This window comes from Psittacula echo (assembly GCF_963264785.1).
Source record: "Psittacula echo genome assembly, chromosome: 5".
Taxonomy (NCBI): domain Eukaryota; kingdom Metazoa; phylum Chordata; class Aves; order Psittaciformes; family Psittacidae; genus Psittacula; species Psittacula echo.
The window spans coordinates 3,122,709-3,383,129 of record NC_137739.1 but is presented as its reverse complement, the minus strand read 5'-3'; the positions used below and the strand labels follow the sequence as shown (position 1 = coordinate 3,383,129).

The 260,421-nt window shown below is 48.4% G+C and overlaps 6 protein-coding genes across 12 annotated transcripts; 4 read left to right on the top strand and 2 right to left on the bottom strand.

The window, feature by feature from the left end:
• The first annotated feature begins 2,414 nt into the window (after positions 1-2,414).
• On the top strand, positions 2,415-13,839 carry NATD1 (N-acetyltransferase domain containing 1). Its single transcript, XM_080617246.1, has 3 exons — positions 2,415-2,592; positions 9,886-10,004; positions 10,791-13,839. Exons 1-3 carry the CDS (start codon positions 2,496-2,498, stop codon positions 10,905-10,907), a joined length of 333 nt encoding a protein of 110 aa, XP_080473372.1. The 5' UTR covers positions 2,415-2,495; the 3' UTR covers positions 10,908-13,839.
• Positions 13,840-16,290: 2,451 nt separating this feature from the next.
• Positions 16,291-25,217, top strand: TMEM11 (transmembrane protein 11). 2 transcript variants are annotated; one of them, XR_013956839.1, is made up of 3 exons: positions 16,291-16,562; positions 24,129-24,832; positions 25,099-25,217. XR_013956839.1 is itself a non-coding variant. In XM_080617724.1 (2 exons), exons 1-2 carry the CDS (start codon positions 16,498-16,500, stop codon positions 24,643-24,645), a joined length of 582 nt encoding a protein of 193 aa, XP_080473850.1. In that variant the 5' UTR covers positions 16,291-16,497; the 3' UTR covers positions 24,646-25,049. The 2 variants fall into 2 exon arrangements, 1 of the variants encoding a protein (XP_080473850.1); XM_080617724.1 differs by lacking the exon at positions 25,099-25,217 and having other exon boundaries at positions 24,129-25,049.
• Positions 25,218-27,468: 2,251 nt separating this feature from the next.
• DHRS7B (dehydrogenase/reductase 7B) lies at positions 27,469-40,335 on the bottom strand. Of its 2 annotated transcripts, XM_080617722.1 has the most exons (8): positions 40,263-40,290; positions 38,617-38,701; positions 35,056-35,231; positions 33,086-33,201; positions 32,240-32,450; positions 31,502-31,594; positions 29,659-29,811; positions 27,469-29,344 (listed from the first exon to the last, which is right to left on the bottom strand). In XM_080617722.1, exons 2-8 carry the CDS (start codon positions 38,676-38,678, stop codon positions 29,139-29,141), a joined length of 1,017 nt encoding a protein of 338 aa, XP_080473848.1. In that variant the 5' UTR covers positions 38,679-38,701; positions 40,263-40,290; the 3' UTR covers positions 27,469-29,138. The 2 variants fall into 2 exon arrangements, with proteins under 2 accessions (XP_080473848.1, XP_080473849.1); XM_080617723.1 differs by lacking the exon at positions 38,617-38,701 and having other exon boundaries at positions 40,263-40,335.
• A 16,108-nt stretch (positions 40,336-56,443) lies between these two features.
• USP22 (ubiquitin specific peptidase 22) lies at positions 56,444-158,805 on the top strand. Of its 3 annotated transcripts, XM_080617258.1 has the most exons (14): positions 56,444-57,135; positions 95,846-95,978; positions 104,473-104,586; positions 105,130-105,174; positions 109,776-109,877; positions 131,214-131,383; positions 138,103-138,250; positions 145,734-145,839; positions 147,468-147,626; positions 149,868-149,994; positions 152,736-152,827; positions 154,321-154,383; positions 156,153-156,302; positions 158,206-158,805. In XM_080617258.1, exons 1-14 carry the CDS (start codon positions 57,010-57,012, stop codon positions 158,246-158,248), a joined length of 1,578 nt encoding a protein of 525 aa, XP_080473384.1. In that variant the 5' UTR covers positions 56,444-57,009; the 3' UTR covers positions 158,249-158,805. The 3 variants fall into 3 exon arrangements, with proteins under 3 accessions (XP_080473384.1, XP_080473386.1, XP_080473385.1); XM_080617260.1 differs by lacking the exons at positions 131,214-131,383; positions 138,103-138,250 and having other exon boundaries at positions 56,445-57,135; XM_080617259.1 differs by lacking the exons at positions 152,736-152,827; positions 154,321-154,383; positions 156,153-156,302; positions 158,206-158,805 and adding an exon at positions 151,439-151,562 and having other exon boundaries at positions 56,445-57,135.
• A 5,789-nt stretch (positions 158,806-164,594) lies between these two features.
• Positions 164,595-167,818, bottom strand: TNFRSF13B (TNF receptor superfamily member 13B; the record flags this gene model as incomplete). The annotated part of the gene is made up of 4 exons (XM_080619648.1): positions 164,595-164,869; positions 165,883-166,101; positions 166,637-166,753; positions 167,680-167,818. The coding sequence occupies 4 exons, from the start codon at positions 167,816-167,818 to the stop codon at positions 164,595-164,597; spliced, it is 750 nt and encodes a 249-aa protein (XP_080475774.1).
• Positions 167,819-183,588: 15,770 nt separating this feature from the next.
• On the top strand, positions 183,589-256,704 carry MPRIP (myosin phosphatase Rho interacting protein; the record flags this gene model as incomplete). 3 transcript variants are annotated; one of them, XM_080618411.1, is made up of 24 exons in its annotated part: positions 183,589-183,708; positions 193,554-193,631; positions 195,365-195,430; positions 214,210-214,361; positions 216,989-217,073; positions 221,169-221,379; positions 222,511-223,027; positions 228,478-228,619; positions 229,135-229,251; positions 231,956-232,012; positions 232,820-232,888; positions 233,096-233,185; positions 233,523-233,632; positions 237,841-238,426; positions 239,297-239,413; positions 242,173-246,033; positions 248,545-248,692; positions 249,265-249,382; positions 249,824-249,983; positions 250,096-250,215; positions 250,617-250,703; positions 251,417-251,579; positions 251,994-252,079; positions 255,534-256,704. In XM_080618411.1, the coding sequence occupies 24 exons, from the start codon at positions 183,589-183,591 to the stop codon at positions 255,603-255,605; spliced, it is 7,332 nt and encodes a 2,443-aa protein (XP_080474537.1). In that variant the 3' UTR covers positions 255,606-256,704. The 3 variants fall into 3 exon arrangements, with proteins under 3 accessions (XP_080474537.1, XP_080474538.1, XP_080474539.1); XM_080618412.1 differs by lacking the exon at positions 242,173-246,033 and having other exon boundaries at positions 222,511-222,670; XM_080618413.1 differs by lacking the exons at positions 242,173-246,033; positions 255,534-256,704 and adding an exon at positions 253,143-253,256 and having other exon boundaries at positions 222,511-222,670.
• Between the last annotated feature and the right edge of the window lie 3,717 nt (positions 256,705-260,421).

Genomic DNA, 260,421 nt, shown 5'->3' with positions numbered 1-260,421 from the left:
ACAGGCTGCAAGGAAGGGACCAAAGGCAGCGTAGATCACGTTCTTGTCCATAGTGGGGCATGGGGAGCACCTCTCTTCTTCTGCAGCCTATAATGCCTGCCAGCATGGACCCCATAGACTGTGCTGGAAGGATGCATCTGAAAGATCAGAGATGGCTGTAACTGCTGGCTTGAGGTAGATGGAATCACCACAAGCAAAGGCAGTGCAATGTGGAAATCACAGGGAAAAGTGCATGTGGAAATGCATCCAAAGAAGGTGTCCCCAGCACAGTGAGTAGATCCCTGAGGATGAACAAGGAGCCCCTTGCCTTTGTCTGTGCAAAACCTGCTCCTCCTTTTCCCTCTCCTCAGCCTTCCCAGTGAAGTGACTTTGTCCTGAGCATCCCTGTGCACTGGAGGGCATCAGGATGCAGTATTTGGTCCCTCTGCCTGCCCCAGGCTCCCCCCTGCACAATCAAAGCTGTGCTTGGCCTGGCTGTTTGCAGCCTTGTTTGCCTCCCCCTACATTCCCTGCTCCGGGTGTTTTTTCCCACTTTTATCTCCCTGCACCACCATATGGTGTGGGAACACAGGCGGAGCGAAGGCAGCCAGGAATGGCATCTCATCACTGGTGTTTTCCAGCCTTTCACAGAGGAGGAAGATGAGGAAGCCTCTCTCCAGACACCCATTTCCGTGGGTTCTCGATGGGAGCAGGAGAGCGTGACCCGAGGGGGCACAGCACCCGCACTCAGCACCCACTGATGGAGCAGCGCAAATGGAGTGCCCTGATGAATTAATCAGCTGATGGGCTCCAACTCAGGGAGTAGGAGCCAAAGGGAGGAGTAAACAAAGGCTAAGCTACACGGGGTGGTATTTAGGTGCAGAGTAGCTGCTGGTGGACTATTACTGGCTCCAGACTGATTCCAGGTGTTGCTGCTTTTCCTGTTGTACAGGCAGGTGGTAGGCAGACATCTCGGCCAGGCTCAGCTCCCACCTCTGGAGCTTTCAGTTCACATCCATCGAGGTGTTGGAGCTACAGGTCCATGGGTATGGAGACAAACACCCCTATTTCCTCCCCCTGTTTGCACATCTTGGCTGTATTGGGGTTATCAAGACCCTGAGGTACATGATGAGATGTGTGGAAGCACAGAATGGTTTGTGTTGAAGGTACCTTAAATCTCATCCAGCTCCGACCCCTGCCATGGGCAGGGACCCCTTCCACTAGGGCAGCTTGCTCCAAGCCCCTGTGTCCAAGCTGGCCTTGAACACTGCCAGGGATGGGGCAGCCACAGCTTCTCTGGGCACCCTGTGCCAGCGCCTCAGCACCCTCACAGAGAAGAGCTTCTTCCTTATATCCAACCTAAATCCCCCCTGAAGATGCTCAAGTGCTTCTGGTTTTGTGGGTGCACTCAGTGCAACTGCCCCACAAGCAGTCATCATGGCACTGGCACAGCACCAGTCCTGTATGCTGGTTCAATACCAGTACAGCAGGGCAGCAATATAGCACATCACCAGTACGCTGGGGCAGGACCAGTGCACCTGTCCAGAACAGCACAGCACCAATACACTGCGACAGGACCGGTGCACCAATCCAGAACAGCAGAGCACCAATACACTGGGACAGGGCCAGAGCACTAATCCAGAACAGCACAGCACCAATAAAGTGGGACAGGACCAGAGCACCAATCCAGAACAGCACAGCACCAATACACTGCGACAGGACCAGTGCAACAATCCAGAACAGCAGAGCACCAATACACTGGGACAGGACCAGAGCACTAATCCAGAACAGCACAGCACCAATAAAGTGGGACAGGACCAGTGCACCAGTCCAGCACCAGTACATTGGGACAGGACCAGTACACCAATTCAGAGCAGCACAGCACCAATACACTGGGACAGGACCAGAGCACTAATCCAGAACAGCACAGCACCAATAAAGTGGGACAGGACCAGTGCACCAGTCCAGCACCAGTACATCGGGACAGGACCAGTGCACCAGTCCAGCAGCAGCACAGCACCACTACACCGGAGCAGAAAACCCAGTACAAGGACAGGGTTTGCCTGGCAGGCAGCACAGTGGGGCAATACCTGGTGCTGGGCCACAGTACAGCACCAATAAGCCGGTACAGAGCACACAGTGCAGCCCGGCCGCAATGGGGGGCCAAGGCGCCCCACGCCCGTGCCTATACCCCCTCCGGTGCCCACTCCCGTGCCCTCCCGCGCGGGGGCGCCGTGCCCCGCGGGTGCTGTCTTTGGGGGTGCGCTGTCCCTTTAAGAGCCGGGCGGCCGTACCAAAACAAAACGGCGGCGCGGCCATTGGCTGGGCCGCGGGCACGTGGCGCACAGCTGGTTTCCTGCGGCCGCGCGCCGGTGCCAGCCCCACGGCGGCCCGGGCGGCCCGGCCTGGCCTGACCCTGCTCCGGTGCCTGCGTTACCGGTAGCGGGACCCGGTGCTCCTGTGCCGCGTACGGCCTTAATAGAACCGAGCCCGGCCCAACCCAACCCGGCCCGGTCATGGCGCATTCGGCGCCGCTCGGCCTCCTGGAGCAGGGCTGCCCCATCCAGGTGGAGCACGATCGGAAGCGGAGGCAGTTCACCGTGCGGCTCAACGGTAAGGAGCGGGGGCACGGGGTTATCGACCCCGTTCTGACCCGGGTTATACCCCCTTGGGGGTCCTAATCCCCCCTTGTTACCCCATTGTTCCCCCTTTTCTCTATTCCCCGAACACTCGGCCCTGCCACCCGCTCTTCATCCCTCTGTGTCGCCCCCCGATGCGCCTCTGTGCCCCCTGTTCCGGATGCTTCCCCACATCCTTCCCTGAAGGCTCAACCCGTGGGATCTGGGGGTCTCTTGGTTGGTGTGGGGAGCCCCACGAGGGCACGGGTCGGTTTTGGGGGCACCAGCTTGCCCCCACCACGAGCAAGTGGCTTTGGTCCGTGTTGGGGATGTGGCCTCGGTGTGTGCGTGAGATGCTCGATGGGATTCCTGTAAGGAAGCCCTTAGGGGGCCCAGCACTATGGGTGCTTGGCACTGGGTTCAGCAGGACCCACAGCACCATGGCCACAAGCATCTGTAGGACCAGGGCTGGGGACCCCTAATGATGGGGTGACCCCCCCCCGACAGCTCTGCCACGTGTTGAGTGGATGGAGCAAAAGGAGTAGGTACCACTTCAGTTTCTCTATGGCACACTGATTCTTTTCTAGCCGTCCTCTTAATGGTTAATCGCAAATATTCCATGATCCCAACCTCTTTTCCCTGCCCATCTGTTGTGCTGAGAGCTACTCTGGATAAAACAGGCTGCCTCGCTGCCCTGCAGAAATTGCAGGGGAGTTGTCTCCTAAAAAATAGCTGGGTAGTTCAGAATGACACCGACTGCAGGAGCATTCCCAATGAAACAACAGGAATAGGCTGGAGTTTATTTTAGGCTCTTCCTCCCCCCCCCCCCTCCATCCCATTTTCATTTCAACCACTAATTACAAAGTGCAGGCTGGAGGCTCAGCAGTGGAGGAGCGAGGAAGGAGGAGACGTGTGTGATGGGTGCGGGGAAAACAACCGCTCCAACTGCTTGTTTCAAACAGAAGGAGATCAAACAAGGTCCCCTGTTGCCATTACAAGAGCTGTGACACAGCGCCATCACCCTCAGTGAAGTTTGTGTGTGCACAAAGAGAGCGTTTCCTTAGGGAAATGTAAGTTCTTTATCATGGTTTGCCATATAAAACCTCAGCTGGCCACACTGTGGGCTGAGTGGGGATGAGTTGGGTCTGGAGAAGGGGAACTTTGAGAGGGAATCAGCTATAGGATCTACAGTGGGAGTCATGTGGGAATTGGCACAAACAGCTCCAGAAGGGAATGACCACAGCTTGGGAAGCCTCAGTGTTGTATGTGGATCCGCAAGATCAGGGTTGTTTCTCTGGGAGTTCAGTGCCAGCCACACAAGGAAGCTGAGCCGCGTCCTGGCGTGACGGTATTCCTGCTACCGGGCTGAGTGACGTCCCCGCGGAGCGGGTGATCCGTCCCTCCTCCTCGTTAGGCATGTGCTGATGACAGCCAAGCCCTGGAAGGTGGTCAGGCGATAACCATCTCTGTGGGAGTGCCTGGCAGGGTGTTTATTTCCTGTGCTGCTCTCTTCATCGCTGCTGGCACGATGAGCATCAGTGGTGCTGAATGTGCCAGCTGGTTTTCCATGCTGCACTCAAGGGAATGACAAGAAACGGGTCAGGTTTTAGTGTCGAGGTGACCTGCGTGTCCCTCTGAAAGGGACTACGGCAGGGATGAGCAGCAGCCCACGGCGTGAACTCGTAGTTCACTGTGGGCTCCAGGATCAGCTTGTATCTGCTGTCTTGGTCCTAATCTTGGGTAGATGCTGAGTGTGGGTGATGCTGTGGTGCATGAGGCTCACGGAGCAAGGAGCCAGGCTTTGCTGGTCTCTGTTCTAATGGGTTGGTGGCTTATGGTACTGTGATGTTGGGCAGTGTATAGTATGTATTAGAGTACATAATGTATAGTATATATCATAGTATATAGTGTTAGTATATATAATAATATATAGTGTATATCAGTATAGATAATATAGTATTAGCATATACAATATACTATGTATAATATACTATATATTAGTATATATAATACAGTATATATTAGAATATCACCACTTTCCGTGGTGATCTTCTAATGGAAATCCCTGTACAAGAGGCCTGAGACACTGTGAAAGCTGTGAAGTGGTTGTGAAAGTGTTGGTGTTCAGCATCATCCTGTGTTTGCCTCTGCATCCCCGGGTAACCTCATGTGTCAACTTCCTCCTCGGACACATGAAAGATGAATTGCATTTGGTGTTTTCTGGGTTGCCCTGGCTTTCTCTTCTCTGCTCTTGCTTCCCTTTCTCACCTCACATGGCTCCTAAAGCTTCTGATAGAAGCAGCTGCTTCACTTTAACACATCCCCTTTTTCCTTGCATCCCAAATGCATTGGGAAGCTGGAAGTAAAGCTGGTTACAACCAGACCTCACCGAGCTTGGTTATCCCTCTTAGGGGAGGGGAAGAAGAAGCCCGACTGGATTTGTAATCGCTTGAGATGTGACTAACAGCACGAGCGAGCCAGAAACCTCCCCATGTAGCGACTGTGTTGGAAAACATCAGTTTGACAAAGCTCAGAACTTCCATGGGAATCGGACGGGCTGGTTTAGTCAGGAATAGTTGGGGGTTTTTTGAGATCCAAGATAACATTTCTGGTCAAAACAAGAAACCCAAAAAGACCTCACCCTGAAGTAGTCGGTCATTCCAGCTGCTGGCACAGCTGCCTTGGGGCAGGGGACTGGCCTTGCTACCCATCAAACACATCAGGCTCTCCGGTGGGGAGATGGGCTCACCGCATGCACCAAGCGGCTCCAGATCCAAAGGGGTGCGTGGGCTCCTTGCACACCCACACTCCCGCTCATCCAACACGTGGGTGCAGCAAGCCACACTGCCCAAACCTCCTGCTCCTCCCCAGCCGGGTTTGGGTAGGATCCAGTGGCTGGAAGCTCCTGCTTTGCCTGCTGCAGAGGTGAGTCTCAGGAGCTCATTGTCGGGAGTCCAGGCTTGTGTTCATAAGGAAAACTGGAGCAGGTCGTGCCTTGGTGCTTTCCTCACTCACCACTGGGGCAGATGCCCTCCAGGAGGGAGCAACTGCTGAGTTTGCAGTGGGGATGAAGGGGTCCGGTCACTGCATCAAGACAGGGACCCCCTAAAGGGGGCCTAACAAGAAACCTGGAGAGGGGCTTTGGACAAGGGATGTAAGGACAGGCCAAGGGGAATGGCTTTAACCTGCCAGAGGGGAGACTGAGATGAGCCCTTAGGCAGAAGCTCTTCCCTGTGAGGGTGCTGAGGCGCTGGCACAGGGTGCCCAGAGAAGCTGTGGCTGCCCCATCCCTGGCAGTGTTCAAGGCCAGGTTGGACACAGGGGCTTGGAGCAAGCTGCTCTAGTGGAAGGTGTCCCTGCCCGTGGCAGGGGGTTGGAACTGCATGAGCTTTAAGGTCCCTTCCAAACCACTCTGTGTTTCTGTGCCATCCCCACTCCTCTCCTGTGCTGCAGTCACCTCAAGAAAGCTCCTAAACAGGAAACTGCTTCAAACCAGGATCCCCCCCCAGTGCTGCTCCTGCGAGTGAGGCCCCTCCATGGGCTGCACCATCTCCACTCGGCTCTGTCTGTTGTACTCTGTTGTGTTTTCTCTCCCTAGTAACGTGCCACTGGCTCCCTGGGGATCAAGGCCAGCCGGCAGCATGCAGCGAGCTCCAGCCTGGGATGCACGAGCTCCCTGGGACATCTTGTCCTCATACATTGCCTCACACACAGCTTTCAGCATCCACCTTTTGGCTCCGCAGCCACAGGAGCTGAGCTGCTGCCTGCCTATGGGTTTTCTTAGGTCTGAGAGTGGGAAACGGGGCTGGTGTCTGTTCCCTTCTCCCCGTTGTTGTCCAGGAATGGCTTTGCAGCAGTGCTTTAAGGAGGCTGGAGCTCAGGGGCTGCCTCCAAAGGCTGGCAACTGCTCAACCCTGCTGCTCAACACTGAGTTCCTTGGGCTCGCAATGGTGTATGTGGGGCTGGGGCCAACATAGAGGGACAGGGAGAAGACAATGGGAGAGGGGTCAGTGAAGGATGCGCTGGAGCAGGATGTCTGTGCCTTTCTGGATGATGCCGTGCCCTGCTGGGGCTGGGCTCGCTGCTTGTTCCCCTGAGGCTCATGAGCCACCCAGCCTGGGGACTGGTGTCCGTCAGTGCTGCCCAAAGCTGGCCTCCCTCCTTGGGTGGGAGCGCCATCCCGTTGATCCCAATGGAGAGCAAGTTGTCCCTTGCTCCCCTTAAAGAAAGCTTCCCCCTCCCCATGCACCCTGTAGTTGAAGGAGGGCAGGCTGGGGACCAGCCCTGCTGCTGCTTCCATCTCTTGCTCCTCTTTCTTGCTGCGCTGATTTGCATTGACTCAGACTTCCTTGCTCAGGGTGGCTTGAAGCTGAGGCGCTGTGCAGGGGAGTGTCTGCGAGTCCAACATGTCACACAGTGCGATGAGGCTCAAGGGTTAAGACCTGGGTCTGTTTTGCCAGGCTCTATCTGCCCAGGCTGATAAAATCCCTGCTCCGAGGTCTATGGGATAAGACAGGCAGGTGGGAGGCTGGCTCGTGGCATCTCAGTTATGCCGTGTTTTGCTGTGGTGTCTGTGTGCCCCTTCTTTGGGACTGCAATAAGCTGGGGTTGGGCTGCTCCTGCTTCCAGCTCCCCCAACTTTGCTGGGAATATTCCCCGTGTCCAAGGTACCACATAACAGCAAAGCTGGCTTCTTCCAGCATTGTATTGCAGCAGGGTGCTTCTGCTCCTTCCTCTCTTCCCTCCAGCCCCAGGGAAGTCTGTCAGTGGGAAAACAAGGGTTATGCCTGGCTCATGGAGAGCCTAGAACAGCCCAGATTTGGGGTACAGCCTGCTTCATCCTGCTTCTCCCAGAGGCTCTGGGTCCCAGTGGGGATGGTGCAGAGAACATGTGCAGAGCAGCTGCTCTTGAAGGAAATGGGCTTTCCATTGGCCGGTCCTTCCCCTCCCTTTGTGAGCCATTGGCCACCTTCAGCCTTGCTCGGCAGAGGAAGCAGGATCTCCATCTCCTTTTGGATCCTGGCTTGTTTTTCCTTCGTTATCAGGGCTTTTTCCCACCTCCAGATCTGTGTATCCAGCTGTGCCACGCATTCAGGTTTGTTCCTGCCCAGAGGGCTTGCAGGGGGTGTTTGCGGAGACCTTTAAGCATAACCACTCACCTCTGGCTATCCTCCCCGTCAGCTCCTCTTGCGCTTGTGGTTCTGCATCACCCACAGCAGGGAGCTGGAGATGAGGGACTGGGAGACTGCACAGCCAGCAGCAATCTCCTCCCAGGCTGTCAGTGTCACCTGCAGGGTCCTCACCAAACCCTGTGTGCCAAGCATCCTTGATTTCATGTGCTGTGTGGCTCAGGGTCCCATCACCAAGGTGAGCACATCCAGATGTGTTTATGTACTGAACTGGGATGTTCTGCACTGAGACCAGTTTCCCACAGCATTGGCAGTGCTGGTTTGCTCTGTAGAGCCAGGTGTAGAATCCTTTGGGCTCTGTGTGTGTTCACCTGTACACTGGGGGCATCCTCTTGGCTGGGGGTTTGTGATGCTTCTGTGGTCCAGCAGATACAAGGGAAGGTCTGTCCAGGGTGTATCTGAGGTCCTCCAAGCACTGCATCACCTTCTGCTTTAAATGCATTTGTGAGCGTGATAGCTCTAAACAGATCATACATAGGAAAGTATATGAAAAAGAAGATGCTTTTTGCTCTCTCATCACACAGAGGATTTAGTTTCAAACTTATCAAAGCCTCAGGCAGAGCCTATGGAAACTTCTGACCCAGGAGCAGCGCAGAGCAAAGTGGAAGGGCTGGAGCATGTGAAAGCCGCCCTTGTCAGAGCATTTTACAGCCTTCAGTGCTGTCAGCTCTGCCAAAACCACCTCCGAGAGGTGCCTCTGAGGGAGCTGCCACTCAATGTGGCACTTCTGACAGGAGGCTTTGCCTGTGCCCCGACCTGGGGCTGTCCCTCCAGTGGGACCGATCTGTGCTACTGGGGAAGAGCTGGGCTTGCAGTTGCTCCCTTGGCTCTTCTTGGGTGCCCTGGATCCATATGGAAAAGTGTTTGGTTCTCCCTTTATTCCCCACAAAGATTCGCAGCTGTAAAATGGGGCTATAGGATCTCATCTGCATCGGGCTTAGTAACAGGGAAGAGGCAAGCACCCCTTCAGCCCCTTCCCCACTCTGTTATCTCTGCCCATCCCAGTGCTTTACCCCAAACCTTCTGTCCTAAGACAGAGTGGGGCATCTGTAGGGAGACTAAAGGAGCTTGGCTTTATGGTGTAGAGGCTGAGAGGGGCAGGACTGGTGCCTGGAAATACCCAGGGGAACAGCAGGGAGGGGAATTATTTATGTCCACCCCAGAACAATGTTGGCACAGGAAAGAGCGGGTAGAAACCAGCAGGAATAAACTCGGGCTGGAAATGCAAAGGTTTCCATCCAATGTAGGGGGATTGAATCGCTGCCTAAAAGGAGCAGGAACAAAAGCCTGGGCTGCTTCTCTTGAAACACAATTCAAATGGGCTCATTCCTGCTGCCTCGCAAATACAGGGATGGGGTGGAGCTGTCAGCTGAAATGCAATTGAAATACAGAGTATTGAGCTCCGTGAAAGCATATAGTGAGTAAATGCAGGGGAAACTTGTGCCCTTCATCCTCCAATGGTTATTGGAGGAAAAGGCAAGGTTTACATGATTCTACTTGAGCTTATGTCTTAGACTGGAAACCTGCCTTTCTGAAACTGGCTTTTAAATGCAGCAGCCCTCTAGACCTCAAGTGTTTGCTTTTGCATTGAAGGCAAAGCTCAGGCTCTGCAGATGAAGCCAGAGGGTGTTTTTTAGCTCTCCTCTGGTTTACACGTGTGCTGAAATGTCTTTTTTCCTGTAACTAAGCTGCTGTGAGAAAGGTCAGGGTGTTGCAACAGGAAGCCTCTATGTGTTTGTGCATGTAAATGTGCGTGCACAAACCCCCTTGCATGCCTATGGGAGCTTTCCGGTGTGTTTATGGGATTCACCTCTCCCAGAATGTGTCTGTTCAGATGCTGCAGGACCAGGCTGGGAAGTCTTGTCCTGTTTCATGCCCTGACACAAACACTGTGCTGTGGAGAGAAGGGAATTGGCCGTCCAACTGGCACCAAACACAAAGCGTCCCACACAGCACCACAGCCATTCCCATGGGCACAAGGGCTCTTGTATCAGTCCCAAAGCTGCTCATCCCCTGCTGTGGCCTCCATCCTGGTGGACCAGGAGCCTGGGGCTCCCCAGGGACATCCTAAGCCTCATCCCTCTCTCTCACACCCCCAGGTTGCCATGACAAGGCAGTGCTGCTCTATGAATACGTGGGGAAGCGGATCGTGGACTTGCAGCACACAGAAGTCCCAGATGCCTATCGAGGGAGAGGAATAGCCAAGCACCTCGCCAAGGTACAGCCCCGGCCACCCAAAAGGGCAGAAGCCATGGCTAGAAAGCCTGGCTGAAGCCCCATCCCATTGGAATCGAATGCATGCCCCATGGGAACTGACTCTGATCCGTTGGGAGATGGGGCGGCTGGCGGGGTAGATGGAAATCTGTGGTCAGGCATTCCTATTTCTGGTGGTGAGAGGGACTGGGTGGGTGCCAGCATGTCCAGCTGCTCACCCAGGCTCTGCTTTTCCTCCTTGCAGCAAACAGCCCTCACACCCACTCTGATGCAGCCCCTCTCCTAAGGGCTGGCCCCCCTCATCTCAAAGCTTCAAGGTTCCTGTAAGCCCCTTTCCTGCCCTTGAGACCTGCAGCCATGCAGGGAGAGCTGAGGAGCCACAAGCACAGTGGTGGTGAGGACTATGGGGTGATGCTTTGGGGTTACAGCTACTCCCTGGCCCCATAAACCAGGCAAATGGGTGACAAAGGTGGCCTTTATAAGATATGGCTGGCTCACCTGCAGTGCCAGCATCCACCAGGCTGGATGCATTGAGGGTTACCCAGGGGGTCCCTGCACGTCTGTGTTTAAACTGGGGCTCCAGTGGCACCATAGAGGCTGTGGCAGGATAACTATGCTCTGCCCTCATCCTCTCCCTCCGTCTGCCTCATACAGGGGATACATGAGAGTAGCTTCCTGCTCCCCCGGCTGCATGTGGGGTGCAGGAGTCCGGATCCCTGTGAGCCTTCAGAGGAGAGCATAGGCTAAGGGTGCTGGTTGTAAACCTTGTGTCCTCTCTGACTGCTTGCAGGCAGCCCTGGACTTCGTGGTGGAGGAGGACCTGAAAGCTCACCTGACGTGCTGGTACATTCAGAAGTACGTCAAGGAGAACCCCCTGCCACAGTACCTGGAACACTTGCAGCCTTAAGGCAGGACTGCTCCGACGCCAGCGCTGTCCCTGACTGTTCAACGCGGCCTTCGCTTCTCTGCCGTCTCAGGAAAACCCCTTCCCACACTCACAATTCCCTCTCTTTTTTAAATGCATCCATGGGGTGCATGAGTGTGGGCACAACCTCCTCCTCTCTGCCCACGTGTGAGCACGGCTGCTGGCTCCAGGCACGTGCGGTGCCTCTCGGTGCTCTTCCCAAGCCAGGCAATGGAAGAGGATGATTCTTCCACCAAACTCCATCACAAGAGCAGGGGATGAGCCAATCTGCACCTCATCCTCTCCCCTTTGCCTGGTGACAGCTATGAACTTGCTGAGGGATGCTGGTTGGGGTGGTTGTGGGGTACCAGCTCCCCTTTCTTCCCAGCAGCTGGGGGAGATGCTATGGATGAAGCCTTGTGGGACAGAGGGAGGTGGCAGGTTCATCCCCTGCAGCATCTGTTGGACACTGAGCATTGCCCAAGCCCATGTGGAGTACAGATGAGAACGTGTGGGCCATGGTGGCACCTCGGGGGCTTTGCTGCACCATTGTGGAGACACTGGGATGGTGACACCTTCAAGTCTAGAGACAGGAACCATGTAAGGAGTGAGTTTAATCTACAAGGGCTGCGGCAGAGCATATGCGAATGTGCAGAGGAAGAAAGGCAGCTGAGTTGCAGATACTGCTCCCTGGAGATGCCAGCTCCTGCACAGCCTCCTATACATAGCCCCAGCAAGGAATCTCCACAGAGTCATGGCCATCATTCCTGTCTCTGCTCCCCGCTATTGATGCTGACCGTGCTGGTGTGGACAAAGCCTGCTCAGGAGAAGAGCATGAGCCTTGGCCTAAGCAATAAGGGGACACCCCATGCTTTTGCAGGCACCAGAGTGGTTTCCTAGCAACAGGGGTAAGTAAGGCCTCTGGGACTTGCTCCTATCCCATCTCCAGGACCCGATGCTGGAGCCGCCTGCCTCCACATGGATGCTGGTCACTTCTCCTTACAGCCTTTGGAAAGAAGCCCTGGTTCAGGGCATTACCTGCCTGCTCACTGGCCCCCTCACAGCTCCAAGCCCAGGGTGCTCAGCCAGCAGCAGGAACACCCTTGTGCTGTTACCTCCACAGATGATGACCCTGTAGCACAGCTCAGCATTGCCGCAGTTGGATGCAGAGGTGACACTGTGATGGTGCTGCCTGCTTCTGGCTTGCTGCCTTGCCCAGGCTTTACAGGGCCTGAGTTACATCCCAGAGCATCTCCCCTTGATCCCAGGGCTGGGCTGTGGTGGGGACACCAGCCCTCAGCAACCTGAAACAAGAAGCAGATAAAGAGCCTTTCACCTGGAGGTCGAATCCAGCCCCAGCTTCTCTCTCAGCAGGGACTAAAGTTTACAATCTGTGCCAAGCACTGAATGAAGCCAGGAGGCAGCTCGGCCCTCTCCCAGTGCCCAGCACCAAGCCCGTGGCAGCAAAGGCAAAAGCTCCTACACCCTGGTTGCGTTGGTCAGAGATGGAGACCCTGTGCCTGATCTCAGCCCTGAGCTGTTCCTTCTGGCTCGAGGCTGCCTGCCTCTGCTTTTGGGCTGCCCACCACCAATATAACACAGCCCTCTGACCCCAAACCCTCACAAACTCCAGCCCTGCCATGCTACAGGCTGTGAGACCCCTGCCTGTGTCCATTGAGCAGAGCCATCTCCAGCTTGAGCTGCTCAGAAGAGGCGTTGGGCTCAGCCTTGCCACTGCCTCACATTTCTGCCCTCTTGCTGCTGATTTCAGCCAGGATGTGACTTTCAGGATGGCTTAGAGGGACTGGGAAAGGGTTGCAGGTTAAAAGGGCTCAAGAAGAAATCTGGGCTGCTAAATATTCACTCTTTAATATGCAAAAAACACTTCAGCATCCAGTTACAGGAGCAAGGCTGGCTCTGTCACAGCAAGCAATGACAGAGCCATCCCTGCTCTTGATCTCAAGGTGAAGCTGAACCGTTTCCTCTCTTGCAAGCCAAGATAAGACACTGTTGTATTGTTATCACAGCGGGGCTGGGCGCTTGGAAGAGATGTGTGCCTGGCTGCCTCATGGGAGCAATAGCGTGAGCCCAGTGCTGCAAGCTTCTGCCCTGGTTTTGTGCTCACTTCCACTGTGTGACAGTTCCAGAAGCACCATTGTATCAGCTGCATGAGAGCAGAGGGTGTGCTGTGGTTGCTGCAGTATCCCAGCATCCCAGCTTGGCTCTGGAGCCCTTCATGCTGCTCTGACAGGAATCTCATGCTTCCCAGCACCGGATCACAAGCGGCTGCCTTAAATCAGGCCCAGCACACGGTCTTGCTGCTGCTTCCCTTCAAGGTGCTACAGTCCCTCCGGTGTGTGACCTGACGGAGACGTGTGCCAGTGTTCGTGCCAACAGTTTCACTGCTGTACCCATCCCCTGCCCTGGTCTTCCCTTCCCTGTGGTCTCTGACGATAAATAGCAATACCTACAGGTCACCAGCGATGCTGCGGTCCATGGTGCTCCTGAGATGTGGCCTTGCCAGGCAGGAGATGGCTCGGGGTCTTGGTGTTGGGCAGCCCTGCCCCTCCAACTGGCCTCTGCAGGAAGGAGCTTTGAGTCCTGGGCTGCCCCTTGGTGCTCACTAAGTCTGGAGGAGTTGGGGATCTTGGACTCTCTCTGGCAACAGGAGTGTGGAAGTGGTTTGGTTGAATATCGAGGTTCCCCAGACCCATTTGAACTATAGACCTGGGTGGGTGGGGAGGTGCAGATTGCTGTCCAACGTGCTTCCACACCACCCAACTTGAAACACCCCTTCCCTCACCCACTTCCCAGCGTTGTCTTCCTCTGTCCAAGGTCTCCATTCTGTTGAATTCGGTGGTTTCGATGTGCCTTTCCTTCTCAGGACCTGTTACAAACGACCTTTCTGCTTTTCTTTCTGTCTAACATTTATCTTCCTCCCTCCCCTCTGTCGTACTATAAAACATGAACATAATGCATGGAATACAATACAATAAAAAGTGTGGCTTAACTGCCCTGCAGTGCTTCCCTGCGCTGCACCGGGGGGAAGCAGGAGGAAGTGCTGCAGAACCAGGGCACGGTGGGTGTCCCCAGCTCTGTCACCGTGGGCTGGGTCACTTGGACACAGAGCCTGTTGGACAGGTCCTGATGCACAACTCCGCTCTCCAGTCCATGGCCAGGGTATGGTTTTTGCTGCATATGCATTTTCTACATAAAGGTAAATAGTATTTTTTTATCCCTCCAAAAAAACATGTATTCTAACAGATCTAACCCCAAATTTCTTGTCTGTAGCTGCCTTGCATCTGTCAGTGTCTTGGAGAAGGTGAGAGAAAAGGCACAAGTTGGCAGATCTGCACATTGATGCATTTACCATCTACTTTCCTACTGCTTACCCTTCTCCTCCAGCAAATGCTACTTCTCTCCCTCATGAGGAAGAGGAGCTCATGCAAGGAGAACCCCATCCAAGAGGTGAGGATGATGGAGGGTCCATAAGACCCTTGCTAGGTTCAGGACAAAGGAGTCGTGGTCCCAGGGCTGGTGTTGGCCACAGCTCCCTGTGACTGCAGACAGCCACTTGTGTCTTCATCACCTAACCTGGATGCTACCTGCATCAGCCCATCTCCCGTCATGGAGCACCTGGGGGCCAGATCCTAGGTGATGTTCCCACTGCAAATGAACAGGGAACCATGAGCTGAAGCAATAGGACTTTATTTCAGGTCATAGGGCTGGCTGCAATGAGTGGATAGAGCTTGGAGTGAGTTGGGACCACAACTGGTTCCTCTCCTTTACCACACTCCTCAGTCCTGCCTTGAGATTTCAGGCCAGTCCTTGGGTGTTATCCTCTGCTGAGCAGCCACTCAGTGCTTGTGTTCATTGGTTTAAGGTGTTTGAAAGCATTAAGGGATGAAAACACCTCAATAAGCAGCCGATGGAGTCATTCCCTGCTGTGCTTGTCCATTCCCTGCTGTGCTTGTCCATTCCCTGCTGTGCTTGTCCAGAGCAAGAGGAGCACATGGCGCTTCCCTGCTGGGCCTTGGGAGTGCAGTGAGCTCCCATCACAGCGTGTTTGTCACTTCCTAAAGCTACAGAGGCTGGAGTTCCAATGGCTAAAACCAGGGCTGGAGTGAGGAGAAGGGCCACGGCTGATTTACAGGCATGATCTGATCCAACCTGACAAGTTGTGGCCCTTGGGCTGCAGAGGGAGGTTTGCTGCTCCCAAGGGACAGCGCGGTAGGTTTGGGTTCTAGCACCAAGCCGGGCTGTTGCTGGTAACACGCTCTGTTTACATTCCACATTCCAGACGATCCGAAGCTCCAGCCTGTCCCAGCAATGCCAGGCTGGGCATGCTTCCCAAATGTCTCGTCTTAGTGCAAATGGACCATCTACCTGCACTGGAAGAGCCGGACGCCGAGTTCTGGCTGACAAACCAGGGGTGCTGGAGGGAATCCTTGGGATGCCAGGGATGATGGGAGCAGCCATTCCCTTTGTTCTCTTTGGTTATGTTACATGGCTTGGAAATGATGTTGGTAAAAAGAGGCTTTTTCTAGGGATGGGAAACGTCGTTCCCTGCTGATGGGCACTTAGGATAAAGGGAGGGCTGTGCTCTGATGGGTGCTGGGGACAGCTGGTGGCAAGGTTTATCTCCAGCAGAGGGGAGGTGATGGATCTGGGAGCTGTTCTTTGCAATGGAAAAATGAATTCCAGAGAAAAAGGCTCCTTTTCTCCAGGGAGGAGCCACAGGGGGCCCTGGAGCGGCAAAAGGATACTGGAGATACAGCATCCAAACACCACTCGGGTGACCCGGCTGTGCTGGGAATGGCTTCAGCGCTGGAGGCCGTTGGGGGGGTCCTGGGACAGCCCCACACCCTTCAGCATCCGCTGCTGCTGGATGGATGGGAGCTGGGAAACCTTTCTAATGAGGTATTTGGCTATAAACTGTTACTGTCCCTCAGAGGTGCCGCAGTGGAGCCTCCCTGTTCCTTGCCCCTCTGTCAGGATGGGGCTAAATTCACCCCAGTAAAGCCCAGTCTCTTTCCCATCGCTGCTTGGAGGAGCTTCTCCATTGCCGCTCCGCCTGCGAGCACAGATCGGGTACCGTTTCCTTCCGAGCAGGAGAGCAAGGCTGCGCTCAGGCTCTGGAGAGCCGAGGAGCAGACCCGCTCCCTCACACCACCACCGCCCGGGGCGCCTCACTCGCGGCGGAGGCCTCACCGCGGGCCGCACCCCCCTCCCGGCGGGGCCGCGGGGCAGGCCGGGACTCGCCGCGGCGCTCCTCCCGCGGCCGGCCCGCTCCGGCTGGGGAGCGGCGGCGGAAGGGGCAGGGCGGAGGGCGACGAGGCCGCGCTGCCGCCACCGCCGGGCCGCGCTGAGGGGACCCCCACAACGCTCCCGCCAGCCGAGGGGACTACACCTCCCAGGAGACCCCGCGGCTGGTTGCTGGCGCGGGGCACTCTGGGACTTGTAGTTCTCAGCGGGGCTAGTCCTCCGCCTTCTGAGCGGTACCGGCGAGCCCCGCGCACTACATTTCCCGTCGGGCCTTGCGGCAGGCCCGGGGTCTCTTGGCGGCGACATTTGCGAGCCGAGTGTCTCCAAGATGGCGGCGTGGGGAAGGAGGCGCGCTGGCCCCGGCAGCACCAACAGCGGTGGCGGCCGGGAGAGGTGAGCCGCGGCTGAGGCGGAGGCTGCGGCGCTGCCGGGGCTCCTCGGGCGGGCAGCGAGCGGGAAGAGGCGGGCTGCAGCCATTCGGGGCTCCCCGCGACCCCGGGGCAAGGGCGGGGGCCCTTCTGAGGGGAGCGTGGCCGGGCAGGGTGCGTGTGGGGGGACGCGGCCAGGCTGCGTGTGGGGCTGAGGCGTGGAGCTCGCTGGCTTTGGCGCTCTCCGGCTGCGGGCGGGCGCGGGGAGAGCCGGGGCCGGGAAGGGAAGGTCAGCGCGGCCCGCGGGGTGGCGGTGGCAGCCCTTCCCGCCGGCGGGGATGCGGCGCTCGGGGCCGGGTGGAGGAGGGCCAGCCCCGGGGAGGCTCCTTCCGCGGCTATTTTTAAAGGCCATAAGGGCAGCGAGGAGTCCTCCAGGGTGACCTCCTGCCGCGGCGGTCCCGGCCGCTTGCGGGGTTCAGTGCGGAGCCGCCGCGACCCCCGAGCCGTGGGGACGGGCGCGGTTGCGGCCTGGACGTTCGCAGGGCTCGGTAACGGTGTCGCTTTGCCCCTGTCAGGATGGAAAGGAGCAGCTTGGGACGTGCGGGAGCTTCCCATAGAGCAGCTGTGGAAGTTTGGGAGTCGTAACTTTAAAACAGGGGGAAAAAAGCAGAGGAAAATCTTGTTGAGCTGCTTTAATACCGGTGTGCACGGTGCTTTACCTACTTAAAACGTCTGGTTAAAGCCTGCGTTTCCTTACGTTGGCGTTTTCCCTGTTTTGCCCCAGGGCTGACTGATGTAACGAGCGGCTGCCGTTTTTAGTGTGAGTTTTCCTTTGTCCTCCCGCCTTACCGAGACACTCTGATCTATCCCTTCATTTCAGCCGTGGCTTTTGCTTCCTTTTGTTCTCTTGCTCTAACTCAACGCTGTTCTATTTGATGGTGTAGCCAAAGAGAGCCACAAGTAGCCCTTAAAATCCTGGCGCTGATGCGAGGGAATTCAAAAGTAATTGAACTGGAAGAGCCAACGGAATTACTGCATCAGTGGAGTTTATATAAAACGACTCGGGATGCCACAGGGCTCAGTGGCATCGTGCTGAAGCTGCCTGCACCCAGTGCTGGCTGCAACCCGTGAGGTGTGGAGTTTCCATGTGGGTTTTCCTTGCGGTAGGCCTGTCCTCCCAATAGAAGCAAAGGGGGAAAATAGAATGGAAAAGAGCACTCAATAACTTCAGTGAGAATCGATGCTGACTTAAGAGTGAGTTGTTACTTTGGAACTTCATCTGTGAAGCGTACAATAATCTAAGTGTAGTTTGAGGTGACTTTTTAAGCTATGATTACTCTTGATCTTATGGTCAAAACCTCTTGAGTTACTTCATGTATAAGTTTTCCTTTCCCCATCAGAAGTATATAGTGAAGTATGAGAAAGCACAGAAGTGGACAGATGCCCCACTGACCAGTGTGTCACAATCCCCATCAAAAGGTGATGGTTCTTGTCAGTGTCATCCTGCATGGATGTGATGGAAGATCATAGTTGTAATAGTTGTTGGGTGATACCAGCCTCGTGCTGCTTCTTCCTTGCAGCTGCAGAGGTGGAGATGCACGTGCCTGGGCCTCTCCCCCTCTCCACAATCCTAAATCACACACACCTCCTGATCTCATCTGGCTGCTGGCACCTCGGGTTGTGCATCAGTGCTGGCAGGCCTGATGTCAGCCTTTGATGACATGTGGTTTTTATATGGTGAGTGCAGTTTCCTCACTCTGGGCAGGGTTCTTGTCCAAAGACACACGTTCCTTTGAACTGAATATGCTAATCCAGCTTTCCTCCTAAATGGGCTGCTTCAAGGAGGTTTTAGTTGTCAGCCAGCGAGTCTAAAAGGCATCTGTGTGTTGGGAGGTGCTTTGAGGAGACTCAGCAGTGAATAAAATACTGTCTGCTGTTAGAGCAGCCCAGCCTTCGTTTAAAAATACCCCAACCCAACCAGTGCAGCGGCTCTATCTGTAGAGACTGTATCCCTTCATAAAGGACTTTATTGAGAGAAAGAAGTCAGTGGTTGGTCCAAAAGTTCTTTCTCCTCAATAGGAGTCAATGTAAGGACGTGAATTTCAAAGGATGTTGCTGTGAACTCCAGCTGGTGCTGAAATAATACAGGGAAAATAACCCAAAACACTGAAGAGAACCAACTAAATATTTGTTTTTCTTCATTCTGGATAGACTCTTTAATGGAGCCTGACTAAAGGCAATTGTTAGTTTCTAGACCAAAACAACCTTTTCTATACAGAACAGGCACTGAATTGTGCTTAGTGTTTCTGTATGAAATTCAGCACGCTGCCCGCCAGGCCAGAAGACAGAATGGCATTTGTTCCCCTGGGTGATGTGCTAACAAACTCCAGAAAGAGCAGCTTTCATGTCCTCCCTGCTGCTTGCATTGGCTTCTCTGTGCCCTTAAAGAGGGCTCTGCTGTTGCTACCTGCACTGCTCAGATTTCTGGTACTCTGTTTGCTTACAGCAATGATTGACCTGTTTCCATTAGTCTGGCTAATCATTAATTGACTTAAAATTGACACCTCCTTTTTGTCTCATGGCTGGAGTGGTTTGCTATGCTCTGGTGATGTTTTCCTTAGTGTTGTCTTCACTTACTGAGGCTGCTTGAAGATCTCACCTATGTTCCCCTGTTCTCTTTCTTTCCCCGTCTGTGTTTAAGACTCATCTTTTGAGCGCAGGTCTTGCTTTATTGCTGTGCTTTTCCTGTTCTTCCTCTGCTTTAATGCATGCATTGACAGCCTGTTGAGACCGGCCTTCTAGGCCTGACAGCCGTGGCTAATGGCCTGAGACTGGTAGATTATGTGGACACTGAGCAGAGAAACAATTCTTCATGTGTTCAAGCTGGGATGGGTCAGTATTTTCTGTGCACCATATCCTGGAGCTCTCCTGAGTAGCCAAATACAGTTGAATATAAGGTGGAGTATTTCCACAGAGAATTAAAGCCAGACCACAGCTCATTCCTTATTCTTGGGATGAAATTAAGTTTCAAGAAGGATTTACATGGGAGGAGGGAAGTTTAGTGTTTGTATTTGTCACGCCTCAACTTTATTGACTTACTCAAGCTTGGCAGAGATGCTAAGAATGACCCCAGACACTGCTTTGGCCATCTGTAACGTCCTTTTGCTGCAGTTCACTTGCACAGCACCATGAAGTTCCACTGCTGCATTGCTAGATGAGATTGTGTGTGTGCTGCTTGTGATAGTTGTTATCACACTGCTGCAAGCCTCTCCTTTCTTATTTTTCTAACTACTAATCATTTGCTGTTAACCTCAATGTGTGTTTGGTGCTCTCAGCAATACTGTTGTCCAGGAACATTCAACATGTTCCTGATGTCTAGGAACAAAACTTGTCCTGCATGTTATGGGAGGGGTTTAAAAAGAACTGCTTATGCACAGAGCCTGTGCTTTGTGCAGTGAGAGATTGTTTCTAATCATGCTTCTCAACACTTTGCAGAACTGAGATAGCTGGACAGCAGGAAACCCTCACCAAAAGGCTGTCTGGTGGATTGAGGAACACCATTAGCCTGAGGGCAACAGCTCAGTCCTTCTCCCCTGCAAGTGGACAGTAGAAGGATGAAGGATGTTGTCATCTACCCTGTTCTCAGCATTCTCTTCATTTCTCTTTTTGCCACTTGGCACCTGGCAAATGTCTTTGCACATCGAGCAGCACTGTGGCTCCTCCTTATAAGAGGATTTATTCCTTCACCCATAAAACTACCTAATCGAAACTTAGAATTAACAGACAGGCTGCTGTTTGCAAGGGGCAGCTCAGGACACTGCTCCCAAGCTGAAGGCAGAGAAACGGAGCTGCTTTGAGGCCTGCAACTGGGAAACTGCCGGAGTGGCTGTTTGCAGCCAGCTGCAGCACCTCTCTCCTGGTGCTCTCGATATTCCCATGTTAGGAAGCTAATCCACACGTAATTTGAAGCTTGTTCTATAGCTGAACAGACACTTCTGCCCCTCCTGCTGGTGGTAGCTCCGTTAACAACCTATTCCTTATAAATAACTTTGGCAATACCAAATTTGACAGCAGTGATTTTAAATGGTTTTCATCTTGATTTGCAAGCCTAGAATGCAGGAAGCTGCAACAGAATAAACCATTTGGATGTAAGGTCTGGAACTGTTCTTACAGAGAAGCTGTGCAACTTCTTAACTTGGCCCTCTTTAGTTGGGGTGGGGAGGCAGGTCCTGGAAAATAATCTGATTGAACAGTTAACAACTGCTTTTAGGTTTTGTCTGTGTAGTAAATAGCGCTTTGGGTTTCTGGAGACATACAGCATTTTGTGACTCCTGGAGCTAGGCCCTCTCTGTCACTGGTTATTTACTCTTCTTTCATGTAAAATGGAGTTGATACAAAATCACCGCACTTCACAATGGGGGGATGCCAGCCTGGAGTTCTTGCATAGCTCTGCACTTTTGTTTCCCATCTCTGGGGGTGGGAGACAAGCTCCAAAAGGCAAAAGCCTCCAGCATTCCAGCAAATCCCATTGTTTTCACTGGGTTTGTTCATGTGCAGCTGCTGGCTTCAATTGAAAAGCTGTGTCAGGAGAGATTGCTGCTGGGGATTGAGGTCCTGGGTCCTTCTCTGCATGCCAACGAGGTCCAGAACCTTCCCAAGCCCACACATCTCATCTGTGTCTCTTTCTATTTTAGTCTCCAGCTTTCCATCCTCTCGGGCAGCCAGTTCTTGCGTGGCAATAGTACGCGCTGAACCCCACTTCCCCTGTTACAGAACTGGAGCTTTTCTGCTTGTGCTGCTGACTCTTCATGTGTCCTATTGTTTGAGCAGCTCGTTTTTCATGCTCTGTCTGTTGGTTTTGGATTGCACATTTGCAGCTTCAGCACTGTGATGGAGATGGAGTTTGATATTAGAGGAGTGATTTGGAGAAGCAGTGTAGTTTGGGGGCCACACTATCAGGGCTGAAACCTTTGTCCAGTTTAGTTCCCAGTGATTTTTTGCTTTCAATAGAGCATACTTTAAGTTCTGCTTGTTCTGGCTTAGAAGGATTGTGCCTTTCTTGACTTTATTGTTACAAAGCGCCAGAGCCGAAAGATTCCAGAAGAGATGGGCAGTACTGCCTCCGGCTAAAGCCTGTTGGATTCCTGCTCTCTTTGACAGGTTGTTGTGGCTTGTGGTCTGGCTATGCCTGTACATCCCGGTGAAGGGGTGTTCAGAGGGGAAAGCAGGCAAGATGTGAGCAAGGAGAAATGAGGCTGATGGGTTAGTGCCTCCAGTGAGCCTGGAGAAACCTCATGCAATGCAGTTACTTGATTCCTAGAGTTAGAAACCCAGCTCTCCATGGCTGTGTACAGGCAGGGATGAAACGGGCTTGTTTCACCCTTGTTTTGCCACTGATGACAGGGAGACCCCAGGGTGATTAGACTGTTGTGCTAAGCCTCTGCAGAGTTCTTAGTTCAATTTGGATGCTGCTTCTTTGCATGTTGCTATGTGTTACAGAACACTGAAAATCCTCCTTGGTAGGAAATAGTAACTTTATCTGGGGGGTTGTGTTAGCGCTGGGTCAGCTGCCAGCTTCAAAATGCTTTTCAGCAATAGCTTTTCCCTGAAGTCATTCATTAGGCTTTAGCAAGTGGTTTCACACAGTCACTGGTGTTGATTTACAGTTACCTGAAGTCTCAGCTGTAATGAAACTGGAGTTTGATTTGGAAGAAGCTGCATTTGGGAAAATTGTCATCAAGGAAAGAACACCCTTGGCAAAACCCATTTAGCAGTTGTGTTCTTAATGTATCAGTGTAACTTGGTTAGCTAGTTCTTGGTTAACCACCTTTGTGTGTTAGCTGATGCATTCAGTTCTATTAGATGTGTAGAACTCTATATAGGTGCTTCATTATTCTTCTTTAAAACACTTTCCAATTCACTGCAGAACCTCAGAGCTCCCCAAATCCTGTGCTGAAAGAGTTAATCCTTATTTTCCTACCAATATCTGCCTTAAAGACGCCTCTGGCATACACATACACAGCATTCCAGTGGAGTTTTATTCTCCTTTCTACCCATGAACAGGCCAAGGGGGAAATGCACTGCAGAGACCTCAATAGCTGGCTTGTCAGTTGAGTTTTCCTTGTAGTTTATATGAATTCCAGGCAGACTGCTAATGAAACTGCTTATTCCTTTGCTTTGAGAGGCTGGTGCACCTCAGGTCCTGCTGTTTGATGTGTTTGCTGCTCTTCACACAAGCAGCTACTTCTGGCAACAGCTTGTAATTTGCTAATAGCCTTGATTACAGTTGCCCACTGCACAACACCCTGTGCAGCGTGAATGGAGCTGCATATTAAGGGTAACGTCTAACACAGCAGCTTATGAACGTGGGGTTTTCTCCCTTATTTTCCAGGGCATGCACACAAGTGCTGTTGTACTAATGGAGTAAAAAGTGGTGGTTTCAGCCTCCCTCTCAGCAGAGTCCTGCCTCTTGGTATGGAGAGGGTTTCAGTGTGGTTGGGATGAGATGTTTTGTCTGCTGCACGGTTTGTTCTCCTCCTGCTGAAGGAATCTGCTGGATATTTTTATCCTCGAGAGGCCGCATGCTCTGGTTAAGCACAAGTATGTCAGGAATAATTATTTCTTCTCTTAAAAGGGAGGATTTTGCCTCCTAATGGATGGGGTTTTGTTCTTTCCCAGCGCAGGTAAACAGTCACCAGCCTGTTCCTTAGCAGTCTGTCACATGAATGTAGCTGCAGCAAAGGCGACGTGTGAGGAGGGTGGAGGGAAGGTGGGAACTGATGTGCCTTCAGGTAGCTAAAAGCTGCAGCTCAAATGTGGTCTTGTGAATGCCCTGTCAGTAGGAGCGTGCTCCGAGGTGAAGTGACCAGCTCTTTCTGCACTGTTCAAGCCTGCCTGGGTTAGAAACATGTTCCTGTCTTGCTTTGTTGTGTCCTGTTTCAGAAGAGGGAATGAACCGTTCTGTAACAGGGTCCTCTGCTACCTTTTCCACCTTCACTTCCAGCAGTGCTTCTTGGGCATCCTTGTTAGGTTTACTTTGGATTTACTAGGTTGGATTTACTGTGGAGGACTAAGAAGCAAGCTGCATCAATGGCAAGGAGGTAGTTATTGTGAGGGGGAAGCAAATGCTCATCTGAAGATGCTTTCCCTCTTAAATTTGATCTCCTGATGCACCCCTCAGGTGCATCAGTCTTATTTCCTATGAAAACTCCTTCTGTCTGTGTGGTTTGAAAACTCCTTCTGTCTGTGTGGTTTGAGTTGTTGATGTGTGTGGTCACTAAGGTGACACTCCAGCATCTCTAGAGAGGCTGATGGGGAAGGAACCATCTCAGGATTGTTGACAACATCCTGTTTTCTCCATGTTCTCCCTCCTCCAAGTTAGGAAAAGGTAAGGGAAAAATACACTGCCTTATATCAGGATGGCTTCATGTGCAGCAGGCATATTCAGCTGATGTGAAATGAGGCGAGTTTAAAAGCTGCTTGTTGTTGAACAGAGGCAGCGCCTCACCTTGAGGGGCTGCCCATCCTCACTTTGGGATATTTCTCCTGACTTGAAGCCCTGTAGTTTTAATTCCATGTTTCCTCTTAACAGGGTCGCCTTGTCCTCCACGGACTGTTACATCGTGCATGAGATCTACAATGGAGAGAACGCTCAGGACCAGTTTGAGTACGAGCTGGAGCAGGCCCTGGAAGCACAGTACAAATACATAGTGATAGAGCCCACCCGCATTGGGGACGAGACTGCGCGCTGGATCACGGTGGGGAACTGCCTGCACAAGACGGCCGTGCTGGCGGGTACCACTTGCCTCTTCACCCCTCTGGCCCTTCCAGTAGATTATTCTCACTACATCTCCCTGCCTGCTGGTGTGCTGAGCGTGGCTTGCTGCACCCTTTATGGCATCTCTTGGCAATTTGATCCCTGTTGCAAGTACCAAGTAGAGTACGATGCCTATAAACTTTCCCGCCTGCCCCTGCATACGCTCACCTCCTCCACCCCGGTGGTGCTGGTGAGGAAGGACGACCTGCACAGAAAGAGACTGCACAACACGATAGCACTCGCTGCCCTGGTGTACTGTGTAAAGAAGATCTACGAACTCTATGCTGTATGACTCCAGCAGGGAAGAGAGAAACCCACAAAGACAAAGTGTATTAAGACTCCCGCAGTAACATTTTGTTTTTCCTCTTTTTGAGAAGCAGTTGGAGACTGGGAAAGGATTTGGTTTAATAAGAGATGTTATTTTTCGAATAACACATCACTGGTGCACCGAGGTTTTTCAGTTCTTCGTTACACTTAAGGTGTGGATGTGTGGTGACTTGAGAGCTGTATGTTAGGCCATGGGAGTCCAATCCAGCAGCAGCATGTCGAAAGTGAGCTATAGGAAGAGGGGGTGTGAGAGCTTCTTCTACTTCTTTATTATTTTTTTTGGGGGGAAACATTTAAGTATCTTGTTTAATTGTATTACACAGAACCAGCCAGAAGTTATCATTGACCATTAAAGGATGAGAATTTCAACTGCTTTTTGCTCTCTTGTTACTGTTATCATAGTTCCTTTTCCTTGCAGGGGACGGAGACTTTGCTGTGAGGATGCCAGTGGTGATGATTATTTATCTGTGCTCACACACAGACCTGATGCTCCCCTTGGCCCCGTGGCAGTGGTGTCCATGGACACTCTCCATCTGTTGAAGGAGTAGCTGTTGTAGTGTTGCTTTCCCTCTTGCTTGACTAGTTGTGTTTCTTGGAAGAGGCTAACTTGGTACCCCAGTGCTTACATCCTTTTGGCAATTGCTTAAATACTGATGGTTGGGGCTAAAGGGCTCCAAATCCTCTGCTGCCCTCCTCCAGCCCTTACTGCTCCACACAGGGGAGAGAACACTGTTGAGTTTCCAGCTACAAACTCATCCTGCTCAGTTCTTGTTCATGTTCTTCCTAACGTGGATCCGTCTCTCCTGTGCAGCTGAGCACTGCCAAGGTGGGAGTTGGGCTCTCACCCTTGTGCTTTGTTATGTGCTGACACTTGGGGGCTGCGCCCTGACTGCAATTCCACTGCTCCTGCTTGGAACGTGCACTTCCGGAGCTGCTGCTGCTGCAATGCATCCATGTGCTTGTGTCTTGTAACTCCATTACTTGGAATATTAGGATCTACTCTTGTGCATTAATTCATCTTTTAGCTCAGAACTGTCAAAATCTTGTTCATAGAATGGGAAATACTTACTGGTTTTGCCAGTTCCTTTCAAAAGCTAGGGGCTTGCTGTCTATAACCTCCTCCCACATGGAAACCAGGCGTGGTTTGCACTTCCAAGGCCAGCTTGGCACAGCTTCAAGTGTTACGATCTGAATACAAGAGCAAAGCCCTGTAATAAAACCTGCCTGCACACAGGCGTCCTGCTTGCTTGGAGCCTGACCTCCACTGTGAGGCACTGACCTTGGAAAGGAGTCTCATGAGGTCAAAAACCACATTCGGTAGCCCCATCTTTATCTTCCTTAACTGCAGCAGCAGGCACTGAGGCATCCTCCTGGCCTCCAGGCTGCAGCGAGCGTTTCTGGCCATGCTTCCAACTCGTGCTTTGCTGCTGATGTGGCTTTTGTGTCAGTAGGGCACCCGTCCCAGTCTGTGTGCTGGGCAGACTGGGTGTGCTGGGAGTCCTGACCAAGTGCTTCTACCCCTGAGGCAGCCGAACCTCAGCAGGCACACGGGTGAGAGGAAACACCAGTGGCATCCAGATGTTCCGAGGTGGCAGCAGCCCTTTGCTGGTACAGCGGCTGAGTTGTCTCCCTCCAAGGTTAAAAGAAGCAGGGATCCAGCTCATCTCTATTTATAGCAACAATGTACAGTTGCCTTGGCAGAGAGGAGGGGAAGAAATGCAGCTACTTCATCTTCCTGTGGTTAGGCCAAGTCTGCTGGGCAGGCTGCCCCTTCAGACTGACGTTTGAAGTGCCGTCTACTGGATGGATTCTAATCGAGTGGCAGAGCTGCCATAGCTGATAGGTGCTTTACTACTGAAATCCCCTCGTGCTGGCCACACCAAAGACATTCCTGCTCTTTATTTTAATCCAGGATAACTGTCAGGGCTAGTTCCTTTTCTTCACCAAACCCCTGTGGTCCTGCTGCTTTCTGGTGTTAAGCTTTCCCTTGCCTGAAATGATGGCTGTGGCAGAAGGACTGACCCTCAGCAGGCTCCTGAGCTGCTTGGCTTGCAGCAAAGACTCTGGAGTTAAGAATGGGCAAGTTCGCTGTGGTGTTTTACTGCAGGAGGGAAGGTGAAGTCAGCTCAGCTGTCACAACAGGTAGGTCTGGTTTAAAAACTCACCCTTTGCTCCATGCTGAGGTGCAGAGGACATGGATGGGGTAGGAGGCCTGTTAATGAGCTAAAGTGCTTGGTGACATCCTGGCTGTTAGTGAATCAGTGCTGGAACCACACAAGGTGAGCTGGGAGGGTATTAAGAGGGGTCTCAGGTTGTGTTTGGGGCACTGCATGAGGTGGGGGCTGTATTTGCTGACCCCCATTGCTGGTAGCTGTGGGTTACAGCTGGGGATGAGCTCTACAAAAGCCCCCCCATGGCTTGCTGCCCATCCTGGCCGTTGTGGAGGGGCTCTGAAGTGGAGCATGTTACGTGCCTCTCATCACAGAGAGGGGATTTACTTCCAAAGGGGAATGCGTACACTCTTGGTAACCTCTGAGCTGGAGCTGTGGTTCAAACAGTAACTACAGTTAACTCCCCATGTGTAATCTTTCTCCTCAGGCCTGCTGTGTTGCACCTCTCAGAACCCTGGATGATGACACAGAGAGCCCCTTGGTCCTTCCTGGGTTGCCATGACCTGGAACAGCACGAGGTGAGCAGCTGGACAGGACTGGCAGGAGGACCTGAATGTGCAAAACATGAAAGGAAAGCACAACTAATGCTTAGAAACCCGTTGTGGAGGAGAAGAGAAGGTAAAGCTTCAACTTGCAATTTCAACCCTAGGCCTTTAGGTAACAAACGTGGAACCTCAGCCACAGATTGAATGGTAGAAAGTGTCCTAACTGAGCAGCAAGTAGCATTGGGGTCATTAGACACATCCTGGGCATCAGCTGGGATGGATTCTCAGAGATCAGTTATAAACCTGTAGTAAAGAAAAGACTTCTTGAAGAAGCTCCTGCTAAGCCTGCACACCTGTATTTGGGTTCCAGTGTGACTGACCCTGTGTGTGGATACGCACTATGCCTATTGTAAGCTAGCAGAAGATGGAAAGAGGGCTGGGATGAAGTATGTTGTTCTACACCTTACAGGAATGGGAGAAACCCAAACCTCTCCTGCTTTCCCTTCCTTTAACATTACCTGCTGTGAGGAGCTGAAGTAGAACAAAGGATTGATTTCATAGCAATGTGATTTATTTGTCATCGATGTGCACTCACAGGCAGGACATACAAGGCAGGATACATAAAATGCTGGGAAGTGCATGGAGGTGGCCACAGGGGTCTGGACCTTGGTTCCCACTAATAGGCTTTGGTTAAAATACGAGTTAAAAAGGATCATTTCTGTCCTTACTGAACTACCTCTGTGCAGCTGCTCCTTTTCCTAGCGGTGCTGGCATCCCTCACATGAGAAGAAGGGGGAGGAATGGAATATGGCATTCCCTCAGGCCATCAGGCTCCCTGAAGCCTGTGCTGTGTGATGGGTTGGTATCATTCCCCCACAGGCTGTGATCCTCATGAGCACCTGATTGCTTTACACCTGATGAGAACTAAGGGTCTGTCTCCTATTCTGTCCACCCTATGCACCCTCTGCTTGCAGCAGACAATGTGTTGGTGCCTGCAGACTCACACCTACTCCTGCAGATGGACCACCACCATCAGCTCACGGTGTTCAGACACAGCAGCATGTCCTGCTGTGCTGGTTTCTGTTTGTCCAGTCCTCCCCCTGCTTTAGCTCATGCTGGGGTGAACACTGCTGTCAGGTAGTGCAGAGTTAGACTGAACCATGTCAGTGAGGCATGATTCACGCAGGTAACTGCCAAATAAAGCTTAGGTTTTACATCAGTTACTTTAAAAGTGGCCCTGGTCTTGACTTTAGCTGAACAGATCAGATGATGTGGCACGCTGACAAAGAGAGGCTCTGTGAAGTTCCCCATTTTAAGCAATGTGTTCTAGATCAGAGTGGAAGGAGTGGGAAGGAGACACTGCTCACTCCTCACTCCTCAGCTGAGGAGTTTATTTCACTGGGGCCATGGGGTAGGGAAAGACAAGATCTGCTTGTGTGAAGGCAAAAAGGGTGGGTTTTATTTGTAGCAGGCCAGTAAAGCTGAGCAAGCCTGGAGTGAGGTAAGGTGCTGTCTTCCAGCACATGGGCCTCCCCTGCTGCGACATGTTCCCTTGAGCTGCCTCCGCTGCAGCCTCAGCTCTCCCCCTTTGTCCAAGCACCCTTCTCCAGGTGAGCTGTAGGTGCTGTCTTCCACCAAACAGGCCTGTCCTGGTGTGGGGGAAACCTGCTTCCCACTCTCCATGCAATGGTAAACTGCGGCGTTTTGGGAAAGGATTTTCCTGCAGGAGCACCTCCCGATGTCCCAGCTGAAGTGCAGGGGCTCAGCCTCTCCCTGCAGTCCCTGCTCCAGTGAGCTCAGCTCTAAGAGGCCTTTGCTTTTCTCTCCTTTTTTGCTCTCTCTGCCATTAAGCTGAAGAAGAGCCTGGGGCAGAGGTTTCGCAGGTAGACAGCCAGGGAGGGTGTCAGCCCAGCCACAAGTACTTCCTTCTTCTTCTGTCCCACTGCATTGAGCACCACCTGAGCCACCTCTGCAGCCGTCTGTCCTTCCGCGGTGTTCTTGTCCATAACTGCCAAAGGAAAGCCTCAGGTAAGCCCATGCTTGAGCACCTTTCCTGGGAATGCTCTAACTGTACATGGCTGCTTGGATGTTTTTATCAGTTTTACATCAGTTGTGTGTGGGAGCACAGGCAGGTATAAGTCATGGCTGGGCTAGAAGTCAGTAGTTGCTGTCTAGGAAGGCTGTATTTTGGGGGTTACTGTTCCTACCCTGCATCCAGAGTTGTCTTTTGATACTTCAGGGCTAAGCTGTGTCCCCACCACCTTTGCAGTAACTGAGGGAGGTGGAGATGCCTTAGATACAGGGCACAGAATCATATCTTACCTCCGTAGCGAGATCCATCCGCTGTTATGGCGTTGAGAGAGAGGTTTGTCTGAATGTAGCCAGGGCTTATAACTGTCACATCGATGTCGTACTGCTCCACCTCTGCTCGTAGACAGTCAAAGAAGGCCTGGGTGGCATGCTTGGAGGCAGCATCTGAAAAACAGGGAAAGCACCATGCAATGGAAAGGAGCAGGGCTGAAGGAAGATTCACTCCCCTGAATGGGTTTGTCATGGCAGTGCCCCCACGTGTCAGCAAGAAGCCAGCAGTTCTCCAACTTCCAGGTTGGTTTGTGTGTAGTTTGGTTTTCTTTTAGTGAATGGCAGCAATAGGTAGTGGGGATGAGGGAGGCAGAATGTAAATACTCAAGCTGGAAACTGGCTGGGGTCCTGAGCTTACCACCACAGCCAGGCCAGAGCATCAGAGAGTGAACCCAAGCTGCCTCCTGCTCGTGGTAAAGGAGACAGGAAGTTTGGCTTGGGAAGCATCCGACAGGACAGGCTGGGGCTGGGGAATGCAGTGCTGGTAGAGGAGAGCAGAGCTGGCACTTGCTGAGCCTACGTGGGCTGAGTACTACAGGCTTGCAGAGCAGGTTCAGAGCTCAGCTGCACACAAGTCAAAACCTGATCTCACAAGCAGACAGAAGCGTGGCCTAGGGCAGGATTTCCCCCGTTAAATGGCTGAGCAGCTCTTCATGCTCACTCCCTTTCCATGTGTACCTGGTCACTGCCGCTGTGCCTGCCATCACCTGAATGTGGCTGCAGGGCTGACACCAGCAGCAGGGAGCTTAGCACAGGCTGTGATCCCTGTCTGAGGACACAGGCAGGAGCTGAGCTCCACACTCACAGGCCCATGTGGCTCTGGTAGCTCTGGAAGCTCCTCAGAACATGCTTCTTGGCACAACCATCCCCACATTATCTACTAGAGCAGATTACCCAGATGGTCCCCATTCTCCTGCACTCAGCATGCTCTACCACTCTTATCATCACTGGACTTTGCGCTTTTTATGCCTATTTTCAGTGGTTTACAGATGCTTTTACATCAGTTAATCTCCGTTTAGTTCCCTCCATCTTTTATAAGGCTTTTTCTAGTAATCTCAGCAATATTATTTCTTGTCATAACTGACGTAGCACAAAGTTTGCTGGATCAAGAGAACTGTTTAGGCTTTTGTTTTGGCATTGTTTGTATTATGGCACTTTGGAACTTATCAAGACAAAAAGGTCCTCCTTTTTTACAGGACATGTACCAGGCGAACAGCAAGGATAAAATACAGTCAAATACAGAGTTATTCAGGCAGTTTATAGGGACTCTCAAGTGTTGAGATAGGAAAATAACTGAAAGTGGGTAGATTTAGATAGATATAAAGCAGAAGCTCTTCCCTATGAGGGTGCTGAGGCGCTGGCACAGGGTGCCCAGAGAAGCTGTGGCTGCCCCATCCCTGGCAGTGTTCAAGGCCAGGTTGGACACAGGGGCTTGGAGCAAGCTGCTCTAGTGGAAGGTGTCCCTGCCCATGGCAGGGGCTTGGAATTGGATGAGCTTTAAGGTCCCTTCAACCCAAACCAGTGTGGGGTTCTGTGATTCTATGTATATCAAGCTGCTTTCAGGACACTGAAAACACATTCTCCTTCCCCATCCCTTATCAGGGACAGGGCTAAGATTCTGCATTTGAGAGTGCCCTCCTCCACAGCTGTCAGTGCTTTGTGACAACACTGAGAAGGATGCACAGCTCTGCTTTCCCTGCACGCAGCCAGCTCTACACAGAGCTAAAAGTGGAAGCAGCAGCCAAGTATTCATTCATTCTAGTGCCCCAAATATGTCTTCCCCATCCTCTGTGGAGGTACTTACATGCGGATCTGAAAGGAATGCTTATTTTGCCTTGAACACTGCTGATGGCCACAATGTGGCCTTGTCTCCTCTTGATCATGGAGGGGAGAAGTGCTAGCAAAAGACAGAAAAGACCCATTGAGAATCCCAGTGCTGCCATCACTGCTGTCAAGAATCAATGCTTTCAGAGCGCTCTAAGATGCCCAAATGAATTACAAGATCCTTGTTCAGTGTAGGAGCTGCATAAGGGATAGTGTTTAGGATGTCTCAAACTGAAGCTGCAGTCTGGCTGCAGCTCCTAGGACGAGACTGCTTGTGCCACCAAGGCTGTCACAATTCCTGTGATCTCCAACAGGCACCATCACCAGGACCTGCTATTTTCTTTCACCATTGCATTTCCTGCTGCTTGACACCCTCCAGCCTGAGCTTTATGTACCCAAAGAAGCTTCCCAGGGAAGCTACAGCTTCACCTAGAAGCCATTCTGCCTGCTCGAGTGTTTTCTCAGCACAGGCAGGCTAACCATGGCTCTCTTCATAAGCTCCTGCCAGACCAGCGCCAGGAGATGCTTTATACAAGATAGTATCTCTGATCAGGTACTTCCCATGCAGCCATGCCCAAGCATCTCTTTTTGAACAAGACTTTCCTCTCCTCTTGTACTGTACCAAATACAAATAGAGGTTAAACTGTGCTTAGTTGTGTTGGCCTGCAGAAGGTATCAACTAAATCCATTGTTCCCCTGTAATGTGGATCACGAGTACCTTTGGTGAGGGCTATAGGACCAAAATAATTTGTTTCCATCACTTTCTTATCCACATCCAGTCCTGTGTCCACAATTGTGCCTCGGAAACTGATGCCTGCATTGTTGATCAGGATGTCCACGTGCCCCAGGTGCTTCAGGATCTCTTCAGCAGCATTTAGCACAGTTTTAGTGTCCGAGAGGTCGAATACCACAGTGTGAGGTTTGTGTGTCTGTGGACAAAGAGAAGTTAGCAAAAGCCTAGTTGAGGCTGTGCTGAATGTGATGTGTGTGCACGCTCACGATGGCATCTCCCAGCTCTGCGAGCACAGAAGTAGGGCCACCCAAACCTTGTGCAGCAGTTCCACTTGGAGGGAACACACAACAGGAGCAGGTTGCGCTCTCATCTTTCTTTGCTCCTGTTCCTTATAGAGCTTAGGAAAGGGGCAGATGAGATCTCCATCAAGTACTCAAGCGTCATATTATCTTATTACAGAAAATGCATCTGAAAAAGTCAAAACCCCAACCCATGTGTCTTCTACATAGCCAGCAATACCCTTCTTAGCCACTGTCAGCAGAAGTAAGCATCATGAATAAAGGCCAACAGAAGGAAAGTCACTTCCCAGATTCAGTCTAGGACATACAGATGCAAAGGCTCAGGGCACTGCTCACTTGCATTCCAAGGCAAGGAGTCCTTCAGATGGCTTATTTTTGTAGGGGTTCTACAAGATCTGACACGTCAGCCCTGTGTACCCCTAGAGCAGGATCTGTCCCTAACCACAGAGTTGTATTTTTCCTATTGCTCAAAAGAACAACCCACAAGCAATTCTGTACCACCACGAGCAGCAGCTTCTCCTCCCACACTTACCTTCTTGCGGTGGTTGGTCACGGTGGAAAGCTGCTGCACCATGTCTTGGAGCTTCTCCCTGTCTCTGCCACAGAGCACCAGCTTGCAGCCAGCTGCATGGAAAGCTTTGGCACATTCTTTGGAGGAAGCAAGGAAGAGAGCGAAGTAGATATTTGAATGACAGAGACAAACAGCAGGTTCACATCATAGTGGGGGATAGGCTAAAAGTTCTTTTAGCTGGCAAGGGTCTAAGGTGGCTTTGTTACTCCTAATGAGGAATTATAGTGATGTGATTTACAGTGAAGGTGCAAGATGCCATTTTGTGTGGCTGACAGACATGTGACAGCAGTGCAGCAGCTGCTGTGCTCACAGTTACAGTGCTGGTTATGCAGCGACTGTGCTGTTCACACATCCTCCCCCATCAGCTGGTCAGATTTGCCTGTGCCTCTTCATTTTTGTCTATGTGCCCCTCTTAAGAGGGACTACAGTTCCCTTGTGTGTCATCTAATGCAGCAGGGCCTGGTCTTAGGAGATTTAGGGTTTAGTGAACACCTCCAAAGGTTCTGAAAGCCTTGGAGCTAATGCCTTCATCAGGGTGATCATTAGGGCAAGGCTGAAGAAGGGATGCCTTGTCCTCCTTTCAGTGCTAGCAGCTGCTGAGGCATTTGCATGTTCTACCCTACCCCTCTGTGACCCGGTGAGACAAATCACTTGTGCAAGGGATGACGGTGGATGTAAAAAGGGTGTATAAGAACACACAGTAATTAGAGGTGCTCTGGTGTATTAATAACTGGAAGTGAGGGGAATAGTGGACGATCTTGCCACTGAGTCAATAAGGGAGGAAACTTCGTGTATGATGGTGGAAATCCATACACCCAACACCACACTGCTGCATCTGCCCAGCCTACCACAGCTGAGATATTAGTTCTGGCTCTTCTTGATGTGAAATACAAATTGCTTTAGCACTCCCAGATCTTTGGCTGTGACAGGCAAAGGCCCATTGCATCTCCTTTGGCTGTGCAGTTACTGAACCCCCCTATCCTTCAGGATAAACTCACATGCAAAGACAGCATCAGTTTAAGCTCTATTTGTTCTATGAATGTACTCATCCTAATGAAAGGCCTTGATAGCAGAGAGCACCTTGTCTTCTCTTCAAGAAGCTATTAAAGCAATTCTAAAAAGCAGAATTAAAGAATGTATCCACTCAAACAAAGAATCCATTCTATTACTCACTGCTGTTAATATTGCCAAGAGTTTGAATTTAGAATAGATGGGTTTAAACTAAAGCAGGGGAAGTTCAGGATAGATAGAAGGAAGAAGTTCTTTACTGTGAGGGTGGTGAGGCACTGGAACAGGGTGCCCAAAGAAGTGGTGAATGCTCCATCCCTGGCAGTGTTCTAGGCTGGGTTGGACAGAGCCTTGGGTGATGTGGTCTAGGAGCCCTGCCCATGGCAGGGAGGTTGGAACTGGATGATCTTAAGGTCCTTTCCACCCCAAACCATTCTGTGGTTCTGTGATTCTATTCACTGCTGTTAATATTGCCAAGAGTTTGAATTTAGAATTTGAATTTTAGAATGAAGAAAAAGGCACCTTCACATGAGGGCGAGAGGAGCAAGGAGGTGAAATGGGAAGTATAGCAGAGTATCTGGAAATACAACAGAGGTGAACACAGACCACCAGTTCTGGGAAGCTTTAGAGAAACAATTTGACTTCCTGGCTTTTCCAGGACTTAGAGAAAAGCCCCCTGACAGCACAAGAATAGCATAAGTTGTTCGTGGCTTTGATGACCTCCAGTTTATACAGCATGATGAAAACTGTCTTTCAATTTTGAGACTCTCTTGAATCAAAGCTTGTGCTGGCTGTAGTTCTAACTGTGCAAGGACTGCCTCAAAATTCCAAGCAATAGGAATTTCTTGCCCTTTACTGTTCTCCAGCACCCCTTCACAAACCTCTGCTTGTCCTGCCCTTGGTGCCCTTCTGTGTGCACTTACCTTTTCCCAGGCCCGAAGTAGCCCCTGTGATCACCACCACTGCCTCCTGGAGGTACGCTCGCATCCGCATCCACTGCAGCAGGCGAAAAAGGGCGAAGATCCCCACGCTGCCAAAAAGCAGTGGGATGATGACTGTGCTTGTGAAATCCATGAGTTTTCCTTTCTGAACCGTCTTCCTAGAGCCACAAGATGGAAGGAAACAGACTGTTTCATCCGCAAGAAAAGGAGCAGAGGCTTGAAAACTAGGGAAGTCTTTAGCTCTGACCACCACTAAACAGACCCCGTACAGAGGTATCTTCAACTGATTTCCTTATCCCTTCCTTTGGACTTTCCAAAGTTCACATCAGTGCCCAATTTTAAGCATTGAAACACTCATCTGAACATCCCAGCAGGACATTTGGAGTTGGACTTCTCACAGAGTTGGCTTCAGAGATACTGTTCCCACATTCTGCTCTAGGTTCCCTCTTGTATTCAGAGTGAAAGCTCCTCTGGGCTGGGATGTGCCTCTGCATCCTTCTGCCTGTAATAAAACCTCTTGGATTTCTCTACAGCAGCCAGTACTGCAGTATCTATATCCCAGAGAGCAGTTACTGCCTATCATCCCAGAGGGATATAAACCAATCTGGCTTCTGGAGGCTCAGAGTAGGTTTTCCCTCTAGCCTGTTATTTGCTTGCTACACTGGAATCTGTGCTTCCATCTTCAGTGTCTTTCACCTCCTGTTAGCAGAGACAAGTTGTCTGATGTAAATGAACCACATGTCCATTCTAGCAGGGAAAAGTCTAAGATCGTGCTCTTTTGCCAGCAGTAATCATGCAGTTTAATTGTGCCCTAACGTACTGAAACTAAACCTGTGAATGAAACCCAAGCTAAAGGTAGCTATGAGACCTTGAGCTCATCCTGGAACTGGATTCTGATACCAATGCATAACCCTAATCTCCTTGCTAAGCCATTGCCTTCAAGGGAGGAGTTTATGTTACAGCTTACTCCATGGATAGAGTAAGTGATACTTCTGCTGTAAAAAAGGCCACTCACTTTCCCACTGTATCTGACCCGAAGCTCTTATGCTTGATGGCACAGTGCAGTCAGTTAAATCCCCTCCTGGGATCTATACAACTTTGGAGTCACACTTAAAGTCAAAACCAAGTATTAGTGTATCATCTTAGTCCTGTTGCACAGAGAACAGCACAAGAAGGAGAAAACAAGGGGTAAAACTGATAATGCCAAGCCAGAATTCAGTGTCACTAAGCAGGACTGAACTTGTAGGGATGTGAGACGATGACAGAGGTGCTACATGCCATGGAACAGAGCTAATGTGGAAAATACCAGGCTCTTCCAGATTTCCATCAGGGGCTTGGGCAGAATTCCTAATGTAGCTGGTCAGTGAGCAGACCAGCTTGCTGAAACAGTAGTGAACTGTATAAAGTAAGTATTTCTGGAGGGATAGCTGGAACACAATAAAACAGCACCTAAAGATAGCTGAGCTGGCTCAAAATAAACTTGACAAGGTCTAAAAATAAGCCCCTTAAGTTAGTACACAGCTCTTCTCAAGGAGCTATGGAGCTCCCCATTCCTGAACTAACTCACTGTGTAATACACTGTGCATAATGCAGCAAGACATCCAGGCCATGAGTTCCCCGGGGCAGAGGGAGAGTGCTCCAAGTGGGAAATCAGGAACCCAAATGGGATTAAACTCATTCTGTTGCAAAGCAGTGCATGAGCCCAGCACCCAGCTACTCAGAGCAAAATCTCATCCCTCTTTGTGCTGTACACAGAGTATTTTGTATTGATACACAGCAGAGTTGATTGAGCTTAAGAGTGTGTAGCACCCCTAAAATACTTCCTGGGAAAGAGCTGGTTTGGCCCCTTTAGCCTGGATGAGCAGAAGGTTCTCCTTTCTGGCCCATGTTCAGTTACAGCAGCTGCCCTCTAAGTTATCTCTTTCTTTCTGCTCTCAAAGGCCTCTTGCCATTCAGGAGGTGAGCTGTGGGCAGGGACAGCAGGTGCTGTGCTGACACTGAGGCTCGAGGACATTTTCGGATCAAAAATCTTCAGCTCCCACTTAGGATCTTTCAGTATTTCCAGAGTGTGAGCTGACAGATGCAGTGGAGCTTCCTTTATGAGCCCTGGTCCACGCTGAGGTATTTAACAGATGTGGCCCTGAGCAGCTTTGCTTCTGATTTCAGTAGATAGTGGAAAGCAGATAAAAAGATAACTGGAAAGACGGGGCTTTCCTGACACCTTTTCTAGCTAAAGCACACTAGGAGATGGGAGAGAGTCCCATGCTTGATGCCAGCCTGGTTCTTTCCATGTTCTTAGGCAAAAATAAAGGTTGATTATGCAAGGACTAAACTCTGCCACAGGGGCTGGTGGCAAAGAGCCCCCCCCACCCCGCCCCAACCTTCCAACTAAAAGCTGTGTTTTGGTGCCTCATCAGCATGAACCAGTTATTCCTGGTTAACTTATTCCTGAATCACATCAGTTATTATTCATGCACTTTCTATGCAAAGAAGGTCCCTTTGATCCTTTCTCATTTGAAAAACACTTTCCAAGCCTTTTATTGGTTTTCTTTCTCTCTTTTCCCCTCCCCTTCTTCTCTGTATTATAGATACAAAGTGGACAAATCACCCAGTCTCCCAGTTTGAGACCCCACCATCACCTTTGGTCAAACATTTGGGTATTCCTGCTGAAAAACACTGTTATTAATTCTTAACAGGTCATGTTTATGGCACCAGTTTATCAAGTGATGCTACTGGTTATAACTGGTTCAAAGAAAGTCCTGTAATTGTCAGTTCCCCATCCCAAAAGGCAGGATTGGAACACACAGGTGATCAGAGAGCAGAAATAAGAACACTGATAATGTACATAGAGAGGTGATTGGAAACTCTTTGGAAGGCTTACCTTAAAATAAATCATATCTATCCAGTTAAAAACCCCAGCTTTCAGCTGAAACCAAGACCTGGATGTTATCCCATAAACCCCAGGACAATGATTTCGGAAGGGTCTTGGTTAAAAAGGTCAAGAGTGCACTAAAGGCAGCAGAGACGAGACCAAGACTAAAAAGAAACTAACCCCCTGATACACAACAGCTATTCTCCTTTAGCTGCAGCTACCTAGAATCACATTGTCCTTTACATGACAAATGGCAGCAACTGGGAGGCTATTTTCAGCAGTCAAAAGGTGCCATTTCAAAGGTGGGGGGGGGCTAAAAGGAAGGGAAAAGGATCATTTTTTCCTAAGGAAGCCCTTGTCCTGAAGCAGAGCAGCTCTAAGCTGGAATAGCCACCGACTTTAGGCTGAAGAAAGCACAATATCCTACCTTTGAAAAGCACTCACTTGCCAGTGCCTCTGAGGTGGTGTCTCCCTCCAGGCTTTTAACAGCACAGCCCTGACTTAAATTTGGAAGTGGCAGCATTCCAAGCAACTGCTCTCTGCCCAATGCCAGCCTGGCCAAGGGCTGCCTCCAAAAACAAACCTGAGGAGTGGAGGCTGTGACCTTTCAAATGGGGGGGAGAATTTAACCCCCAGGCTGAAGAGAGAAGTGAATGCAGAATGATACAGACCTCCCGATGATCCTCTGGTTACTTCTTGTACTGCATAATTCGTGGTGTTGAATCCAGAGCATCCCTAAAGACCAATACTTCTCTTCTAGATGGAAGAAAATAAAGGCAGCTTATGAAGCAGTATCAGTGCTCTATTGCTGGGATTAGTTTTGGTGTCATAGAGCACGCTCTGCAATGGGTATCGTGCTACTTAAAACAGACTTTTAACTTCTTCCCTTAGGGTTCTAAAGACTTTGAGCACAACTGAACTGACAAGTGAGTTTCTCATACATGTCAGGCAAATGGGCATTCCCTCTAGCAGACCAAATGCACTGAATCCCTTAGAAGTATTTCACAGGGAGGAAAATGGTTTATGGTTTGTGTCCTTATTTATGGTTTGTTTCAGCTAAACAGTTGTACTGACCCAGCTGCTTTGGAAAGAAGCTGAAATCAAACTTGTAGATATCTAAACCGTGGGGGAAAAGTCACATAGCTGACAATGCAAATTTACTGACAAGTTCTCTGATGTAAAAAACCCCCAAAATGGGAAGTTCAGCCTCAAAAACCTCATTCCCAATGGGATCACATTAATTCAGGTGACTACCACTGCGCACTTCCATGTTCACAGCTTTCACTCCACACTTTATAAGCAGAAAACAGTGCAAAAACCACACGGAGGTCACAAGAAACCAGTAAAATTCCAAAGGCGGCCCATAGGAACTGGACAGAGCTCACTGCAACGCAGCCACGTCAAACACAGAACAGAGAAGGGGTTCAAGAGAAGGAATACAATAAACTGACCAGAATGGCAACTGGCATTAAGAGCACCACGCAAGTGCTGCACAGGGGTAGGTCTGGTTGTAAGTAGCTGGCAACAACGACCCAGTGTTTGAGGTTTGCTGGGGGTGGGTTAATATTGGTTATAATACTTTCAGTTAAGTTTTTCTAGTATAATTTGACCATCTCAGAAGCATCACCTACAAAACCCATCTGAATAATAACCCTGTTGTTATTGTTATTCAAAGGCACCTGGCTTGTGTTTTAACATATTCTTTATAATATGTATATATATATTACATATTTTATATATATATACACGTTTTGACATTATGCAAAACAACGTCACCTCATGGTACAGGAAGTACGTTTCCAGCACCCAAACCCACACCTGGAGTTGAGAAATCATCTTCTCCTAAATCTCCCTTTCACTTCTACTCAGTTACCAGCTTCATTTCCAACCCCTCACCCGAAAATCCACCATTGCGGTTTGGGGGACAAAGGTAAGTCTTAAAGCGCTTCCCTATGAGGGTGCTGAGGCGCTGGCACAGGGTGCCCAGAGGAGCTGTGGCTGCCCCATCCCTGGCAGAGTTCAAGGCCAGGTTGGAGCAAGCTGCTCCAGTGGAAGGTGTCCCTGCCCATGGCAGGGGCTGGAGCTGGATGAGCTTTAAGGTCCCTTCCACCCCAACCCATCCCGTGAGTCCCTGATCTGCCCCCTCGGCAGCTCCCCGGGAGGTCACCGCCAGGCGGGCGGGTCCCGCGACCCGCAGCGTTGCCGCAGGGCGGCAGCGGGGCCGTGTGGGGGTGCCGCGGTCAGAGGAAGGACCCGCGGCCCGCGGAGGAGCCCGGGCCGGAGGCTGAGGGGAGGCCGCGGGGGTCCCGGGCCCTACCTGGCCGCTGCCGCCACCATGGCCACCGCCGGAGGTGGCGGCGGAGTGCGCATGCGCTGGGTGATCCTCCAATGACAGGCGGCTCCGCCTGGGCGCCACTCGCCGGCGGTCCGTCCGCCTGTGCCGCCCGGGCGGGACGCGGCGGTCCCGGCCCCAGGTTCCTTCAGCGGGACCGGCTCCCCCCACCCGCCACAGCGCTGAGGCCGAGGGTCTGCACCGGCAGCGCGGGGCTCCGGCCCTTCCTCTGGGTAGTGCTGGTCCCGGCTGGGAGCAGCTTGGTCTTCGTCGGGTTGGAAGGGACCTTAAAGCTCATCCAGCTCCGAGCAGGGACCCCTTCCACTAGAGCAGCTTGCTCCAACCTGGCCTTGAACACTGCCAGGGATGGGGCAGCCACAGCTTCTCTGGGCACCCTGTGCCAGCGCCTCAGCACCCTCACAGGGAAGAGCTTCTGCCTAAGGGCTCATCTCAGTCTCCCCTGTTCTGTCAGGTTAAAGCCATTCCCCTTGGCCTGTCCCTACAGGCCCTTGTCCCAAGCCCCTCTCCAGGTTTCCTGCAGCCCCTTTAGGCACTGGAGCTGCTCTCAGGTCTCCCCTTCAGGAGCCTTCTCTTCTCTAGGCTGACCCAGCCCAGCTCTCTCAGCCTGGCTCCAGAGCAGAGCTGCTCCAGCCCTCGCAGCAGCTCCATGGCCTCCTCTGGACTCACTCCAACAGCTCCACGTCCTTCTGATGCGGGGGCTCCCGACATCTCTCTGCATGAAAGCTGAAGATGGAGAAACTCCTTGCAGCAGGACTGTGGGCAGTGTGTGGCTGCGAGCAACAACAGGAGGAGAAAGAGGCATTTTCAAAGCCGTGATCAGGGGAAATCCAGTTTCTCCATTTTCAGGTGAGTTCTGTGAGTGCTGCAGCAGTGCTATGGAAGCCACCTGTTTGTCTGTGATGAAATGGGGCCCGAATGTGCTGCGTGTCCTGCAGCTTTACATCTCCTCATTGAGATAATGGTGCTGACAAGGGGCAATAGAGCGCGCCAGGCTTCAGCACAAACCTGACCAGACCTTTGGAAACCTGAGGTTCCAATGATCCCAAAAGCCTCAGTGGAGTCAGTGGTGTTGGGAGTTTTTGCCTTGAGGAAGGAGAGGGTGCACAGCTTCATTCCAGCGCTGGGAGCTTTTCCTCCTCTTTGTTATGGTCTGTGTGCGCCCAAGATCCATCAAGAGGGAGCTGGGAATACTTTGGCAGCAAAGGCAGTTAATCCAAGAGGTCTTTCCCTGTGGGAAGCAGTGAGATAACGGATAGCTTTTTATGACAGTTATTTGAAAGGCATTTTAATCATCATTTTTAATGAATTTACAGCTTCAGTGTAAGTTTGCCATTTATAAGGGATCAATATTTCAGGCAAAAAGGAGAAAAGGATCCAAGATCCTCCTAAAAACTCACATTCCAGAGGGTATGATGGGAATGCACTCCTCTGGCTTCAGGGCCAATGTGAAATGAAAGACTCAGTAATCTTATTTGCACAAATTATATATTGATCAATAACATCCAGAAGCCGAGGGTTTATGCCATGGCAGCTGTGGTCAGTTCAGTCTTATGAAAATCAAAGCTAACAAAAGCCATTTCAAACCATCTTTCCCACCAAAGCAGCAGGATGAGCTGTATCCTATGGGATTCTTCTTCTTATAGGCCAGCAGTTGCCTGAGAGCTCCTGTGGTCATTACCTGGTATGTGCCAGCCTGTTTATTCTAAGAGGGAATAGTCTGTCACCACACTGGCAGGTGCTGATGGAAAGTATGTGCCTGCAGTGATTGTACCACACAGAGCAAAGGGTTGCACTGGGATTGCAATTAGAGAAGGGAATTCATTGAACTAGGGCTTGACTTTGTTGCTTTGACTGGGATCCTATTTTCTTAGGTTAACTTGGTGTAATTAGCAACAAATTCAGCTCAGATTTAAACCTGCTGAGTGATACACTGCACATTGAACTCACACGGACATGGCTTTGTTCTCAGAAGCTTTAGAGGTAATCTATCCCCCTAATGGACTTCTGTTCTGGAGACCATGCAGACCCAACTGGTAAATGTTGGTATAGTCTTCTACAGCTATGGCTGCTTTTGTTAGCACTTAATCTCTCCTCTCTTCTTTCTCACTGTGTCAGGCCAGAACTGCAAAGGGCTGGAATCCTTTCAGCAGTTTAACACTTCCTTGACTAACATCCTCTTCTACCCATGCCCTCCTGACGTGCAGGAGCTCTTTCGAGGGGGAAAACCCCCTCCAAACTCACAGAACTATTTGCACTTGTGTTTGGTGACATCTGCTTTACTGCAAGCATCACTGAGTGCTCGTCTACAGCCTTTTAACCCTATTCTCTAGGGCAGCAATTTTGTGCTCTAGTTCTTCCAGGCTCTTATTTATCACCTTTTCTTCAAGGAGGAGAAGATGTAGCTTCTTCCTTAAGAAAAGCTTTGGTTGCTTGCCCTAAGAGCAGAAACCTTCACTGGGTAACCAAAACCTTCCCCAGGGAAAGCATCCTTGAACTAGTTTGGACTGAAAGCTCCCAATTTCACAGTGCCTTTGGCTGGAGAATGTGAATGTTCAAAGGGCTGTGGCTTGATTAAAGATTCTCTTGTCTCAAAAGCACAAACTCTCCTCCCTGTTTGCATGGATTTGGTTTATAGGAGTGAATGAAAAGAGACTGAGGTATTAGAGGAAGAAAGAGACCTATGATAGAAAACAGATAAATAAGGGTTTCTTGGGGCTTTTTCCCTTCTTTTCCTCTGCAGCTCTTTGTGGATAATCATTTGTGTCCCTTCCAAGCAGTGGATCAAGAAGATGATAATAATTTTTCCTCCACTTACAGTTCTGGTTTGGAACTGGGACATCAAACTCCTCTTGCTGGACCCCCAGTCACTCCTCTGAGCTCCTCTCTCTGCTGTAGGTTCAGGTCACTGCATTCACAAGAGGTTTTACATCACCTGAATCTGTTTTGGGGTTTCTTTAGTTAGTTTCTCTAAGGTTTGGTTCTAGTTGGTTGTAAGTAGTGCCTTCTCCAGCCCCTGCACTGCAGCATTTCCAGGCTCAGTATGACAACAGTGTAGATAGACTTAGTGAAACTGCATTTGTGATGTCTGATCATGCCGCAAATCCCCAATCATTGCAGCTAACCCAAAAGCAGGGGAAGAGGGAGCAGTATCCTCTATATAGATGCTCAAACGTACACCACAGCCATTTTAACTGCTGTGATAGGAGACAGTGATGCTTTGTCACACACAGAAATGGAGACGTGGCAAAGCTGAGGTACCGTTTCCATAAAGGTACTAATTGTGGTTGTTTTAATTGCTGAGGGGACAGCTTAAGCCCTGTGTATAGAAGTATCTCCTACCTGCACCTTCACTGATCTCAGGATATCCTTCCCTGCTGCCTTCCCTCGATGGTTTATCAGGTAAGGTCTGAGGGCTGGGCCCTCAAGAGCTGTAAAGCAGCAAGAAGTCATGTAGAGAAGTGTATACCCTGCCCCTCTTCTGGTATTTGGTGGGTTAGGAAAGAGTTAAATGACAACAGAGGGAGAGGCTGTGCTATTGTTCAGGCATCCCTGGGTTCAGGGTGGCTGATCTCTATTCCCGGATCTGCCTCTTGCTTCCTGCATGACCTTGGACCAGTCACTTACCTTTTCTTTTCCTTAGCTCCCAAATTATAACATGGAAATCATTCCTCTTCCTGTGGTGCCTCCTTCCTTGTGGGTTTCAGGGTGGCTGAGATTCTCTGGTGGGAGATGATGGGAGGAGGAGAACACGTTTCCACTGCAGATATATTTACACGGGGGGTAGCAACTTTGGGGCATGTCCTTGTTCATTCAGAGCTCGGGTTGTGCACGTGGTGATATTTGGGGTTATTTTAGCAGGCAAACCTGTGGTGAAAGTCACATTCCATTTGTCGCTGCTGCAGCAGCCCCAGAGAGCAATGCCAGCTGCAGTGAGCCCTTTCTTCACTAGATGGTGCTTTTGATCAAAGGTTTGAACAACCGCACTTCTTTTCCGCACAGAATTCCCTAATTTTCCTTCCTCAGTCTCCATTCCTTCCCCTTCTTCTTTCTGTGCTTTAACACTACTGGGGACGCTTCATGATGCTGGCTATTGAGCGAGGCTAATGTGGTGGTAACACAGGTTCCCAGCCACCCGTACCCACCAGCCAAGCTCCTCTTCTGAGCTCTGGGTTTTGAAGCAGGATCAGTGCTGCTGGGCTGTGGCAGAGAATTGAATTCTTTCCGTGTTTTCTATTCCCATAAGGAGAAGGCTTCAAAGAGCAGGTCCCCTCCCCCTCCCTGCTGGTGAAGGGCATTTAGGGAAGCTGGGAAAAGCAAACCCAGCTCTGACAGATGCACTTATTTAACAAACCGCTGCTTTTCCCTACCTTAGCTGAAGATTGGTTGTTTCTTTTTAAAGGGAATTGCTGCTTTTAGATCCATCTTTGTATTCAGGAGACAGTTACCTAGCCAAGGTCATTGCTGCTGCATGCCAGCATCCCGCAGCGAGCCAGCCTCCTCTCCTTGAATGAGCACCGATTTCACTGAGGTTTCCCTAAGTAAAGAATGGGATAGGCTTAAATCTGCCAGTGCAAGGTCCCAAGTCTGTGCTGGGTAAGGAAAGCCAGAACAGCCTTTTTCTGGTATAAAGACAGCAGAGGAGATGAATGAAATCGTAATCAAACCTTTCCTGTGCAGACATGCACAGGGATGGGTTATGAGGATACCCATCCTGTGCTGGGCCTGCCCTGAGGCTCTCCTTGCCCCTCTGCCACTCATCTGCAGGGATGAATTGTGTGTTCACATCCCTGCAGCCTTCGTGCCTTGCAAGCTATAAACCTGCACCCAGGCTCCCATTGGGAAGACTGCGAGGTTACATCCCTTACAGCTTCCCTCCCCATGGAATTTCACCACCGTTAATGAATGGGACTGGATTGCTGCTCTGAGGCCAATCAGCCATGCACAGATTTATAGTCTGAGGCCAAGAAGAGAGGATGCTGCTGCCTCTGGCACTTCACCAGTGACAATGATTTCATGTGTGTGCTGACAAGCCCACAAGGCCAGTGCCCTCACGTGCTGCGTGTTATGGCAGTGACGTCCCCACAGCAGGGACACGAGTAAGGCTAAACTGCAGCGTGACACAAAACTCCTCTCGGGACTGGGAGCTGACAGTGATTTCTTTGTCATTCGCCTGTTGTCACCATCCCACTGCACATACATTTGTTCATCATTAGTAAGATATTGCTGATGACTAAAACTTGGGTCTGCATCACAGAGAAACCATTTGAAGGAGCGGCCCAGAACGGCGGGGTTCAAACTAGGAAGAAGTGGGGACAGTGCTTTTCCTCACATCTATTAGATATGGAGAGCAAACCACTCTCCCAATCCCTCCTGGCTGAGAGGGAATTGCATCACTGGTGTGTGTAGTTATATATTATTTTTCCCTCTGAAATATGCTTGTTTTATTGTTTTTCCCCATTGGGGTTTGCCAGCGTGTCCCAGATGATGTGGCTCTGCAACTGAAAAGCAACGTACCTGTGTGGGGGAGAGAATGAGTGGTTTTCACTTTGCAATCTGGCTCTTCCCTCCTCCCTTTTCCCCACATCCCCATGTGTTATGGAGCCAGCTGCTCCCAGAATAGTTTGGGAATGAAATGTCACCGTTTGAAACTGGTGAGTCACACTCTTTTTTATGGGGGGGGGGGGGGGGGGGGGGGAGTTGAATATGAGATCTTGCGGTGTGGCAGAGCATCTCCTGGTGAGTACAGAGAGGTTTTTCAACCACAGACTCCCTCATGATGGAGTTGAGGGGTTGGAATAAAGGCTCCTGGGTGTGCCCGTGCTGCTTTTTGCAGGAGGATGTCAAAACCCTCTCTGCAAACTCCAGTTGTCTTCCCTAACATGCCCATTGCAGCTGGACCCTTGCATCTCCCCCGGCAGGACTGGGTTGTATCTGTCTGGCAACACACCTCCAGTGCCTCTGGTAATTAAGTCTCCCCGCACTGCTGTGAGATGTAATTACAGTGAGACCTGACTTCAGCAACCACTCCAGGGACTGAAACATTCTTCACCAGAGCAGGGAGGAGCAGAATTGTACTGAATACACTTTGTCTTAAGGGAAGTTTATTAAAGAAAGGGGGTTATTAATCTGTTTTCTTCTCCGTGTATCCCAGTATTAGGATGATGCCTTTAATATCCTGGGTGTTAACAGAATCAGGGGGTCGGGGTTTTTCCTTCCTACTTGAAATCTTCTGTCTTTTAACAGAGATTGCTATTAAAAAGTGTCAGTTGGTGCAAATGGTGGCAATGGACTTGCAAAATGAGGTATTGTTTATTAGGAGCTGGGTAGTTGTCCCTCCCTGCCCAAATACGATTTGCAGTGAAAAGGCAACATTCAGGATTCCAGCTCTAAGGTATAATAACCATCAATTCCATTACTCGGCAGCTCCACTTAGTAGGTACCAAGAATCATGTATCTTGAAGTAAAGGTTTAACAGGTTGCCAAAAAAAGTGGTAAATGCTCCATCCCTGGCAGTGTTCAAGGCCAGGTTGGACGGGGCTTGGAGCAACCTGCTCTAGGGGAAGGTGTCCCTGACCATGGCAGGGGGCTGGAACTGGATGATCTTAAAGATCTTTCCAACCCAACCCATTCTATGATTCTATGGAAGTACCATAGTAGTAAACTTCTATTTCAGGTTGCACTATCCCAAGTGGTGGCCACAGAGAAGATGTGCCACCCATTTTGCAGTCTCTGTTTCAACACTAATGATCTCCAGCTGAAGGACAGGAAGAAGCTGGCAATGGTAATATAAATAGTCCCAGGATGGGCTGGCAGCCCTCCTCTTGAGTCCCACCTTCAGTGACATGCTGAATACATGCTGTGAGTAAAACTCCCACATTGCAAGCTAACTTGGTGGGGATTTTGCAAGCAGAAGCCCTAGGGGGTTTGATGCCATCTCTGTCTGTTTTATTTGGAAGCCTGAGCTAGTAGTGAGGTTTTATGAAGTGTGCATTTCTATCTCAAGTCTTAGATAGCGTTAACTACAAACCCACAGACTTTATTCTCACTGGGATTAACAAAAATAATCTCTCTCTGTTAGGATTTGCTGCAGAGCCTAAGATTTTGTTTAATACGAATAACCTCAGAGACAACCTTGGGAAGTCCAAGTCTAAGTGCCACTCCACATGCCTTTTTCTCTACTTATCTGCCCCTCTCTTTTCTCTGTTGTCTCATTGTTGCCCTTTGATTTGGTTTGCACCGTGGGTCTGCAAAGAGGTGAACCACAACACTGCAGGAGCTGGAAGTGGTGACAGCAATGGAGGAGTGAGCCAAGGAAGCAGGTAAGAAAAGGGCACTCCTCTGAGGACCTGCTATGCCATCAAGTTGGAACTTCCAGCTACTCCAAAGCAGTAAAAAAGGGATGTGAATGCCAGTGGATCATCAGTTCTGAAGCTTAATGACAGGACATTGCTTGATACTGTCTTCTTAGCCTCTGTTCTAGCATAGGTGCCTGCCTGGTATGTTTACCACCCCAGATCCCAAATGGGGATTCCCTTTAGCTTGCAGTTTCCTGCAGATAACTCACAAGGTAACGCTGGGCATGATCAGTACAAATACTCCCTATGGAAAAATAACTTATTTTATTTAGAATGAGGTTAGTGTGATTTCAAATTGAGTATTCAAAGATGAATTTACTGAGTATCCAACTCCCTGAGGTACTGAATTCAGTAAGGGTTCAAAGTTTCCAAGCAGGTGATGATTTCTTTAAGATGTAATGGATTTTTGCCCAAAGGGAAGGATTTTGCCTCATCACCTTCAATGGGATTGCTCAGGGTGCCTGAGACCACACATCCTCCTAGACCTTGGCAAAACTGATATATAAGGTGTGGAAGTCTTCCTAACACAAAGAAGCATTTCAGTTCATTCAGGCCAAGATTACTACTGATCTGTTTGGGGGAAAAACATAACAAAAGTTAAAAACAAGGACAACCAAAATGACGTTGGACATTCATTAGTGAAGCATTGTCAGAGCACAATAGAAGAACAGACGAAAGCCAGGCCACATTCTGTGGTATTTCCTAAAGGGCTCCCTCTGGCACATGGTTATTCCCTGCCAATCCTTTTGTATTGTTTTTGATAATGAAGAGAAGCTGAACAGATGATTGTTGCATTGTCCCCTAAGTGATTCATTTACATTAAATAGTGCCTCAAAAGTAGGCTTTGGGTGGACTTTTTTAGTCACTTCAGTTGTTTATTTGGACAGTTTAATTGCCATCTTTTAACTCTCCACTGTACATAATTATTTCCTGATTGCTTCAGCTAAATTACCCAGGGTGTAACTCCTCAGTGGTCCAACAAGCCCCGACTTAAGAAGCAGCATCTCTGCATTTTCAAAGATGCTTAATTCTGAATGTCCACCTCTAGAACACTGCTCCTGATCTAGGAAGGTGATGAGGTTTTGCATGTCCTCGGTCCCTATCTCTGAAAGTTGGGTTGTGAAGCACAAACTTGGCTGCACAAGCCCTCACAGTTCCATTGATTTCCTCCTCAGTCTCTCAACTCTGCTGCATGTCTGCACCAAGGTTTCTGCATTAACCCAGGACTTCCATTACAATGACAGGCTTTTTATCCTCAAAAGGTTTGGTTTTGCAGGCTGTGACACTTGTGACAGTGTGCCTGAGGGCATACTGACACTACTGCAGTTAGAAGAACTTCAGCGTTTAAGAAGCTATTTACCCCCAAATCCACATCCAGAACTGCAGGTCCACTAATATGGATGTACTAATGACTGGGGGAGAATGACACACAGGCTTTTTGATGGTTGAAGAATCTAAGGAAATCAACACTCCTTTGGCCTCTCCATTTCCTCTTGTCTGAGAAGATGCATGACTTTGCCTCTGTTGAATGGCTGTAGTTACATCTCAAAAGCCCTGATTTCCTAGTTATTCTCTGTTCCCTATTGGATGTACCACAAGGAGATGTTCAGTGCAGGCTCTTGTTTCTGCCTGTATGAAACAGAGCCTGGGGTAAGGCAGCAAATAGTGAAGCAGAGAGGAGAAGGAAACAGTCCCAATAGTGTTCAGTTGTTCATGTAATATGGCCAAGGTTTAAATCTTCCAAGGCCAGAGCAAAGCAGTCTGACATTTTCTCAGTCCCTTCTCCTTCCAGTTAGAAAAAACATTACGTTTCTGTTACCCTGCTCTGTGATTAAAGCAAACTCTCCAGCCCTTTGGATCAAACTCAGTTTTAGCCTTTTTGGGGGGGTTATATGGCATCTTCATAAAGCCAGCTGAAACTCAGCAGACACACAAATAAAACCAGCCCTCCCTGTGCATAAAACCACAAAGTCTTGCTAGGATTTCCCCCCGCTGCCTTCCACTTTAACCCTCCAGCATTGCTCTCCTTGTATTCTTGCTCTCCCAGGAGTCCGCATTGCTCTGTGCTTAGTGGCAGGCGATGAAATCAAGCTGTGCATTAGCAGCTCTGTAATAGCTTTGCTCAGTGGAACCCAACTTCCTTCATTAATCCAGAAAATGAGACTTGTTTTCGTACATTTGAGAAGCTAATTATTTAAGTGCTGGGAATTAAGGCTCATCAGATCCTGGAGCCTGATTTTGGTTCTGCTTCCCAGGAGATGGAAGGAGATGGAGGGAAGCTGGTTTTGCGCAGGTGTGTGGTATGGTACTTGCAGCAGGGAATGACGGTGTGCAGATCCTCATCTACTTTAGGCATCAAAGCCCCTCTCTTTGTGCATCCCTTTTCTTCCAGACATCATCCAGTGGTTCTTGCCATCCAAACAGATCTTTTTAAGTCACCACTAATAAAATTACTTTATAGCTTTCTTATTGTTAGCGCATGAAAAGATGTGCCCCTCGTGTGGTTGACCCAGCCTGAAGTTTTTGCAATAAAACAATAATGCCTTGTCTCAGCTGGGTTTTAGAGAAGGAAACGAGCTCTCACCCATTATCCTTCTACAATCAGTTATTCTTCAGCCTTACCTTTGATCACCATATTCAGTGAGGGGTTTAGATAGAATTGCTCTACCTAACCTAGCAAGGGACCTTCCAGTGGGAAACTGAAGATGAATTGGGTGAAAACCCCCCTCGTCTGTAGGAAACCACAGGTGAGGGCAGACCTGTTGTTCTAAACCAAGTTTTTACAAGAATGCCTTTGAACAGTAGATGTGTGCTTTTGACGTTCTTCCCAGAAAATGACAGAGAACTTCCTGATATGCTGTTTGTCAATAACTATATGCTAAAGAACAGGCGTTTGGTTCCGATAGTGTCACTGGATGGATCCACTCTTAATTACAAGCAGCTTGCCAAGAACAAAGCTTTCATTTTTATTGAGATAGCCAATGTCCTGTGTTCGCTTCAGAGACTGAGGGAGCAAACATTTCTGTGTGTTCAGTTGAAGCCAGATGTTAAAGTATTGTCTGGATGTAATTGACTTGACAAATAGCAGGAGTGACATTTTAGCTCCATTTAAGTCAGTGGCAAAATTCCTGTTGAGTTCAACTGGGGCCAAGATTTGATCCTATGACAGTGCTGATGGGGAAACTTAACAAATGATCTTCACAAAAGTAAGGGCAGGCATTCTGTTTTTCTAGGACTCTTTTCAACCTATGGAATTCCGTGCACTACTTTGAAGAGGGCTGCAAAAGATCACAAAGACAAGGAAGCTTATTGTCAGTAGATTTAAATGAGCTATCCAGGGGTCTGTGATTCCAAGGGAAAACTTCAGGAGTTGATTATAAAGTTGTAAGTCAGCTCGATCCATTAAAATCCACCCATCTTTGTAATCCTTGGACTGACAAACATCCTTCTGGCAGGACCTGTGCAGCTGAACTAACTCTTTGTCACTGAATATTGTGGATTCAAGACGCTGCTCTGTCCTCTGTATTGGGAAATCCATGTGGAAACCTCTAACCTGGCACCGAATACCAATGGACTGGGCTGGAAACAAAACCTTTGCTTTAGAGAAGCTGGAGTGGCTGGGACCATACAACCCATTCAGTTTTGTAGCAAGGTCCTTCCTTTGTCCCCAAGCATGAGCAGGTACACAGTGTTCTCCCCATTCTGTGAGGTGTCTGAGGTGTCTGAAGGCTCTCAGATGAGCTTTTTTGGGAACTAAAGGCAATCAGCTTCAGGCAGAATCATGCAACAGATTTTACCCATGATACCTCCAGAGGTTTAAGCCCTGTGGTCAGACAGGTCATACAACCTGATGTGCTTTAAAGGCTTTGGATTAAGTAATGGTACTACTGCTTGGATGGAACTTCATAATGCTCAGATGAGAAAAGGCTTGAGCTAGGAAAAAAAAGATTACTAAGGATTTAAAAATAGAGTAATTAAAAAATGGTGACAGTGATCTATTTAGGATTTCAAACATTTTTCCATGTAGGTTTTGGTAAGCAGAGTTGTTCTGTAACTTCTTGCCATTTAGATTGTGGGAGAATTTGTCTTTTTTAGAGTGCCTGAAAATGCCAGAAGATGAAATGAGGTTCATACCTGTAGACTTGGGTCCAGGGGAAGCCAAAAAGGAGAGTGCTAAAGTCAGCATCTACCACAGAATATCCAAGCTGGGCTTCTCTCCTACTTCGGGGCCTACTTTGATTGGTCTGCCAGAAGCAGGATGACACTTAAGTAGTACTACTTTATGGCAAGATATTTGTAGAATCCCAGGCTGGTTTGTGTTGGAAGGGATCTTAAAGCTCATCCAGCTCCGACCCCTGCCATGGGCAGGGACACCTTCCACTAGAGCAGGTTGCTCCAAGCCCCTGTGTCCAACCTGGCCTTGAACACTGCCAGGGATGGGGCAGCCACAGCTTCTCTGGGCACCCTGTGCCAGCGCCTCAGCACCCTCACAGGGCGGAGCTTCTGCCTAAGAGCTCATCTCAGTCTCCCCTGTTCTGTCAGGTTAAAGCCATTCCCCTTGGCCTGTCCCTACAGGCCCTTGTCCAAAGCCCCTCTCCAGGTTTCCTGCAGCCCCTTTAGGCACTGGAGCTGCTCTAAGATCTCCCTGGAGCCTTCTCTTCTCCAGGCTGAAGAACACTCAACTCAGCTTGAATTTCTTTCTCAGATCTACCAAGCATGTGCAGAATTAAGAACTTTTCAAGCTGTTCAGTCCTTCATTTCAAACCAGCAAGCAATGCAAGCTCCTCAAGAGACCCCTTCAAATCCACTTTTGGAACCAGGGTCTTCAGCTTCTTGTTGGCTCAAACTTAAGACAGCTCCACTTGTAATCCAAGTTTATGTGAGGAATCCTAGCTATATCCTTGATCTTGTTCACACCTCTGATCAAAGGGAAAGGTTCATATTTACCTGAGAACTAAATTGGACATTTTAACACATATTATGTGGAAAGGTATGCCCAAGTGATGAAGCAAGAATTGATTCATGGTTGTGCAGCAGAGTTTAGAAGTGCCACTTTGGGATGCCATGGATTGAAGATGTGGTTACTTTGCTTTTCCATATGAAAAACGCTGCTTCTTCCCAGATGAGCTGTCATGTAACGTAGATGACTCTCTGGAGGAAGAGTTTGCTGCACATTTGCAGTATGTTTTAGCTACTATCAACATTTATATTCCATTGGCATTTGAGCATAAGCACTGATTAGCATAATCATCAATGCTTTAACGTGAAAAATTCCTCCAGGAGACACAGGAGGGATTGAAACTGTTCCCTTCCCCCAGAGGCAAGTCCTTTCCTAAGCTGGCTACTGCACCAAATGGTTTGATTCTAGAAACATTCCCATCTTGGAAAGTAAATTAAACTAGAGGAAACCTGTAAATTCTTGTGTGTGTGTGTGTGTGTGTGGAGCAAGCAGGCCCTGATTTAACAATTACTAGGTGTCAAAATGTTGTCACTATTTCCCACCCCTGTGTTGTTTTGCCTGCTGCTCTGTGCTGTTGTGTCACCTTTACTGTGTGGGTTGGAACAATCCAGGAGTGTTTTAGAGGCCAAAGTTTTATACTTCAGAGGAAAGATTCTGGTGTCTTCCCAAGATAAAGCAAAAGGTTTCATGGCACTGCCCTCTTCTAGAGCTTGCCTTGAGCTCCCCAAGTCAGGAGCTGGTCTCAAAATATCTCCAGAGCCACTTTTCTACATTATTTGAGAGTGGATTTTTACTCTGGTTCCAAAATGATTCATTGACAAGAACTTCAGCTTGGATTTCTGGCTTAAAGAGCCTCCTCTTTATGGAGAATCAGGAAAACTTTGAGGGAACTTAAAGTTTGAAAGGTAACATTCATGTGTTGGAAACTGTTAAGAACTGATCTTTAAATCTCTTACCTTTCTGCTTTTGGGAGGTGACTTTGGGCTCCCATTGACAGATGTGGGCAAGGATGGGCGTCTTGCATGTGGGTTGATTAGGTCTCTAAGAATGCTTCTCACATCATCATCACGTCTTCAAGAGGTGGACCAGGAAACCTCTAGGGAGCAGGAATAGTTAAATGTTGTCGTTGTTCTTGAAATGGCCAGAGAGAAAAATGAGTATTTCTCCAAATTAAATATTTCTTTGGGAGGGAAACAGTACCAAAAGCAGGTGTTCCTGCAAACATTTGTGTTTATAGACTCACAGTTCTTGTTCTTTCTGCAGAAGACACCACACCCTGCACTGAGTAAACATGGGGACTCTGCAAGACAAGAGTAGCATAGAAACCTGTGTGAATACTTGGGGATGTGCGGGGCACTGAACATGCCTGTTGGCTTTTGGGTCTCCTGGGGTTTTTTCAGAGAGATGGACTTAAATTTAATTGGCAGAAATTCTCTCTTTTATCTCTTGTTTTGATGCGGTAGGCATGGAGAAAAGCCTGAGATTAGTAACAGTAGGTTGTTGCAGAATAAGAATAACTCTCTACTTGGATTTAGACTGTAGTAATATTGGGGATTGTGTTTAACTGGAAATGCTCAGATCCCAGTGAATAAATACCAGATGCTGTTAGGACATTATTCATCCACCTTGTACTAAATGCTGGTAATCTTTAGCTTTATTCTGAGGGGTGTTTAAGTGGCTTTCACAAGGCTTTTTCTCAGAGAACCTAGGAAGAGGCTGAGTGACTTTTGGGGTGACATGGGCTTAGAAAGAGAGGTAACAGTACGAACAAGGCCACCAGTCCTTGCTTTTCTTTGCTATGGATGAATCTCTCTGACTATCAAGGTTTAGTTTTCCTAATGAAACCATCTGGTATATTACTTAGTTTGCCTCTCCTCAGCATCCTAGCACATTTTGCAGTGTTCCTTTAAAAAACAAGTTTACATTTTAGAGCCATATATAAACCAGAGCTCTTCCGGCATATTTAGGAGGAAAGGAATCTCCTCTGCTCTTGCTGGTATGACATTCTGGATGGCAGAGACACCCAGAGAGATAATATCACATATTGTTAAGCTCTACCAGTGAATGTGTTTTTACAACATAGAACTTGCTTCCAGATGATCACAGCTATGTTTCTGGTGGGGGAAACCAGGCATGGATGATGAGCTCATTTTAAGGCTTCAGCGAAAAGGCTGCTTGTCAGAGACCCCAGGGTCTACTTGAAGACTGAATGAAGACTTGCTTTGATGCCCCTTTTGTATCTGGATGAGAAGGATCCAGGAAACCCCATCTTCATTAATTGTAGCAGATGAGGTCAGAACACAAACATGACTTTACGTATATTTCTTCCAAGAAGATAAAAAAAGAGTCATTTAATTAATAAAGGTCAAAGATCTGTATTTTCCTGCTGGTTTTTTCATTGCTGAAGATCTGGTAGATGTGAAGATCAAGGTTATTAAGAACAGTTTATGACATATCTTAGGAGAAACACTTTTTCAAGTAAGTCTGCTGAAGGTTTGGTGGTGTCAGGGGCTGACAAGAAATCTGGAGAGGGACTTTGGACAAGGGCCCATAGTGATAGTTCAGAGGGGTGGCTTTAAACTGACATGGGAGATTTAATCACACAGTGGTACTTAACTACTACCTTTCTTGTTGCAGTTTATCCGGGCTTGTATGTAAGCCTGGTCTTTGGAAGGCTTCCTTCCTCTTTTCAGAAATCCCATCAAAATTCCCATCCTTTTCCTCTTGCTTCACTCCACTATTGTGTAACCCTATAGCACGTGAGGCATACAAGAGCTATGTGCAGATTCAACCATTTTACAGTCTTCTCATTTCCATGTATAGGAAAAAACTGAATTAATACCAGTCCTGGTTATCCCCTGTATCCCTGTGGAAACACCAGGAGCAGAGGCTGGCAACGCAGAGGGACCATATATGGTCCTCAGGGCAAACGGGAGCATTGCATTGATCTTCTCCACAGATCCCAATGCTCGGCGAGGCCTGGCACACCCAGACCTGCCGCCACACAGCCGCACTCGGCTTCTTGAACCTGCGATCGGCAAGGAGGGGGAAAGACCCGCCCGCCTCTCCTCGTTTCGACCCGCAGTCCCGGCTGCCCTAACCGGAGCCCGCTGTGGTGTGGTGCGGCGCGGATGCCAAGGGTGCCAGGCAGGGCCTCTGCCAAGCGACCGGGGCACGGGAGCGGGGGAAGCGCGGCCTCGGGGAGCGGCCCGGCCGCCGCCGCCGCCCCTCTCCCCTCAGGAAATCACTGAGGGAGCAGCGAAAGCGTCGGGACCAGCGGATGTGACAGCAGCGCGACCCCCTCAGCCGTCACCGCCCCCTCAGCCAATCACCTCTCGCCTTGGAGCATGACTGACAACCATGCTAGCCAGTAGCGCTGCGATACTCGGTACACGGGCCCCGCCCTTTCTCTCCATTGGCTAGAGGTCATGTCAATCGGCCGAGCTCTTCCCGCCCCTTTCCGGCAGGGGGAAATGCTCGGTACGAAGGGTGGAAGGGGGGGAAGAAAGGGAAAGCAGCCAATGAGAGGCTAGAGACGGGCACCTCAGCGGCGGAGTGACAGGCGGGAGGACCAATGAGCGCGCTCCTTCCATCCTCTGGCTCCCTCCCTCAAGGGTGGCGGGGCAGAGGGGGTGCACCTACCGCCCCTTCCCCGTTGGTCTGTCCCACTCCGGGCCTGGCGGGCTAGGTTGAGTTAGCGGCTCGGACCATTGCTCACGGCGGGCAGAGGGGGGTGCGGGCGAGGAGGAAGGAGACGACGAAGGAGGCGGAGGGGGGGGCGGGGGGCGGTTTAAAGAGACAGGAGCCGGGCGGGCGGACTGCCGGCTGGGGGAGCGAGAGCGGCGGCGGGTGGAGACTCGCCCCTTCCCCACACACGCTCGCTCACACCGCGGCCAGGGTCGCCGCCACCAGCGCCCCCCCCCGGCTCCCCTTCCTCTCCGTCCGCCGCTTCCACAGCGGCCTCTATGAGGTAGAAGGGAGCGGCGGCCACTCCGGGGGCGGCAGCGGCCGCTCCAGCCGCCTCCTCCTCCTCCTTCTCTTCCTCGCCTCAGAGAGCCCCATCTTTGTGTGTGAGGGAGAGGGCGGGCGGGAGGGAGTGCGCGCTGCCCGCCCGCTGCCGCCGCGCTTTGTTCGGAGCCGGGGGGCCGTGGCGGCGCGGAGCCCCGGCTCTATGTGCCAGCCGCTGCCCGCGCCCCCACAGCAGCCCGCGGGGGCGGCGGAGGCCGCGCGGCAGGCGGCGGCCTGAGGGGCCGGAGCCCCTGAGGGCGGGCGCGCGGCCGCCCCGGCCCGTGCCCGCGCCCGCGGCCGTGCGGTTGGTGCGGAGCGGGGGAAGGGGCCGGCTCGCTCTCCGCCGGCCCGGCCCGTCTGCGGGTGGATTGATGTGGGGGGGTCTGACATGAGTCCGCCGGCGGCCGGGTGCTGCCATGTGACCGGCTTCAAGGTGGAGAACTGGAAGCAGAACCTGCGGGCGATTTACCAGTGTTTCGTGTGGAGCGGCTCGGCCGAGACCAGGAAGCGCAAGGTACCGGGGGCGGCCCGCATCCACCTTCCCCCCACCCCCCTTCCCCTCCCGGCCCTTCCCCACACGCGTTCCCGTCCCTTCCCCTCCCTCCCCCTGCCGACCCACCCGCTCGCACGCACTCCGCCGCCTCGGCCTGCCCGCGGCTGCGGGGAGGGGACGGGTCCCCCGCCTTCCTTCCTTCCCTACGGGGCAGGTGGGCCTGAGTCCCCCACCCGCCTCGCTATCGGCCCCGTCCCCGCCCCGCCGGCAGCGCCGGGGCTCCGGCACGCGGTCGTGGCGGGGAGGGAGAAAAGGAGGAGGAAGCGGCCGGTGTGTCCCCGGTGGCGGGGCCCGGTCACCGGGATGGAGGAGGCGGCCGGCCCCGGTGCCTCCTTCCTTTTCCTCCCTGCCACCTGCCCCGGCGGCGGGGCCGGCTTTCCGCAGCGGGGCTGTTCCGCAGCGCCGCCGCCTCCTTCTCTGTCTCCTCCCGGAGGTGCGGGAGGCAGCGAGGGTTTCCCGGAATACGGCGGCGGCAGCGGGGGAGGGGAGGGAGGCCCGGGGCAACGGGCACGTCCGGCCTGCGGCGGAGCTTTGTGCCCCGTGGGGGCGCGCCCGAGCCCGGGGGCTGCGGCGGCGCCGGATGGGGGGGGGGGGGGCAGGTTTATTGAGTTCTTCTTGCCTTAAATCAAAAAAGCCATAAGCTGTTCATTCTGGGAATCCCTTTGAGAAAGGGGGCTCCTGCTGTAGTGGGGGGAGAAAAGGAGTTGGCTGAGTGTGGAGTACACTGAAGGGCAGAGGGGAGTTATTTCTTGGTGGTGCTTGGGACATGAACGGCGAAGCAAATGCTAATCCGTGTTAATGGGGAAGAACACTTATGCCTATGTATGTTCTAAAATGCTATTTGTACCCACATGTATGTTTCTGGAGGGCTCCTCTCTTCACTATGCAGCTAATGACTCTGTTCCCCAGAATCAACTGGATTGACTTCAAAGTGACTTGGCAGATTTCTTTTGCTCATCATATTCGTGGCTGAGGAAGGGAGTGCAACAACTGCATGTAGTAGAACTTGGGGCTTGGGACAGCACAGGTTGTGTTTGTGTTGAGGCAACCCATTGAGAACTTTCTGAGCCCAGTTGCTTTGCGTTAAGCTGCTTGGCTTCTTATTTGTACTAGAACTAGAGTGTGAAGGATGCACTTCAAGGCTGTGGTGCCTAACCACTTTGTGTGTTCATTTGTGTTCTCATGATAATGCAGTTTTCCAGTCTTTTACATAAAGAGGGGAAAAAAAAAAAAATCTTAGAAACATGTTTCACTTGATAGTCCTGCAAAATATGGTCAGACTGATTTTCCACACTTATAATTGCCCTACAAGTCAATATTATTAAGTATATTAGTCAAAATCTGGTTTTATTTGGCCTTTAGTGTGTCAAAGTACAAACTCTAATATAATATGTGGTACTTAGGCTTAAATGGAGGAAAAGTATACATGTGCTGTGGAATCAAAAATGGCAAGTGAGGTAAGATGTCTTGGACAAATATAAAGCAAATGTTAGGTAGAAGAATGCAAATGAGATTTCATTAGCAAAATTACCACCTTAGTGCTTTATTTTCATGTGGAGCATCTTTTGTAACCTGCATATTCTTTGTGTGCTGCAAGTTTGGGTTTTGTTTTTGTCTGATATGTTCATCATTGCTTGAAAAAACAGCTGGAAATACATAATAATCCATTGTAATCAATCTGTTCTTACTTCCTCTTTCTGATAGAACAGGATTGTTTCAAAATCGAGTGTCGTCTCATGGAAAACAGCAGTTTCTCAAATCCATGATGAATCCATGATGAAAATACTTCCCCCCCTCTTTTTTAGGAGGTTACCAATCTGAAAATAGTTGGGTTCCTGCTTTCAGCCAACCTGAAATAGTGGGAGTGTATGAGCACATGTAGGGAAGCAATTTGGCCAGCTGAATTTGGGGTTCAGTTCCCAGTTTATATTCATAAGGATTGAGGAAAGTATATAAAGGACAGTTACTGTACTTCCCTTTCCTGCATATGGATATGAGGCATTCTTCCATGGAATTTTTCTTTCCTGAATTTCTCTGTCTGTGTGTGTGCCTTAGAATTTCACATGTAAAATTTGATGAAGTGTTTTTTGTTTGGAGGCACGTTTCTAGTCTAATAACTAGAAAACAGTCCTTTATCCTTTAATATTTTATCGCTACATATATTATGTATGTGTGTGTATATGTATTTTAGGAGCGTAGCTCTGCTTCAGATTACCTGTTTAGTGGTGAGGCTTCTTAAGCAAAACGATGAGGTCAACTTAAAGGTTTGGTAAAGGGTGATGTTCTTTTTGTTGCAGAATCAAGGACAATCACATCATTTAGCACAGAAAGCATTTGATAGTTAATGGGAAGCACTGATCAATGTAACTTGGTCAGATGAATCCAGCTGTAAAATTGTTTTGGCTGGCTCGTGACAGCCAGATCTCAGTTTTTAGCTTTCTGTAATGGTAACATACTATATTCTTCCTAAGGCTGTCTTAAAAATCCAAATAGCAATGGGAACTGCAGGGGGCAGAAAGTGTCCATTCCTCCTGCTTTCCTTCCCCTGCCTGCTGTGTTCTGCTTTGGAAGACCATTTTAATGCTGCTTTGCTGTTTGCTATTCATTTTTAATACGTACCTATTCCTGCAAATAAGCTTTTATGAGCTTCAGCTCTCGGTTCAGTATGCTTCACTGCCAGCATTTTGAATAGGAGAGCTGTAAAGCGCGGTTTATAGTTGGAAAGCTGTCTCCTGAATGTAGATTTGAATTCTCTGTCAGAAGCAAGAGGTAATTCTCTGTGTGTATCTTTGTAGATCCTGGATTTCTGGTGAAGGTTTTGGGAGTGTGTTCGCTTCTGAATCATTGTCTATGCCGGGATCTCAGCTGCCATCATGGTGCATCTTTGTATCTACATGAAGGAGTAAGGCTGTAGCTTTCCTTACCTCACTGCGTCTTGGCCGAAGTAGCAAAGTGCAGCAGTTGTAGTACACACTGTTCTAGGCAGAGGCTTTGCTATGGTGCAGATGTGTTGCTGATGGTGAAGCCTAAGTGAATACAAAACCTGCCACGCTGAAGAGTGGAACAGGGAAAGGGATAGAAGAAGAAATCTGAAGAATTGACTCTTGAAATGGTAATAATTGTGATCTAAAGTTGGATTTAGCTTTCAGGGCTAAAGTTGTTTATGAAGTGGCACAAAATTAGTGTTGACTCTGCTGGCTTTAGGACTTTGACCTGTAACTCTTGATTTTTAATTTGGGAGAGTTAGAATCTGTTTAATAAGCTGATGGCAAAGCTCGTGTTCCTGTAGGTAGTGCACTTTACCTTAAATATTCTGATGTAATTAAGTAACACTGTAGAAGAGCTCCTTAAATCTGACACTACTACCTCCATTTAGGAGTTACGGAAGAACGAGAGGATGCTGACAGAACTTTGGCCAACCTTTTGTGTCAGTTCTTTCAATTTTTCTGTCGGGTCACACTTCAAACCCTTTGCTTATTCCTTTAGAATTAAAGATGAGAAAAGTCTCTTTTGCATGTAGCTTTTGGTCCTCAATCAGACTTGTAGGTGCATCTCTGTGTCTAGGAGTAGGTAAGTAATGGTTTCAGTGCTTGCAGAGCAGCTGAATTGACGATTGAATTCTGGGTTACTGGGCTATACACCTTGGAGGAAAACAGCCTGCCTCATTCTGAAAGGGTTTTATTATCACTGCTCTGAAAAAGGCTCTCTGATAAAAGTAAACTCTCATCGTGACTACGGTCATGATATGCACAAGGTCCTATCTGGAATTTCAGTATGTTTGTTCTGTGCTTCTGCCAGTAGATCAAAGAATAATTGCCTGTCAGGGTTGTATGCTTGCACTGATGGCGGGAACATTCTCAGCATATTTCTTCCTGTTTGAGAGCTGCTCTTGGGTTTTCCGTTATTATTATTCTCTCTTTACATGGGCCCTCCAGACTGATTGATGCTTTCAGATCTGAAGAAGCATTTTCATGACCTTTCTCTAGGTATCCTCCCCGTGTATCTGCAACTTCCGTCGTTTGTTCCTTGTAGTATTTGACAGAGAATTGATTCATAGATACTTAGAGCTGAAGCAACTTTGGTTCATGTCCTGACTTTCAAAGCAGAAAAAGCTTAATAATATCTTAGCAAATAAATGCCATGTCATGTTTGCAAAGTGTTGTGGTTCACAGGCTAAATCAATGTGTTGAGTTCTTGCTAAAATGACCTGGCAGTCACAGGGTGAGCTAATGGTGGAACTTCTCATCTCCTGCTTGTTGAGGCACGTTCGCTTGCATTCTCCCTTGCAGCCTTCCCCATATACCTGTCCAGGAACAGCCAAGTGGTGCTTAGGCAGTTTGCTTTGTACCACAACAGATGGGCAAGGAACCTTACTAGGCTGTGCAGCCTTCTCAGGGCTCAGTGTTTTGATTGCTTAAATTAATAAGGAATTCTTAGCTTGTTTTTCTTTAACCTTTTTAGCATATGCACCAAACTTCTGGATTACAAATCCTGTGGAGAATTTGAAAGAGGAGCCCAGGATTCAAGAAGCTTGTCTCTTTCAGCTGCATACTCTACTTTGGCTGCCTGTGTGAGCCGTCTGATTCACTCAGGAGGGATGTTCTTCTTTGCCATGTGTTGTGGGGACTGCCTTCTCTCTGAAAGTCCATAAGAAGTGTTAAACTCGACTACAAGCTTTGTTGGTCAGGAGGTCTGCAGTTCCATACCTGAGCAGTCTTGCTTAGTTCTTAATCTCTAAGGAGTAATAAGGTCTTTAGACCTGCTGAAGGTAATACTGTCTTTTCTTGTGTTGTCTTTCACGTGGAGACACGGTCTTTGGTGTGAGAGAGATCCAGACATGAGATTTTAGCTGTATACACAGATTGAGGATGCTCCACTGAGCTTGTGTCTCTGATGGTGAAGAAGAATACAAGACCTTCCTCTTCCTAGTGGTGTTAATCCCTGTTTTGTACCCTCATTTAAATAAATGGTTGATTTCTGGGCCAAAGGTCAGGAATTAGTCTTGCACCATAAACTCTGAGGTGGTGAATAGCAATTCTTCAGTAATGGAATCTGAGCATCAGGACATACCCAAACACTTGCTCATCTCTGTCTCTTAAGGTCAACACTTCCATTGTGATTTAAAGGTTACATAGGTCTCTGTCACCAAAGCTGACTCATGAATAGCAGTTGTATTGGAACCGTTTCCTTCTCAGTTTAATATGGATGGAGAGACAAACAAGCACAGTAAATGCAGTTTTCCCCATACTTCGTTCCTTGGTGCAGAGAAAGAAGCTGGGTCTGCATAAGCTGGTAAAGGAAAAAAATAGGGCTATGCTGGGCAAGAAGGCTTCTTTTCTTCTGTAGTCTTACCAGCAGCGAAGGTTTCCTAATATCCAGGCTGTCTGCTGTGAGTGGTTGTAGCATCTCTAATTTTCTCTGCAGCCAACAATCTTGTTTGCTTAGCGTTGAAAATTGTTGAAAGCTTTCAAACTAGAATGACACTTTGTAGTGTGAAGGTGAGCAGGGTGGAACGGCTTCGTTTGATTTGTTGGACCTATTTGTTGAGCTTTATTTTAAGCCAGCAAAGCTTGAAACCCCAAACAAAGCTTAGCTGATATCCTCATCTTTGTTTTGGGCCTTAATCTGTAGCGCTAGCATGAAACCAGAGCTGCGAATCAGTTTCAAACCTTCTACTCTCCTTTCATTTGAGGATTTTCTGTCTTAGTAACTGGAGTAACAAATCAATGGGTAAGTGCTGCTGACTGATAGTGGAAGCTGCCTGCTCATGAATTGCTGACTCCCCTTCTCCTGACTTACTGCTACTCGAGCCAGAGCAAAAAAACCCAGTACATTTTCCTTTGGGACATACTCTGGGGATCCTCTTTGTAACAAATGCTGTTGCAGTTCTTAGTTTGATTCCCAGTGGTGGCTGTGGTTTGTTTGAAACCAGAGAAGGATTAACTTGGTTTAAAAGCTTGTGTTTCGCACCTTAAACCTAGCACCCATAGTGTTTCCTGTTTATGTGCAGTGGACTTGGAGCTATGCTTTCTTGAGGTCTTTCCCCTGGTAGATGTAGGGCTTTTGTTATCAACCATACCTTTCCATTTCATCTGACTGATGGCTACTTGAAAATGTTGGGTTTGCGTTTTTAATACTGATATTCCCATTGTTCACCAAGTATATACAATGTGTCTGTAGTACGTGACAGCATTAAGGTGGAGAGATTCATGGGTACTTTGCTTCTGTATCAGGTACAGCGGCATCACAAGGAAGGCAGTCTGAAGGTGACCTGTATGTATATCACTGGATTTACTAGAACTATATAGCATTTTCTTTTAACCATGCAAAGAGCCATTGTTGTTAGAGCCCTTTTATACTTGGCTAGAAAGAGCAGCTCTCTCCAGTCTCTTGTTAACCTCTGGACCATGGAGTGAAGTGAGTGAAATGCTGTAATGACGTTATAGTTGATTACGTTATCCTGGGCTGTGTTGTCAGCAAGCAGTGCTGGAGCACAAGGAGAGCCATATGCTACCCAAGAGGCCTGAACTGGGAACATTTGCTTAGCAGAAGCAGTTCTAGAAGCTGATAGATCTGTTCTGACTGGATGAAAGCTCTGTCTTGGTAGTTGTATTCTTTTACGTATTGATTTGGCAGTCCTTTATGTACACTCTGCTTAAATCAAGATAAGAACTTCACTGCATTGTAATATAATCAATGTTGTAAAGAGTTACTCGCTGCATTCTGTTTGGTTCCAAGCGGAGGAACTACATTAATGCAACCTGCGTAGCAGCACCACAACAATCTGAAGTTTACTCTGGTGCTGGGACAGATCCCCCACGTAGAGCTCTCTCATTTAAGAATCATTTTATCCATTTCAAGACCTATTTGATGATCAGTAAATTGAACTGTTACCCGACACCAGTTGCCTCAAAGTAACCTGAGATTCACTTTATCAGTTGGTAACTGATTAGCAGCAAGCTGTCTGTCTTGTCACGTTCTTTTGTGTGTGAAATATGGCAAATACTCAACTGTTTTTCAGCTCTCTACTTACTGGGAGGTACAATGATACACAGTTTGGGTTTTTTTAAACCTCTCAGTTATATATAACACCAATTTAAAGTTCTTCCTCTTTTCTGTCTGTCTCTTCTGCTTTTCCAAGTTGGTAAGAATCACTTTTTCCCCCTCTTCTCACTCTTCCTTTTCTGTGTTTAGTGGAGCTTGAAATTAACATGGCTCTTCTTGTCTACTTTTTGCATAGTATCACTGATGTCAGCATATCCCTTGGAAGGTTTACGGTGCACTAAATATGTCATTGAATAAAAAATGTGAGTATTAGATAAGGTGAAACTCGGAAAAAGAAAAAAGTAGGCATGATAACAAAAGCTGTTCTCAACACAGTTAAAAACGTGGTCTTTTTAGCATCAGTATTGGAGGCTAGTGCAAGTTCTCATGGCCTATAACAAATTCTGACATTAAACAGGTCAAATACATTAAATATCCTCATATTAAAAGTAGTAGTGAGAAGCAGTTCACTAAATGTGACACTGCCTCAGTAGTTACTCTGAAGACAGAGGCTGGGTTTAGCTGTGCTTACGCAGTCTTGTTCTTACACTGTACTGTGTTTGCAGTATTGGTTTGCCCACACACTGAGCTCTTCTGCAAATACATGTAAAAATACAACTCTTCATAAATTCAATGAGTTGTATTTATGTAGAATTAAACTGTAGAGGTGATTGATCTGCATTTTAGTTAAGAGTTTATTAGAATATCTCTTCTTTTTCATTAGCATCTTAATCTGGAGTTCTGTGTTGCAACTCATGCTCTAATATATTACACCAGGTTTTCACCCATCCATATATATATGTTGATCCACAATTTAAAAAGTAGCATATATGAATTCAAAGAGTAAAAGTTACCAAATGAGTAGTAACTTAATTTTTGCCTAAACACATGAGACTCCCTGCAGTATTTGAATACAGTTAAGCTTTGGAATGATGGAGTGAGTATCAAACACCGATGTGGCACTGAGTTCCATCTGTGGCAATTGCCTTACTTGTCACCTCATGCATCCAAGTGGCCTTTTTAAAATAGGGTTTGGCTTTGGATGCATCTTACTGAATTCCAGGGCTTTTATAGGTATGTCTTGCTTCTGTTTTTAAAGGGCTTTTGGTTTGAATAAAGTACAGACTTGAATTCTATTGCTTCAGTGTGTATTAGCACATGGAGAGAAACCAGCAGCTTATGACCTTTATTTTTGCCTCCGTCATGCCCCAATTTCTGTTAAAAAAAAAAAAAAAAAAGGATGAATTTTCTTCTCCTTGTGTCTTTGAACCACCTAATGTTATTTCACAAAGTCTGTCTACTTATAACGTGTGATTCTATCCTGTGCATTCAGACTTATTGCATGCAAGTCTGATGGTAAGGGACCTTTACACTATCACTGGTAACTAAAGGTAAGATTTATTGCAGAGCAGATGTATGACAACTTCCTAAGTGAAGACAGCTGAGATAGCTGACTGATTTCAGTACCTCATTTGTTTTAGGTGAGATTTGGTGACCCTGTGCCCTCCAGTGACAAATGCAAGATTTGTCTTAAAGTTTCATGTTTTGCTTTGCTGTGCTTCATTATCTTCATATTCCTGCTTACTTTTCTTCTGAAACTGGATCATTGTCCTGCTTGGCAGCTAGGGACTAGGTGAAATTCTCATATAATCTTGTTTTCTGTATATTGCTGACTTCTGTCATGTTCTCTTAGCGAGCATCCCTCCCCCAAAAGCTTATTATGGGATATTATTTTCTAAATAACAGTTGTCTGGTCATTCATGACTACATTTTGTGGTTTTGGTTGTGGGATGATCTTAACAGTGATGTGGAGAACAGAATGAGGAAAGCAGGGAAAATAGCTTCAAGAGCTGTTGCAGTTACGGGTGTGAAGAGGAACAAGGCTCTTCCGTCATTAGGAGGCTGTTCCCTAGGGAAACCGATCTTACGCTTTGTCCAGTGTAATTTTATCTTACTGCCCTTAGCAATGAGTTTCTTTGTCACAGAGTAATTCTACTGCTTATAACTTTTCCTGATGTGCAAGTTCCAGGTTCGTCTCAAGAAATTCATTTTCTCCATTTCTTAGTAGCTTTTCCACATGGATTCAGCCACCAGAATTGATTCAAACTTGCACATGCAAAAGAGTTGCTCTCAACCACGAGTTTGCTAATGAAAGGGGCTTAAACCACAACGTGTGATGGAGTGGTACCAGAGTTCATAATGATACAGAGCGTATCACTATCTATCTGTGAAATAGTGTCAAGTGTGAACAAGAAAAATACTCAGGGAGCATTGTTCATCCATGTGGTTAAGTATTTAATGAAAGGAAACTTTTGGGGAGAGATCCTGCTGTCTCTGAGGTCTCAGGGGCATCTTGTAATTGGAATGTAAGATTTTAGGCCCTTGTTGAAAGATTTCAGGCAGTAGGAGGTGGGGGTTTTGTTCTGTCTTAGGCTGAGTACTGCTAGAGTCTAACTGTAGAAAACCAGGACTCCAGTTCAGCAGTAACGTGAAGAACTGCTTTATTGCAGCAGCTCTTTATACAATGAGCAGTGTAACTCTGTAAGGATGTTGTAAGTTAAAATTCTTTTGCAAACGAGCTGGTTTTTAAGCAGTGGTAAAAAATCATAAGGAATGACATGAAGGAGAAGTTGAGTTAGAAAATCTGACAAATTTAAACCAAAATGAATTAAAATTTCATAGCTAGTTCTGTATGTGGGTACTAGTGGGTTACAAGTAGGTTATGGAATTGGTAAATGGTCTGGAAGAGAAAATTGTCATTCAGCTACAGGACAGGGCAGTATTTGATTTACCAGAGCAGAGAAAGAGATGTGAAATTTGGACCTTTCAGTGCTGGAGACTGGTGAGTGGGGAGGATGAAAGCCAGCTCTTCAGGAGTGCCTGTATGTGTGTGTTCCCAAACAGTGTAAGAAATTGCCAGCTCTTGGCTGCGTGTTCATTCTGTTGTACCACACGCTGCATCGAGTTGATGCAATTGTGCTGTGAACCAGAACAGATAAAGATGAAAAATACTATTTTCCTCTTCTTAGAGCCTATTCAGGTGAAATACTACAATGTTATGTGTCAATGCAGGGTTGAGGAAGCAGCTGTAGTGTTGGTAGCTTGAGGGGAGGAGTGCCTGGGTGATGGGACAGGACCTGAGGAGTGATGCTCAGAGGCTGCGTATGACAGTTTGAGTAACAACCGCTGCCTTCCACTGGACTTTGCCACTGACAGATTGACTCTGTTTGAATGTTCTCCATGTACAAATGGTTTCTTCTTCACAGAAGAGAAAGTGTGGCTGGTACTGACTTTGTTTGAAATGTTCTGTGAAGTGACCGATGTTACTGCTACAGTTGTGTGCCTGCTATTGTAAGTGTTGAAGGATTTCACCGGTTTAGTAGTGTGTGCTGAGTCTGTTGGGTGGAACTTAGGTCTGCAGTTATTAGAACTTACTCCTGCGTGACAATAATTTGCTTCTACTCCAATTTCCTAGTGAATAATAAATGATGCAGGAAGTATAGAATGCCTGTAATCTGTGATCAGCTATTACAGCAAATCTACTTTTCATATTACATTTAATGAAATGAATAGTGTTTTTCTGAGTAATCAAGTTATAAGCCACTTGTTTGCCTCTTTAAACAGGCCTGTCTCTAAGTTTAAGGTTTGTGTTTTATAATTAAACTCCTAAGGTATTTTAACTTTTTTCTGTTGGTTCAAAGCATCTGGTCATGGGGTTATGTACCTACATCATGCTCATGCTGCATCTAGCTGGGGATGATGGGGTAATGGGATTGCAAATTAGCTCTTTATGGTACTGGTTTTCCTCTGACCTATTCCCTTGCATAGTCTAGAGCAGCCCCAAGGCAGCACTCCAGTAACACCCTGACATGCTGCCTGGGGTTTAAGAGGTGCTCACTCTGCAACCCCATCAGGGCGTCCCATGGCAACTGGTTGTGCTCCTACTCGGTTACTCTTGTGCAGCCGTGGAAAGGACTTGACTGGGATCTCTGTGGGTCTCTTTATTTTGTTGAGGACATGCATAATACAGGATTCAGCTTTTGAAACATTTTGAGTGTTAGCATCTCCTTTTTCTAGTTTTGTGCTTCCCTACTGCATCTGTGAAATGTTAAATTCCATTGCTTGAACAGATAATCAAATCAAAGAAAATCTATCTTAATATTGAGCAAGTGTGGTTATTTCAGATGCTTGGAAATACCTGACCTCTGTCGGGAGGGATTTTGTTTTCCAGCATCTTGGGTTATATCAACTATCTGTGCAGCAAACACCAGCAGAATCAAATCCAGGCTTGCCAGCTATTTTGGGCTGGGATTAGAAGTGTTAGCTGCATTAATGGGGCAATTAGAGCAAACTCTTCTGTGGCAAGAGCGTGATGAAACACTGGGTAAGTTGGTGTATCCTTGGCTCCTCTAGAAAACATCTGCTGTTTGAGCAGCCACTGGGTAATACAATTCAAGGAGCTTCACCCATTTACTGGCCTCATCTCCACAGGCTGGAGGTTTTCAAACGTGGAATTTGTGGAGTGCACCTTTTGCAGATGAAACTATTCTGCTGCTGCTGGGAGACTACTCTGAGTAAGCTTGCACCTGAATACAAAGGCCACAGGGTTGAGATGGAGCAGCGTATACCTGAATATAACGCACTAACAGCAACAACAGGCTTCCCTGGTATTCCAAGAAATTAATTTCTTATGGTGAAAACTATAAAGTCAGTTTCCCAAATGAAGGAATTAAAACTTCTGATGGAAGATATCACGCTAAACTGTGTCTCTTGGATGGAGGTTGATTTTCCCAGCCAATACAGCATGAGTTTCATCATTGTAAGCCAGTATTAAAAAGCTGTAGATACATTTGCCCAATTTCTTCACAAAGTAGATTCTTCCAAACTGACTTCAGTTACAGGATCTGCTTCAATTCAGTGTTTACTCCTCCTCTTTGCTAGACAACAGTTTTGTTACCTTTTTAGTTGCAGCGAAGCTTCTAATCTTGGGGAATTGGGGCTGATGTTTTAGCAAGGCAGTAGGTGAATTGTAATCCTTCCTTACAAAATCCTCAACACATACTGTTCTTTAGATTCTCTCTCATGCTGTCTTACTTAAGAGTTTGGAGATATATCTACTTACAGGTATGTGTTTGAATTAAAGCTTTCCAAGGAAATTGTAAAATGCTGCTTTTGTCCTGGTTTTCCTCATCGCTGACTCCCTTATCCTCACCTTTTCCTATGCTTCACCTCACACTGCTTAACTTGTTGAAGTATTTCCTTCAACTTAAGATCTTACAACTGATTTCACAGACTGTGTGTTTCATCAGCATTAATATTGTGCATTTCTTCTGGTTTGTGAAGCAAAGTATCAAGAGCTGAAGCTGATAATTGGTGAAATCTCCAAACTGCACTTACAGAGCAAAGAGCAGAAGTCATGTTTTACAGTCTATCAACTCTGCAAAGCAAAAGAAGGTCTGTGGTTTGTGATTGTTCAGTTAGGAAGGAGAGTCCACAATGTTTTCTTCAGCTTCATGGCTTTCTTCACTTCCTTGTGCAGTTGTTATGCGGAGAAACTTGTGGTAAGGAGCTTTGTTTCAGTTTTCTTCTCTCTGTGGTGCTCAGTCAGCTGGAATGGAGGAACATGGCTCTGCTGAACAGAGCTCCTTAGTAGAGTTGGTTTTGATGTAATGTCATCTCTGACTTTGCAGTGAGGCCAGAGGTGGTTTTGAATCTGCACTTAACTCACAGGTAGTGGCACATGCTGTAGCAAAACACAAAAGGTTTGGCAGACTCGATAACTCAGCGTGAGTACTGCCCTGAGTTTGATTGGGTTTTACCTACAATTTGCATCTTTCAGAGCAGCTTATTTCATGTTGGGTTGGCTTGACTGGATGCTTATTTTTTCTGTGAAGCAGGAGAAATCTGGTGGGTTGTTTCCTGACTTCTGGTCTTGTTTGCATCCTCCATCATGGGCAGTTCCTTGTTTTCAGTGTCTGCTTTTCTTTCTTTCTCCCATACCTTGAGTTTCCATTGGTATTCCTACCCCTTTAGCTGTACATTGATGTTTTGGTTTGGGGTCCGTCCCCCCCCCCCCCCCCGGAATGATCTGTTTGTTTACAGTTTAGGCAACATCTGCATTTCCATGCTTTTAACTCCTTAACGTGAGCCCACCCTTTTGAGGCCGATGATGGCATGCTCCTCCTGCCACGCTGTCTGGGCACACTGCTCTTCATGCCAAGGTTGGAAGTGTTAATCTCGCTGCAGATTGGGGTGATAATTCATTGCTGTCACAGCAACACATGCTTCAAGTTGCTTCTCGCCAGATTTGTTGGCTATATGCTACACCAGAGAGAATTATTTCAAGCGTCTTATTGCATAGCCAGATGCTGTAGAACTGGTGCAATCAACCTCCCCTCCCCCTTTTTTATGACTGTTCTGACTTTAGGGAAGAAAAACTGTTACAAAGTGAAACACATTCCTGTGGAGCACTGGGAAAGGCGTAGATGGACTTCTGATGGGGGCTAATTTTGCTGGTTTTGCTTTTAGGGAAGTTCTGTTTTGTGTTCCGGTTAATAAGAAAGAAGATAGGGTGAGGGGAATTGAAAAAGGAATCGGTGTCCCCTTGCTGTTCTGGTTGTGTTCTCTGTGATAGCTGGGTGCTGTGGAAGTTTATTTCCTTTAAGAACATGTGCTGCTGACTAGATTGCCTTGATTTTGAAGAACTGGAACTACTTCTGCCATCTGCATCCTTACCACCTCTCAAAAGAAGGAGAAATGTTGTAAATTCTGGTCCGATAATGGCCAGCACATCTGGGCACTGGCTTATAAGATGCTGCTTGATTTAGTTACAGCTGCTTTAGCTAGGTTAGGTGGTAATAGTTTTATCTCACTCAGATATTTTTGTTCTATGCTGCTCTAAATGCCCAAGGATATATACCCTGTTCCTGGAATTTATGGCAGTAACTTCAAACTCTTTGTTATTTGGGCTCCCTGGATGATGATGCTGTAAGCCAGATCACAGAATACAGGTTACTGTTATTTGTCACATGTCACTTGTAAGGCTTCTGCAAGCCCTTACATCAGTAGCTGTGCTGTCTCTGGGACATTGTAGAGCTCCGAAGAGGAAAATTGGTGGCTTTTGGATACAGGATCCGAGTTCCCTCAAAACAACAAACTTAACATTTGTCCTCATATCTGTGCTGTAAGAAAATGCAAGTTGTGTCATAAAACCCCTACGTATTATGCATGATGGTGTTTGATTACCAGGGAGATGAGATTTACTGGTTGTTCAGTCTGACATAAACTTACTAACACACTTTTCCCAGTGCTTTTCCAGTGTAAATCTCATGTCCAGTGGCTAGGCACTGTGGCACCAGTAACTTCAGCCTTGCTTACATTTTAAGAGAAGTTGCCATAGAAGTTAATTGTTACGACTCTTTTCCATAGGTCAAGATCCAGGCAGAAATGTAGTGTTGGAAAGTTTGCTCAAGTATCACCCAGCTGATGTCATGCAGCATTCCCTACTTGTCATTCTTTGTGCCTCAGTTATTTGCCCTACCAGATTACAGGCAATGCTATCTTGAAAACCAGAGCTAGGAAGGACTTTTTAGACCTGAGTAAACCATCTCTTTCTGTGGCAGGGATGGCTCTTGAGTAACTTGAGGTACTCGCAAGAAGGCCTGAGGCAGTACTCTCAAATTCTTTAATCGTGCTGTAAAGCTTAAAGACCATGTATTTGTCCACAAAACACTCTGTGTGTTTATAACCATAGAAACAAAGCAAGAGATCAGAACTAGAAGTCTGAATGGGATCTCCTGTAATACTCCTGCTCTGCTCGATGTGGGATTACTGGTGATTTGCAATTGTAATACTTTCCTAAGAATCCCCTGGTTTTGCTTCAAGCCCTTAACTGGTTTTTCAAGTGATGTGTGCCAAAGCAGTTCTGGTTTTTGCTCAGGTAAAAGACTTAATGCACTTTCTCCCTCATGCCCATGTTTTCCCTTGTTACTCCCATCCCAGTGCTTGTGCCTATGTATTAGCCTTTTGTTTTCCTGCGTGCAGGGGCTTTAAGAGCCCAGGCAACTTTATCCTGCTGCTGGGATAAAGCCTGCACAGCTCTGGAGCTGAAGAGAGAAAGGCTGAGTTCTGTGGCCTGTTTCTGGCCTCCACTGACACATCTGAATGAATGATAGATTGAGGCTGACTCGGCCTTGTCATGTGCATTCTCGGCATTGAATTTATTACTGGTGCCATTTCTGTGAGGGATTTGTTTAGAACAAATTGCCAGATGAGTTTTCTGTTCTTGCAAAGATGCAGATTGTACCGGGGTTATTTTTAATAGCAGACACTTTTGTTGTCGTGGCAGGAGTTTGCGCATGCTCAGCGTTGCTAAAAACAACAACATTAACTTCGCTTAAGGGGTCTGGAGCTTTAATGAGCTGCTAGTGTACCAGCAGAAAGTGTTGGGAAGTCTGTCTTGGTTTTGGAAACAGGGCTGAGCTGGATCAACAGAAGAGCAGACTAAAAAGCACGCCTCATCTGCCAAAGAATATTTGTGAGTATGTTGGGGGTGGCAATAAATAATTCAGAGTTTCTGAAAACTGTTAATGTGCCTGTAGTATGGGGAAGAACAAGGAAAGCAAATACTGTTAAATCCCTAGTTCTCTCTTTCCCACTGAGACCGCAGTTTCAGATCAAGTCCAAAGTAGCTGTTCCCCTCCCAGAGTCAATTGTTCAGTTGGGAGACAAGAAGCATTAAGCTTATCTGTTTGCTTGGACTGACTGATTTCAGACCTCAGTCATTTGCAGCTTTGGGGCAGAGCTTGTGGAGTCCTACCTTTTTGATGATGTTTCTGTGTTGGAATGCAATGTGATAGTTTGGGAGATTGCATCAGATGACTTCCCACTGAAGGGGGGGAAGCTGTGGATACCAGCAGACCATCCATGCTGATGTGGGGAGAGAACTGAAATTCAGAAGGGAAAGAAGGGCACGCAGAACCCATGCCATCCATCCTTTGGCTTGTTCAGGCTTCTCTGCAGTTCAGTCTTCTGCTTATATCCACTTGATTGAATGATTGCTTTCTAGCACAACAAAAAAACCTTTCAGTATGGAAAGTAAGGAAACTGAAACTAGTGAGCGATGGAAGCACAGACGGCATCTGGTACAAGGGGAGGGAGTTGGAAGTAAAGCTTCTTGCTTTGGGTGGGGAGATGATGGGTGAAGAGTGTCATAAAATCATAAAATAGGGTTGGAAAGGACCTTAAGATCGTCTGGTTCCAATCCCCCTGCATAATACAGAGTATTGAGGAAATCCCTGGTGTAAGTAGTGAGGATACACCAGGGACGTAACTGGTGACCAGCTACTTGAGCAGCATAGCATGAGTCAAGTGCTGATCAGGTGTAACCATCCCTCTGTATCTCAAAGGTCAAACACTATTGTTTGATTCTGTCAGGGTGGTGGTTGGTGGTATTGCTGGTTGTGTCCGTCCAAGCAATGTGTTCCCTTCTACACGTTTACTAACAGAAGGCCTTGGCACAGACACTGTTGGCCAAGTTTCATTTCCCCGAAGGATGTTATAACGTCAATAGAAATTACTGTGTAGACTTCACCTCCCTGTTCGCATGAACACAGCTTTTCTTTATGGATGGACCTTCTTGCTTTTCTTGCCTGTTTTAGATGCTTAAATTCTGTGCAAAGTCTGTATAGTTGCATAGTTGCGTGTTAAACATGACACATAAATGATGCATGTGTTGCAATTCAGATTTAAAACCCCTTAACAGAAGAGTGAAAACCAAGGACCTGTCACTTTGGTGCTGCAGCAGCATGGAAGAGTTCTTGATTCTACCACCATTCCTTGGGTTTGGAGAGAATTTTGAAGTAACATTATGTTGGCTGATGGGAAGCCAGCTGGAAATGATAACTCTTCAAATTGGAAAACCAAATGAGTTTACTCTTACGTCCCTCCAAAAGCACTACTTTTGGCATCTGGTGTCTGTTAATATTTCTTAGGAGAAACTACAGACATACTACTCAATGTACTAAGTTTCTACAGCTTCTCTGCTGACTCTGGTGATGTTTTCGAAGCATAGATTTGTGCCCAGATCCAGTGGGCATATTTGAACAAAGTACAGGGCAATAAAACTGTAATGGTAGCACATGTATGGTTAGCAAACAAAGCATTAATGTGATCTGTTTCGCTAGCAGGGGCTGTGTTTGAAGTGTGGGGTTGGTTCTTAAGCCTTTTTGCACCATTCTGTCTCATCTGTCAGGCAGTGTCTTGCATTAAATTGGTGTTTTCTATGTAGATACATGTTTATCTGTAGGTAACTAGATTAAAAGAAGTCAGAATGTCTGCAGAGGCTGGTTTGGGAGTTGCTTTTGGTAAAGTGTTCCCCTTCTCCTTGTTGTTATCTTAGCCATAAAAGAAGAATGTCATTTGGGTTGTTTCAGTCCACGATCTGTTATTAAGTACTAGTACACTGAAGAGTCACTGTGCCATTGTATTAGTGTTAATCATAGGGTGACTTCATGTAGAGTTTACTAAAAATGCAAATAACTGTTGTAAGTTACTTTTAACATTTCTTTCTCATTTCAATCCCAGTATCTCATGGAAGATTCCTATTGAACTTTATCTTATGTCATGAGGGACCAAAACTGTGTGAAGATAAAATGTGGTTTGATATTTAGAAGCCTGTAAGAACACTTACTTCTTTCTTGTGAAGTTGCTGTAGGGGATTGGTTTTTGCCAATATAAATGTTTCCAAATACAAACTTTTTGAAGTCCCAATTTGAATGTTAAGGTTTTAGTGCTTCATTTTGTTGCATAGAATATCAGTGCCATGGATTTTTTCTTCAATTAGTGGGGTTTTTTTGTGTGTGTATATATGCATATAAAAACCCCACGCAGATCTAGTCAATGGTAATTTGCGTAGCCTTGGGAAGGAAAAGTGAAGAATGGCGATATGAGATCCTTCAGGGTGTGTGGTATCCACTATAGTAAAGAATCTGTTTCTTCTCTGCCTTTTTAAGGATCAGGTTCGCTCCTTTTAATGATCAATTACAGATGACTCAAGGTCTGCTGAGTTTTGTCAGAGCAGCACAACCAGACCACGGGCATAACTCCCCTCCACTTTATCTGTTTTGGTGCCCTGTATGGCTATCATTGTTGCTATCTCCTCTTGTTCAATTAGAAGAGGAATTTAATAGTTGCTTTAATTATACACAGTGTTACTGGTTACCCTGAATTATTTTCCCCTCCTTTTTGAAGAGAATGCTTGGCAGCAAAAGAGCTGCATTAAACCCTTAGAATAAAGAACTGCTATCCCTTGAAATAGCTGCTGTTTCTGACTGTTTTTTCCCTTAGTAGAAGCAGAGTGTAGCTGCCCAAAGAGAGAAAGTATCTTCTATTGCTGTAAAGATGGAAAGATGAAACTGCTACAAAAAACAGGTGAATGGAGACAGTAGTGTTCTTGTAAATGCATATGCCATTCCTCTGCTCCCTCCCCAAGAGTCTTGAAGAATGATGGAAAGAGTGGTCACTGTTGAAAGTTTGTCATTACTGCAGAGTGCTGCTCTTCAGTCTCTGTCAAAAACACATGAGGAAGAAAACCCCAAGGGAGGCGGGCAACCTTTCCAGCCCTCTTCTGGTAATATTTTAGTCAATATTTGTAGAATCTTCATTATTATGTTGACCATTAGAGGTGAAGTCTGACCAATATGTAAAATACAAAAGGACCCACTTGTTTGACTTAATTTGGGACTAAAATAATGGAGGATTGGTTGTAAAATCTCCAAAGCCCTTTTTTTCACTGTATATGCACTGCAGTGGCTTTGAGGATGGTCTGTAGCTTGAATATTTATCAAACACAGCAAATCTGTATGTTAAGGTGTTGCAGCGGACCATCTTGTCACACTTGCAGATCCTGAGTGGTATTAATCCCTTCTCTGAGGAACTGCAGAATGATTTCTTATCTCTGAATGGACTTCTGGTGGTTTCAGCCTGTTACCTGCCTGCCCAGCAGTTTTAGGTGGCTGGAATTCATCAGTATAGGACTGCTTTCCCTTCCTCCTCCTCTTTACCTAGCACCCCCCAGGAAAGAAACAGGCTTTTTCTTGCATCTCTTGTTTACATATCGGCCTGTGAGGTTGAACTTCTGATGTTCAGATTGCTGTACCTTAGGGAGAAGTGTTGAGTTGGCCCAGGAATAATCTTATATGAGCTGTAAAAGCCCCTCTGGTTCAGGTGACCAACTTACATTCTGCACCAAGTAACACAAGAACCTGTTTGCCCAGTGGATTGTGAGACCTTACAGCTACTGTACTGTATTTTCCAATAATCCTTTGTTTGTTTTGGGTTTTTTCTTCAATTTAAAAGAGCTGCTGATGTAGCTTTGTCTCTAGTTTTCAATTCAGTCTTTTAATAAAAAGCTCATCCTGCAGGCAGCTTTACATTGGTACATAGAGCAGTTACACTGATGTTGGCGTAACTCACTCCACATGTGTTCAAGCCCCATATTTTAGGCTTATCAAGATGTCAGTATTTTCTACTGTAGACATGGCAGGAATCTTTTTCCAAGTATGTGAATGCAGGAGCCTTCTTTTCCCATCTGTTTTGGAGCATTATTTCAAATCTGAAGCTGTACTTGTAAGAGTGCTTGGATGTTGCTTTCCTGTCCTGTTACCAGACTCAAACAGGTATTTCCTTCATAGCTCTGAGTAAGCTCTGCTGACCTGAGCAAGTGTCCAGATTTAGATTAGATCTTAGGCAGAAGCTCTTCCCTGTGAGGGTGCTGAGGCGCTGGCACAGGGTGCCCAGAGAAGCTGTGGCTGCCCCATCCCTGGCAGTGCTCAAGGCCAGGTTGGACACAGGGGCTTGGAGCAAGCTGCTCTAGTGGAAGGTGTCCCTGCCCGTGGCAGGGGTTGGAATTGGATGAGCTTTAAGGTCCTTTCCAATCAAAACCATTCTGTGATTCTGTGTTTGCCACGGGAGTTAAATAGCAGTTTGTTCCACCAATGCATGTTCTAATTTTGAGTTGTGTTATCTTTCCAATTGGGAGTCCTTAGATTTGTGTTTTTTGCTTTACAAAGAGATGATTTAAATTACACAATTACTATGTTTATACAGCTAAAGTTCTCTTTTGTGTTGTGCTTCACACAGAAATGCACGTGCACCCTTAGTCTTCTGCTAAGATAAACTGTAAATTATACTTGAGTAACTTTTCTTCTGGAAGCAGCCTGCAGCTTTCCTGTGCAAGTGTTCTTGGTAAATGAAACACTAAATTGTTAGTGTTAATGGACATGCTGTGGGCTCAGTATTTGCTAATGTCAGGTGGAATCAAAGTGACATCGTTTTATGCTTGGCAAATGTGACAGTAACTCTGTCTGTGACTACCTTGTCCGAATGAATCAGTGCTGTGTGTGTAGTTGCTGGCAATCACCTGTAATGCATGAGCAGATTCAACTCTTGCTTTCAAGCATCTTCTGCAAGCACTGTTCTTATTAAATGCCACATGCTACTGATGTGTCGGGTGTATGCGCTCCAGAACATTCAATAACTGAGGGATGTATTGTAGTTTCTCCTTGTGCATTTATCTCTTTAAATGTCTCTTGGGTCTTACAAAAGCTGAGATGCTTCTGTCCAAGTGTGTGTTGCTAACCACTGAGTGTCTGTGGCCTTAATATAAATAGACATAAATAGAGCAAGGCCTCTATAAAAACCATATCTTTTCCTATCATACAAACTATACCTGTGTTCAGATACTATTTTTGACTTGAAAATTTGCAGTGGCTTCCTGGCTCTCCTCCTGTACTCAAAAGTACAGAAAGGACATCCTGAAACCATCCTTATAGGAAACTGAGATTCAAATTTCCTTTTCTTTCCTCTAAGTGGAATGGTTACACTTTTATCACGTGTGTGTATATATATATGTACGTAAGTTCTATTTTCATTTGACAGGGAAGATTCATATATTTGAATCATAGAATCATAGAATAGTTAGGGTTGGAAAGGAACTTAAGCTCATCCAGTTCCAACCCCCTGCCATGGGCAGGGACACCTCACACTAAACCATGGCACCCAAGGCTCTGTCCAACCTGGCCTTGAACACTGCCAAGGATGGAGCATTCACAACTTCCCTGGGCAACCCATTCCAGTGCCTCACCACCCTCACAGTGAAGAATTTCTTCCTTATATCCAGTCTAAACTTCCCCTGTTTAAGTTTTAACCTATCACCCCTTGTCCTGTTACTACAGCCCCTAATGAAGAGTCCCTCCCCGACATCCTTATAGCCCCCCTTCAGACACTGGAAGGCTGCTCTGAGGTCTCCACGCAGCCTTGCCTTCTCCAGGCTGAACAGCCCCAACTTTCTCAGCCTGTCTTCATACGGGAGGTGCTCCAGCCCCTGATCATCCTCATGGCCTCCTCTGGACTTGTTCCAACAGTTCCATGTCCTTTTTATGTTGAGGACACCAGAACTGTACTCAGTGCTCCAGTATGGGATAGTCATTTTCAAAACTGCAGTTTCCCAAGAGCCAGTGAAGGAAAAGGGAGACATGAATGAAATGCTGAAACAGATTTGATCTCATTTGTTATACTCCTGTTCTGCAAGATCTAGAGAGGAAAATCATGTTTGGCTTTTTGTTTGTTTCTTGAAACAAAAACTGAGCTGGTTTAAGAATTAGGATATATGCAAATAGCTATTTCTGCTTACTTGTTATGGATGTTATTTGGGAGTTACTGTCTTTGTTTTAATGAAATAGTCTTACATGAAACTGAAGATGAATCTTTCCATGAATGGTGAAACTAACTTAGCTGCACTAATTGCTTGTGGATTTAAATGTTGGACACTGCACAGAACAGCATTTATATATACTTCATGTTTCTTGTACCAAGTGCTAAAGGAGTTGCCTGCAGCAGTGTGATACGTAAGCAGTCGTCACACTGGAGCTCTGGTATCCGCCTTTCTTCACAGCATTCCTGGCCTGTCCACTATGTGAATCTTTTTTTCTCCTCTCTGTCTCTAGTGTCATCATTTAACTTCTCTCTGGCAAAACTCTAGTGATGAGTTTGCTGTGCAAAAACACTTGTCCAGAGGCTTCTGTGGAGCACGAGTACACTTGATAAATCTCTTCTGCATTTTTCTCAGGAGACAATTTTTACCTGGAATTGGTGAACTGGGGAGTCCTCATGCACATCTTGGGCTAAACACACGTTGGCAGTGCTGTCCCCCCATTTCCTCCATCAGTTACCACTGCCATCACTTGGTTGTCAGAAATGGGATATCAGGAAATTTGGCACTTTAATTCCAAGCGTGATTTCATTACTGAGGAAGAAATGCCCAGGCACGGATTCACAGTGCTGATGAAAACCACTTGAACTTGCCTGCAAACTTTCTGAAGAGAGAGGCAATTTTTCAGAGAACCTTTTCTCTGTGTTCTTCATTTCTGTGTGATTAATCAAAGAATAACTGGAGTAATTCATTAACTTTGACAGGCAAATTGTCTTCTACATCAAAGTGCTGTTCTTCAGCGCTCTGGCAGTGGACAGAATTGAATCCTTAATAGGAATCTTCATGTCTTCATCAAAAAAGAGGTGGAAAACATTATGTAGCATGTTCCTTTCTCTTGCTTACCGGGCACAGATGTAACACCTAGTAGAGCATCTTAAAGGTTAGAGTACTGTGTTTGAATACTCCCACTTATGATGTGTAATGGCATTAGTTAAAACTGCTGAAGGTGTAAGCATTTCTTGTTTTGGATATAGTTTTAAGATGTTCTTCAGCACCTTTAAACCTTTTTCTTTGCTCTTTTGTAACTTGAGTTCTAGTATTTAAAGGTTCTGTTGTGAGAAGGTGAAGCAATGTGCGCAGTGAGTTCTGAAGTACTGTCAGAAAGATGCATCGTGGAGTGAAACAACCGCATCGTGTTGGAAGTGTTCACTCTTGACAGTTCCCGTTTGCAGAACTCTGAACAGTTTCAAGAACTGGAATAGTTTTAGGGTTAACCTGAGCTTTTCAGGTACTCAATTCTATATAGTCAAAGCTGTGCTCCTTCCAAAAGGTCGCTAACAAGTGTTTGGAACTGGCTACCAGAAATGCTCCTCAGAACTGCCCAGTTGCTCTGTAAGATAAGTCTTTACCCCATAGGAGTGTTGAGTTGGGTTTGGTTTGTTTGAGGTATTTGGTCTGACTTTGTACTTTCCACCTTCTTCTGGAGGTAATTACAAGAAGGCTCAGCATTTGCTGTTTAGTAGCATAAAGTTGGATGGGTTTTTAGCCTGCTAGGATTGAGTAGCGGTTTGGCTGAAGCATTGACTTCCTCTTCCATCTTTCATGTTTTAATAGAGGCATTAGAATTTTATGAAACCTAGTTAATCCAGAAAGAAACTGGTGCTTACACAGCCAGCTTGTATAATGCTTACAGCTCGGGCTATGATTTCATGCTTGCTATCAAGAAAGGAGGAGGTGGTTTAGTCCTGAAAGTAATGTTATCTGCACTTAATTGTGTTTTCACCCTTTCTTCTGCAGCCCTTCCAACATCTGCCTTTGGAACAGTAGAGGGTAGGGGAAGCTTTTGTAGAGACAAGCGTCTCTTTAACACATGGCAGAAGGAAGGTGCCTTGGTTTTGTTTTATTTTGTCCTTTAAAGAGCAAGAAAAATAGCAAGAAAGATGTTGTTGATATTATGAAACAGGTCTTCACTGTCATTAACAGCTCGGGATGGTTTCTGCTTGCTTTTATTATCCCAATGTTGCGAAAGCTTGCTGTCCTGCTGGGATTTCTTTTTGGAATGCAGAGGTGTGTTCTAGCTAAAAGCATGTGCTTTGCCTAACGAGCTTTCCTGGCCAATGAGCCCAGCTGGCTGCTGCAGTCTGTATGTCTTTTGTTTTAACTCATTTTTATATCCATGCTTTAAATTAACACTTTTTGCATTAAATGGCAGACGAAGCACAATGGCCATAAATGAAACCAAACCCTATAATCTGCTAATTTTTGTTTTCACTATGTGGCATTATGTAATCCAGCAGCCTGCTAAAATATGTGGACATAATACTTGTGGCATGTAAACAGTGCTAAACTGAAGTGATGAGCCTTTGTGGAAGGGAATGTTAATATTGAGGTAAGGTTTTAGCACTTCCTCTCCTAAGTAGAGAAGACAAGTGAAGAGAGCAGGGTCTGGCTGGTCAGCACAAAATGTTCTTGTTAAATCTGCATCTCTTGCTATAGAAGATCAGGCATGCTATCAACGTGGAGCACTTCGCTGGAGTCTGCTGATGGGCTGCTTCTCACTGTTGCTGCAGTCTTGCAGCTACCTCTCGAACTGATAAAAGCCCCAAGTGCTCAAACTGTCTGAAATTCAGCCACATGCCCTTCGGGTTTGGTTCAGATGATGAATAGAGTAAATGTCAGACGGTCAAAGAGGGTAGACGTTAGGTGGATTAGATGTTAGGCAGAAGCTCTTCCCTGTGAAGGTTCTGACCTGCTGGCACAGGGTACCCAGAGAAGCTTTGGCTGCCCCATCCCTGGCAGTGTTCTAGGCCAGGTTGGACATGGGCTTGGAGCAAGCTGCTCTAGTGGAAGGTGTCCCTGCCCGTGACAGGGGTTGGAACTGAATGAGCTTTAAGGTCCCTTAAAAGAACCCAGACCAGTCTGGGATTCTGTGAAGCACGGAATAGAAATCCTATTTCATACTAGTAATGCATCACTGTTTGCTAGTCTATGACAGGGGCACTGGGGTTGTTGCTGCATGATCATTCTTCATATATTTGTGGAAATTAAGAATGTTTTAGTTCTTACGGCCCTTTCCAGTTTTTATAGTTGTAAGCGATGTGAGATGTTTTTGTCTCAGGAAAACATTTGCCAATAGATAAACGAATTCTTCTGTGTATTTTCTGCCATTGCTCATAGATTTAGAGACTCTTGGATCATACATCTTTAGTTGTAGACAAACACAGACTTACTGTGGCTGTTACCTGTAGCTGATGCATTATTGTAATGGAGGTTTTGCTCTCAATGGCTGCAGAGCCTTTGGTCCAGGACTGGTGGTATATCACTTGCAGTGTGCTGTATGAAGTGTGGCTTCTCTGCTTCTGTGTCTCTGGTCTTGCAGATCACAGCAGCAGTTTGGGTTCTGCACAGTTCTCCTTGCTTCTCAACCTGTTTCTCTGTCAGGGCTGCACACCCTCCTGCCTTTTCCTTTCCTCCAGACGCTCTGGGCCTGGTTTACAGCTGAAGTTCCCACATTCAGTGGAGTCATAAGCATGGACAAGAGACATGGCTGACCTCTTCTTTGGCTTTACTGATGAGTATGAGAGCTTTTTGTGTAGTACCAAATACACAAAGCTCTGGCCATGTCCCACTCTGCTGTTAGGTTTTCTTAATAACATGCAGCAGCTTTTTGGAAATGAAACAAATAACCCACAACAATAATAAAAAATAACAACCCAAGTACATTTCTTTAACCCTGTTTGGATATTTATTCTCCCAGTAGTAAGGACAGGCTTTTTTCTTCTAGTGAATTCATGTAGTTTAAAGCTGCTATAAGTAGAAGCTTCTCCCTTTGCTGCTAAGGTGAGTGGCATCTGACCTACACATAAATACTCTCCTGTTCTCATATTCATTGTAGGCAGCAGTCTGAGCTGGGGGTCAAGACAAAGATTTGAATGTATTTGATGGTTCTCAGTGCTGCTCTTCAAAGAATTGCATTGCAGTTTGGCTCTGGACTTTCTCTTTTCTTTACACAAATGTCAGTGGACAGATTTGGGGCCTGGATGTCAACTCCATTCACTTCCAGGGTTGCCTCATGTTTATTAAACTGTGGCTGATCAGAATCAAAGTAGATTTGTTGAAGTCAAAACTACTGATGATGACACCTCCAAAAAGATACAAAGAATTGCATTTGTAATTCCAGTATTAAAAAGGCAAACTTTTGAATGGGACTTAAAAAACCCAACCTTTTTTTCCTAATAGCATTCCGTATAGTAACCTAGACCAGGTTACTCAAGACCCCATCCAACCTGGAGACCTGCTCTAGGTTAATCTGAATATGGACATCTGGACAAGATGCTCTAAACTCAGCTCCAGAAGTGAGTCTTATTAGTGAAGTGCCAAATTGAGAAGGTATTTTGATGTGGTTTTGGATATGATGGATTTTGGGGGTGTTCTTTGTTTCTTTGGAGGGGGGAGGTTAGGTTGGAGGGATTTTAGTTGTTGCTTGATTCCATTTATCTCTACTTGAAAAGCATCCCTTTCCCAATCTCTCCTAAGCAGAAGGAGCTAGAATTTCATGTGGTCTTGAGAGGCAGTAGCAGTTTAACTTCACCCTCCTCCCAGTTCATTCCTTTGTGGGGTCGGCAAAACAAGTTCATGTCCCAAATGCAGCATGAAGTATTAAAACATAATAACTGGGTGTAATTCCTATATAAAAAGACAGAAGCTCTTCACTAAGAAACTATCACCCACCTTCCTACCAACATTGTCGCTAATGATTCTCCTGTGGGACTGCAGCAGTTTGCAAACTCTTTAAATGGACAAAGGAACAAGTTTTTGTCATGTGAATGCTTATGTAGTCTGAGAAATACTAAATCCTTTCCTTTTCCAGAAGGTACTTTATGCTCATATTGCTTTAATAACAGTTTTTCTAAGCAGACTCTAGTTCAGAATATCCACTGTCTGAATCTTAAATCTAAAGGGTACAGTTCTGACCACCTCTCTCTTATCTCCAGAGCTTCAGGTTTGTGAAGCTGCATGGAAGTTTCCTAGTGAATGAAAGGCCTCTTATTTTGCTCCAGTAAAATGAATTATTAATTGTTTTTGTACTGAGGTGTGAGGGAACATTAAGCTTCAGCTTACATGGTATCAAAGCATGTTCTGTGCAAGCATGTTGAGAATTTGCTTTCATTCTCTGGCAGTAATGTGGTAGTTGGCTTAGAGTATTCCTGTACATACATACAGGAAGCTGTACATACAGCTAGGTGAACATAAATATGTCCTCTGATGATGATGTCTTGAGACTCTTCATCAGGGATTATAGTGATGGGACAAGAGGTAATGGGTTCAAACTTAAACAGGGGCAATTCAGGTTGGATGTAAGGAAGAAGTTCTTTACTGTGAGGGTGCTGAGGCGCTGGCACAGGGTGCCCAGAGAAGCTGTGGCTGCCCCATCCTTGGCAGTGCTCAAGGCCAGGTTGGACACAGGGGCTTGGAGCAAGCTGCTCTAGTGGAAGGGGTCCCTGCCTATGGCAGGGGTTGGAATTGGATGAGCTTTAAGGTCCTTTCCAACACAAACCATTCTGTGATTCTATAGCATAAGTGGAACTAAACAAGCAACATTTCTAGTTTGTCCATTATGGCTCTGTTTTATGCTTTGTGCTAGTGACAACACTGTTTGAGACCAAAGACTTGCAGTGTAATTCTAGAGGATGCACTTGCTCTGTGATGAAGACTGCTCAGCATGTGTGGTTAGTGGTCTTTCCTGTGTCAGCACATTTTCTGGCATGTTTCTAAGGGGGGAATATGCCTCTTGGGAATTATTTGTGATGCTTTGGGCAGATCCGTCTATGGAAGGAGAATCAGCCAATGTTCCTTATAGCTCTTGTAAAACCAAAAGGGAAATGCAGTTTATTGTTTTGTAATGGCTTTTCTTGTAGGCACTGTAGAGGGGACTAGAACTTGTCTTCAGCTCTTATTAGACAAAAAGGATGTTTTATTCTGACAGCAAAAAGAGATTTTGGCTTGTATGCCTACTTTGTTTGCTATATTACCATCATTGAAACCCACAGTTGTCAGAAAAGCTGTAAGCAGTGGGGTTAATCTCTGTATCACCAGTTGGCTCACTTTGCTGCAGCAAACATAAAATGTCATGTATAGTAACTCTTGAAGTCTTGGGCAGAATGGTGCATAACTCATAGGAAGCTTATAAAAGCCAGAAGTGTTTTCTACCAGACTAATATTTCCTGGTGAGGCTCCACAATGGATGTACCTTATTTAACTGTGGCATTGTTTGTGGGGTTGTTTATAATAAAGCAAATAGTTGCTAATAGAAGCACTTTGTCACTCTATTGCTGCTCATTTTGTACTAGTGCCCCTTTTTGCTGAGAGTATTTGTCTCGTACGTAAGTCTACTCATTACTATTCATACTGTTCATTAGGGACTGTAGTGATAGGACAAGGGGTAACGGGTTAAAACTTAAACAGGGGAAGTTTAGATTGGATATAAGGAAGAAGTTCTTTACTGTAAGGGTGGTGAGGCACTGGAATGGGTTGCGCAGGGAAGCTGTGAATGCTCCATCCCTGGCAGCGTTCAGGGCCAGGCTGGACAGAGCCTTGGGTGCCATGGTTTAGTGTGAGGTGTCCCTGCCCATGGCAGGGGAGTTGGAACTGGATGATCTTAAGGTCCTTTCCAACCCAAACTATTCTGTGATTCTAAGTCATGTTCAGCCTGGAGAAGAGAAGCTGCATGAAGACCTCATAGCAGCCTTCCGATATCTGATGGGGGCCTACAAGGATGCCAGAGAGGGGTTCTTCATCAAGGACTGTAGTGATAGGACAAGGGGGGATGAGTTCAAACTTAAAACAGGGGAAGTTCAGGTTAGATACAATGAAGTTCTTTACTGTGGGGGTGCTGAGGCACTGGAACAGGTTCCCCAAGGAAGTAGTGAATGCTCCATCTCTGGCAGTGTTCAAGGCCAGGTTGGAGAGAGCCTTGGGTGACATGGTTTAGTGTGAGGCATCCCTGCCCATGGCAGGGAGTTGGAACTAGGTAATCTTAAGGTCCTTTTCAACCCTAACTGTTCTGTGTTTCTGTGTTACAGAGAATCTGTGCTGTAGCACCATCCCATCCATCTTTCCTACCAGTAGAATTGCTTTGACTTTCTTGTGGACTAAGTTCATGTATTTTTATGGCCATCTTAGAGTAGTTAAAGAAAAGATAGCTGCAATAGCTAGGCTTGTCTTAGTGAGGCTCTAGGACTCTTTAGGGCTTTGATCCTATGCATCCTGAAGTTCCTTTTATTTCTGAAAGGATGCTATCCAGAGTATTTCCATGACAAACTTCCCAAGAGCTGTTTTCACATGAAGGATCTGATCTCTTAGTTTTATGCAGGGCAAAACACAATCTCTGCAGCACGGGCAGGGGTTAGTAAGAGACTGCCCAGCATCAGGCAGGTTTGTCTAAGTTGCTGTTGGAATTGCTTCCCAAGTCACGTGCTGCCAGATTAGATCAATACAGTACCTAATAGGACAGTTAAAAACACTTCCACAATTTGCTGACAACGGGGGAATGGTGAAGTAAAGGAATAGATTTTGTAGGAGATCTCGGAATACACGACTGCGGTATTGGCAAGCCCCTTGTTCTCCTGTGAAATTCCTTACTGCAGTGGTGCATTGCAGGAAATAGATAAAAATCAACACACACAACATAGCCATGCATCATATTCAGGGAGAGAGACATGCATTTGAACCTGAAGCAGCTGATGTGCTTTCACAAGGCAAAGACACTTTCCGCTTGTAAAGGGATCATGCTGTAGAAGGACATGCAATTCAATTGGAACAGGCTTCATTATAGCAATGGTCTAAAAACACAATAGACTCTTAAATGCATTTTTTATAGAGTACTTGAGAAATCAGTTAAGTTTGTAAATGCTGGGGGTGGGGGCTAAGCACCTACCAAAGGAGAAGCCAATAAGCAATTTCAGCATCGCCATTTGAATCCTGGAGAATGGCTTTGTTCTTGTTGAAATACAGCTTCTTACTACTATGCCTGTACATGGGGAAACCAAAATTACATCTTTAGAACATCTTTCTGTTTTCTCCTCTAGCTCGTGCTGTCTGTCTTTTTAAACAGTGCAGCTTTTTTTCTTCCGAGTTTCATTTCAGCCTGTACCTGCTGTGGAATTTTGTGTGAAACAAATTGGAAAATGTTGGGGTTTTTTAAAGGAAAAAATAATATGATTTCATGTCCAGCTCCATATATATATATTTTATATATATTATATATATATTTGTATATTATATTTATATGTATATATAGAATCATAGCATAGTTAGGGTTGGAAAGGACCTTAAGATCATCCAGTTCCAACCCCCCTGCCATGGGCAAGGACACCTCACACTAAACCATGGCACCCAAGGCTCTGTCCAACCTGGCCTTGAACACTGCCAGGGATGGAGCATTCACCACTTCTCTGGGCAACCTGTTCCAGTGCTTCACCACTGTAAGGGTTTGTGTGTGTATATATATATGCACACATACACCTTATGAAGTATTCATAAGCATATATGAATGTATATACTTATATAATATATATAATATGCATTTTATTATATATGTAAAATTCAGAGTAAAGAGAGCAGAAAACAGTCTGTATTAGAGGTTAAATGGTAACTAGTCAGATCTCTAATGAAATTAACAGTTGTATCTGGGAATGAACCAAAGTTCTCTGGTTTTACATTGGCTTGCACTGTGCTCTCTTGAGAAGAGCCCTTGGCCCAAAGCTGTGGTTTTGGAGCTTGGGGGTAGACTTTGGCTACAGCATCATTCTCATTTCAGAACACATGTTCATGTCAGACTTGATTGAGAAGAATGTGTTGTCTCTCTTCTGGGTATTGTCCATAGGTTTAACCCCTTAACTTCATTGTGTTGGAGCTTTAGCTGTGATTCCCTTCTGGGCAGACACACTCCTAGTTGAATGGAGCCCAGGCTGGCACTAGAAGCAGCTCTCCAGCTGTGGATGTCACTTATTTTAGAGCAGGCAGATGTGATCACTGCTCAGACCGCTGCTGTTGCCCCAGATTTGTGTTGCTGCTCCTAGTTTGGCGATGGTTCTACCTGCAGTTGAGCCAGTGGACCAAAGAATGTGAGTGCTCCTCCTCAGCATGAAGTCTTAGTTCAGAACCATACCTATAAGTGCAAATGTATGAGCTGAAGCAGAACAGTGTAAACCAGGCCCTTCCAGTAGGAAGGGGGCAAAAAAAGATGAGTTCAGAGATGTTCTTCATCCTTCCATTTAGTGCAGAGCTTCACTGGAGCGTTGATCTTATTGAATGAAAGACCACATCAAAACCAAGTAATTATTCTTGTTCTGAGTCCTTGGGGAAAAACTTACTTGAGGTAGCTTAAGAATGGAAAGGGTTGCTTTAGGTTAGGGTCATCCTGGTGTATAACAGCATGTGCTGTGAGCAACTACTAGATCAAGTTTAGTGATGAGGACTAAACAATCTGTCCTCAAGAGATCTGGTCCTTTCTGGAGGCAGGGCTCTAGGAAGGCTTTTCTGGCTCCTATAGGCCAATCTTTGTGTGTGTTAAAATCCAGTATATGTGGAGGAGGAAGGAAGATTGGCTTTTCTGAGATAACTTTCAGTGGCTTCTATTATTCTGTCTCCCCTTTGCTGGTCTCAGAGCAGCTGTAGCATGTTTGGACACAGTGGAAAATGGCCTTTAACACTGTTGTCTAAATTAATGCACCCAGTTCAGAAAGGCATGTGGAGCCATAAACCCCCACTGTATTACCTGGAGAGAAGCATTTTATAAAGGTTTTTTATATGGAACCTCTGTGCTCTCCATTTCTTTTTCTAATGGACTCAAAGGTATTTCAAACATGCTTCTTTCAGTTCAGATCAGTGACTCCTTATTTTATACTGCTGCTTTTTCCAGCTGCTGCTCAGTGAAAAGTTATCCATGTTTTCCTTAAGCAAGGATAGGGAATGAATTTAACTAATTAATTTAGCCACAGCTAACTTAAGGCTGGGACATTACTGCCATGCACGTAAGTTATTAGTGTAACTACTCACTGTGCTCTAGCACTGCTTAGTACTCTCCATTCTCCCATCTTGTGCACTTTGGAGAAGGAAAGTGAATGCTCTGACTATGGATTCCTAAGTCAGTGGAAGCTGGGATATTACCTGCTTAGTGAAAGCCTTTGGGATAACTTAATTGAGATGTTTCATCCTTCAGAATGGATAGTGTTATTTCAGAAGATGTTTGTGGTCCTTTCTGAATGTTGTTGCTTCCAGCTCATGTGTGTGGAAGATGCTTTTACCGATGCCTTCTTTTCTGGTGTGCTATGAAACAAATCCTATGCCCCATGAACTTGAAGGGTTTACCTGCATGTTCCTCTTGTACCTTGTCTTTGGATCAGTGTTCTTTCTGCCTTGTCTTTAGATCCATGTTCTTTCTTTGTTACTGACAATGCTCTTTTGTGTAGGGCATTTTTCTGGTGTTCAGCTACCTCTTGAAAGCACAGACCTGTCTTGTCATCTTCCCACCGTTTGAGCAGAGAATAAAACCAACTGTTTACTATGTCCAAAGGCACGAGACAAGATGCTGTCAGGCTTCCACGGTAATTTTTGTGGTTAATTTTACACTTGAGAAGGCCTGTTCAGGAACTGGAAACAACATAAGTGGTCTCTTTATTTCCTTTTCCTCCTTCCGTCCAACTCAGTTCTACCATTATTGTTTCTCTGGATGTGGATTCTGGTCCAGTCAACTGTGCTTTGGTTCCTAAGTGGGTTGGCCATGGTGCTGTTGCGACAAACCATCCACTCCTGCAGAAGGTAGCTCAGGCTGCTTTATGAATTAGGATAAGCTCCGATAGACTTTGTCAGCCTTTGGCATCAGAACACTTGGCAGAGGTTTGTCATTGCCAGCTGAGGCAATGGAGATAATTTGTTGAAACCAAAACACACAACTGAAAAAGGAGTAGGCTTAATGAGCTTTTAAAACTTGTACACCAAAAAGTATTAATTAAGCAGCAGATCATTCAAAATACTCTGATATTGGCCTCAGAACCTGCAAGTCTCGTTCTCCTGTGTGGTTCCTAATGTGTCCTCTGTGAAGATAGGAGGGGGAAAAAGAACCCTGAAAAAATAAAGGGAGTGAGGGGAGAATCACCTTCAGACTTGGAATTTGGAAGATATTTAATCATTCTTTCTGTGATTCTGAGTTTCTCCCAGGTGAGCTTAATGTGCATGTTATTTTGCCTTATCAAAAGACAGGCAGTTTGTGCCTTTACTGGGATTCAGCATCGTGAGTAAGGTGTAACGGAATAGCTTGATCAGTTTGGAAGGGAAAGAAGTTGCCTCAAGTTGCTTTTAGCGTCTTCTGTAACATGTTCAGTACTTCCATTTTTCCCTCTTTCACAGTGTTTCTTCTCTTATAGGCAGAAGTAGGATTCATGGGGTTAATCTAATCTACGGAAGGACAGGAGGCTGCTCAGATGTTCAGAATGGTATTATTTTTATTTACACTCAGCTTGAGAACTGTGATGTTATTTAACAGCTTAGGCTACTTCATCTTTAATTTTAAATGGTGATATCATTGTATTCAAACTTGTGCTTAGATAGCTGGAGCCAAACATTCTGCTCACAGATGAGGAAAGCTGTGTGGACATCATCTTTGCTGCACCTGATGGTAATATGGGAGCCAGCAAATACGCTGGTGCAGAGCAGGGACCTTAGATTTAATGTTTGCTGTTGAACAGAGCTGAAAACTGGCTTTTTCTGCTGTTAGCTTAAACATTTATCACAGAATGGTTGGAAAGGACCTTAAAACTCATCCAGATCCAACCCCCTGCCACAGGCAGGGACACCTTCCAGTAGAGCAGGTTGCTCCAAGCCCCTGTGTCCAACCTGGCCTTGAACACTGCCAGGGATGGGGCAGCCACAGCTTCTCCGGGCACCCTGTGCCAGCGCCTCAGCACCCTCATAGGGAAGAGCTTCTGCCGTAGAGCTCATCTCAGTCTCCCCTCTGGCAGGTTAAAGCCATTCCCCTTGTGCTGTCCCTTACATGCACCAGGATATGTCCATCCCCAGATTTCATGTAAGCCCCTTGAGGTATTTATTAGACTGTAGGTATTTATTTAGAATAACCCAGTTTAAGAAGTTACCTGTACTTGGCTTTTTTCTTCTTAAGGTGACTTTCTGAACACTTCCCAAACCACCAAATCCTGTAACTAGTACACGTTTTCCTTGTCTTAATAAAACCTTTACTAGTAGTGGAGCTGGAACCACAACTTAACGCTATGGATCACATTCCTTTTAACAGCTAACTGACACTTGTAATGAGACAAGCTCATAACTAAAACTTGGTTGCAGGAAGTAAGTGGAAAATACTGAAGTTGATCTTTCACTTTCTTTAAAGCTGATGTGTCAGAAATGTGCACTGACTCAGAGCAACTCTGAATCATCCTATCAGCATGTGGAGGAGTGATGTATATGCCATACCACTGGGAACTGTGGAATCAATTCCCATTTCTTGCTTCTTGATACCTAAGAACAGGGCTCTGAAGTTTCACCTATTTAAATATGTGCAGTATCCCAACTACTCTGCTAATGGATGGTGGGTCTGTGGCACAATGAATCTTGAACTTAATGGAGCCTAAGAAGGGATAGAAATGTCATAAGGCAGATTTGACCTAAATTTGTTACTCTTGTTGTGCAAAGAGTATTTGAGAGTAATAAATCTTGCCAGCTGTGGTTTAATATTGGCTTCCTCCTCCCACAAGGCAGAAGAAACGCTGCTATTGGAATAGCCATAGGGTCTCCAGCAAGGAAAGAAGCAGTGGTCAGTTATATGACCATTTGTGATTATCTGTCCTATTTTCCTTTGAACAATAGGTGAAGGGAAGCATGCTGTTTGTCACTGTGTGTGAGCTGCTGGGTCTGTGTTACACTTGGACAAGAGTTGTTTGCAGCATGGATGGATAAGAATAAAAACAAGTCTGTGCCCAGGCTGTGGTGTAGACATCCAGAGGGAATAGCAGAGGCAAAAATGGACAGAGAGGCCTGACTTGTACCTCAGATGGGCATATTAAGACCATTTAGGGAACTCTGAATATGTGAGGAAATGTTTAAATTTCCCTTAAATGCCTTGATCTGTGGCCCAGTGAAGACATTTGCACGTCTTGTCTTATCTGACTTTTCTCTTTGGGGTTTTGTTTGTTTGTTTTCCCCTTTTCTGCTCTTAAACTAATGAATGCTGCAGACTTAAATTGGTCTCTTCATGTGTCTGTAAGGGATTAATTGTTCAAGAAAGCGGAGGTCTCTTCCAGGAGCTGTCACAGGTTCCTGAGGCTCCAGGCAAGTGGACCCTCATTTGTTTTCTCCTACTTGACTCTTCCACCAACGTGTGGAAGCATCACCAGGAAAACGGGATGGAACTTAAAGGATGCATTTGTTTATCTTGTAATACTTTGTGCGAGTCAAGTCTGGCCTTGAACACTGCCAGGGATGGGGCAGCCACAGCTTCTCTGGGCACCCTGTGCCAGCACCTCAGCACCCTCACAGGGAAGAGCTTCTGCCTAAGAGCTCATCTCAGTCTCCCCTCTGCAGGTTAAAGCCATTCCCCCTTGTCCTGTCCCTACATGTCCTTGTCAAAAGTCCCTTTCCAGGCTTCTTGTAGGCCCCATTTAGGTGTTGGCACTCCTGCAGCACAGACAGACATGTTAGTTACTGTTCATACTGTGCAAGACCATTCTTTCCAGTTTTCTATCATTGATAAAAATAGTTATAGTAATCCGTACAGAAAACACTTGGAGCCTCTACTGAATCCTCTGTGCAGTTTGTTAGAGTATCAGGGCAAAAGTAAGGGGGAGAGACTGGCTGGGAATAAAAGGAACTTGAGTGTGGGGAGAGAGAATAAGGGTAAAGATGGAGAGTGGTGTACTTGAGGGACAGAAGAATAAAGAAGAGCAAGTAGGGAGTAGGATAATAATGGGAGAAGGGATGGCGGAAGGAGAAGAGTCCACACTTACACCTTAGGATAAGGAAGGGGTGTTCTTTTGTCTAGGTGGGACGTACGAGAGAAAAAAGTGACAGGTTGATTCTGCAGCCAAAATGCTGTTGGCTTTCCTAAAGCATCTAGACCATAAGCAAGACCTAACTTGCTTTTTGCAAAACTTGAGTTGCGTTTTAAAGCCTTTCTGGATCAGACTGATTTTTGATTACTCATTTGCAGGATTCTGTTTCATCTTGGACTGTAGCCTCAAGAGCTGGGAGCAGGGGTGGGAGTATTATGAAACAAAGTGATTTGATTATTTGGGGGGGGGGGGGTGGGAGGTTGGCAGCTTTGTTTTAACTTAGCAAATTGTTTAAAAGCACAGGCAGATGAAAAGGAGGCAGCTAATCCAGTTAAGAACAGCCACTATGGGTTTGGATATTGATTTCTTCCTTCACTCTGTTGTCCTTTAACCTTGTTTTCTTACAGTTTTAGAGAAACCATCTTGAGCTCTACTCAGCAAATAGAGGATATGAACAAAATCGCTTCCCTTAAAGAAGCAATTGAACTCCTCTTTTAACTTGCCATTAAGTTTTCTTTCTCCATTCTTCAATTTCTCTTAATCTTCATTGAAATAGAATCTCTTTTAGGTATGACTTTTCTGCCTTTTAGCCTAAAATGATTGGGTTTTTTTTTTTTTTTTACATACTTGTTATCTGTTTACAATACATCTAATGCTAAAAGGTATATTTTTAGCTGGCTAAGTAAAATAGCTTGCTTGCTCGAGGAGTTGTCATAGCAGCAATCTTAACAGATAGGCTGATCCTATTTAGCTTTTGCAGCCAAAGAGCGACCGTTCGGCACCAGTTTGACAGCTCCGCAGTGTTTTTTCTAAAGATGGAAATCGTGCTGGTGGTGGGGAATATGTGTTTTTTTGGTCCTCCTTTAAAATATTGCCTTCTGTAGGTGTGTGGAGTTTGATTCAACCCGTCTATTTTCATCCAGCAGAACTTGGGGAGAACTTTGAACGCGCACACACACAGCATGTGAGATCCAGGATCTGAGGCTTAATTTGTAGAAGCTTGGAAATAAATGACACAGTGCAGCATATTGCAAAGCTGCTTTGATTCTGGTAACAGCCATAAGTGTTCTGAAAGAAAAATGCCAGACTAGGGAACAGGCTCGTGCATCATTTATTCAGCTCTGGTTTTAAGTTATGATAGACTGGGTAAATAGAAGAGCTTTAGGGGTTAGTTTTGAGGAGCTGCACTGCCTGGGTTAAGTGATAGCTTAGTATTTTACTAATTCCAATTAATAATATTATCATAATATGAAGAAAAAAGGTGCTTCTGTATTGTCAAGCAAAGGAATGGTGTTTTCAGGTGAGTCTGTAAGATGACTCTGTAAGGGATCTCTGTAGCTCTGAGCTGTTAATAAGTTCGGTTACTCTTAATTTACCGTGAGGAACTTCTACTGTCTGTATCTTCCAATCAGATGGTATTGGGCCCAAATTGTTGTTGTGGAGCAGGAGATTTATCCTTCAAACTCTCAAGTCTTTTACTAGACTAATACTTTTTCTAAAGACTCATTAAAGTACCCGAGTTTAATGCTAACAGAAGGTTTTGGGTGTTGTTGGCTTAGAGTGCTTCAACTGTGATTGAGAGTCAAAAAGTCTATTTAGCCTTCTAATTGCTTCTTTCTTGCTCCAGTCCTACTTGTTAAAATATATTGTTACCATAGGAATGCAAACCATCATGTCAGGCTTATATACTCATTTCCAGTGAGTCCTGGTAACTTTCATCACATACCTCCCCATCTGGGGTTGCTCTGGGGAATACTCAGCACGTTGCTTTCTATGCTTGGTTCAAATCCAAGCTGAGAGTGGCACAAGTGACTTCGGTAACTCTGGTGTGGGTTTGGTGTTGCACCACTGTTTATGGCCTGGTATGGAGATATCTAATGAATGAATCCGGCAGAATCTCCCTGCAGAGAAATGGAATGCTGAATACCAACAGCTATTTCAATGTTCAAGTTATATTACAGCTTTTGAGTGGCTTAAGGAGCTTGGTGCAGAGTTCTTATTGTGGTCCCACCACCCAAAACTCCTGCCTCTTCACCTTTTTACTTCCTTGCCAGGCATCTGCTTTTTCTGAGTGCTGATGTTCATCCAAGTCTACTCATCCCCTCAAGCCTGTTAACCTGACCAAAGATTAGTTTTAGTCTAACTTCAGCTTCCAGGTTAGCAAGTTGAACCAGCTCAGCAAAGGGGTTGTTGAGCAGCTTCAAGGTAGAGACTGTAAGTAGGGGGTAAGTAGATTTGGATGAAGAACTGAACAAGACCTAAGGCATCGAGACGTTGCTCCCCTGGTAATCGTCATCTGTACCTCTGTAATGTTCAGCTACACAACCATAATGCCCAAAGCTTTGCACCAGTGATGGCTGTTTGCATGGCTGGATGGAGGAACTAATATGGGTTAATCTTGGAGGGAGTAAGCGGCAGATTCATTTCACACACATCTTTCTCTTGGCTTGCACATGGCTGTGCAGGTCATTCTACTAGTGTGTGGTTGGTAGGGAACAGAAAAGGTGGAGTGAGGGAATGGTAGGATTGTGTGTTTTTAGCAGTGCCTGCTGTCCTGCTTGAAGTGTTCCGTTAAGCTACAGGCTGAGAGTTGTAAACGGGTTGACTGTTGTCCACTCTTAGATGAGACCTGTTCCCTATCAAGACTTGGAGATAAATGTATTGGACAAATGAAAGAGCTTTCTCTGTTAATACATCTAATTGGTGGGTTTGTCACATGGGGCAGGACCTGTTTCCCTGCTGGTCTGCAGCATTCGAAAGGGAAGGCAGGCAGTTAGATGTACGTCCCTCTGTTCAAATGGACCTGGAGATCTGTTTCTGTCACTCATGCTCTGTCTCTGTTTTGTTATTTCAGGCAAAGTCGTGCATTTGTCATATGTGTGGTGCCCACCTGAACAGACTCCACTCTTGCCTCTACTGTGTCTTCTTTGGCTGTTTTACAAAGAAACATATTCACGAGCACGCAAAGACAAAGCGACACAATTTAGGTAAGCTGTCATCCTGGTGCTTTTAACTCGCTCTGTTATCCCTGTCGCTTCCAGGCCAGTAAGGTGATATGGCAGGGGGTTGGAACTGGGATGGTCTTAAGGTCCTTTCCAACCTAAACCATTCTATGACTCTATATTTTCTTGTAGCCAGGGAGACCAGTTTTGTTTGTATTTTGCATTAGTTTGGTGGTATTATTTTCAACTTGGTCCTTAAGCTTTCACTTCATCAAAGATAAGTTTTGGTTCACAACATACATGTGCATTATTACTGTTTAGTATGTATGAATTAATGTCATATATAGGGAAAAAGAATAAAACAGCATTATTACTGTTTAGTATGTATGAATTAATGTCATATATAGGGAAAAAGAATAAAATGGGGGTTTTTTTAGCCTCAAGAGTGAAAACTGGTGGGTTTAGCGCCTTGAACTAAAGTGTTTATTTCAGAGAACTTTATTTCAGGAGGTTGTGTTCACTTTCTTGTTCTTGCTGAGGTAAAAACCATCTTTCCTATTGCAAAGAAGTCTAATCAAGTAACAATCAAATTTGTGCCTTTTTTTGTGGGTGGGTTTGTTTTATGCTTTATCTTGGGGATTTTTTGGGGGGAGAGGAGGGAAAGAGGGTTGTGAGGGGTTTATTTCTGTCTTCTTGTTTCCAGTGGGGTTAATAGCTGAAGTAGTAAAGAAACAGTTTAATTCAAAAACATGTATTCAGAAGCTCTCTGAATGTGGTCCTGGGCAACCTGCTCTAAGTGTTTGAGCACGAGGCTTGAACAAGGTGAACTCCAGAAACCTCTGCCCCACCTCAGCCATTCTTTGAACAATAAAAACCCCAAACCAGCCCTGTGTGACTATGTTTGATTGGCTTTTACAGGGTGTAATCTCAAGGAGCTTTTGAAGTCAATTCATTAAGTGAGGTTACTTAGGAACCTTTTCCAATGCAGAAGTACAAATTATTCTAGGTAAAATCTGTCAAAGGATTTCCAGTAAAGTGTATATAAAGGTGTATTAAACCCCCTTTTGTTCCACTCTAAGCTTATGGCCAGATTTAAGATGTAAAAATTGACACCATAGACAGTATTTGCCTGTTTCTCTGTAGATACTGTGTAAGCACTGTAATATTTTTACCACTAAATGTGCCATATTGATGGAGAACCTTTTAAAAGAACTTTACGATTGCACATGTTGTGAGTTGCTGTTTATGTATTTAGGAAGCCTCAATTCTTGAAGTTAATTTTTGTGCAAGGTGTCTGTTGTAGTGAAATATCTTCTGTTTCCTTAAAGGAAAAAAACACCCTGGATGGAGGAGGGAGGTTCTTTGAAGATGCTCTCTTGTTTAAAGACTGTTGTAGTTATTGCCGTGGTACTAGACAATTAAGAACATGTCAGATAAGGTACTTCCCAAAAGGAATAGCCTTTAGATAAAAAGGGCAGAAGTTAATTATACCCATTGAAGCACAGAATAAAGTCTTGTATCATCCCCAAAAGGATTCTTTTTGCAGCTAAATATAGCGTACTCTGCAGAAATCCACGTAATATGAAGACTGTACAACTGCCTGCTTGACTTCTAGTTTTGGAGATTCCTTTCCTCTGTATTTTTAATGTATGTTTTGGTGTTTAATTTCCAGCTGAATGCGAAATGAGCTGTGAAAATATCTTGGTGGCTTTGCCTAGTGCTTTGGGTTGCTTTTACTGCTGCAGTTTTCATTGGAGGGGAGGAAATAACATCTGATAGGCAAAACCAAGTGAAGTGCTTTGAGATTTCAAAACGGACAGGGATTATTTTAAAACACTTGGTGACTTTTTGCTGAGCCAACATCAGTCTCCATGGAGACCAGCAGGAACTGCACACTTAATCACAGCTCGGAGAAATATCATTGATTTCAGCTCTAACAGCTGTCTGAGCACTGGAAGTGATGGTTTTGCAGCAAACTGACTCTGTGTTTCAAGAGGCTTTAGGATCAGAGCCCAGTGTGGTTTTAAAAGGCATCTCTTGTTCCCTCTGCTCCCCTGAGCAATAGACACACTCCGAGCCTATAGAAATACCTGTGCTCTCGCATCTGCTTGCCTATTCAGTGTCTATTAATAATGCTGTACTTTTAGTGTATTCTTTGATGTGGGTGACAGGTAGGTGAAGATCCAGCTATATGAGCTGCTGGTTTTAATCTCTGCATTGCACAGTCTCTGTTAGTCGATCACCGCGAGAGGTTGATATTTCCACTGGGTTGGGAATCCTTAATGCAATGAAGTATCTTTATACAGGTGTGATATCCTTTAGAAAGAGGTAATAAGACTGACCTTTCCAGGACTTTGAAGACTTGGGACTGTTCAAACTAGCCTTTTCCTGTTCTGTTTCAGTACTGTTCTCTTACATGTGTAGGCATCCCTTATCGCCACCAAATACATGAAAATAGTATCAGTTGTAAACACCCGTGGGTATATCCTAGGATTGCTCAGAGAAGATCTCTGTCAAAATACTTTCTAATTCTTGAAGAGAAGGAGTTACGTCTGTATGAAACTCATGGCAGGCACAAGGTTCAGAGATACTGCTGATACTGAGGAGGGCTAGGTAGTCCTGTGATAAGAATTAAATAACCTCATTGACTGCAAGAATAAAAATGAGGTGAAATTTGATAATAGCAAGTACAAACTCTTTGTGCTCTAAGATAATAATATCCTTGTGATGGCAACCAGGGGATCATTTGATTGGAAGCAGAGGAGAAGGAGGAAAGCATTTAGGATATACACATCAACCATTCCTCATAGCCTTTAAAAATACCCTCTGTTCTAGGATGTGGTGTACAAAGTATTGTAGGCAAATTCTCATTTGTTCCGTGATGTGCATTCCTATAGCTTAGCTCAAACTTGGAGCCAGAGTGGGCTAGTAAGAAGGCAGCAGGTATTTGTTCATTGCCATTGTCTGCTGCTAGAGCTGCTCTGGTAAGTGCAGATAGTTGTGAGCTCCTCTTGGTATCAGAAATGACTCCTGAAGAGTTCTCTGTATGTCTGGAATATTCTTGGCTCTCAGCAAGCCAGCCTCCTGTATATTTACCTGCTCATTGCCAGCTCTTCTTGTCTCAGACTCAACTAGTAACTTCTGTGCAGTTCTGGATTTTACTACTGCTCTTACTGAAAACAGTGTTTTGAGGTAAGTCTCCATTGTTGATCAGAGGAGAATATGCAGATGAGTATAAGCAGTTTGCTTCATATCATATGGAGCAGCACAAAACTTGGTGTCTGTGATTTGGGGATCCTGCCCCCAAATTTCTGGGGAAAAAGACCCAAACCAGAAAACAAACAAAACAAACTGAAATCAAAACCCAGCAGGATTAAATCGGGAGTATTTAACAACTTTTCTCCTTTAAACCTGAATAATAGTGCTATCAAGAGAAAGTGTTTTAGGCAGGAGGATTTCACTCTTTTCAGTTTTCAAAGGTTTACTGCAAACAGGGAAGCTCTTGAAGGTTGTAGGATCAGAGAAGGGCAGGGACAATACTTAACAAAAGGCAAAACATAATAGGAAGTTAAGGGTAACCTGAGTGTAGGCATGCTCTGGGAGTATACTGGGTGTGTGCACACGTAGTAAGTAGTGTGTGTGTATATGATACTTATATTTCTGAATGAGGTCAAAGAGCTGGAGCTAATATTCTGCCCATAATAAACTAACATAAAATGTTTGGACAAACCATGGTTCCTCTGAATTCCAGGTCTGGATGGGGTCAGTGGGTATCTGGGAGACTTTAGAGCACAACCCACAGAAACACTTATCTGTTGGCTGCTGGTTTAAAAATAGAAGTACATAGAGTAGAACGGTTTTATCTTAAGAATTAGGAGAAGAAAATACCCTTTCTCTTAGGTACTGCTGAACTGTGGCCATTGATTTAACATGTATTAGAAGGGTGGGTATTGGATGCTTCATTTTTGGCAACAAAAGGAAGTTTGGCTTGTGTTTGGGTTTGTTTTGGTTCTCTTTTCTTCCACTCTGAAATGGAATACATGCAGTTCTCAGTGGTTTCAGTGGAAGGTAGGCTGGACAGCATTTAGTGGGATCTGCCTTTCTTTTTCTTCCTTTTTTTTCTTTTCCCCCCTTTTTTCTTGGCCCGTCTCCCTTTTATTTTTCCTTTCTGAAGAATCCCTGACTAGGACAGCTGATAAGACTGTTGTCACCTTGATAGAGACTGAGAGGATAAGGGAGAAGAATGAATACCCTTTAATGTGTCTGCTCACTAGTTCCTGGCAAAATGCGATATACGTGTCGATTGATGCATCAGATGAGTCTGGTGTGTTTGGGGGCTCTTTTGGTTGTTTTGGGTTTCTTGGGTTTTTTAGGGTGTATTTTCTGTTTCTTATTGAGATTAGTAAAGACTTTCTTACTGCTGTCAGTAGACCTTAGTATCTTACCAGTTTAGGAATTCTGAGCTGTAATGCAGGTTCCAGGTGCCAGGAAGACAGGAGGAAAGCAAGCGGATACTTGTATTAATACATCAGGTACAAGAGCACGTGAAGAGCTAGAGTTTAGCAAATCACTTCTTGTGAACTTAAGACTATTGTCTTAAACTGGTTTAATGTTGAATGTTTAAGGTGAGAAATTAGGGAGCATGAATTAGTTTAGGATGCTTACTTAAAACACTAAGAATTACTGCTGTATTACAGAAGTAGAATAAAAGGCAGGTGACTTGCATAGAATGAGGTGCTTTCAAGTTGATAACATGCCAAGATTGAGTCACAGAAACTCCCAATGGAATTAACTTCCATACAGGTAAAAACTGACCTGAATTGTGAGTTGCTGTATGTTCCATTGCACTTCAGTGCAACCAGTGTTCTAAAGAAGATGGTACCAAAACATGAGTCACAGATCTGTCATATCTGATGGCTGTCATACATTATGGTGAAGTATCCCCTTTTCATCTGAGCAATGTTGGTTCTGTTCATCTGGGCTGTTCTGAACTGAAACATAGCAAGTTTCTTAGCTGGATGAGACATGCACACGCTGGATGTGGCACATTTCCCTGCTTTCTTACATGTTGTTGTTAAGTTCCCATCATCTCTGGTCTCTTAACATTTTCACGAGGATGTCAGTGGTTATATTTGGCAAAGTAAAGCACTTGGGCTTAAAATAAAACACTTCCCTTGGCTCCCAGATAGAGTTTGAAGACCTTTTGCTGCCTGAATTTAAACTTTCACCCCTGAGCTGTTGTCTTTCCAAGCTTAGTGTCACTTGCACCAGTAAATAATGCTGCTCTTGTTATGCCCACATGAGCTTCTGTGATGCCACCTTGTTTCTCCATAGGCTGATAGCTTTATTTTTAAATGAATATTGAAGTATCTTTTGACTTTCTCTCTTGTGTTGCAGCTGTTTAGAACTCTGTGTATGAAGAGGTATGAGGAGATCTGCCTGGAAGATAAGGGTTGTCAGCATAGAAAGTGTAAAAGCAAACCTCCTGTGAATTTGAGGCCCGTTCCTGTTAGGTTTGTGATCCCAAATGTTAATACAGATGAGATTTTGTTCTATGTGCATTCTCATCTTTTATTGTCATAGTGTTTTGTACTGAATCCTCTGGTCAGGTGTCTCAGTTCGGAATAGAGCTTCACAGCAATTTAGTTTTAACAAACCAAAATGTTTTAACCTGTTGATAACAATGAGGTGAAATTTGTTGGTTTAGATGCGCTTTGTCCTTTTGGTGTGGTGTAGTTTCTGCTAGTTGTAATGAATTGCTCACTTTGGAAGAGTTTCTGTCAGTAAGACTGTCTCTTCTGTGGTTCCTTCATTGGGCGCACCGTCTGCATCCACCAGGCCCTGTGGACCGGCTCCATGCACATGATGCTCACAACAGTGACTTGATAGTGGATCTTTTGCACTTTGCCCTAAGGAAAACATCCTTTTTCATCTCAACATGACTGGAATAAGAAAATTAAAGTATATTTCAAGGGAAAAACTCAATTTGTATTGTTTGGAAACAATAAACTTACACACTTTACTAAGATCCTGAAATTGAGCAGCCGTGTTTTGGCTCTCATGAGAAACTCCTGCCCTTCCTTTGTGCTATAACCAGGCCTGTACAGCTGCCTTGTCACTTGAGGTAATTTGTCCAAAACCTATTGCAGTCTTTTTAATGACATTGAAAGCATTGGCATATATACAACTCTATTGTTCACTTAAGTATGCTGGAAAGAGGACATTTGCTCAAGAGTCCTTAATCAGGCTCTGGACAATTACAGCTCTTACTCCACCAGTGTTTGTGTTAGACTTTCTGGTTCTTTATATCAAAAATTCATTCTGCTCTGCACAAGTGGTTTGTGTCGGGTGGTCTCTTGTTGGTTTTGATCTTGACAGCTATACTTCATCATTCGTGCATGTAAATTCAGAAAGCTGAGAAGGAATCCTCTGAGCACAGGTTACACCTACCCATTCTTATGGTAGATTGAAAGTATTAGTGCTCACAGAGTCTTTAACATTCTGCCAGCCCTGTTCTGTTGTTCGGAGGGGAGAGGGGCTGTTTGTGGGATCTTTTAAAAGAATATATGGGGAACAATATTAGACTTCTGTCTTTTGAGACCAATATATCGGATTTCCAACAGTTATTCTTTGTTGTAAACTGTGTGTAATTGGTAGTGCAGTAGATAATGGAATTTATTTGCTGTATAACTCAAAAACTATGTAGCTTGTGATATCCCCCACACACACATGCAATTGCATAGTGTTGTTGCTGAGCTTCACTGCAGCCAAAGTTCTTATCCGCTTCTGTAATATTCTGCTGAAGGAGCAGAATTCTGAGCACAAGGGTGAAAATTGCAGTGTTTGGACATTACACCAGGTAACACTTAGAATCATAGAATTATAGAATAGTCAGGGTTGGAAAGGACCTTAAGATCATCCAGTTCCAACCTCCCTGCCATGGGCAGGGACACCTCACACTAAACCATGGCACCCAAGGCTCTGTCCAACCTGGCCTTGAACACCGCCAGGGATGGAGCATTCACAGCTTCCTTGGGCAACCCATTCCAGTGCCTCACCACCCTCACAGTAAGGAACTTCTTCCTCATATCCAATCTAAACTTCCCCTGTTTAAGTTTGAACGCATTACCCCTTGTCCTGTTTATCCTCTTCCACAAACTGATGGTGGTTCATATATACAGAACAAAAGAATGAAGCACATAAGCAAGATAAAAGACATTATGCAAAGTTGCTTACAGTAATTGTTCTCTAATGACTTGCTATAATCATTGTAAAGGTGATTTAGAAAGAAGAAGAAGAGGAGAAACAAAGGCACACAGGACTGAAGGAGAGTGGTAGGAAGCTGAGAGGGGTTTAGAGGCTGTGAAGGATGGACAAAACATGGTTAGAAAGAAACCTTACCACAAGCCCACTAATGGGGGAGCACAAAGACTTCACCTTTGCCTGGCGAGACCAACAGCAGAATTCCAGCTGCGTGGCATGTGGTTTGGCTTGCTTATGACTTCAAAGCAATTCAGGGCTGTTTCTTGCAGGCCACCTAACGTGCTAATGGTTTCCTTTGTTTAATACAAGTTTCCACTGTGGAGAGATTATTTTAATAATGCTGTTTATCTGGAAATAAAAGGAATTTGGAAATAAATGGGGCTGTGCTCTGGAGGGGGAATGGTGATGTGTTTCTCAGTTGGCTGCTAGATGCAGATTGTGTTTTAGTAGCTGGCTGAGAATTTGGTAGTGCCCACTGAATTGGTTTTATTTTACTTTGTGGCTTTTTTCCATACCTATCTGATGTGAAAATAATTACTGAAAATCAGCAATTTGCTATGAGTGGTTTGCACTTCCTTCTTCCTCAGTATATATTGAAGCAAAATATTTCCCAGTTAGCTGATCCATTTAATTTCTTGGCTTTCGTTTCTTTAGGGTTGTGTAAGAAAACTACTTTGGACAATGGACAAAATTCTTATGTCCATTCTCAAAGGGTGTGTGAAACGAGAGTGAGCCGTGTAACCCATGGAATAAACTGCTCTGGAAAAACATTCCCCTGCACAAGCATCTTTGAGTCTTCAGCTCTGTCTTCTGGGCAAGCCTTCATTTGGGTTTTAAATGGGTGCTTTCTCATTGTCTTAATGGCTTTGAATAGGAATTACTGAAGTCTTAGAAAAAGGCAATGTCAAACTTACATATCAAGTCTTACAGTACGAGTTCTGCATGTGTTGCAGTCAGTCACTGTAGTTATGCCTTTTGGTTACTTACATCTTCGAGAGGTATATTGTGAGTTACAACCAACTTGAAGGCAGTGAATGATTTGTTGTCTTGCACAGTTTTCTTGCTGTACCAGAAGCAATTGAATAACTAATACAATAACTGGAAGAGAAATCAGGTTTTTAATGTATCTTTTTTCTTTATCCTTCAGATTCTAAGGTACAGATTTTACTCTACTGAGAAGAAAGTGCCTGACTTGGAAACCTGCTTTAAAATGTCTTCTCATTTATAAACTCACGTCTTTTTTTCCTTCCTCCCCGACTTCCCTTCTGTTTTGCAGCCATAGACCTTTTGTATGGGGGTATATACTGCTTTATGTGTCAAGATTACATATACGACAAAGACATGGAACAAATTGCCAAAGAAGAACAACGAAAAGCTTGGAAATTACAAGGTTTGGTTTTCCTGCCTGAATTTCTTGTTTCTGGCTTTAATCATACCTATCCCTCCCATTTGTCAATGGCAAAAAACCAATAAGGGGAAGAGAGAGCTCTTTAGAGACAGTAGCGCAGGCCATGGGAGAGAGAGAGATGTCTAGCTGTTACTTTCCAGGAGTTAGACTGTTAGTTTAATATGTGCGCCACACCTAAGTGTAGCAAAACTATTTCCTTTTTAATGGCAAGAAGAGAGAAAAATACCTAACGTTAATACTGCCAAACATCCGAGTCAGATCTGTATCAGGTAGAAAATGTACCAGTCTGCTCTTTTAGGCTTATATAGGCAATAAATCTGTTCCCCTCACATGAATTTCCACCCTTGTGTGTGATTTTTTTTTTTTAATGACCTCTTTTTTTTCTAATAGAACGTGCCAGCTTACTTACACACCCTGTGCTTTCATGGTACACGCACAGTATCTATGTAGAAATATTGACACACAAAATATCTGTACCCACATTTGTTTTATTCAGTTTGCTTTCCCTAATTTTTTCTTTTTTAGCCTTCACCCCAACAGTGGTTTCTCACTACCAGTGTACAATGACAGGTAAGAGGCGTGGGCTGGCGACGCACTTCACTAACAAGCGTCCCTTTGCTGGTTATCCTGCCATTATAGACATGAATCACAGTTACAAATGCCAGTTTTATCGTGCCAGTTGTTTTCCTCTTGTTTGGATATGTTCCAGTGGTTGAATAATTACAGCAGACTTGATTTCATATGCCCTTTCCTTGATAGAACTGCTCCAAACCAAACCTTTTCTCCCTTTGTATTTTTTGGAAAGGAAAGGAAGTAGCATTTATCTTAACCTGAGTAGTTTCTAAGCATCAGTTATAAAAGCTTGTCATCTTCCATTTCCAGTGGCCTCCAGGGGGTATATTTTCTTAAAGTGGGAAAGCGTGTATTTGAAGACAGATGACTTCTGTCTAGTAACGTCTCTTACCGAATCCATGGCATCCTGTTTCAATGTGACAGCCTTAGTCAGGGCTGATATGACTTCAAACCATTCTTAACCTCATTTCCCATTTTAAAAATAGCAGCTAACATGGTATTAAACAGAGTTTTCCTGATGGCATATCAAAAGTATAGCTACTATTATTTAGTTCCTGCTGCAGATCCCGTTCTGCTTTCTGCTTATTCCCATTCTGAGAGAGTTGAGGCACCAACTTAATTAACTACAACAATACAACACTTCCTCATGATGCTATAGAAGAGGAAGGACCCTGATTCCTTATTTTTGAATATATGAATTCAAAGACAAATTTCTTAATTATGTTATATCTTGACAAATGATGTATTTGTGCCTTCTGGACTGAGATGCAGCCACTTGTCCTCCAGTAGACCTCAGGCTGCTCTAGCTTATGTTCTAGGGTAATTACAGCTACCAGATAGTTCATCTTGGACCACAGAGTTGTGTGGTGAAGGGAAGAATCACCTTCTCTGTACTGATTAACTGACTAATGAATGGCATACTATATATATATGAATGTATATTCATATAAATATGCACACTGCTTCTTCTGTCTCTGTAGACCAAATCTGTGATGATCAGTGAAGCTATAAAATGAAAGGAATAGACAGTCCACTTTAAATGATTGGAGTACACCGTATAGATAGTGTTTTCTTTCAAGTCATGGCATAAGGCCTTTTATTTTATGGTTTTTCATCACGAAACCATGTGTGTTTACCCACAAATCTATGTAAGGAATGAGAAAGGGAGATACATAGGAGAAATAATGGAGAATTATGTCTCTTTTTCCCCCCCTCCTTCTCCATTGCATCAATCCATCCTCTCCTTCCCATAGTGACTCAAGTTATCTGAAAGATTATAAAGTATAAGGGGGAGGGAGCCCGTCGTCCTCCAAACTGAGTGTCAAGATTAGTACAAACCCCAGACTGAGTGTCTTGGGTTTATATTTCTATCACAGTTACTTAACCTCAGATAGTGTTGGCAACTTCAGAAGTGAATCCAGTCTGCAAAAACTGCGATTGGCTTAAAAACTGAAGTGTGAATGCTGTGTATTTTCAAACTTGGATCCACAGTGCTTGAAGGGTGTTAGTATATACTTTAATAGATGCTCACATAACAACACGATGCCTGGAGAAAAAAGACTTTAAGAAAAACCCCAAATATCATGATTCATTTCATTCCCTTGTAATATTAACACTTAGTGTGGTGACTCCCCATGTCCAGCTGTAGTTCAGGGTTATATGGTATAACTCTGAACAAGTCACAACTCTACCATTGTTTTTTCCCCTCTAATACTGATTCTCTTTTAATAATGAGGGAGGTGCAGAACCCCTTGTTCCAATGAATGCTTGGATTTTGGGAAGGGGAAAAGGGGGGATTTGCTCAAGTCTAGCAAAGTAACCAATCAATATTAATGATTACTCGCGAAACTGACCTGTATAAACTAGAACCTTCTTTGCCTTTTCCTTCCTTCATCCATACGTCCCTGAGAAATGACTGTGTATTTGACCTAATGAGATGAATCCTTGGATGGAGATTTCACATGTTGACCTGAATCTCTGGCTGTTTTAGAGCATCATTTTCAAAATGATGAATTTTGACTCTTAGAAGGCTGCTTTCCTTTAGTTGTAAATGGTAACCCGTGCATGTTTTGTTTAAGGTAGATTATGGTGCAGTTTCTGGCATGTTTGTGGCTGCTGTTAAACCTTTCATTAAACCTTTTTCCTTCTTTGTGGTGTTTAGTTGTGTTTTGCTTTTGTTTTAAACACCGAGCCACTCCTAATAAATGGCTCTGTCTTTTCTCACCCGTTTTCAGGAGTAATAAAACCTCAATATTCATGTTAAATGACACAGCTGGAACAAAACACTTTAATATCTGTCTCTGACTTAACTTGTGCTCTTTCTAATGAAAGGCTTCTGTAAGAAAGCTTTCTGTCTGTTGTGCTCTCTGTGTGTTGTGGCATTAACTTTACCCGGTTTTCTGTTTGATTTCATTCCATTTTAATTGAACAATATTTGATTCACCCAGAATCCTGCAAAGTAACCCAGGCTGTCGTGTTTAACTTGTCTTGAAGAGTTGCTCTTGTGAAATGCTTTAGTCCCCATCCTCTTTAAGCTATATAATTATATATAGATATATATAAATATATATGAATAGTCCCGCTGACATATGTGGAACTGTTGCATGCCTAAAGTTGAGCGCAGATGTGTTTCTGGGTGTGAATTTTGTTACATTTGATTTAAACCAGGATTATAACGATGTCCAAGGGTTTTTTACTGCAAGGTTTCATCCCACTGTCAAGTAACACTGTGTTTGGCCACGCTTAAACTCCAGTGAACCCAAATGCCAGAGTTGGGATTTTACAGCTGGCCAGTGCAGTAGCTGGTACTAACACTGTGTTGCAAATGATGTTGAGCTTTCTTTGCCATCCAATTCATATAAATTCCTAAGGGAGCATTCCAAACACGAAAAGGGTTGCTGCAGACACCTAATCTGAAACTTGTTGCCAGCCAGTGTTCTGTCATATGTGAACTGTCCATATGTGCATCTCTGAAGTTGCTTCATTCGTTTGCCTGTGCCTACTGTATAGTGTATTGAAAGCATTGCAGCTGGTTTATCTCATCAATCAGTTACTCAGTAATTAGTTTCCTTTTCTGTTTTCCTGGGTGTGGAGCTTGATGCTGAACCTTGGATAAAGGAAAGGGACTGTATGATTCTGGTATTCTTTCTTATGCTTCTAGCATAATCTCTTGCTGAATCAAACCAAGTGAGAGATGGGTGCATCCGTGTAAATAAGACTTTTCTAGTCCTCCAGAATGTGAAAATAAGACCTTTTCTTACTAGAAGCTGGAGGGTCAGTGATAACTATGAATTGAACGTTTTTGGGTGGGTAGCTTCTGACAAGCAGAGCTATTTCTGAAAATGAAGATCAAAGAGCTATTAAAATTTCATGCACATTATGCAGAATGTGTAAGCCTCTAGCTATGTTTTCTGCTCTCCCTCTTTTCATATGTATGATTTATATTTTCTGTAGCACAGCACTGTTTCTGCTCCGTGCATTCCATGAAAAATAACTCCTAATTGACTTTAATCCTCAGTTTTAGAATAGATTGCTTGTCATCTTATTATTCTTTAGCTTTAATGCCAAGATGCTTTTGCGACTCGCTACAATTGACCCTGCATAGTAATTCCTCTGTGCTATGTAGAATGCTGCAGCAGTACTTAGCCGGTCAGCACATGAGCCTTCACTGTTGTGTTGTTCTTGTGTCAGGTTTACACTGAACACAAACTCTGTGCTTACTCCAGATCTATTCTCCATACTACTAATCTGACTCATTTTTACTGCACTTTCCTCTGAACAAAGTTAATGTATTGGAAATCAGTGTTGATGTTTAAAGGGAATAATGACAGATTTTAGCTGCAGCTCATGAGAAATAGTAAAGTAACTGGAGAGGTTTGGTTTGTTGATGGGGGGAGGGTTGTATTTAAACCTGCCACTAATTGCATTTGTAGGTGATCTTAGATCCATCAGTAGAGTGAATCTCAAGTGCTAGAACTTGCTAATGTCTAATCCTACAACAGTGGTTATAAGGAAAAGTCATACGTTGTAATGGTAAATTCTGAGACATGTAACAACTGTTTAGTATATCAAATTACTAAATACTGCTGTTAATCTATCAAGATTAAGCCTGTATCTGTCCATTAAATTGGGTCAGTTTTGATCTATCTAATAACCTGTCAAAGCTTTGGAGAAGAGATTTCTTGGTTATCCTGTATCTTCTCCTAAAATCATGTGGCGGTTCTGTCACTGACCTCCTCTGAGCACAAAGAAATGCATTTTTGTGTAATAGTGGATGTATTCTTGTGCTGGAATTTCCTTTTAACTGACAGGAGGATTATAATCCAATAATGGAAAACTTATTTGGGCTAGGTATTCCTTCTAGGTAAAGAACAGCTTCTCTTTTCTTCTTTTAATTCTTACTTGGTGGAAGATTGGTTGCTGTCTTTTTGAAGGGCTAAAAAGAAATCGGCCTCTTGCAGTTGTACATAGATTGAATCTAACAGTTGTACATAGATTGAATCTAACCTAATGGACAGGATGATGAAAGCTTTTACTTGAACTGAGTTGTTAATCCTTTTACTAAACAACTTCCTGAAACTTTCTTTTCGTCTGCTTAGGCATTGGAGAGAAGTATTCAACATGGGAGCCAACCAAACGGGAGTTAGAATTGCTACGACACAACCCCAAGCGGAGAAAAATAACCACAAACTGCACCATAGGTAAGTTCTAGACATCCTTTCCGAAGCTGATCCTCAGCCACTCGTATGGTCAAAATTCCATGGTGGTGGTTTTTTCCATACAGGTTTTTACCCTGAGGTTATTGTAGTGGATTTCCTAAATATAAGGATCACAAAATGAGTCTATTTCACACTACCTTGTTCTCACTGGAGAACGATATCAGCTGTCACTTCAGGTACTGATGATGAATCATCTGTGGAACAACTATGAAGCAGAATTGGGTTTTTTTACAATATGCCTTTAAAGACTTCAGCAGAAATCAGTGATGTTAGCTCAGCTCAGAGATCCCATGCAAGTGTGTGAAGGGAACTCCTGTAGTTGAGATGTATCCTTACCTATAACAGTCTGTCGGGAAATCTGGTTTTAGCAGACAGAAAGCACAATGATGTCTTTCTGCTTCATGTTCTAACTCTAAATGGAGTCTCTTCAACATCATATTGACTCTGAAAAGTTGTAATTTATTCTCCAGTGTGTGTCAAATAGCAGTCTTGAAATGTGTAGCAAACATTTAATTTTGAGAGTTCAATAGTCTGGAGCAAAGACCTCTCTGAAATGCTAACATATATCTGCTTATGGCTGGAGAGTATTTGGGTGAAGATGATGAAAATGAACAGTGTTTTCCAGTCTCTTTCTGCTGTCTTTAGGGATTAGGGGATTAAAAGTAGCTTCCTGATAAGCGCTAAGTTTCTGGGCATTTTCCTATACTGTTAGATGCACACTAACGTTTTAATGGGGAAGGTACAAGGTTGAAAATGTAGCTATAGACAGTGAAGCAGGAAACTGTTTAAAAAGCTTGTTCCTATTTTTTTAAGCCACTGACTGTTACGTGAACACATCATGCTTTCAGCACATTTGCTGTTGTCCAAATACACTGAACCATAATTGCTACAACTTCCTAATGCCATGTTTTTAATACAATAAGTCATAATTAATCCAAAATGTGTGTATATTTATTTGGAACAACAGACTGAGCAGCACAGAGTAAGTTGTGGTAACTTGAAAATGGATCTAGAATGGTGATTTTAAAGGGACCTATGCATTTGCCATAGTGAAACAGGAAAGACAGTTAGAAAAACGTGTGGACATAGAAAACAAGCAGCCTAGGAAAAAAATCACTAAGCAAAGATTGCTTGCATCATGTTCACACTGCGTTTTATGAGACTCCAGTATATGCTGTAAAGACTGTTACCAGTTCCTTAAGATAATAGAACTGTACAGGGGAAAACAAGGAGTTTGATAGAATTTTGAAGGTGAGCATGACCTTTCTGAAGAAATGAGGGCCATTTCTGCGTTTCCCTTTGCCAAGTGGAAGGAATGCTCTGCCTACTCTTAAAGGATTTTACATTTTCCAGTCTGTTTGAAAAGTCCGTGTCTGGTTGCGTGTAATCTCCTACAATGCCGCACGGGCGGGGGAACGCTCGTGAAACACAGGGGACAAGGGAAGTGACTGATCTCTTTACTTCTGCAGGCATGCTTTTAAGAGTCTCTCCTCCTGAGCCCTCAAGCTGTCTATGTGCTGAGATTTAGAAAGAGGGGAGAAAAAAAATCAAAGCACCCAAGAGACGTAATGCAGTTTGGGCTACAGTTAAAAGCAAAAGAGCAGCTTTCTTTCACAAAAATACATTGGGGGTTTAGCTGAAGGAAGAAAAGACTTGCCATTGTCCTTGAGCCTTTTCTCTCCATCTAACCTGCTGCTAAATATATATCTGCTTCAGAGTCTTTCTCCCTTCGCTTTCCTCACATTGACTTGTCTGTTTGCAGTTTCAGATCAGTGAAGAGCCTATATGCAGGCTGAAATGCTGCAATTATCTGGACATGCCCATTTCTCTCTTTTTCTAATACTCAATTCTTTTGACATCAAGTTTTTATCAATCCCATAGCAGATATTAGTGAGTCCAGTTTATCTTTTGAGGTAGGTAAATGGCTCAGAGAATAGGCATAATGTCCAGTTTTATTGGTTCTGAAAATGAAGCTGATGTTGATACCCATCTGTAATAAGCATTGCACATCTGTTGATCAGTTCTGTTTGCAGAAGAGTCTGTTAAAACATAACCAGCTGCCTTTTATATATAAAATGCTCTCTGCAAAGCTGTTTTAAGAGGAAGGCTGGGGTGTTTGCTGCTTTCTGTCTGAGATAGACTGCTGTCAGATGGGAGGTGGCGTGTTCAACTGCTCTGCAACAACTTGAAATGGTTATTGTGCTGATGCCTGTTTCGTTATTTGTGTATTACAAATGTAATAGTGTTATAACTAAAGTAGATGGGACAGCACTTTGAAACTTGGACAGGCATGACCTTGAAGGGGTATATTTAACCTGTATGTGCAGCGTTTGCATGTGATGTTAAACCTGTTAAACTTTGTTCGTATCTGGAACATGTAGTGAAATTTTGTTGTAGCTTCCTGTTACATCTGTTACATGTTATTTGCATGTCACTTGTGTGAATGTTTTACTCCATGGCAAAATCTTCTTTGTACCTAAAGGGACCTTTTAATTCCAGATCTGTAGCAATGTCTTGATGCTTCTCAAACAGGTGGATGTGTCTGCTCTTTTTGAGCTGCTTGAACATATATATACAGCTGCAGGATCCTTTGTCTTTCATTTGCACCATAAATTACATCTGAAGAATACTCAGTCATGAAATGAATATGTTATAATGGAGGATTCAACTGGTAGTTCATTAGAGGAAATACTGTGCAAAACTCCGAGCTTTTGATGTTTCCACTTGAGTGGTAATTTGAAATGCATTGAAGAAGGAACTTCTTGTTCACAGCTTCAAACAAACCACACAAAACCCAAAAACTCAACAAAAAAAAAAACCCATCTTAACAAAAAACCCACATAGATTTTGCTTGGTTCTCTTTTGGAACAATGTGTGTTTCCATCTCAGACTTATCTTTCCAACTAGGAAGAAGATAAAATAGGTTGAAGATTCAAGATTTTCTTCGGTCACTATTTTGCCATTGAGCAAACTGCTCTTCAAATGAAAACCCTTGTCAGGCTCTGCTACAGGCTGCGCAAACTGTGCTGATTCCTACCTTTTGGGATGTAAAGGGCTGTTCCCACTGTTGCACATAAACATCTTAACAGCGTCACCCAAGTTACTCTGAACCACATGGAAACATTGAGCTATCTACATGCAAGAAGCTAGGATGAAAAATCCTCATAATAGTGTGGGTTTTGTGGGACATTTCATATCCTAATGTCCTAGCAGGCTTGAAATGTCAGTGGAGTTCCTGTGTTTCAAGACATTCAAGAAGACTGTGTAGTCTACTCAAACCATAAACATGCACCCTTTGGAAGCAGTATTGGCTCAAGACATTCTCAGGCCTTGATGATCCAGATGCTACAGCATGCTGCCTTGTTCATTTCTTCAGCTGAGCTGGATCAGCCTGAAGGGATGGTGTATTGTGGGGAATGCAAAGGGGGAGTAGGAAGTAGAAACTGTGTAAGTTATTGTATGTTGTTCTCAGCAGCAGTTCTGAATCGTGGCCTAGACTATTAAATTCACAGAATGTTTCTATTCATAGCAATGCTCATCTTAATTTTGGGTTGAAGCTTTCAAGCATCCGCTAAACACCAAAACTTTTATATGGAAAATTAGGTAAGACTTAATAATTATTAAATTAGATTAAATCAGCTTAGAAGGGAAGTGATATTTTCAGTCTCTTGTCTGTGAAGAGGCTGCCCTCAACAGGTGAGTGTAGTGACCAAACCCCACATTCACAAAGTGTTCTTATGAGGAGGTTGGAATGCCACTGTAAGTGGTACACCATCTTTTGGGAACTGTTTTCCAAAGCTCATCTTCTCTGCTGTCATTAATACCCCCAGCAGATCAGTTCTTCTGAGTACATGAAGTATTAGCTTGGGATCAGCTGGTCTCTGATTACCATATGAAATGACTTCGTGGCTAAAGATTGGTGTAGTAACAATAGGAAGAATTAGACTCTGGAGGCACTTGGGTAATTAGCAGGAGCCATCTGGGATTCCCATTTGCTGCCTTGCAAAAAGGCAGAGGGGATAGCCTTTAGAGGAGATGGAACAAATCCTTTCAGCAGGAATGATGAGGTGGGGGGAGATGGCAAAAACAATAGCTACATGGGAGAAGCAGGTGGGTTTTGCAGCTGTGCAGTGCTAAGCAACATGATGTGATAAAGAGCGGCATAAGTGGAATAAATATTGCAGCAGAGCTCTCATGTAAAGGTGGCAAGAGAAGAGGAACAGCAGCCTGGAAAATACTTCTGGTTCTCTAAACAAGCTACCAGGAGCATTCCCACTTCTGCAGAAGCACCTTCAACACTTAAAGGTGGTGAAGGCTACATCAGTATCTGGGAGTTGTCTTTGTGAATCCACCAGCTTTCTGGTGTACTTTGTCTAGTTAAGTGCTACTTAAGGCAGCTGAAAAGGAAAAGTGGAATGGAAAACATGGTTTGGTACAGCACCAAGTTTTTAGCTGTAACTTGAACTGAAAAGTGATTGATTTATAAGCAGAATATTTCTATATTTGAAATCATGAGCACACAAAGTGCACCTGGAATTGGAAGCCTTTGATTCTTAATTGATTTTAGGCTGCTCTGTGATGGCAGAAAGGAAAACCACCTTTGAGACTGCTCAGGTGCATGTTTCCTCCCTGACTCTTTCTGTCTAATTTCACAACTGGAATGGTTCCCTGGTCGTCAGACGGTTTCCTCAAAGGTTGGGTTAGTAAGTTCCTTGTCACGAGCTTTGACTGTTGGCCTTAGTTGTGTGATTTCTAGTTCTCACATTGATAAACCTGGTAGTAAACCTAAATTTAAAACCCCCTTTTCCTCTCAAAGCTCCAAGGGAATTCTAAGAAACATTAAAGGAGTTGTGATTTCCTTGCTAAGGTTTTTAGGGATGTGCTTTCAGGAAGTCTTGCTTAAGACTTTTGAAGTTGACCTCTTTAACAATATCAAATACAAAGCTTTCCTCTGCAAAAGGCTTTTCAAAAAGAAATTCCAGATTTGGTGCTTCACTCATCATTTTATGTATTGATGGATAGTTTTTGTGTATCGATTGATGGTTTTCCAAGGCAGAAAGCAGTTTGCATCCCTGCTTTAATGTCACACAGTTCAACTCCTGTGAAAGTATCTATGATTTAATTGCTCCTGGATGAGCTTAGGGACAACCACACTAGCACTGAAGTCCCTGGAGCATTTACGTGCTTGGAGTGAGCAAACTTCTGTTATAGAAGCTTTTGTTATAGAAGGGTAAGTAATCTTACCTTCACATTTGAAGAGTTTACTAATGAACAGTTCTTCTTCAGAACGCTCATTTGATCTCTGGCTAGCTTCACAGGAGCAAGGGGTTTTTCTGCTCTTACTATCTCCATATTTCATTGAATCATGACTCAAGGCAATGATGATTTCTTTCTGAATCTGAGTTACCCTGTTTGTGTTTTCATTTCGTGTCATGGTTTTGCAGGGATGCACTCTTTAATGAACATCAAGAGAACCAGACGTTAAAAAGCATTTCTGATGAGATCAATCAGACTTCATTGTCTCTCTCTCTCCCTTTCTGCCATGTCTTAAGCAAAAGAACTAGCAGCATACTTCTAATACCTGCTAAGGGTGAAGACATAATGTTACAACTGAGGGAGACAGCTTGCTTACATCAGTGGGCAGCCCTTTTCTCTTCACCCTTATGTATGCTTCCCCTTAATTCCAGCCACATGGTCCCACCCTCTCGCGGGCATTGGCTCTTGAGCAGTCAAGCTGGTTGCAGAGTCTGTTCAGTTCATTAAGCTGGCAGCAAACATTGTGCTTTTTAGTGGTGGTGGTTTTGCAAGAGCAATATTCTTCTGTGTTACTGCACTCGACAGCTTGACAAAGGTTCTGACACAAGCACAAAGCTGGCGTGAGGAAGGGACGGAACAGGGACGGGATGCCTGGCTGGGAGTGAGGGGGAACCTCCTTTTGCTGGCAGCAAGCCACACTGCATCCAAGCTGTGGTTTTCATTTGTCTACAGCAAAGCCAGCGAAGATTGACTACTCTTGGATCATAGAATAAGCCAGGAAGTCAGTTTGAAACAGAAAACAAACTTGTCAGGCTTTTTAGGATTCCATATGAAGATGACAAATTCTTTGAGAAGCTGACATCGGTGGTACCGTGGCCTATATTGTTGCATGGTTTGCTTAATATTTTTAAAGTAAATATGTAATTAAATGAATTCCTTTTTATCTTTTAAGATTCTAAAACAATTTCTTTTTTATTTATCAATTTATTTATTTTTTAGAGCAATCAGTAGTAAGGCTGAAATCCACATGAACTTCTTGCATTGTGCCGTGTTCCTGCTGTGCTCTACGTGCATAACCTCAAAGTTTGTGGCTCTCCCTTCTCAGCCTTTATACACAGTCCCCCTTCCCAAGAGAAACAAAAGCTCTTTGGAAGTTACTAATATACAGTGTTTGCCTATCTTGTGCTTGATGATTGAAGGAACAGTTGAAACTTGCAGGGCTTGTTTTTCAGCTTGTAAAGAATAATGAAAGGAGGATACCGTTTCCCTTTACAAAGAACTACTTTTCCCCAAGGGCTTAGTCCTACTTTCAAGTTGAAATGCTGTAACAAGTTGAAGTATAAACCAGTTAACATCTCTTCTTTGGGAAGTATAAGGCAACAGCAGTGGGATAACTTGGGAAATAATATATTCTAGGAAATGATGGCTAGTTTTGTTAGGCTTCCCAGTGTTTTTCGGTTGATCTTCTTGCAGTAGGATGTGGATTCTTGAAGAAACCACCAGACCTAACTTTTGAGGATCAGGAGTATTAGCAGCTCTTAGAAACAGGAGATTTAAAGATTGTTTGTTGCAGTATCTATGTACAGAATAAATCCCATGTCTTTGCTTTGTTTCCAGTAAACATTAACAAAATGTCAAAACCAGCTTTGAGGAGAAGATACCTTCAAGCTTGGTCGTAGGCTGGCATTGGAAACAGCTTTTGCAGCGATGTGCTAAATGTGTTCTGAAGGAGCTTCTTAGGCTCAGGGGGCTGCTTGAAGGCTTTAGTTTGCATAGCTTTATGTGGGAGCAGTTTAGTTTAAAACCGAACAGGAAGCTGAGTAGAACCTTTGGGTGTATTTGGTGTCTGAGGAGCAGTGGGTTTTCGTGCAAGTTTTAGAGTTCTTTACAAAAAAAATATATATATAAAGCTGTGAATGGTTTGACTTTTTTCCTTCCATTTAAAGCTTGTTTTACATGTTTAGTTAGTGGGGAAATAAGAGCAAAGAGAGGCAACAGGGTATAGGTGTGTGCATAGCTACAGTAATATGAGGTATTACAGATTAAGACGTTGATGTGAACATCAAAGCTTGTAAAGCTAGAATTCTAATCTCCAGGGGTATTTACCTCAAATAAAAGTGTACCAAGTTAAAGCTATTTGTGTGTGCAATAAGCAGATTGCCGTTGGGATTGAAGTTTTGTGTTGCCCTGTCTTGGGTTATTGCTGTTCATGTTACTTACATAGAACATACGTCAGTACTGTAACTCTAGGTGGCTCTTGGGGGTTTGAGACAAAAGAGGATACGCTGTGTGCGTTCACAATGTGCAGTTCCTTGGAAGACAGGGTTCTTAATCCAAGGCTTGGATCGTGTTCCAGACGTCTAACTCGAACCTGATTTTCCTCCTCTGGTTTCAATTTGACTTCTTCAGGTGAAACTTCATCATTGGATCCAGCTAGGTAGCAGCACAAAGCCATTTTTCCCTGTTCTAGATGCTCATTCAACTTTCAAGTGTCAGATGTTTGCTGACTCCATTATTTCTCTTACCTATTTCTCTCTAAGGGTGGGTTTTTTCCCCCTGTACTTTCTTCGCTAAGTCATTACATAACTTCATCACGCAGTCAAAACACTAGGCTTTTAGCATGAAAAATGCAGTAAATGTTAGTCACTTGTCATCATCTGCTTGAACAGGTTTTTATGGGAATGGGAGTTTTCTTGTCAAGAAAAAACCCAACAGCAATATATAGCCAGAACTTCCTTCTGGCCTTCTTGAGCAAGGTACCTTTATTTAGATCAAGTATTGGTTGCTTAAAATTAAAGGAAATTTATCAGGGAATTGTTTAACTTACTAAAAAATAAATCAGAACAGTGGATACAGAGAAAGTTGTTCCAGAAGTGCTTGGCTTTGTGTCTGTCAGAACAAACAGTAGACCCAGTCCTTGTCCTTCTTCGACAGCAAACCCTGAGGCTAGCAGGTATGACCACACAATGGCAAGCTAGAGACTATTGCTCTTCTTGTCCGTATCATGCAGTGATCCTCTACAAACCAAAGCCTTTCTTGAAATGGAGGGTATGTTTTTGCTGTTTAGTGCTGCAGTCAATGCAAAGGTACTTTCATAATCTTTAAATCAAGAGCCAGATGAGGAAGTTCAGAGTTAGCCCTTGTAGCTACACTGGTTACAGCCTTAATATGGGCAGAGGCGCACCTGTAGCGTGAGGAGTTTCTTCTTCCTACTCTTAAACCCAGCCCAAAGAAACAAACTGATTTACCAGTGGGTTTTAACCTGATTAACTCTGTGTCATGAGAGCATGGCATTTTCAACAAGGCTAGTAATCTCCATCTCAGTTTTGTTCTTTTGTGGATAGCTTTTGGAGTATATTTACTATGACCTTCCATTCTGCTCTTTCCTGTCTGCTTCTAGAGCTGGGCTTTGTGTGGACAGAAGGTAGATACAGTATATACTGAAAGTAGGAATATGCATAAACAGCATGTGGCGTGGTTTGTGTGTTGTGGATTGTAGGAATAGCTCGGTGCCAGTTCATCAACAAGAATTTGTGCATATTAATATATTTGGATGCAGTTAATTTCGTTGGCTGTTAGCCTACTCCTCAAGTTATTAATTTGTGAAATCTGGTTTGAGGAAGGGGAAAAACTTGGAGGCAGCATATGGTGTGATATTGGGGGGAAAGGACGGCTGCGGGTGTGAATCTTAGTTTGTCAGTTTAGTGGGAGTACCTCTTGTTCTTTAAAGATGCCATCTGCACAGGATTCTCACTGCAAGTCTTGCGCTTCTGTGCAGATCATGCAAGAGCTCACTGAGTTTTGAAGTTGGGCTGCTTTGGGGGAGGGCAAAGTGAATGTTTGATTCTGTGCCCCCTTTTGATGTATTTTATGTTGTATGAAGGCTTTTTTTGGTTGCTGTTTAAAAATACCTTGAAGGGTCTGGAGCTAAACTAAAGGGCTAATTGTCATAATGTTCTGTATTGATCCTTCAGCCCTTTTGACAAACCCAGTTCCTGGTCTTTGCCTGCTGATGTTCTTCCCTGATGTTGAGTGTCTCCTCTCTGTTCCCTCTTCCTGCAATTATCAGCTTGTTATTTTTGCTCTGGTTTATAGGACTTTAATGCCTTGAACTGTGCTTTGTAGGGTGGGTGAGACAGGGCAGCTCCTGCTTCGGTCATGTGGTTGCTTTAGGAGCCTCTCCATGCCTCTATTCAACATCTTTAAATCCATTAATCTCTGTATATCTGAGTGTACAACGAGCACGACAGTTGTAAGGGGCCTGGCTTCATTGTTAAACTAAGATGTTTTGTGCAATGCAGATACCTAAATGTGGCATTTCATGTCATGTTTTCTGCTGTGCAGAAATAGGCACCTTTCTCTTTCTCTAGCTCTTGACGCGACGTGTGCTTGGAGAGCATCGTGTTCCATCTTTCTCCTCCAGCCAACTGCTCTTCAAGCGTTACAGGGATCAGATAATCAAATCTATTACCAAGTATCAAAGCATTATGTGATTATTTCCAGTGCCATATAGGAAAGATGTTTTCTTCTACTGCATGTTCTGAGAATCTGAGATCCAGATTGGGGAACGCATACATACAATGTGTTCACTCCCTGCTAAGAGACCCTGACAGAGATTGGATCAGGTTGAGGCACAACAGACAAAATTTGTTCAGTGGGTCTTGATATGCCAAGATAGGGATTCAGAGAAGTTTGGTACAAGTTCTGCTGCAGAACTTAATGCCTTTTTCAGTCTTACTCATTTGAGCTGAGAGAATCGAATAGAGAGAAATAATTGCCGTGGATGAGAGCATGCTGTATAGCTTTCTGGTTTTGAGAACATGATGCATTGGTTTCTTCTGGAGACACCTGAGAGAGAAAAACAATTTGGCGATGCAGATGGTCGGTAAAAATGCTGAAGATGAGAAATTACAGATATAAAACCTGACATTTCCCATACTGCTGAAACAAAAGAAGACCTTTTTGCAGAGTGCTCACGGGTCTTCCTTCTGTTAGTAGGTGACTTACCAAAAGGTTCAAAGCTCATCTTGCATCCTGCAGAGGTCCTTGGCTTTAGCTCCCCTTTCTCTTCCTGCCTCACACTTAATTTAAACATATGCTTGCTGTGGGAGACAGTAAATTCATGCAGATGCTTATTATATGTATTTTTAAAGCCTGGTTTTAGGTGTGGATTTAACTGTCTCACGTCAGTTTATGAAAAGGCCTTTTCCTGGCTTTTTCTTTTACTTCAGGTTATTCTTCTCACAAGGCAGCCATTGCTATAACAGGAAGAGCAATTCAACTTCACATCCTGGCCAGGAGAAATTGCTCCTGGAATAGTTTTTGTCTCCTACCTAGGTGAAAGCCCAACCCTTGCGGACTCATCATATGGAACTGTGTGTGGTTGTGTAAGGACTGTTGTCATGCTCTGCCGCTACCAGGCAGCAAAGTATTTACTCTGTAAGGAAGCATTATTTGTATTCTTATCTGTTTCTTTTTACTCTGTGATCAGTTTGGGATCATCTTATCTAGGTTTGGCCCACAGAAGGCTTCTGTCTGGCTGTTATCTTTTCCTCCTTGTGGGGGCACATAAGAGGAAATAAAACGGCTCATGCCATACGCACTGAGATACACAGAAAACAAGTGATACTTCAGTATCTTGGACAGGTTGTCTCTTCCCTCATTTTAGGAGCTTTTCTAAAGCTGTTGTTACTTGAGGTATAATATATAAATAATATATTATATTATTTAGAAGCTCTGATACTACTAGTCGAGAAGCTTATCTGTGGGTTTCATAGTGGATGTGTATCTTCCATATTAATGTTGTTGCACTTCTCAAACTCTGCATTAATTTATTGATCCAGATGACACTGGAACACTTCAGAATACAAGTGCATCAGGGGATATTGCAGGATCTCAACTCTGAAGAGCTGTAAGAATAATTCGGGGAAGCATTTGTCAGGAATAATACAGGTAGCGTTAATTCTGCCTTGAAGTAGAGGGCTAGACCAGGTCACTTCTCACCATCTTCTACAGCTATGTTTCCCTGTGATTTTAATAGAAGACACAATACCCTTGTCAGTGGTTTGCTGAGAACCACTCCCTGCGTTTGGTTTTGGAAGTGTGTTTCTTCATTTAGTTTCACAGGGAAGAGATCCTTGCAGTCCCTTGACTTGCTTGAAGCAGCTTCTCTGCTTACACGTCCTGTATGAAAAGTTAACCTCAAGAGGTTGGTTTGTTTGTATCGCCAGATATTTTAGGCCTGCTGACTCATTTTACCAGGCCAAGGGTGTGCGCTCGTGAGCCAAGTACCATCAAATCAGAAGGATGAGAACTTAAAGGACATGGAGTGCTCCTTCCTTGTCTGTGTGCTTGGGCATAACCCAAGCATACAGTTACTGTGAAGGAAATGACAGAGTGTAACCTCACAGCCTGGCTTACCATGCCCACACCGTTATAAGAGATCACTGACCTTGTCTGGAAGTGCTCTAAGCCTGGAGAAACAGAAGTACAAGTAAGGGTAATTGGTCAGAACTCTTGGAGAGTCAGGCACACAGTGCTTGAACACCACAAAGTATCTACAGGTAAAGAAAATCATAGGGAGTGTGCCCTAAGGCAGATAACAGACTCCTCTGGGCTGTGGAGAGTGGCTCATGGTTTGGCATGGTTTGTGAATTGATGCCAAAGATACACAAGCTGTGGGTATAGTATAGAGAGTACTTTCTGTGTCTGGCACAGTGTGTACACTCAGGAATCACTGTCTGGCTTGGGGATTTTGTTTCATCTCTGCAATAGTAACATAAACCACTGCACTTCCTGTGTTTGATCATACTCTTGGTAACTTATTTGATCCATTTGCTCCAAGGATATCACTTGCCCTTAGGTTCTTCCAACAATCTATGTCTGAGCAGCATGTGTGTAAAGGCTGATCCGTTGCCCTATAGTAAAGCCTTCTTTGGTAGTCATTGCTGAGAGATGTGAGTTTTGTCTCCCTAATCTGGCAAAGTAAAGAGGAACCTTTTTGAATCTCATTGCCAGTTGTTGCTGATTATTTCTGTATCATTACTAGAAATTCTTTATTTAAATGAGTCATAAACATGTAGCTCCTATGCTGTGTCTTCAGCCCAGTGTTTTTTGGCAGTTGCTGCTTTTAACTGAAGGTGCAACATGATACAGGAACACTCCTCCAGTTTTGATTTATAGCACCTCTCATAGCTGCAAATGTATTTATCTTGACACACACTAGCAGGTATGACACAGAGGAAATGAACTGAAATAGCAGATCCAGGCGACCTCTTTGTGTTACCCTGTGACTATTTTTTGCATTGCTGAAGTGAATGAATGATGCATTGAGCCACAGATGCAGAAGCTCATACGCAGAATACCTATGCAGTCTAAAAATGACATTGAGGATAGTTAGCAGCCCTGATGCTAGCAGCAGCTGTTACCTGTTCTCCAGCCCTTCCTGAGGGAGGGCAGTTCATTTTGGTTTCTAAAACCATGTGGCAGGAATAAGGATACAGACATTAGGGCTGTTCTGCTACCCTCCTTGTGGCTTTTAGACAAAAGCCTGTGCTGGAAGCTTGTGACAGTAGAGGAGATAGGAGGCTGTTTGTCCATGGAAGAGACCAACAGCTCCTGCATCCCTCCCGCATTCTGACACTGGCATTTTGTCCTGACCCTTGTTGAGCTCTGTGAATCTGCTCAGACAGGTCAAAGGCTCATTGCTGCTAATGAGTTCATCCCCTCAAGGTGGGACTGCCAGACAGGCAAGGTGACCCATTTTACCATGGAGTCAAGCAGATGCAGCTCAGTGCAGGGGGAACAGCCTTTTTGGCATCAGTGAGCTGTTAGATGGGTTTAGCTGTTGTTTGCAAATGCCCTCACCTTGCCCCTTCTTGTCAAAGGTGGTTTATATCACACTGTAATATTAATCTGGATGTGTGAACGGTCACGGGGTGACGCATAGAGGGATATCTCACACCTTTCCTGAGTTGGGATCAAAGGTATGCGCCATTCCTGCTGGAGCAGCGTTTGGAACCACTCCAGCAACTGGGAGTCCCAGACTCCCTTGTTGCAGTGTTTTCTAACGGTGAGACAATTATTCTTAATATCTAATTAAATTTCTCTTCTTGTGAGCTCAGTCTTTTATTATAGCTTTGGCAGGCCACAAGAGTTAATTACCGTCCTCTTTGTAGTGGCCTGTAACGTACTTGAGAGCTGTCAGCCTGGCTCTTCCTCCATCAGCACTATCTCCTTTAATTAATTAAACTCAACCAGTGGGTTCTTCAGTTGTTTCTCCAGTGTCAAATATTCATTTAATGGAAATTTTCACTCATGTTCTCAACTTCTCCCCAGTTTCCGTAGAACTAAAGCGTGTGCTCAATTCCAGCTGAGGTTTTCTTATCACCAAGGCACAATAACAACCTCCCAGGCCTTCTCATAGTCCTGCGACGCTTCAAAGTGCTGTTTGTCTCAGCGCTATAACACAGTATTAAGTCATTTAGGTTGAGTTGCTGCCGCCATCGCTCCTCATTTTGTGTTTGTCCACTTAATTTTCTTGTTTCCTACTTCACAATTGCTTTTATTGAATGTAATTGATTTCAGATAGTTTCTCCTGCTTAACAAGTTGCTCTTGAGTTATTGTCCTGTCTTCCAGTTACATTTGCGCTATTTTGATGTAGTCTGTACCTTCTGTAAGTGTATATTATGTGATGTCATTGAAGCTATTGAATAAAAGTGAATGCAATAAATTCCCTGTTAACCAAGAGGGATGGGGACAAACTAAATGCTGGAAAAACATTATTGGTGCCTCAGTCCATGCTAAGTCAATGCAAATTCCACCTAGGCTTAGAGCAGCAAGAATGTTCTCAGTGTCAGTATGAGCATGCTCACATGATGGTGTATGGGCCCAAGGTAAGGAGCCTTCCAAGAATGCAGTGCAGAGGCACTAAAGCTGGTTGCAGAAAGAACATAACCACATGGACTTGGTTTGGACTTCTTAGTTTTGCCTGTACAGAACCACTGCTGCTGGTTTTATGTTACGGTGTGAGTGAACTCAATCATTCTCATAGACATGGTAGAAAGTATGTTCATCTCTACTGCTGAACAGATGCTACAGCCATCATCATGTATATACCATTGAATCATGGAATGGTTTGGGTTGGCGGAGACCTCAAAGTGCATCCAGTTCCAATCCCCTGCCATGGGCAGGGACACCTTCCACTAGAGCAGGTTGCTCCAAGCCCCGTCCAACCTGGCCTGACAATTTAATGTAGGTAGGTTGTTACCTACTGGTAACTTTTCATTGGGGGTTATGGATATTTTAAGGGAGAAAAAAAGATAAAACCGATAACTTGTGAATGGCAGTCCTAACACAGCATAAATCTGGGCAGTTTGCTGTGAATGCTGAGGTCACTCCAGAACTGCCCATTTGCACACAGATATGCCAGAGATGAGATTACCAAAAGGAAAAGGCTTCAAGTTGTCATGTGAACCTGAATGAAGTGCTTGAGCTTGCATCTAAGTCATAACACTTCTCTTGGAGGCAGCAAAACTGGGAAATGTGAACTGACATGTTGTCTTGGTGGTTTTGAACCACTTGTTCCTTGTCTTATAGTGACTGGTTCTGTTTTCAGTGTCTTCCTTGTTTAAAACTGGTTTTCATGTGCACCTTGGATCTTACATTTGAGTTTCCCAGGGGAAAGCATGCCAACATCAGGTCAGCATGTGGAAGGGACAAGCCCCACCTCACCCCTCTTGTGTGTTTCGATAGGGTAAGCAATTGCAATGAATACAGATAAACTTACTTTCTGTTCTCATCTCAGTATTGTACAGAATGGACTTAACCTATGGTTCTCCCAAGTGATATGCGTACAGGTCAGCTGTTTAAACTAAAGAATGTGTCCTCCAGCTGCCCCAGAGTGCACATTTGTGTATATTGGGGCTTCTGGATGGAAAGGGCTGGCTTTATGTTTGACTCCTGTCAGTACCAAATGGAAATATTTGTTAAATCCGTATTTGTGTACCAATATTATCCAACTACAATGCACTCTGTCATCCTCCCAACCTCCCAGAACTGCAGGACTCAATGTGGATGATGACTCTTGATGCACACACATATGCATGATATTTGATAGGTATTTTTAGGTAATGGAATAGTATAATATAGGAAAATATTACATATAGAATATAACAGATACAGAAAAATTTAAAACGTCGGTATCAGCTCTCTCTTTATAAGTTAAGAAATACTGTTCTAGACCTCTGTTCTGACTTGTGATTTAAAAGGCTTTGCTTCAAAGTGAACTGGAGCAGAAGGGTGAAGTTCTCCAGGTGATTCTCCATGCCTGTTGGTGACTGAGCAGCTTGAGGAGGCTTGACAGAGGGTGGGGGTGGTGGTAGTGATATAGCTCCAGAAAGGTGGCTTGGTTCAGAAAGGATTTACAGTGATTCAGAATGAGTAGTCACTAACCTGGCACCCTTGAATAACTGGAGAAGAGGAGCCAAGTCAGGCAAATAGAGACAGGGGAACTTCATTTTCACCTGGTTCAGCAGTAATGCAGAGAGGGAAGATCATGGCTGTGAGTGTTCATCTCCGTTTCCTTGATCTGTCATGTTAATCCCTTGCTAACTGCGTCTGTCAAAATAGAATCATAGAATCATAGAATGGTTTAGGTTGGAAAGGACCTTAAGATCATCCAGTTCCAATCCCCCTGCCATGGGCAGGGACACCTCACACTAAACCATGGCACCCAAGGCTCTGTCCAACCTGGTCTTGAACACTGCCAGGGACGGAGCATTCACAACCTCCCTGGGCAACCCATTCCAGTGCCTCACCACCCTCACAGTAAAGAACTTCCTCCTTATATCCAGTCTAAACTTCCTCTGTTTAAGTTTTAACCCATTGCGCCTTGTCCTATCACTACAATACTCCCTTTAAAAGACTTTACTGGTAAACCAATCTGAATCAATGAATCGGCTTGGAAAGCACCTCCTCAGGCAGCTGCCCCAGCTTATCTGCTGGGGATCCTGAAGGACCAATGCAAAGGGTGGTAATAAGTCTAGTTGGTAGATTGCACGTTGTGTGTTTGCTGGAAGTAGAAAACGTTCAATTGTGAAGTCAGGTTTTAAGATCATGTGATTGAATTTTTTTCGTTTAACTTGGCTGTGGCAAAAGTTTCTGGAGCTTTTTCTTTAACTGTTGTTAAAATAATGCAATACGTGAGTGTGTCCTCAGCAAGTCTGTAAAATGGTCTGTAACACCTGAAACAACCTTTTCTAATACGTTCCACTCCGGCTTCTGCAGTTCCTTGTGGGTTTCATGCAGCCACTGAGAAAAGGATGCTTCAGCTGAAGTGGTGTGGAATAGATTGACCAAAGCAGCGTGGTTACCTTCTCTGATACCAGTGTCACAACGTTTGGCTTTTCCCCACATAGATTTGCAATTCCATATATCTACATATTGCTGCTTTCTGAAATGTTGGGGGTTTTTCTTGTTGCTATTTCAAAAGGGATTACTTATTGAGAAGAATTGCTGTCACTAACCCCATTAGCAAAACCACGCTGCTTCTGGTGTGCAGGTGGAACAGGGATGTATTGGGCTGGCTGGTGTTTGTAACAGATACGTTCTGGTGATGTGTGGGATGGCCTGCACCTGAAACTTGAGAGCTGAAGGGGAATTTGGGGTTAACTTTAGATGCTAAGAAGTAGGGCAGCTCTCCCCTGAAATACCTTTCCACAAGGATGCTCTTCAATGGTGGTGTAATTCCTGCTGTATGAACATGGGATGAAAACCTAATATTGGTCTGGAGATCTTCATTGCCATCCTACACTGCAGGTTTTCCAAGGATTATGTGGAATCCTCTATAATTTCAGTGAGCTCTTCCCCAGTTTCTGGTACTGTCTGATGGAGCTTCAGGGAAGCAGCAACACCAAATGAGGACCTGGGAGGGCTGGGATACAGGGGCAAAAATGTCTCTAACGTGTCATCAACCTATGTTTAATGTAAAAAGGATCTCGAGCTGGCTGTGTTTTAGTGCATCTGAGTGATTCCTGATTGTCTCACAGATTGCATTTTATAGTGACCTATGTTCTTGCTTCTACAACCTTCATTCAAATAAATCACAGCTTTCTATGTGGTAGTGTTTGTTCGGACTGGTTTATCAGCTGTCAGTCCTATCCCAGCACAAAGCTCTAGGTTTAGAGATAAACAGACCTTCTTCTAGCAGAAAAAGAGAGGCACCTGGTTGGTTTCTCTGTATGTTGTATTCATGTGTGATCCTCTCATTTCCCTGCTTTCCCACCTTTTATATACAGTTGCATTTAACAGAGAAGTGGAATTTCCTTATCTGGTTTTGGTTTTTCCGTCTCGCCTGTGTGGGTAGACTTGCAGAGCTAGTGTTCTGGATCTCCCAGCAGCACAACAAGCCTTGTTGCCCAGTATTGTACATCTATTGCTTTGAGCACTTGAAGAAGAAAAAGCCTGTTACTGGAAGAAGATTGAAGAACTGAAGCTGACAAAGGTAAGCCAGGGGCTTAGAACCTGGGTTTGACACTGAATGTAAAAGGAATTTCCCAGATAGATTTACCTGTGCTCAGGGCATTGTAGAAGTTTCTTCTTTGCTTATGCCCTGCCTGTCCAGCATGTGACAGAATGAGAGTAGTGGGTGTACACCATGCATCATGTGTTTTCTTTATGGATTATACCATGCAGGTCAACTTTGTCTTGACAGCAATATGAATTCCAGTGTTCACATTTACATTAGCAAGGTTCAGAAGTGAACCAGCGCTTTTCTAATTGCACTTGCCATGAGAACACATGTGTGTAGAATATGTTGAGTATCTCACTGATTGCTCTTGCTTATTTCAGAACAGTTCATAAGAAACAGGTAACACTATGAGCACAGCAGAAGTTTGCAAAATACCTTATGGGACATTTTATAAGAGTAAGTAGTGATAGGACAAGGGGGAACGGCTTTAAACTGACAGAGGGAAGATTTGGATTAGACATGAGGCAGAAGTTCTTCCCTGTGAGGGTGCTGAGGCGCTGGCACAGGGTGCCCAGAGAAGCTGTGGCTGCCCCATCCCTGGCAGTGTTCCAAGGCCAGGTTGGACACAGGGGCTTGGAGCAACCTGCTCTAGTGGAAGGTGTCCCTGCCCGTGGCAGGGGTTGGAACCTGATGAGCTTTATGGTCCTTTCCAACCCAAACCATTGTACGATTTATTACCAGAGGTAAGATAATACTGGCAATCCTTAGTTAGCCCCACTCCTCTGCACAAACGCCAAGTTGTCTCCACTAGTTGTCTCATCAGTGCATTCCTACATCTGAGGTTTTGGCACATTATTTTTGTGTTACTTTATGACCCAAGTGTTGCAATGTTTGACTCTTCCAGTTAAATTTTGCCAGGTTTTATTAATGTGGAGGGAATAGGTGTGGCAGACAGAAGTATTTTAACATTCTTAGTGTTTTAATGACTAGAATTCTGTACAGGCTTTCAGGTTTAGCTATTTTTCTTTCCAACAAAATCCACTTTTCCCCATAAAAGTTAAGCACAAGGGGATGCGTTGTTCTGAGCTCTGTCAGCTCTTTATGTACATCAGATTTTTATGTTTTCCAATACGCTACAATTAGTTATGCAGTACATAGCTGCAGTTCACTGCATCATACCTGTTTCATTTCAAATGTCAGTTTAAGAGACAGTGTAGCAGCTGCAGTCATTACTCCCTCAAGGATAAGACTGATATATGCTCCTTTATGTTTTTCCCTTTTCAGCCAAGTAAGTTCTCATGTTTTGCTACATTCACTACTTTCTTATTTTATTAGGGTTTGGAGTACTCACATTTCAGCCTTGTCTGTTTTGCAGGTTACTTTGGGTTCATACAAGTGAAGTTATAACATATGAAGCGCTCCATTTAGACCCAGGAAAAAACCGACAGCAAAAGACCAAGCAAGTAGAGCAGACCCAGAGAACCTTCTGAATTTGACGCCTGTAACTAGTCTTCTGGTGGCAACTTTAAGGAAGAGTTGATTCTTGTGGTCACAGGGAAAGAAGGTCCAGCCACAGGCATGTAATAAATGATGCTTAATAAATGATTCCAAAAAAGCTGCCTTTATGTGTTTGCTTTTACTTATGATTGCTCAATTGGATATCAAAAACAAAAGCACTAGGGTGAGCCTCTAGATGTACTCCTGGTTTTCCAGCAGTCTTCTGTGCTTGGAGGGTGACTTTGTGTTCTGGAGCTGACCAGAGGGACTGGGTTTTCCAGGCAGAAACAGGGACTCTTCTGCCCATCAGAATACCCTGGTGCATCTCAGGCATGTCCAGGGGTTTGCAGTCTGTGACTTAAATAAACCCAGTAAGCTTTAAATGGAAAATACAGGAGAGAGGTAGGCAAGAAGTACCAGCCAACCATTTCTCCACTTGCACAGCATGAACACACTTCTGTTGTGACATTGTTTGCAGAGACATGCAGGCTGGGGGATGAAATAGGATGGTGTTCAAAGCTGAAGCATCACACTGTATTTCAAGCTGCTACAACAAATTAACTATTTAACACTTGGCTAATGTACATACACTTGTTGCCTCCCAGCATGAAAACAAAGCAATTGCAATAAGCTTTCTGCCCAGTAGAAGTTATTAGAATATAATGAGAAACTTTGTCCTGCACTTTTGGGTAAAAGGAAGCACCAGGAAGCTGTTGGAAGGAGGATGGTGCTGCATTAGATAGAGGACAATAACTTTGAGGGCTCTGTTTATCACCTGCAGTTCAGTAGTGCAGTTCAAACTGATGTAGTGCAGCTCGAGCTGATGTAGTGCCGTTTCTCTCTGGTAACGTAGCAACTGGACCACACCTCCTTCTGCTAAAAGATGCTAAAGAGCCCTTTGAGCACTATCTGGTGTACTGCAAGGGAACTGCACCAGTTTTAATTGCCACAGCATTGCCAGCTGATTTTTTTTTTTCCCCTCATGGATGGCAAGGAAATTCTTTGTTCTCTGTCAAGGAATCCTGTTTTTTCATTCACTGTTCATGTAGTAATCATATTTATATTGCAGGGAAGGACTATGTTAATTAAAAATTAATACCAGAACTGCATCTGTCAGTGCATTTAATCTTGTTTCAAAGTAAGTTTTTGATTACAAATAAGCACTCTTGTCCAACTGATGCTCTTGTCATTTAGCACTCCTGTATGGTTAGTATTATGGTAACCTTTTGGAAGAATACTCAAGGATTTGAGCATGTTTTTCTTCTCGCTTAGACTTTGCAAATGACTGAAAAGCTTTCCCCACTCCTAACCTCTCTTCTGTTGTGCAACAAAAGAGCTTTCCTTTAAGCATCTTGGGTTCCAAGCACAAGAAGTCGTCTCTGGGCATTACTGAACGTTTGACTTAAGGTGTGATGAATCCTCTTATGCCAAGTTGATTTTTTTTGATGTATACTGTAGATTAATGTTTAACTTAGCTAAAACAAGTGTGGAACTAGTGTTGGTCAGAGTTTCTCTTTTATGGTTGTTTGGATCTTGGGTTTTGAACGTAAAAAGGATACGCTAAGTCTGCATTGGATTCGCAGCCTGAGTTGGTTTTGTGAAGGCTGTTTCCTTCACTGCCCATCTTAGAAAGATGATAGTTGCATTAGAACAGCACAAAACCCTTATTCTGGCTTTGTGACTTGCATTAGGGAAAGCCTTTTAAACTATCTGAAAACTTACTATTTAAATGTATTGGTTTCTTACTGTAGTGACTTACCAGTTCTTGTATTTGCACTTTGGTATCAGCTCGGGGAGGAGGGGGTGTTTTGGTCGCATAGGGCAAAACAGCCACTGCAGAATAATGCAGTTGGTGTTGCTGTACTTGAAGGTTTCCTGAGAATTTTAAACCCCAATCTAGTGTAGAAAGTGGCAGCTTGTGACTTAGGTACCTCAAAACCAATAGCCTACCTAAAGCAATATAAAACTATGTACTTGGAGCTGTGCGTGTACAGTAAATCTGTGGCAATGTTGTGAAAACTATATAAAAATGCAAATACACCATTATGTTAACTTGATCATGCTTATGCGTCCCCTCCCCCTTCTGTCTTTATAGGTCTACGAGGGCTAATCAATCTTGGGAACACATGTTTTATGAACTGTATTGTCCAGGCACTTACCCACACTCCACTGCTGCGCGATTTCTTCCTCTCCGACAGGCACAAATGTGAAATGCAAAGCCCCAGCTCATGTCTGGTCTGTGAAATGTCTACGCTTTTTCAGGAGGTGAGTGCTGTTTGCCACAAACACATTGCCTTTCCCCAGATGCTGGCTGGTTCCTATCCCAAAAGGGGTTGTGTGCTGTTTGCAGATAGAAAGGGAATCAAATTACGTTTCCCCTCAAGGTGTAAAAAAGCAGTAAAGATTGAGTTGAGACCCTACTGTCACTTATACCCATGTGCTGAGAAGGAAACTATTGTCCCTTTAAGTCTATGCTTAAGTCACCCTTGTCTAGGCAAAGCTGGTATTGGAAATAATTACAGTGCTGCCTGCTCTTCTGAGACTGATCTGTGAGGCTTCAGTCTTAGAGCTGAATGTGTGCTTTAATTAAAGGTACAAGTTGTAACTGGAAAATATGTCATAGGCTCTTTGGGTGCTAATGGGAGTGAGAATAAAGCAATGGTGTCTAGCCTGGTGGTTTGAAGCACTGGATTATGTAGGTCTGTATAAATATTTTAAAGATCTTGATTCAGTGCTTTCTAGCAGGGAGAAACATCTTCGCTATCATCTCTTACGTGGCAACCCATTAATGCCAAGGAAGAGGTAGAGAAGCGAATGTGTTGGTACAGTTTGTACCTTCCATGTAGGAGCTACTCTTCTTTCTCTTCCTCGCTCAGGTGACCGGCTTTGCAATGTGCCTTCCTCTGTAGGTCTAGTCTGCGCTGTGTGAGACAGGCACAGTCTTTTCCTTTATAGTCAAAGAGCTTTATTAACTATCTTAATCTCACATCAGTGATGTAAGGACTGTGGCTAGACATGGGCTCCGAGTTTTAAGATGAGTCTTTGAAAACAAACAGATCCAGTCTGTGCCTTTCCTTCAGTGATAGATCTGCTGTCTTGGGAAGTAAAAAAAAACCCAAAACCAAACCCCAGACAAAGCAAGCCAGGCAAAACCCCAAAACAGCTTTAGTACGTGCTGTCACAGAGCACTTAAAATAGCTGGAGATGTCTGTACGCGGAGCACGTCTTTGTGTATGTGCTGTCATGGAAGCTCGTTCAAGCTGAGCCCAACCTAAAATAGCTTTACCTTTATCTTGTGATTTTCAATTTGATTTTACTTCTGTGCTTTTTTCACCAGAGAGGATTATTTCTGGTTATTGAAGGCAAGTTGCATAGGGAAGGCAAAGGGTCCCTTTAGCCATTCCAGTACAAAGTTGTTTCAGTGAATTTGCACCTTTTCATGCTGCTTCTCAGTCATTAGTTGTGTGTTATACTTCTTATTCTTTGGTTTATTTTGCAGTTCCTCATGAGTCTGTCAGGAAAGGAGGTAAAACCAAAAAGCAGGAATACCAATAGGTAGCAGCTGCAGGATTATTGAAACCAGATGTGCAGTTAAAGGGGGAAATAACCACTCTGCCTAGATAAAAAAATTCAGTCGTGGTCTAGAAATGCCACTTTCTCTACACTGTTAATAGAGAAACCTGAGTTGCTTGTTTAAAAATAAAAGGTACCATTAAAATCTTGATATCCTTTCGTCGAGTTGTGGTCTAAAGTCTCATTTGGAATATCACCACATTCTATTTACACACGTCAATCCCTTGGGAAAGGGGGAATGAGTGTTACATTACAGATTGGGGGGCTGGAGGAAAGATCAAGACTGTCTAGGTAATGATTTTGTATTTGCATTAATGTATGTGGAGCCCTGTGGATGGCCTGGGATGCCTTTTGCCAGACTATGTACAAGCATGCAACAAAGGACAGGCTTCTTATCCAAAATGGGCCTTAAATGCAGCATTCACATTAGTTTCAGTTGTAATCAAGTTTAATTTCACACACAGCTTTGGGAATCTCAGCCTTCATTTTCCTCAATCAAAATTCATGCCTAAACTTGCATTCGTTCTAATAATTGATGTGCTGCAACATGAGGGTATGTGAATGAGGGAAGAGCTGTAGCTGTGATATCAGACTGTGAAGACGGCAGGACAGCATCTCTGTCCTTATCTCACGTTGGAAGTTCTGCAGATCTGTGCTGTGGGAGGACAACAAAAAGTGACTCAACCACCTTGAAGTAAAACTGGAGCTTAGTCCTTCACAAGCAAAACTGTAGTGTCTGCAACCAACTCAGTGTATTTTAACTTGCAAGCAGTAAATACCAGGTTATGTTTATAGCTCTGTCAGCGCTCATTTGTTTCCGAGTGAGTTTTAATTTCTCTGCCTGCAGAAGTAAAACCAAAGCCTTGCACTTTTTGAGCAGACTGGTGATCTTTTGTGTCCCAACTATATGGATGAAGATCCTACACTCTGCAGAGATAAGGGCTCAATGGAGGAAAGTTAACGAGTGGAGATTTCAGTGCTATGGTTAAGAATTCCTTTGTAATTGAATTACTGGGGAAACTTTGGTTCAGGTTGTGTCTTGTTTTCACGTAGCTTTCCCACCAGGATTAACTGATGTGCTTATCCCAAGGCATTTCACCCAGTGACAAACCATCAGGGCAAGGGTTAACTTCCATCTCCCCTCCACCCTTCTTTTCTGAAGGTGTGATCTTAGGCAAAAGGAATGCCAGGGGATCTGGTGAACGCCTGCCAGTAAGAACTCTCCAGGAGAAAAAGAGACTCTTTGGAGCGCTAAATGAAACTTACTCTACATAAAAAGCAAGTTTTGCTTCTCAAACAAAAAAACACTTGTTCCTTTCTTTCTGGTTTAAGATCATTTAATTATAATGGGGCATGTGAGTCCTCTGCGATAAATAGGAAGCTACAAAGTTCTTGCACCTTGAAGTAGGTTGGTGGTGAGTAATGAGGATCAGATGGCTCTCAGAACTGAGGGTTTTTTCCTGGTAGCTTTTCTGGCAAACATGCCAAGCATTGATCTCTGTTTGTTTTAAAAATATCTGACTGCATCAATTAACATTCTCATTTTTGCTACTTGAAACCTATTTCTCAATAGAATCATAACACGAATTACACTGCATAAGAAAAGGAATAAAAAGGATTTGGGAATAACAGATAGTGGTGAAACTGGATGGGAGGGAAGATAGAACACACAGAACCCATTCATTGAGCCTTTGGGCTGAAAGGGTTTGTGCACTACTTTTTACTTACTGGTGTTTGTGGTTTGCTTCAATGAAAATTAAGATACTCCATACACTAAGGTTTATCTGAATTGTTTATGGAATGACCATTTAGGAAGGTAGGAGTAGTGGAGCTGTATCCTGGTATACTCTGAAAACCTGGGAGCATAGCAGAATGCAGGGCATCCACTCAGAGGCGTAAATAACATCATCTTCCCATCATTCCTCATTCTCATGAGCTTGTCAAAGTGCACAGCACAGCTACAGGGAGAGTTGAGAAACGAGGATGAAAAGGAAAATCAATGATAAGGTTTTAGTATCTTAAGATGGCACTCTGTTGCAATGGCTGTGTTATAAAAGAAGTTATAACAAAGGTACAAGAGAGAAAAAGTAGGTAAGTCTTTACACAGACACCATGCAGTTTAGTGCCCAGTTAGTAAAATCTTTGATGTAAATATAGAGCATACAGTGTGTGTGCAAGGAAAATGGTGTTTCGGACTCCTTGAACCGTTGCTCTTTGGGAAAGCTCCAGGAGGTGTTAAAGGGAGTGGGCAATACATGTGCCTTTATCCACTGTACACTTTAGCAATGTTTAAAGTCTTAATTGAGAACCAGTTTCTAAGAGGTGGTTTTCACTTTGCAAATTGGACTGGAGCCTGGTACAGGATTTATGCCTATAAATTCTTGATTACAAGGCTTGGAGACTGTTCAGTTGATCCGTATGCAGCATAGATCAAATGTATTTGTTCACATAATTGGGAAACTTCCATGCATGACTTTTTGGCAGGAGGAGGAGAAAACACTACAGATGTGTGTGGTTGTGGTTGGTTTGGTTCGGTTCAAAATCTGACTGGTATCTATATATTTTTGGTAACAAGAATGCAACATATAAAGCTTAGAATCCTCAATCCTATAGATTCTTCATTTTATGATCCAAAAGCAAGCGGTTTAAGTACAAAAAAAGGAAGTTATTATTGCTTGGTTTGTATGTAAGAATGGAGGCTTTGAATCTTGGGTTGGGTTCTTCCTTTTTTCCCTTTTGTTTTCCCCTCTTTCCCTTGGAATAGCCATTAAACAGCATATTTTCAAATACACTATTTAATACACAGCCATTTTCCAATGGCTTGAACTAATTCTCTCCAATATAAACAACTGATACTGCTGAATGGAAAACAAATTCAAACACAAATCATTTAAAGTTACGGTTGGAAGAATTGTGCCATTAAAGCATTTTAAAGGTGACTTGCAAACCACCATCATTATTTCTGTTTGCATGCTTTAATGAAAAGGTTTGTATAACAGTGATTGAATCAGACTTTACATGGACTTCTTTCCCTTTTGTGGGTTGGAACAGCTCTGATAGGCTGCTTTTCCCGGCAGCAAGGAAATGACAGGGGATGGCTGTTTTATACATTCCAGTTAAAATACTGCTATTGAATGTGCTCAGATTCCTTTGTTTCGTTATGATTTATTACAACAGTGACACTTCCCTCCACACACAGTCGCCAGCCTTTTCCTAGGTGCGTTTCTAGCTTCTCTGTGATAATGCCTAATAATCTGATAAAGCTTCTTGTTACATCCTTCCCATCCTAATGAAGCACCAGAGGATGTTAAAATCTGGCAGGTCTAGTGACTGCAGTGGAGCAATTACAGAAAGTGCTGTTGGTTAAAATGACCAGAGAGAGCTCTGGGACTAATTGTAAGGCGGGACAGAACAGAGAAGTTTTATTGCTGCAGTTCCCTGAATTATGTTGAGCAGCAGCTGCGTCAGCAGATTTCCATCAGTCTACTACTGCTCCAGTCCCTTGGTGTCATTCTTGTTGGCATCAGAGTTTAACTATTGATCTTCTTATTTATAGAAGCATTCTGTGGTGTTCAGCTGCAGAGGTATATCTTCTTGTTGGGAAAAAGCAGAGCTTGCAGTAAAGATACCTCTTTGCAAGGGAAGCACACTAAAACCGTTTAGAAGAGCCTACAAATATGAGGCCTAGATGGGATTGTGTTCCTTTTTGCCTGTCTGTCCTTTTAAATACAGCGTGTTTTATCTTGGCAGGTTTGTAGCACAATGCCTGTGCTTGCACTGATGCAAAATGCTCAGAGACTGGGCAGGAAGCAACTTAGGGCAGGGGAAGGAAGCCTGCTTTTCCAATGAGAGGGAGACATTATACATTGCTGGGGTTTCAAATCTTACTCAGTGGTTTTGCCACTTACTGTCTTCTGTTTGGGAAGAGTAACTGAAAATAAACCATGATCGAGTCAGTTGTATCTGGGCAAAACATAATGGTGGTGTTGCAGGAACCCTTTTACTGGCAAATACCTTTTCCAAAGGTTAGGGAAAGCAAAATGACTTACAAACTTTCATGTATTAAACCGAAAACATTAACTCCATTAAACACAACCTGAAGGCCAAGTGAATAAACTCATCTTGGGCCTTTCCTGGCTGCCTGAAGGCATACCACAAGCATCTGTGCTTTGCTTTTGGAGCTGTTATCATGGTGCAGGGGCTCTCCAACAGGTACTGAAGTCAGCTTGCTCAAGAAGGGGCTGTTAGCCTTAGTCTCAGATTCTGGATGCTGGAATTGGCACCAGCAGAAGTGAAGACCCAGGAAGATGAAAGTTGCAGCAGTAGCACTTGGGTATAAATGGGGAAGGTGAAGGAAGGAGTTGAACCTTGACTCAGGGAAACACAGACCCTTACGAGGAGGGTTTTGGAGTGGTTTTTAAGGGGGACCTGGCTGGTTTTTATTACTGAAAAGAAAGCATGAACTTCTGTAGGCAGGTACCTGTCCTCCTCTTCTGTGCTGATTTACCTCCCCAGCCGTGTGCCACCACTCAGCAGAAGCGTTTCACATGGTGATTTTGCTGACTGAATGATTTAACTGTGCACTCTCATATGCTTTTGGCAAACTCACCTGGGGCAATTGCAGTGACTCCTGTAGCCAGCTCACGAGATTTGGGCTGAAGCTGACTAAGAAGCAGATGCAGGAGCTGGTCCAGGACCAGATCTCCAGGCAGTGACACCCTGCAGGAGTGGTAATAGACAGCTGACCTTGGGGATAGGATGGTGTAGAGGTACCTTCAGCTCTGCAAGCAGCTGTGCTGAATAAAGTTCTTTCTAAAGCCTTGTGCTGCTATATCAATAGAGTGAAAGGCCAGTACTGGCATGAGGCTGCCATCCTGCTTGTAAATCTTTTCCATAAGATAGGACTGTGCAGAGCCATTGGATGCTGTGCATCCAATACATAGATAGAACATAGAGAGTTACTATGGTTTGGTTCAGGGGCAGGCTGACAGTTGGCATCCAATATTCTCAACTTCAGTGGTTTTGAGGGAGGTACAATTTGTGGATGAAATTCCTTATCTCTTGCAAACGTAGGTTACTTCTTCCTTCCCCTCCCCAGCTATTTTATTAAAACCCAGTGGTATCAGTAAGGACTCTGGGAGTGGTGTTTGTATGCATCTCCTGCCTGGTTTTGGCTAATCCATCACAAAACTATGGAATTCCAAGGGAGAAAACTGAGGTGCTCAAATTTTGAGATCACTTTTTCAGTAGGCTGTGATAAAAAGCTGTCTCTGTCTCTTATTATTAAGACCATAAAAATTAAATGGTTTAAATATATTTGACTAACTGCACTCATTTAAGTTTTTAATAATTAAATGCACTGAGGCTGTGTAACTTGTTAACAGTCATGTCCTTTTCTTTGCTTTGAGCAGTTTTACTCTGGGCACCGATCTCCTCACATTCCATATAGGTTATTGCACCTGGTATGGACTCATGCACGGCATTTAGCAGGGTACGAGCAACAAGATGCACACGAGTTCCTCATTGCTGCATTAGATGTGCTACACAGACACTGCAAAGGTAAGGCTTGTCCTGAGTCTTCAATCAACAAGGAATATTGGATCAAAAGGAGGTAGAACAATCTCTTCTTAAATCAAGTTTAGTGTTTCCCAACAGCGGTTTTAGTAAATTCCCTTTAAAATGTTTGGTAGATTTAAAGGAAGAGACTTCATAAATAAACCATAACTGTCAAAACTTACCTAGAGTTAGAAGCAGACAAGCCTGTGCATTGCCTTCAATCACCATCGTGGGGTTCTCTTATTGGTTGTGAGTCACTGTCTTGTCTTTTCAATTGCCATTCTAATTCTATTTATACTTGAGGTAGTTAGAACTCTTACTCAGTGTGTCATGGGACTGATGGAAATAACACGGGAGGCTATGGCTGTTGTGCTTGAATATTATTCTACTGTATTTATGAGGCCCCATTCCTTATAGAAATACGAATAAGAAAAGTAATACTTGGGTTTGGTATCTTGTTTTGTTAGTCTGTGTATAAAATGTGTACTCATACAACTGTTCTACAATAGGAGACCTATTCATTGACATGCTTTTAGAGATGAAGTATTAAAGTGTTGAATTGATTTGGTAATACCGTATGAAATGATGTATTTCATGTTGGTTAGCTGAACTAAATCTGAGCTGAAGATTTCTCAAGCTGCCAATGTTTGATGTAGTTTGGTTCACTCACTTAAGTGCAGAAATTCTGCCCGTTCTTGTAAGGAGGGAAAACCCTAAGGTTGATACTAGCAAAACAAAGAAAGAAGTCCTTAGTCACTAAAAAATGAGCTTTAAAGCACTCAGCTTTCTTCTAACGCTCTTAGAAAAAGCACCTAGAGGTTAGGGTTTTGGCTTATCAGAGGACTATCAAAGGGAAGGCTGCTGCTGCTTCTTTGAAGCATTTTGAAGTCTTGCTTTTATCTTTGAGATAGTTGTACCTTGTAGCAGATGTGCTTGTTCAGCTTCATAATAGGTGTCCTCCAAAAGAGGCTTCTCCAAGAGAGTACTTCTGAGGGCAGGATTACATAGAGGAGTTCTCTTGTAATTATTATCTGTCATTTGATAATCACTAACTGAAATGCAAGAAGCCTGCTGTAAGTAGTGTTGAGGTGCTTTGAGGACCAGCCTCTACCCAAATACTGACCTCTCGCTTCTTGACACTGAATAAACTCAGCTGCAGACAGAAATACTTCTTGGTTCCTGTGAAGTTTCTGAATCATTGATCTAACGAATCTTGAAGCTTTTTCATCATCTTTGATGTAAAATGATGTTTGTATTTCTTCTATACCATAGAATCATAGAATGGCTTGGGTTGGAAAGGAACTTAAGACCTTCCAGTTCCAACCCTCTGCCATGGGCAGGGACACCTCACACTAGACCATGGCTCCCAAGCCCCATCCAGCCTGGCCTTGAACACTGCCAGGGATGGAGCATTTACCACTTCTCTGGGCACCCTGTGCTATCCCCTCACCACCCTCAAAAGGAACAACTTCTTCCTTATTTCTAACCTGAACCTCCTTTGTTTCAGTTCAAACCCATCACCCCTTGTCCTATCACTACAGTCCCTGATGAAGAGTCCCTCTGTGGCATTCAAATACCTCCTGATTAGTTCATGAAGTACTAGTATTTTCTTCTCAGAATTGTAAAGAAAAAACATGCAACAATAAAGGTCCCTGTGTTCTTTTCAAACTGATAAAGAATCTGTAAAGATTTCTTTTGGTTTGGTTTTAAGTGACGAATCTCTCTGATACATCTTGTGGAATTACCAACAAAACCAAGTCTTCTCAGCAGTTTCTTTACCCTTGGTTCTGTTTGGCCTCTCCATCCAGAATGAAAATGAAACTGGGATCTGTCCTAAAACTAGAAATAGTTATATATTGGATATTCTTTGTTGGATAGAGTGAGTGCATGTGAATGGATTCTGTTACTACTTGTTGGGTTTTATAGATGTGTTGAAAACACTGACTTCGGTATTGGTATCCAGTTTAATCATGGTTTCAGCCAGCTTGAACTGAATTAGGGAGTTTTGCACTTTTAGTGCTGAGCTTGGGTTGTTGGAAAGGCTCCACTCACAAGGACTGAAACTCAGTGATTTAATGGCTATACTTAAGTTTGAGCCTACCTGCATGGGCATAACTAAGGCGTTACAGTGCTGCAAGTGGGAAGGAGTTGGCATTAGAACCTTTACATCTCTGCACCCAGGTATTTCTGTTTCTGGAGAAATTGGGAGACTTTTATTAAACTATGGTAAATAATCCATACCACATCAAGGTAATTTAAAAGAAGTGGTTGAGCAGTTGTGTGGGAACCAAACAAGTTAACCTAAACCAGAGTTTCAAGTTTGGTCACGATGAACCACTTGTGGAATGAACTTGTTTGCTGTGTAATGAGAACGTTCTCCCACTTACATACTTATGTATTCACATAGACACACACAGGTGAAGTATACGTATGGAAAACTATCATTACTAACAGAATGTGTCCTAAAGCTACAATAAGCAAATAAGGCCTCCCCTGCTAATACTGCATATTTATTTTACTGACTAAAAACCCCTTTTAAAGCTTCCAGTCAATAGCAGTCAAGTTCTGTGATTAACACACAGTGAAGTAAAATAGTCATGGGGACAACTTTGACTAAAAGCCCTATGCAGGACATTATTCATGATCACCAAGGCTTGAGACACCAAAGTAAGTGAAAGTGTGTCTTAGTTAAGAACTGTATAGCTATCTAGTGAGACTTGTTTGGCTGACATTGGTCATTTATATCCTTTTTCCATTCTATTGACTGAAGTTTCTAGGAATGAAAGTCAGGGAAAGCTGTGAATGCTTGTTACTTATACCTGCCACTGCTTGAATTAGGAAAATGATATGATTTTTGTCCATTTAAAGATCAGTTTTGCAATGCTGCATCCTACAAAGCATCGAATCAACTGCTCTATGATTATATGGATGGCCCAGGTAGTTGCTTGGTTGGTTTGGGTGGTTTTAAATGCTGGTTGAATATATACTTTATTTTAGTGCATCTGAGAAGTTTGGAAGCCTGGGGATACCTGTATGATCACCCATACAGGTGAGCTGAGAGCTCTCCTTGTGCTAGCACTGATGTGTTGAGCTGTGGCATCTGCAAGGCATGTTCTTAACACTCAACAGGGTCCTCTGGGCTGCTGGAGCACTATAAAATGGTTCTGAATAAAAGGGATTGAGTCTGTCATGCCGATGAATCACTGCTTTTCATTCCAACAGCTGGAGAAAGATGGTCTAACTGGAAAGTAGTATTTTGATGAGGGGGAAAAAAAAGCTAAGATTTGAGTTACTCCTATTCCTCTACCCAAAGCATGATATGCAAAGTCTGCCCTTAAACATATACTCCAACTCAAAAAGTGAGACCTTTCTGGAATCTGAATTCCAACACTGCTATTCTGAATGACATTTAAAGTTGTACCTGTATTTTGTGCTATTCTGGTATCTCTTGCTGGTTTGATAGTGCTCAGCGTTCTGCACTGTCATTGTATATTGGTATTTGTGAACGTTCTTACCACAAAAGCTTCCAAATGAGCTTCAGAGCTCATTCTACATTGGATAGTACCTTCTTTACCAAAGTAATGCTATGAACAGCCTGGCTGTATAGAGAGTGGTCACTTTCTTTGTACTAAAGTCTAAGGATTCACCTGGACTTTGGCATGTATTGCGTTTAGGCTTTCAAATTCACAACTACTTTGATGTATATTTGGATTATAGAAGATGCTGAAAATGATCAGATATTGATCTGTGCTTCTTGTATGTTTTCTTAGACTCTTTCTATGAAGAACAAGTGCAAAGTATACCCCATTCTTCATGTGGGATCTTTCGGGACTTCCAGGGCTCTTCCTTTGCAGAGGCACATAAATAATGGCTATTTCTGCAAGCTCCCATGACAGTGAGGTCCCAGTCATCCAGATGCTTTGTAGCTGACGAACTTTGTCTCAGACATAGTCAGACTTGGAGATACTGAGACCAGAATTGTTATTTTCTTGTGTGGAGCAAGACTGCAGTTCACAAGTTAATGTTCAGCCAGTGAAATCACTGGCTGTGGTTTGGCTTTCTTTATTATTGCAAGAGCCACAACCACCAAGCAGCAGAAAGTGGCTGAGATGGGCACTTGTACACAAAGGTTCGAAAAGCAAGATTAAAAATGGAGGTAATCCAGTGTTCTTATCCCAAGCTGTATTGTGCCGATGTTACTTATCTAACAAAAATAGAGTAGCACTTTAAAGCTGATTATTTCTCATTTATCTGGTTTTCATGAAGCATTCATCTTCAACAAGGACTGCTACAAAGCAAATGTGAAGCTAGGTATCATGAGAGAAAGAATGCTGTGCTGAGATTTGGGAGTAAAACACTATCATGCTCTCTGAATGCTGCATGATATTCTTAAGAGCTGATAAAACATATGCTTGTGGAACATGTCATCTGCTATGATCCATCTAAATCTATGTGTACCCTGCTTTGTCATGAAGAACAACAAGCGCTTGTTCAGAACACTGGGGGCCAAAGGAAAGCAGAAAAGTTAGCATTAACATCTTGTTTTGATAAATGCCCCTTTAAAACCTGGCAATTTTAAATTCATAGAATCATAGACTCATAGAATAGTTTGGGTTGGAAAGGACCTTAAGATCATCCAGTTCCAACCCCCCTGCCATGGGCAGGGACCCCTCACACTAAACCATGGCACCCAAGGCTCTGTCCAGCCTGACCTTGAACACCGCCAGGGATGGAGCATTCACAACTTCCCTGAGCAACCCATTCATCTCATTTAAAACATATAATAGAAGTTGGAGGCAAAACTTCTGTATTTCAAAGCAAAAGCAATGTTAAAAAGTAATCTTTAGCTGTTACGTATGATTTACCTTTAGTAATATATCAAATATTGTCCTGGTTTCAGCTGGGATGGAGTTAATTTTCTTCCTATGTATTTGAACACAAGTTAATATACTTGGTTGTTGCAGGGATGTAGTAAATTCTGTTTGTTTTGGTTTAAAACAGTGATACTTAATTTGAATCCAAACTTCTAAACTCCATTTTCTGCCATTCTCATAACCACTTTATACACTGATGTATTTTCAAGCTTGGTTTTAGGCTTGCACTGGCCAATTTCTCACTGATTACCCTAATAGCAATTATGAGCACTTTAAAAACAAAATATACATTAAACCAAAACCTACTTTGTAAGACACAAATGTTGAAGGGAGCCTTAACTTGAGCACAACAATCTAGCAGCTTCTAGTTCTCAGCTGCATAATATACCTCCTCTCAGCATCTGTTCCATATTGACAAGTGTGAGTAGGTGGTAATCTAACTCTTTATTTTTTTCCCCTTCTCTCCAACCAAATGTCATGGGGAATAATGTTGAGTGGGTAATACCCTTCTGTTTTGCTGGGAACAAGCTTGCAGAAGCCTCTTTGGAGACCCTCTCGTCACTGATCCTAATTAACTTGTATAATTGGAAGGGGAGTATTCACTCTCTCCCGTAGGCGGAAATGGCTGTCTGTTAACAGTGTCCAATGGGGATGATACCTGTGGTCCAGGGGAAATCTCTCGATGCTGTTTCTCTCCTTCTGCCCCCTTGAAACAAACCAGAGGGAAAGTAATGTTTCAAATGGTGAGATTGCCAGGATGTGAGGGGTTTTTTTTCCTTTAAAAAGGAAAAGTGGAGTTTTAAAAACAGGGATAAAGAACATTAAAGTAATTTTTTTGGAAATCCACATGTAGTCTTTAAAGCTTATATGTGATCTTTTTTCCAAAGGTGAAGAATGTCTTGTACAGCCTCTATACCTCCGTTCATTAGCTTAGCATAATTGAAACCTTCTAAAGATCTTCAGTTCAGTAAGACTTAGCTGAAATTCCCATCGAGAACTGCCTGAGACTGGGTCTGATAACCCCGGACTTGAACTTCCTACATTTGAAATCCAATTTTAGTGCGTTTTGTTCAAGAGCCATTTTCAGGACACAATGTGCTTTTCTTGACAATTCAAACGAGATTCTCGAGCAGGCAGCTGAGTGAGAGCTTCTCGGAGGCATTTAGGATCGAATTAACTGAAGTGGCCCATTGCAGCTTCGTAGGTATCACCTACATCTGCTTTTCTCAACAAACTACTGAAGCTTCATTGGGAAAGAAGTCACATTCCTTCTTGCTGAAGAACACTCCAGATACAGCTCCTTAGACACAAAGTGGTGGGGTTTACCCTATGCTGTTAGGGTCTTCAGCTGAGATTTCGTTACATACTTGACTAGAACTTAATTGGTTTTGAGTAATAGCTGTGATCTGGGGAGTCAGCATCTTAGTGTTTCAGGTATTAAATGCTTTCTAGTAAGTTAAAGATATGAGAAAACCTGGTGAAACTTTCTTGGTTTCTGTTGTAAGAGACTGGGAGACATCTGAAGATGTGCTTTACAAATAATCAGCTGATGCTGTGTTTGGGTGTGCATCTCTGTGTACAAAGCAAACCCAATTGCATCTGTCCTACCGAGGAAAACAAGCACTGTACAGTTTTGGAAATCAAAGTAGTGTATCATCTATGGGGAATGGAAGGAGAATGCTTCACAGCTGAGAACTATGCCAAGAAATTTTTGGTTATTTAATGTTCTGGATAGTCTGGGAGTTGAATTGGCCTAATCTCAGCACTCAGAATGAGCTGCTGTGCTCCTGCAGCGATAGTTGATTATGGCTAAAAGATGGGTATGAGTTCATTGTGCCCCCTGGGAACTTAGAAGATTGCTGTGTCTCTGAAGAAGTTGGAGGAAGGCACAGCCCTTATCTTCCTGCTTCAGATAAGAACATCTTTCGTTTTCTCACTGGTGGAAGCTTGCATGGAAAGTCTGCGCTGATGGTGAAAGGACAGGATGCAGACAGCAGGCTGGAGATTGATGGGTCTTAACAAACCTCCCCTCACTCTACTCTCGGAAGTTGACTGGCAGAGAATTAAAGAGCAGCCTTTGCTGATGGTTCCTTTCTCTATTCATTTAGGAAAATATTGTGCTATTGAATACTCTGCCTAAGCAGAAACCTTTGCTTCTGTAGGGAAGAGCTGGCCATTTGCTCAGGTACAAGCGTTTTATGGTGGCACTCTAAGTGTAGCTTAAATACTCATTTCCATGAACCACCTTGAGAACCCGTTCATCTTGGGAACTGATCTTTATACTGGATAGGACAAAGCAAATCTCTCTAAAGGGGTTAGGGCTGTACCCCCAAAAAGGTTTGGCTAACAACCTATAATGGCTTTAAAGCTTCACCTCGACAGAAGTTAACTGCATTTAATAACTTTGTGATTGTCTTTTATATTTTCTAGGAGTTCTTTTCTTGTTTTCTTGTTTTTCCTTCAATGCACAACATTTTCAGGGTTCTGTATTGTCTATGTGAACTTGCAGTGTGTTTATTAAGTTACAGAGAGTTATTGAAGACACAGTCCAAGACAACCACTGTTCCCTCGGAGGATTTTTGACTTCTGAGTCTGTGTTTGCATTCCTCCAGGTGATGATAATGGGAAGAAGGCCAACAACCCCAACCACTGTAACTGCATCATAGACCAAATCTTCACAGGCGGACTGCAGTCTGATGTTACCTGTCAAGTCTGCCAGTAAGTACTTCTTTTTCCGGTTCTGAACTCTGATTTGAATCTTTACATCCTCCAGTGCAACTGAGTCTTTTCTTTCTTGAATACCAATAAAATACTAGCAAAGTTCCAGCAAGACAAGAACTGTGTAAATACAGCATCAGCTAAATGCAATCGGTTACCAGTTAACTGATCTCTATTAAGACATGTCAAAAAAGGTACCTGGAAAGTACCACAGGCTTCTTTGACCTTTTACTAGTCTGTAAAAGGTTGTTCTTCTCCAAGTTTGTGAGGAAAAGACTTATTTGGGGCTCCAAGTATGTAACTGCCACTATGTTTGAAGAAAATTCTGATATGAAACCGTATTTTCTTTCAGTTAGGAGCCTCGTGTATCATCAGGAGAGGTTTCAAAGAGGCTGATATCTCTTGTAATCTTGGGTACCAGCAATTGAACATTTGACAAGAGCAGGGAAAAACGTGTCTGTCATTCTACTCTGTGTACTGCAGCAAGTTAACTTCTCATTCAAGATGTTTGATATTGCCATAGTGCAGAAGTCGGAGTTCTTGGGTTTTGTTCTGTCTTGCATTCTTTATAATTACATACCCTGTCCTGCAGATGGACTTGTTCTGTGCTTGTTTGAATCTGCTTTTATTCTCAGTTTCCTGGAGAGGTTTGCAGAAGATTTACTGAAAGGAAAACATAGGAAATCTTGTTCTTTGCCTGGTAGAGCCACAGAATCCTTGTATGATAATGAAAAGCTCAGTGTGTTATGACACAATATTAGCATTGATGAAACTTGAACAAAAGAAGTTTTCTTTTGAAAATTGACAACCTTTGCAGAAGTGAAGCTGAAAGAAAAGGCGCAGAGTATTGCAGGCTGAATGTGGTTGCAGAGTGAGAGACACTGGTTTGAGAGGAAGAGAGAACTCCAAGAAGAAGAATAAGGAGTGCAAACAGGCAGTACTTCCAAATAGGAGCTTAGACTCCTGAAGTTCTCCTGACAATGTAAATGCTGAAAGAAAAGGTTTGATTCAATGCAAGTTAACATTCTGGGAAGCTTCTTCCATAGTTTAGCTGTTGGCTTGTCTTCAACTGTCTTGTAGAGAAATCTAATTGAGAACACACACTACTTCTTTGGTCTCTCAAATTCCGAACACTGTAGGAGATGCTAACAGGAACAGCAAAGCTTAATTCAGTTCACTACTCTATAGCAAAATTTGGCTCTGTATTTATCAGAGTAACCTTAAACACAGTCTTCTGTGCCATGACCAGACACCTCTGCTTCTAAACTAGCTGGATTGCATATAGCTGTCATCATAGCTGGTTTATACTGGTCAGTTGTATGAGTGGTACCTCTACCTTCAAGTAACCCTGCTTGTTCACTTTGAGTCACAGGGCTTCAGTGAGTGGGAGACTGTATTAAGTACATATATTTTGCATTGAGTACATCACAAACGTTTCTTAAAACCATATGGCTTTTGAATATTCAGGAAAACAATCAGTTGTGGGAAAAGACTCTGGAGCAGCTCTGTTTTCTGTCATCTTTGAGTGCCCTCTAGGGGTGATGTTGATCCCGTGGTTCTTGAAGTATCTGACGTGCTGTTAATCTGACTTCCTTTAAACGTGTTTGAAACTGCTTTCTTTTTCGTAGTGGCGTTTCCACAACGATAGACCCCTTTTGGGACATCAGTTTGGATTTGCCAGGCTCCTCCACCCCGTTCTGGCCGCTGAGTCCAGGGAGTGATGGCAGTGTCGTGAATGGGGAAAGCCATGTATCAGGCACCACCACTCTCACAGACTGCTTGCGAAGGTAGGAAATGAGACAAATGCAATGTGGTGGGGTAAAGAAGCACTTTTTATACAGATTTTAGTATACAAGAGAAAGTGATAAAGCAAGGAAGGCTCAGAGCAACACTTGGCCTCACAATAAGCAATCAAAACCAGTTGCCATGCGATGCAAGAAGAAAACAAATTCTGCATTGGCTGCTGCCAGGCAATGTGGGTTGAAATAATCAAAACCACTGGTGTCTGTCTCCATGTTCTTGGTTGTGTCAGCAAAGCAAGCACATAAAGAGTTCACAATGCATTTAACATTTATCTGAATTACAACACCACGTATGAGTCTGATTTGTGCTCTAAGCAGAGCTGTGGGTCAGGTACTGCTATCGCGTAGTTGTGAGGATCACATTAAGAATTAAAGGAATTCAGCTTTCAAAAAGGATCATTCTGAACAGGGAACTTGGGCATCTTGGAAACAGGTAACTGGAGAGAATGTTATGGCTTCATATACAGTTAACTTGGATCTTTTAACGGATCTGGAAGTCATTCTCCTGTGGCAAATGCAGATATCTGTTAAAGATATTTGTCTGAGGAAGAGGTTAACTGTAGCCTGGGGCAAAGCTAATCCTCCTGAAGTAAAAAGTCGTGGCCTGTGACATCTGATTTCTAACCTTCTTGACACTTTTAAGATCAATAATTTTAAGAGAAAAAGGGAATTACTACAAATGAGAAAATTCTGATGCAGGAATGCATCAAGAAGCCCAAAGGGTCGAATTTTGGTGGTTTTCTTCAAGATGCGGATTAGTAGGATCAGAGAGAGATGGGAAGGGAAAACATCCAGGTTCAAAGGTACTCTCAAAGAGTATGGATTTTGATAAGAAGGTGAACTGTAATGGATAAAGAGGATGGGTCTAGATTTTAACCCAAAAGCTAGAAAGCAGGTTAGAGTCAAACAAAGAAGGTATGTAACTTCATGTCAACCGGTGTGGCCATGCAACTTGGAAGTTGGCTTGAAGAAGAAAGGATTGAGCAGGAATATGACAAAAACTAGCAAGATGTAGGCACTCCCTAACAGTTACACCAAATTTATAAGCCTATTTACAGACTTAAGAGAGAGGAAAAGGAAGCGAATCACAAGCAAAACGAAAACCAGAGAATGATGGTGGTAAACACTCCATCCCTGTCAGGGTTCAAGGCCAGGCTGGACAGAGCCTTGGGTGACATGGTCTAGTGTGAGGCATCCCTGCCCAGGGCAGGGGGGTTGGAACTGGATGATCTTAAGGGCCTTTCCAACCCAAACTCTTCTATGATTCTATGGTACATAGACTAGGTAAAGGAAATCTTGTTAATCAGACAGGAGGGGAGACCGGGAGGTTGTGATCATCGTTTAATGCTGGAGGCCACGTTGGCCATCAACAGAGTGATACAAGGTAGGGTTAGTGATGAGCTGATGTTGCCCTCACTTGCTTAGTGTGTGCATTAATGTAAAATGCTCATTTCTTTACATCTAGTTGTAAAGCAGCCTCTGAGATGATCTGTTTGCCCCATGGAAGGAGGCAAAGACTTGGAGGAAAAGACTCAACAGTCCATTCTCTGAGCGTGTTCTGCGCTGACAGTTTCTGAAGAAGAGGGATTTTGCTTTAGTGTGTTGTGAGAACATAGAAGTCCTGTTTTTTAGCAGTTCCCTGCTCTGTCATGGTCTCTTCCTAGAGCTCCCTTGAGCAGTTCTGTCTGAACATTTTGAAAGAGATTTTTCTAGTTGTCAACACTTGGGTTTTCTTGGAAGATGTCTGGGTTTTGAAAAGAACTTTGTGTTTACAGCCCTTTCCATCTCAGAGCTTTGATCCTAGCCCTAGAGGGCTACAAGCAGAAGAGTGTCTTGCAGCTGAGCCCCCAAGTCATGTCATCTCGCTTCAGAGCTTTCGTATCAATGTTCCTGGTTTTGAAGAGGAAAGATCTTTGTTTTCTGTATGAAAATCAGCTGTCCTGTTGTAGGAGATGAACCAACATTTAGCTCCTTTCTCAGACACTGATGCATTTCAGTGCAGTGTTCCCAAGCAGAGCAATGATAAATGTCAGATTTGGATATCTGAACCATAGCACTTTGCATTATTATAGATGTTGGGTTCTTTCAAAATGACAGCTAAAAGCCATGAACTGTTTCTTGTGGTGCCAGTGACCCACAAGTAAAAGCAAGAGAAGTGTTTTCAGCCTGTGTGGAAAATCATCTGATTGTTTTGTGCTTCCTTTTGCTTTTCAATGGTTTTTTCAGGTTTACAAGGCCAGAACATCTAGGAAGCAGTGCCAAAATCAAATGTAGTGGTTGCCATAGCTACCAGGAATCTACCAAACAACTCACTATGAAGAAGTTACCCATCGTGGCCTGTTTTCATCTCAAAGTAAGTTCACAAGGGGCAGGCAGAGCAGAAGATGTGTATTTCTCTCTGAGAGGATGATCTAAATTCCTGGACATCTCTTCTGGCTTTCACTGACTAATCTTTTATGATATAAACTAATATGAGGAACAGCTTTCATGCCCAGCTAGATTTCTATTAAGATAGTATTACATTATCTATAATGTAGCTTTGCAGTATGTCTGTGGGAATCCCAACGAAGCAGAATTTAGAACCAAACTGAAAGGCCAGTGCAATACCTGAACCAGCATAGAAACCAGTCTGCAGAAACACTTAACTCATCCTGCATGGTAACATTTTTACCCTACTCTTCTACTGGAAGAATGCCACAGAGGAACTCTGTGTGGAAGGAAAAGGATGAAAAAGTTATCACAATGGAGAAGCTTCTTGTATCTTCCCAATTGTGTTGTAGTTTTCAACATTTCCAATCCAGATGATGTCAGATGCAGTGATGGGGAGATAACGTCATAACTGGTGCCCTCAGATACTTTAGTCCAGTACAATTTCTGTCTTAGATATTAAAGGTGACTGTGGTGCAAAGTAGAAGGCTATAGCAGGTGATGGAGGTCATTCTGTGTCCTTGCAAAGTGATGCCACAGGCCTTTATAGAAGCAGCCACCACAGTAATTTAACTGCATCTATGATCTGCTCGAGCTGTTCAGGTGCAGACTTCTAGGGTCCTGAGTGTCTCCTGGGACAAAGTGACAAAGTCCTCTCATTGCTAGGTAGCAACTAATAATCCCTTATCTCAGCTCTTACTGTGACCAGTGTTTCAAGAAACTGCTTACTTGATGATGATACTAATGTCAGATGAGCTATGTAAGGGAAAACAGCATTTTACCTGCAATCATGGTGACTGGAAATAGACTTTTAAAAGAGCAGCCTTTATACTCTGTGCAAATGAAGTCTTCTATTGCTTCTCTTTCCATCTCGGCAATGGTGGATTGAAAGAACACACGCTCCAGCCATTTACTCCAGAGACTTCATTCGGTTGTTCAATTTTCACATGGTTTCTAGGCTTTGAACTTCTGTAAAACACTTGGATGACTTTTAATAGCATTGGAATGAGACCTTTATCTTGTAGCTGTCATGGCAAAGTGCACGCTAAACTTTGCTGTAGCATCTGAGCTAGGTCAGTATGTTCATACTGAAGAATCTAATGATGTGTGTAACTAGTGTCATGGTCCCACTGAGGAAGACATGGACTGTGTGCAAGAAATGATTGTAGTTTGGAATTGTTAAATTCCACAGCAACTTCATATCCAGCATAGCAGTGATATAAAATTTGTTTTCAAAGTCTGGCTTGTAAAGATGCTTGTTAATGAAGTGAGGTCTTGACATGAAAACAGAATGCCCTAGGTCTGTATTCTGCTTTCTACTGGGAAAAGGTGTTACAGGTCAAAAGAATTCCCTCTACTGTAATTCACAGGCCTTTACAGATTGTTTGGGACAGTCATGCTTTCACATGGTCACCCCCATATACTCAGTTGCATCTTGAGTATTAACCGAGATGATATGCAATGTTACATGCCAGAGATGTTAGCCAAACTGGAAGAGATAGTAGCACAATTCCTTTGTTGGTTTTTTTGGCTGTGATCTTCCTGGAAAGCATTCTTGTGTGAGTAACTGGAGGTTTCAGGAGTGCTTGGCTGGCTGCTTGGCTTTTGGAGGGAGTTCTGGGGGTGTTGGGCTCTTGGGTTTATCTTCTATTTATTATTGCAGAGTAGTTGGCAAGATACACCCAGGAGATGCTGCTATCTCTGGGCGAAGCACTGTGAATGTGCTCAGCCTCTTCCCTACACTCAGTTCAGTATGTGTGTTATCCGAAGTGACTGAAGATTTTATGTTCCTTGGGGAAATGAATGACTTTTCCTCGGCGATTGTGTTGTCCTGTCCATGCAAAATGCAAATTTAACTTCCTGGGTTACAGTAAAATAAGAAACACACATGGTAAGGATTCCAGAAATCTTAGCTTTCCACGGCTGGATCTGTTGCTAGGGAATTGTTATGGCACCACAATTGGAAAATAATTAACTTGAAGTGTAAATAGAGCAGAATTTCTGAGAAATGGGGAGAGAAGCTGCCTTTAAATAGAAACTCATTCATCTCTCTCTGGTATTCGTTCCTGTTTCCATTTAATGTTCAATGGAGAAGATGAGGAGAGGATGGTGGGGATTGCAGGCTCCTTTGGCAGAGGGACAAGGCTTTTTTCTTCTCATATGCCATTTTTTGCCTGAATTTGAATTGGTTTTCCTGTGTAGGCTTGACTCCTGTCACTTGAGATGATTGGATGGGTGGATTAAGTGTGTGAATCTGATGGCAAGCTCTCATTGTCACCAGTTCTCTGCGCTAGTGTAGGCAGCAGCCATCTATTTGAATAGTGCATAGTACAAATGAACACTGGTTTGGGTAAAGGCTGTGTGTGCTCTGTTTAATGTATTTTAATGTCAGTTTGGAGTAAGTTTGTATTTATAAATATTAAACAATCTAATACTGTATTTTCTCCCCAACAAACTGTGATTTATTTTCCTGGTAGAAATATGTTGGCATTTACATAGGGGTTCCCAGTCCATATATAGTTGGTAGGAAAGATCTGGGGATATCCCTGGCCTCCTGCCTGCTAATCCGTTTTTGTGTTATTGTTCCTACGCTTAGGACATGTATAAATAAGACAGAAAATGTTGCCTTTCTCTAAAGATAAATTCATCCCTCCACTTTGTCTCCAGCGGTTTGAACACTCAGCCAAACTGAGGCGAAAGATCACTACGTATGTTTCGTTTCCGCTGGAGCTGGACATGACACCATTCATGGCTTCCAGGTGTGTACCAAGTTCAAAATCCCCCAAAGACCTGGACAGAACTGTTTACCAGTTCATACATGCGCAGCATGAAACATGGAACCTCCTTGAATCAAGGTGATAGAACAGTATGTATAATGATCCTTCTGCTGTAAGCTTCTCCTTGAAATTTGTTATCTTTTCTAAACTCGTTTTTAGATAAAAGACTAAGTTTTATGTGCTGGAAAAGGCTTGATATTTAAACTTTTTATATATATTTATACATTATGTGTTCTGTTTGTGGTTGCATGTTAAATTTAGAATCCAGATCCATCATGCCTTCAGATCTCTGCTTCGGTCCCACTGCTTGAGTGCCCTCCCACCAGTCACCATATGTAACTAGGCAGACTAGACATAACCTAAAGCCGAACCTTGTATTTCTGAAGTTACAAAACCCCTTCCTCTTTATTCCTGCACACATGAAAATTGGAGGGTTTTTTTGTTTCATGCCTTCAGCTTCTCTTCAGAGAATGCTGCAAGAAGAAAAAGCATGGTCTAGATTAAAATAGCTGTTTCAAATTGGTATTTAAACAAATAGGAAGACTTCTCCCACCCCCATGTGAAAGACGTGACATTTATATCAATATACCTTTAGGAAAGGAATTGAATAAGCTGAGTTAATGAGTGGTGTTTGACAGGTATTCCATTCAAATATACAGGAGGATATTCAGATTTCGTTTATATCTGAAGCAGTAAGGAAAGCCTCAAAATGTGGCATCTCTTAAAACAGGGGGCTGAATTTGGTGCTGAAATCTTAACTAATAATTTTAAGCTTTACCCACCCTCATTCCACCCAAAAAGAGCAAAAGTAGATGCTTCTACTAGGAGAGAAAAGAGAGCCCTGAAGCTCTGTCAAACAATGTTCTATTAAGAATATATGGTTTATTCCAGTATATTCTGGAGATTCTAATACTTCCCTGTTCCTCTGTAGTGAATTCTTCCTGGATAGAACAGGCTCTGCTGATGGACGGTATCAAGCGTAATGGAATATAGATGGGAATAATCAGCAGGCATAACTCAGTAGTCTGAATTTCATCGGCTGTGAAATCAACAGCATAATCCTATTGCTGCTGCCAAAACACAAAATGAATTTACAAGTCAGAGCCAGGGTGATTGATCCATCACAGGATAAAGGATTGATGTAATTAGATATTTCTTCCAGATTTAAAATACAAATCTTTCCTTAACCTCTTTTTAAGCTTTTTTTGGATAGGGCATTTGACATAAATAAATCTGTATTTGCAGCACTGAAGCCTTGACCGGGAGCAGAAATGATGTTTCTTATGTAGCACTGCTGTGAGAACAAATAAAGCATCATTAGCATCCTAATCAGCCCTTCCCTGCCACTGAGCAGCATTGTGCTTTTGAATAAGGACCTGCATTCTGCAAGGGGCTCTGTCATGTAAAACGTATTTCCTTGCTTTGGGAAGCCACTGCTTTAAGTGACTGGATTTTTGTGTGTGTGTGTGTTGCAGTAAAGAGAGCAGAATGAACGGGCAATACCAGCAGCCAACGGATAGTCTGAACAATGATAATAAGTAAGTGGTACATTCCATGACTCCTATTGTGAAAGGCAGTTGCCTTCTAGAAGGGAGATAGAGAGTCTGCTGTATATCCTGCAGTGTGAAGTGCGTTACCATATTTGACAGCACAGTAAATCTGAACTGTGGCAAAATAAAGCTTCATTCATGACAACTGCCTACCCTTTGGTGGATTTGTGGCAGCTGACTTCCAGATCCAAAGATGATACCCCCAGCAATGGGTCTGTGTGCAGAATTGAAAGCTATGGTTACAATATTAAAAGGGGATGGGTGTTTCCTTTAAATAATCCTGTTTCAATTACAATAGCAAAGGGAGTTCCAGTGGACTGAATGGAAGTTTATAGAACACTGATACTCAAAGTCCCAAGAGAACTCCAGTAATTGTAGGGTCTCTTGGTCAGGTATTGATTCCAGTTGGAATAAATGATGGGTTGATACGGGACTGGCTCAAGAATGTAAAGGGTGTGTAATTGAAACAAATAATCTGCAGCTTTATGGGAATAGAGATAGTCACACAAACCTTATTAAAAAAGAAAGATAAGTTTGCTACAGTCATTAGCTGATGTTGTGTGTTAAAATTCTTCAGTGCACTTCATTTGCCACTAAATGTTTCATTCAGAAACAGGAATCACACAATAGATGGATTTAAAAACTACCTAACCAGGTCTTGGTGCAGTTGGCATACAAACAGATACCAGCCCGATGTTATGTGTGGTCCTACAGCAATTGATTCATTAGATGTATGATGTTTAGTAGTGCTAGCAAAGGTCTGACAGAAAACACAACAGAGCACTGCTGAGGTTTGCATGTGCCTTAAATTGGAGAAGTTGTTAACAGTGAAGAGGATTAGGTAGTAAGTGCAGAGGCCCAGTAGCTGGAGCAACCTTAGAGCCCTCCACCTAGGACTAAAGAGCAGTGTCCATCCTAGTTAGATTAAAGGACTCGACTGGGAAGAGGGTGACTTTGTACATCACTGGCTCTGTAGAGAGTCAGCTGAATGAGTGCCTTGTTGTGGCACCATGGTGTCAAAAGAGCTCTGAGTTTTGAACAGAAGTAGGACAGTATCAAGTGAGATTATTTTACATTGTTTCTATGCCAGTTTGAAAATAGCATTTTAAAGAGTTAAAGAGAGTGGAGAACATGTGAAAAAGAGCCAGTAAGCACATAATCTTACCTTAGAATGAAATAGCCAAGGACTTCAGTATCCTTCTTTGGAACAGAGATGTGTCTGCTAGTTTTCAGGCCAGCAGGCATCTGAAAGCTGGAAGTTGAAGCTGAATATATTCAGTATTTCAAAATAGGTACAGACTTTCCAGATTAGGAACAATTAAACCAGTACAGCAATTTATCACTAGAAACATCTCAGATTAGCTAAATTTAAGATTATTGCCCTCCCCATCCCCAAACAAATATGTTTTTCTGGTTCACTAGAGTAACTAATTTGGGGAAATAGAAGGGCAGACCAGATACTCAGTGGTCCTCTTCAGGAATGCATCAATATTGATCTATTTTAGAACAAAAATCTTTGGTAGCCAGTATTGGGAAAGCTGGTGGTTGGCATCAGCCTGGAGTTGTTGTAGTAATACAAGACAGAAAATTAAAAACATGGGGTTTGTCCCTGGGCAAGGATGTCCTCTTCCCAGTAAATGTTAAGAGCTGGTATTTTATTGCTGGATCACATCCTTTACTATTGGTATTGAACATAAGCTTTTGCCTGTCTTTTCCCCGTTTTCATCCACGTATTCATTAACTCTTTCCTGTACCAGGTATTCCTTGTTTGCAGTAGTTAATCACCAGGGAACCTTGGAGAGCGGGCACTATACCAGCTTCATCCGGCAGCACAAGGACCAGTGGTTCAAGTGTGATGATGCCATTATCACCAAGGCTAGCATTAAGGATGTGCTAGACAGTGAAGGGTAAGTTGTGAACTGGAAACGGGAAAGGAAGGGAAACGTTGTTAGGTTTTCCTTTCAGTCAAAAAAAACTTTCAGCATAGAGAAGACATAATTTCTGTCTTTGAATATCTAATGTCTGTCTCTGTATGTATCAGTGCTTCAGAGGGTTGCTTATAATCCTGGATTTGTGGAAAGAAGAGGGCAAGGATGAGGGACGTTGTTCCAGTATTTAGATGGTGGCTCCAAAGATGGAGACTCCCTTTTTACAGGGAAAAAGATGAGGGGTAATGGGCACAATTTACTCCTGGAGAGATTCCAACTGGACACAAGGGAAATATTTCCTAATGAGAGCAATCAGCCACTGGGATAATCTCCTAGGTGGACACCCCAAAACTGGACACTTAAGACCTGGCTGGACAGGGTGCTTTAACATCTAGTCTGGGTCATGCTTTGCCTAGGAAGGATGGAACAGTTGATCCTTGAAGTCTCTTCCAACCTGGTGTGCTGTGATTCTATGACTGATCAGCTGCCTCTGCAGTGTCTGGCACTGCATTAGGCAAGGATTGAGAGTGCAGAGCAGTAGTTTGCAAGGGGAGCATCCTGGTATTCCTCATTTATGGGAAGCACTGGGGACTGGTGCATGTTTCAAGAATAAGGTAACTTAAAATCAAGTCTTCCTTCTGCATTTTCAACTATGGACCTGGTACTAGAAAGAAGCATTTGTTGGTGGTCGGTTATTCCTGACATTTCCATGGATTGCTGCAGGCACAGATGCTCAGTTTGTCATATATATTTTTTTAGCAGATTTCCCTATTTATTTGCAATTTTAATAGTTCAATCAGGAAGTTTAGTGTGAGGTGTCCCTGCGCATGGCAGGGAGTTGGAACTGAATGATCCTAAGGTCCTTTCCAACCCAAACCATTCTATGACTCTATGAAGTAAATCCTGTCCTGTAATACCTGAATTTTAGTGCTAAAGGATTTGACAACTTCTGCAGCAGAAGGAGTTTGTTTTTCTTCACTACCAGGTGGCCAGCTCTGGCCCTCAGGGTGGGATATGCCTGTGGAGGAACTTGCCATAGGCAAGGAGGAGCTGATACGCAACGCAACTGTTGCCCATCAGTCTCATCCGGCTGGTTTGAGCTCTGGTCCATTTCCCCTGCTTAAGCTTCAGGCTGACACTAAGGAGATCTGCATTGTACAAGGGAATCTCCATAGGGCATGAGATGGAATGAGAGTAACTGGAAAGTCTCCAAAGAGCTTTGAAGCTTTTTAAGAGGGTCAGGCAGTGACCCTGTTGGTGTGTGGTGTGTGGAGAGATGAGTCCACTTCCCTCTGGCATGTAACTGCTTGAGGACTCGGCTCCCTTGTGTAGCAGTACACATAAAGTAATTAAGGACAGGAAGAATTCTATCCTGTTAAAACACCAGATTTGAGTACAGATTGAGACATGAGATGTTTGACTGGGACACGTGAGTCTTCCCCCACATGCCCGGTTCTTCATTCTGCTTCTGGAAAAATAAATGGCAGACGGTTTGCAATAATCCAAAGCGTCTGATGCTTTGGTAACGTGACTCCAAAGCACCTCTGTTGTGTTTTGTGTCATGGTACCATTACATGGATGCTCCCTGTCTGGGCACCAACACATCCAGAGCTTTCAGGCTCTAAGAGGCTTCTGTACAAGAAGAAGGTTTGACTGACGTACAAGCGTTCAGCTTCCCGAGTTGCTGGTGAAATTGTGTCAGCTGGCTTTCCTCCTCCTCATCCGTGGTTGCTGTAGGGAGCTGGCATGTCCCTGGAATTGCTTCAAATTGAAAAGCAAAACAAAATGAATAGCGTTCATTTCTTAGGATCGCATGAATGGAAACACTAATCTGCTGTGGTGCATAGCAGAGAGCTGAAACTGTACCTCTGCTTTCTTGCAGGTATTTGCTGTTCTATCACAAACAGTTCCTGGAGTATGAATAGCCTTATCCAGCAGCTTGGCAGATACAAACAAGGAAGAAAATAAGCAAGCCTTCTGAATCGACACACAAACCTACCTGAAATGAAAAGACCCATTACAAACCAACTAGCACTGAGCTGTAACAGGACCTACTTGACACTGACTGAAAGCCTGGCGGAGTAAGGAATGAACAATGTCCAACGTGTGAGGACACAAAGGGGGCAAAAAGAGGCTACAGTCAGTCACTTAACAGAGGAAATATAAAATGAAAGGAATGCTCTGGGTGGGGGAAATGGGAGCAGAGGAGTCCGGGCGCTGGTACATCTCCTGTGTTCCTCCAACATGTGTGTGGGAAGGCAAAGGGTTCTACCCTCATCTCCATAAAGCATCTTCTCCATTTGGTGCTTCAGCTCCAACGACCAATCATATAACAGTTAAAAGTTAAATCCAAGCCCATTTTTTATGCATATGGGTCTGAAAGCAGTAGAGTGGAGGAGGAGGGGATGACACGACTAAAGGACTTTGCAAGTATCTTTTTATTTGTGAATTTTAGTTATTAAATAAATACAGTATGAAACTATTAGGCTCTTTCTTTTCCAACAACCATGAGAGAAACCCTGGATTGTGGAACTGAAGCTACAGGCCTCAAAACAGGTTTTCAAGCATGCCTGCTTGCACAGGTAATGGTTAATGCCATCGGACTGCTCATCAAAAGCATCAGCACAGATTCTTTTCTGTTTGAGCCCTTTTTTTTTGGTTTTGTTTTCTATAAATAGCTATTTTCTTAATTTTTTTTCCCTTTTATTTCCTTTTTTTTTTTGTTTCCCACGAGAATGAAATTCATAAATGCAACCATCAGTAAAAACGAATGAATTGGCGTGTTTATACTGTAAGAGTGGTCTTGGTTCTTTTTCCCCTAAATCTTGTGAAGAAGTTTGACTTTCTCAAAACTGCTCGTTCTGTTGTTGCTGGCTTGGGTTTGGGGTTGTTTTCTTTCTGTTCCCTTGCTGGCTTCCAAAGGTTTCGATGTGCCACAGGAGACAACTTGAGCATTGAGAACTGTACCATCTGTTGGAACCGGCTGCTGCTGGGGGCAGCACTGAGCGGTGGAGCTGCTGCTATTGAGCACTTCTGCAATGCACTCGGGTTTTTAAGTAAACAACCCATTTTCCTGCTCTGTGCTAGGCTGGTTTTGGTTCCTTGTATCCTCCCACATGTATTAACTCCTCACACACTCCTCCCGGCAGAATCACAGCCTCCATATCTGAGTTGCAGCACTCACTCCACCAGCTCGCTCTTGCTTTGTCACAGACATGGGTTTGCTCCTGTTCTGCTCCATCACCATGTGGCTTGACGAGATGGCAGCAGTATCCACCCCTGTGCTGTGTCTTGCTCTCAGGAGGCTGGGCTTGAATTGCAGAAAGCCTTAAGAGCTGAAAAGAGTGAAAATAGCTTTGGTCTACCTTCTTCTGGGACCTGTCGAGAGCTGTGTGTAAGAGGCATTGTATTGACAGGTGTAAGAGCCACACCAAAAAGGTCATTGAGCTCCAGGCAAGCCTTAAACTTTACCACTGTGGTTAAAACAAAGGATGTGCCTTAAGCTTTTCGATTCTGTGCTCTAGCAATGAGTGAGAGGTGTCCAACCTGCCCATGCCAAAGGTGGAAAACAGCTTAATAAACAGAAGAAATAGGATGAAAAATAAGGGAAAGGAGTTTGGTTTTTAAATGAGCATCTTACAAGAGCTGTGTCTGATCTGTACACACACTGGAAGAGGACTGGAAGAGATCTCTGCGACAGCTTGCACCAGGGAAGGAAGAAGAGACAGCGAATTGAAGCACCTTGAATACCAAATGAGACACGGGAAACGTTCCGTGTGGTGCGGGAGGTACCTACGGCTGCATGATTCCTGCAGGAGCAATCCCATTTGTAATCTCTCATTTGTAACCCATCTTTCCCTATCGTCACGCTTGAAATCATGTTCAGTTGTAATTGGGTGCTGCAGGATTTAACCTGAGCCTTCCCATGGAAAAATGAAATACGGCTGGAGAACTGCAGATGGAGGAACGGGCTCCCATGGGAAGGGGGGGCCCTGCACTGTAGCGTGCAGATGCTCAACGCTTTCTGCTCCCTTTGAATAATGCAGCAAGCTTGCAGAGGAAGACAAGAATCAACCTTTTCTCATTCCCAGGGCTGCTCCCACCTTGTCCTGTGCCGGAGGAGGAGTGCCACCGTGCGGCAGATGGGCTTCGCCGGGGATGCTGCTTGCTTTGTGATGCCCTGGTCTTAGCCTTCTCCTGCTCTGTGTGATCCTGGAGCCTGAGCTGATGAATCCTGCTTCCCACTGACACATGCATGGCCACCGGAGCTAGTGCAGCCTGCTTTGTTAATCCTTTAGGAACAAACTGTTCAGGGGTGAGGCCAGCCATATAAATCAGTCCTCCAGGGCTGTGATCTGTGTCACTGCACCAGCACAGATGGGTTTTGGTGGGAGGTTTCAGTGCTGTGTTTTCGCTTTCAAAAGCAGAATTCCTGGTGTATTAAAACCTCTTTTTCTTCTTTTCCCCGCACCGTCATCCCCCCCCTCCCTCCCTGGATCGCACCGGGCATGTTTCTATTTCTAGCGACAGTAAATCAGTGCAGGTTGCTAAAGGAGGAGAGAGAATATTCCCTCCTCTTCCTATAGAAATGGAAGAAGAGCTGCTGTCACAGGAGCAGCACTACCCCTCGTGATGCTGCTTCTCAGACAGTCTCCTCTTACCCTTCATCTCTTCCATGCAGCTCATACACTGGTTTATGCCCTGCAGAACCAGTTCTTGCTGCGCAGCAATATGCTAACAGCGAGCTGATGGAGTTCTGCCTCCCCAGTGCAGAGAGCACAGGGGAAGGCTGCTCCTCAGTGCCTGCAGCTCCAGGGAGTGGTTTGGGGCTGGCTTGTGGATGTTGAGGTTTGGTTTTACACCAGCACAGCTTGGGCTGTTGGGAGGGAGCATCTGCAGAAATGACTGAAAACAAAGGCATGTGTGGTGGTGCAGGCTCATGTTGTTGTATGTGCTGTTAGCAGCAATGAATGGGCAAATGGGGCACAGAAATAGCCAAAAAGTTGCTTTAGTTACAGTGTTTTCTTGTCCCTCAGCCACTTGACTAGAGATGAAGCTTTATGTGATGCTGGTGCCTAATGAAAGCCCGAGCAAAAGCTGAGATGGAGAATTGGTTTTACCCCCTGGGGCATGATGCTCTTGCTCAAAATCAGTGCCCTTAATTCCATGTATTTTAACTCATCCCAGCTTGTGTCCTGTACTTGCAGTGCCTCTCTAATACTGGAAGGGGTGGCTCCAGATATGCTCCATCAGGGCTGTTGGCCAGTGGCTGCAAATGTGATACCAAATCCATGGATTCCTCTTGGTTTCCCAGCATCTAAGGGTCGTAGCTGGGACCTCGTTTGTTCAAGTTGCTCCGTGTTAACCTTTTATATGCTAATAACAGTACAGTTACATTCCCTGAAGGAGGGGTGGGCATGGCTGTGGGGGGAAGGAATGCTCCACTCTTGTGTATTGGGGCTGGAGGGAAGGACTGCCCCATCCCTGGCAGTGCTCAAGGCCAGGCTGGACACAGGGGCTTGGAGCAACCTGCTCTAGTGGAAGGGGTCCCTGCCCAGGGCAGGGGTTGGAGCTGGATGAGCTTTAAGGTCCCTTCCAACCCAAACCAGTCTGGGATTCTGTGACTTGGTTTCTGATGACAGCCCCATCCCACCATGGTGCAGAAGGAGAGTGACGCTGCTGGTTGCCAGTGCCATGCAGGGTGAGCTTGTAGCTGGCTGCGTAATGGCTTTCCTAAAAGCTTTCTCGTTTGAATAATGGATGTCTCTAGGTCCTCAGGAGATGCTCTAATGGCAGAGCTGGTGGCAGACGTTCACTTACTTCTGTGCTATTTTTAACTGAGGTTCTGAATCCCCTTGCGCAAGCAGTGTTGCTGGGAGCTCCCATGGGTGACAAGTGCCTGTCCCTGGAGGTGACACTGAATATCCACAGGGTACCAGAGCTGAGATGAAGCTGCATGTCCCTGCAGGAGCTCTGTGCTGGGAAGGGGCAGCGTGACAAGGCACCACCTCTGCATAGGAGGGTTTTCCTTCCGGAGCTCCCATCCTCGCTGGGAAGGAGCAGAGGCTGAACAAGAGTGCAAGTGGAGACTAAAGCATGGAGGAGATGAAAGGCAGAGGAAGGGCAGATGCCAAAAGGTGGTGGCTGAGTGGAATGGAGACTGAGAGACCGGGGGAAGCTGCAGTAGAGATGAGTCTACACAAAGATGCAGGGTGAAGAAAACCTGAGGCTGAGCAGGAGTGGGAGGATGAGGAGGAGTTGAGGCTGGGAGTGCATGTAGGCAAGGGTGGCTTCTGGGGCTGAAAGGCTTTCAGAGGTGTAGAGGAATCGGGATGCTGATGATGCTGCAGTATTTGGGGCCATGGTGTTGGAGATGTGAGAGCTGAGGCTGCGGGGCAGGAGGCTACAGGACCAGAGACCACAGAAACAGATGCCTTGAGACCAGGGCCACATTGGTTATGTGAGAGGAGATGCCAGGAGGGAGTGGGAGGCCATGAAGGGTCTTCAGGTTTAGAGGGTGCGAGGTGCAGGGCAGGTATCGGAGGGTGAGAGTCCCATTGACTGAGGATGGGAGGTGGTGGGGGTGATGCTCCGCCAGTGGAAGCTGTTGCTATACTCTGCCAGCAGCTTGCTTATGGCCAGGGTCTGCAGTCTGTTCTCTGCACACATGGGTTAGCCCTTGCTTTCCCCATCGCACCGTGGACCGGCGGCTTTCAGGGCTCACCCATCACCTTCGGGAGACCCACCTGAGTAAAACAAGGCTGCAGGTTTGACAGGGCTTATTTTCTCCCCTGGATGCAAACGCAGCACGATACAAAACTCATCCCTTGTGCTACATGGGAGAAGGACTGTGCTAAACAGAGGGAAGAGGTGAAAAGCAATGCACAAAGACAACAAGATTGGGAATTGCCAGGCTGGTTCCTGGAGCATTTTGCTTCATGTACCAACTGTTGGACCAACACGTGGCCTCTTAAACCTCACCTTAAACCACCTCCTGCTCTTTGCTGTTTAGTGGCTTTCACGTGGTCCTAACGCCTTTCTGCTTTGTGACCAGACATTGCTCTTGGCACTGGCTTTGTGATAGTGCCTTCCTTTGTCATGGTGCTTTTTTTAGTGATAAGAAAACGTTGCCGTTTAAACCAATACATAATATGGAGGGGACAGGTCTGTATGACTTTAATCTGCTCATGCTTTCTCCAGCTGTCCATTTCGCAGCCCTGATTTGTGCATATATTGGCTCATGTTTATTCTTCCAAGTTGGAAGCTCTGGTTTTAGACAGTGGAGGGGATGAGCTCCTACCAGGGGTGATTTCTCAGCAAGCAAAACATTCCTATGCTCTTTAGTGAAAATGAGAACTTCAAGTTACATATGGAAACCCATGGTCATCCATAATAGCTTCCAAAGCCAGGGCAGATAGAGCCTTCCCTCAAAGCAGCTGTATCTGTAGCTGGTTCATCTCTTTCACCAGCTATTTTGAGTAACCCAAAGCAGACAGACATAAATCCAGTCTTTCAGAAAGTTCTCAGCCTTGGATGAGTTTTCCTGTTCAACCCAATTCCATCTGGGAGTTGGTGCCTGTCCCATGGAGCATCGTGTCCTGTTGCAAGGCAAAGCCCCACTGTCACCCGTGGCCTGTCCTCCCATCCCAAGCAGTGTTGAAAGGTGACAGTGGAGCTTCCAATGTCGTGTCTTAGCAAATACAATGTCCTGGAAAGAAACTCCTATTAAAGTCAGAAAACTGCTCTTGAGAGCATGGCAGTGGCATTCCATGGGCATTGTAACTTCCATGAGTGGCTTCTTGGGTGGAATCCATGTTTGAGGTGCTTACTGCTCTGCTTGCAATCGCTTGTGCTGCCCAGTAGAGTTCTCAAGCAGGGAAAGGTGTGATTTCCATGGGGACACCACAGTCTGACCCTGACCCTTTGCAGGGACAAAGTGATGCTGATGGCAGAACCAGGATGAAAAGCCCCAATGAGCCGTCACTCCCAATGGATGGGCTGCATGGAGGAGTCTGCGGAGGTCAAGCCAGAGGATGAAGGCACTGCTAAATGGGAAGAGACTTCTTTCACTGGGAATATATAAGAATAAGGAGAATTCCTGAGTGGAAGAAGACAGCGCTGTCTGTAACCTACAGCCCTTGGGCAAAGGCTGTGCCGGTCCTGGAAGAAGCTGTTAGAGTCACTGGAAACAGAGGGTGAAGCAGCTGTGTCCTGGGGGCAGAGGGAGCATCCTTCCTTCCCGACCCTGTGCAGGAACATCCACGATGGGCATCACACCATGGGCGTCTTCTCTTGTGAAGGAGAACATATGATTTTGAAGTGGCCATCGTCAGGGCTGGGAATGGCCCCAGCGCTTCCCGTGCTGCAGATCCCGCTGTGAGAGGGAGCAGCTCTTTCCCCAGTGGGGCAGGAGGTGCTGTGGCATGATTTGGTCTCTTGTACAGCGGAGCCTTGTCCAGGGAAGCAGAAGCCGCAGGTTTCCACTGGCTCTGGGACCCTGCTGCCGGTGGATCCATCACCAACGCTGCCTGCTTCCACCAGATGATCTGCAGACGAAGTGTGTATTAGATTAAAGGGGTTTAGGAGCACCTTTTCCCTGTGGAATGCTCTGCAGAGCTGCAATAGAGCTGCTGCTCCTGGGGCTGGAGAGGACATCCACCTCCCACCACTCTGATAAAGCCCGTGATGCCTGTAATGCATCACCTCCAGGCCCACACCTAGTCCTGCCACCTGGAAAACCCCTGGAAATTGGGAAGTGCCTTGAACACAAGGAAGCTGCAGGTTCAGCATGAAGCATGTGTAGTATTTATAACATCCTATGTAAATTGTGTGTTCATTAAAAGCTGCTTTTGTAGCACATGCAGATGCAACGGTGGGAGGTGCTGGAGCTCCAGCAATGGGACAGGCTGGCTCCAGGGATGCACCATGCTCTGTGAGCTGGTCAAAGGACTCTGCTCCATCCTCTGGGCCATGATAAGCAGCAGGAGCATGGAAAAGCACACAGTCAATCTCTTTGAACCTGGGGCTCCCCTTAAGAGTGAACCCTCAGTGCCAGCCTGTCCTTTGACCAGAGCAGACAGGAATGCCTTGAACTGCAGTTCTGCTGGAGGGGGGCCCCAAGCAACACAATGGCTCCAGGGCTGCTTCTCTGTGGTTTCTGACATCCAACAGGACTGGCTTTGGGCTGTACGTGTGTGAACGTGGGGGGTGCGTGCAGACATGGGTGAGCAGGCAAATTCTTCTTGTAAAGGCAGGCGAGAAAAGGAGGAGGCAGAATAAAAACCTCTCTTTGGACGTTGTGGCTGCCCCATCCCTACAGTGTTCAAGGCTGGGTTGAACAGGGCTTGGAGCAACCTGCTCTAGTGGCAGGGGGGTTGGAAATAGATGAGTTTTAAGGTGCCTTCCACCCCAGATCTCTTTGTGATTCCATGTTCTTGGTTGACTCCACATTACCCTTTCCCTCTCTTTTCTCTTCCATGCAAAGGCTCGTGACTGGAGCCTGCCCACCACTCTGCACTCCCCATCCTCTCCCATTGCCCGCCGCGCATCCAGCGCTCACCTTTGGAGGAGTCCTCCCTGCGGTGGCAGGTCCCGGCGCTGTCTTGGCAGGAGACCCCCTCTCCCTTCCTGCGCAGGTGGGTCCAGCCCAGGAGCAGGGAGCAGAGCAGGGCGCAGAGGCAGAGCCCCAGCAGCAGGTACACCACCAGCCACGGCTCCTGCTCCGCGTACGGCTTCTGCTCCAGCGCAGGCGCCGAGGCCGGCACCGGGGTGGCCCCCGCTGTGGGCCAGGCAGAGATGGGTGAGCTGAGATACCCCTTCGGGTCCATGCTTCATGCTGTGGGCTTTCCCATAGGGGAAGTGCTAATAGAGGCACCCAGCAGCCACACGCTGCCTCCATTTGCTCACATTCCTTTCTTATGGTGAGGTAAAGGAGATCCCTTCGCACACCCCATTCCCACCCTCCCTCCTCCAGTGACCATGTCTCAGCACCATTGTGGGACTTTAGGAATGCAGGGACTGTAACCCATCCCCTCCCCAGGGGCTGGAGGCAGCTCAGCAAGTGGCAAACACGATTGCTGGCCCTGCCCCTGGCTTGAAGAGCCCAAGGATGGGTCTGTAAAAGGGAAAACGCTCTGTATGATGAGGAAATGGGAGAGGGATGCAGTGAAACAGCAGCACACGAACACATCACCCCAGGGTGAAGAGAGGGGGATTTGCTGCCCCTTCCCTCCCTTCAGTCCCATAACCCAGCTCCTCTTCCAGCCCAGCTCTGGGGGTCCTGCCCCACATCCCTGCCCTCCGCACATCCCTACCTTCGCAGGACGGGATGCACTGCTTGGGATGCTGCCCGCAAACCGTGCTGCAGTTGATGCAGTTTTTCAGGAGCTTGTCGTAGTAGAAGCCGGGTTTCCTGTTGCAGTCCATGGACTCTGCACATGGGAGGGAGACAAACATGGAATCCCGAGCACATCCTCCTCCTCCTCCTCCACTCCCCAGGGCTTGGGTTCATGTGAGGATGAGCCTGGGGCAGCTCTGAGCAAGCTCTGATGGGTGCTGCTGGTGTTGACAGCAGCTCCAGGGCCCCCAGGGGACAGATCTATGGTGCCTGTGGCTGTATAATGCATGCTGGGGTGATGCAGCTGCATGGGAAGGGGATGGATGCAGCCAGACATGGAGCTGACTCACCTGCAGCGCGCAGCTCCTGCTCGCTCCTCTTAGACCTGGCTCAGCATCTCCTGTCCTCAATGAGGAGACGTGATTTGTCACCACGTATAGGGCTGGTCCCCTGTGTCCTAGGACAGGGTGCAGCGGTCCCACACTGTGTCTGGCTGGGTTGGGAAGGGGCCATGCCCGGGGCTGTGCTCAGGGTTTGGGTGCAAAGTGCATCTGTCTTGTCTCTTCCTCCCTCCCTGTTATCGTTACACCTTGGGGCCTGCCCCAGCGCAGCTTTGCAAACCTACAGCTTGAGTTTATCATTATCCACATCAACTCAGCCTGCTGCGTCTTGAGGTCATGGAATCATTTGGGTTGGATGGGACCATCTAATTCACGATCATTTCGTTCATTTGGGCTCACGATCACCTAGTTCCAAGCCCTAAAGTCCTGCCTTTGGAGGGTGCAGTGTCCCTGATGGGGGATGCGAGCTCTGGGAAGGCTCCCTGTGACCCCAGAGATAGGGGCAACCAGAACCTGGTCTGTGCTGAGCTGTTGCATTCCCATCCCTGGGAACCCCTCAAACCTCAGCAGTCTGGGCTCAAGGCTCCATTAAGCTGAGCTCAGAGCCTGCCCCGTGCTTCACCCCAGGGCCGCATCCCCAGCCCCATCCCTGCCCTGGTCGCGGTGGGACCACACTCACCGCACAGAGCCGCGCACCTCCTCACTGCGGGGCGCCCGCACACGAGGCTGCAGGGGATGCACTGGCAGACGAGCGTGTCCCAGTACTGCTGGTCCGTGCAGTTGTTCATGGCATCCCCCCTGGCGCGCGGCCCATCCATGGCTGCGGAATGAGCGGCACGTGGGTCGATAACGGGGTGATCACCGCAGCGCTGCCCTCATCCCATCGCAGGGACCCGCGCTGGGCTCACCCCCCAAAATGCACTTCAGGCTGAGCGAGCTCCCCAAGTGCTAACCCTGCGTGAGCACATCCTGTGCCAGCCCCCGGGGGACGCGCAGGGAGAGCACACGGGCTGGGCCCTGAGGGTCTAGGGAAGGATGCATCTGGCTGTGGGAGTAATAGGGTGGGACCTGCTCCTCTGTACCTGCTGCCCTGACAATCACAGCAATGCACCAGGATGATCACTGGGGATGTCTTAGGATCACAGAATGGTTTGGGTTGGAAAGGACCTTAAGCTCATCCAGTTCCAACCCCCCTGCCATGGGCAGGGACACCTCACACTAAACCATGGCACCCAAGGCCTCATCCAACCTGGCCTTGAACACTGCCAAGGATGGAGCATTCACAGCTTCCCTGGACAACCCATTCCAGTGCCTCACCACCCTCTCAGTGAAGAATTTCTTCCTTATATCCAACCTAAACTTCCCCTGTTTCAGTTTGAACCCGTTACCCCTTGTCCTGTCGCTACAGTCCCTAATGAAGAGTCCCTCCCCAGCATCCCTATAGCCCCCTTCAGATACTGGAAAGCTGCTCTGAGGTCTCCACGCAGCCTTCTCTTCTCCAGGCTGAACAGCCCCAACTTTCTCAGCCTGTCTCCATACGGGAGGTGCTCCAGCCCCTGATCATCCTCGTGGCCTCCTCTGGACTTGTTCCAACAGTTCCATGTCCTTGTTATGTTGAATGTCTTTTTATGTTTATGTCTTCCGGGACAAGGTTTGATTCTGGAAACTTCTGAATTCCTCTGTGGTGCAGTGTGGTTTGTGTCATCCCGTGTGTCATTTCTGCCACCTCTCGCTGCTGTTCCGGCCTCATAATGAAAGCCCTTTTTGATGTGTAAAACTCCCCAAAGCAGAAGGAGGGACGTGTCTCTGCGGCAGCCGTAAGCGCTGGTTTAACCCCCACCAACTGCAATGCGAGAGGTGAGCAAACCCTTGTCCCTACGAGGAGCCATTGTCCCTGGGCCCATGTGGGCTGAGTGCGATGCCGAAGGCACAACAGAGGAGCAAACCCCAGCCAACAGCTTCCACTTTGCAGAACCATCTTCCCGTTAAGCATTTCCTCCTTAGCAGCTGCACGGTCTCTGCATGTGCCCATCTTTGGGTGCTGCCTCTGCCTGTGTGGGGCCTCATCTCTACCACTGCAGGTAGAGCTCCAGCGTGGGTCCCTGCTGATGCCAACCGCTCAGGGGTCCTGCTGCCGTGCTGTGCCATGCACGAGGCCTGTGGCAAGCGCAACCAAGCAGCTTCGGGAAGCCCTAACCCAATGGCAATGTGCTGTTTGCCAACCGAGAGGGCTCGAGGGTCACCACATCCCTCCCCGGAGCCGGGAGCCGCAGCTGTTTCCTGCTGGGGTGGATGATGCTGGTGCTGATGGGGACCGGAAGGTTTCAGGCTCCCCCAGCACCACAGCAGGGTCCTGGCACCGCTGCCTTTGCAAAGCCAGGCTTTGAGGGGTACATGGAGAAGCCTCCATGCTCTGATGGGGATCGATCCTTCTATCTTGGGAGCATGCAGCATCGGGCACTTGGCATGTCCCTCTGTCCTGCACAGCACCTTCCCTGCACAGGGGCTGAGGATGGGCTTCCTCCATTGCCTGCTGTGAACTGGCTCCTATCCAGGGCAGCAGCTCCCATCCTCAGGGATAAATCCGGGATGCCGGCCTTACAGTCCCAGTTGTTCAATTAACACTGCTCTAACAGCCAGTAATGGCTTTCTATTGAGCTCACTGAAGACATTCCCCAGGGCAGAGCAGCCGGTGCTCTCCTCGGATGCTCTTTGAAGATGTTTTATACCCAAGGAGAAGAATGAGAAGCCCCCGTAGATGGCAGCGAGCCCCACTGAGCCCATCCTCAGTCTACAGTGGGGTTTCACCTGGGATAAGGGAGAGCTGTGTCTAAGCTGTGGGGCTGCTGCTGGGCAGCTCCTTCCCCGCTGCTGCTCCAAGGTTATATCCAAGGTGGTTTATGGCCCCATGTAGGGAATTCCTGCCCTATGGCTGAGCTCCCTTCCCCACAGAGCCTCAAGGTACCTGTGGTGCTCTGGTACGGAGTAGCCAGGCTTTGTAGCCATGCATGTTCCAGCAGAGCCGGGTGCATCTCCCCTCTGCCTCTGCACCCACCCGGGATGAGCACCCCAAACTCCCCTATGGACCCCCATCCAAAGCGTTAAGCACCCATTCCACCTTCAGCCCCATGGCACTCGCTGCCTTCAGCAGTGGTGCCTGGAGCTGGGGATACCCCCATGCCCTGCGCCCTGCCACCGTGTCCCCTCACCCCCATGTCCCCATGCAGCCCCTCCATGGGGTAACTCACGTCTGACGGTGTCTAATCCCCCTCGGCTCCTGCCATGGCACTGGGAGCTCTGGCCCCGAGCCCCTGCATCGCTCGAGAGGTTTATTATTAGAGGTTGATTTGGTTAATGCCTGGGCCATGCATTTCCGGGGGGGTTCCCCTTATCCCTTCCATGCAAATGGGCTGCACGCACAGTGCCTCGCATTGGGTGTCCAGGTACCCCATGGGGTGGTGTCACTGGGGGTCCTGGGCCATGCAGAGGGGCTTGCAGGGGTGATGGATCTGCTTTTGCATTGCTTGGCTGCAGTGGGATGTTTTCTGTAGAGGAAGGAGGTCCCTGGGTCAGGAGAGCTGGTGGTGACCCTGTGGGTTATTGCTTTAAGGAGAAGGAGCAGCTATGTCAGAGCAAAGGGGCTTCGTCAGGGACTGGAGTGACAGGACAAGGGGTAACGGGTTCAAACTGAAACAGGGGAAGTTCAGGTTAGATATAAGGAGGAAGTTCTTTACTGTGAGGGTGGTGAGGCACTGGAATGGGTTGCCCAGGGAAGCTGTGAATGCTCCATCCCTGGTGGTGTTCAAGCCAGGTTGGACAGAGCCTTGGGTGCCATGGTTTAGTGTGAGGTGTCCCTGCCCATGGCAGGGGGGTTGGAACTGGATGATCTTAAGGTCCTTTCCAACCCAAACCAGTCTATGACCCTATGACACGCAGCCACAGGGTGTTCTGTGCTCTGCCATGGCACAGAGCCCCATGAGTAGCATCCCATTGATGGCTCGGTGCCGGCCATCCTCTCCTACTTGCACCTCACCCTGCCTCCGGTCGGGACCGAGCATCACCTTGTACACCCATCCTTTCCCTGTCCACAGGGGATGGTCAGCCCACGCTGCTGGCCTGTCTCATGGCATGTAAAGCATCTCATGGGCCTCAATTAGACACTTTAAACACTACTTTTCTCTAGTGCATCCATGTCTCGGAGGCAGAAGGGTTGCAGGAGGCTGTGCTGCTCCATCCTTGCTGCAGGCAGTGGAGGTGCGCGAAGCATGAATGGCACAGCTTGGTTTTCACAGTGTATTTATTGATCCCACCTCACCCTACAAGAGGAATGGAGGCAATCAGCAAAGGAGCGGCCGGGCACATTCATTTCTGGAGGTTTTCCCCTTTCCTGCTGTGCTGTGGCATTGGGAAGGAGTGATTGGTGCAGGGAGCAGGGCAGGACAGTGACTCAGCTCAGAAGCAGCCAAAGGAGGAAGGAAGGAGCAAATACCTGTTACTTTCTATCAGCATCAGTGGGGCAGCGTCAAGGTTTTTCCACTCAGTTCCAAACCTCCTACTTTGTGCCCATCGTGGGGATCTGCAGCTGAGAGACCAAGAGGATGCAACGTGTCCATGGCAGGGATATCGGAGCCTGAACCGGCTCCCGGGGAGCAGAGCTCAAAGTGGAGAAACCCAGCACTTCAGAGCTGCTCGGCTCCATGGTCACTGGATGTGGCCCATCATGTCCCAGCTCCTGCAGGAAGGAGGGTACCAGCGCTGGCATCATCCAATGGACACGGGTTGGGAGAGGAGGCACAGCATGGCCACAGGGACGCTGCTGCACTGATGCTGTGCCATGTGTTGGGACTCTGCACATGCATCTGATGCAAAGGATGGGACCATACTGCATCCCCAGTATGGTTTTGCATCCTTCAGCTCCCATCTGCCACGGTCTATTCAGGGTGATGGAGACCAGTTTCCTCCTGACAGTTGAATCTTTTCCTTTCCTGGGCTCTTTCCCCAGTACCCTTGCTGCAAGGAGAGCTGCAGGTAACACGCAGACAGGATGGATGATGTCTGCCCCAAACAGCTTGAGGTTCCTGCTGAGAAAACCTGTGGAGGGTGTCAGAAGGGAGGAGAAAGGCAGAGACACGGCTGGGAGTGGGGTTTGGGGGGGAGAAGACACCTTTGACCACCCATAGCCAGTCCATGGACAGCTTCATCCCCCTCTTACTGTGCCATGGGCAGGCAGCGAAGGGGACCATGCCCTGGGCATTGCCTGCGCTGCTGGAGCGTGGCCCTGGAGTGAGAGCCCCAGGCTGCAGCTCTCGGGGTTTTGCAGGGGAAACCTGCCTCTGTAAATAGCACGGGGCCACTTGCAGTTTCCACCCCAGTGTGCAGCAAGGGGGAAGTGAGAAGCACTTGGGGGTGGTTTGTGCCCCCTCGCTGAGCACATCACGCAGGGTGACTGCAGCTTTGTCATGCTTGGTCTGTGCTGGGCACCCCAGCGCCCTCACCCTCGGTGCCCTCAGAGGCATCGCCTCCTCTGACAGCCTCCTTAAAGCACCCCCAGACACGGTGGTCGCTGCCGTCCTGCCCTGCCTGCGGTCATCCCTGTGCTCTGGGACACAGGCAGGGATTGGGCAGCGCCATCCAAGTTAAACCCTTCCTTAGTTGTGTGCCTCCATCAGCAGTTCCCCATGCGGCTTCCCAGCACGGTGCATCCCTCTGCGTGACTTTGCATCTCCTCTCATCCCGCTGCATCCCCAGTATGGTTTTGCATCCTTCAGCTCCCATCTGCCATGGTCTATTTGGGGTGATGGGGACCAGTTTTGTCCTGACAGTTGAATCTTTTCCTTTCCTGGGCTCTTTCCCCAGTACCCTTGCTGCAAGGAGAGCTGCAGGTAACACACAGACAGGATGGATGATGTCTGCCTCCAAACAGCCTTTTTGGGATGCTTTGCTTTCCCCTGGAGCAGCTTTGCTGGGGTATTTTCCTCCCAACCTCTCCTTTTGCAGTCCCTGTGCTCAGGCAAGGTTGGGCTTTGGCCAAGGCGCACGTGCTCCCTTTGGGACCTGAAAGAAGGGGCCAGGGAGAGGGGAAGAGGAAGAGGAGTCATTTTGGGTCGAAACCAGCAACCGAGCACAGATGGCTCCAGGGCGGCTGCTGAGGACTCATTTCTTTCCCCCTATTCCCTGCGGACGGGTGCTCTTGGGGTGCTGGGGTCAGGATGTGCCCATTCCTGTGCACTGCCTGGTGCCCTCCGTGTCCTGCCACCATCACCAGTTCATCATGGCAGAGCTCAGAGCTGCTGCGTGGCCAAAGCCTCGGGGCTGCTGGTGCACAGCACCCACTGGTGCTGCCTGGTTTTAGTGCATGGACACATCCGTGGTGGCACCCGGGGTGTCTGTGCAGGACCTGCACCCATACGTGGCTGCAGAGCCATGGCCATCCCGTTCCTAAAGACCCACAGTGTGCTTGTGGCCACGTCTCAAGCATCCCTGGCTGCCCACAACCCATCCACGGACTAAGGGCAGTGATGGTGTGATTTGGGGTGGTTGGAGAGCCTCGGGGTGTAGCTCCAGCTCCCCACTGCCCTGGGATCCCATCCTGCGCCTGGGTGCTGGGTGCGCTCTCGTTGTGTGGGTCTCTCCCCAGGAGATGGCAGCCTTGGCTTGCCCAGCCTGGCTCCCGCTGGGTGCTGGTGCTCTGGCTGCATCCGGACATCCTCCAGCCTTGCCTCCTCTGTGTCAAGGTGAGTGCTGCCCACAGTGGCTCCAACCAGGCCCCAGCGCCTCCGTTTGCACCAGCCCCTGCTGCAAAGCGGGGTTCGGATGCCCCCATGCACCCCACATGGCTCCATTCCTCCCTTTTGCACCACTGCCTCATCCTGCCACCACCCCACGGGGTTGCAGTGCGGCATCATCCCAAGGATGCTCAGCACCCACCGGGCTCCAGGCAACCCTGTACCATGGGGTCTGTGGTTGTGTCAGGGGGTTACGGGGGAGCCATGGGGTGACCCCGGCTCCAGAGGTGCCCATGAGCATCTTCAGGCAAGAGCTACTTGCCAAACCCTGGCACATATGCGAAGAGGGAACCTTGAACCTGAACCAGGCTGTGTTCAGAGCCAGCCCCCCAGACCTGGTACCCAGCTGGAGATCAAGGACCTGGAATGGGAATTAGACCCGGCTTGGCTGAGGATTGGCATGGAAGCAAGGATAAAACCCTATCAATGCAGAGCAGAAAGGCAGGGAAAGGTGACTTCAGCACCAGGGATCAGGGAGATGAGTCAAAGAGCAACCTTTGGCCAGAGCAGCTCATGAGGTAACCTGAACAGGACCTAGGCCCCATTCCCAGCTCCAGCATCCCTGGATTCACTCAGGACAAGGATGTTTCTGGCAGGACCCTCCAGGAAGGGGCTCGGAGTCTGCTGAGGGGGTGAGCTGTTGATCCTTAACACTATGGATGAAAGGGATGAAAGGGCTGACCCTGGGAGTCATGGACCAGGAAGGTGACAGCAGTCGCAGGGCATATTATGGGCTGGGTAATTGGGGATGGTGTCAGCCAAAAATGAAGCTGAAGGTGTAATTCAGGTGGTTGGGTGGGTTCATGGATGGCGGCTCCGGTCAGCGTCAGGCCCTGGTGCCTGGTGATGGGCTGGGTGATGGAGCCTCTTGTGTCGCTGCGTTATGATGGGTGCTCCACCAAAACCCATCTAAAGGGGATGGTTTATGGCCATGGGATGTTCGCATTGGTGCGAGGAGGTTGGATGGAGGCAGCGGAGACCAGAGGCTGCGGCTGCACAGGGAAAGGGGATGGGGATGGGGGAAGTTGGAGCTGGGATAGGGATTTCAGCAGCGATGCTGAGGTTGAGGGTGGGAGGCGGCAGAATAGGATGGGCTGTACTGGACTGGGCTGAACTGGGCTAAACTGGGCTGAACTGCACTAAGCTTGGCTGAGCTAAGAAGGACTGGGCTAAACCAGGCTGAACTGGTCTAAACTGGCCTGAACTGGACTAAGTTGGGCTGAATTGGAATAAACTTGGCTGGGCTATGATGGGCTGGGCTGAACCGGGCTAAACCGGGCTGAACTGGTCTGAAGTGGTCTAAACTGCTCTGAATTGGACTAAATCAGGCTGGACTGGTCTGAAATGGTCTAAAGTGGGCTGAACAGGGCTAAACTGGTCTGGACAGGGCTGAACCGGGCTGAGCCAGGCTAAACTGGGCAGGGCTAAAATGGGCTAAAGTGGGCTGAACTGGTCTAAACTGGGCAGACCTGGGCTTGGCTGAGCTAAACTGGGCTGGACTGGGTCTAAACTGGGCTAAACTGGTCCAAACTATGCTGAGCTGGGTTACATTGGTCTGAACTGGTCTAAACCGGACTTAACCGGGCTAAACCAGGCTTAACTGGGCTGAAGTGGGCTAAGCTGGGCTGGACAAAGCTAAACTGGGCTGGGCTGGGCTAAACTGGGCTGGGCAGGGCTAAAATAGGCTAAACTGGGCTGGAATGGTCTGAACTGGGCTAAACAGGGCTGAACTGGTCTAAACTGGGCTGGGCTGGGCTTGGCTGGGCTAAACTGGGCTGGACTTGTCAAAACTGGGTTATACTGGGCTAAAGTGGTCCAAACTGTGCTGTGTTGGGCTACATTGGTCTGAACTGGGCTAAACCGAACTTAACTGGGCTGAACTGGGCTAGACTGGGCTAAGCCAGGCTAAACTGGGCTGAACTGGGCTAAGCCAGGCTGTACTGGGCTAAACTGGGCTGGACTGGTCTGAACTGGGCTAAACCGGACTTAACTAGGCTAAACTGGGCTAAGCTGGGCTAGACTGGGCTAAACTAGGCTGGACTGAGTAAACTGGGCTGGGCTGGGCTGGGCTAAACTGAGCTGAACTGGGCTAAACCGGACTTAACTGGGTTAAGCTGGTCTGAATGGGGCTAAATCGGGCTTGGCTTGGCTGGGCTAAGCTGGGTTTTATTTTTCGTGCTTTGCAGGCAGATCATTGTTAAAAGCAGATGTTTCCGAGCCATCATTCTGAAGGAGGGAATCCTGTTGGGCTGAACGGCTGTGTTTTGGCTCGGGGGGCAGACGGGGGTGGTTTGTAAGCAGAGGGCTCCCCAGATTGCAGGAGAATATTGCTTGAAACTCAGATTTGCCCGAGCAGAATTCCCTTGCTCAGCAATTCCACAACAGGAGGAGCCGTCCATCATCCACAGCCTGAATTCCATTCAGTACAAAATCCTCTCCCAGCAATGCTGCTGCCATGGTTCTGGGACTTGCCAAGAGGAGCGCCCGGCTCGGCTGGGTGCTGGTACACAGGAGCCATGGGCTCCTCTTGCCATTGGAGACCGGGACACTGAGCGGCCGCAGGGAACACGAGTGCCTCCGGGGGGAGGGATGGGAAGGGGGACACGGTCCCCGCTGCATCCCGGGATAGCAGCCCCGGCCCGCCGAGACTCCCCCCCCCACCCGGTGCCGGGCTGCCCCAGACCCCCTCGGTGTCCCGGTTCCTCGGTTCTCCCCCGAGCCGAGCCGACCCCATGCGCCCCGAACGCGGTGCTGAAGGGACAGCTCCGCTCCTGCCGGGCAGGGAATGGGCAGGGATGGGCAGGACCAGGCTGGGACCCGCCGGGGACAGGGAATAGGCAGGGCAGGGCAGGGACCAGGCAGGCAGAGACATACATGTTCCCTGATGTTCCCTTCTCTTTCTCCTCTCCAGTGGTTCCCTGGGCTCAGCTCATCAAGGGTGAATCATAGGGTGGTTTGGGTTGGAAGGGACCTTAAAGTTCATCCAGTTCCAACCCCTGCCACGGGCAGGGACACCTTCCACTAGAGCAACTTGCTCCAAGCCCCTGTGTCCAACCTGGCCTTGAGCCCTTAACGTGAACACTTTAGTGAAGTTGAGTTTGTTGTTTGGGGTAAAATCGCAGTGTTTAGAGGAATAAAGGCACGATAGATTGAAACGTCTGTTATCATTGCGCCACAGCATGATGTACACCGTGTTTATAGGCACTCTGCTGTATCACAGTAATGTTGAAGTGAGTACAGTGAAACTGTTGTCCTCTATCCTCCCTGCATGCATAACAATTGGCATAACAATACTGCTTCCTTGGTGCTCTCTACCCAGGTAATAAAGGGCTTTCCAGTTGCACCAACTGATTGCCATCAAGGGGAACTCTGACAGAGGCATTCTGTTTGCCACTGGTTGGCTTTTACCAGCTGCAGAGGGGAAATGCTCTGAGAAACAGCACTCTCAGGGCCCGGATCTGCCTCTGTCAGGGAGGAGATGAAGGTTGCAGTGAATACAATAGGAGGGAGTTTGTCTTTCTGAGCACGATTATTGACTCCAACCCCAGGTGATGCTTTGTGGGTGGCTCTCACAAAGCATCTGCGCCTGGGAGCAGGTTCTAATAGGAGTTAGAACCTGAGTGCAGTTGCAACAAGGGCTTGGTCATGGAGTGTGATGTGCTTTGAAAGGAGCTTTCTGGTGTTTTATACTCGTAAACTGGGAATCCTTGGGATTTCTGCTCTGGGGATTCAGGAGGGGATCAGCCGGGAGAGAAGGGACCCTGAGGCTGAGGGCTCTCCAGCAGCCTGAACTGTGCTAAACTGAGCTGGACTGGGCTGAGTTGGGCTGGAAAGGGTTAAACTGGGCTGGAGTGGGCTGAAGTGGGCCAAACTGGGCTAAAGTGGGCCAAACTCTGCTGGACAGATCTGAACTTGTCTGAATGCAGCTGGACTGGGGTGAATTGGACTGAATTTTGATGGGCTGGGCAGAACTGGGCTAAACTGGGCTTGAATTGGCTGATCAGGTCTTGGCTGGTCTGGTCTGAGCTAAACCAGGCTGAATTGTGCTAAAGTGGGCGTAATTTGGCCAAACTTGTCTGGGCTAGGCTAGACCAGGCTTTAATGATCTGAACTGGGCTAAACTGGTCTGAACTGGGCTAAACTGGGTTAGGCTGGGCTAAAGTGGTCTGGAGAGGGCTAAGCTGGTCTGAATTGGGTTAAAGTGGGCTCGGCTGGGCTAAAGTAGAAGGGACTGGGCTGGACAAGGCTAAAATTTGCTGGACTGAGCTAAATGGGGCCAGGCTGGGCTGAACTGAGCTAAACCAGACTAAAGCGGGTTGGACTGGTGTGAACAGGGCTAAAGTGGGCTGAACTGGGTTAAACTGAGCTGGGCTCTGCTTGGGTGAGCTAAACTGTGCTGGATCAGGCTGAACTGAGGTAAACTGGGGTAAACTAGGCTAAAGTGGTCTGAACTGAGCTAAACTGTGTTGAATTGGCTAAACTTGGCTTTGCTAAGATGGACTGGTCTGGACTTGGCTAAACTGGGCTGGAGTGGTGTGAATTGGGCCAAACTAGGCTTAAGTGGGCTAAAGTGGGCTGGAGAAGGCTAAACAGTGCTGAACTGGGCTAAATGGGGCTGGGCTGTGGTGAACTGGGCTAAACTGGGCTGAACTGGGCTGAACTGGGCTAAACTGTGCTAAAGTGGGTTGGACTGGTGTGAACAGGACTAAAGTGGGCTGAAGTGGGTTAAACTGAGCTGGGCGCTGCTTGGGTGGGCTAAACTGGGCTGGACTGGGCTAAACTGGGTTAAACTGGGCTCAAGTGGTCTGAAGTGGGCTAAATTGTGCTGAATTGGCTAAACTTGGCTGGGCGAAGATGGACTGGGCTCGAGTGGGCTAAACTGGGCTGGACTGGGCTAAAGTGGGTTGGACTGGTCTGAACAGGGCTAAAGTGGGCTGAACGGGGTTAAACCGGGCTAAAGTGCGCTGAACAGGGCTGGACAGATCTGAGCTTGTCTAAACAGGGCTGGACTGGGCTGAATTGGACTATATTTTGATGGGCTGGGCTGAACTGGGCTTGAATTGGCTGGGCTGGTCTGAGCTGAAGTGGGCTGAATTGTGCTAAAGTGGGCCTAAGTGGGCTAAACTTGTCTGGGCTGGGCTAGGCTGGGCTGTAAAGTGCGCTGAACTGGGTTAAACTGGGCTGGGATAGGCTGGAGTGGGCTAAAGTGGGCTGGACTGAGCTGGCCTAAAGTGTGCTACGTTGGGGTGGAAGGGGCTAAACTGGGCTGAACTGTACTGGGCTATGTTGGGCTAAAGTGGGCTGGAGTTGGCTAAATGGGGCTTAACTGTGCTAAAGTGGTCTGGAGAGATGTGCATTGGGCTAAAGTGGGATGATCTGGTCTAAACTGTGCTGAGCTGGGCTAAACTGGGCTGAAGTGGGCTAAACTGGGCTCAAGAGGGCTAAGGTGTGCTGGAGTGGTCTGACTTGGGCTAAACCCTGCTGAGTTGTGCTAAATTGGTCTGGACAGGTCTGAATTGGTCTAAACGGGGCTGAACTCGGCTAAACTGGGCTGGGCTGGGCTGAACTGGGCTAAAGTGGGCAGAAGTGGGCTAAACTGGGCTGGGCTAAAGTGGAATGGACTGTGCTAAAGTTGGCTGCACTGGGCTAAGCTGGGCTAAATGGGCTGGGATGAGTTGGAGTGGGCTGGACAGGGCTAAACTGGTCTGGTCTGGTCTGGGCTGCAGTTGAGCTCTCTGCATTTCTTCCTTTGGGTGATTCCTGAGCTTTTACTTTTCCCAAAGGGAACACTGGGCTCAGAGCCAGCTCAAGGGACGTTCCCTGCACCCAGGACCATGTTTTTCACTGCACATCCCAGGGTCTAACCTGGAGGTCACCTCTATCAGATGCAGGGTGGCTTGAGGGGCACCCAAACCTCTCCTGGCCACTTCTTCCCCAGGCAGTGCTGTGCTGGGGGCTGTGGACCCCCCCAACCAGCCTGGTTTGCTTCAGGGGCCGCATCCAGCCCGTATGGCTGGGACTCCACTGGATGCAGGGCAGGAGGAGGGGAGCCCTCGTAGGCGCCACTCAGTCCCAGCCTGGATCCATTGGGGATCCCAGGGCTTGCCTGGATCCTGCCCTCTCCCCTGGGCATCCACCCGTCTGGCTCCACCGTAATGACAGCGAGGTGGCGGCGCAGAGGCATTAAATGAGTTGCCCAAGGTCCTGTGGGAGTGATGGACACCCCGGGGAGAGCACCCGGCTGCAAAACAAGGCATGGCCACATGTACCACATCCCTATGGCTGCCCCATCCCTGGCAGTGTTCAAGGCCAGGTTGGACACAGGGGCTTGGAGCAACCTGCTCCAGTGGAAGGTGTCCCTGCCCACAGCAGGGGTTGGGACTGGATGAGCTTTAAGGTCCCTTCAACCCAAACTGTTCCTTGATGCTATGATTCTGTCGCAGGAGGAGGTGGTGGATGGTCCTGGCAGCACTTTCATGCTATGATAGGGAGTGGGTGCTGCTCTCACCAGTGGGGTTTGGTGCTACCTGGAGCAGGAGGGTTTTGTGATGCTCTTTCCCAGCAGAGTCAGAATCAGTGACTAACACGGATTTGCTGCCTGTTTACCTGGCGCTGGGGCTCCGTTTTGGATCCCTGACTCACTTCAGCGCCTTCCACTGCAGCTCCCTGACAAACACTTTCATTTTCCCATCCCTTTAATTGCTCTCATTTGAGGAAACCAAACATCCTGGCTCTGAGCTGAACCTGTTAGGCACAGCTACCCTATCCAGGTGTCCCCATGGTGGGGACACATGGGGGACCTCTGTGGCTATGCCATGGCCATGCATGGCCCATGCAAGGCGAGGTTTTGGCATCCCCATGAGCTGCACACAGTGAATGCGGCACAGGGCAGCTGAATGCAGCCCGGCAGGTTTGTGGAGAGGCCTGTCCTGTTCAGCTGGATTCTTGGAGAGGATGGAGCCGCTTCCCGAGAGGTGCTACTGGCTCCGGCGGGGCTGTGCATGGCGCCAGGTCGTGGCCCCAAGCCATGGTGCAGCTTAGCTGCATCTCAGGGCATGGGAGACGCCTGGCCCCTGCTCCATGCTCTGTGCCAATGTGTGGTGCTGGGGAAGGAGCAGCCCCATTGCTGCAGGAGGGATCCCCCCGGCGTGTGGGGTCCTTGCCCCATCTCTGTGCACATCAATGGGGGACTTGCACTGGTTACTCCCCTTCCGTCTCCCCCTGCTCCTCACCTAAAGTGCTTTTGGAGGCACATCCTGCCTCACTTGAGCAGCGCAGGAAGGTGCTGTGTGCAGGGGACCTTGCGTCAGCCATGGGTACCATGCCTCTGCCCCAAGGAAGTGGCAAAGAGCTGGGGACCACGAGGATGTGACATAGGGGTGTCCAGGGAGTTGCACAGGGGCTTTTTGATGGATAAAAGGCACCTCTGGGACCTGGGGGATGCAGGGCATCAGTAAGGGATGTGGTGGGGAAGAATCCGACAACCGGGATGGAGGGAAGGAGGAAAAGGAGATCATGGCAGGAGAATGGTTGGGAAAACTGCCTGCCTTTCTCTGCAGAGCAGGAATTCTGCAGTCATGTGCCAGGTGAACCCTGGACCCACAGTGAGGGCGTCAGGGTCTGTGGATCCCAGAGGGGAAAACCCTCCCTTCCCTGGGGAAGGGCTGTGCTGCTTTCACAACACTAGGATCAAGGGAAAGGAGGGAAAATCCATCCGAACTGGAGGGTACCCCCAGCCCTGTCTATCCCTCCTGGAAGCATCCCATGGGCTCGGAGCTACCAGGGATGAGGGTGCAGCTGTCCCATCCTAACCCATGGCATTGCATGCTGCGAGTGGCAATGGCAGGAGGGAGAGAAATGATTAAAGCAGCCTTTGATGAAGCAAAAGTTAATAAACAAGCAGGCAATTGTGCTGGGCTTTATTTACTTGGGGATGACAGCGTGGAGCCAGCGTGGCGAGGCCGCCGAGGCCGGGCCCCACATCAAACAGCGGGGCAGCGCCAGGCGTGAGGGGACCGCGCCGCCACCTCTTCTCCAACGGGTTTTTCCTGGTGCTAACAATCCCAGGAAGATCCATGAGGCTGTTCCTTAAAGCAGGGCCCCGTCCCATGCCGGCGGGGGATGTTTGGGTGAGTGGGAGACACTGTGTGCCATTGCAGCATCCGAATGTGGCAGGACGTGCCAGGCTGCGGTGCGTTTTGGCTGTGCTGCTTAGCATCCCCCTGCTCCAGGGTTGCATTCCCACCTCTCTCCTACCTTGGTGATGCTCCAGAGGCACTGAGGTCCCTGTTCTGGTCCATAGCTGGCCGATGTGCAGAGTTAGGGCTGGGAGGGTAAAACCAGATGTGGCACGTGGAGGCCAAACCCCGCACCCTTGTGCTGGGTCCTTATCTCCCGGCTGAGTGTATTTACCTGCCGGTGCTGCCGGTTCCCACCAGATAAAAGCACACTGGACAAACAGGAGCTCCCCACTGGCCCCGGGGCGGTGGCACAGCAGACAAGGAAGGACGTGCACCCCTGTTCCTGCTTCAGTCCTGGTGGCTCTCTAGAGCTGGAGGGGCCACGTTGCCCCCCACCAGATTTGGGTGCTCAAATGGGTGGTGAACCCCTTCCTGTGCCCAAGGGGATGGGGACAGTGCCTCTCTGCAAGGGTTTGGCACCTTGGGTCTGCGCTACCCATGGCACCATAGAATGGGTTGGGTTGGAAGGGACCTTCAAAGCTCATCCAGTTCCAACCCCCTGCAATGGCAGGGCCACCTTCCACTACCGCAGGTTGCCCAGAACCGCATCCAGCCTAGTCTTGAATGTGCTGCCCAAGCACAGTGTGAGCTGGCCCTGGAGGCTGCACCCCTGTATTTGGGGGATGGTTCTGGGGGTGCAAGCCCCACACATTGCGCCCCATGGCTGGGTGGCCAGGAGGGTCCTGGGGTGTGACACGGGGCTGTATAGTGGGGTGTTACTGCACTATATGGGGGATATGTGCATGGTGAGGGAGGGCAGCGTGCTGGGGTTCATGTATGGGGGGGGAGCAGTGCATGGCATAGGGATCACAACACGATGGGGCAGTGCATGAAGGGGGCCTGGTGCTCAATGGAGGGGGTCTGTGCACGGCAGGGACAGGGCGCGGGGGGCCCCACGCAAACCCTCCCGCGGGGGCTGAGCCGAGCGGAGCCGAGCGGAGCCGAACCCGCCCCCCGCTCTCAGCGCACCGCCCCTTCGCCACAGCCGAACGGTGCCGAAGCGGCCCCGCCGCGCCCTCCCCTCTCCTTGCACCCCATTGGCCAGAGAGACCTTTTGTTAGCGTCTTAGCCCCGTTTCTATTGGCCAGCGGGGCTGCCCCTCAGCGCTGAGGCTCCGCCCTCCTTTCCGCCTGGCTCCGCGACGCTGGAAACTTTGCGGGCGGCGCAGTCGGTGGCGGCTCCCGCAACGCCGAGCACCCTCCGGGACCCCCCGGCACCCCCCGGCACCCCCCGGCAGCAGCGCGGCCCCGCACCCCCGCACCCCGGCAGTGCCCAGCTCCGCAGCACCGCGGCCTTTGCGCGCCCTCGGCGCCATGCGCGCCCGCTGAGCCGCAGCTGAGGCGGCCGCGCTGCTTTGGGCTCCGGTCTCGCCGGTTGTTAATCTCCTCCGTTGAGCGGGGCCGCTGTCGGTGGTGTCGGTCCGTGTTTTTGCTGCCGCTCCGCAGGCGCCAGGCGGAGGCCGCGGCCCGCGGTGAGGGCGGGCGCGGGGCGGCGATGGGCGCGGCGGCGGGCGGGCGCTCCGCGGGGCGCTGAGCGGGCGCGCAGCGGGCGCGGGGCCGCGCCATGGCCGCCAAGGACAACCCCTGCAGGAAGTTCCAGGCCAACATCTTCAACAAGAGCAAGTGCCAGAACTGCTTCAAGCCCCGCGAGTCGCACCTGCTCAACGACGAGGACCTCAACCAGGTGGGAACTGACCCCAAAACACGGTGGTTTACCCCCAAAATCCGACCCGGGGCCACGCCCCCTGCCCGCCCGGACGTGTCCGGAGTCAGGGCCCTGTGGGGTGTCTGCTGGCCCCCATCTATGGGTTGGGTAGAGCCCCATCGGTGCATGGTGGCCCCATGGGTGCCTCGGGGTCCACTGGGTAGCGTGGGGTGCCAGGGGTGGCCCATGGGTAACCTGTGGGTCCCGTGGATAGCACAAGGTCCCATGGGTGCCTGCTGGCCCCTTTGGTTAGCATGGGTTCCTGTAGGTTCTCCAGGGGTCCCATGGGGTGCTTGCTGGTCACATAGATATCATAAGGCTCTGTGGGTGCCTGCTGCTCTCATGGGTAGTGTGGGCTGTTAGGGTGTATGTGTAGCCCTATAGGGTGCCTGCTGACCCCACTTATAGCATAGGGACCCACAGGTGTCCATGAACCCCATGGTGTGTTCCAGAGCCCCGTGTGTGCTCTTTGGTCCCATAAGTTGTCCAGTGATCCCGTGGGGTGCCTGCTGACCCAATGGATACCCAGGTGTCCCATGGGGCACCCGGCATCCCCACAGTGTGCCCACTGGTCTCTCAGTGCTTCACCCCTTTCCTGAGGCCATTTGGGGACCAGCACCAGTGCTTTGGGTGATCCCAGCCCCTCTTGGGGTGCACAGCAGCAGGTGGGGGGTATCCGGTGGGATTTATCCTGGAAGTCCTGGGAAAAACTCGGTTGTAAACAAAACATCCCCTCCTGGATGTGCTGAGCACATCCCCCCCATCTTACAGCCCCCCACATTCCCAGGGGGACAGGGAGGCGATCCCGGCTCCTTCCCAGCGTGGGATCTGCCATGTCCAGGCCTTCCTCCTCTTCTTCCCTGGCCTGACGCAGGCCTGGAGGCTTGGGGGCTTGTAGAGGCCCATCCATGGTGTCGGGGTGCGGGAAGCAGAGCCACCCTCTCCTCTTCCACACCTTTCTGTGCCGGGACTGACATCCCCGCTCCCGATCCTATTATGGCAATGAGATCGGACATATTGCTGCTCTCGCAGGGGGGGCGAGGGAAGGGGGGGGGTGGATAATGAAATCTGAGGGCTAATATGGAAAAAATGTAACTGGAAAAAATGCCGTGGTGTGTGCGGGAAGGGGCGGGCGGCCGGGAGCGTCGCGGCCGTGCCCAGACAAAGGAGCCATCCCAAAGGGGGCTTGGGAAGAGCCCCCCGCTCCAGACCGGCTCCTTCCCACTGCCCTCATTGGGGTTTTGCTGCTTCTTTAGTGCACTGCTTTGATTTTCAGTGGTGATGGGGGGGGGTCAAAGCGTTGCACGCTGCCTGCTTCTGCCATGGGGAACCAGGGCTGTGTTTTGGACAGCCCCCCTGTTTGCTTTGTCGCTGTCAGGGTGGTGAGTGACCCCATGGAACTCCGGCTCCAATGGGCATAGGGGCAGCTCTGCAGCCGGATCCAGGCCCGCACGCAGGGGCTCGGGTTGGGAAAACCAATCCTGCTCTCGGCTTCTCCCTGTGCAGCTGGGGTGAAGTAATCCCGCTTCCCAGATAAGATGGTGGCTCTGGTAGCGTGTGATGCAGGCACGCACCCTCCCGCCTTGCCGAGGAGCCCCCGGCCGCGGCATTCCCAGCGCTTCCTTGCCACCCATCCGGATTCAGGCTGCAGCGAGGAGCCTGGATGCAAGGGTGTGCTCCGACAGGAATAACGGTTCATTTAACAGCTCGGGGTTATCCTTCCTTTTGAATTTAAGGTCTATTGAAGCTTGGTTTGGGCAGGGGGGATCCCACACCGCTGTGTTAGGGCTCTGCGCTCAGTACATCCCACTCGCCCCACGGATAGGGATCGCGTTGGTGATTACCTAGAGGCAGGCTGGAGAAGGCTTTTTGAGTCATCTGACCTTTCCACTTGGCTTGCAGGAAAGGTGAAGGTTCTTCACACTTACGTACTCGGGTCTCTTATGGCTTTTTATTGCATCAAAATACCTGTGTTGGAGTCAGGAGCTGCTTCTCCTGCTTCCCGGTGTGCTGGAGCCCAGCGTGTGTTTGTCACCAATATTTAGTGGGAGTAATGGATTCCCGTTGTACTTGGGAACTGAATTAGGAATGGGGCTGGGAGGTGTGTGTGGGGGAAATCCAGCTCCAAACATCAGGATTAATGAGCTGGAGCTCTCTAATAATAATCAGACTTAGCACTTCCAACTTCAAAGGGCTATGTGGACGCTAAGTCCCTAATCCCAGGAGCGCTGCGTTCACGAGTTGTTTTTGTGTGTGGCTGTGCTGCTGTTTGGGGCTCAGTGTGACTTAAGGCAGCTACGTGTGGTCCTGCTACCTGTTGGAGCTCTGGTTGTCCCCCATGGGGCTGTAGGTGGGAGGTGATGTGCCCTTGATCCCCCCCCAACCTGTGTTTGACCTCCTGGGGTGCCTGCTTTGACATGGATAAAACCGGGTCAGGCACTGTGTCTGCTTCCCCTTTGGGACAATCTGTTGCTGTGGTTGTAGAACAACCCCTGATGTTCCTATGGGTCTGATCTGTGTGCTCAAAGCCCTGTGCAGTGGCAGGATCTGGCCTATGGTCCCTGGTAGATACAGTGCTGTTAATGGCTCTGTCCTGGCTGCTTCACTCACCCGTCGCCAGCTCACCTTGTGCTGCCCCTTTCCCGGCAAGGGAGAAATTCCCTGTTCCTGGGAATCCCCTCTTTCCTGGCAAGGTGTGCCTGTGCTGGCACCGCACCGTCCCCTTTAACATCCTGCAGACCTCATGGGGAGGTCAGCTTTCCAGAGCCTGCCCTGGGAATATAGATGGTTCCCTGGAACCCCCTTCTGCTTCCAGATGAAAGCCATTTCATTGGGACCCTCTCCCCAAGGAAGCCACCCATGGCTCTGCAGGTCCATGGGGGTCCCCAAGGGGTCCCCGCTCTCCACACCAGCTGGCCTGGACCTGTGTGCACATGCCTTTGGCTCAGGAAGAAGATGAAGCCCCCCACAACAGGAGCAGGCTGGGAATTAACCTCAAAACTCCGTTTGGCCTGGATTGTAAGGAGAGCGGAGTGTAAAGCAGTTGCTTTTAATTTTCTCCATGCATGTGCTCTCTCGGGGCATGGGGACTGGCACAGATAGAGGAATGTGAGGATGTCTTTCCAGCTACCAGTGCCTTTATTTTCTCCCTTCCTTTTGGAGATCATGGCATGGATGCCCAGAGGACCACCCAGTTAGAAAATGGAGCTTGCAGACTTTTTCCACTGCCTCTTCCCAAGTCGTGATGCCCCTGCTCAGTGCTGGGGCTGGTTATTTCCAGCTCTCCTCCATTGGACATTATCACTTTCCTACTGTTCTGGATGCTGAGCAGCCCTGAGGCTGGGGAGTGTCTGCTCTGGGGCATTGCATCCACGGGGCTATGATGCCCTGGGCTGGGGTCTTACCCTGGCTATGGGCATTGTCCAAAGGGCAGCAGGGTGAGGGATCGTGTTCCGGGCATGATTTTGCTTCTATTCCCTGCTCTTGGGGAAGGAAAAGCCCCCTCTTTGCTGGAAGCAGCCCCCGCTCTTGCATTCCCTGCTCCCTGTTGTATCATGCTGCAAAAATCCGGCTGTACTTGACTGATTATTAGGACCAAACAGGGGGAGATTCTCTGCAAATGTCAGACCCGCCTCCCTTGGGGACTTGGGGGGCATGGCCAGAGGGTTTAGGGTGGGAAGAGTCATGGGGAATGGGCAGCATTCCACCCGTGGAGTGTGCTCTGAGGGCAGGGATGTCACGTTGGATGCCAGGCTGGGCTTTGGATGCACTTAACCCTCCCCATGACCCAAGGGAAGGGACATGGTGGTGCCTTTGGGTGCTGGAGAACCGTCTCCTTCACGCACTTACTTGCTGCTGTTGTTTTGCATGGCGCCGCACCTTATCTGCTCTGGCACCCGAGGAAGTGATAAATCCCCTCTCCAGAGCTCTGGAGGGATGTTGTGGCTTCTCGCAGGCGCTGCGGGAGCCCGTCGTGGGAGGTGGTTAGATACGCCTGCTCGCTGCGGGGCACGCTAGGCTGTGGGGCTGCTCAAGGAGTGAGGAGCTGGGATTGCAGAGCCTGTTCCTACTTCCATCTTGCTGCTGCTGCTGCTTGACAAATTGCCTGTGCACGCTGCAGCCGGCCTCTTCCAGCTCTGGCTCCCGCCTTCCCTAGCTCATGGCAGCGCTCGGACCCAAGCACAGCCCCAGGGCCAGAGCCAAGGTGTTTGCTGGAGCCTGGTTGTTTGCACAAAGGGTGAATTCAACCTTTCCCCTTCCTGTTCCTCCGGTCAGTCGGTCTCTGCTGCTGCCCACACACTGCCCAGGCAGCTCCTTTCCTCTGGGGTTTGCTGATGGCAGGGTGAGGGTTGTTGGGGTGCCAAGAGGGCTGTGCTGTGCATGGTGCCCGTCAGCCGCCTCATGGCAGTGTCACCTTGTGCTGCTTGCACCCCGGATCCAGCCTGTCCGGTCTGATTTGGTCTCTTCCTGCACACTGAGGTGTGTTGGTGGTGGAAGCCTGACCTGGTGATTTGCAGCTTCAGCTCATGCCCTCACTTGTGCTGTGTAAATGTGGCTTTGCAGGAGAGCAGGAGGTGGATGGAGAGGGGGCTCCAGGGTACTGGTTCTCCAGTGGTCCATGTGGCATCCTGCTGGGAGCATGCAATGCCTGTGTCTTAGTTCCTAGAAGCTGTGCTGTGAGCAGGAAAGCCTGCTTGGGTATGGCATCCCATTCCCTCCCTAAGCACCACGTCACCTTCCCCATTCCTGCTAGGTGACAGCAGCTCCGACTCACCCATCAGCGATGTTCTCTCTGGCTCCAAGGTGTGCAAAACTGTGAGTGGAGCGGAAGTGTCCCAGATTTCCTCTTTTGAGGTTGCAGCCACAGTGTTTGCAGTGAACTTTCCCTTTGAGCTGTGCCACAAACAGGTCCCTACCTCTGGGGAGCCGTGGGTGGTTCAGGAGATGATGCACAAGGGACTATGACCTTATTGTCCCCCACTCTGTGCCCATGCTTTCCTATGGGTCTGGCTGAGAGCTGGGACCCCGTTGTGGTGCAGGGAGCAGTGGGCTGCTTTCAGAGAGGTTCCTTTGGTGACTTTTGGGACTGAAGCCATAAAGGTGGTGGGATGGAAGTCACAATGTGCTCACCCACAGCCTGGGCCGGGCAGGGGACATCATTTTCTCATGGGGCTACTGCTTCCCCATGCCCAGGGCTCTCTGCATTCAGTGCTGGGAGGCAGAGGCTAAAGTTCTGCTGCAGCAGTCCATTTCCCCCCCCCTTTTCCCACTCTGTTGCCAAGCCTGAACAAAACAAGCCCTGCCTCCACCCGAGACAGGCTCATTACGTCTGCTGGCAGCCTAAACAGATTATCCCTCCCGCCACGCGCTCCCAGCCAGCACTCTCTCCTGGCCGTGGATGTGGGCTTTCCTCACAGCACCTTGGGATGGGTGAGGGCTGGCTGTGGGAGCATCCTCAGCCCCCTAACAGGGATGTGGGTGCTCTGCCATGGGGCTGAATCTGGACTCTAAATTAGATGATCTTGAGGTCCTTTCCAACCCTGACTATCCAATGGTTCTGTGTGGACATCAGTAAAGCTTTCCTGTTCTGCCTTGTACAGTGAGCTCTCATAGGGCATTGTATGGCCAACTGGTGTGCATGAAGGAGGGAAGAGGTGAAGGTACCACCACCAAGCACAGTAGATGTGAAAGGCTGTCCAGTGATGCTGGTTGGTGTCACAGCCCACCTCTGGACCCCTGTGGCCTGTCGTGCTCCTGTGACCCATCCTGCCCACTGGAAGGAGGTGACAATGCCTTCTCTGCCCTGGGGATGTGAAGGGGTTTCTGCATCCATCAGCCTGTGCTTTGGGAAGTGCTGTGTGGCTCTGCATATCCTTTAAGCCCAGACCCCCAGCTGCGGGGAATCACGTTCCCAGTGCTGGTGGAGCTGCCTGGGGTGGTTTGTCTGTGCCTGGGCAGCATCAGCACAGCAGCCTGACAGCTTTGTGTAAACCGAGCTGGGGCCTCTTCCTTCTCTGCTTCCTTCCCTGCTTCCTCCCACCCTCTGTGCTCCAGCACCAGCCTGGGGTGCTCAGCTGAAGGCAGCATCCTGCCCTTGATGCCGCATGGACCGTGGTGGGGCAGCGACCTGAGAGGCAGGTGAGGGGCTGGCAGAGCAGCAGGATGGTGGCACATCCCGAAGCTAAGCAGGGCCGGGCAGGATCAGAGGCGGGATGGGATACCTGGGCGTTGCCAGAGGTGCGACAGGAAGCGGAGCGATGGCGAAAGGGTGTTTCTGTCTGAGTCAGCCTCTGCTGATCCCATAGGATAGGACACAACCAGGCACTGTGGGGCTCCAACCTCACCTCCTGCTCGCCCTGCAAGGTGCTGTGGCCACTGCTTTTGGGTAGCGAGAGGTGCAGATCTCTCCCAGAGCAGCGAGGCAGCAGCTTTAGCACCTCCTGGCCCAGGCCGTGGTGGGTGGTTGGGTTCATCACCGCGAGCTGTGCCAGAGGAACCGGCTCTCCTCTTCCTGCCCGCCCTGCGAGCGTCACCCCACCCCAGTGGATGCTCTGCGCCGCCGGCAGCTGCCCTCTGCTCTGCTTTCCATGTCGGTCTGTGGCTCACCCCTCGGCCAGGTACAGTCTGGATAAAGGCAAAGCTGTCTGAGCATCCCCTGTGGTTGCAGGAAAACCGCCTGGGATTGCTCTTTGGAGCTTGTGGGAGGTGGACGGGGCTCTGTTGTCAAAGAACCTTGGGGTTGCTCTAACGCTGTCACACAGCGTGAGGTCAGACGGATCTGCTTGGACAAGGGAGGTTTTTCCTCTGAGCTCTTAGTGCTGAGTGTTGCATTTTCCTCCTCTTGCTGAGCTCTCTGGTGTGAAGCAGTGCGAGGCTCCAGCTCCATCCTGGTGCAGTAACCCCCCCCCCCCGGACCTGCCTCCCACAGCAGCTTCAAGCAGGTTTATTTTAAGCCTCACTTCAGCAGGGCCATTCCAATGCAGGTGTGATGGGTTTATTTCAGACATCCCTTTTTATTTAGGCTTGTACCTCTCTGGGCTTGGTTTTAGCAGGAGCTTGTTTTGGGTTGGCTTTAAAAAGCACTGCTGTGTGTTCATGTGTTGGTGGGTGGAACTGGGCTGCCCACGCTGCCTGGCTCGAATTCCTCCCTTTCTGCTATTTTGGTGTCAATATCTGAAATTGGACTCTTCTGCTGAAATAAGTATAGCCCACTGGTGCTTTTTTGTGACACCGGAAAAGAAATGACCGTGCTTGGTGTTAAGGGCATGGATTTCAGGTGCTCAATGCTTTATATACAGTCACTTGAGCCAAAATTGGAGTGGTTGAGGGTAAAACAGTGTTTGCTGAGGGGTGTGAGCCAGGCTGAGCTAGGATGGGGTTTCACACACCTGCAATACTGGGTTAAGGCTGCTCGTTGCTGACCCAGTTTGGTGTCCCCTGTTTGGGTTTCACTGGCATTTGTCCCTGGTGTGGCACTTGAATTCGCCTGCTGTCTGTCACACTGGGGATGGATGGTGCTGGGATGCAGTGGGATGCTTGGGATGGTCCTGCTGGGAGGGCTGCAATGCTGTGGCTTGTGTTGGGAAGAGCTTTTGCTTGTGGGTTGAGTATTTGGCTGTGCATAGAGGAGAAGATAGGGGGACAGGGAAGGTCTGAGCCCTACAAGCAGCTCGGCTGCCCGTAGCATCACCACTGAGGGTGCTGCCTTCGTGTGGCAGTGCCAAGCATTGGGAATGCTGTGTCCTGCTTACATTGTCATCCTCTTCCTTGTTCTTGAGTGATGGAGACTACTCACGATATCTTCTCAAGCATCAGAGCTGGTTGCTCAGGGCCCGCTGTGAGTGCCTCACATAGGAGTTTGGGGACCCTTTTTCCTGCTACAGTGACCCACTGAAGGCACTTCCCACCCCTCTGCTGGGTCACTTTTAGTTACTTACTTGGAATTCTGCCTTTTCCCTTGTAAACCAGAAGGGAAATCAAGGCAAGGCCATCGCAGGCATCCCTGCCAAGGCCACACAACTGACTGTGGCCACATCCCTGCACCATGGGGAGTGGTGGAAGCCTCAGCTCCAAAGTCCTCCCCTTGCGTGGGCATGGGGTGCGTCACAGGCACCTTTAGGTGGGGGCACGGGGCGGGTGGATGCTGGGGTGTGCTGGGGGAGTGGTGGAGCATGGCTCATCCCACCGGACACGGGTTGGGCACAGAGTCGGTGCCAGGGCGCCATGGGGGCCATGGGCGAGCAGGGCATCAGCACCCAGGTGAGCAATGGGGTGACACCAAACCCAGGGAGGGCTTTTGGGGTGTCAGCAAAGCCCCTGGTGTGGGTGAGGCTGGTGGTGCTTGTGGGAACAGGCGGGTGCAGGGGTGCCTCAGGCCAGCTCCTCCAAACTTGATCCCATTCCCAGCACTCCATTGTTTTTAATCCCCTTTAAAGCGAGGGGGAAGGAAGGAAGATCTTCTCAAATCATGTTTTCCCAGCTGCTGGCAGAGCAACACCTAAAGCTGAGATATCCCATTGTGGAGGGGGGAGAAGAGATTGTGTTGTTTCTTTTCAGTTCATAAACACTAAATGGGCTCCTCCGGCTTGTTTCCAGTTTGCTTGCTCAGTGCTTCATGCATTTGACAGTTTTTGGTGCATAGGCACTTTCTTCTATTGTTTGCAGGGATTTTTCCAGAGGGGAAACTTTTGAACATTACAAACCCACAGAAACTGGCAGGAGGAATCTCAGGGAGGTCCCGGATTGGGACCGGTGTTAAGCTGTAAGGAAAAAACAGAAAGGAGAAAGAATGGAGGCAACCAGATTAGTCAAAGAGGAGCTGGGAATGTGGGTCCTTGTTGCTGGGTGGGCATGGGTGTTTCATGGTGGGAAGCAGTGTCCCTGCTCCTGAAGCTGTATCTGCCCTTGATTTCCTCACTCCTGGTACCTCTGTGGAGCCACCTCAGCGATGTGGCAATGCCTTGCCACTCTTGCACCAGGATTTGGCCCCAGCCCTTGCCAGGAATGGGGTTGGCTAATAGTTTGCAGCAGGAGTGGTGCCTATAGGATTTTGAGGGGAGATCATGCTTGGTGCCCATCCCACCGCTCACCCTAGTGTGGGCCTGCTTTGTGCTGACTTCTGTGTGTGTGCTTCTATGCCCGAAGCACTGGCGGAAAGAGCCTGGCTGTTTTGTTCCACTGATAAATGGTGCTGGAAGGCATTCCTTTCCGGGTATTCTTTCCCTTTCTCTTCCCGGCTGGACTGAATGAGCTGTTTTTCCCTCTGCCTGGCTCTGACCTTCCTGCGTGCTGAGCCCTGGGCTGCTGGGAGCTGCTGCTGGGGAGGAGTGGGCTGGCAGGGGTGTGGGATGTGCAGCGCAAGGGAAGCGGCTGCAAGTTGGAGAACTGCCAGCAATGGAGAGTTTTTCCTCTCTTAATTAACAGAAGCAAAACATGGAGCTCTCCTTGGGAGTGTGGTTTTGCTGTGGAGTAGAGGCACACTGCTGATGGTGAGGGGAAGAGTTGTCAGTGAGGATGAGCTCTGCAGCGGGGAAGTGCTAGGGAGACTGATGCTCTTGGTACGATGCGGAAGCAGCTGAGATTGGAGGTTGGGGTTGGGGTTTTACCTCATCCCGGGTCCTCATTTCAGTCCTGTCTGCAAATGGGGTATATAAGACCATGGGTTGCCATCAAGCATCAGTGTCAGGGCTCAGTTTGCCTGTGGACTCATGTAGCTGCCTTCACGCCAGGGTCTGGTACCGTTTCCCGTAGATCTGCCATGGTGCTGCTCCATGGTGAGCTGGTTTCCTCTGTGCATGACGTGTTTCTCTGCTGTTTCTTTGCAGGCCAAACCCATTTATGGTGGCTGGCTGCTGCTGGCCCCGGAAGGAACGGACTTTGACAACCCTGTCCATCGCTCCCGGGTAAGCAAAGCCAAACACTCTCTCCCTGTGCTGCGGGTAGGGATGGCAGGAGGAGCAGTGAGGGCCTGTCCTTGCCCTAGGAGTGCTGCAGGCACCTCCATGCATCTGTCCTCTTGTGCAAACCAGGAAGCTGGGAGAGGTTTCCTGCAGCAAGGTTCAAATGCCTGCTCTGGGATGCACAGTCTCCTGTGCTGGGCAGCAGGATGGGCACTGCTGTGCTGGGCAGGCTCAGTCTGTGCAGTGTTACTGCTTGCTGCTGTTGCTTTTTGATGCTTGATGATGCTCTGGTTGGCCTGATACGTGCCATGCTGATTGGGAAGGCTCTCAGGCCAGCAGTGTGGGCTGTTGGGCTCTGAGCTGTGCTGGGACCATCAGCAAGGCACCCAGTTTCCCTTTACTTTATTTACTGCAGCTCATCATGGGCATGCCCAGAGCCTTGGAGAGAGGCTGCATCCCATCTCTTAACATGGGTACCTCTGTGTCAGGTCTTGCAGCAAGGAAGGGACTGAGAGGTGATTCCTATCTGCTGTAACCCTGTGGAGCTCTGAAGCTGAGTGCATTGGCAGCAGAGCAGAGCACACTCAGCTCCTGCCCAAAGGGGGTTTGCTTGTGCCTTGCAGAAGCATCATCGTGATGTGGGGGCAGAGCATCCCCCACTGTCCTGCCCCAGGGTGTTATGAGGCCCAAAAGTATGTGGCCAGGCTGAAATCCTTTCACTGCTGGCTTGTGACAAGGACTCCCAGCCTGTCCCCAAACTGCTCTTCCAGGGAACTTGCTGCTGAGGCCACCAGGACAGGGCTGTTTTGAGCATGGGAGCGATGGCAATGGCCCGTGAACCCTCTGTCATGCAGCCAAAATGCTCTCAGAGCTGAACTCAGGGTTCTGATTCAGCCTGGGGTATGTGGGGCATGGTTTGCAGTCACAGCTAATAGCAGGCTTGCTGGCCCAACATTAAGGAGACATGGGACTCTGGTCCCCACTAGAGCAGAGGCTGGGTCTGCACAGTCCCGGGGAGTCCTGCTTGTCCCTGAGCACCTTGGACTTTGCCCAAAGGGCTGAGAAAAGCAAGATAAGAATTGCTGCACTGGGGCTATGAATCTGCGACCTCTTTCCTTTCAGCCTGTTCAACCAGTTTGGGCTCTTGGCTCAAAACAACCTGGCACATAAGGGGGAAAAAAAAGGCAGTTTTCCAGCCAGATCAGTGCTCCAATCTGCTCTGCTGCAGAAGCAGCAGTGCCAGGGGAGGCAGGGCCTGGGTAAAGCCACCCCTGGAGGCGCAGTCACCATCCAAATTGAGCTCATGTGCTGCTGAGGGATATCTGATGTGACAGCCTGTCCCCCTGCAGCGCTGGGTGATGGAGTAGATGTCACAGGGTGAAGCTGAGGGCTGGGAGCACTTAGTTGGGGATCCTTCTGGTGTTCTGCAGGTCTCTTGGAGAGCGGTGACAGGGCTTGTGGGCATCCTTTGGGAGAGGTGGAGGAGGAAATGCCTGGTTCCAGCCTAGAAGCTGGTGGGTTTTGTCTCCTGTATGATTAAGGAAGGCTAGCTTGGGGTCTGTGTTCTGGTGCTTAGTGAGACCTGAGCTTGTGCCCTGTTGTCACAAGTCCCTGCCACAAAGGGCTTTTGATGCCTTTTCTCTCTGCCCTGGCTTTCTGATGTGCAGCTCTGGTGCCCCTGGTGAGGCTCAGGGCTTGATGGGCATTGCTGTGACCTTGGTTGTCTTCTCTTGCAGAAATGGCAGCGTCGGTTCTTCATCCTCTACGAGCACGGGCTGCTGCGCTATGCCCTGGACGAGATGGTGAGTGCTGCCATGGAGGCACCTTCAGGCTGTGGGGATCAACCAGAGCCACCTCTGCTGCTTGTGGAGCAGCCTTGGGTGATGCTTCTGGCACAGGGCATGGGGAGGTCTCTTCAAACCAGGGAAGAGTTGTGCTTGCTGGGCTTGACTTAACACTGTGCTGGGTTTGTATGGATCGTCTGTGGAGGATATTGGGTTTTGGAGTCAATTGGATCCCACTTGGCATGGGATTGGGATCCCGTTGCTGACAGATCCCACACTGGTAGGGAGGCATCCTCAAGGTTGTCGTCCCTCTTTTCTGCCCTGATCCTTGGTGCCAGCTGGGGATTGGTGATGGTGAATCACCTTGGCAGTGCCCTGCCTACTGATGCCCATGGAAAGTAGGTCAGCTGGAACACCTTCCTGCTGCCTGCTCTGGAGCTGCGGCCCACCACCGGCGCTGCTCCCCTCTGTAAAACAGAGCAGGGAGCTGAAAGGAAGAGAACACTATCTCCTGCAAGCTGCAAAGCAGAGCCCATGATCCCAGTGCGGTCAACCCTGCCATGACCACACAGAGCTGCTGTTTTATCCTCCTGACTACAACAAACCCATGGGAGGTTGCCTATGTTTGCGTGTGCCAGCACACACTATGTGCTGGGATGTGCCTGGGCGGGAGACTCGGGAAGCCAGGCGTGCTGGGATGTGGGGCAGGGACGTGTGGGGACCTGTGTCTGCTGTGGGGAGGTGCCTTGGTCCTCTTCTGATGCCTTTGTGAGGGCACCGTGCAATGGGGCACAGCAGCACAGTGAGCGTTGCTCGAGTTTCATGCCTTGGTGCTTTGTATTTATTCCTTGGGGTTGATCCAAGTGTCCTGAATAATTGAAATGGCTCGGGAAGGAGCAGCGGAGGCTTTTAATATGTTTTCAGTGTCTCAGCAACCTGGTGTTTCATGTCTGATAAGGAGAGCTCTGTGTGACTGGTTGGGGCAGGGGACTGCCCCAGTTCGAGGTAGAGGTGCAAGCATGCTGGGAACCATAGTTTGTGATATTGGTGCTTTGCGTCCTGAGGAGGTTGATCTGCCCCAGGGCAGGAGCAGATGGAGAGCGATCCAGCCTTGTTGGCACCACAGGGGATCATTGCTGAGAGCACGCAAAGGAGAAGGGAAGCATCCTGCAGTTCTCCAGGCACCTCTTGGGCTTTTTGCCTTTGAGAAGAGAAAAAGTGGGAAAACCCAAACATAAAAGGGAGTGTGCGCATGTGCAGTGTGGATCGGTGTTCTGAGCAGTGTGATGTGCATCTCCATGCTGGACCTCTCCTTGGCTGCTGCTCTGCATCCCTCCAGCCTTGTCTGTAGCTCTGACCCAGCAGAGTGCTGCTGGGATGGGGCACTGGGACTCCCTGTGGTCCCACTGGAGGAGGGCAGGAGAGCTTGGCCTGGCCTTGCTGTAGCCATAGATGGAGGAGATGGTCTCAGCTCCTTCTTCCTCCTCCCTGGGGTCTGACACATGGTGTAAAAATACCCTCCTGACCTTTCTCTGGAGCACATCTCTGTGTGGGATCCACACTGCTGTGGGCACCAGCTCTGTTAAAGGTGTTGCCAGCCCCTTCCATCTGCATTGAAGCATCCCTAAACATGGAAGCTGGGCTGGGGCAGGGGGAAAGGGAGGGTTTTGTTGCTGTTCAGCCCGTGGAGGAGCAGGGCTGGGGGGGGCCTGAGGAATGCCAGAGACAGGGACCATCTTCTGCATGTGGGAACTTGTCCTGGGGCATGTCCTGTGCTTGACCTTGGGGAAGCTGTTTTCTGCCAAACCACCAGGCCCTGATCCCTGCGCATCGGGTGCCAGCATGGCTTGGCTGGCAGGACCGGGGCCCCTTCCAGCAGCCCATGATGCCCTTGCTCTGTCCATTGTGGCAGGGCCGGGCTTCCTCCCTGTGTGCCAGGCGTTGAGCACATTGGCTTCCCACCAGGCAATAGGCTCAGGGTGCCACAGCTCCAGTGGGTTTGAGACCCACTGCCACCATCCCACAGCGTAAGGTTATGATGGCTGAGTGCTGGGAGTCACTGGAGGGGATTGGTGGTACCCGGGTGAGGCTGTCAGCAAGCACATCCCTATGGGATGGGGGATGAGGGATCCTATGGGGGCTTCTGCACAGGGGCAGCCTCCTCAGCGTGATGGGAGCCAGGCAACAGTTGGCTGGAGACCTCCCAGGCAGTTGCGGGGATGGGATTGCTGTGCCTTGAACCTCTCAGACACGGATTTTGTGGGTTGGGTGATTTCTGCTCCTATTAAAAGTGGGAGGGGTGGGCTCAGGCGGGGAGCCCCAGTTCCTTCCAACCCAAACTTACTCATGTCTGGTGTTGGAGTGTTTTGGGTACAGAAAGCCTTAGTAAAAGGTGGGACAAGTGGGCACCAGCCACTCTACTGGCACCCAGCTTCTTCTTGAGAGCTACCCATGTCCCTGAGCCAGTTCTGAGTCTGTTCTCCTGCTTGGCCACCTTCTTTCTGTATGTCCATCCTTCTGTCCGTCCATCCATCATAATTCCAGTCTGAAAACTCAGAGCAGTTCTGCACAATGGTTGTAATGGTGAGAGCATGCACAGGATGTGGACCTCAGTCCCCTTGGATGCAGGCTGAGCTGCCTGATGTGCCCCCCCAAGGTCTCCCTCTTTCACTCCGGGTGCTGTTCCTCCTTGGGAATGCCAAGCGGAGCACATCCCATCCCTTTCCCATCTGCAGGGAGCATGCCAAGGGCCCTTCCCAGCTCTGCCGAGCCCTGGCTAAGCCGAGCTTGCTCAGACGTGCAGAAATTCCTCCCGCCCAACCATGGCTGGATGTGGATTGTGTGATTGCTTGGGGTTGCCTTCCCACGCTGAGCTGCTGCAATTACCTCTCAGTGCTGGATTTCTCCTGCCCTCCATGCAGGACCAGGTGATGTACAGGGGGTTCAGCTGGAGGATGGCAAACCCACTCCTGCATTGAGTTGAGGGAAGGCAGGAAAGAAGGTGACAGGGAGTCAGGTACAGGCTCATGCATTGCGAGTGTCTGAGGACGTTTGCCTCTGTGTGTTCCCCAGTCCTGTGGCACTCCCTTGGTTTCCCCCGTGTTCCCTTATTCCCTATTGCATGGAGAGTGGGATTGAAGCCTGCCAAAACACGTAAGCCAAGCCAAAGGCACCCAGAGGCTTGTTATGGAGGTGAAAGAGTCATCTTTGGTACTTCATATTTGATACTAAACCTCTCTAGAGTCTTCAGCCCATGGAGGAGCAGCCTGGGCTGGGAGGGATGGTGCTCTCACTTGAGGGGATGAAGGGAAACCCCTGCCAGGATGGTGAGCAAAACCAGTGCTGGGGTCGTTTGGGAGGCTTTTGGGTGAGGTATGGGAGCTGCCACAAATCCAGGGCTGGGATGAGAGGATGGAGCCAGAGAGTGGCAAGTGCAGAGTGTTCGCTTCCCTTTGTTTTGATCGCTGGTCTATACTTAGCGGCCGAGGTCTCTATAAATAGAGCCCTGCTGCATGGGAACGCAGTGGAGAGGCAGAGGCTGTGCAGGAGGGGTTTGCAGGGATGCAAGAGTGCTGTCCCATCCCTCCCTGGACCTCTCACATCCAGCCCTGGAGGGATGGATCCAGCCCTGTGGCTAGAGCAGGTCAGAGAAGAGGGTTTGGATCTCCAGCCCAGCTTCTTAATGATTTCACGTCCATAGGCTGATCTCTGTTGCCTCTGTTTGCTCCTCTGCCACTTCCCTTGGGTTGGGATTTATACTAGGGTGGCATTTGTGCCCAGCAAGAGCTGCATCCTCCCTGGACGTGTTCTCCCATCACACCAGGGTGCTCTTGCTGACTGCCTGGGACTATTTACTTCTCTTTTCCTTTGTGGATGTGTTGGTTGAAAGCAGGACAAAATTGAGGCTCACTTGGGAACATCTCAAACATTGCTGTTGTGGATAACTAACACCAAGGTTATGGATATATGTGGATAACTAACACCAAGAAAAGAGCATCTTCTGGATGGGCTTTCCCAGCTCTCTTGCAGGGAGGCAGGAGGAGCATCCCTGTGCACTGTGTGTCCTTATCCTGACAAACTGGCCTTGGTCCTTGCAACTTTCAGTGTGGCAGGGAATGCCATGTAACGATGGGCTATGAGCCCTGCTTCTACCATACCTCTTATTTGCTGGAGTGAGATGGCTTTCTAAAATTGGGGGGGGTATTAAGACTTCTGCTTCTAAGAGGATGCTTAAACCAGTCCACCTCCATGCTCATGCATATGGGGTTGAGTGGTTGTATCCTGTGCAGAGATCCTTGCAGCACCGTAATCCTGCTCTTAATACAGGAACTCACACAGATTCTGGCAGCATTAACTCCACAATGGAGTGCACATCCCTGCTCCAGCCTGGAATGGCTGGGAGGGAGGTCAGGAGGGAGCTGGAAGCTGATGGAGCTGGGGTGGGATGAAGAGCGAGACCAGATGGCATCTGGCAATGGTTAAGGCAGCACCAGGACCCCTGGGCCGGGTGTATAAACAGGAGGAGAGAGGCCAGCTCAGAGCTGGGAGGTCTGGCACTGCACAGGGGGCTGCAGGGTCACATCTGGAGCCCTGCACAGCCCCGAGCCCTGCTCCTGGCCATGGAAACCTACGGAGTTGATAAATGGGTGAATAGAGACTGGTGTAAAGCGTCAGTGGCTGCTTGGGAAGGGGATCAGAGGGAGGGCGGGATGTGTGCCCAGTGATGCTGTGATGCATAGATGTGTGTGATTATTGTTTCCTCATTGACCCCTCCTCTTTATTTGGCATTTTGAAATGTCACCATCAGCAGAGCTAATTTGCACTGCAGTTCCCTCCTTTGTCATCTGTATTGTCTGAAGAAGCCAAGAATCTGTGCATGTGTTTTTCTCCTCCTTTTTAGATCAAAGCCGTTTACTTCAGTTTTGGCACAGGATGGGAATTCATTGGCAGGGATTAAAAACAAACCTTAAACATCCTGGCCTCTCTTTCCACACTTTTTGCCATTTAAGTGTTTCCAAGCTCTCCCTGCCCCCTCCTCCGTGGGAGCACCAGGCTTTACAAACCCCGCTATTACCTTCATCCCCAGCATTTTCCCTTCAAGGCCATGATTTTGCCAGTGCCTCTGTTTGCCAGATCTTCCAAGACTTTCAGTTTCTGTTTAGCATAAAAAGCTTTTGGCTTGAATCAAAGCGTGTTTCCAATTTAGAGCAAGCTGAAACAGAAAGGCTGGGATGGCAGCAGGGACTCCCGTCCCAGATTTCTCCAGCGTGTGGATCTGACTTGGTCTTATAATGGGAAGACTTTGTTCCTGCCTCCTCTGGTTTTCAGTTTGATCCCAATGGAGGGGAGAAAGTCCCACCAGTTTATGCGGTGTTGGGGGAATTGGCTCCATCCAGGATTTCCTGGATTCATGGCTGTGGTGTGGATGGGAAGTGGTGTAGGATGTGAGCTGGTTGGGATGGGAGTGATGGGCAGCAGAGCTGGGGGAATAACTGGTTTGATGGGAAGTGGGGTGAAAGATGATCTATGGGGAGGTTTCACCTGGGATGTTTAGTGCATATCCCAAAGGTGATGCAGCAGAAATCAGGGAATGTTGGGAATAATTGGGAAGCAGTGATTCTTTTCTTATCCAGGGGAGGTGGGCAGCAGAGGGACACCTGAAATCAGGGTGCAAGGGAGAGGGTGCGTAGCACATCCTTGTGATTGCCCTGTAAGAGATGTAGAGACAGCACAAGTGCTGGTGGTTCTCAACAGAGCTCGGAGATCTCTGATGGTTTTGTTGTGTTTAATTTTCAATACTGCTTTTGGGGAAGGGAATTACTGAACCTCCATGAATTATTCCCTATCCTCTTCTGTTTCACCTCTTTCAGTCCGGTTTAGTGCGGTGCCTGGGGGAGTAAAACTGCTGAGCTGCAATAGGGCAGTTCATGGGGGCTGAGAGAGCAGAGAACAGGGAAGAGCTCCTCAGGGATGGCTCCAGCACCAGTCCTGGCACTTGGTCCATGGCCAGGACCATCACTGGGGCCCTAAAAGTGCTGAGGTTTACTGTTTAGGTGGATTAAGCTGGTTCTTTTTGTTTGTGTCATCTTGAGCGTGGATGGAGAACACTGATGTGGACCCAAGCCCTCCCAGAAGGGTGTTTGGTGCCTGCAGGACCCACTCAGGAGAGGCCCCAGTGTGAAGCAGTCCGTAGTGGGAGCTTTGAGAGTTAACAGATGGCGAGAGGATGAAAGCAGGGTTGGGAATGCTCCATAGAGCCAGCGACCTCCTATTGAACAAGCGGCTTTGATGACCTGGCCCAGGTGCTTCCTTCCTGGAAACAACACAGCCCCTATTGTCTCCTACAGGGTGAGCTGCAAAGCTGGAATTGCTCTTATGTTGAGAACGGGTTCAAGTGGCTCTGTCCTTTCTGCTTTTACCCTAATCCTCCATCTCTTGAGCCCTAGCAAAGATGTTTGTGTAGAAGATGCGTGCAAGGGAAATGAGCTGGGTTTTAAACTGCGTTTATCTAGTGCATCAGAGGCAGGGTAATAGAGTAACATAGGAGCTCGCAGCAGCTGGAGTTTCTTCTTCGTGCCTTGTGGAAAGCTGGGCTCTGTACCCATGGCCTCCAGCCTGGCTGCAAGCTCTTGGTGAAAGAAAACCCATGATCTGCTGTAAAACACTGATGCAGAAATCAAACCCTCCTCTAGCAGTGTTTAGCAGTGAGGATGGCAGAGCTGGGACTGAAATGACACAGCTGATGGCTGAGCACATGAATCCCCTCACACGAGCCCTTTGGGCTCTGCTGGCATTCCCACCCTCTGCCTCGGACCTGCCTCTTCTCTGCATCCCACCACGCTGTAGTGTCTGACAACACACAGCACTCAATCCGTGACCCCAAACAACGTGGTGGTGAATTGAGTGATAGATGGTAGCACTGGTATTTACTACAGACAGTTGCTCCAGTTGTGTTTCCCTCTTTTTCCTTTCCTGGTGGTGGAACTGGAGGCAGTGGGAGCTCTGCTGTAGTCACTATGCAGCCTGATCCCATCTCCCTGCAAGCAGGGCTCCCAAGCATCCCCCCATCACTGGGTGGCCGTACCCATCCACAGACACAACAAACCCACCCAAAGAACCAACAAAACCACAGGGTTTTGCCCCATTGTTGCTTGGTGCTAGGGAGGGATGTGAAACGAGGTGCCTGTGGTACCTGCCAGCAGCACCACATGGGGGTAGGGCTGGGTTTAATTCTTTCCAGCCCTGTTAGGGGCCACCGGCTGAGATCGGTGAGGACCACCAGTGGGTTGGTTTATGCTGGGCAATAGCATCCCTTTTCCCGTTGCATAAAGAAATCCCTAGAAGTGGCATCCTGGTGGTTGGCACATCCCTGATCCCACTAAAGGGGGCAAGAAGTATCCTGGCCTTGCCTGATGAGATGTGGTGCAGCAAACCCCTCGGTGACAGCTCAGAGAGGAGACCAAAGCCGTGTATGAAACAAGGCACTGAAGCTGCTCCATAAAATCAAAGCTCATTCCCCTTTATTCCCCGGCAGAGATCCTGTGTTCATTGATTGTTGACATGACATATGTGGCTTGGAGAAAGGCAGCAGCGGCTTCTGGCAGGGGAGGAAGGGGCCGGGGGGGCTCTGGAAGCCGAGATGCTGATTACCAGGGGCAGCAAATAGCTTGCAGCTGCCTCTGCTCAACACGCTCTTTGTGGCTCTTTGCAGCCACTCTTTGGATGCAGCTATTCTTAAGCAAAGGGGGTGGGTGATGCCTCCAGCATCCCCCCTTCCTGCTCCCACCCCTTTCCTGGCCAGCGCTTCCCGGCTTCCTCTTGGGAATGGGGGGGAAAAGCTGCCCCCCCCCCCCCTTGGGGTTTATTTTGGGGTCTGCCTTGGGAGCCGGCCTTGGCTTTCCCCCTGCACCAGTGTGTGTGCGGGGAGCTGGGAAAAGGCAGGGATAAATAAATAGACAATTAGGCAGACATCCAGCTATGGAGGGGGTGTGCTGCACAAAGAGGCTCCGGCCGGATTTTGGAATGCCTGAGAAAGCGGCTGGAGCCGTGGGCTTCCCACCATTGCTCTTATCCCGATGGAGAAGGGGAGGCTGCGGCTCCCAAGGAGGAGGGAAAAGGAGGGTGGCAGCTCCCAGCCTTGTTTTCAGGAGGGTTTCCTTCCATTAGCATCTCCCAAAGTCCAGGATAAGCCTTGTTTCTGTGATGAGAGCTGGGGGGGGGTCTCAGCCAGCCCTTGGCGTCCTCATGCCATGCTCCAGAGCAAACTCCACTGGTGTTTTCGGGGCTGGAAGCTGAGGTGCGCGCTCTGTTCAAGCAGCAGCACGGTTTGGGGTTAATAAATGACTTATTTGCAGGCCTTGTTGCTCTGTTAGGGTAAGCATTAGTGAATATTATATTCCTGCTTTATCCCAGCCATGCATTATTCATCAGGTTTGGAGGCTGTAAAAGGGACATTGTCAGGTTAAAACTTGCGTGGAGGCAAGCCGAGGGCTTCAGTGAGGTTTTGTAAACGGCTTTTCTCAGCGCTGCTGAATGCGAGGGTTTTCACTGGAGTCTTCCCCCTTTTTGTCTGTGGGGTTTTTTAGGCATTTCTGGTGGGAAAAAAGGAGAATTCCCAGGCAGGTTTTGTTACCATGGGTTCTAAGATAGAGAAGGTAGGGAAAAAATGCCAACAAAACACTTCTTGACCAGGTAATGAATAGGCTTTTGGTAATTCCTGTTTACTGCGACCTTTTTGTTTCCCTTTGTCCCTTCAGAGCTGCAGCAGAGACTTCCCTGCAGTCCCTAAAGTCAGATTCTAAGTAGGCAACAAGATAAATCAGCCAGTCTTGCTGCAGGTAAAACTCACCATAGGTACATCACGTGCGTAGCAGCTCCACGTTACCCTTCACCTCCTTCCCGTTGGATCCAGGAGTGGATTTGTCTGTATATTAACACGGCTTTTCTGCGACCTCTTCTGCAGGGAGAGCAGGGGCAGAGGTGCTGCTCCCGGAGCCATGGGAGAGCTTGGGAAGGTTCCCACCTTCCAGGGAGGGTTTTATCCCGATGTTTTCCTGGCACGCACTCCAGGGCCATGCCCTGTTGCACTCCATGCCATGGAGCTGCAGGGATGTGGATGTGGGTTCTTGCTCTTGCACATCCCGTGTGTTGTAGCTAGAGATTCCATAGCTGTGGCTCTCCATGATTTTATGGCCTGGGCATCTGCAAGTGAGGTCGTGGGGATGCTCTCCCACTGTGGTCCATGGTGGTCACCACTCTCCTCCCATTCCCTCTACAGTGGCACTCGCAGTGTTCCCTTTGCTGGGAGATCCCCGTGAAGGGGATGGGGCACAGGTTGGTTTTAGATGTCTCCCAGCAGCACCTTGAGCTTACAAAGGGGTTTTTGCCAGTTGTGATGCTGTGGTTGGGGCGAAAGGGTGAGTTTTTGGAGCACACCCATCCTCATCCCTTTCCTCCTTGTTCCACCAGTAACTGCATCAGTAAAGTCACAGCAGATCACCAGGGCACTGGGGAGCTACTGGGATATAATTAGGGCTTTGGTTCACTTTTCTGGCTGCTTTCCCATTAGGGGAGGGACAGTGGGGATTATGGACAGAGCAGATGTGTGGAGGAAGGGGACGTTTGGCTTGCACGGGTGGTTAATGCCGTGAAGGCTGATGCTGTGCAGTCTATAGTCCCAGGCATGGGGAATGGAGAAGCCTCTTGGGGCTCATTCCCCTTTGGGGGCACCAGACCCATAGTTCTCCTCTCTGCTGGGGCCAAATGAGAGGTTGTGGGGAGCTCATGGTTGTGAATCTGCTCTTTTCCCTGTGCAAGTGCAGGAGCCAGATGTGAGCACTTGGTTTAGGGAGAAAACGCTGCTAGCCTGGCACACAGGCTCCCAGTGTGTTATTCCCAGCCTTTATCCCTAAACAGGGTGGGCTCTCACAGCACTTTTCCCCCTTGAGTGCTGTTTGCAGTGGCCACAACAGCTCTTTGCTGTCTGCATCAGTGCCTCCACTGCACCATGCAAAGCCCAGCTTGAGTTGCTGGCTGGGCATTCTACTTGCCCTATAACAGCCATGTGTGCCTGTTGGAACCATTTCTGCTTGGAACTGCCTTTCTTGGCCAAAAAACTTCCCATTTTATGCCATTCGGTGGAATGGCCGGCGGTCAAAGGTTGGAAAACGCTTTCCAGCCACTGCCTCGGCTTCTGGGAAGGTCTGGAAAGTCCGGGCTTGTCTGGAAACTGCTGAGAGCAACAGAGAGCAGAGCAGATACGGGGTTTTATATAGGGTTGAGGTGCAGGATGTGGCTGCTGCTTGGTTGGCCAACCCAACCCAACTCAACCTCTTCTTCTTGGGTTGGCCTCTAGCTGCAGCCCCCCAGGTGCCTTGGGAGCCCGGCTGCATGGTATTCCCAGCCCAGCAGGAAGCTCTGCAAAGCTCATAAGAGCAGTGCTGGGGAGTAATGACATTTCCAGACTCACTGGGCCGCATTCAAGAGCTTCCACTGAAGCATCTGCACTCGTGGGAGTTGCCCGAGCTTCCTGCGGATCTGGTGCTGCCCTTCCCTAGGGTTTTCCTCACCTCCTTGTCATTGAATGCTGGTGCATGAGGCTGCATTGATTGTCCTTAGGGGTGAAAGTGGGGGCTTGGGGAAACCCCACCATATGGGGTGTAGTGCATGGCTCCAGCATGAGATAACGCAGTGTGGGATGTAACTGATGTTGCTTTGCTGCATCCAGACCGGAGCCTGCTGCTTCCCCATAAAAGGATGCTGGGTGACCTGTGTCTGTGTGGTGGGGTGGGAAGAGCATTGACCACCCATAAATTGCCTTTACCCACCGTAAAGCAAGATCTGCTGGGCCCAAAATAAACCAAACTGGGGAGAAACGACATCTATGGCCCTGCAGTCCAGCATTGGGTCAGCATAGAGTTGGCTTGAGTGGGTCTAACCTTATGTCTTGTGAGTGTGCAGCTGAGAGGTGTCTGCTGACTTTATCCGTCATGAGGTGGTACTTTCCTTTTAGTTTTGTGTTTTAGTGGAAAAGAAGAAGGAAAATGCCTGGTTCCTACGGAATGGGAAGGTTTTTCTTCTACTGAGACACCAGGAAATGTGTTGCCATTTTATGTGCTCTTTTATCGTGGGAAGCACTTGGCGTTTTTCTCTTTGCTCTATGTGCAGTTTACTGCTTCCTTGAGCTGGTGTGATGCAGGGCCTTAAATTATCCAGAGCTCAAGGTGATGGCTGTCAGAAGTGGCTTTGCAGGGCTGTGGTGATGCTGATGGTGCGTGTTTGCTCTGATTCCTCTGCTCTGGTTTGCTTGCAGGAGAGGCTGTGGGATGGCTAGAGACCAGGAGACCTGTCCCTCCTTCCCCTCTAGGCTGGAGGGGAGATGGAGTCACTTAGGGAGGTACAGGGCTTTGGCTGATTTAATTTGCTGCTCTCCTTTGATGACTTTTACCTTGGCCATGCCCATCCTTGCTGGTTCAGAGGAGACAGAAGCAGCAGCTCATTCACAGCCCCTTCTCTCCTCTCTGATTTCTAGTCTGCATCTTCCCAAGTCTCCAAACAGCCTGATTTGATGCCCCATCCTTGGAAGCGTTCAAGGCCAGGTTGGATGGGGCTTGAAGCTGCCTGGTCTAGTGTAAGGTATCCCTGTGTATGGCAAGGGAACTGAGTGAGCTTTAAGCAGCCTCAGCACTGGTGTGACTGGTTTGCAGAGCCAGCCTGGGCTGTTGAGCAGAGCCTGCCCCAGTTTGGCCTCTGCTCTCCAGCACAACCAGTGCCCAGGTAGATGCTGAATCCAAGTCTAGGTGCGGTTGAACAGGGTTTGGATGACTGGCCAGCATGGGTGGAGATCATCCAGCCTAGATCCAAGCTTCCCACCTCCTGAGCTGTCTCCAAAGCTGGCGTCACCGTGTCTGTGACCATCTCTGTGTGCGGGTGACCTGGTGAGCCCTGCAATGGGGACGTGGTGTCTGATATTGTTTTGGTGGAGCCCTTTTGCTGCTGGGGAGGGACGTGTGAGCTGGCGTGCATGGAGGTGATGCTGTGTGCATGGAGGTGATGCTGTGTACCTGGCAGCATCGAGGTGCAGGGGACCACTTGGGACTTGTCTCCTACACCGAGGGGGTGGAGAACAAAGCTGACAAGGCCAATTTGGAACAGTGCAATTTAAAACTCAACTATCGAGATGCAAATGATGCCCTCCTTTCCTTCCCACCCCAAAGCGACTGCGTTTCCCTCTTCAGGCCATTCAACCCTGCACCAGGCTCTGGTCCATCACCGCCTGTACAGTTCCCAGGCCCACGGTCTCACCATGCTTTTGCCATCAGGCTGATTACCATGACAACTCATTGGAATGCTGCTTATTTGCTTCCTCTGTGGCTGGGTAATCGTTGTAGCTGTTGTGCCTGCGTGTAGGGAAGCGGGGAAGATGCCATGCTGGCAGCTGCGAGCAGATGGGGTCGGATCCGTTATCATCTATTCCTCCCACCCCATTCTAGGAGGGGAGGAGGACATTTTGCATTTGAAACGCATTTAAATCCCAGAGAGCAGGAGGGAAGAATAAGCCCTTGCATTTGTAGGGCTGCGGGATGGTGCCTTCAGCATGGCAGGGCTGGCAAGTGCCTGTGCACTTTGTTTGATCCCCAAAGAACCAGGATATAGGTTCAGCAGCTGCTCCACGCTCTTTGTGCAATGCTGGGCTTTCCTTTGGACTCCAAAGAGCTGGGAGCAGCCCCTTGGCTTGATCCCAGGGGGACCTGGCCCTTGTTCCCATCACAGTGCCGATGTTCTCTGCATCTTCTGTCCTTTTTCCCCTCCAGCTGGACATGGAGTGTGCATGTGCATGGATGCAAGTTTCCCTGTTGGGCTCCCTGGCTTTGGGGATGCTGCAGAGGACCCGGGGAGTCGGACCTCAGCACTGAGGGATGTTGCCACCCACTTGGTCACCCTCCTTGCCTGGCATGGGTGATTGTCAGGACAGGATCTGGCTGTTCCCATCGCGCAGGGACCCCTCGGATGCCGTTCAGCAGGAAAGAGGTTAACAGGAAGGAGGCAGGCTAAGCGCTGGCTGCCAGCTCCCGACCCCGCTTTGGGCTGGGAGCAGCTGGGAGCTGCAACACTGGTGCGAAAATCCCCATATAAGGCCAAGAGGAGCTGGCTCCAGCCTCTCCGGCACAGCTCCGACCGGGATCACGCTGCTCCAGCACCAGCTCCCCAGATGGGCGTCCATGGGGATGGATGCGGATGGGATGCATGGACCCAAACTTGCTGCCTGGGCACCCCCAGGGTGGATGCTGCTTATGCTTCATTGAGGTGGCACTGGGTGGGAGAGGAGCTCCAGGGTGCCTGTGGCCAGCCCGTGGCCTCACTCAGTGTTTAGACTTGCTGTCTGTGGACATAAACACCAACTCTGCTTAAAAGCGGCCCCTGGCTGAACTCTCCTGCCCAGCCCCTGCACTTCACCCCCTCCCCAAACTGCTCCCAAAGAGAAAATTCCTTCCCTGTGGTGAAAGTGGAGCTGATGTTGTTCTAGCTCCTGGTAAAGGTTCGGGAAGGCTCTACAGGGTTTGGCATACAGGGACAGGTGGGCGTGGGGCTAACGCATCCTCCAAGTCTACCTCCCTGAGCTGGTTTCTTGGGGTACCTCCATTCAGTTCCCTTCCCTATGGTAGAAACCTGTTTTTTTATTGCCTGCTGTGTGATGTATGGAAATGAGGGACTTTTATGGATAAACTCTTTTGACTTACAGCATCAGCCCCTTTGCCCAGGAGCTCATTGCCCACAGAGCATCCAGCGCTGTGCATCCTCTTGCCACAGCATCTGGGTCTCCCCAGTAATGTCCTGCTTGGGGTTTCTTCCTTTGGGCTTATAAAAGGTCCCCATTCTTTCTTTCCTTCCTTTCCACTGTATAAGGTGGGGACTGCTACAGTTCCTGGGCTCTGCATCCTAAGAGCATCATGTCTGGATGATGCTCTGGATGATGGGGTTGTGGATGTGAAGAGCATGGCATGGCCCAAGCAAGCCAGAGGTTTCTCAGTGGCTTCACTGAGCAGTAGCCATTAATAGAAGAAGGCTGTGGATGGGAAACGTGTGCTCAGGTGGCCAAGAAAGGCTGCATGCCTCCTGCTTGGATGGCACAGGGAGAGCAGAGAGCTGTGTGGGGATAGAGGAGCACAACCTTCTGCTCCCCTTCGATGGGTGGCTGCTCCAGTCCATCCTTTTGCAGAGCTCGTTTCCAAGAGCCTTTGTCTGATCTAATAAACCCAGGATGCTCAGCCTGTTAGATGATCTATAAGTGTAATAAAATCTGCCCACCGCAGAGCTCCGCTCGCGTTGTGGCCGTATCAGTAACCTCATTCCTGGTGGCAGGAAGCCTGAAAGGCTTATTAAAGCCCTGCTGCTGTGCCAGCCTGGCGCCTGGGTAGCGCTGGGCACACCATGGCTACTGCGTCGACACCAGCAGGCTTAGCATCCCAGCGTCTGGATGAGGGTGCTGGTGCATCCCTATCTGGGATTTAGGGATGCCATACATAGCTGATAAGGGAGCTCTCTGTGACTTTAAAGGAGTTGGTGCTTTCTTGCTGGTGGGAATGGTGGCTGTGGCTCTGCTGTGGTTTCCCTGTGCTGGGAGCAGCCTGTCCAAGCTGCGTTGCTACCCTTGCCCAAGGCATGGTTGTCTCCACATTGCTCTGATGCGATGGGGCAGTGTTTTGCTCCCTCTCATGCCACAGCAACGCTCCTGCTTGCATCCCACCTCAAGCACCACAGTCGATGACACTGGGGATGGATGAAGCTTTTAGCATCCAACCCTAACTGTTCTGTGGTCCTGTGTTCAGCAACTGGCTTTGCAGAGCACTGTGAGTGCTGCGAATGAGCAACGCGCTCTCGGCAGCCGCCTTCATGAATATTTTAGCTCAGAGAATTAACATTTGTCACGAAGCATTTGTGGAGGCAGCGTGGATGTGTCTCCCTCAAGCAGTGCTGGGAGCCAGGGCAGAGCCAGTCCAAGCCCTTCCCCTGCAGCATCGCAATGGAAGAGGACAGCAGAGCCATGATCTCCCGCCGGGACAGCCCCCGGTGCCAAGGCAACCATCCCGCCATGCGAGGTAGACAAATGGTGATGAGGTTTTTCTTTCCCTTCCCCTCCTGGTTCTTGGCAGGAAGTAAAATGTGCCTTTTGTTTGGTTGCCTCCTCCCCCTGCCCCATCGCCTTTCTTTAAAGGTTGTGTTCCAGATTTCATCAACCCACGTTGTGTAAGAGCCCTGGAGAGCGGCGTGGGCATTGGCTGTGTCCCACCAAGGCTATGGCAGGAGCTTGACCCTGGGGTTACCTGCTCAGAAAACATCTTGTGTGCAGTTGCTGAGCAAAGCTCTGTTGTGGTTTTGGATTGAGCTCCTACAATGTGTTAGAAACAATAGGGAGGGCACTTGGGGGAAAATCTGGACATTTCTGGACCGAAATAATCCTCTATTTCTACCTCAGCCCTTCAAAACTGTGTAGAAATGAGGGACTTTTGCAGATAAACCCTGTTGAATTACAGGATGCCAGGGTGTTCATCACCCACAGAGCATCCAGCACTGTGCATCCTCCTGCCACAGCATTTGTGTCTCCCCTGATAATGTCCTGCTTGGAATGTCTTCCTTTGGGCTTATAATAGGTCCTCATATTTTCCTTCCTTTCCACTGTATAAAGTGGGGGCTGCTGCAGTTGCTGGGCTCTGCATCCTAAGAGCATCTTGTCTGGAGGCTGCTGGGGTTGTGGATGGGGAGAGCATGGCGTGACTCACTTCCTGGGTGCCTGGTGAAGGGAGGGGAGGAGGAGGAGAGCGTACTATAGGCTTTGTGCAACGTGGAGAAGGACACTGCGAGCACGTGCGTGTGTAAATATGGATCTGTCATAGCAGCGGGAAACAACAACCCGATTGTTTCTTGGCTCTGGTTCCTGTGCTGATACTGGCAGCGTGGGGAGCTGTAGCTGCTCAGATGGTGCAAGTGCTGCCTTCCCCGTGCCTGCATGTGGCAGGGGCTGGGCTGGAGGCACCAAGGAGAGATGCTGCTTGTGATGGTGCCCGCAATGATGTCTTGTGCTGGTGCGCTCTGCTGGGCTTACAGGCACCAGATCCAGTTGTGGGGCAGCTGTGTGCTCCAGCCCATTGACTGCAGCAGTGGGAACAGCAGAAGAAGGGTCAGTGCCTGGGGATGGGGCTGTCCTCAAGGTGGGGATCAGCAGAAGCCAGAGCTGAGCCTGAGCATCTGCTCCTGCCTAACCCTGACACGAAGCCTCCCCATGGCCCTGGGGTCTGAGGCTGGGTTCAAGCTTGTATCAAAGCATCTGCTCTTCAAAAGGCTGGTTCAGGTCCCAGCCTTGTTGTTGTTTTGGTGTCTCTGCTGTATAAAACCTCCCTGCTTTTGCATTTATTTATTCCCTTCCAATTACTGGGGCCATGCAGTCCTCACCTGAACTGGGACCAGCCTGGGGACCAGCTCTGCTCATCCTTCCCTGGGCATCCCCAGCCCTGAGAAACCCCCCAGGGCAGAAATGAGTGCTCATAGGTGGGGAAGGAGTCTGTATGTCTTTGTGCCATGCTTCAGAGCCTCTCCCATCTCGCCTGTGCCCACACCATTACCACAGCTTCAGCATGCAAGGGCAGTCCCTGTTCTCTGGGAGAGCAGCCGTGTGCCATGGCCACCTCCCCCATTGGGATCCTGGGTGATTTCAGGATGCTCCCGGAGATCAGTGCTGCCCCAGCTCCATCCTTTTCCTTGGTGGAGGTTGTGTGTGCGTGCACATTTCCACCTGATGCCATTTGCATTTCGCTTTGCTTCAAAGTGCCTGCGCTGCTTCCAAGGAAGGAAGAGAATGGTGTAAAGGGATTTATATCCCAAGCGAGCCAGGCTGCTGGTCTGTCAGGTTTCATCTGCTACTGAGAGCTGTGGGGATGCTGCGGGGTGGTGGGTTCATCCCTGGTGCTGTCCCTGGCCACAGGCACGAGGAGGGTTAGGACCAGCTTTGCTTGCAGCCCCTTGGAGGTGCAGCAGTGGATGGGGATGGGTTGGGCTGTGCAAGATGCCAGCGTTCACCCTCACAAGGAGAGGCGTGTGGCAAAACCGCTTCATGGGCTGGTCCAGTGGTGATGGGGCCCCAAACCGGCTCCTCCGCTCCGGGCACGCTTGGGTTGGGTGTGAGCTCCGGCGAAGCCGCCCTGAACACTGCCATGGGGTTAAAGAAGAAGGAGAGCAGGGAGGTTTCTCCTCCTTTCCTGTACCAGCTCCCTGCGGGGCCTGCCTGGGAGTTGAGGGGTGAAAGAGGGACCAAGTAGAGAGATCCCCTTTTTCTCCTCTCCTGGTTGCGTTCCTTGGTGCTCTGGGTGGGGAAGGAGGTTGGACCCAGACCTTACAGTCCTGGAGGCCTTGGCTGTGCTGAGTGAGACAAAAAGGTTTCTAAGGCTCCGCTTGGAGCAGCAGAAAGTTTTTCCATTGGGTTTTTATAGCTTCCAGTTTTATTTTTGTTGTCTTAAGACAAAAAATCCTCTCAGGAGGCGACTCCCCGCAGCGCTGCCTGCGCCGTGCCAGGGTCTGGGCTTGGCTTTGCTCTCCTTCCTTTTCCTTCCATCCCCTGGGGTCTGTGGATGCTGATTTCCATGAAGGGGAGGGTTTGGTGTCACTGATGTACAACTGGTCCTGTTCTTTGTCTGTGCTGGGCATTGATGCTGCAGCACCCATGATAACTCCACGTGCACCCTGGGCTGTTGTAGGATGCTCCTGGGGCAGGGAAAGCCGTTTTCCTGGGGAATGGGGCTGTTTCCCACAGCCTGCAGATGCGTAAACCAGGGCCTTAGGGGGCTGATCTGTATTTCATGGGATCATAGGCTGGGGTCATCACATTCTCCCCAGCCACCTCTTCTTTGGTGCAGGCTGCTTTTGGAAGGGTTTTTTTGGCAGGGGAGCCATGGTTTCCATGGTAGACACCTTAACAGCATCTTTAAATCTATCCCCACCTTGGCCTGGCTATCTGGAGGGCACAAGGAGGCTTTGGTGGGGTAAGGAGATGGCTATGAGCTGATTTGGATGCTCATTTGGTGCTGTTGGCCACTCAGAGGGGTCCCTCTGTGTGGTCATTTATGCTCCAGGTGCAGGTTCACACCAGGATGCAGTGGGGAGCTCAGTGTCGCTGAGCCTGGTGACACAGAGCACTGTGCACCCAGAGTGGGTTCCGCGCTGTAATCGGATGAGCCAGCACCACTCCAGATGGACCTGTCACCTCTTGTCAATGCTGACACCTCTCTGGGCCCCTTCACATCCCAGGGGGGCCACAGCCAGTCCCACTGTGTGGTGTCTGCTTGGAGCAAGTGGGCTGGGGGGGTGACACTCTGTTATAAAGCCCATCAGACAAACTAGATCCCTTCCATGCTGTGGTCCCTCCATGTTTTCAATGGAGAAAAACCTGGCATGTGTGTCTGTCTGTAGTGCTGTCCTGCACTGAGGGCAAGGGAACACTGCTGCTTTGCCACCACTTGTCCCCAGCTGCCACCCCACCACCCTGAATGGTTCATAGCTGCGAACTCAAAGCCGACCGCTTGGTGCTTTGTCTTGCATCTTGCTGGTAGCAGTGGACTGGACTGGACTGGCAGTTGTGCCTGCTGGTCTGTGTGCCAGCACTGCACATGGTTGGGTGTGGATACTCATGGGCAAAGCATCTTGGTGTGTAAGATCCTGGTGTCCACCAGGAGAGGTTTTAGGGCTCAACTTTGCACTCATCTGCTCTTCCTTCCTTAACCATTGCTCCTTTCTCCTTCCCCTCGCAGCCAACAACCCTCCCGCAGGGCACCATCAACATGAACCAGTGCACAGATGTGGTGGACGGGGAGAGCCGGACAGGGCAGAAGTTCTCCTTGTGCATCCTGACGCCGGAGAAGGAGCACTTCATCCGGGCTGAGAACAAGGAGATCATCAGTGGGTGAGTGCTGGGCCAAGTCACCGCAGGGCTCTTCCCTTAGCCAGGAGGAAGAGGAGGGTGGGTAGGGCCTTGCTCCAGACTGGGTGCTGTGGCAGTGCATACACAGTAAGTCCTTCCTCCATACCTAGTGCATGTGCTTGGCCATGCCATGCTGGAGCCTGGGGCTTCCCAGCATGCTGGACATCTTTCAGAGCCAGCGCTCAAGGAAGCTCAGCCTCTGCTGGGAGCCTTGGCCAGGCCCCAGAGCCAAGATGCTCCTGAGTCACTCATTACTTATGAAGGCCACTGTTTCCAGGTCAGTTTGGTTGTCTGCCATTGGGCAATATCCTGCTTTCTGCTGCAGAGCAACATTCCCAGGGGCATTTACCTCTGGGAGCATGCTGAGATACACTGGAGCATCTGTGGGATGCTCAGAGAGTGCATCTGATGCCAAGGAGCTCCTGGGCTGGCCGTCAGTACCTTGAGCCTCAGCAGAAAGCAGCTATTTGCTGGCCAGGGGAAGAAGCTGGTCTGCAGGGTGAACACCAGAATGGGATTGGAGCCTGTGGGGATGGATGCAGCCCATTCCCCTGGTCCCAGTGGAGCATCTCACCTCTGAAGGTGATTAAAATATCATTGCTCATAGGAATGCCTGCCGCTGGGATGCAGTTGCTCAGCAACGCTGCTGATTAGGCCACTAAAATGAGCAGATTGTGGTAGATTTCCCAACTCCAGGTGTTAGATGGTGACCTAGAAACATCCTTATCCATCACTCATATGCTGGGTTGAAGGGTGCCGAGCTGCAGGAGAGCTGAGCTGCAAGCACATAGCGATGGGACTGCGAGGGTGCTGCTGCTCTTCTGTGAGCATTTCCTATGTGGAGTGTCTGGAGCTCAGTGCTCACTCCCAAAATCTGTTGACATTTGAAACCAGAGCAGAAGGTTGAAGGGATGAAGTGTGCCCTTTTTCCCACTTTTACAATCATGGAATGGTTTGGGTTGGAAGGGACTTTAAAACTCATCCAGTTCCAACCCCCTGCCACGGGCAGGGACACCTTCCACTAGAGCAGGTTGCTCCAAGCCATCCAGCCTGGCCTTGAACACTGCCAGGGATGGGGCATAACTTCCTGAGGTACAGCATCTTCTGCTTACCCAAGCCCTGGCAGCAGCAGTCAGTGCTTTCTGTTGAGATGATTTCTATTTCCAAGCATTTTCTTTGGTTGTTACTCCCCCCATTTTGGTAAATACTGGCTGAAATCAGCATTTTTCTGCCAAGAGCTTGGGATTTTGACCAGATTCATGTTTTCATGTGTTGAAACTTCCCTGCTCTACTGAGACATGTGGGCATGGCTGATTCCCCCTCTGTGCACTGCCTTGGTGTCCTCTGGCAGCATGACCACCCTCCTGTCCCCATTTACAGTGGTGGGATTGCAGCAGCTTCATAGCCAGGGGAATTGTGGCACAGGGGAGCCATCTCCTCTCCTCTAACCAAGGCAGATGCAATAGTTATACCCCAAACCACAGCCAGTCCCCTTGACAAGCTTTACTCTTGTCTTCTTTTCCCTTCACCCTGCTTCACAGCTCAGGCTATTGTTGCTGGTCCTGCTCTCCCTGCATGGGAGGGAGAGGCATTGCAGAGCAAGGTGGGGCTGATTTATTGTTCATTGGCCTTGCACTGGGTTTTGAAGGAGCTCATTTGCTCCTGACTGCAAGCATTAATCATCCCCAAAGAGTCCTGCTCTGACTGGGAGCCAGGCGGGTTCCATCTGCACTTGCAGCACGACAGGAAGATTCCCCCAGCCGGGGGAGAGTTTGGTTTATGTTTGTTCCGTGCTTCTGGCACTTATTGCTTAACCAAACCCCACTTGATGTGGTCATCCCAAAACGCTTTCCAGCAGTGCGTGAAGTGGGGGGAACAGGAGAGGGAAGCGGGGGCAGCTGAAGCAGGAACGTTTCCCAGTGGTCCCTGTGATGTTCAGAGATGCAGGGGCAGGTTGTCAGGCTGTGATAGGAGGGCACAGGAGGGTCCCCCAAACAGGCAGCTTGTGCAGGGCATGGGCTTCTCAATGCCAAGTTCGTGCTGCTCTTGGACGAAAGCGCTTTGTGTGCAGTGTGCAGGTGTTGGCATCGCTGAAGGGGGAAGGTGCTGCTGGAGGCTTTGTCCCTCTCAGGATCCTTGAATCCCTGCCCCATGTCAGCCTTGGCCATGGCCTCACTCTTGCAGTGAGTGCGGTTAGAGCCAAAGCACGCTGGGGTCATCCCTCCTCCCTTCCTCTCCTGCCTCATTGGCCCCCAGGAGTTGCTTGGGATGATTTCTGGCTGCTATTTACCACACTGACCAGGTGGAGAAGCAGAGCTCCTCTGTGTGCCCAGCTCCAGCTTGGGGTTGTGCTTATGGCCAAGTTACAAACCGCACAAGGCTGCGATTAGGGATGAAATGTGGATGCTCTGTTTCTGGGGCTTGCAGGGAGCCTGCCCTGGAGGCAGGATGAGGAAGCATCCCCTCAGCCAGTGCGATCAGAGCCCCCCTTGGTGGGCTTTGAGATCCACAGCCTGTGGGAAGCTGTGTTACAGGAGCGTGAGCATCACTCCCATCCCTGTGCGCTGCCCTTCAGCACACACCTCACCTTCTGCTTTCTCTGCCTGCAGGTGGCTGGAGATGCTCATAGTCTATCCGAGGACAAACAAGCAGAATCAGAAGAAGAAGAGGAAGGTAGAGCCCCCAACTCCCCAGGTAACCCCATGGGGGGACACACCAGTCCCTTGCCTCCCTCTCAGGACCATGGCATTACCCTGCTGCTGGGGAAGATGCTTCCAAACCCACTGGTCCGGCGGGCTGATGCTGCCTGTGCAAAGGGTGAAAGCCAGGGTGGTGTGGATTCATTCCTGGTCATCATTTCTCTGCTGTTTTCTGCCTGCTTCAGGGCCACATTTTGCCCCCTTGGGGGCTGTTTAGTGGCACCAGCCTCACACATGCTGTCCTGGGTGTCCCGCACAAATCCGTGTGGTCCCCATGGGGGACCAAGGAGAGGTGCTGCCCCTTCCCGGGCCATTTTGGCAGAAACAGGCTGAAATTCCATCAGGCTCCGGTTACCCCCTTTGCGATGACCCCGGAGATAATGGGAATGAAAGGAAAATACTAAAGGCCAGGGCCAGGCTGGGAGCTCCGGGGGCCGGAGCCGGGCTCTCCAGGGACTCAGCAGTGGCTTCGAGCTCAGTTTGACTATAAATGGTAAAGAGTGGGGCCTGGCCGTGACTCACTTGTTCCTGCTGGGCTCCCACGTGGCCCGGAATGGGGGAGAATCCCACAGATGGGGAACGTGACCCCGAGGCCACCCTGGTCCCTCGCCGGGGCTGAGAACAGCAGCGTCCCTGAGGCTGCCTGACCTCCGGGTGCGTGTCCCACCGCTGCAGGGGGCCAGCTGGGAGGGCCCCTGCGGCCGAGCTATGGGGCTGGAAACAGCATCCCTCAGCCCCCCAGTCTTAAGGTGCCCTTCAGTGAAGACCTCAGGGTGATCCTGGTGCAAAATGGGCCATGGTGGGTTTGATACGGTGTTTGTTTGAGTCAAGTTTCCATCACTCCGGTGGGTAAAGAGGTTTTGGGCAATGGGAAAAGAAAATAGGGGGGAGATGATGTTATGTTGCACATCAAGCTAGAATTTTCCTCCTGAGATCGTCACAGGCTCTGGTGATGCTGCAGGGAAGGTGCCTGCTCTCTCCATGGCTAAGAGCTAATGTGTTATGAGTTGCCCATCCTCAAGCCCCATGGAGGGGGCTGCCACATTCAGGGCACCCCAGCAAGCTGATGGAGCAGGGCAGGGATGCTCACCCCATCCTTGGCACAACACTAAACACAGGCTGGGTTCAGGAGGGGGACGGGGTGGAAAGGAGAAGAGGCGCGGAGCCAGAAAAACATCATTCTGGGTTACGTTTCATCACCATGGAAACTTCTTGGAAACTGTACAGGATCCGAGCTCCTGAGCACCAAATAAGGGAAGCGGCTGTGGGAAGGATGCTGGCTCCCTGTGGGCAGACGGGCTTCCCAGGTGCTTGCGGATGGGGTGAGCATGGAGCTTGGTGGCACTTGCCACCTCCTTGGCTTGGGGTGAGCCACTCCAAGCCCCATCCCACTTGTTACACTCCTTCCACTCTCTCCATCCCGTTGGCACTGGAAAAAGACTCAAATTCACTTGCAAAAGCAACCTCTATGTGGGACCTGCCGCCAGATGGGTGCTGTGTTGTGTTGGGTACTCCAGAGCAACCTGCAAAGCATCTTTTCTGCTGTGTCCTGACCCGTGCCGATGCAGGCAGCTGGTCCAGGGAAGGAGAGAGGATGCTGGGGAGAAAAGCAGCACCAAATCCCCCTCTGTGAAATGGCTTCTCCTGGAGCTGGCTGCTGTTCAGCTCCTTCCCTGTGTGTTGGCGGAGAAAGCCTGATTTCTTTCTAAGACAGCAGCACACTAATCCAGCAGCAGATCCTGTCTGAGAGCTGCTCAGGGAGGGACGGACACCTTTAGGAGTTGAAAACAGCATTAAAACCATGGATATTGGTGCTTTTTCTCACTCCCATGTAGCTTTTCCTTGTCTTGAGCTTGGCTGCACCCTGGCACTCCTGCAGCATCAGGGCTACTTCCAGCTCCCCCCGTCACTTTGCATCTTCCCCCTGTAACATCAGTGAGGTGGGAGCAATGCAGGTGAAGCTGGGAATATCACTCCAGCCACAGGGCAGGGATTGTTTGGTGCAATCCTGGAGGCATTTTCACCTTTACTTTGCAAGCAAGGTTGCAGTTTTAGGGCAAAAAGGGCAGGTTTCTGTTGCAACTTTTGGTTTGCTCCAGTGCAGGCAGCAGGAGAGGCTGGGCTGCCTTTGCCTGCAGGATTTGGGGCTGAAATGTGGGATTTGAGGTGCTGCTTTCTGCTTACACAGGGGTGCGGCAGGCTCAGGTAAGCAGAACGTGCCCAGACACACTTCATGCAGCTGGAGGCCTGTTTTAGGCCTGTTTGGCTGATTTTGGTTACTGCTCCTCTTTGGAGCTCTTCGTACACAGAGTTAATTTCTTTGCTTGCTTATAGAGTGCTTTTTGGCCCTCATTTCTCTCTCTAATTCAATACATAGCTACAAATAATTATACGGGGGTGTGTGGAAGGGACATACAGGAATATCTGTGCTGAGCTGGTGATGAGCTTTGGGCTTTTGGATCAATGAGTGAGAGCATGGTTGAGGGTGAAGGGGACCTTGGAGCCTGTTCTCAAGGAGGGTTCCCTGGAGCAGGATGCCCACGAGCCGTTTACCTCCAACACTGCATTCCTTCAGAGTGACATTTCCAAGGGGATTTTGCTTAAATTGAGGTTGTTTGCTGCTTGTTGTGGCTGTGAACGAAGCCAGGACCCGTTCCCTGGGAGATCCCCAAATGCTGATGTGGAGAGGATGGCTCTTCGCAAGCCCTGTCCCCAGCCCTTGTTTGCTGGCTCAGGCACTCCTGGATTCCCCCTGCTCTCTGGGAAGGGAACGAGCAGCTGGGAAACTTCCCACAATCCAGAGTCTTTGAAGAGGGAGGTTAATTGCCATTGATTTATTGGTGGCTTTAAGGAAAATAATCTGCTAATGCAGGAGCTTAATACAACAACAGCAAAACATCTGCTAAAGAGCAAAGCCAACCCCTCTTGTGAAAGATGCTGCCTCTTCTGGGGCACGCACCCCACCTGGGCTGCCCAGGCAGTGGCCACCAAGCTGCCATCATCATCTGATGGACTCCAGAGCCCCTTGAGAAGCAGTTAAGATGATGGGTATTGTTTTAAAGCATAAAGCTCAATGTGATGTTGTATTTCCTTTGTCAAACAAGCAGCCTGTTAACGAAGCACCCAGGAGGGGAACAGCACTGGTTGGGTTTAACTCTTTATCAGTGGCCTGTAGCAAACCAGCTGTGACAGACAAACAACACAGCTGCTGGAGGCAGGGAATTCATTTTCTCCTCCATCCTGTATCCTTTAGCTTGAATTCCTTTTGGGGTTTTTGGTGATGTTAGTTATAACACTGAGCAAATTCAGTCCTGGCAAATGGGTCCCAGGAGACAAGCCTTGTGTTGGTCTGTGTTTGCGAAAGGCTGGGAAACAGCTTGCAGGAGGACCAGGGATGTGCAGAGGGTAATGAGGAGTTGCTGTGTTCACTTGCATCAATGGCAGAGGGTGCAGTGTCACCCCAAACTGGGGTTTGGCAGAGGTGAGGGGAGCATTTCCAGGTTCCCCATGAGTCAGGACCTGACAGACTGGTTTCTCTGTGGGTCTGTGGTGCTGCACATGAATATGGGTGCAGAGCCCCATGCTTGCACCAGGCAGCTTTTGGGAAGAGCTGGAGTGTAAGTGGAATGGTGAAGGACCTTGCATGCTGTGTGAGCATGAGATGAGCTTTTCCCAAGGAGTTACGTGTTGGTAGCCAGAGCATCCTGTGTGCCATGCTGGGAGGAGCAGTTCCTGTCCCAAACAAAGCCAGGTGCTGCTGCAGCATTGGCTGAAGCAGTTGTTGGCTTGGCTTTGCTCTGGATCTGTTTCCAGCTGGATGCATGGGGAGGTGCGGATGGTTTTGGGAGCCCTCCCCGGCAAGGAATGTTTCCTCTCTCATTGTCTCAAAGTGATGGTCACTCTGTCCTGACCTGTCCCCCACCGGGCACGGTTTCCATCTGCAAGCTTTTCCCCTTGGGAATGTGGTGGTGGCACATGGCTGAGCAGCATGGGCAGCACCCAAGCCATGTGGGACCCATACCTCCAGGGACAGTCCCATGTGGAGCTGGGGCAACCCCTCTAACCCTGCTATGTCCCTTGTTCTCCTTAGGAGCCCGGTCCTGCTAAGATGGCCGTGACCAGCAGCAACATCCCCAGTGCCGAGAAGGTCCCTGCCACCAAATCCACGCTTTGGCAGGAAGAAATGAGGGGCAAAGACCAAGCAGACGGAGGCAGCGGCATCAGCCAAGCGCAGAGCCCGGTGCAAGGCCAGGCTGGAGCTGCCAGCTCCCTGAAGGATTCTGTGCTGGACAGCAAGGAAGGTGAGGGATGGGGATGGTGTGATGCTGCTGTGACCTGGTTTGAGCAGCTGAGCTGGCTGAAAACCACCATAGAAAGAGAAGTTTCCTGTGGGTTTGGGTCCTGGAGCATCCCAGCAAGGAGAAGGAGGCAGACCTCAACCCTGCTGTGTAGGGACCGGACCAAGGCATTATGGGCTGGAGTCCAGGAGGGAAAAAGTAGGCATCACATGCTGGAAAACCACAGTGTGGAGCCCAGTCCTGCCCCAGCAGGGAGATGGGGCTGCCTGCCCTCAAAGGTGATGTTACCCTCAGGCTGGGGGCAAAATGAAGGGGAAAATGCCTTTTCTAGCCCCTCCACATCCCAGCCTGGGCCCGGCTGCTGGGGCTGCCAAACTCTATGTGCCGCTTCCTCCTCCAGGGCCCTGTTTGCATTTGGTCTCCCAAATGAGTCCCTGGAAGGCACCAAGGCCTTCATATTGTTCTCCCTGGAACAGTAGCATCTGGGGACTCTTTATGCTGGGACTGGGGACAGGTCCCATGGGCTGGGAATGTTTCATTTATCTGTCTGCTTGGATGGGGGATGCTTCCCACCTGCTCCTGGCTGCCAAGATTGAGGTGTCCCCGTTGCCTTGTGCCCATGGAGCTGTGGTTGATGCCAGCCTGGGAAGGACAGGGATGGAAATGAGTTTAGATTAGATATTGGGAAGAAATTCTTTACTATGAGTGTGGTGAGACACTGGAACAGCTTGCCCAAAGAAGTTGGGCCCCACACCTGGAAGTGTTTTAGGCCAGGTTGGATGGAGCTTTGAGCAACTTGCTCTAGTGGAAGGGGTCCCTGCCCGTGGAAGGGGGTTGGAACTGGATGAGCTTTAAGGTCCTTTCCAACCAAACCATCTGTGATTCATCTGTGCAAGCCTGACCCAAGGGTTAGACCTGCATCCCCGGTTCCTTGCAGACCATCCCACCACCATCATGGGCATGAAGGGTGGTGAGGGTGGAAAAGCCAAGAGTGCAAGAGGTGGCACAGCGTGGGGCTGGGGCTCTCATTTCCTGTCCCTGTCCTAGGTGGAATGAGGGTGATTTTAAAAGCCGAATCCAACTTGGAACCAAGTTGGACTTGAAACCAAGCTCGATGCCTTCTGTGTCCCTTAGACGAGAGCTCCATGAACGGAGACCGGATAGACTGCGGGCGGAAAACTCGTGTCGAGAGCGGATACTTTTCCTTGGAGAAGACCAAGCAAGACTCGAAGCTGGAAGAGCAGCAGTTGCCGCCCCCACCGAGCCCCCCCAGCCCCAGCACCCCGAACAACAGGTACAGTTATCCCAAATCGCCCTCACAGGAGCATGCCCAGCCCTTTCCTTCCCCAGGTACCCGAGCAGGCGACCGAATGAGTCACAGCTTCTCTCTGAACTCCTTGGATTCGAAGAGCACTTGCCCCACGCACAAGGACTCCAGCAGCAGAGATGTAGGAAGGGGAGCTGAAAAATCGGGGCGTCCCCTTTCTTTTAAAGCCAGCCGGCAGTACACCACCCTGGCCGACGTTCCCAAGGCCATTAGGATCAGTAATCGGGAGGCCTTCCAGGTGGAGAGGAAGAGGCTAGAGCGGAGAACCCGGGCCCGTAGCCCTGGGAGAGAAGAAGTGGCCCGGCTCTTTGGCAATGAGAGAAGGTAAGGGATGAGTGGCTAATCTCCTCCTTGCATGCTTGCAACAGCAGCAAGGCTGCATCCCTGCTGCAGCCCTGGATGGGATCCCTTTGCATTCAGTGCTTCAGGGTTTAAGGATGCTCATCCACACTGACTAGGCGGTGGGATGTCCTTAGTAGTGCCAACAGGCAGGTATCACCCTGCCTGTCTGCTCTGGGGGTGCTTGGCTGAGGTGGGTGATGCTCAGCGGCTGTATTTGCAAGCAAGCCCACCCTTCCTTGTCCCCTCCCCAGCACGGCACACACTGGCAGCTGGCACCATTAACTAGGTTAGCTCTCTAAATGGTGTTAGTGCCAGGTGCCTTATGCAACTGCCTAATGAGCTGAGAGAGGTTGCAGAATGTCAGGGCATTAATCTGGGAGAGGAGAGGCGGGTGCAGTGCCAAAGTAGGGCTGAAGAACAGCTTAGTGTGGAGGAGGACAGGGAAGGAGAGCATCCACGCACACGCCTGCTCCACGCTCCGGCATGTTCCATGCTCTCCGGGTGAGGGACAGGCTCATTTTGCCCTGGGAGAGATGGATTTGTGCAGGGAGGGCAGCAGAGCAAACCAGGAGACAGGCCCCGGGCGAGAGGGCCGCCTGCCAGTCTGATTCCTTTGCCCTGGTTTTCCTCCGGGCATGTTCTCTCTTGCACGGTTTCAGCAGGCTCTTCTCCTCTGTTTCTTCCCAGCCCCTAAAGGATTGTTTTCCAGCCTGGCTTCTGAGAGCTGGAAGTGGGTCTGGGAAGTATGGCACAACTTTGTGCCAGTCGGCAGGAGGATCCCAAACCCAGCCTAGCCCTGGCAGTGTGCACAGCGAGTGCTGGATGGGGAATAAAGGAGAAGAACGCAGGTTTGGCTTTCTCTGCCTCGGGAATTAGGCTTTCCCCAGGATGGAGAAGGATGCCACACGAGTCCCTTGGCCACTTTGGCAGGGGGCGGGGCTGAGAGAAGGCTGGTGACTGCTGGTTTGCTGGCTGTGCAGTGTGTTGCCTCAGGTGTGGGTGCGAGCGTGGGTTTGCTTGTGCAGGACGCCCTGGCCAGTGCCTGTCCCAGTGTGAGAGGACAGTGTGTTCCTGCAGTGCTGACAGTTCCTTGCTCCAGCCCTGGGGTGTGCTGCAGCCCTGGGATCCAGCATGGAGCTGGGATGTACCAGCCAAGGGCAGGGAGGAACAGATTTACAGGCAGATAATGGGCCTAGGAGAGGATGCTGCTGGCATAGACTGTCCTTTTTTAATGTGAGCCCCATTCAGTGCCTCCTGGCCGGTGCCTTTTCCCAAGGAAAGTGTGTTTTCCCAGCTCCTCTGGAGCTGTTAACAGCTTTTTAGTGTTTTATCAGTAGGCCCTTTTATCAGAGCAGGATGGGTTTGGGGAGAGGAGCAGGCACTGTACCAGGTCTTCAGGTCTTGCTGCCCATGGGGCTGAGCCTTGACCAGTGTTTGGGAGGAGAATGATGGCAGAGAGCAGGTCCAGCATTGCACGAGAATGAACATTCACCAGCACCCTGCCCAGCTTGGCTTGGATGCTGCTTGAATTTGAGTTGACTGAGTCCACATATTCCTCTCATTTTATTCCTCCAAGCTCAGGCTGTGCTCTTTGAGGTTGAGCAAATACAATAACTCGCTTCCATGCTGTTGGGGTCAGCTTTTCCCTTGGAGTTTAACACCATTTCTCATAATCCTTCTCAGTAACCCACTAACACATCCAGGAACACTCGCCTGAAGTCACTTGCCCTTATGGCAACCCCATAGGTGCCAGCCAGGCATGGTTCAGATCTGCCTTTCATCCCTCAGTGCAGCCAAATGGACTTGCTTTGATTTTGGTGGCGTTTTTGGTTCTCCCACCCCTTTTTCCTTTGTTTACCTGCCATAAACCAGTGCGAGTGTCAGAGCTACGGATGGGAAAGGATTATTTTAGGTCCCCTGTGGCACACCTGCAGGCTTAGCTCCAGATAAAGCCGTTTCCAAGGCTTATTGTCCCGTTCCCTTACAGTAAGAGATATGACGTGACTTAAATCCAGGATGGGGATGGAAGTTTTCCATGTTGACCATTTATACCTGAGGCTGCCTCCACGCCCCGTCTGAGCTCGCAGCCACTCAGAGCCAGGAATCTGGAAGCAGGAGATCATCCCCAGGATTTTGGCACAGCGGCAGAGTACGAGTTCCCTCTGCTGGCATGTGGCAGGACGGGGCTGCCCTGCCTCCAGATTCCCATCTCAGACCCATCCCTAGGGAGAAAGAGCAGGGGCAGCTCTTGGGAAACCCCATGGATGAATCTTGAAGCCTGTTTGGCACAGGGAGCTTCAGGGATGTCCCCAGCCATTGGTCCCTGTGTCCCAGTGGGACTTTGCAGCTCAGGAGGGTGGGAAGGAGACCACCATCGGATGGGGAGTCCTTGGGGTGCAAAGACCTGGAGCCCTTTCTTCATGCAGCCTCCTGGGAAGCATTGGGATTTCTGGTGGGCAAACTTGGCTTTTCTTGCACACTTTCAGGGATGCAGCCTCTAAACCTGTGGGTTTTCCTGGTTGACCCCTTGTTCTGCTCATGCTGGCAAGAGTCCACTGTGGCATCTGCTGGATCTGCTGTAGGGAGCATGGTCGGGGGGCTGAGGGTCTATTCCTAGCCTTGATAAATAGCTGCCTGAAATTGCTTAAAAGACTTTTCCTTTCTCAAATCCCTTCTCTGGAGCTTCTGGATATGGCAGGCTCTGCTCTGAATGCTGCTTTTACCCACAGAGGAGCACCTGCTTTCCCAAGTATATATATATTTTTTCCTTGTAAAACTATCTTCTTCATTTTTGTGGACCTTTTGGGAAAATTCCTCTTCCTTTCCCTGACACTCACTGTCTTTCTTGCTGCTCAATAATGAATGAATCCAATAAAAACCAGCCCTTTCTTCCAGTCAAAGCAAATCACTTTAACGATAGCTCGTGCTGGTCTTTATAGCTTTCCTTCCCACCACACACCCCCCTCCACCTCACAGCCCAGATCTGCAGCTCAGGTTTAATGGCCTGGAAAAGATCAACAGCCTTGCATGGCCGAGGAACAACTTGGGATGAGCTTTGTAGTTGAGAAAGCACTGAATGGCACCGCAGCTTGTCATACGCTTCTTGGTACCTGCCCGCAGCCTTGTTTTGGCAACACAGAGCTGCTGTTGAGAGGGAGCAGCTCTCCCCTTGTGATGGGGAGGAGAGGACAGCCCTTCCCCTCCCCATTCCTTCAGGATCTCTAGCAGTAACCTCTCTGAAATGAGCTAATGGGAAATAAAGACGATTCTTTCCTGTAATCCACATGATATTAACTCTTGGGCCTGTGATTTGGTTGCAGTGATTTATTTTTTCCTCCTCCCTTTTTTTAATGACGAATTACTGGAATGGTTTTGATTTTGTTTTATATGTAGATGCAGAGATATAATTTCCTCTTCTGTTCATTCATTTTCCAGCCTTATTTTCTTCCAGGTCTTGTTGCTCTCCACCTTCTCCTGCTGTGTTGCTGTGTGACGTGTCCACCTTTACTTCGCCTGCTTCGCTACCATCTCATCTCAATCTCAAGCCGTAGAACAACCTGGTGGTGCAGCCCCTTTCATGAGAAATCAACCTGCTTTTGATTTTGTTTTATGGTTTTATTTGGTTGTTTTGGTTTGGTTTTATTTTCCTCCTGATTTTGGTTTTCTTCAGGCCTTCACCTAAATAGGGCACAGACAATGTTAATTCATGGAGCTCTTACTCCCTCCTAAACTGAAACTCAGAGAAGGCTGGGCCAGTGTGAAAAAGGTTCAACTACTGTGTTTCCAAAGCACTTCCCCATTTGTTGGTGAATGGAGGATGTGGATTTACACCTCATAGACTGGCTTATGTGAATGGACATCTCATGAGCAGAGCATCCCAGGGGGATTGGGAGCTCTGTGCAAGCCTGGGATCTGCCCGCTCGCAGTCTGCAAACTGGGAGGCAGCAGGAGCTGAAAAGATGTCCCATATAAACGTTACAGAGGTGTTTGGATTTACAAAGCAAAGTCTCCCATAACCGATTTTGTCCCTTCCTCTTTGGCTGTGGGCTTCAGCACCCAGTCCTGGCAGCCTGGCTCTGAGAGCAGTGGGGGGCCCCAGGCCCCTGGAGGATGTGATGTGCTCAGACTGTTGGTTTCATTGATGGAACTTGGTGCAAATATTGGTTAAAACCTGAATGTTTCATGAGTTTTGGGCCCTTAATCTGCTGTTCTTTCTCTGGGAAGTGTGAAAAATGTTATTTTTGACAACCTGTTTCCCCTCATGTGGTTGCCATTGTGGTTTTCATGCGCATTAGAGGTTCACACAGAGCGAGCAGCCCTGATTTGAGATGCGGCACGAGTGGGTCCAGGTTATGTGTCTGGAACCCACCTGGACTAAGCTTTTGGGGAGGTTCAAAACTGAGCTTTAAACCCCACAGCTTGGAGCTCAGTTGGCATGTGTGGTGGTGGTGGGTTATTGCTTCATGTTCCCATGTTGTGATCAAAGACTTGAGGTTGATACAGAGACCTGGGCACGCAAACTTAGACACCAGCAGGTCGTTTGAAAACTCCAGTATTTCCTGTGGGTCAGTGAGCAGCTTTTCATGCTGAAATGGTGCTTTAATTCCACCTGCAAGGCTCTTTCTATGAGCGTCCGATTTAGGTTTGGTCTGGGGTTGGCTCCTGCTCTGTCCACATTTCTTCATAGCTCTCCTCCATCCTCGGAGACATAAGTGCCACAGTGCAGTGGGTCACCAAGGTGGTATCTGAGAGCCCAAGCTGTGCTCCTTGCTGTCCATACTGGATTTGCATACCAGTTTGAGAGGAGGGTTGAGCCCCATGGTTTTACAGGGGATGCCCTACTGTGCCTGCACAGGGTGCTCCTCATCTCATGCCTCTTCAGCTGGTACAACCTGCAAGGCAGACCTGTTGTCTGGAGGCACCTATGGACACCCCTCTCTCAGTGCAGCCCTTTGGGTGTTACCTGTGTGGGGCTGTTTTTACAGGCTATCTATTGCAGTGAACACACAGGGTGACCCATAGCCACCCGTTGCCTCTGCACCCAGCTGAGTCTGATGTGTCTCTGCTCTGTGGCCTGGGGGAGGCTGTTGATAGCTGCAGGACTGGAGAGCAAAGACAAAGCTTGAGCCAAAGCTCAATCCCGGCCTCTCAAAGGGCTGTAAAATGTACACGTAAAAAGCTCTTGCTGGTTTTGCAAGGGGTTTCTAGGGATTGAAGAGGATACGAGGGAGGTTTTGTCCCCACCTTCAGTGATGCATTGTCAGATTGGGGTGTTTTACCCTGGATTTGTGCACACTGGGGCATGCAGAGAAATGGGGACCAAAAGCCCGGTGTCCATGAGCACCGGATCAAGCGATTGCGGGGTTGTACAGCTCAGCTCAGTTCTGGGATTTAAACCGGCTCTGCTTTCCCTTTTCCTGTCTGTTTTCCAGGAGATCCCAGGTAATTGAAAAGTTTGAGGCATTAGATATTGAGAACGCAGAGCACATGGAAACGAACGTGTCGGCCGGCGCTGCCCTTTCCAGTGAGACGCGGCAGGGCAGGAGCGAGAAGAGGGTTTTCCCACGGAAACGGGTAAGCTGCTCATCCCAAGTCTTGTGGGGTTTGGGAGATGGGATCTGGCAGGTTTAGCTATAGGTTTAGCTATATATGGTTTGTCCCTGGGTGGAGCAGGGGGTCGGGATCACAGGCAGGCTCATAACAGGAGTCGGACCACTCTGTGTGCTCAGTCTATGCAGGTTTGCTGCTTGCTGCCCTGCTCTCATGGCCCAGCTGCAGAGTGGAAAATCAGGCTGTCTTTTCTCCTTCCTCCAAAATAGAAACAGAGAAACTTCAAATCTGCCACGGCAGGACCCAGCAGGATGGGGTGAGGTAACAAAAGAAATGGGGAGTTTTGAGAGTCCCAGATCCACTTAGATGTATTGGGAACAAATTAATGCCTGAGAGGACAAAAATGTGTCGCCAGTGCAGTGACACTTGTTCTGAGCCTGAGATGCCCCTTAAATAACAGGGATTTTTATGCCATGAGCCAAGAGAGCAGGACTCTGTCCTAGTTCCTGCACTGATCTGGGCTAACGCTGTTCACACAGGACTTCACTTGTGAAGCTGCAGCTGTGGGCTCCATCCTGGACGTGTCTGCGTCTCCTCTGTCCCCGCACCGTCGGGCAAAGTCACTGGACAGAAGGTCCACGGAGTCCTCTATGACGGTGAGACACCAGGGCCGTGTCCTCTGCCTTGGGGGAGGATGCAAGAGGCCCTTCCCAGGCAGGTCCAGTGAAAACTGGGCTGTCTGCTGCTTTCCTCATAACCAGGATGTAGGGTATAGGATACATGCAGATTTGGAGCAGGTTTCAGTGAGAGTCATAGGGGCTCAGCTCGAGAGAGCTGCACTTCTTACCTGTTTCCATCTACTGTTTAAAACAGCCTTGCAAGGAGTCCTTTTCCTTCACATACAGCAGCAGCTTGGAAATCAGCCATTTTGGTTGTTATTTTTCCCTGGATACCCCATTTCCTCAGTGCTTTGCTCGATGTGTTGGACACTGATGCTGTAGGTCACCCCTGAGGTGCTGGGCTGGCCAGCCAGAGCCCCTCTTTGCCCTGTGCTGTCTCTGGGTCATGACTGATGCGTCTTCAGACAGAGCTAACACATGGCCCAGTTTTCTGATGCCACTGCCTTGATGTTTGTGCAGTTGCAGGTGAGTGTGAGCGGGATGAAGGCTGTGAGGAAGGGCCAAATGTCCCTCCTGAGCTTTCCTCCCTTTGCATATTTCAGATGCTCACCAGACCTGAAAGCAAACAGTACAGAGCAAACAGAATGCTTTCTTCTCACTCACCACCCTTCTGTCAGAACAGAATAAATACACTTGCTAATCTCTCACAAAGATTACAGAGCCACTGTAAATACAGGCTGCATTTTTTGTGGATGGGCAACTTCCATTCAAGGACTTGCAGAAAAATGCAGTGGCTGAGTCCTCCTGTAGACTTGTACAGCCATAAGAGTGATTGTAACTTCTTGATGGTAAGAGAAAGGTGCAAGAAGTGCGCATGAAGTGGCAATGCACAGCACCCAGTGAAGGCAAAGAAGTCAGTGGGAAGAAAACCTTTTCCTTGCATTAAATACGCCTTTATTGTGCCACTCCTGCTATCAAAGTAGCAACATAAAAACCTGCACGCCTGCTTGCCTTGCAACCATGATTGCAAGACTCTCCCTTACCCATGGAGTTCACTGTGTCAGATCAGGTTATCCATCAGGATAAAAGCCAAGGGAGAGTTCATCCCTTGTTAGGCTCTGTGAGTTCAGCAGAGTTGTGGCTTTGCTGCATTGGGTATCTCTTCCATCAAGTGCTTCATCCGAGTTCGGTTTCTAAAGCCTACACCCTTCAGTGGCAGCCGATCCCAGACATTTCATGCTGGAGAAGCTTTGGAGCTTCAGGCACTCGGAGGAAAGCAAAGGGATTTCCATGTGGAGCAGGGTCTGCAGGAGAAACCTTCTGTTCCTGGTGTTTCTGTAGCATCTCCCTGCAGCCCGCTCTGAAACATGCAGATACTGCTTAGCAGCATCGTTCCTCTCTGGCTGCTTCTACAGCTTTGCTTAAATCTTAGGGAAACTAAGAGGTGCAGTATGAATGCTGCTGAGGAGAGGTTTATCTGCTTTTCCATTAGATTCTGTTTATTCCCAGTTGATAAAAACCAAGTGAAAACTAACTCTTGTAGTCCTTCTGTTTTCCGTCTCTGCAAAGTGCATAGCTGGGAGCCAGTTATCTTCAATCCAAATACAGATTCTTTTCTTGATGCTCCTGTAGTAGGGCTTCAACAGGATCCAGACCCTAAGAGCACGATCCCACCTGCACTTCAGAAGAGAAGAAGTGGTGGTGTTGCTTTCAGGGTCAGTTAGGGCTGAGATCAGGATACCCAGCTTTCAGCCTGCTTCAGAGATTAATGTAGTCACGGCCAATGCAATATTCTCTGCAGTTTGTCCATGGCTTATTGCTGCCTCAGCAGCAGGTCCTGGTAGGGCTCAGTGCGTTTATTGCCTGCAGCCGCATCCTAGCCACGGCTGCTCCATAGGCATTCATGAAGGGCAGCATGGCATTTACTTCCCCCTGTGTGTTTGTGGAATGAGGGTGGGTTCTCACAATGGGAGCATTCAAATACCTGTGCTTCACAGCATCAGTTTGATTGAACAGCCTTCCGGACCCCAGTTTTCCATTGATCCCGTTGGTGTACCCTGTTTCAGGCACTACAGCTGCATTTCACACACTGCTGTCCTTTCCTCCTCCACTCTGCAGCACATGGAGCAGCTGGAGGCGCTCAGCCTCGAGGGAGTGAAAGCATTTCCACCAACCACATCCTTCCCTGCACATGGGCAGGGCTGGGAGTGAGGGCTGGCAGGGGTTATCCCATGCTGCCTTGGTTGCTTTTCTCAGGGCTTCAATATCCCAATGCATCCTCTTTGGAGTAAAGAGCAGGTGTCATTTGGGTGATGCAGTGCTTGTATTCCCTGGATTTCCAGCCTTGTTTTGAACCCTGCAGCCTTGCATCCGTAGCACATTGGTTTTCTTTCGTAATATATAATAGAGGGACAGAACTGCCTGCAGTCTTGCTAATTCCTTGCTTCTCCTTCCTCTGTAATGCTGGTGTAGCAGTAGGAAATTGCCAAGGGGAGTGCTAGGAAGAGAACAGCCTGAATAAACTGTACAGCAGGTCTTTGTTCCTCCTGGGAGCGGACATTTAGCCACCACACAGTGTAACGATCCAGTTTGGACTAGATGACCTTTAAAAAGGTCCCTTCCAACACAAACTATTCTATGATTCTCTGAATTTAACTGTTACTGGCCTCTTTTATTGCTGTTGCTTCTGTGTGCAGATGCTTTTGCCCTCCCCTCTGATCACCCTTCTCCTTTCTTGCAGCCTGACCTGCTGAACTTCAAGAAGGGCTGGTTGACGAAGCAGTATGAGGACGGGCAGGTGAGTCTGGGGGAAGCTCTGCCCTTCACATTGGTCTTTTGGTGCCACGGTCAGTCCTGATTTCTAGCAGCCAGCGCTCACTGGGATGTCCTGGCTGCACATGGGGCTGCCCTTGGCACTGACAAAGCTCCAGTGTCCTTGTAGGGTGGATAAGTATTGGGCCATGCTCCAGATGGGAGAAACCAGTTGCAGGTGCAGAGCAGTGACAAGGAATTTGTACAACGCTGAAGCCAGGCAGCAGTGGTTGTGTGCAAGCCCTATGCAAGTGGTGTTTGTCTTGGAGCAGGAATATCTGGTTCTCTGTCCTGGGGATGTTTCAAAGCCCCACAGTGGGATATCATGTCATGGGGAGCTGGGGCAGCTTGGATAGCAGGACCGGTTTAGTGTTCCCGTTCTCTATTAGTCGTGAGACTGGGAGCAACCGCCTCCCTTGTGACCCAGCAACCCCTTTGGCATCAGTAATGAGGCTCAGATAAGGCCTTCAGAGCACTGGGGAAATGGCAAGGCCAAGGAGTAAATAAATGCCTCTGAGCTGGCTCTGAGGGAAGCAGCCACTGCTGCCTTCCTCCTGTCCATTCCCAGAGGGATGCAGGATGCGCTGCTCTATCTCAGCCTTAGAGGTGGGCGCTGATGCCAGCATGAGTGTGCTGGCTGTTAGCAATCCCTTTCCCTGAATTTCCTTACCTCCCATTCATCCTGTTGAGGGGAAATGAGGGTGTCTCTGCTGGGTGACTGTGACAAGCTGCCTGGGCTCTGCTGGTGGGGAAGGAGCAGGAGTGTAACTGCTCTGTCTTGGTTGTTTCCTAGTGGAAGAAGCACTGGTTTGTGCTGACTGACCAGAGCCTCAGATACTACCGGGATTCAGTGGCTGAGGAGGTAAGTGTGCTCTCCATCAGCATTCAACCCATTGCCCTGCACCCAGGTGCTCCCAAACCAACCCCAGACAGGTTGTCTTCCCAGATGCCAAGGTCCTCAAGCATTGCTCTTCAGAACTTTGTGCTTCTCAAGGCCCTGCTCGCTGTGAGCCCACCACACTTCGGGGTTGTAAAGCATTGTGTCTTATTTCACCTCTTCTCTCTCCAGGCAGCAGACCTGGATGGAGAAATCGATTTATCCACGTGCTATGATGTTACTGAGTACCCGGTTCAGCGAAACTATGGCTTCCAGATCCATGTAAGCAAAACACGGGAAGGAGGAAGAGTCTGGCTGTGGGACAGCCAATGGGCCCACTTATGCTGTGTTACTGCTTGGGGATGCTCATCTGTGGCAAAGGAAACATCTTCCCAGACACATAAGAGAGGCCACCCAGCACCCTCAGAGCGTGCCAGGGATTTATGGCCTAATTCCCATGAGCATGGGGATGGAGGGGCTGGATGCGACCTCCACACAGCCAGGCAGCAATGCCCCAGCACTGGGTGCTTGGGGCTGGGTGCAGGGTGGTATTGGGGTGTGTGGGATGATCCTGATGGGTGCCATCAGGTGCTCTGAGCCCATTCTCCTCCCTCCCTAGACAAAGGAAGGGGAGTTCACCCTCTCTGCCATGACGACGGGCATTCGCCGCAACTGGATCCAGACCATCATGAAGCACGTTCGCCCCACCACTGCTCCAGATGTAACAAGGTAAAGGGGGGAGTTTAGCAGCCCCTGCAGTTGTCTGGTTTGCTATGCAGGAATAACTCTTCCCTTATCCCTTTTCTTTCCTCTTTCTGAGCCTGTCTGTTCCTGGAAGCTGCGGCTCTTTTTCACATCCCTCTCTCTGGGCTTATTTTGGATACGCTTTGTGGGGATGCTGATATGCTGAGTTACTCTTTTAACGCGTGCACGTTTCAAAGAGGGTTGAAAATGTGGCTTTAATTTGTGCGTAGGAATATGCAATACTGTTCCTATATCAAGGCTCCTCTGGATTCCCACCAGGTATTGTGAAACCACTTGGATTCAGTTGTGTGAAAGGGTTCTCCCTTTCCTCTGGCTACTGTTCAGCACGAGCTGCCCATCCCCTTCGCGGGTCACAGCAGCACAAGCCCAGGGTTCAGTTTAGAAGCTGTTTGGCTCGGATGTATTTTAAACTCCAGCCAGCAAATCTTCCCTCCTCTTTTGATCTTCCAGAGCTCATTCCCCTGTAGTAACACTCGCATCTCCTCCTGCCACCAGTGCCAGAGGAAGGGAGCCCCTCGCTTCACAGAGTACCTTCTGTGGGCACTTATGGCTGTGGGCAAAGGGTGGTTGACCTCCTCACAGCTAACTGTGCCAGCCACACTCGTATGGGCCACTTCTTCCAGGCTTCGTGGACACGGACACACCATTAACTCCGTCTCCTGTCCTTACTGTAGCTGAAACAAGCAGGTTTTTGCCAGGTTTGTCCCTGCATTGATGGAATGGCTCTTCTCACCTGGTGCTGTTGACATGGAGATGCTCCAGCCTCTCCTTCCCCATCCCGCTTGGCACTCGGCTACTGTTTCCCAGCCCTGCCCGAGCTCTGGTGGATCTCGCGGGGGTCTTGGGGAAGCCGCCTCTCTCCTCATTCCTGTGTGTGTTTGATTTCCATGCAATCCCAGGAAAAACTTCTCTTTGAAACTATCCGTGCTGAAGCCCAGGTTGGAAAACTGTGTTCTCTCCTGTATTAACGTTCTGTGGTTTGTATTATCTCGTGATTCACTGCATGCTCCTTTTCTGCACCTCAGATGGGAAGTCCTGCAGTTTCCATTTAGTTTTCTTTCTTTTTTCCCCCCACCTTTATTATTTTTTTCCCTTAAATAAAAGCCAGAGAGAAGGGAAGAAGCAACCTGGTCTTGACACTTGATTTCCCCACACTGGTATCTTCCGATGTGACTATAGATGAAGATGAAGACCAAGGAAATTGGAGGGGATCTCTCTTCCTTTTAAGAGCCAGATATAGCCCAACCGGTTACTGCAGCGCAGCAGACCTGTGCTTGCTGCCTTTGCATCTGCTCCACAGCCATGGAAAGTGGTTTGGCTTGGTTTACCCTTATGAGAGGGTCCAAGCACAGGTACCAGTTGGGCAGTAACTTGTTACACTGCATTAATAGACCATGAATCACAATCCTGAGCTGGGGAAAAGGGAATTATAGGTGCACTTGTGTGTCGTTTTGCACTGGTTTGAATGGGGTACGTGGGTTAGTCATGTTGCTGTGGGCTGAAGGGCTGCGCCGTGTGTGGAGCAGGGCTGTGTTCACCGGTGCCTGCTCACAAGCCCTTTGCCATGGTGTGGGATATCCCATCCTGTCCTGCCTGGCTTTGGGCCCATCATTAACACCCGCACCCACCTTGTGAGCAGGGCTGCTGGAAAGCCAAAGGAGACTGCCAAAGGCTCGTGATGGAGAGGTGGCCAGTGTCTGCACAGCATGGCTGGGGTGCAAGAGGGACATTAGCCTGGATGCTTGGCTGTGCTGGGATGGTGATGGTGTTCATCCCATCCCGAGGGCTGGTCTGACTCCATACACTCCTGCAGCCCTGTCTCTCGTTAACCCACTGCCATGTCTCCACTGAGCCAAACACGCTCGTTACTCAAGTCCTAATTACTGTTTAGATTGCTGCATGTGTCAGCCCCTGGCAGGGGGGCAGATGCTGCTCTGCTCCTTGCCCTCAGCACTGCCCTGCAGTCTGCAGAGACACTAATTACCCTCTGCTAATGATCACCATGCAGATATAATATACCCACAAGCAAGAAGGTGGCTGCTTCAATGATGGGGCACTGGTTCCCCAGTGAGGGTGAGCTCCCCAGAGCTCCCCCAGTTCCTTGCAGCTTCTTGAACACACCATTCCCACTGCCATATGTATTAAACCCCCAGCTTCTCATTTTGACCTATAAATACCATTTCAAGGCAAAGATCCAACCCCCCACACACGTGATGTGAATTGATTTCCGATGGAGGAGATGTGAGATGTGTGAGCAGCATGAATAGCCATGGGCACTTGCGGGAGATGAAACGAGAATGTTTGGGTCAGTCTTATGAGTGTCTTAACTCAGTCCCCAGTGGCTGCTCCCTGCCACACATCCCATGCCCTTTGCAAAGCAGCAGAGGAGAAATGAGCTTGGGAGATGTGTCACCGCTAGAAATACCAGGATTATTCCATGTAGTATTTAGAGCAGCATCATTTCTGTCTCTCATCAGCATCCAAGGGGCCCCAAGGCCCCATTCCTAGTGCTCTTCTCCAGTTTAAGACTCAATCTCATCCCTGTTGTGCTGATTTTAAATGCGGCTGTAATCGCTGACTCCAGACTGAGTGTGTGGCGTTGGAGTTGTGCAGTAGCTTCTCATGGTTAAGGAGCTTGGAGGTTTCATCGTGCTGCCTTTTGGGTTTATTCTATCAGCTGCAAGTGACAGAGCTGAAAAAGGAGTTACCTCTTGAGCTGCTTTTAGCCTATGTCTTGCAACCCAGCTCTACTGAGCCTGTGGTTTGATGGTGGATGAAAGTGCATCGGAAGATACTAGCCCAGACCCATGCAGAGTCATCTCTTCTGCTCCATCCTTTGTTTTGGGTGTATGCACATACATTGAGGTTGTTGGCTGCTGGGGTGTGTTTCCAAGGCTGGAGGAGGAGCCGTGCTGCTCCCTCCTGGTCACCGCAGTCTCAGTGCATGTGGTCCCATGGGTCAGAGCCCTGGTGGCAGTGATTTACCTGCAGCAAAGGGCCCGGGGAGCTGCTTTCCAGCTCTTCCCACTGCATCCTTCTAGAAAGCTTATCAAAGCTATGCTGGAGGCTGGAGCCTGCGGGGAGGCTGTGGTTGTACTGGAAGCAGGGAGAGCCAGGAGTCAGCCTGAGCAAGCAGGGCTGTGCCTCATGAGGCATCTCAGGAGCTTCTGATAGCAAAGAGGGTTAAGCACATGCCTGCCACTCCATCGGGATGGCTTCCTCTGCAGACTTAGCCCACTGCTGGTTTCTGTTTTGATTTTGATCTGCATGCGACAAGGCTGGCATGTATTAATAAGCTCATCCTGCATTATGGATTATCCATAGGTTGGAAACGGTATTACCTTCCCCTGTTAACTTCTCCCTGCTTGACAAGTATGTCTCCCCTCCCAACCCACCACCTCAGCACTCAGAATTATTCCTTGCTTGAGAAATGGGCATTTGTTGAATAACTCTTGCTCTCCTTTGCTGCACTGACAAGCTCATACAGCCTGCAGACCCCATGCTGCCCTCAAGGCTGGTTCCCCAGGGGAGATCTGTGCCTTCAGTGCAGATAGTGGCACGGAGAAGTTTTCAACCCATTAATACCCTGACTTTGCCAAGCTCAAGGAAAACCTTCCCCCCCTGTTACCCAAGACCTTTGGGAGCTGCTCTGTGCTTCTCCGCCCCGCAGCTCTGAAGCCAAACTGACTTTGGTGGGACTGGTGGCATCCTCCCTGCAAGTACATGACTATGGCTGCATCGACCAGCGTGTGTGCATGGAGCCCTGCAGCCAGGGTGGTGGGCACTGAGCCAGCCACCGGGTGCTGGAGGAGCTTTGGAAGCCTCTTCCCTGCCTGGTTTGGGGTGGCTGCCTTGGCCACAGGCTGCTGCTGGGTCATGGTCACCAGCCCTGGGGCGGCTGCTGAGGAAGAGCGAGGTTGGGATCAGCTGCAGAGCAGCCGGGGTTGCTTGCACCAGAGCTTTGCACACCAGTGTGACCCTGGGGAAAGGCAGCAGCAGCTCCTGCACCTGAGAAGGCGATGGGAGATGGAGGGGCAGGGGGGCACCCACGTGGCATTGGCTTGGGCTTCCAGCAGCCCCTTTCCACCCAGCTCTTCAAGGCATGCATGGGAGCGCCTGGCTGTCTCGAGCACCCCTTGACACTTCCCTTCACCCTCTCTGTGTCCTCACAGCTCTCTGCCGGAAGAGAAAAGCAAAACAAGCTCTTCCTTCGAGACTGGTCCAAAGCCGAGCGAGAAGCCAGATGTGGAACAAGCTGAGCTGGACCCGGAGCAGAAGCGGAGCCGTGCCCGGGAGCGCCGGCGAGAAGGACGGTCCAAGACCTTTGACTGGGCTGAATTTCGCCCCATCCAGCAAGCCCTGGTGCAGGAGCGTGCAAACGCTGCAGACTCCTCCAGTAGCGGCCCTGCCGCCTTCCCCAGGGACACCGGTGCCACCGACGCCGACACGGGAGAGCTGGAACGGGAGAGAGCCCGGCGGCGGGAGGAACGGCGCAAGCGCTTCGAGATGATCGATGCTGTGGATGGGGCAGGGTCGGAAGAGGCGCTGAGGATGGAGGTGGATCGGATCCTGCCCGTCCCGGCAGACATCAAACCACAGAACGTCCACGTGGAGATCGAGCAGCGCTGGCACCAAGTGGAGACCACGCCGCTGCGGGAGGAGAAGCAGATCCCCATCGCGCCGCTGCATCTCGCAAATGCTGAGGACCGGGATGAGGGGCTGTCGAAGCAGCACTTGACCACACTGCTGGAGAAGGAGGTAAAGGGGGGGCGTGGGGTGCTGGAACAGGTCCCTGGGGTAACTATAGGAAGCCTGAGCAAGGCTTTGAAAAGCTGCTTTTCTCCCTGCTTTGCAGTGGCAAGGGGCAGGGATGCTGTACGGTCGCCTGGGGAGCTGGCAGGGCACAGATCCATGTCCATTCCCGTTCAGCCCTGCCAGCAGCTTTCATGTTCCCACGGCTGCAGAAAGGGCTGTTCTTGAGGAGGACTTTGTTACCCCCTCCCAGCCAATGCAGCCTGCACTCATGTTGGTTGGTGGCCAGCCTGGCTCTGATGAGATGGACACAATTGGTGTGTATCAGCCAGACCCTAACATCGAGCTCCCACTTCTGTATGGCTGTAGAGATCTGTGTCTGTGGTTATGTCCACAAAACTATAACTGGCTTCAGTTGTAGCACGCACCATAGAGGTTCCCTTTCTGCGGAGCCTACATCAGACAATCCTAGATTTTAGGAAGAGAAAGGAGGAGACTCAGCTCACTTGGAAGAGATCCATGCCTGGGATAACAAAGCTTGTTGTTAGTTGGGATTGAGGTGTATTAGGGGTACAGGCATGGAGTAACCAGGAGTATCGCCGATCTGAACTGGGCTGGGATTTGCCAGGGCTATGCCTGGCACAAGCTGGTGCCATTCATCCTTTGCTGCAGTGAGCTTTAGGAACTAAACTAATACATAACATAGTTCTTTCGGTGGGGAGGGATTTTCCCTGCAAAATGAAACGCAGATCCCAGAGCAGAGCAAAGCAGCGGTGCCATCAAAAGCCCCGTTCACGCTGTTCTGTATCCCCTCCAAACCCCTTGTTCCTTGTGACCGACCCCCTGCTCAACTCTCTGGACTCTGTGTCCCTCCAGCTGGAGCAGAAGCAGAAGGAGGCCCTGGAGCTCCTGGAGCAGAACCGGCACCTGCAGGACCAGCTGAAAGTGGCACTGGGCCGGGAGCAGAGCGCCCGGGAGGGCTACGTGTTGCAGGTAGGGGAGCAGGGAGGAGAGAGAAACCATCCTCTTCTCTATGTGTGCCTGAGGGGGACCCTGCTGGGCTTTGGTCTGGGGCGTTTGTGGTTGCATCCTGGTTGATGCAGAGATGTGCATCACTGAGTGGGCTCTAGGAGCAGCCGCTGTTCCCTTCTTTCTGTGCCCCAGATATTCCCCTCAGGCTGTGGGAATAAGGCTTTCTAAGCATTGTGCTCCTGGATGGGGAGTTGGTGTGGTGGTTGTATGGGCAAACACAGCACATGCAGGCGGATCTCCTGGGCACATTCCCTGCAGCCAGAGCTGGATTTGCACCGGGACAGCCTGTTGTCTTGGATCTTGGTGGTTTCTTCTGTTACAAGATGCTTTTCCTCAGCAAAGCCTTGAATTGTGTTTTGGAGGTGCTGGCAAAAGAGATGGGAGAGTCTCTTGGGAAGCCTTTCCTCCCCTCCTCCAAACAAAGCGGACTTTTCCCAGCCCTTCCTCTGGGAGCATCCATGCCTGGAGGAGCCGTGGCGCCTGCAGGGCAGCTCCTGGCTGCTCTCATGGGTCCGTAGTCCTGTTTTGTGCAGGGGCAGCATTTTGACCTGCTCAGATCTCCTTGGCCAATTTGGCTCTGGATGGAAGGGGCCACACACTGAGCTCCCATGGCAGCAAACCCGGTGTTGATGCTGAATCTGGTGTCCTTATTTCCCATGGGAGGAATCTCCCCTGAAGGAGTTCCATAGGCAGTGGAGCCAGCCCAGGTAGGGGAGGATCTTGTCTTCTTTGCCAGTGATCTCCTTGGAGGAGTTCTTAATGCATTTACTTCTGGAGTGCCCAGGCTGACAGTGCTTGCTTGGAGGCGTTCCATTGTCAATTGACAGTGTTGGAAGAGTAACTAACTCCCAGTTCCCTGGGGCAAAGGCATCCGGCCTTCCTTTGCCTGGAGCCTGGAAAAAATCAGGGAATGGGGCTAAAAGCTGGATGGTGAATCCATCGTCAGATTGGCTGAGTGAAGTTGGCCATATGATACAAGGAGGAAGGCTGCAGAAGGGCTGAGAAGTCATCACTGCAATGAGAAGTGACCCAAGCTCTGACTTACAAGTTGGAGAGGGTTTCTGGAAGGGCTGGAGGCTTTTGCTTGCTCCAGTTTCATTGTGCTGGGGATTTCCCTTGTGTTTCCCTTGGAGCGGAGGGATTAAAGTCCTATTGCAGAAGGGAGTAACCCCACTAAACCCTGCTGGGGTGGAGGAATGGAATCCCTGGGGTGTTCCTGCAGCCCCACACTATGGGCAAACATCTTTTTGGATGGACCCTCTGAACTGTGGTCCCCACCTCCATCCTGCCTAGTTTTGTAGAGGTTCCCATGTTGTCTATGGGGAGGGATGATGGAGGAGCCTGACTGCTGCCAACCCATCCCTCCTGAGCTGCCTGAGGGTGACCAACCCCTCCTTGGCAGCATGACCAGCCCCATACGGACCCCCAGTCACTGCCCTGACATAGAAGATGCTGCGCGTTTCCTAAGGCAGCCACTGAGATCCGCACCCTGATGCATGTGCCGTGCACCGAAGCCTCTCCAGCCTCGTGTAACCCCTCTCTTGCTCTGAGCTTCCTTGGGATGGGACACCCCTACTAGGAGAAACAGTGGGAGCTCCTGCTCCTCACAGACAGACTGGAGATGTCCCCGGGCTCCAGTTGTGGTGGGTGGGAAGGGTCACGTACTAACCTGTCCCGGGCGGATGTTCTTGCATGGTTTTGGTGTAAAGCATGAAATATAACTTAACATAACTGAGTGTCACATCTGTGGGCTTTCCTTATCAGCAACCAGAGTACAGCAAAGGCAGGCCAAATTCCTAGGCTTCACGCTGTGCTTCTCTCACCTCTTCCTGTCTGTGTATTTTGTTTCAAGATACATCATTTCTGTCGCCTTCATGCATGGGTTCTCTCTCTGTGAGTTTTCTCGTTGCATGCTACATTGCTTTGGTTTGAATCTCACAAAGGTTGGTTTCTTTCAGTTTACGTTCTCATCACACCTTTTTCCCCTCCCTTCACTTGTCGGGCTCTTTTATTTTGTCCTTCGTTGGGTTTTGGGTTTGGTTTTTTTGCAGGTAGAGGATTTAGGTCCTCCTTAGTCTTGACCTTTAACATAACAACATCTCTGTCATGCAGTGAGCAGCCACTAAGTCCTGTTGGCAGGCACAGACATGACATCGCCACACCGCTGTCCTGCCTTGGGGTGGGATGTGATGTCATTGCTGTCACCTCACTTTCTGTTGTTGCTTTGGGTCGGTAGGACTGTGTTACCTGAACTGTGCACTTTTTGTTCCACAACAACTTGAACAAACATGCTCAGAAAGCACTTTCTTCTCAACCCGTTACCATCCTGCCTTCCTTCTCACCCTGTTTTTGCTCTTGTCTGTCTCTGTTTTACTGCTGGCGTTTCTCTTCCATCGTGTGTTTTTTGGTTCTGTTTGAGTTTTGGTTGGGTTATTTTGTTTTCCTTTTGAGCCTGTTACTGTACAGCTGTTTGGATGTTGTGGTCCGTGTTTTCTCTTACTGGAAAGCAGTTGTTGCTCATTCAAAACTAACCAAAAAAAAAAAAGGTTAAACCAAACTATACAAATTATGCCAAGAACAAATCATCTCAATTGGAGCATGTGGGTAGCAGCCAAATCACTGCGAGGAGCTTTTTCCATGGCCTGCCTGGCCAGAGGTGTGACACTCAGAAGGGAGAGCCAAGAGTGTTACTAACCTAGTATTTAATCAATCTTTTTAAGACCGAGGTGGCCGCCTCGCCATCAGGTGCCTGGCAGAGGCTCCACAAAGTCAACCAAGACCTCCAAAGCGAGCTGGAAGCCCAGTGCCAGCGCCAAGAGCTGATCAATCAGCAGATTCAGTCGCTCAAGCGCAGCTACGCCGAGGCCAAGGATGTGATCCGGCACCACGAAGCCGAGATTCAGAGCCTGCAGGCGAGGCTCAGTAACGCAGCAGCCGAGCTTTCCATCAAGGAGCAGACCCTGGCCAAGCTCAAGAGCGACCTGAGGAGCGAAAAGGAGAAAGCCAAAGAGCAGTTGGAGGAGTGGCAGCACGGTGAGGCCGCGCTCAGCTCCCAGCTAAAGGCCAGCGAGCAGAAGCTGAAGAGCGCAGAGGCTTTGCTCCTGGAGAAGACCCAGGAGCTGCGGAACCTGGAAATGCAGCAGGCTCTGCAGAGGGACCATCAGAAGGAGGTGCAGCGGCTCCAAGATAGGATCGCGGACCTGAGCCGGCAACTGAACGCCAGCGAGCAAGCGCGGATGCTCATGGAGGAGAAGCTGCAGAAGAATTACGAGGCTTTGCTGGAGAGTTGCGAGAGGGAGAAGCAGGTTTTAATACGGAGCCTGAAGGAGGTGGAGGATAAAGCCAATGAGTATGAGATCCAGCTGCAGAACCGCGAGCAGCAAATGGAGGTCCTGCAGAAGGAGAAGCTGAGTGCCAAGTTCGAAGGCAGCGAGCTTGTCCACCAGTTAGAGGAGCAGCTACTGATGAAGGAGGCCAGCATCCAGAAACTGGCAGAGCACATCAAGGAGCTCGAAAGAGAGAGAGATCAGATCAAGTGTCGGTTCCAGGAGCTCATGAATCAGGTCGCTGAGTCGGATAACGAAGTGGCAAAGCTGCAAGCGAAGTTGAAAATGGAGGAGACCAACTACCGCAACCTGGAGCAGTCGTTCGAGGAGGTGTCCGATCAGTTCCAGGGTGTGCAGGAGGTGCTGAAGGAGAAAGAAGAAGAGCTGAGACACGTTAAGGAAATGCACTTGAGAATTGTGGAGAAGAAAGACCAAGATCTCAGTGAGGCTTTGGCTAAAATGGTTGCTTTAGATAGCAGTTTGGAGGAAACTAAAATAAAGCTGAAGGCCAAGGAGGAGGCTTTAAGGAAATTGGCTAGTTTAGGCACAGGTCCATGTGCTGAGGAGGCAGAAGAGCTTGGCCACAATCTTGAGGCTGATGAAAGTCATCCATCCCAATTAGGGCAGCCTCTGCCAACTCAGGATGTCCTCCCAGCTCTGACCTATGCACTGAAGGAGGAAGAGGATGAGGTTCTCGAGACCAGCCAGAGGCAAATGGAGGAATTCGACTCCCCATCCAAAGCTGTAGAGCTCCAGGACCAAGAGCTGGTTCAGAAAGCCTTAACAAAGCCCGATGTGGGAATCATGGGGGCCAAGAGGCAAAGGATCCGTTTCTCGAGCATCCAGTGCCAGAAATACATCCATGCAGATGGATCGGAGAAGAACTGGACAAGCAGCACCTCGTCGGACACGAGCCAAGACAGGTCACTCTCTGAAGAAAGCATGTCATCGGAGCCAGCTCTTGGTTACCCATCATCGGGGACAAGTGACTCTGAGACCTATCTCTCCATTATCCATTCCCTGGAAACCAAACTGTACATCACAGAGGAAAAGCTCAAAGATGTAACCATGAAGCTTGAGAGCCAGCACGGCCATAACCAGGAGACCCTTATTGCCCTCCACCATCAGTGGGCCAGCACCGAGTCTCAGCTGCGGGAACAGCTTCAGACCAGCTTAGCCCAAGTCAGTGCTTTGATCTCACAGCTCGAAAGTGAGAGGCAGGAGAAGTTCAAGCTCATAGAAAACCACGTTAGCGAGCTGGGAGCTTTCCAACTGAGAAATGATCAAGCTCTGACTTACTTAGAGAAGTGCAGGGAGCAACTGAGGTCTTTACCCACATCCGACAAGGAGAAAGAGGGTGATTTGTTCCTTGTTACTCTCTCCAGCATGGAAACGACCTTATCAAACGCAATCCAAGCCTTGAGAGGGGCACCATCTGAGTATCAGCAGAGTGAAGGGCTTATCACGGATAGCCCTGCTCCGGAAGGAGGATTTGTGGGAGAGGAGGAGCATGTCTCCAAGGAGCAGCGAGTGGAAGTGTTTGACATGGGCCAGCTGAGGTGGCTTTCAGAGAGAGTGGCCTTTGAGGCTTCTCTCATCAACCAGATAGCAGAGTCCTTGAAAAACGCAAGCTCTGAGATATCCCAGCTTCTGAGAGAGATCCAGGGAACGGCTGAGGTGGTGGTGTTGGAGCCAGCGAATGTTTCTCATACAGCCATCAGTTTGGCCAGCGTCCTGTCAAAGAAGCTGCTGCTGGAAGGGGAGTTCTGGAGCCAAGTGGAGGAGCTGAGAGTGCACTTGAGCACCAGAGAAGGAGAAGCCGAGGGCAAACCAGAAGCAACAGGGTTGGGCTTCTCTCCGTGTTTTCTCAGTGCTGTAGCAGATGCTGCGTTGATCAAGGCGGAACTTGGGTTTGTGGCACAGAAAATGAGGGAATCTTTTCATCAGAGATTAAAAACCATTGAGGAAGACCTCCATAATACCAAAACAGCCCTCCAGCAGCATAAGTGCATGTTGGAGGAGATCATCCGAGCGTACAGGACTCCTGATTTTGACAGAGTTATGCACCAGATTACGGAAGCACTTGAGATTCAGAAAGATGCTTCGGAAAGAACCCAGATCTCTTGGGATGGGAGCCATCTCCAAATGGGGCTGTGTCAGGAATTAGCCAAGAGGGAGCAGGCTGGCAGCCTGCAGGACTGTAGTGGTGAAGCTCTTGTTTCCATTCAGGAAGATCTTGCCCAGCAACTAAAGGACAAAGCTCATGTTCTGAAGGAGATATCTGTTGCCTTACTGTCTCTGCCTCCTGAGGAGGCAATGAGAGACTGTCAGAAGCTTCTGAAGATATCTCAGAGTCTTCCGTATCATTCGTGCATGGGAGACCTCGGAAGGTATTCCTCTTTGTTAGTCCACGATGCAATTGTCCAGGCTCAGGTTTGTTACGCCGCTTGCAAAGTGCGGCTGGAGTACGAAAGAGAGATGAAGTCCTACAAGGAGTCCTTGCAGAGCATGGATGCTCTCTGCCAAGAGCGCGTGAAGACGGTCTCTCTCCTTCGGGATGAGTATGAAGACTTGCTCAGGAAGCAGCAGGGTGAGTACAGCGAGGTGATTGCCATGCTTGAAAGGGAGAACGCTGATCTCAAAGCGAAGGTGGCCCAGCTCGACGCTCAGAGGAGGCTCCTGGAGGAAGAAGAGCATAAACACAGCAAGAGCTTGAGTGAGTTACAAGGACGGTACGAAGAGGAGATCCGAAACGTGATAGAGCAGCTGAACAGGACAGAGGATGCTCTGAAGGCTGAGAGGACAGAAGGGCTCAACCAACTGGATGCCATTGTCCGCGACAAGCAGAACATGGAGCGGTACCACCTGGAGCAGATGCAGATGCTGGAGGACAAGTTCCAGGCCAAGATCAAGGAGCTGCAGGTTATCCATGGCGAGGAGCTGCAGGCGCTGCAGGAGCACTACAGCCAGAACCTGCAGCGCCTGCAGGAGACCCTGGACGAGTACCAGAGGCAGCACCCTGAGGTGGCCCCCGCCATGGACCCGGGTGATGGGGATGCCTGGGTGGCCACTGAGGCTGGTGGCACCGGGCAGGACCCTGGGAGTGACCTGGACTCCATGCACGGCCTGAGGGAACGCATCCAGGAGCTGGAGGCCCAGATGAACGTCATGAGGGATGAGCTGGAGAACAAGCATCTAGAGGGGAACGCTTCCACCTTGAGGGAGAAATACCAGAAAGACTTTGAAAACTTAAAGGTTTTGATATGTTTTAACACTTTTTCTGCTGCCGAGTGACCGGGAGGGTGTGTTTGGTCCTGGGGTTTGCTTGTTGAACCAAGGGGTGTCCCCCTAAAGGGCCAGCATGCTGAAGCGAGCCCCGAGGTCTCTATAAAGTATCGCCATGCTTGGGTATTCTAAATGCATTGCTGAAGGCTTGGTCTCAGTGAGGGAGTTAATGCTTGGAGGTGGTCTCTGTGTATAGAGAGGGAGAGTGACAAAGTAGCTTGATTAACATCACGCTCTCCTTCATTATGAAGGCCATGGTGTTTCTCCTCATACCTGAGGCGTACATTTTATTCATGACTTCCCTTTAAAAGCATTCCTCAACTCTGTCTTTCTCAACCTGATCAAATCTCCAGTCTGTCTCTGCTGCCCTCAGAAATGCGGGATGAAATGGAAGCTTACTGTATGCTCCTGGGAAAAGTAGCTGCAACCATGCCAAATTCCATAGCAAAGCACGAGGCTGTGAGGAGAACCACCCTGATGATGGTGCACAGCAGCAAGTCCTTACACAACAAACAGTGCACAGTTACAGGCAACCCAGGCGAGGTGCAGAGGAACCCATTGGCAATGGAACGCCATCGTTCGCGTTGCTCCTCCTGTACTGGCTGGCTGTAAAACTGGCCTGAGATGCTGCAGCATCTAAAATAACCCTCTTGGTTTTGGTGTTTTGCTGTTGATGGGAGAGCATTTCCAGTTGGGAAGTGAGTTTAGGGTGGCAGAGGGCTCTTGGCAGCACCAGGTTGAAAGGGCAGTGTGCAGGTTGCGTGCAGAGGCCTTGCTGGTGAGGCTTCCATGGAGTTCTTCAGTCAGCAGAAATACAGGAAAGCATCCTTCCAGCCATGAGATCCTCAGTGGATGGGGGTAAAGTGTGGCTCAGCTCCAGCCAAAAGCTGCTTTTAACCTGGGGAGAGCAGTAGTTCTGCTGCATCCCATCATATGAATCGAGTGTGCAGGGGAGGGAGAACTGCTGGGGAGAGCAGAGTGAAGCAGTGGTGCTCACTCAGTGCTGTCTTCTCCATCTTACCCCTTAGGAAGGGAAAGTCCTTCTTGAACCTCTCACTCAGGTCAGCAGGACACAGGGGTAACCTTGTCCTGTGAGCCAGGCACCAAACAGGGTGCTGGTACTAAGGGATGTTCTTGCTTTGGAAGAAGGCAAAAAGCATCTTCCAAGCAGAGGTATCCAGGAGGAGAGCAGAGTGAGCCAGCTTCTCTGTGCACCTTGGTAGGAAGCAGAGGGACTTCCTTCGGCTAGAAAGCTAACCAGGCGATGGCAAACCTGTCCAGTTTACAGGCTTCAATGTGCTTGACTCTCCTCATCTGAACCCGATGGAGAATGTAGCATCAGTAACATGAGGTGCTGGGTTGTACATGTTCAAATGTCCTGGAGTTACAGCAATGCATTTACAATACATTAAATACTGCACCTACAGCCAGCCCTGTGGAGAAGCATTTTCCGCCAACATTAGAGGTGTAATGGAGAACTCTGCAAGGCTGCTTCATGCCACTCCAAGTCCAGACAGGTTCTGGCTCTGAGTAATGAGTTCCAAAAGCAAGTAAGGCTGAGAAGTGAACAATGCCTTGGGATTAAAACTTAAAGGTGAGGAAAAAAAGCACCAGAGCTGAAAATAGGGCATGAGAATGGGCATAGGTTACAAAGCATTGGGCAAAAAGTGATGCTGAGGAGGGTATGTTAGTGTAGGTCCATGGTATGAGACTGTCATGAGCACTATGGTCACTGGGGGGGGGTGAATTTGTCCCCCTTAAATTTCCCCTGGAAAACACAAATGTGAATCCAGAAGGAATCCATCAGGAAATAAAGGCAGCCTGAGCATGAAGAGGGAGAAAAGCCCAGTGCAGGGCTCAGCATCAGGTTTGCCCCCAGCTGTCTGATGGGGCTCATGCACCTTGTCCTCAGTGCGTGCCCCTTCCCAGCTCATAGCTTGAGCCTGCCTGTGGCTTTTGCTGTGCTGCCTCTGTCCTGCAGCTGTGTGTCCATGTGGGATCCCAAAGCCCTCAGTGGGGTGGCCAGGCTGCTGGCTGGGCTGGAAACAGGCGTCTGGGGCAGAAGGACCATGCTGGAATGCAGGATCTCACCCCTGGTGATGCCTGGCTCCCCAGAGCACTGCTCCATGTCCCGGCCTAAGTTCACTCCTTTTATTTCCATTAGCAGATAATTGCCCGTGCAGCATTTGAAGCAATGCTCAGTGGGAGTTAAGGTCCTGTTGCTGTCAGGAGTCACCTTCTGTCCGCCCCAGAGCTGGCTGCATGAAATGAGGCAGCGCAGAAGGGAGCAGAAAGAGCACAGTAGGGTCTAGTGACTGCAAGACAAGCCCTGACCTTGTGAGGTCCATCCCCATGATGGAGCATCCCCATGATGGAACTTGAGTGCCAACCTCCGCGCTGCAGTGTTTCTTCTGGTGGTCTCACCACCACTGTGATGCCAGCCCCACACAGGCCAACCCCTTCCCCTCGTCCCTTTTGCAGGCAACATGTGAAAGGGGCTTTGCAGCCATGGAGGAGACGCACCAGAAGAAGATTGAGGACCTGCAGCGGCAGCACCAGCGGGAGCTGGAGAAGCTGCGGGAGGAGAAGGACCGCCTGCTGGCAGAGGAGACGGCTGCCACCATTTCAGGTATGGGGACGTGCCACTGGGTCCCCTGCGATGGGGCAGCTCCGTGTTGATGGGGACACGGGAATGGTGTTTGCTCCAGTATAGAGGAGCAGAGCGTGGGATGGGTGGGCATCACAGAGGGATGGGAAAGGGCTGGTGGGAGAGAGGGTGTGGATGGAGGCCCATCTCCTGGTCCTTCTCCAGGCTTGGTACCCTTCTTCTTGGTCTGATCTGTTTTCTGTTCCATCTCATAAAGGCATTGGTCATTCCTGTGGTTAATTTATTGCCAATTCCACACTGAGTCCATTCTTCAGTGCCCCAGGGAGCTTGAAAGTACTGGAGCCCAGGGCTCTGCATTAGGAGTGCCACAGCCCAGGAAGAAACATGTGAATAGGACAATTGTTTGGACTTCCTTAAAATTGGCAGAAGCCAGGGACGCAGACTGAAGCTGTGAAGCAGTGGGAGGTTCATGGGGATGGCTCGGGTTTTGTTCCTTTAAAAACCAAACTAAAGCTCTAATAGAATGCCCTTGGGTGGAGTGGTGCTGGGTGCTAAGGCTGTGGTGGGTGCTGATGCTGTGCTCTCCCCCGCAGCCATTGAAGCCATGAAGAACGCGCACCGGGAGGAGCTGGAGCGAGAGCTGGAGAAGTCCCAGCGCTCCCAGATCAGCAGCGTCAATGCTGACATCGAGGCCCTTCGAAGGCAGTACCTGTAAGACCATCATCATTCTCTGTCACTGGGTTTCATAAGGAGATCACATGTGTGGGACTCCCCTTTCTCCCCTTTCATTTTGGCTGAGCAAAAGAGCCAAGCAGCTTTGTTAACCTTGATGCATCCATGTGGGATGTGTAAGTGTGCAAATACTCCGGTCCCAAGTGCCCAGAGCAAGCGTAGAATCATGGAATGGTTTGGGTTGGAAGGGACCTTAAAGCTCATCCAGCTCCAACCCCTGCCACGGGCAGGGACACCTTCCGCTAGAGCAGCTTGCTCCAAGCCCCTGTGTCCAACCTGGCCTTGAACACTGCCAGGGATGGGGCAGCCACAGCTTCTCTGGGCACCCTGTGCCAGTGCTTAGATCCCAGTGGTGTTGTCCCGGGGTGCTGGCAGCAGAGTGCGCATGCAGGGAGGGCATTGCCCGTGTGTGTTTCACAGGGAGGAGCTGCAGTCGGTGCAGCGGGAGCTGGAGGTGCTTTCGGAGCAGTATTCCCAGAAGTGCTTGGAGAACGCTCACCTGGCGCAGGCGCTGGAGGCTGAGAGGCAGGCCCTCCGCCAGTGCCAGCGCGAGAACCAGGAGCTCAATGCCCACAACCAGGTGAGATCCCCCCCGTGCCCAGGGCAGGGGGTGGCAGCCCAATGGGCAGCACGGTGGGTGCCAAGCCGTGGCCATGCTCCCCATTCCCACATGGTTCTCCTTCTCTTCCCAGGAGCTGAATAACCGCCTGGCTGCGGAGATCACGCGATTGCGGACCCTGCTGACCGGGGAGGGTGGGGGAGAGGCTGCTGGGTCGCCTCTTACACAGGGCAAGGATGCCTATGAGCTGGAGGTGAGTGAGCTCTGCTGTGCCCAAGGGGCAGCACAAGTGCCTTTGGACCCTCAAGAGCATGCCACAGCCATCCATCGCTCCAGGCAGTGGGTCTCAGTGCTGTGCATCGTGGGGTGCAGTGGGGACATGAGCTTGTGGAGTCCTGATGTTCCCCTTCTCACACACACCCTTCTGAGCCTGTTTGTCCCCTGGGATCCGGTCCATACAAAGCAGTGGGGACAGAAAACAAGGGGTGTGCAGGGAGCTTGGGCATGTTCCCAAGAGACCCAGGGCTCATTTTGTTGATGAGCCAGAGGATGGGTGAAGCAGCAGCCTTATGGAGCAGGTTGTGCCCCGGTGTCACCAGGCACAGCGGGAGAGCATCTCTTCGGTGTGAACATGGGCTGCTTTTGTTCCCACAGGTCCTGCTGCGGGTCAAAGAGTCAGAAATCCAGTACCTGAAGCAGGAGATCAGCTCCCTCAAAGACGAGCTGCAGACAGCACTGAGGGTAATGCCGGGGATGGTTCTGCGATCCTCTTACGTGCTCTGCTCCTCTGTGTGCTTACATTTCAGCTCACTTAGAGCCAGATTTGAAGCAGTTGTTAATGTTTCCCCTGCATGGGGCTGAATACCCATTTGGTGTGATCAATAAAGCACTCCACAACCGTGTCAGCTTAGGACTTACCCCCACAAGGGAGACCGTGTGGGAGACATCCCTCCATTGCTTTACCCCTAGTCCTGTCACATCAGATCAGATTTAAATGGTAAAAGCAATCAGTGTTAGGGATCTGCCCAGCCTCCTAGCATTGGATCTGGTTTGCCCTGGGTGGCCTCTGTGCCAAGGCTATTTCTGGGAATTCTGCTGGATTTCTGTGTCTTTGCTGAAGCACAGACAAGTGATCCTGTAACAAAGGGGCTACATGCATGGGCAGTGCTGTTTACTCTTCCCCTTTAAGGTCTTTTAGGGTATTTAAGGTCCCTTTCAACCCTAACCATTCCATGATTCCATGCTCACCACTGGAAGAGCTTTGTGCCTCTCCCAACCCCTGTCCCACTGTTAGAGGCAGCTTTGAGGGTGTGTATGAAATGCGTGCATGGCCCCGGCCAAGCATTTCTTTTCTTCCGTGGGCATTTGCCAAGCTCCTCTTCAGTGCATTCACAGCCTCCTTGGCTCCAGCTGCGTGTCTGACTCCATTGGGTTGCTCTTGTTCCTTTTGTCAGGACAAGAAATACGCCAGCGACAAGTACAAGGACATCTACACGGAGCTGAGCATCGTGAAGGCCAAGGCAGACTGTGATATCAGCAGGTTGAAAGAGCAGCTGAAAGCAGCCACAGAAGCTCAGGGAGAGAAATCCCCTGTGAACACCACTGTATCGGGATATGGTCAGTGCTCCTCCATGGGTTTCCTGAGCTTAACACATGCATCCTGGCATCCAAGCCCTTGTGTAGCAATAGGTCCAAGTAGAGGACTTGCCATGAGGCTTTTTTGCTGTTTCATGCTGCTTCCCACCTCCACTCCTTGCAGTGGAGCTGCCCTCCTGTGGCAGTTCCTCCTTCCAGCCCACAAATGGGAAGTTGATGGGATTTGAAAGCCTTCTGGCACTTTGCATTGGGAAAACCTCGTGGTACAAGGGAGTGCAGACCCCTAAGAGCCCCCTCTGACCATACAGCAGCACTGCTTGAGGTGGGCACAGCAAGGCACTGGCTTGGGATGGGAGGGCAGAAGAGCCACAGCCCCGCTCCTTGCAGGGATGCAGTGGACACCACATTAACACCACTTCTTCTGCTTCTTCCCAGATATAATGAAATCAAAAAGCAACCCTGATTTCTTGAAGAAAGACAGATCCAGTGTTAGCCGGCAACTAAGGAATATCAGGTCAAAGGTGAGCACCGATCTCCTGCCCCATATGATGGGAATACCCAGTGTTACTCTCCAGTGGGTATCCTAGGTGGGAAGGAACGGAAAGGGAAGAAAACTGGGAATTTCTCAGTCACTAGTGCTAGCCACTGGGAAGAAAAGTGAGCTTTTGACACTGAAATGGTTGGCTGAGCAGCCCCCCGTGATACCACACACACTGCTGACCCGTCTGAGATGGAGGGGTGAAGTTGCTCCCCACTTGAAAGGAAGGATGAAGTTCACCCTGTTCTTTGGTCTTTCACAGGAGGACTCTCCCAGTATTGGCTCCCCGTTTTCAGTTGAAATTTAGGTGGAAACACACACATCATTCTAGGGTTTAGTGCTCATCACTGCAAGGTTTTTGGTCTTTATGTGAAACAACGATGCCTTGCTCCTGGGTGTGTTTAACACACACTTTGCTTGTCTGTTGACACGGTGCAGATGGCCCTATGTTCCTCTGGCTATTGGTCCCAAAGCCCAGTGATGCTGTGCCAAGCTCTCCTGCTTGGCCTGCTGACAGCCACAGTTACATCGTGTTCCACACTGTTGCTTTGGGACCACAGGGATGAAAAAAGGCAAATAAATCTGCTCAAGGCATCGTTAACCATAGATCAGTTGAAGGAAGATCAGCATGGGCAAAGCCTGCTTTGCCTTCACCACCGGGTACCTGGTGTCTCATGCTGATGTTTGAAGTGGTTGGGACCTTGTGTGGAGCAAGAAGCTGGGCAGGCAGAAGGCTTCTAGCTCAGTGCCCATGCAAGGGATACAGTCTGTGCTGCACTGAGTAAATGCAGAGAGCATCCTTGTGCGTTTCAGGGCAGCCCAGACCTGCTGGGCCAGGTCTGATGTTGCGTTTCCCTTCACCACTTCAACCCATACGCCTTACGGAGTGGTCCCTGCTGTGTGTGTTGCTTGGTGGGGAAAGGAAAGCAAGCATGGGCTCTGCCTGCTCGCATCGCTGGGGGGCTGGGGCTGTACCAATGCATCCAGGATTGATGAGCTTCTCGTTCTGTTTCTGTTTCTCTTTGTTTTGCCTCTTCCTTCGACAGTCCGTTATTGAGCAGGTCTCATGGGATAACTGAAATGAACCCGAGTCCAGGTTCCCTGCCACGTAGGTAAACAGACCGGCACCCACCAAGACCACCGCCACCACCGGAGCGGCCACTTTTGCATGCACATGGCAAACCAGAGCCCTTCTGTTCTTAATGACTGTGGTTTATTTATGGCTAATTACTGGGGGAGGGGGAAGGGGAGCAGTCAGTGTACCCAAAATCCATATGAAATGCAGTTCTTTTCCATAGGGAATATGTTTCTTGTCTTCCTGCTCCTCCCACCCTCGCCAACACGGAGAGGGTTTGGACACGGTTCCTGTCGGCTGTGTTGGGAGCGTGGGCCGCTGAGTGTGCATGCTTGGCTGGCTCTGCATGCTTCAGGCTAAACTTCAGCAGCATCCAGGTCTTGTGGGACAGCAGCCGTTTGCTGTTAGCCAGGATGAGGAGTGGATTGGGGATGCCTGGAAATGCCTTTCCCACATAGGCCTGGAGCATGTAAAGTGGTGGCCCCGGTCCCAGCTGCAGAGGGGATGTCCCGGGCTGCCCTAAATTTCCTTTACCTATAGTTGCGGCTTCTTTAGGTTGATCTGTGCCTGAACAGAGTCTTCCTTACGCAGTAACCTCCTCCTCCTGCTTTCCAGGATTCCTCCTGCTTCCCGGTGTCCACTCTACTGCTCTCCTTCCCTTTGGCATTGCACCTCCATCCCACTGGCCTGAGGCTTCCAAGCTCATCCAGCAAAAAGAGGGAGCTATGAGGCAGATCCTAATGACCCTTGAGTAACTGGAACAATAGTTGCTTTACTGGCCCATGGTAAAGACTGAAGTTAGAGCACCTGCAGAGGGAGGTCAGGGAAGAGAGGGGAGCTCCCCAGCTCGATGGAGAGCCCCAGGAAGGCTGATGAAGGATGCCTTTATCACAGATACCCTCCTACATTAGTCTCCTTTCATCAGGCTCAACTTGAATGGGTTGTGAGAGTGCCTGTGGGGTGGATTTGCTGGAATTTGTATCATCAGGCAGAGGAGGCTGATGGTTTCTGTTGTCTCCTTCCATCTCAGTGGAAATCAGATGCACAAACTGGAATCCATGGGTTGCTGCCCATTTAAAAGAGACCCAAAGTAAACTTCCTTTAGGAAGTGTGTGTTCAGATACATCCCAAGAGGCTTTGCTGCCCTTTGAAAAGAGAGCACACAGCATTTGGGAATTCAACCCAATCCCTTGTAGTGCTTGCATTTCCGTGCTGCTTCGTTCTGTATCTGTGGGGCTGTGGGAGGAGGAACATGGAAAGCAGTACAGAAACCATGGGAATCTGCACAGCCTCAGGGCAAGTTCATCCTGGATTCCTGCCTTGATAAACACACATTAAAGAAACCCAGCCCACAAGTCTTAACCTGTGCTATGATTGTACGTAGGGAAGTACAAGCAGAAGGGGAGCTGGTTGCCTGTTAATAGAAGGGACTTTGCATTCAGGTCAGTGCCTTTTGAACCTGCCCTGTCATGGTCCCCAAAGCACATCATGAGCCAGCCTAGGCAACAGCTTTGGGGCTGCAGGAGGGAGTGAAGGTTGGTGTTAGGCTTGTGCATCTGCTTGGGGTAGGGTCAGGTTAAAGCTGTTGTATAGGGGCAAGCAGTTTGCTTCTGGGTTTCTACCCCTCTCATAGCTGTTCCCCTGGGTGCCCACGTGTAGTGAGAGCTCACAAACCCACATGCTGAGGACTAGCGGGATGGGCTTTTCTGGTGTGTGTCTGAGTGTTGTGCCTTGCAATCTGGATGCTGCATCCGAATTGGATCAGCCATCACATCCTGCTAGACCTGAAGCAAGCATTTAGTGCGTTCTCTGTCTAACCCTGAGCAGCAGAGGCAGCTTTGGCTTGGGAGAGCCCCCAGATGGGCTTAGAGAAAGAGTGGGATTGTCTCTGGCAATAAGAACGCAGTTACAGGGCTGCTTGAGCAGAGCCCACACAGTGACTGGAGCCAGGAGTGTCCCACATGGATGCACATCCAGTCGATGCTGCAATGATGGGGGGAGCACCAGGCTGCCGGTCCTGCTCAGCACCACAGTGCTTTAAAGCATAGCAGATCCGAGCTGACCTGCCCTGGGCTCCACTGAAATCACCCCCAGCACCGCCGCAGGCTCCGGGTCATTTTCCATGTGGAGCTAATCCCGCTTGCAGCATGTCCCTCATCCGCAATCTCACCCTCTCTCTAGGCTTTCTTCACCAATAACCGCCCTCCATAACCCTGCGTTCTCTCTTAGCCTGTCCCACTAATCCCTCCAGCACGAGGCCGCTCTCCCGCTGCCCACATCTTTGCCTGAGCATCGCACCCTGTCCGTGTGCCGCGTTCCCCCCGCCCGTGTCCCAACGCCGTGTGTCTTTTGTCTCTCCCAGAGTCTGAAGGAAGGCCTGACTGTGCAAGAACGCCTGAAGCTTTTTGAATCCAGGGACTTGAAGAATGCCTAGTTCTCCCCGCTCCGCTTGACCACGCGCACCTCCCAGCTTGAGGCAGCACAGCACCAGCACCGTTTGTCTTCTCCTTCCTTACGACTGTCCTTTTGCTGGCGTTCGTCTCGATGCCCCCCCCGCCACGGGACCCGGCGCCGCGGTGGTGGTGCCACCCCTTTGCCTCCCCAGCTCCTTTCCCTTGCTTGTGAGATGCTCCAGAGACTCTTGAGAGGGAGAGGAAGGGATTGGAGTGGGGCGTTTTTCCCCCACTCCTCTCTTTGGCGCTTCGTAGGAGAATCCTTCCTTTACTGTAAACCATTACACTAAGTGTCAGTATTAAGGCTCAGTAGCCTGTTAATAAGCTAGCTCTGTCGTACCAACCGTTTTGGTATGCAAGCAGGGCCCGGGTGGTGGTATCAGCCATACCCAGCCCTTACTGCTGTCAAGAGACCCAGTGCTCAGAGCACGCCAGGAGCCTAATCTTAACCATTGGATCTCGATTGCATTACTTGCACCTACAAGGAGGGGAAAGCCTGGAGGAAGCTGTCGGGGAGCGCAGGTCCGTGCCGGTGTGCACAGCCTGGAGGTACAGACACTGACATCCCGCTGGAGAAGGATGCAAGAAGTGATTCTCCTGCCCTGTGACTCTGCCGTATCCTGAACGTAGGTGATGCCGGAGCCTGGTGGAGCTTTGGTGGCTGCAGTGGTTGTGGATAGGGAGCTGCAGATGCTCCAGGGCACCATCGAGCCCACCCCAGCGGCGTGTCTTTGCCTCCCGTCTCGCTGGTGGTTGGAGTTGGTGTTTGGGGGACCCGAGCTGTAAGATCACTTCTTTGCCTCTGTTAGATCAAGCCCAGCACTCTCTTTTATTGCTCTTACTCCCTTCCTCTCATTGAGTCCCGTGTATCCCAGGGTCTGTGCGCATGTGAAACTCCCTTTTCCTAGTCAAAGGAAAGTAGAGTAGAAAGTAGAGCCGATACTGACTGAAAATGCACAGTGCTCAATGCATATAATGCTCCTTTTTTTATCAGCTTCTTGAATTCAAACTCCTCTTGTCAGCAGGGCAGCTCCTATTTTAATTCTTTAATCTTTTTTTTTTCCTGAAATAAAGATCTCAAAACCATTCTGTGCTTCAGACCTTCTCCGTCCTGATGGCTTCTGTAGTCCAAGAGCATCCAGCTCAGCACCGTGAGGCTGGTTGATGGATGCAGACTAAGTGAGCTTGAGGGAGCTGGCAGCACTGGATGCAGCACATGAGGTTGTCATCCTAGAGGAAGCCTGTGCTGCTTCATCCTGGGCTGAGTTTAAAGATGCCACTTGGCCCTGCCTCACCCAGCAGAGCTAAAGCAATGCTCTGGCACATTGCCTTCCCAGCCCTGTTTAGCTGCTGGTTGACCCCACGTCACGTTGTGCTGGGCTGTTAAAGATGCACCTGAGCCTTCACGTGGAGCAAAGCTTCCTCTTGTCTATCAGGTGCTTAACACACGGTTAAGGCAGCTCTGTGTGCTTCCATGGCTGATTGTGGGGCTGTTAGATGGTTGTACAAGCACAGCCCATAGAGCAAACTCTCACTGCAGCCCTGGAGCAGTGAGCGCCATGGTGTTGGTTCCAGGCACCTCCAGTCCTGCCAGGTTGGATCATGCTGGAGCGTTCACCATCCTTCCGTCACAGCAGCAAGTTTCTGTCTGGGACCCTCAGCAGGAGATGGCCTCATCTAACCATGAATCAGGCTCTCATCCAGCTTGTGTGGCCTTGCCATGGCCAAGTGCTCAGCCTGGCACCTCGTGGCAGAAACTGGTCCTGCCCATAGGAGCCCCACTTGTCCCCAGCCAAGATGCCAGCGCTGAGCAGTGAGCAGAGCGTGTACCAGGATGCTCTCCCATTGCAATGCTCTGTAATCTCTGCCCGGGTGTACACGGAAGTCCTGGAGACAGGAGCAGGGCAGGGAAGATGCTCAACCACTCGGATACAACGGCTCTTCCCTCATCAGCAGGCACGTGCCCTCGGATGGACCCAGGAGCCTTTCAGCCATGACGCATGTGGACCACATTGGATCAGCCGCCAGCATCCTCCAGGAGTCTCTGCTGCTCCTCGCATCGTGTTTGCTTTAACCCATCAGCCAGCAGCTGCCTTAGTCCTCCCCTCCCGCCATGGAGGAGCGTGGCCTGTGCTCTTCCCTTGCAAGGCATCACTGGCTCCAGGATGCCTTCCTTCTCCTCTTCTCTCAAGACATATGATGGGACTTTGTCCTTTTTAGCCAACCACGAAGGACGTGTGCTGGTCTCCTCCTCGCCATGTGGACCCCAACCTTTCCTGCATCCCCTAGCAAATCCTGCTTTTTCTTTGCACACTTCATTTGCTCAGGAGCACTTATTTTAAGTATGAGGATTGGAAGTTACGTGTTTGCTATCTGCATTGGCACTCTGGTGGTGTGGATAATGCAAGATGGACCTTTTCTGATCCGGCATCATGCCACTGAGCATCTTGAGGCTCTCCATGGGAGGGATGATTTCATACCAAGCAATCCTCTCTTGGTGTCCTGGGTATTGAGTAGGAGCACTTGATTTCTTTGCCAGTGCTCCTGCTTGAAGCCTTAATACTTAACATAGAGAACAGGAGTGAGTGGAGGGAACAGGCAGAGCCATCAGGTGAAGCTCATGTGGAAATATCCTGATGGGATTTGGGTGGTAAAGAGGGGTAAGGAAGGTGCTGCAGTGCCTTTGCAAAGGTGGCAGCACTTTGGTGGTGGATGGGGCAGGAAGGCAGAAGAAGGTGGGATAAAAACAGGGATATGGAAGATAGGGAAGGTGCAGAGATGCGCTTTCTGCTTGGGCTCTGGCTCTCCATTACCCTGTGCAGAGAGGCTGGGGGTGCAGTGTCCTTAGTTATATACGTATATACACTCATGTTTATGGGGCAGTCTCATTCAGGAACACTTGTACAGCTCTTGCTTCTTCCTATGGATGTGCCCAAGTGAGGTGCTGCAGGGATGCAGGGGGATTTTCTTTACTCTTTCCTGTGTTTTTACCTTATTGTACAGAAAATACCAGTCTTCCCATCACTCCCCACCTTTCTATGGTCATCCTAAAGCATCTGTAAAGGGATTTGAATGGAGGTTTGCTAGGGCCCCTGTATGGACACGATCAGATCTGGAGGATCAGCTGCTATCAGGATGCTTTCATTTAACATTGGCAGCTTCTCTGGACCTGCAGATAGCTGAGGAAAGCAGAACAGGCAGGTTTGCTGGGGATAAATGGTATAAACTGGCACTAACAACAGATGTAGCTGGCATAAACCAGGAGGGCAGCGCAGGGAATGTGGTGTGCGAGGGACCAGTGGGACTGGCTGCCTTTGCCATGGTTTTAGCAATGTTTAATACATCAATGAAGCTGATTGCTGGATGTTGTGGGTTCAAAGTGTTTATTCCTAAGCAAAGGGGTCTCTCATGAACATGGTGGTGGTTTCACGCTGTAGTGTGTCGGAGCAGCCGTCTTCCACTGCAGAATTAGGTTCCTTTGAAAGCTAAGAGAGAACCTGGCTGTGCTGTGCTAAGAGGGCATCAGGGGCCTTTTGGCATCCTCAGGATCACCTGCACCCTTTGGAGCAGCACATACTTGGTGGGAATGCTGTATGTGATGTCCTATGGTGGTAGCTATGAGCTCTGAGGGTACCAGAGAAAGAGGAGATGAGAGGATGCTGTGGGATGCAGATAGCTGCTGTGTGGTGGCTGCAAGCTCCAGGCTTTGGGCTCTGCTCTGCTCTTCTTGAAGCCTGGCAAGCATCTCTCCAAAGCAAGAGGCATTAAAGAAAGGGACAGAACCTGCAGCACCAGTAAACAGCCGAAACCAGATATACTTCTGCAGAGAGCAGTGCTTTAAATAAGGGGAAACAAAGCAGAAAGCCAACTGGGAAGCTTTTTACCCACAGCAATGTGCTGTAGTTATCCTGTTGCTGCTTCCCTCATCTTTCAAGATAAATCAGTGGTGATTTAAATGAGAAGGAGTGGAAAGGGGTGAGGGGAAGTATTGGAAGGGAAAGAGTGAGCTCCCTACCTGCATCATCCCACTGCCCAGCATCACCCTTCGGTGTGTGGTACCACTGCGGGTACCTGCTTCAGCTGCTCTCCAGGGTACCACATCTGCACAGCAGCACGTGAAACACAAGCTGCTGTGTCTTGCACAGTTCTGCACTGCTAACAGCATTGAAATGTGAGGTGTAGGAAGAGTCAAGCGCGATGATGGTGCAGACACAGGCTCTGAGTCATGATTTTCCTGTGTAAGGTTTTCCTACCATTTGTCTCCCCTGAAACAGGCTGAATCCTTCTTTAAATGTGACCTTTTCCTTTGCCCACATATAAAAGCAGCAGCAAATCCTGTTCATTTGCTTCCAACCCTGAATCTTGCAACCCAGGGAAGTCTTTGCATCGATAGCACTGTCCCCAGCTCTGTAAAGTGTCTCCCTCTTGTACCAGCTCTGCACTTCCACTAATCCCTTGCCTTGTGCCCTGGTTGGATGCAGTACCTGGATTGTGACCCCTGAAGCACACTCACTGCAGCTTGCCTTTGCTCTGTAATCTTTCCCCCCTTTTTTTAGAGAAAACCCCAAGTTTCGTTATTCTTGTCTTTTAAAGATTAATTTAAAGCCTGTATTATAGTATCCAGAGCACGCACTGTACCTGTTTATTACTCAGCAATCAGTGGAGGGGCCTCTTTTTGTGCCTACAGTGTGGGTTTTGAGGTTTAAATCCTGGTCTAACCCAGATATCCCCGCTTTGGGAAAAGAGCAAGGAGTGTGATGTGGCCACCCCACCCTATAACCTGGCCTGGTTTGGTTT

Bases quoted from the DNA above. Each gene is read 5' to 3' on its own strand.
- NATD1 (XM_080617246.1), top strand. From the start codon at position 2,496: ATGGCGCATTCGGCGCCGCTCGGCCTCCTGGAGCAGGGCTGCCCCATC. The intron at 2,593-9,885 runs GTAAGGAGCGGG...TCACACCCCCAG, and splicing joins GTTCACCGTGCGGCTCAACG to GTTGCCATGACAAGGCAGTG. The intron at 10,005-10,790 runs GTACAGCCCCGG...GACTGCTTGCAG, and splicing joins TAGCCAAGCACCTCGCCAAG to GCAGCCCTGGACTTCGTGGT.
- USP22 (XM_080617258.1), top strand. From the start codon at position 57,010: ATGAGTCCGCCGGCGGCCGGGTGCTGCCATGTGACCGGCTTCAAGGTG. The intron at 138,251-145,733 runs GTAAGGCTTGTC...GCATTCCTCCAG, and splicing joins GCTACACAGACACTGCAAAG to GTGATGATAATGGGAAGAAG. The intron at 152,828-154,320 runs GTGTGTACCAAG...TGTGTGTTGCAG, and splicing joins ACACCATTCATGGCTTCCAG to TAAAGAGAGCAGAATGAACG.
- DHRS7B (XM_080617722.1), bottom strand. From the start codon at position 38,678: ATGCTCTGGATTCAACACCACGAATTATGCAGTACAAGAAGTAACCAG. The intron at 35,232-38,616 runs GTCTGTATCATT...TTGTGGCTCTAG, and splicing joins AACCAGAGGATCATCGGGAG to GAAGACGGTTCAGAAAGGAA. The intron at 29,345-29,658 runs GTAAGATATGAT...TTCCTTTGGCAG, and splicing joins GGATGGATCTCGCTACGGAG to TTATGGACAAGAACACCGCG.
- TMEM11 (XM_080617724.1), top strand. From the start codon at position 16,498: ATGGCGGCGTGGGGAAGGAGGCGCGCTGGCCCCGGCAGCACCAACAGC. The intron at 16,563-24,128 runs GTGAGCCGCGGC...TCCTCTTAACAG, and splicing joins AGCGGTGGCGGCCGGGAGAG to GGTCGCCTTGTCCTCCACGG.